This window comes from Cervus elaphus, chromosome 17, assembly GCF_910594005.1.
Source record: "Cervus elaphus chromosome 17, mCerEla1.1, whole genome shotgun sequence".
Classification (NCBI taxonomy): Eukaryota; Metazoa; Chordata; class Mammalia; order Artiodactyla; family Cervidae; genus Cervus; species Cervus elaphus.
The window spans coordinates 45,752,246-46,040,603 of NC_057831.1; the positions used below are offsets into that span (position 1 = coordinate 45,752,246).

The following is a 288,358-nucleotide window of genomic DNA, read 5'->3' on the forward strand; positions in this document are numbered from 1 at the left end:
ATGAAAACTCCATGCTCTTCCCTGCCTACCAAGATGAGTCTATTTCAGTAATTTCCAAAAAGCAAAACTATTTTAAAGTTGCTTCTGTGATAACAATAAGTGAATATCAATAAATATTCCACACACAAAAAGAGGGATTCCCTCAGTAAATTAGATTTGAACTAGTTTCTTTACTACTGGATACCTCTGAATCTTAAGTATATTTAAAGTGAATGTCCAGGGGAAGATACAGGGTGATATTAGTTATGGTCCACCTTAGGCTGCCATAGCAGAGAGACTCTAAAATACAAGGGCCAAAATAGAAGTTAGTCTCTCTTTCATTTATCAACACAGAGAGTGGCCCAAAGCTGGCTAAGTGGCTCTCCCATTCTCAATACATAGCTTCCAAGATAGCACCAGTGGTTACCATTTCTCAAGCAGTGAAAGTTGAAATAGAGCATTTAAGGCAAGAGACTTTCCCTTTAAGGAGATAACATGGAATTACACCATCTCTTGTGCTTACATCCCACTAGTCTGAACTTGGTCATATGGACACAGATACTAAGGAAGCTAAGAAATGCACTCCCTGGTTAGTACCCAAGTGTCAGGCCAAAACTCAGAGCATTTTTATCACCAAAATGCAGAAAGAGAATAAACACCAAAGGGAAAATTAGCAGTTTCTCATCGTCCCCAACTGTATTTACTTACAGGGTATTTAATGATGCTGTGACAACCTCAAACCTCAGTTTGAGTTGAGTTTCAAAGAACATCAGTTTAGTTCTCGCTCTGCTGTGTGTGCATAGCGGGGAGAGGGATAGAGAGGGTCTTTTCTTCTCTCTGAGAAGTAGATTGCTGAATGAAGGAGCTGTCATCTACAACAGTCCTGATTTCCAGGGTAGAAGGGAAAAGAGTGTGGATGAACCATGTACCACCGCATCCAAAGGCAAGGAAATCAAAGTAGAGCCTGATGGTATTTCACAGCCTTCCTCACATGCATCTCCTTCAAGCCAGGCTTTGCTCCCAGAACTGGGATGGCTTAGACAGATCCACTTGTTCCCCTGCAGTGCCTGGAGTCTGCAGAGGATGAAAGGGGCTTCCTTCTGTCTCCCTGGCCCTGATCTTCCACCTTGTTGTGCCGGTTGGAGTACCAAGAACAAGCTCCGGATGATTGTGGTAATTGATTCCTCTCTCTGTATCTACTCTCCCAAGAAGCAGAGACTATTTTTCCAGCCCTTGAATTTGGTCTGGGCTTGTGACTTGCTTTAACCGATGGAATGAAGCTGAGGTCACTCCAGGTCAGCCCATTTCAGCCACCCCAGTAGCTGACTGCAGATACATGGCTGAACCTGGCTAAGCCAAGTCCGGATTGATGACCTACAGCTAGATAAATGGTTACTGTTCTACAACACTAAGTTTCAGGTGGCGTGGTACATACAAAAGCTAACTTGCATAGTGATTGAAGCTGAAAAGGGATTGACTAAAAGGTTGTATTCTCTGAAAAACCAAGGCATTCTGAGGTTTATAGGCTATGCCCAGAATGATGCTGTAGAACTGGGCTGGCACTGAACACTTTACCTGCCACTGTGGACATCAGTGCTGAGACCACACCGTGCCCGAGGACCCTGGACCCTGGTAGCAGCCACTGGGACCACTTAGGAAAGTGGGTGGGACTTTCCTGGTGGTCCAGTGGTTCAGACTCTGCACTTCCAATGGAGGTGACATGAGTTCAGTCCCTGGTTGGGGAACTAAGACCCCACATGCTGTGTGGCACAGTCAAAAAAAAGGTGGATGGAGTTCTTACTGTTGACACCTGTTCCCAGAATTAGCTCACATACAGGCAAGATGGGGCTTCCCTCATAGCTCAGTTGGCCAAAACTCCGCCTGCGATGCAGGAGACCCCAGTTCAATTCCTGGGTCGGGAAGATCCGCTGGAGAAGGGATAGGCTACCCACTCCAGTATTCTTGGGCTTCCCTTGTGGCTAAGCTGGTAAAGAATCCACCTGCAATGCAGGAGACCTGGGTTCGATCCCTCGTTTGGGAAGATCCCCTGGAGAAGGGAAAGGCTACCCACTCTAGTATTCTGGCCTGGAGAATTCCATGGACTATGCAGTCCTTGGGGTCACAAAGAGTTGGACACGACTGAGCAACTTTCACTTCGCTTCACAGGCAAGATATTCTACAAAATAAATATTAATAACACACGAATGAAAGGGCAATGAACCAACAAAGCAGGAGACCTGGGGTTAGGGTCCAGGAAGCCCCCATGGTGTTGGTGATGGTGGCTTGGTCACTCAGTCATGTCCGCTCTTTGCAACCCCATGGACTGTAGCCCACCAGGCTCTTCTGTCCACGGGATTCTCCAGGCAAGAGTACTGGAGTGGTTTGCCATTTCCTTCTCCAAGGGATCTTCCCAACCCAAAACTCTCCTGCATTGCAGGTGGATTCTTTACCAACTGAGTCACCAGGGAACCCTATGGTGTTGCTAGACATTAACACTTCAGTAGCTGAGACAGGGCAGTTTACCATAGGAATCCTGGGGCAGGAGCCAGTGCACTTGGGCAACATCTCTGTACCCACCACTGCAAAGCATTTCAAAGTTTTAACAACTGGTAATACCACACCAGGGCATACCACGGTCCCCTGCTAACGCAGTCTCTGGCAAGGAGACTAAAATTGCGTGCTTGTCTTAGATTAATCAAGATCCACTCCCCCCATCTTGAAGAACTGGGATTATGGTCACCTTTTCTGGGCACACAGTCACTCAGTAGGTGGACAAAAGCATAAAATCAGGGCTTCACCAATAAGGAAGGAGGTGCTAAGGGAAGATAAATTGGCAAAAATGATCATTAGTATCTGCAACACACCACAACTCCCAATTGATAAGATGGAGTGAGATATGCAGGACAGGGCAACTGAAGGCCCTAGAGGTTGATCATTAGTGTGCCCTGGAACACAGCAAGGGTCACAGAGGCCCAGGGTAACCCCTGTCCCAGTATACCTGTATCAGGGGTTTGCCAGGATGTGGGACTTTGCATGCTAAAGCTGACAAAGCCTGGGACAAGTTGGTCCCACTTGGTCACCAAGGTCAATTTGGGCATAAGGTCAACTGGCCCATGGTCTGCATGATGTTACTTAAGAGGAGTTAGAAAGGGCCAGAGAACGTTCTTCAACAAGATCACACTGCTAATTCATTCATTCCTTTCCTTCAGTAAGTCACAAGTTCAATGTCCATTATGTTTTACAATTCTGTGATATTTTCCTTACAATTCTATGGTTAAGGCTCTGTCTAGGACTAGGGGAATCCATTTCACCCAACAATTTCAATTCAACAGAAATCACTGAGGTCAGGAATATCAAGGCAGCTCCGAAACATGAAAGAAAATCAAATTAACCTAAAGCAGCTGTAACATCATTTCTCTCCCTTATCCCGTTGGCAGTTTGTTTTGCAGCTTCTATTTATATATAAAAATCATGCCTCAGATTTCAGGATAAACCCAGGGAAAACAAGAACTAGGAAAGATTATTTCTTGTTTCCCTTTACAGATTCCTCTTCAACCAGAGAACTTCCGAACCCTCCACCCCATAAAAAGAAAAAAAAAAGCCTGTGTCTGCATTTTTCCCCTTAGACAGAATGTTGACTTTCTTCTCTTCGATTTGACACTTTCACTTCCTTCGCTGCAAGGTGAAGTGGGCACCAGAGTCAGGGTGCCCAAGGCTCTCTCTACAGCCTTTCACGTCACTTGAGTCTCCAAGAAGAACCTGTGTTAAGAGTTTCTCTTCAACATGATCGGACTGCTCTACCCAGCGCTGTCGAGGTGAGTGAGTCCTCTCATGAATTCTCGATGTCACTTTGCCCATGAAAATATTTACTGTGCTTTAGCTTGTGATTTATGGATCCATACATTGCTTTTCGCCACTGCCACCTCAAGACATGGTGAACTAACCCTCTCCTCTGCCAGTTCAGTCACCACCCGGGAGTGTTCTGGTCACCTCCTCTCTGATGCAGCCTGAGATTACTTAGCAGAGGCTGAGCCTAGCTTCAGAGGATGAGGTTGCTATGCTCTCCCTGCCTCTGAGCAAGCAGCTCTGCTTCATAGGCCCTGCCCCCTTCTCAAGCTTTTCTAACTCCATACTTACTTTCACTTACCCTAGCAGAGAAACACAAGTTTTCTGAAATCAAAGACCTATTCCTTCTAGGTGGTTTAAATTTTAGAAGCTTCCTTTTAATAAGGTCCTCCAGAAATACATCTGTTGGTAGCTGATGCTAATCAAGTTCCTGGTTTATCTGAAAGTGGGCAGCTTTCTCTCAGTACAATATTGGGTTCTGCTGGAGATACAGAAGGGCCTGCAATTTGCTTGCTATCTCAAAATTATAATCCAGTTGAGACAACTGAGGGCCTACTGTATACTGGGTGAGGGGTTTCTGAGCTCTGGACCCCAGGGCAGGGATTGGGGATGGAGTTACGACAAAAGAGTCACAAATCCACAGATACCACAAGCATTAGCTGCACATTTTCATCCTCTTCTTATCCAAGTCTTTATGTGACAAGTGCCTGCTGAGTGTTCATATGCATGCCTGGTGGAATAAGGTCTTAGATATGTCTGTGTATTTTTCAAAAGCATTTGGATGCAGTTGTAATCAATTAAATATACATCCATTTAAAGCGTTTTCTGGGTTTGTAATGTCCTATGGTCACTGAGTATTTTCTCAGTCAATGGATGCCAGGAATTCATTATCATTGTGGAACTACATGAAAAGAGGTAACATCTTAAAAGGTTTCATTAATACCAGAAAAGTGGGGACTTCTGCGAAGGAAAGCTAACACAGGTGCATAACAATACCAGGTGTGGGGCTTGTAGGCGAGTAGCTCAGAGACTACAGGCAGAAAACTTTGGGAAAACCAGGAGGTATGGGGAGAAGCACAGAAGGCATCAGTCTTGTGTTTGAATAACCCCTACATGTCAGTCTATGATCGGAAAAGGACAGTTCTCTAAATAATGCATATAAAGTCTTTCTTTTAAAATGATTTAGTGACATATTAAATTATTTTATATAATTATTATATACAACGTATAACTAATAAATCCAGAACATTCAAATCTTCACTTCCCTGAACAATCCATTTAGCTCCATTTCTATAGATTAAATTTGTCAAAAGCAAAATATACTATAATTCTCCATGCCCACGGTTCTTTATACTTTCCCAACACATTGTTTGATTGAACATCACCAAATCTATGACATGTGAATAAGACAGGAATCATTATATAATACAATTGACATATAGCACTGTATGAGTTTACAGTATACAGTGTAATGATTTGACTTATATATCATAAAATGATCACAAACAGTTTAGTGAACATCTATCATTTCATTAGATGCAATGTTAAAGAAATAGAAAAAAATTTTTTTCCTTGTGATGAGAACTGTTAACAACTTTGATATATCACATACACCAGTGTAAATTATATTTATCATGTTGTCCATGGCATCCCTAGTGCTTATTCATTTATCCTATAATTGGAAGTTTGTACCTCTTAATTGTCTTCAGTCCATCCCCTTCCCCAACCACAAATCTGATCTCTTTTTCTATGAGTTTGTTTTTGAAATATAACTGACCAACAGCATTATGTTAGTTCCTATTATATAACATAGTAATTCAATACTTTTAAACATTTCAAAATGATCACCATAATAAATCTAGTTACCATCTGTCACCATACAGGATATTACATAATTATTGACTCTATTCCTCACACTGCACACATTATCCCCACCTCATAAAAGAAGTTGGGGTGTTTAGGAATAGGCAATGAATTATGCAGATATAAAATGGGCAAGGATTAACTAGGTAAAATTGTCAGGAAAACAGATTACAAATAAACTTAAAATGATCTTGGGGCATAAAAACCGGAAAAAAGAGAGGAAAGAGGAAGCAAGCTCAAGTCTCATTCTTCTACTGGTCATCATCCAAGTTCTAACTAAGAATGCCGTGCTCACTTTAAACGCCAATCTCTTAAATCTTAAATCTCTTAAAAAGAGATATTTTAAGAGAATGCAGGAAAAGAAGTAATAAAAATATTGTTTGAAATAAATAAGAGAAAATCTAGAAAAGAAAGACCAAAAAGCAGACTGCTCTATTACAGGAGAAATTAAGGGCAACAGACAAATTCCAGTAGGCTGAACAGGATTCAAACAATTGGTCATTTTCGTTAACTGTACTTTCATGGAACCATAATTCATGTAGCCTAAAAAAAATTCTGAAAATTGAACTATATTAGGTTTCCTTTTAGGCGATGCATATTTAAGTGAAAGGAGGCACTGTCAAAAGAATGGGCTTGGATTTGAATTTTGCTTTCAGCGCACATTAGCAAGCTTGATTTCTCCTAACTTCAATTGTTTCATCTCTCAACTGAGTGTGATAATACTTCTACTGCATAGTTGCTTCCAGCATTTGGGATGGAAGCAGAGCACCTGGGCTTCCCAGGTGGCACTGGTTATAAAGAATCTGCCTGCCAATGGAGGAGACATAAGAAACACGGGTTCAATCCCTGGGTCGGGAAGATCCCCTGGAGGAGCGCATGGCAACACACTCCAGTGTTCTTGCCTGGAGAATCCCCATGGACAGAGGAGCCTGGTGAGCTACAGTCCATGGGATCGCAAAGAGTCAGACACAAACGAAGCAAAAGAGCATGCATGCAGGCACATAGTAGGGTACCCAGGACACAGCAGAAACTCAAGCAACAGGAGCTAGCTGGTGGTGCTGGTGTAAATTAATATGAGTTCTCATTGCCTGAGCACTAGACTCTGAGCAAAGACCTGGGTTTGGATCCTGACTCTTACACTTAGTAATTGTAAGATGAAATATTATTCAAGGAATTTGTATTTATTTATCCTGAAACTCTTCACTTATAAAAATGACTACAATTTTTCTTCTTACTTTTAGTTTGAGGTTCAAATGAAATTACATATGTGAAATAGCTTTTAAACATGTGTGTTAGTTACTCAGTCATGTACACTCTGCGACCCCATGGTCTGTCCATGGAATTCTGTAGGCAAGAATACTGGAGTGGGTTGCCATTCCCTTCTCCAGGTGATCTTCCCGACCCAAGGATTGAACCCGGGTCTCCTGCTTTGCAGAGGCAGATTCTTTGCCATCTGAGCTACAAGCGAAACCCAGCTTTTAAATATAAATGTCATATAAAAATAGAATTCCATTGTTATTAAGTCGTTGAAAACTAATCATCTAGGTTAGAACAAATATGTCAGCATATGTATAACAAAGGTATCACCATAATAGGAATACAGGGTAGAATTCTTTCTCCATTTTTAGAAGTCCTAATAACAATGACAACCAAAAAAAAAAAAAAAAACCCTCAAATTACAAGAAATGTTCAGTTAGCATATGGGGAAATTGCTTAATTTTAAGGATGAGGAAACATTTGAACAGGCTTACATGGGTCACAACAGACTGTCCACCCTAAGGGCAGGATTACCAAGGATGATCAGCCCTCTGTCCTGGGTAGTTTATCAAAGAATCAAAGAGTCTGAAAGCGCAGAAGGGACCAGAGAGAGTTCAGCTCATCCCGCTTGCTTGACTGAAGAGGAAACTGAGACCCAGCGAAGGGAAGGTACTCAATCCCCAGGGCCCCAGCGAGGGGCCGTGGGGCGAGCCCGCCACCTGCCTCTGCCTTCGGCTTCTGCTCGGTGTTTTCCAGGACTACACTGGGGCTTCTGTTCAGATGCCTGCCCCACTGGCATTAAAATCTCCGCATCTGGTAAATAGGAAGGACCAGGGAGCAAATTTCAAGCTGTCTGCTGAGCTAGAGGAGAAAATCGCCCTAGGATGTTCCTGCGTTGGGAAGTGAAGGGCTGGAAATCCATATCTGAAGGTCCCCCCTCCTTCTGTGTTTATGATATCATCCAGGAAACATTTAAACAACATACATGGAACGAAATGTCTTGCCAGGTGGTAGCGTGTGATATATACAGACAGCCCCTGACTCACAAAGAAAGACTACAGAGATCCCATACATACAAACAGCTGCTGCCATCCGCCCGGCCCCCACCACCTTGCAGCTGTCACTGGCTGTGTAAAAAAAATTAAAAAAGAAAGAAAGAGGCTAGAGAAAAAACTTGGACCACTTGCAGATTCGGCACATTCAGAGGCAGAGGAAGGGAAGAAGTTGTGGAAACAGGAACCACATGATGGAATGGACTCTCAGGATACATTTTCAGCCATGGATGATCTGACAGCAATGCCTGCTCCCTCTGCCCTGAAAAATCTCCTCCCAGGAAGGTCTTCTCCCATCCATGCTGCCAGAAATGTTATCAACGTAGCATGTTGTCTTAAAGCCTTTTTGGAAGAAGGAAGGCAGGGAATAAATAATAATTAATTTACCACTAGAAATCTCTTTCAAGAGTCACTCTCCTTTGTAACAGTTAATAATCAAGTATCTACCTCACAGGATTGTTGGGAAGATAAAGTCAATCAATGAACTAAAAGTCCTTAGCACTGTGCCTGATAAGTGATATAATACTAAATGTTTTTAAAGGATTATTAGAAGCTCTCTTCTATTACCATATGTAAAATAGATAGCCAATGGGAATTTGCTATATGCTTCAGAGAACTCAAACCGGAGCTCTGTAACAACCTAGAGGAAGTGGGATGGGGTAGGAGGTGGGAGGAAGGGGAAATATGAATACCTATGGAGGATTCATGTTGGTGTTTGGCAGAAACCAACTCAATTCTGTAAAGCAAGTATCCTTCAATCAAAAAATAATTTAAAATTTAAAAAGACTATTATTAATAGCTCTAGGGAATTCCCTGGCAGTCCAGTGGTTAGAATTCAGTAATTTCACTGTGGAGGGTTGGGATTCAGTCCCTAGTCTGGGAACTAAGATCCTGCAAGCCACATGGTGCAGACAAAAGAAAAAATATATACCTATAGTTATTCCCATTTTACAGATGCAACAACTGAGGTGTAGAGAACTTACTTTCCCTAGGCCATATAACTTTGAGGTAGAACCAGCATTCAAATCTGTCTCTAAAGCCTATAAATCTAAATCCTACTGTGCTATAAACAGCCATGTGCTTAGCACTGGAGGGTGGGGGTGAGGTGGTAATGGAGGGATGTTAGAGGCTATCATTCATCAGTTCAGTTCAGTTCAGTCGCTCAGTCGTGTCCGACTCTTTGCGACCCCATGAATCGCAGCACGCCAGGCCTCCCTGTCCATCACCAGTTCCCAGAGTTCACTCATACTCATGTCCATCGAGTCGGTGATGCCATCCAGCCATCTCATCCTCTGTCGTCCCCTTCTCCTCCTGCCCCCAATCCCTCCCAGCATCAGGGTTTTTTCCAATGAGTCAACTCTTCGCATGAGGTGGCTAAAGTATTGGAGTTTCAGCTTCAGCATCAGTCCTTCCATAGACTAGCAATAATTGAGTTAATTCTTGCTAATCTGTGCATTTCCCAACAACTGTGCTCACTTGCGTTCAGGAAATAGGAATTTTGACTGGTGAAGGGGGTCAAGGAGGTTATTCGGGGAAGAAAAGTGAAGACCTGGGCAAGGGGCCACAGCTGGATACTGAGCAGAAATCCTGGAGACAGAAATGACAGACAGATGGAAGAGATAGAAAAGGAGTTTGGAGGGAGCCAAAGATGAACTCCAATCCACATGATATTTCATCTAGGTCTGACCTAGAAAAGGGGAGGAAGATTTCTATCTCCCTGTCCCCACCACCCCACCTCTCGCCCCACCCATGGCTCCAGATAACTTAGTACTTTTGGTAGACGAGAGAAAGGTTAAAGAAACTCTTGTGGGCTAGTTGGAAACGTAACACTTCCACTCCCGTTTGTAATGCATTTCTTTAGGGAAATGTGTGCTGAGTTCCAAACAAATGACCTGTAATTTAATATAATACATGTACACTTTGGGTCTCCGAGGGCTGGGTGCTGTGCTGGGTGCTGAGAATACCAAAGGAAACACAAGGCCAGGTCCCTGGCTTTGAGCAGCCGGGAGCCCTGTCCGGGAGAGAACCGTAAGCACCCAAGGGACAAGATGCTGAGTGTAACAGGAGAGGTGTCTACAAAGTGCCCCGGAGCACAGAGCAAGGGAATGGTGAAACTGCTTTTAAATCAACTTTTAGAATCCAACCTCTGCAAGTTGGAAACTGCATGCAATGCATTAAAAGTTACAGGAAGGACACTCTTACCATTTCGTTCTGAATGAACTCTTTCAACAAAACTATTGCCTGCTGTTTTCCTGCCAAGTGGTGTTATCAATACCTGTTGGGTTTGTTGTTTTCCTAAGAGATTAGAGAGAGGGGTGATTGCATGGACTCTAAACTCAAACTGCTCTGATTTGAATCTGACATCCATTTACCAGCGCTATGACCTTGACTTTACCTGTCTTAGTCTCAGTTTCCTTATCTGTAAAATGGGGCCAACAAAAAATACCTTAGTGTTCCTGGGAGGACTAAATACCTAGAAAGTCCATGTTCTAGAATGGAGTAGACGTTTCACTAAGTCTGCCTATTACCCAGATGATGGATAGGAATTTCTGACTTCAAATAACTTCATGAAGTTGTTCAAGAACTGTGTTCCTGAAAGAGTTTTAAATGATACACAGATGAGCATATTAAATTTTTAATAGCATGTGTTTATCATCACAGGATAGGGAGGAAAATATATAATATATCAAATGCTACATTTTAAAGATATTCTTTAACGTACTCACAGATATAGAGAACAGACTTGTGATTGCCATGAGCAGGAGAGAGGAGGGAGAGGGGTAGACTGGAATCTGGGGAGGAATTTGGGGTTGGTTGGAGAAGGAAACGGCAACCCACTCCGGTATCCTTGCCTGGAAAATCCCATGGACAGAGTAGCAAAGAGTCAGACACGACTGAGCAACTAACACACTTTGGGGTTGGTAGATGCAAACTATTACATTTAGAATAAATAAACATCAAGGTCCTACTGTGTAGCACAGGGAACTATATTCAATCTCCTGGGATAAACCATAATGGAAAAGAATATTTTTAAAAGAATGCATGTATGAGTCACTTTGCCATACAGCAGAGACAGGGACAACATTGTAAACCAACTGTACTTTGATAAAAAATAAAAATAAAATTTAAAAAATTTTAAGATTTTTTTTCTTAGAATGAATAAAAATTTTAGAAAGTATATTAAGTGAGAGGAAAACTATTTAGAAAGTAATAGTCAAATATTACTTCTTCTCTTCCAAAATAAGAGTAACAAGATGACTGTGACACCTAAGTAGAGACTTGAAACAGAGGTTTCCCTTTAAATTTTTCTTTTCTTCCCACCCCCACCCCGACTGGGCATGGCTTGAATTAATTTAGTTTTGTTAACTTTAAATAATACATATTAAAATGTCTAAATCTTAAAAGGCTGGATGAAGGGGGAAACATGGCAGAAATGAGGACCTCTCTTCCTGTGTTTTCTCACTGTGATGAAATTCAACACTTTCATCTAGGACTCTGGGTAAAAACAGCATTTTCTAATGCCCCTAAAGAGAAAGCACATCTGAACAGTAGAAAGAATGCCTTCTGCATGCCCCCACTGTCTTGGCCCCGATTTCAATCCTGGTGGAAAAATTCCCTGAAGCCGACGACAGCTGAGTTCCTCACCCGGAATTCGATGATCAGAAGAGGAAAATGACACCCTGAGGTTCTGGGGGCCCTGGAGCAGCCTGCAACGGACACAGAGACCACAGAGTGACCTGCCACCTGTCCATCTCCACCCCATGGGCCCAGGGAGCTGAAGTCGGAGGGGATTCAAGTTGGGGGGTGGGGGGGTGCTTGGGAGGAGCCATAGGAAGGAGCAGAAGGACAGGCAGTGTCAGCTCGTACCCCGGACTTCCCCAGAATCTCAGTAAGGCCTCTGGGGCACCGCGTCCCCTTTACCCCTTCTTTGTAAAAATCACCTCCAGGAAAGTCCCTCTGTCTAACACAGCGGTTGGCCTTTGAAGCCTATGAATGGTCATGGATAGCTGGGGTTTCCCTGGGGTCAGCATCTCCGTCTGGGTGCCTCATGACCCCATGTGTCACCTCCATTGACAGCCTTGCAGAGAACAGGTGGAGCATCTAAAGGCACACACGATCAAAGGACACTATTTGCTAGAGGCTTAGCTCATGAGTTTGAGCAAACTCCAGGAGATGGCGAAGGACAGGGAAGCCTGGCGTGCTGCAGTCCACGGGGTTGCAAAGAGCCAGACACAACTGAACAACTAAAGGATAACAAATAGTTCATACCAGCCCGCACGTCTTCTCTCCTTTCTTACTCCTCCCGTGGAGATGTCCACTGATCATGCTCACCTTCTTTCCACCAACCTGATCACAGTCTTTATGTCTCCTACCACGGAAAAGCGAAGCATAATCACAGGGCCCTCCCTGGGAGGGGAAGGTACAGAGGAAAGAGTATTCACCGAGGCATGGGCAGGGGCTTGCAGATAAATCCCTCCATTTCAGCCACAAGAATAGGATTGTTAGGTAAAATGCAGAACACTCAGGTAAGTTGGAACGTCAGATAAGAAACAAATGATTTTTTAGTTATGAGAATATCCTGTGCCATGTTTAGGATATACTAATACTAAAAGAGTATTTTCATTCATCTGACATTCCCATTTAACTGGATGTCTAAATTTTTTTTTGCTAAATTTAGCAACCCTACTCTAAAACAATCTCAGGGACTTCCTTGGTGGTCCAGTGGTTAAGAGTCAGCCTGCCGATGTGGGGGACACAGGTTCCATCCCTGCTCCCAGGAGATTCCACATGCCTCAGAGCAACTAAGCCACTACTGAAGCCCACAGCCTAGAGCCCGTGCTCCGCATCGAGAAGTCACAGCAATGAGAAGCCCTCGTACCACAGCTAGAGTAGGTCTCGCACAACAGTGAAGACCCAACACAGCCAAAAATAAACCAGTAAGTAAGTAAATAAAAACCTCATGAGGCTGGCATTATTATTCTTACTTTAAATGTGGGGAAAATAAGCCTTTGAGAGATTTAGTAACTTGCCTGAAGCCACAGTACTTGCAGGTGACAGAGGTGAGATTTCAACCCAGACTCACCAATTTCAAGACCAGTACTGGTCCCACACCACATGGGGATCCAAGCCTTTAATGAAAAGGTCAGATGGGATGCTAAGGGAGGAAACTGAGGCTTCTCTAAGAATTTGGGGGAATTCTTGGATGCCTGGCTCAAGATGTAGACAATCACTCAATAAACAGTATGTGGATGTAATGAACTGAACTATCACCATCTTGCATCTTGCATCACCAGGCTTGGTATCCGGAAGACTCGTCTCCTTTCCTAAAAATGCTAAGACTTGTTCTCAGTCCCAGCTCAAGTCCTCCTCCAACACCACCCTTCAGCGCCTGAAGGGAGCACTTCACCCCATGGGTATAGGCAGTGGAAGATGAGGTCATGGGACACAGCTCCAAGAGAAGCTTTGAATCGTGTTACATCCATTTAACACAAGGAGGAAACGCACAAGACTGAAGACACTGGCTGGCCCAAGTCCGTCTGTTACTTTCAAACCAGTCGTCTCTTGGCCGGACAACCTACAAAGCTCAGCGTGTGGAGTCCAGTCACCTTGCTTGAACCAGGCTGCCTTACCACAACTTGAAAACATCTGTCTGCACTTTCATTAACATTGTTTTAGGGGAGCAGGGGCCGTGGGGATAAGAGGAGGGAAGGGCTGTGCTGCTAGAACTCTTTTGCTCTGAAGATGAGAGCCATCAGCAGATGCAAGGCTCTTTCAGCCTCGTTTCTTTCTTAGTTTCTATGAATCCGCAGACAGGAATCCAGACAGAACGCATGTGGCTCATAGGTGCCCACAAACCTCCGGTCCCAAGGAAAATTGCTGTGGCTCTGTGTGTAGGAGAACATCGCCCAGTCCTCATCTAAGTCTCAGTTTTTTCCTCCAGATCCTCACTGGAGGAGCTGTGGCAGATAAAGTATCAGTTCAGTTCAGTTCAGTCGCTCAGTCGTGTCTGACTCTTTGTGACCCCATGAATCGCAGCACGCCAGGCCTCCCTGTCCATCACCAACTCCCAGAGTTTACTCAAACTCATGTCCATCGAGTCGGTGGTGCCATCCAGCCATCTCATCCTCTGTCGTCCCCTTCTCCTCCTGCCCCCAATCCCTCCCAGCATCAGGGTCTTTTCCAATGAGTGTAGTAAGGGTTAATAAAAAAAAATGGTATTGAAAGAAAATGTGGACCCAAATCCACTACCACCAGGAAGTTGACCACTTTATAATCATTTTATTTCCTGACAATCAAAGCAATAAACACTCACTGTAGAAATGTTTGAAAATGCTGAAAAGGCTAAGTAAACAATAAAAACTACCCAACATTGCATCATGCAGAGCTATAACCTGTCCTAAAATTGTGGTGTATTTTCTAAGGATCTCTGTCCATATGATAAATATAATTGATCTCAGACTTCATATGTAACTTCATTTCTACTTTTTTTAACCTAACAAATCATAGACACTTCTCTCAACACCATTCAAGACTCTCTGAAGGATCTTTAAAACTTTTGATGAATCCTTAATAGATGCATTGAAAATGGTTATAGGTAATTTAATTATTCTTCTCCTGTTAAACATTTAGAATGTTTCCAGTGTTTCCCCTAATTGAAATAACATATCAGTGAACATATTCACATACTGTGTTTCTTAATTGTTATTGAAGTATTGTTGTTGTTTAGTCGCTAAGCCATGTCCTACATATAGTTGATTTAAAATGTTGTGTTAGTTTCTGGCGTACAGCAAAGAGATTCATATATACATATATATATATTTCAGATTCTTTTCCATTTAGGTTATTGCAAGATGTTGAGTATAGTTTTCTGTACTATACAGTAAGTCCTTGTTGAGTTCCCTGTGCTATACAGTAAATCCTTGGTTTCACATATGTTTTTATCAGATTTTTGGCACCTGTTCCCTCATGTCTAGAATCTAATATAAAATGGCATCTAATCTGATCCAAAGATATTCATCTTATCATGTTTTCTGCTTTACCATGCTCTACCAAAGGCTGTGCCTTGCAGAGGCCCCACCAGCTGACCTAGTTGGAGAACCACAATGGTCAGTTACACAACAAGAATGACCGGGTCCCTTGTTGAAATCCAAATGAAAGCGATTCCTACACAGCAGGAAATCTTAGTGACAGCACCCACCCCCCACCCGCCACCTCCCTTAACTCAGGCCATGGTTTACAAGAGAGAGGGACAGAGGGAGAGAGGAGAGAGGGAGTGGAGGAGAGACAGAGAATCCCAAGGATGATTTTCAGAGAAACCACCACACGATGTAATTCCACCGGGAACATGACGATAAAAGTCCTCAGAACTGTGCCGCTTGGTATTTTAACAGAACTGTTGCTTGCTGATTTAGTTAATGATAATGTTGGGTTCCAAATTTGCTCTAAAAGGGAGTCTTAAGTGTTCTCAACTTGGACAGGACTGGCTTAAAAATAAACAAATAAGTTATATAAGTCCAAATTTTGGAGGATCGGGTTTTGGAAGCCAAGAATCTGGTATAGGATTAAAGGGGCCTGCCTCACATCTCGTGGTTGGGCCTCACGTGCCGCCTGCAGGGTGGAGCAGCAAAGAAGCGTTCCAGCTGTCCCCAAAATCCAGCCTCTAATTTAAGTGCCAACACCCACAAGGAACTCAGGCAGCGTGCACCCCATGGCTCCTAGGAGACACACTAGGTGCTTAAGACAGCGAAGAGAAACAAAAGCAATCAGAACCACCAGCAGATGATGACAGACTTCTTTTTCTTTACTCTCTTCCAATGTCAGATGTTTTGAAAGGCTCACGGGTGCTATTCAAGAGCTGTCATCTTCCACTTGAGAGTTGACTGCATCTGGGTAGGAAATGAAGTGATTACTATGTGCTGCCTTTTTAAAATGTTCAAGGCACCTCCAGGAAGAAAGATGTCAGGGTCCGCAAACTTACCACTGTGGATGGAGCCCTACTTTGGGTCCAGCTGTGGGAGACACTGCCAGGGAGAAAAGAAACCCAATGCTCTGGTGGGGTCCTGAGTCCTCCATGCACTCCAAGAGTGATATGAATATGTGAAATGTCACAGATGAGTCCATTCATTCACATATTAATGTCACGGAATTATTAAGAGCTAAGTAAGTGAAAGGCACTCAGGGTCTAAGGGTTAAAAGATACAGTAGACTAGGTTCAGCCCTCAGATTGCTTGTTCTTGTTGAGGAGAATAGCTGTGTTCACAAATAGCCAGAAAGGGCTACATACCCATCACCATTATTGATGTAGACCAAGGATCTACATAGGCCAGGAATACAATGCAGCAGCACTCCTCAGATCTAAGCCAATAACCGGCTTCCTGAAACTCAGGCCCAGTGTGGCTGGAGCTTCATATTTTCCAAATCGGGAAAATGTACCTTTTTTGTAAAATATCCTGATTTGTTTAAGTTGGCTAAATTTTTTAAACTATGCAAACTAAACAAAACATACCTATACACTGGACCAGGGCAAGCCACCAAGGTGAACCTCTGAGGCAGACTATATTTGCTAATACGGACATAGGGACATATACCTACCCTTATAAGAAAAAGCACTTTATACAAGCCATATATCTAATATGATCACATTTTTACTGCAAAACTATGTATTTACACATAGGAAAAAATGGAAGGCTACATCGAATGTTAGTAGATATTCTGGTTGGCAAGATTACAAGTGATTTTTTTTCCCCTCTTTGTTTTTCTGTTTAAGTGAAATTTTTACAATGGGCATGCATGACTTCAATAATCAGAATTTTCAACAAAATTTAAAAGTTTACAGAAAAGACCCAAGTGCTTTTAGATTAGTGGAGATAAAATATGAAAGCCTTAAAAATAAGAAAAATTTAAAAAGAGTAAGAATTAATGAGAAATATTAAGAATAATAAAATCCAAGTAATACAGAAATAAATTATCTACATTGAACATTTACACTGGTGCAGGAGGAAGGATACTCACAATGGAGTTTACAGGCATTATCTTTCTTATTCTTTGAAACTTCCCTGTAATGGTACTACTGTTATTCCCATGCACAGAGAAAACGACGAGGCTTAGAAAGCTTAAGTAACTTGTCCAAGGTCACACAGCATAGAACTAGAATTCAAAACCCAGGTCATCGGCCTCCAGAGGCTGCATGTTAGCTTAACCTTAAGTAAGAGATCCCCAGAAGCAAAGTAAGGGAGGAAGGTCAGGGACACAGGGGTCTTTGATCAGGCCTTGAAGACCCAGAAAGAGTTCAGCCCCTAGATATAGAAAGGAAACAACATTGCCAAAGAAGTAGAGATGATACCAGGATATAAGAAGATTTTAAACTTAATGAAGTAAGGATAGTAGACTGGAGAAGTCAGAAGAGTCCTAAGGACCGGATGCCAGGCCAAGGAGTTAGACTTTACTGACAATCAGTGGAAGCCAGTGATGTTTCCAGCATAGAAATAAGATGGGTGTCATGCCAAGACCACCATTAACGAATTTTCACAGACTGGGCGGTTTATACAACAGAAATCTGCTTCTCACAGTTCTGGAGGCTTGCAGCCCAAGATCAAGGTGTTGGCAGGCTTGGTTTCTCCTGAGGGCCTTCCCCTTGGTGTGCAGGTGGCCACCTTCTCACTGTGTCCTCCTCCCAAGACCTTCCCTCTGGTGTCTCACCTTCCTCTTCTTATAAGGACACCAGTCAGTTTGTGTTGAGGCCTCCCTGATGGCCTCATTTAAACTTGGTTCCTCTGTAAAAGCCCTGTCTCCTAACACAGTCGCATTCTGAGGCACTGGGGGTCAAGACTTCAACATGTGAACTTGAGGGGGAACCCAGTTCAGCCTGTAACAAATGGTGATGCAAAAAGAGCACTGAACTTGGACAGTCAGAAGCCCTGAGTCTGAACGCTGCCAATACCACTTATTATTAGATGTGGGACCTTAAGCAACACATTTAAGCACTTTGCCCCTCATTCATTAAATTAAAAAAAAAAGCAGCTGATACAATTTGTCTGCACTGCAAGGTTGTGGTAAGGCTGAAATGAAATAATTAATGTATTTTTAATGTATTGTGCCACCCATTTTAAACATTTAGGGCCCCTACTGTAACAAAATGCATTTACATTTGAATTTTAATCTATAATTCTGAATTAATAAACATTTGTTGAATATCTATAATGTGGAACATGCTGGCATCGATGAATTTCCCAGACCTCATTTAATCCTCACAAACCTCACTGGTCTGGAAACAGACCACCTCCTAATACAATCACCCTGAGGGTTTGAATGTAACAAATGATTGGGGTGTGCATATATTCAGACCATAGCAATGATGTTATCTATTTTCTATCCATTTTTTTTCAGTACAAAGATAGCTCAATGTGAGCAGTAAGCATCTATGCTCTGGAACCCTAAAAATGCCTCAGTGGAAAATGTGTTCTTAATTGTTGCTAAGATTCTTCTCCTGATTTTCCTGCCGCTCTAACTCCATGTGGCCAATCCAGTTTCAGCACAAGGACACATCCAAAGCCCAGTCAAAATAGCCCTACATGCATGCATGCTAAGTCACTTCAGTCTTGTCCGACTCTTTGCAGCCCTATGGACTGCAGCCTGCCAGGCTCCTCTGTCCATGGGATTCTCCAGACTAGAATACTGGAGTGGGCTGCCATGCCCTCCTCCAGAGGATTGTCCCAACCCAAGGATCGAACCCCTGTCTCTTACATCTCCTCCACTGGCAGGCGGATTCTTTACCACCACCTGGGAAGCCCCAGGAGATTTTTAAACTATATTTTAAATCTCTGATTTGCATCTTTGAAAAGAAAATTCAAGAGGATCCAATTCCTAGCCCCCCAGCAATTCTGGTCATTCCTAAGTTGTCCAAAATTCAATGCTGCTGCTTCCATACTGCTCTCTGTACCTTAGGCCACAAAGATAATCCTCTCTTCTCACGCTTGTCCTCAATCTCCCAATTTTTTTATTATTTAATTCTTTCTTATAGGACAGGGGACAGGGAATAATCAGGGCACAAGGTCATATTAATAATCGGCTACCCCATTACACACAGATATGTCTCTCCACTGCTGCAAAGAGTACCTGATGCTGGCACGGCTCCTTTTAAACCAAAGCTTGTTTTTCACTTCAGTGCTATCTCCTGATGCTCCCAACAACTCAGACAATTACCAGGCAATTTAATCTTTGCAGGGAAAAAAATAAATGAGACTTTGGGAAATTTCTCTAACAGATTTAAGGCTGGTTAGTGGTATAAGCACTGGCTGATCCCCACATCCTTCTTAGCAGGACTCATAGCCAATGCTTTTCTCCCCAGGAACAAGCTATAGCTCTGCAGTGCCCTATATAATATTAAGGACATTGAAATGTCCCAGAGATGCCCCAAAGTAATTTTTGCTTTCCGGGAAAGCACAGTAATAGATACCCATCTATCTCTAAATGCAGGACTTTTTAAAAAAGAGTTATGTTGTCCAGGGGAGAGGGGAGATTGGTGTTTTCAGGAGAGGGTTGTATTTTTAAAGCGGTTTTCCTTTTGCAAAGTGGCAAATTTCCTAACGTATTTTTCACCCTCCAAGTTCTTGCAACCTTTTTTGACATCCTCTCCCTGTGTCAAATGGCAAGCCCAATGGAAGTCATTTGGAAGGCAGGGGCAGATGGCAGAAAAATAGTTTCTCCCCTCAACTGCTCTGTCCGGGTAATTTGTTTTCCTCACTGATGTAAAGGAAACCATAAGAGTGCTTTGCCCACTCCAAACCTCTGAAACTGGAGTTATGAGGTCGTACGGAGGAGGCCAGGAAAAATAGTTTTTGGGGTGGTTTGATGCTTTCTGAGGCCTTTTACTAGTGACCTGCAACACTAATTACCCAGGCTTCCTGTCTGAATAAGACATTTAGATGATGATTCACGGCTGTGGAAGCCAGCGTCAATAAACAGGCCGTTGAAATTCAACTCTTGCATCTCAAAACTGGATTCTCTGGATCCTCACAGGCAAATCCAATATACTTGTAATCCAGACAAGTGTTGGGTGTAGGAAAAAGAGCATGAAGTACCAGGTTTGTTGGGGAGAAAGCAGTCTGATGGTGGTCCACCATGGGTACTAAGAATAGAACCATTTCTCTCTGCCCTGGTTCCACCATTCACTAGATAAGTGACATTTAGCAAGTCATTTAATCTCTCTGTGCCTCAGTTTTCTCATCTGTAATATGGGGATAATCACAGTACCTACCTTACAGGGTTTTATGAGACTAAAATAAGTTACTGTTTGGAAAGCAATTAGAAGAGTGCCTGGTACATAGTGAGTGCTATCTGTGTGTTTGATAAATATACTTGGAAAAAATGGTCATGATAACCAATCAAGCAGACTTATCTGAGGATGATACTGGCTAACTGTGCCCTGCAGATCTGACCCTCTCTTTTCTGCTGAATGAGCCTGAGTGGTACCCACTGACGTCACGGCTGAGCAGCCCTTCAAAGGCAATTCAAGAAGTAGGCCAGTGGGACACTCGAATCTAGCCATGGCCATTTGCTTTCACAGACTTGCTAACATCCGCTCAGAAATTGTCGGAAGACTTCAAATGTTTTCACTCTAATACGCCCAAGAAATGAATTTTGAAAACTACACCTCTGCACACATTCTTACTTAATTTTATCATTTCAATGTAAGATTAAGTGACTGGAAAAAAAAAATCCCTAAATAGAATATTATAAAAATGAATGTTTGAAAACAGTTGCATCACTATTTTAAATGAATCCCTTGGGGTTATCCCCCCAGCAATACCCTAGAATTTGCCACCCACTATCATTCATTTAAAGAGACTCAAATAAGGTTTTCTTTCACACTAAAAATTCTACATTGCTCCTGCATCTCCCTGTACAGCTATTTCTATTTCTCTTCCTTCTCAGAATTTTATCTTAACATTTTTTATAAGTAATGCTATGCATTTGCAACACACATATGAATATTTTTTCCTCTGGCCACCAAGCTCTAAATGTAAAAACAAGGAAAACAGTATTTTTAATCCTTCCAGATCTAAGGGTTACAAGTTATTAATAGTATACAATTGATCGAAACATTGATATATTTTAACTTTTGGTATATAATCATAATACTAAAAGTAATTTTTAATGTGTCTCAATGAAACCAGTGGAGATATTTTCCCCCACTAGCTCATATTCAGGAATGACTATTTATTACAAATGACAGAGGATGAGATGGTTGGATGGCATCACCGACTCAATGGACATGAGTTTGAGCAAGATCCAGGAGTTGGTGAAGGACAGGGAAGCCTGGTGTGCTGCGGTCCATGCAGTCACAAAGAGTCGGACACAACTGAGCAACTGAACTGAACTGATTTATTACAATAAGAGAGAGAGAATGTTTAGAATTATTTCTATCCTTATTTTCCTGTCTCATATATGTGAGCACTGACATCTTTTATTCACATTTAAAAGGAGATGGGAAGGGAAGGAATCTCTCTAAAATGCTGACATTCAATTCTTTGAACTCCCTCTGAATTGTATACCGAAGACATAATGGAATTCTAAGGCATCTATCACTTTGATTAGGGCCTCTTCCAATTTTGTTGAAAGGAAATAATTGGAAATCATTTGACTTGAGAAAAGATTCATTATTCAGTCCTCAATGTCTCATTCTGTGTTATATACCAGAAAGGCCAAAACTTTTAAATTACCATTATCTTAACCTGTTGTCCTTATCTGTTACTCAGAGGCACTTTGTTTAGTTTGTCTCAAAATACCTATTTCCATACATCTTTCAGAGTTCAGTCCAGTTCAGTTCAGTCGCTAAGTTGTGTCCGACTCTGCGACCGCATGGACTGCAGCACTCCAGGCTTCCCTGCCTATCACCAACTCCTGAAGTTTACTCAAACTCATGTCCATTGAGTCGGTAATGCCATCCAACTATCTCATCCTCTGTTGTCCCCTTCTCCTCCCGCCTTCAATCTTTCCCAGCATCAGGGTCTTTTCAAATGAGTCAGTTCTTCGCATCAGGTGGCTAAAGTATTGGAGTTTCAGCTTCAGCATCAGTCCTTCCAATGAATATTCAGGACTGATTTCCTTAGGATGGACTGGTTGGGTCACCCTGATGTCCAAGGGACTCTCAAGAGTCTTCTCAAACACCACAGTTCAAAAGCGTCAATGCTTCGGCGCTCAACTTTCTTTCGTAGTCCAACTCTCACATCCATACAAGACTACTGGAAAAACCATCGCTTTGACTAGACAGACCTTTGTTGGCAAAGTAACGTCTCTGCTTTTTAACATGCTGTCTAGGTTGGTCATAGCTTTTCTTCCAAGGAACAGGCGTCTTTTAATTTCATGGCTGCAGTCACCATCGGCAGTGATTTTGGAGCCCAAGAAAATAAAGTCTGTCACTGTTTCCATTGTTTCCCGATCTATTTGCCATGAAGTGATGGGACCAGATGCCATGATGTTAGTTTTCTGAGTGTTGAGTTTTAAGCCAACTTTTCCACTCTCCTCTTTCACTTTCATCAAGAGGCTCTTTAGTTCTTCTTCACTTTCTGCCGTAAGTGTGGTGTCATCTGCGTATCTGAGGTTGTTGATATTTCTCTCGGCAATCTTGATTCCAGCTTGTGCTTCATCCAGTTCAGCATTTCTCATGATGTACTCTGCATATAAGTTAAATAAGCAAGGTGACAATATACAGCCTTGATGTATTCTTTTCCCAATTTGGAACCAGTCTGTTGTTCCATGTCCAGTTCTAACTGTTGCTTCTTGACCTGCATACAGATTTCTCAGGAGGCAGATCAGGTGGTCTGATATTCCCATCTCTTTAAGAATTTTCTACAGTTTGTTGTGATCCACACAGTCAAAGGCTTTGGCATAGTCAATAAGGCAGAAGCAGATGTTTTTCTAGAACTCTCACTTTTTCAATGATCCAATGGATGTTAGCAATTTGATCTCTGGTTCCTCTGCCTTTTCTAAATCCAGCTTGAACATCTGGAAGTTCACAGTTCATGTACTGTTGAAGCCTGGCTTCAAGAATTTTGACCATTTCTTTGCCAGCGTGTGAGATGAGTGCAATTGTGCAGTAGTTTGAACATTCTTTGGCATTGCCTTTCTTTGGGACTGGAATGAAAACTGACCTTTTCCAGTCCTGTGGCCACTACTGAGTTTTCCAAATTTGCTGGCATATTGAGTGTAGCACTTTCACAGCATTATCTTTTAGGATTTGAAATAGCTCAAGTGGCATTCCATCACCTCCACTAGCTTTGTCCCTAGTGATGCTTCCTAAGGCCAACTTGACGTTGAATACCAGATGTCTGGCACTAGGTGAGTGATCACACCATCGTGATTATCGTGATTATCTTTTAGAGTAGAACCACTTCAATGCTTTTATCTTGCTGTGTGCCTGAGTTAAAATTTTGTCAAAATCTTGGAGCTTCAGAATGGCTCATGCAACTGATGTGCTTAGTCACTCAGTCATGTCCAACTCCTTGCAACCCCATGGACTGTAGCCCACCAGGCTCCTCTGTCCATGGGGATTCTCCAGGCAAGAATACCCCATTGAGTGGGTTGCCATGGCCTTCTCCAGGGGATCTTCCCAACCCAGGGATCTAACTCATGTCTCCCATATTGCAGGCAGATTCTTTACCATCTGAGTCACCAGCGACGCCCCATGCAACTGATGTTTCATCATAAAACCTAAGTATCAAACCAATCAGCCAAATTAGACGTATTTCTTGCCTTTTAAAGTGTGACTTCCTTTTTTAATTAAACTAAGTATCTTAATATTCATTTTGGAGGATATTATAAAAACTACAGCAAAATAAGTTATGGAATGCATCACATGAAATAGATTCCTAAAAAACAGCCAACTTTATGTTGATTAGATTAGATGTAATTAATTTTACAACAAGGGTAAAACAGGATAATAATGCTGTTTCTCATTACTTTATTTGCAATAAAATGGCATACTATTTTACTAAAATTATGTTATTTATGGAGCCAGAAATATGACAGAAGGCATACTATCTCTTCCCAAAGCAGGGTAAATGTGTGCTGTAACTCTGATGTGTGGCTTGGGGATTAATTAAATAGCAATTATGTTTAAAAATCAGAAATAATTTCATTGATTTCACTAGGCCTCATGCTCAAACTTCTCTGTTTAAGTTATATAATAGGAAAACAGTATGTATCTGTATACTACTGAAACTAATCAGGTCAGCATGTATCATAATCCAAAGTATTCATACTAGGTAAGAAATCCATACATGATTTTATAAAATCAATTCTAACCACCTCATGGAATAGCATACACAATATCTGAAAAACACTATCTAAAATTTCTATCTGCAGGTTTTATGCAATGTATCATGGAAATCTTGGTAGTTCCAGACAATATACCAGCTGCATCTATTAAGAGCATCATTAACTGGCCTAGACAGTTCAACTGTTGTCAGGCACAATCTCTTCTAGCTAATTACAATTCCTAGGGATGAAAATCAGAATTTTCTTAAACACACAAATTCTCCCAACACACACACACTTTGCCATTAATAATTAAATTCAACCACAGGGGGAAAAAAAAGGATTACAGGATACTCATCGATCAGATAATAACAGACATTATTTTAATGAGCACTTACTATGTGCTGCTCACTGTTCAAAGCTATTGACATATACTAGCACTGAACTGGTCTTTACAGCAACTTTGTGAAGTGAGCCTGATTGACAGTTCCATTACCAGATGAAGAAACGGACACTCAGAGGCCACAGGACTGACAGTTGGGGAAGGCAGTGTGCAAACTCAGGGTGCCTGTCCCCAGAGCCCAGGTTAACTATCACACACACTGCCTCTCTAGAACATGAGTCCGTTTCAAATTACTTCTGTTCCACAGCTAACCACAGTGGAGAGCAAAATAAAGACATTCCCCCACAGAGATGTCCATGCCCTAGTCTCCAGAACCCATGAATATATGGCAGAAGGGACTTTGCAGGTGTGATTAAGTTAAGGATCCTGAGATGACAAGAATACCCTGGATTATCCAGGTGAGTGAAACATCATCGTAAGTGAAAAGGGGAGGCAGAAGAGTCAGAGTCAGAGGAGATGTGATGATGGAATCAGAGGTCAGAGTGATGCAATCTCTGGCTTTGAAAATGGAGGAAAGGTCCCCAAGGCCAGGGATGTAAATACCATCTAGAAACAGGAAAAGACAAGAAAACAGATTCTCCCTTATAGCATTCAGACAGGAGCACCACCCTGCCAACTTGTGATTTTTAGCTACATAAGACCCATCAGACTTCTGACCTCTTGAACTGCAAAATAAAAAATGTGTGTTGTTCTAAGCCTCTAAGTTTGTGGTTAAGTTATTACAGTAGGAAACTGATACAATCACAAGAAAAACGCACTGATAAGAGGAGGGTACACGCGTTCAAAACCCATTTTATACAGGCTGATTGCAGCAACATGCTTGCTGCCCAAATAAAACCAGGAAATACGTTTGAGCTGCTAAGAAGCAACAAACAAGTTCTTGCTTCCGTATTGAAAATGAAGGTGCCTCTTATCTCAGTTTTGGAATAAGTAAAGATTATCCACAGAGATGCTTTTTCATTTTTACTTTTACAAAATTGACTCTGGTGGTTCTTTGAATTCCGCCCCCCCACTCCCCCTTTTTTTTAGTTGGTTCAGTGTCAATTTTTCACTAGAAGGTTTTTTAAAAAACTTTCCCTTCCTGAGCATTTTTCCACTGGGTTTGGGCCCTAACTCTGCCATTTAACTCGATGCAGAACACTGGCATTATTATAATTGCTGGTATAATAAATCATGTAACTATTACTCTGGGTTCAAAGTAAGCACCTTCTTGGCTCTTACATAATTGCTATTTCTGCTGTCAGATGGTCCTCCTGGCACTCAATTCCACACAGCAGCCAGGGTGAGATTTTTACTCCAGAAATCTGACAGTGTCCTTCCCGTCCTCAAATTCTTTCCATGACTCCTTCCATGCTCAGAATGGAGAGCAGACTAAGTCTTAATGACCATCACCCCTTGTGATAACCACCCCCTGCCCCAGGCCCTGTTGCCCTGCTATCTCACAACCTCACCTGGCATCTCTCTCCTGCCCTCTCCTGAGCTCCAGCCCTACCAAGCTATTAGTGCTCCAAAACCCAGCAGGTTCTCTCAAGCCTCCTGCGCTGCACTTTCTGCTTCCTGTCCCTATGGCAACAGACACTCCTTTTTGTTGCTCAGTCACTAAGTCCTGTCTGATCTTTGCCACCCCATGGACTGCAGCTTGCCAGGCTTCCCTATCCTTCACTATCTCCCGGAGTTTGCTCAAACGCATGTCCCTTGAGTTGGTGATGCCATCTAACCATCTCATTCTCTGCCGCCCTCTTCTTTTTTGGCCTTCAATCTTTCCCAGCATCAGGGTCTTTTCCACTGAGTCAGCTCTTTGTATCAGATGGCCAAAGTATTGGCGCTTCAGCTTCAGTATCAGTCCTTCCAGTAAATATTTAGGCTTGATTTCCTTTAGGATTGACTGATTTGGACTCCTTGCTGTCCAAGGACTCTCAAGACTTCTCCAGAACCACAGTTTGAAAGCATCAATTCTTGAGCACTCAGCCTTCTTTAAGGTCTACTTCCCTGGTGGCTCAGGTGTTAAAGCGTCTGCCTGCAATGCGGGAGACCCAGGTTCGATCCCCTGGAGAAGGAAATGGCAACCCACTCCAGTACTCTTGCCTGGAAAATTCCATGGACAGAGGAGCCTGGTAGGCTACAGTCCATGGGGTCACAAAGAGTCAGACACAACTGAGCGACTTCACTTTCTTTTCTTTTCTTTCTCACATCCATACAAGACTACTGGAAAAACCATGGTTTTGACTACATGGACTCTTGTCGGCAAAGTGAAGTATCTGCTTTTTAATGCTGTCTAGGTTTATCATAATTTTCACTCCCTTTTCTATTGGATTAATTTCGTCTTCTCCTTCCCCAGCTCAGTGATACATCCAATGGTCCCAGCGTCACCAGCAAAGACACAGGCAGCAGTGCTTGATAGACACACAGGTGTGGGCCCAGAACACCCTTCCTGTTATTCTTGATCGGTGGTTTCCTATGTCATCTATCTCTAATTTCCTGACTGCCTACTGACCTACACTTTCTGGGTTTTTGACCTTGGCTTTCTTCAATGGACAGCTGACATTCTGATACTTACTCCCATTAGCCAGCTGTCATTTGCAGCCCCAGGTAAGAAACACTCCCAGAGGTTTCAGCCTCAACTTGCAACCACCCTCTACTACACACACACACACACACACACACACACACACACACACAAACGTTTACTCCAGATGAGGCACTTCATTTCTTTAATTAAAAAAAAAAAAAAACCTGTAAAGTAGGTACTATTTTGTTCCCATTGACAGGTGAGGAAACTAAGTCCATTAAGATGAAACAATTTGTTCAAAGCTATACAGCCTTTTAGTGATGGAGCTATTAGGGCACATCACTTCAAAGAGCTCAGTCAAGCAATTGCCCCAGTACATTTTTCTGATCCTTGTAGATCCTGCCACCACCACCACCACCACCACATTTCGAAGTACTTCTCTAAGCTGTCAAAGTTAGCTTTGCATTTAGTTCACTGGATTCTAATTGTGTGGACCTATGTATCTCCCTAGGAGACCTGAGCTACTCAGAATCAGGAGCGTGTCATTCAAACTTGGATACACATAGAACTTCCTTTGTAGTCCAGTGGTTAAGACTCCAACCTTCCACTGCAGGGGTGCACGTTCCATCCCTGGTGGGAAAACTAAGGTCCCACATACCTTGCAGTGTGGCTAGAACAAAACAAAAACTTGAGCACACAACAAAAGGTCTAGTTTTTCATATCCTCTAAACTACACTTACGCATGCACCCACCAGGAAGCAAGGTACTAAATTTCACTGTCCTACTGACCCTCTCAATTCCAGCTTCTGTACAATTATGATTTCTCTTTCTGAACTAATTTTTAACTGTCCTATCTGGCCAATATTACAAGGCACCTCAAAATCTCTTGGGAAATAGAAGTGGGTTTTATTTATAAGTGACTGTGTTGGTGAGAATTTAATTAAATTCCAGAAAAGTAAAGTTTTCATGCTAAGAGAATCCATAGGGTTCAGTTGGTTCACTTCTCCTGTTTTGTAGATAAAAGAACTAAGGTCTATACCAGCTTTGAAATCTGGTGCCTGAATATACACTGTTTTTGACTCACATGACTTATTGAGTCTATACTTTTTAATCGTGTGCTTAAACACACACACATACATGCATACACAGAGAAAGGGTTCTGTTGGTTCTAGTTCGGTTGAAATACTGAAATATTGTCAGCCTCTAGGTACATACCAAGAGAAATGAAAACATCTGTCTACACAATAACTTGTACATGAACGGTCATAGCAACATTACTCATAACAGTCCCAAAGTAGAAATAGTCCAAAAGTCCATCAATTAATAAGTGGATAAATGAAATGTGGTAGACTACACACTGGAATATTATAAAAGGAATGAAGTTCTGATATATGCTGCAACATGGAAAGAAGCAGGTCACAATAGGCCCTGTATTGTATGATTCTGTTCATATGAGATGTCCTATATAGGGTCAGAAAGTCTATAATAGACTGGGGGAAAGCAAGAATGGGGAATGTCTGCTAATGGATATGGGGTTTCCTTTTGGAGTGATGAAAATGTTCCAGAAATGAGTGTGGCAGTGGTTGGCACAACTCTGTGAATATAATACTAAAAAAAAGACCAATGGATCATTTAAAATATATGTATACATACATATATGTGTATGTTGATACGTATATAGCTCTAGCGCAATAGTGAATATTATTAGCTGGTTCTAAATAATGGCTGCCCCCTTTAAATGAAACTTGGGTTCTTCCAGTTCTCCACAATCTCCACCTCTTCCCATCACTAAATCCAAGCTTGCCCACTTTCTTCAACTATGTTCTCTGCTTGGCTTGGATATTTGAGTTTTCAGCTTTTGGCCAAGACTAGTCATGGAATCCCCAAGTTGGAAAAGATGCCACTAGTCTGACCGCCCCACAAAAAAAGGAGTCCTTACTCACATCCCAGGTGTCCTCTTCTTGAATGTCACCCTCCACTTGAACCCTTTCAGGGAGGAGCATTCACTACCTAGTAAGACAACTCACCATTGCTGCTGCCATTGTCATGACCATGAATGACATTTATGACATGGTTCAGAAATTCCAAAATGCTTTCTCTGGCTTGATCACAGCAACAAACCTGAGAACTACTTATTGTCATCCACATTTTACAGGTAAGCACGTTGAGAAATTGAGGGACCTGTCCAAGGACGTGGAATTCGAGGTCAGATTTTCTGAGGTCAAAGTCCATACCTTTTTAGTATGAAATATTTCAAAACACAATAAAAGTACCAACTCATATAAGGAACATGCAGGTACCCGCCCCAGAGATTACATATTGGCATCAGAGCGCCCATCTCTCTGGACTGTGTCACTGATGTCACGGTGTTCTTTATCCTGCACCATGATCTACCATTCTGAAGAGGACCAGATCAGCCCGCTGTGGTGTGCAGAATTAAGTATTCAATCCCACCATCATGGAGGGCTATTTTCCCCTTCATTTTAAATGAATATTCATGGGGATTTCCTTGGTTCAAACTAATCATTTGAAGAGAAAGAGAACCTCAAGGAAAGAACGATATAAAAATATTTGATGAATATGCTTATCTTAACATCTGCCATCTGTAGCAATCTCTCACTCTCTGTTTTCTAACAACTGGTAACCCTCCTTTCAAAAACCCCACAAGATTGACCTAATTGTTTTGTTATGCTTTGTTATGCTGCAGTATAACTGTGTCAAGTAAGAGGCCTTTAACCAAAATGGTTAAGGGCAAGGTTGTGGTGAAACCAATGGTTTAGATGTGCTATAATCTAATAACTGGGGAAACAGCATGAGTCGGGGCGAAGAATCTGGGGAAGCTTTCCTGACTCGACTGTTCATCGGTTGTCACATGTGGTCGTGACCCCAGCTCTCCTTTCCCTCATCTGTGAAATGAAGATAAGATTGCAGACTGGACCCCTTTTACTCCTGCTCCGGCCTGGTCCGCTCTGCTCCACCACCCAGCAGAGCTAAGGAAGAATCACCCCATGGCCGGAAATTAAACTCATTTCAGGAGCTGAATGCATTCAGAGGGCTGAGGAGCCAGCTCAAGATGAGTCATTTGGCTCAAGGGATGATTATCAGTGGTCCTAGCAACACACCCCACCACCAATAGCCATTTCATTTGATCTCCGTGATGATGCTCAAACCACAGATTTCCTGGGCCTGCATCCTCCCAGGAAATGGAAGCCAAACAGCAGATGATTCATATTTCCTCTAACACAGCAAGACAGAAACTACCTGCTGCAGAAACTGCTACCAATCTTCTGAGGCCCTGGCCTGAGCTGCTCCCACTACTTCCCTGGCCAAGGGGTTTGGAGGCCGCCTGGCCTCTAACTCACTTCTCTCCAAAGAGAGAGGGAAAGAAAGAAATAAGAGAGGGGAGGAGAGGGGAGTTGAGCTAACTCCTGTCGTGAGCCAGATCTGACGCCATCAGCCCCTGACTTACACTGTCTCATGTACTTGTACTCATATTGTAAGGCAGATATTAGATGCACATTCACTTGTTCATTGTTGGTTTCCTTACTAAATGATACACTCCAAGAAGGCAAGACTTTATTTGGTTCACGGTTATGTGTCCAGTTTGTAGAACAAGGACATGATAATATGTAATAATTGTAGATGATGCTTATACCAGATACTGTTCTGAATGCTTTCACACAACTCAAACAAATAATAATAATAGTAATAAGTAGCATTTACCTTGTACCAGACACTGTTCTACTTTTATATACTAACTCAATTATTTCTCACAACAATCTTACAGTGGAAAAACTACTCTCTCCACTTTCCAGATGATGAAACGGACACAGAGAGAAAAAAAAAAAAAAAAAAAATTGGCTTTCTGGCTCCCCTACAGCTAAAGATCTATGGAACCAGAAAGATAATTAATTAATTTTTAAAAGGTTTTTTTAAAAGAGCTATGGAACCAGGATTCAAGTTCAGGCCACCAGCCTTTGATTTTTTAACCATGATACCATTCTTCCCCTCTCCTGATGGATATTCAATAAGCACTTGTTGAATGAAAGATCATATCCATGTTACAGATGCAGAAACTCAGCTTCTTGCTAAAGTCCCACAGCTTGTAGGACCAGCTAGGGTTCAAATCAAGAACTGTCTGATCACAAACTACCACTACCACAGCCTATAAAATTCTTTTTTTTTTTTAATTATGGTAAAATAGACCTAGCCCTTCTCCAGGGCTTCCGAGGTGGCACTAGTGGTAGAAAAAAAAAAAAAAAACCACTTATCAATGCAGGAGACATAAGAGAGAAGGGCTCGATCCCTGGGTCAGGAAGATCCCCTGGAGTAGGCAATGCAACCCACTCCAGTATTCTAGTCTGGAAAATTCCATGGACAGAGGAGGAGCCTGGCAGGCTACAGTCAATAGGGTTGCAAAGAGTCAGACAGGACTGAATCAACTTAGCACACAGCACACACCTAACACAAAACTGTACTATTTTATTGTGTTGTAACCACTTTGAAGTGCACAGTTCCGTGGCATTAAGTACATTCACACTGTAGTGTGACCATCATCACCATTCCTCTCCAGAACTTCTGTATCTTCCACAACTGAAACTCTGTACCATTATAACTCATCTCCCCTTTCCTATAAATTCTCAACAAGGAGAAAGGCAGCCAGGGTTAGACACTGGAGTGAAAAGTCAGCTGTGTGAATGATTGGAGAGGAACTGAAAAGAATTCCTACCCTTGAAATTTGCTCTCCTGTTAGTAATTATAAATTCAGACATTCTAATCACTAGGGGATCATTCATTCTTATAGTCGTTAAAGATTTTGAGGCCTTCAAGAGCACAAAGAGAGGATTAGGACATCAAGCTGCTATCAACAGAAGTACATGTAGGGATCCAGAGAAGACTCAAAGGGAAGAATGGAAGGCTGGTACCCAGAAACTCCCCTCCCCACTAGCTTGTACAGACCTGGGAGCTGCCTTCTTTTATTCACTCATTAAGTATGGAGGAGTGCCCACCATATTTCAGGCCCTGCTGAAGCCCTGCGGATACACTGGTGAGCATTCACAGTGGGGACCATGGAACGGTAAACGGTGTGACCCTCCGTGCTCCGGAAGGCGAGGGGCTCGAACTCTGGGAACACACAGGAGGAGTTCGAGCTTTCTTAGGAGAAACAACATCTAAACCAAGACCAGAGTAGAGCTTAACTGGATGACGAAGACTGGGGAAAAGTGGGCAGAGGGCAGGGAGAGTTTTCCAAGGAAGAGGGAACAGTATGTATAAGATCAGAAAGGCAGATATCTAAGTGAGGATGTGCCCACTGATGAAGGAGGTGGACTGAGGCATGACATGCGAAGAACAGAGAGAGAGAGAGACACGTTAGAGTGGTGGGTAGGGACCAGATCAGGCCTTGTAAACCTAATGAAAGAATGTGGACTTTGTCCTGACGGCAAGGATTTTAAACTGGAAGGAGGCATAATCAGATTTGCATATCAGAAAATGTGGGGGATGGAAAGGAAGGAGGGACAGAGCTGAGAATAGGAAGACTCCGTAGGAGGTGACTGTGTAAATCAGGCCAGAGATGAGTGTTCTCTGAACCAGAACAGTGACTGTGGTGGAGATGCAGATGGTGGACGTGTTCAAGAGTGACTGTGGAAGCAGAACTATCCGGACTCAGTGATTGCAGGGAGGCAGGAAAGAGACGTGTCACAAACGACGCCTGCATTTCTAGTGTGGATCAGTGAGTGGGTGGTGGTTACATTCACTCATTCACTGAGATTAGGGAGCTGGTTTGAGGAAGAGGGAGTTAATCAGTTCCATTTTGGATGAGTTTTGATTGAAGGTCTGTGAAACACTCAAAAGAAGATATCAAGGAGAATGGGGAAAAGGAACCAAGAGGCCCTGCTGGTGTGATTCTCCCTCCTGAGGATGCCAGGGTCAGACAGGGTGAGGAAAGGATGCTGGAAGACAGGTCAACTGCTAACTAACAGGTACCACTAACACACACACACACACATGCACACACTCTATATATGGGTGTGTGTATATATATATATAAAACACATGTGTGTATATATACATACAAATATAATACATACACATGTTAGAATGGAACATAAGACAGTGTTGCTATGCAATAATTCATCTAGGTCAGTTTAGATGTCTAGAGTGAACCTTCAGAGGATGGGGAGGCAGGATGCAGAAAATCCCTGGAATGAGCTCAGTAGCTCCATTCTGATGCTGTTCATAAATTTCTTGATCACAGACATTTCATTTCTAATATCAGCAACTCTGGCACAGCTTCGCACCATTCAAAAACATGCCAAGCAGTTTCTCTTTGGGGTGATGAAAATGTTCTGGACTCAGATAGCGATGATATCACACAACCTAGGGAACATACTAAAACCCACTGTACACATTTAAAGGTGTATTTTATGGTATGTGAATTATACTAATATCTCAATAAAAAGAATTCTTAATAAAAAAACACACAGACACACAAATCCTGACCAGTATCATCCGGTTACAGTGACCCTCCTCTTTTTTTTTTTTATGTCTCTGGTTGTGCCAATGTCCTGTGACTTTTTGTTTCAGTAATTGATGATAGTGCCATCCACCCTCCGGTAGCCTCCACCTCAAGGGCAGAGCCCAAAGACCTGGAAGTAGGTACATTTACTATTGAGAAACTTAAAATGTTGTAAGAAAAGTAGGGTGCTGAATAAAGTTAGTTAAGCCCTTAGAAATATACTATTATGAAACAAAACTTCAAATGAATGGAATATTGTTGACATTTTACTTATCTTTTACTTAAACTTATCTCCTTAGCTTATTTTAGGCGCTGTACTTAATGATTTACAGACATACTTTAATCATCATAGTGACCCCTTGAAAAAGGTAGTATATCATACCATGAAGAAACTGAGGCATAGAAAGATGACTAGCTTCACCAAGGTCCACAGCTAATGGCAGAGCCCAGATCCGAACCCAGGCAATGGATCCCAGTGTCCACTGTGCTATCTCCTCCCAAATAATAGGTGCCCAGCAATCTCTTTATTCTCCTCATCTACGGGTCGCAGCCTAGACCGTTTCATCTCATAAGCCTCCTCAAGTCCCTGATTAAATACCTCTCCTCTATGGCTCTCAAGTACTTCTATTTCTCTTCTTGCATTATTTATCACCCTCAGCCATAACTGCCTATTTACTTTTCAACTGTAAGCGCTGTGAGGGCAGGAATCACAGCCATCTTGTTCTCTGATCTGTCCCCAGGGCCTAGCATATGGATGATTTTCCAAAATGAAATTGAATGAATGAATGGATTACATGTACCAACTTTTAAGAGACTTTTCAGACTTTTTCTGCTCTGCAATTTCCAAAAATGTTTGGAAACTCATTTTTATGTGTTACAGGTAATGCACATAATATAAGACTCCCCTCCCCCAGTGGTTTCTCACTCCAAATGTTCAGCACTTTATATTTTGTAACTGTGATTTGTTGACTATTTTTTGCCTCTGGAGTCTGTCCTCCTAGTTTTAATTGTGGTCCCAAACTTGTGGCATAACTGGGATAATGAAGATGGAAAAAAGATGGTGTAACTTTACTTAACTGGGTGTGACGTAGCTGAGTAGGTATTTCTTAATTCCCTCTCTGGTACTCAAGGTTAAGGAGCTTTAGCTCTATTATACAAGCTTTGTGCCAAAAAATATGTCATAGACCTCCCATTAAAGGCGTCTCCATACCCCCGCCCAGGAGGGCATTACTGTGACTGCAAGGACCAGGTGGTCTTTTTCCTCACTTACCATGTATTACTCAGTGCTTCACTGTAAAAACCTCCACCCTTCTCTACCTTTACCTCTGCTTCCCATTTCTACCTCCAATAGGCATGACCCACAATTCAAGTTCTCTGGGAACAAAAGGGACATTGAAGTAAACCTCAAAGCAAAAGGTGTAGATAGTTCTGTGACATCCTAGAGAACAACAACAACAACAAAACACTACATTTCTTTAATGCTCTAAAGCAAATTAAACCTTTATCATGCCCTGCATTCAAAAGGAGCAACAGTTGACAAATTCCAGAAATTTTCCATAATTTATCCTTGCCCCCTGCATTATGGGGCTTCCTAAGTAGCACAGTGGTAAGGAATCTGCCTGCCAATGTAGGGGACACAGGAGACATGGGTTCAGTTCCCTGGGTTGGGAAGATCCCCCTGGGCAAGGAAATGGTGATCCACTCCAGTATTCTTGCCTGGAAAATCCCACGGACAGAGGAGCCTGGCAGGCTACAGTTCATAGGGTCACAAAAGAATCTGACATGACTTAGTGACTAAACAACAACAACTGTGTATCATACAAGAAACTCAGGGCTTACCCAGATCAGAAATTTCGGGTAAGTCCCTGGTCCTCCATCCACCACTTCAATGATACCCAGGAGCTGCTAATTACAAAATGCCATGGTAATTTTTTCAGTCTTCATCTTCCACCATTTGACATGGTTGACTTCTGCGTGTGCTGAGTACACAGTCACTTCAGTCACATCCAAGTCTTTGTGACCCCATGGACTGCAGCCCACCAGCCTCCTCTATCCTTGGGATTCTCCAGGCAAGAATACTGAGGTGGGTTGTCAGTCCCTCCTCCAGGGGATCTTCCCAACCCGGGAATACAACCTCTGTTTCCTGCACTGTTACAGGCACATATTTTTTTTACCACCAAAGCCACCTGGAAAGCCACAATTGACTTCTGCCTCTTCCCAAAAAACTTTCTTTCCACTTCTCTGGCAGTGACTTTGTTGGCTCTTCCACCCCTCCTCTAACTCTAAAACTGGGGTGTCATTCTTAGACCTCTTTTCTCTCTTCACTCATTGTGTAGATGAGCTCATCTGGCCCCATGGCTCTGAATACCATCATTCTGCACTGATCATTTCCAAAGTGATCTCCAACTTCTCCCCTCAACTCTAGACCCCTATAACTGTCTGCCTACTTGACGTCTCCACCGCGGTGCCAACAAACATCGCAAATCTAACATGGCCCAAACCTGATCACCCCTCTCCCCTCCCAATTCAGGTCGATCCTCATTTTTTCCCATCTGAGTAAAGGCAACCTTGTTGTACTGTCTCCTTAGGCTAAATATCTTGAAGTCATTCTTAACTCTTTCACCTAGATAGATAGTGAGAGAGAGAATTCAATCCACCAACAAATATGATTGTCATAAAGTTTTTCACCTCCTCCTCTTCTCCCATCCTCGTCTAAGTCACCAGCATAGTTCTGCTCGGATCATCTCCATAAACGGTCTACCTGTTTTGCTTCCATCCTTATCCCCTAAATCTGTTCTTCACAGAGCAGCCAAAGTAATCCTTTTCAATGAAAAGTCAGATTGCATCACTTCTCTCCTCAAAACTTTCCAGTAGTTTCTTATCAGCATCAGAGTAAAATCCAAAGCTTTACAATAATCTGCAAGTACCTACATGGTTTTCTCGGCCTGGAATACTCTTTGCCAATACTCACCCAAGCCATTCCCTCACCTTCTTTCTGTCTGTATTTAAATGCAAACTTAAAGTGGAGCCTTCCCTGAACAGCCTATATATGCATCCCCCAGGCCTGCCTTTCTTTGTCCCCTTGTCAGTTTTATTCTTCTACATGGCCCTTAGCCTGATTTGTCATAAACGTATTTATCTCTGAGTTATCTCTCCCTCCTCTGAAATGTAAGCTCATACCGAGAAGGAATTTTTGTCTGTTTCCTTCACCCCCTACCCTCCACTCTTAAACGGAGTCTGCTCAGGCTAAAAGCTCAGTGTGTTGAGTGAGTACATGACGGGCCCCTGCTGCCACCTGTGGACCTGTGTGGAGGGGGTGGTTCCAACAACTTCTCCCTCTCTGATCTTTGCCGAGGTTCCCCCACTCATTGCCCTTCTTCATTCTCAGCCTTCAGGTCTTCCCAGACAACCATCGTCATGGAACCTTGAGAGTAGGTCTCTGCCCCTTCACACCTCCTCCCTGTCCTGCAGATGATAACTTCACCACTACTTTTCAAATATAAACACAAACTGCTTACTTTCTCCTGGAGAGGAGACTAACAGGCAGTACATACAGCGTAATTCTTAATAGACTTTGGAGACCACCTTCTTTCATCCAAGTCCTGGTCACTTAATAGTTAATGTGGCTTGGGGCAAGTTCCTTCCTTCCTTCCTTTCTTTTTAATATTTATTTATTTGACTGCTCCAGGCCTCAGTTACAGCATGTGGGATCAAGTTCCCTGATCAGGGATTGAACCCAGGCCCCTTGCATTGGGAGCTTGGAGTCTTAGACACTGAACCACCAGGGAAGTCCTGGGGCCAGTTCCTTGTCTGTGACTTAGTTTCCCTATCTGCAAAACAGAGATGATAAGGATTATCATCTTTAGGTGATTAAATTAGTTAATTCATGTTAAGCGCTTAGAGTCGTGACATGTGTTCACTACTATTTTTGTGAAATGTTGGTCTCTTTCATAAGAGAGGGGAGCTATGGAGGAAGAGATGGTGCTTTTTTTTTTTTTTTTTCCTTCCTTAGGGAGTTTTGGCAGAAGGGGGGAAGGGGGAGACTCCCTGTTATGCAAGTAGAGTAAATTTTCACATCAAAGGAACTCATGATAGGAGAGAGGTGGACTGTACAGCTCTTAGAGTTTCTGTCAGTTGGAGATAACGGTGGGGTTGCTGTGAGGAATAAATTCATTCCCTCCGCAAATATTCACTAATGCTTACCATGTGCCAGGAGTGTAAATATGAAATAACGCAAAGTTCATACAACCAAGCACAGTTTCAAGCTGGAAGCCCATGCTTAATGAGTGAATCTATTACTCTTGGCGTGAAGTATTTTAGCCTGGGAAGGGGAGACTAAAATCAACAGTATTCTCTGAATTATTTCCTAAACCCAAGCCCATTCTAACCTGTCAAGATTCCTGCACACAATCCTACTTCTTCCAGCGACCTGCCCTACCAGAAGTCTTCTTGGTCTAGACCTCGAGGCGCTGGAGATGGGGGCCCGGCCAGGCAAGCGGGTGCCCGATTTCCTGCCCCAGAGGCGACTTTGAGGCCGCCACCCCGACTCCGGGGCGCAGCTCCCCGGCGACTCGCGCTCTCCGCTGCGGCGCATGGCCCGGGGCGCGGCCGCGGCCTCGGGGCGCACAACCCATCCGGGATTCATTCCACGGAGACCTGCAGGCGCCGGGCCAGCCGAGCAGGAGCCCCGCGGGGAGCACTCCCGGGCTGCTGCGATTTGCTTCTGCTCCTGAGTGTTTGCGGGAGCTGGGTCTCCGGCAGGTGGGAGCCAGACCAGCCGCCTCTGGTGAGGCCACACGAGGGGGGATCGGGGAGGATGCGGGAGACCTGTGCGCGGATCAGGCCCACAGCGGTGTGTCCACGGGTACTGTGGGAAGACACTTCAGCCGACGAGGGGAGACGCTTTGACGTGTTTTCTTCTAATGCTCGGCCCAGGGGTGCCTCGCCATCACTAGCCTCGCCGACCGCTCTGGCTCGCTGAGGAGTAGGCTGGGGTGAGGGGGCGACATACCCAGGGATGGAAACACTGAGGTGGACGTTTCGGTGATGGCTTCACCGCCTCTCTTCTCCCCTGTCCCCCCCCCCCAGCCCCCCTACCCCTCGCCGTCTACCTAAATAGGTCCGTCAGATCAACTAGAGGATTTATCACGCCTGATAGTTAGGAGCCAGAGGTGCTGTTCCTAAGGCTGCCTCCCTTGTTCTGGGGCCTCTGCTGAGCTGCTGAATCTCACTGGGACTCCATTGCATTTCCTTAAAGTGACTGCATTGGGCAGCGGATCTCTAAGGATGCTTTCCAACCCTAAGAGTCAGTGAATACTGAATCGAGTTAAGGAAACGGTTCTCACGCCAGTGAAAGAAGGGATAACCTTGGAAGACAGGACATAGGGAAGGGTTGGTTCTGAGTTCTCCGTTCAGTAAGGCTATAAGAGATCTGGAAATGAGGGGCAGGGGAAGGTGGCCCTCCAGGTCCATGGGGGGCCAGTAGGTGCAGCCCCACCTTCGCCATCTCTGTAGTCACCACGTGTATTTACCGGCGAGGGCAACTGGTGGGAACCTTCATAGTTGTGGTCTTGCAAAGAGATAGCACAGTGGGGCAAGATGACCTGCGTGTTAGTCCAAGTTGGAAGCACCGTGGCTCTGCGCTGAGACATCTCCAGAGGAGCCCCAGCACTGTGGCTAGCTATGACAGCCCAGCCTCAATTTTCTCATCTCAAACACAGTGCTGCTCTCATAAGATGGTTACTGTGCGTGCATGCTAAGTCATTTGAGTCGTGTCCAACTCTTTGTGACCCTATGGACTGTAGCCCGCCAGGCGCCTCCTCCAGGGAACCTTCTCCACCCAGGGATCGAACCTGCATCTCTTGTTTCCTGCATTGCTAGCACCACCTGGGAAGAAGGCCCAACATGGTTGTTATGACTCAATAAAATAAAGCATGCCAAGTGCTTAGCACAATGCATGGTAGACAGTAAGAGCTCAATAAATGTTTGCAGTAACCTTGTTTTATGGCTGCAAGTACATGGCCAGCACCATCTCCCTGAGTTCAGCTATAAATAATCCAACCCCTTGCACTCATTTCACCCAAGACGCGGGTCAGAAATCTGTGAGAATCTGGCAAGTGCAAAATTGGCCATCTTTCCAAAGGCACATGCCAAGGTCCTGGCCTTGGCGCCAGGGGCCACGTGGCTGAAAGGAGGTGTCTTGGTAGCAGAGTTGCATGGGGGTGAGGCTTAGGAGGACCAAGGGTGCCCATTGGCCAGCAGGAACACAGGGAGGGTCAGCCAGCAGGTCCTCAGAGGGTCATGCAGTGACTGCTCTTGGCTCAGTCTTTCCCAGGCAGTGGCAGGCATGCACTTATCTTTCACAAGGAGCAGGGAAACAGTGGCAGCTCCAGCTCTGTGCCATTTTCCATTGCCAACTGTTAGCATAAAGGACACCGCCCCACCCTCTCCACAGGGCAAGAGTACCCAAGAATGACCACGCAGGGCAAAAGAAGCTGGCAGACTCGGGACTGATGATGTGGAATCCCTTTCTAACTTTTCTTGTTGCCCCCCTTTCAGTCAGGCATTGTTCTACCTATTACACTTAGAGTGGAAATCCAGACCCAAGTTACAAGGAATAAGGATAAATAACGCAACCCAATCTGCTAAGTCAATATGTGCATATTTCCTTAATAAATACATGCACAAGTAAACACGTGGCATAGAGTCTTATGCTCAAAATAAATTGATAATACAATAGCCTAACATAAAACATTAAAACCTTTACTACGTCCCTCCTTAAACATCCCACCACCACCACTTTCCCACCCCAAGCCAAGACGGAAAGATTCAAGACATTCTAAAGTGGACAGCTCCATCGTGTCTGCAATATGACTATTTTCTTTCAAAGCAATGGTTTTCACTTACCAACTCTGATTTATTTTTGTTTAGTTTGGGGTTTTTCCCCTCTCAGTGTGATGAGTCTAAGTGAAAAAATTAGCAGCAAGAGAGAAGGCAGGCATCCTCCTGGAATCAGAAGTTGCCCTAACTTATCTCCTTTCTCCAAAGGTCAAGATTCTTCCTCTGTCCCGCCCAGAAGCTCACCGTGGCGGCTGCTTTCTGAAAGTTTATGTGTAACTTCCTTTGCTGCTGAGGCCAGGCTCTAGGTTAACTTCTGGAAGTATCTTTGGAAACTAATGCTCAGGCAAACCTCCAAGAAAAAGAGGCGCATGGTGAGGAACTGACATAATTTTTTAACACCACAACCAGCATATTTCTGGAGGCAACTGCAGCCAAAAGGGGTTGCCAACACCAATATTGATCTAGTCCTTCGTCCAATCAACAAATGCCATTGTTTATAAGATATAATTTTTCTTGGTTAAAGTTCAAAGTTAAACTCCAAGGATTTTCAAAACTATAAAAATGAGAGGCTTTCATACCCTCAGAAAAAAAAAAAAAAGAAAAAATTCCTGGCCAGTTTTCCTCCTTCATGGGTTTTCACAGTCACTATAAGAAACCTAGCCAAGAAAACATTTTTGGGTCTTTTTTTCTCTGAACTCTGGTAGTTTTTAAAAGGAGGATTATGCTAAATATTTATATAAAAGTCCCTTAAATCTTTGTACCTCTCCTGAAAATCATGACATGTCAGCTGCACAGGTGACCAAGGTTTGCTTTTCTGCTCCAAGGCTACCCACCTGCAGAATTCTGTAAATCAATTCAGGTTTTTCCAGAATTCAAGCAGCCCTCTCCCTTCCCACTCCTCTTTTTTAATGTGGAAATGACAGAGTCTTTTCTAAGCCCCTTGGAGAAGGCAGGGTTCTGTGGCTCACATCTGATTCTGAAATGGAAAACCTTAGCAAGTAAATGGTGAGCAGATGGTGTTTTAGAAACTAGCTCCTTGCAGTCATTCTAGATCCAGAGCAGTGTCCACTTCTGGGAGCTAGTGTCAGCGGCAAGCAGGAAAAGGTTTAGGATTGGAACTAGGATGGGGTCATAAATAGATTCGTGACATCTCAAGTGGGACATCTTCATTAAAAAAAAAAAAACAGTTTTAACAGAGGCCATACCTTCCCGTCCATGCCTCCCTTCCCCCAGAGGACCTGCAGAGTGGCTTGTGCACACATGTACCTGGGCATCAGCTGCCTGATGGATTGAGTGGTTCCTCTGTGGATGCCCACAGGATACTGATTCCTTCCTATGGAGACGCCTCTCAGCTCAGTTTTCCAGTCTGAAGGAAACGTGAGCTGGGGATGGTGAGCACCTATTCCTACCACAATCATGTATTGAGTGCTATCATATATCAGGCTCTTGTCCAGACTCTTGGGGTTCAGCCAGGAATAAAACAGACAGACAAGCAGGAGCTGCCTTCAGGGAGCTGATGCTGTAATGGGAGGGGAACACACAGTTTATGAACAATGAACTCATCTTTTAGGGGAGATGCTTTGAGGACATTAACATAATTGTTGTTATTGTTTATCCGCTAAGCTGTGTCCAACTCTTTTGTGAACCTATGGACTGTAGGCCACCAGGCTTCTCTATCCATGGGATTTCCCAGACAAGAACACTGGAGTGGGTTGCCATGCCCTCCTCCAGGGGATCTTCCTGACCCAGGGATAGAACTTGCATCTCCTGCTTGGCTGGTGGATTCTTTACTGCTGAGCCACCAGGGAAGTTCCTCTTTCCATGGAATTTTCCCAGCAAGAACACTGGAGTGGGTTGCTGTGCCCTCCTCCAGGGGATCTTCCCAACCCAGAGACTGAACGCACGTCTCCAGTGTCTCCTGCATTGGCAGGGGGATTCTTTACCACCATGCCATCTGGGAAGCCTGTACATTAACATGATGCCCTTTGACAAAAGACAGGAAGAGGAAACAACCCAAAGCCAGCAAGCTGGGACTCTGTGCTCTGGGACACAGCAGTGGGGTTGTAGAAACCACCACAGCACACCAAACACAACAAGCCATATGAGGCCAAGAACCCGAGGGCTACTTCTGAGCAGACATCTACCAGCATCGACAGCTCACGTCTGTACAGAACTTTCCAGTCTGCTAAGCTCTTTTACAGACTCTACTTTCTAGAGTCCTCACGTAGCCCTGCAAGTGAACAGAAATGATCTTTCCTGTACTTTAGGTGAGGAAATCAGGGTTTCAAGTCCAAGAGTGACTTGAACAAGACACGAAACCCATATGGCAGGGCTGGGCTTCGAGCTCAGCAGAATAATAGCAATTATAATATAAATAGTAGTGCTTACTATTATTTATTATCATTACTTACTATGGGCTTCCCTGGTGGCTCAGATGGTAAAGAATCCACCTGTAATGCAGGAAACCTGGGTTCAATCCCTAGATTGGAAAGATCCCCTGGAGGTGGGCATGGCAACCCACCCCAGTATTCTTGCCTGGAGAATCCCCATGGGCAGAGGAGCCTGGCGGGCTACAGTCTATGGGGTCTCAGAGAGTTGGACTAAGCACACAGCACACACAGTGCTTCCTATATGCTCAGTAGCGCTTGATATGAGTTAACCCATCATCCCCATGAGACAGACATGAGTACTTTCCCCATCTTATAGACACTGAGGCATAGAGAGGTTAAATCATTTGCCTAAGGTCATACAGCTAAAAACTCACAGAGTTTGATTCAAACTCTGGTCATTCAAACTTGAGTAGCTCTGGGCCTAAAGGCAGTACACTCTCTCAAGTGCAAAAAAGAAGGCTGGCCCATTGATCAACTGGCCAAGAAGACATAAATAGCCACACACCAGAGATGTCATCATCTGTTACAAAGAACAATAGTGTCTCTGCGTTAATAATATATTTCAGGAGTGATAGTATTAAGTAAGAAAGAGAGGATTTTTTAAAATTGTCTGAAGATACCTTTGTGGCAAACCAAACATCCCATTAGGATAAAGCTAGTTTATCTGTTACTGCTTTGAATTAACAAAAGACCATGATTTGTATGATTTTCTTGCTTAATTATAACCCCCTATGATATTCCTTTTGAAGTCTTGCTGCACCCAGTTTTTACAATATTACATGTAATTAGACTTTGTTTTGTACTCTAACATAATTATTCCATGTATGCCCATCCTGTCTCCCCAAACAATTTATAAGATACTCAGTGACTGAGATCTATACTGGATGCTTCCCTTGGCTCTTCAGGATTAACCTAGACACTCAGTTGGTGTTTGTTGACTGCCTGAATGATGATCTTTAAGATGAGTTCCAAGTTGCCTCTTCAGAAGTATCTGTGCTTGTTCCAAATGGTTGGTTAGAGATATTTCTCTTGGTTTTCTTGCAGTTAAAATTGCGGTTAAAACTATTCACGTACAAAGACAGTGTACTGGTAAATGTTTAGCAGCCAGCCCTCCAGGAAAAAAAAAGCCCTTGACCTCTAGCATTTCTCATGGTACAAATACTCTCACCGTGGACTATTTCATGTTACCAGCATGATGTCAAGTAGCTTGCAAAGTTCCTGAATATTTAACAATGGATTCTATTAAGCTGGTACAAGTGGATCTTTGCTGGATATAGTGACTTTTGGTTTTCTATCTTAACAAAGGCTTTCTTAGTGAGAGACTGTACCCAGGTTTGCCTGTAATACAGGACTTTTGGTTCAAATATATGCTAAATATATGCTAATTTGAAATACCAGCTTTAGCAATGTAGCAATCACTCCCCGAGTCATGCCAGAGTCAGATTGTGGAAAAGGTTCCCTATTTAAACTGATGGACCTAAAAAATAAAAATTTGTTATCTTAAGCCACCCAAACAACCAAACCCCAATCTATCCCTTGTCTTGTTTCCTCCATCCATTCCTTCTTCCATCACTTCACTCCTTTTACTTCTCGTGCCATTTTCATTTTGAGTGGTAGATTTTGCTGTTGACCTAATGGTGATGTTGGTGGGATAACGTGGGATTTTGAGGCCAATAATCTTGCCAACCTAAACCCATGTGATAACCACTGTAGAACTTTAAAACAACTGTTGGATTGATTTTCTTTCTAGCAAACTTTCCAGAAAGTCTTCCTTCTAATTCAACTTTTTATTCAGAGTTCCTAAAGTGTCCTTAATGGGATATGAACTGGCCACAGTCAATTTAGAGGAAAAGAGATAACTCTCAACACAGTTTGGAGAGTTTAACAAGTTTCAACAGTTGGGAGTGTGATCTTCTCTGAATGTATAAAGATTCTATCTGCCAGTTTTCTCCCCAACTCCACTAGGCCACCGCCTCGTTTTTATTAAACCTCTTGTTATAAGAATTTCTACTTGGCTTGCGAGTGGAGGGAGGAAGGGAGGGATAAGGCCAATTGACAGGGAGAAACCGGCTCCTTGACAGCTCGGTTCATGGGCCTGTCTGGGTACAGAGAACTGCAGAATGCGATTACATTGCTTCAAAATCATTGCCATTGCATCAAAAACAATTATTCACATCTTTTTTTAAAATAGAAGTGGCTCAGATAGTAAAGAATCTGCCTACAATGTGGGAGACCCAGGTTTGATCCCTGGGTCGGGGAGATCCCCTGGAGAAGGGCATAGCAACACACTCTAGTATTCTTGCCTGGAGAACTCCATGGACAAGAGGAGTCTGGTGGGCTACAGTCCATGGTGTTGCAGAGTCAGACACAACTGAGAGACTAACACTTTCGCTTTCATATGACATTAACAGGTTTTTTGAGGAAAGTAAGGAAGTAAGAAAAATCACTTTTATTTCAATTATCAATGAAACGTTTGTTAAATTTATTGTGTCACCCATTTTTACTGGTTACATTGGTTCTGAAACCCTAAAGCAAGCTTGCATTCTCTTATTTATCACCACATATGCCTGGGCTCTTTTGTCAGAGTGCCAAAGGAAAGCTTAGTTATGGGTGCTTTCAACCCAAGAGCCTGCACGAAACCTTCTCCTCACGGTTTTGGATCATACGGGTTTCTTTCTCTCCAAGTTGACCATAAACACCCTGTAAGCAGAGGTAAAGTATTTTACTTTCTACCTAGAGCCCCTGTGCATGCACAGGTGTGTACAATTCTTTAATTTTCAGAGCTAGAAGGGTCTTTGGTGAGATCCTCTAACCTAAGCATTGTTACTTCAGTGCTCAGAACTGAACACCTTGCTTAAGGTGTTTGTGAATCCTCTAAAGCTAAATAAAAAGTATTGTATGCAGCTATATGGAGACACATGTGGATGCGCCTGTTGGCATCTTACTGGGGAAAAATGGTCATCAGATTCTCAAAAAGATTAATGTCATTAAACCTCTGGGGAATTAGGACATAGGACAGAGAGAGAAAGTGAGTCCCAGAAAGAGTATTAATACAATACATAAACATTGCACCTATACATTCATGAAAGAATTGTTTCTGAGATATATTTCACATACCATAGGTTCACCCCTGTACAGTGTACAATGCGGTGGTTGTTAGTATATCCAAGTTGTGCATGCATTACCACTATCTAGTAAGGATTACTTACTGAAAGCCTTTGTGCTGAGCACTGTTCTTAATACAGTGGATACAGCAGCGAGAACAAAGTGAATGACATCTCTGCCCTCAAGAAACTTCTATCAGCACAGACAATAAATAAGTAACCAAATAAGAGAACAACTCTGTTATGGGTTGGCTTGTGTTCTGCCCCTCTCCAGAAAAAAAAGAAAAAGAAAAAATCACATGTTGCAGTCCTAACCCTCAGCACTTAGAATGTGATCTTATTTGAAAATAGGGTTATTGCAAATGTAATCAGTTAAAATGAGGTCATACCGAAATAGGGTGGGCCCCTCGTCCGCTTTATAAGAAGGGGAAATTTGGAAGCAGTGACATCCACAGGGAGAACACCACGTGAAGCTGAAGGCAGAGATGAGGGTGAAGCAGCTGAAGAGAAGAGCACCAGGGCTTGCCGGCACGCCGCCAAAGCTGGGGCAGGGGTGCGGAACAGACCGCCTTCCCCAATCCTCAGAAGGAACCAACCCCACCAGCATCTTGATCTCATCTTCCAGGCACCCTGTGTGTGGTACTTTGTTATGTTAGCCCTAGCAGATGAATGCCTTCATGTGGCTCTCAGAGGAAATTCCAAGGGTGCCATGAGATGCTCAGAAAAGGCGGCTACTTTTTCCTTTATACAGAGGGTTGTAATGGAAGCCCTCTTTGAGAAGCAGGTGTGGGAAAATGAGAAGGAGACACTCATGAAAATCTTTAAAGAGCATTCCTGACAGGGGATACAGCAAGTGCAAATGCCCTGAGGCAGGAACAAGATTAGATTGTTAGAGGAACAGAAGGATGATGGGAGAGGCATGGTAGTCATAGGTGACAGTTGCACCAGATAAGAATGAAAAGGTAAGTTGGGGCTAGATCCACGTGGCTTGGGAGGCCATGGGATAAGTGTGCATCTTTTTTTTTTTTTTTTTTTAATGCAATGAAAAGCAATTGAAAGATTTTTATCAAGGGATTGTTGAGAGCAGATTCATGTCTGGAAAGGTGACTCTGACTCTCAAATAGACGAGATTGTAAGAGCAAGTGGGCCAGCTGTGAATCCATGGGAAGGCTGTTGTAAAGTCCAGGAGTGAGAGCGTGGGGGCTTGTAAAGGAGGTGAGAGGCAGACCACCTGGGGATGTATTCTGGAAATGGAGTTCACAGCTCTGGCTGGTGGGGGTGATGGCAAGACAGAAAACAAGAGTGTCACTCGAGTCTGGGGCTCACATGGCTAAGTGGAGGATGGTGCCATTTACCAAGTCAAGGTTGGAAAAGGTACAGGGGAAAATTTTAATGGGAATAACTGAGAGTCTGTTCAACTTGTGTCAAGTTTGAAGAGACTCAGAGATACTCAAGTATATTTGCTATTCCATTGCTCTTAGATGAGGGGACATAGGTATACCTGTAGCTGGTTCATGTTGATGTATGGCAGAAACTAGCACAATATTGTAAAGCAATTATCCTATAATAAAAATACATATATATATATTTGCTAATTATTTGAAATATGTTTCAAGTAACAGTTTTCTATTAAAAGTGAATAAACTCATTTTGCTGACAGAACATTTCTGAGATTTTGCAACATCTCCTCAGATACTAGGATGCACAGTGGAGTATTGTATAAACAGTGCTGCAAATCACACATGGAAGGCCCCTCATCTAAGAGGAGAGGAACCTCCTGTATCGAAGGTGTAGCCGGAAATTGCGATCTTTTAGCATGTCTCAGGTGTCTCCCCACCCCTGCTCTCCCCAGACCCTTTTCTCTCCCTGCCAGTCTCCTGGACATTGCTCATTCAAGAAATTGCTTGGGGCCCCCTCCTTGGTGCCGGGCAGAGTGTTGAGAGTGAGTGGTACAGCAGTGTACGTGTTTCCTCGGCTATCACAACAAATTACTAGCAACTGGGTGCCTTCAAACACAAGAAATTCATTTTCTGCGCTCTGGAGGCCAGGAATCTGAAACCAGCAAGGCCGCGTTCCCTCCTGAGGCCCTAGGGGAGAACCCTTCCTTGCTGCTTCCAGCTTCCCGTGGTTCCAAGTGCTTCTTGTGGTTGTGTCACTCGATCTCACGGGATCTTAGTTTCCTGACCAGGGATCAAATCTGTACCCCCTGCACTGGAAGCTCGAGGTTCTACCCACGGGACCACCAGGGAATTTCCTCTGCCTCCATCTTCAACATGGCCTTCCCTTCTCTGGTCTCCCATCTCCCTCTGCCTTTCTCCTATAAGGTCACTTATCACTGGATTTAAGTCCTACCCAGATACTCCAAGACGATCTCACCTCCAGATCCTTAATTATATCTGCAAAGACCCTTTTTCCTAATGAGGTTACACTTAGAGGCATTATAGGACATATCTGAGGTGGGGGTGGTTAGTGGGGGGACATCATTCAACCAACTATCAACAATGAATGAGAGACCTGCTCTGAGTTCTCACAGGCTATTACTGAGCCCAGAATGTGAACGTGAACTAGCAGAATGATGGAGAAAGAGAAAGCATCCAGGCAAGGGAGCCGGCAGGTTGGGAGGCTTTGAAGGGAGAGCGTGGAGCTCCTTGAGGACATTACCCAAGCTAGAAATGCTATGAGATGGGGTCAGAGAGGTTAAGCAGGGCCAGATTATTAAGGGCCTGCTAAGCTCTGGATTTGGAGGCAAAAATGGGAAATGACTTGAGATTTTAAGCAGGGGATCATAGACAGGTGTGCATTTGAGAAAAATTAAGTCTTGTGTCTCATGGAAAATGGATGTGGGAAAAGAAACCTGGAGGTAGACATGTCAATAATGATGCTCACGGAGAGTCTAGACAGGCGTGCTGGTGGTTTGGGCTAGAGGACTGGCAGAAGGGTTTGAGAGAAGAAAGAGTAGGCCAGAACCATCAAATTTTACTGGAACTTGTCTCTCCCCATCAGAGCTTTGGTTGGTCATATTGAGGAAGGCAATATGTAAAGATCATGCCTTATTGTGGTCTGGTAGAACCATTTAAAAAGGGAGTCAACCCTTACAGATTAATTGTAAAGGCTTGAGGAAGACATGTTTAAGAGGACAAATGAAGGCTTATAATGATTGGTGCTGAACTCACCCTGAAAATATTGCTTCCTTTTCCATTCAACTGTGCACCCCTGTGGCCTTGAAGAGCAATACTGGTGTAATTTGAAGGTTTTAATAGCCTCTGCATGAAATACGTGGATGTGTGGTTGTTGGGAGTATTTTCATTCTGGTATTTTTATGGCCTGAGATATTTTAGCCAGCAGCCCTGTGCCTAGAGTACCCAAGCAGACCCCAAAAGCCCAATTACTGTGTCGAGGAATCTGGTCACCCTGTAACTTAAAAGACTCTAAGCAGCAGCTGTCCCAGGAGTCAGGGCTGTGTCCCCTCCCTCCACTCAGAACCATGGAGTGGGCTCCTGACTTGAAAGGAGAACATCCTTTGTCTCTTGGCAATATCATTTGTGTTCAATGTAAAATCAGAAATGGATGGAAAATTTGCCCAGTTGGAAAAACCAACTAAAATGCAAGCCAGTAACTGGTATTTTCACCCAATTCCTTCCACTCTGACACAAAACTTCTAAATTCCCTGATAAAATCCAGCCTTACTTTGTAGCTGGGGCTGTTCCCAAGGTAAAACTTGGGTTTGGACGGTCCTCATCTCATGGGTTGGTCAGGTCCATCTCTACAGTTCTCCACAGGGACAAAGTCCCAGTCTTTGGATCTTTGTAGCTCCTGCAGGTCTCACAAGTTTCAGGCATGTAGGTGTGCCCAGGAAATCCTCATGGAGGGGTAGGTCAGTGCTCTTGGAAAGGGGGAAGAATAAAATAGAACAGGGCATTTGCACCTTATTAAAGCACAGAAAGATGGAGACCCAGGTTCGATCCCTGGGTCAGGAAGATCCCCTGGAGAAGGAAATGGCAACCCAATCCAGTCTTCTTGCCTGGAGAATCCCATGGACAGAGGAGCTTGGCAGGCTGCAGTCTGGGGTCACAAAGAGTCGGACATGACTGGAGACTAAACAGCAACAATAATGAAGATCATCTCGGTGGATCAGTGTTGATTTACCACAAAGCCTGAGCAGGGAATGAGACCTCAAGGCCCAAGGTCTAGTTGTGTGACCTTGAGCAAGTCCAGAGCCCCGGATCTCTGGGACTCAGTTTTGCCTTATTTCCAATGAGAAGCTGGGTTAGGAGACCCGGTGCAATGGCAATCTTGCCCACAGCATCCATTCAACTGTGGCCTGTGGCCATGTGCATCCACAGGCTCGCTGCTGCTGGGAGGGAAGCAAGTGCAGACGGCTTCTCAGTGACGTAACCGAGGCCACCAAGCAGATTGCTCAAATGACAGAAGTGAAAGTCCATCCCAGGACCATGGCTGCCTGAGGAAATTCCCCTTGAAGCACCCAGACAGACCGGAGGGCAGAAATGCTTGGTTTTGTTCCCGCCCACAGAAGGATGCTTCATCCTGAAAGCACTAAGGGATAAGATCTCCTGCCAGGGTGGGCTTGTGGGGTCAAACATGGCCGCCACTCTGGGGCCTGACAATATGCTGGTTCCTAGATGGCCCTCTGACCACACTGCTGCCGTCTGCGCCTGACTGCAAATCCCCGAGGGTAAGGTCCTTCCCTTCGGTTTCTGCCACGGCCCCTTCCCCTCCCCACTGGGGTCTCCAGCCTCATCTTCACACACAGCCGGCAATCAATACTGCTTGTTGATAAACCAACCCTTAAAAATAAGCCCTGTCAGGATGCAAAGAGCCTGAAAGAGTATGACTAAGGTGGGGCGGGGTGGGGAGGGCACGGAGCCACAGGAAGCCGCGCCGAGTCAGAGCTCTAACGAGAAACAGGCCTTAAGTACCAAGGAGAAATAGATTACTCTGCCTCTCCCCTCCAGCCCTTCTCCAGAGCCAGCCACCAGAGAGCTTTGGCCCCACACTGAGGTCAAGGCCGGGCCTCCGTCCTTTTCAGGGCCAACCCCCAAGCCCCAGATTCCAAGAATTTATTTTTATTTAATAAAAATAAAGTATTTTTTGTTTTTTACTTATTTTTTAATATTTATTTTATTTTATTTATTTGGCTGCACCGGCTCTTCGTTGCAGCACATGGGATCTTCAATGTTCATTGCAGCATGCCTGGTCTTTCAGTTGCAACATGTGGGATCTAGTCCCCTGACCAGGGATCGAACCTAGGCCCCTTGCATTAGAGGCAAAGTCTTGGCCACTGGATCACCAAGGAAGTCCTCCAAGGATTTGTTTCAAAATGGATATGATACCATTAATGCCGTAAAATTAAAAGAAAACTGAGTCAAAGACAAATACAAATAGAATCATCTAATGAAGAAATTTAGATTTGAGGGTCAGGCTGATAGAGCACTGGATTTTAAGAAGACCCTCCGGATACCCTGATATGTCACCAGATGAGGGTCTGCCCCTTTAGCCTGTAAGATTTCCCAGAGAAGATGATGTGTTTTCTTGACTACAGGAGAGGTGGTGACCAGAGTCAGAGCAGAGGACTTGGAAAATACAGATCAGGACACAGACACGGTGTAAGCCAAGGCGTCTATGGTGGTACTGCCTATGGTCACTGGGAAAAGAGATGGGCAAGCCTGCTGGTCCGGGGGCAGACCGACAAGAGTTCAAGGGCTGTCTCCACAGCTGACTGGTGGCTCCTAGCCTTGTTTTTAACTTCCTGAGATTGGCTGTAAAGGGGCTGTGCATCGGCATGCTCAATCGTGTCTGACTCTTTGCGTCCCTATGGACTGTAGCCTGTCAGGCTCCTCTGTACATGGGATTTTCCAGGCAAGAATACTGGAGAGGGTTGCCATGCCCTCCTCCAGGGAATCTTCCTGACCCAGGGATAGAACCTGCATCTCCTGCATTGGCAGGCAGGTTCTTTACCTCTTGAACCATTGGGGCTTCCCAAGGGGCTTTGGAGAGCCTCCCAAATCCCCAGGAATAAAAACGTGAGCATGTACTTTCGCATAGCAAATGCTACTCCACGCACTTAGACATCTGAATTCCTTGAACGCTCTGAACACCCCTATACGGTAGGTGAGTGTTATTATCACCCACATTCTGCAGACAAGGATGCAAAGGGCTAAGTAACTTGATAAAGGGCACATGGCTGGTATCTGGCAGAGCCGGGGTTTAAATCCAGACTCTCAGCCCTAGACTTTGTGCTCTCAGTCACTACTTTACACTTCTTATGTGCTCCATAAGTGATACATGCAGGCTGAGATAATACGCAGATGAGTTGCAATCATACCTAACTGAATAGCTAGAGGGTAGGTGTTTATATCCCACCTGCAAAGGTGTGCATTTGAAGCTGGGAAAGATTCCACCCCACTGCTATTCTAAAGGCTGTACCAGTAGTCACTCTCGGTAACAATGTTTGAGATCCAGGTTTCAGAGACGATGAAATGCACTCTCATATTGCTACAGGAACTTTAAAAAAATTCAGCCAACATTTAGTGAGCTCTTAGAGTGGGCCAGCCACTGTTGCATGCACTTAGGATAGATCAGTGAACAAAAGGGACAAATTTCTGCCCTGACAGCTTATATGAGCTGGTGGGTTTAGAAAATTTTGTTGTGACACAGACAGACTCTGGTCCCCAGTATTTTCTGCCTCTCACTGGGTACTACACATAAAGAATTAAGAAATGAAGGATTCAGATTGAACAACCATTCCCTGAGTTCCAAAGAACCTCCTCAGAGAGGAGGACTGCTGGTGTAAACAACCCCCATCTTAGAGACGATAAGCTAGAGGATGGAAAGGAGTTAGGGTGATTGTTCCAGATGCCCGGCCCCCCACAAATGCTGAGGGGCAGAGCCAGGAGCTGAACTCCCCCGGGCCAAGCTCCAATGTCAGCTTCACTGTACTGCAGCAGTTAAATCACTCTGAGGAAATTCATCTGGGGCCCAAACACGTATTTTGGTCCTTAATCCTATAGCATCTACTGATTGTATCATTTATTGGAACTTGGAATATGTTTGCCTGGATTCTTATTTTTTATTTGTATATTTACACATTAACCTATAACAAGGACCAACATTACTGATGTATTCATTTCCTTTTTTTTAAAGGTTGATTTTAAATATACTATTTGCTGGTTTTTCTAAGTTGAAGTATAGTTGATTACAATATTATGTTTCAGGTATACAACACAGTGATTCAATTTTCTTATAGGTTATATTCCATTTAAAGTTATTACAAAATAATGACTATATATCCCTACCCTGTACTTTATATTGTTGTGTTTATTTATTTAAACATAGTAGTTTGTATCCCTTAATCCCCTACTCCTATCTTGCCCCTCTCCCCTTCTCTCTTCCTATTAATAAGCACTAGTTTGTTCTCCTTACCTATGAGTCTGTCTCTGTTTTGTTATATATTCGTTTTTTATAATCTATATATAAGTGATAATATAGAGTATTTGTTTTTCTCTGACTTATTTCATTAAGCATAAAACCCTCTAGATCCATCCACATTGTTGCAAATGGCAGAATTTCATTCTTTTTATGGTTGAGTAATATTCAATTGCCCATAAATATACTATACCTTCTTTATCCATTCATCTGTTGATGGATACTCAGGTTGCTTGCATATCTTGGCTATTATAAATAATGTTGCTATGAACACTGGGGTCCATCTTTTTGAATTAGTCTTTTCATTTTCTTCAGATATATACATAGGAGTGGAACTGCTGGATCATATGGTAGTTCTATTTTTAGCTTTTTGCGGAACCTCCCCACTGTTTTCCAGAGTGTCTACATCAATTTAGATTTCCACCATTAATTTTCATATTCTGTCCCCTTCCTCTTAGATGTCTAAGGAGTCTAGGGAGCAAAGATTCTAGCTTTCTGGGTCAGTTTCTAGACTATGATTTATCAAGGGAAATCTTGTTAATGGATTAACAGAGAAAACAAAAAGGCCAGAAAGGTTAAGCTGAACTTCAGAATAAAGTCAAGAGAGGGTATGAGAGGAAAGGGAAGCAAAGCCCTTGGGTTAGATGCCTGGAGGGAACTTTGAGATTTGAAAAGTGAGCGTAGAAGGCAGACAGCATTTTCGATAAAAGAGTACTTGGCACCTAATAGGTTCTCAATAAATGTTTACTGACTGAATAGATGAATAAATAAGTGAATGAATGAGTGAACAAGGAGCTGCCATGTCTATGGAGGCAACTGAAAGTGGCAGAGGCAAGGAGGCAGTTTTCTAAAGGCTTTGCAGTGCATAAACCATACATTCCTTGGATGTTTCCTCAAGCAGCTGAGTAAGAATTACAATCCTTGCATTAATTGTTGATGGTGAATGTGCTTCTTTGAGGGGCACCCCATGAGATGGGGCAGCACAGCAGTTGCTGGTTTTTATATGAGCTATACATGAAAGGACAACCATGTCATAGGCTCCATGAAAGGCTGAGGACACAGAGATGAATGACATTCTCTGACACTGAGGAGGTTACAGGCAAGTAAACAGATAGCAACATGCATCCCACTTTATCAAGGATTATAATAAGGATATGAATAGATGTATGAATGCTTAGAGAATTAAATTACCAACTTTGCCTAGGACTCTGGGGGAAATCTTCACAAAGGAGGCTATGTCTGAGAGTGACCTGGAATATAAGTAGCAGGAGCTTTCCAGGTTATGAAGGAGAGGAAAGGCATTCCAGAAACAGAAGGAACAGAGACAGAGGGTTCTAAGATGGTAAAACAGAGGGAGAGAAGAAAGAAGATTCAGGGAGACTAGAGCGAGGGCATGAGGGGCCAGACCTGGAGGATGTAAAGGACCTTGAACCAGGTGGCAAAGGGCCTCATGGTCCCAGCTTTGCTCCTAGGAAGCAAAGCCAGCAGAAAAGTAGAGAGAGAAGCAGGACTTTTTCTTAGGAATCTAGCAAGAGGGGAATCAGAGGACAGGCTGGGCAGGAGAAACCCAGAGCAGGGAAACTATCTTTAAATCCCCTTGTTAGCCCAGGACTCGGCGGCGATTGCCCCAGTTGAAATCCATGCTCTACCACTTAACTAGTTCTCTGACCTTTGGGCAGGTACTTGATTTCTCTGTGCTTTAGTTTCCTAAATGAGAATAATATTACCCATCTCATAGAGTTGTCATAAGAATTTAATGAGTTGAGAAGAATCTCTGCCATTCTTAATACATGTCAATGATTAATACTGTTTGTATTAATATTGGTTAATTATCTTGACTTGCTCTCCATCATTTTCCAACTCAGAAAGAATGTCTTGGACACCCATTACCACCATCCTGTCCCTTACTCTCAAACGTTCATCAGTAGCAATGAGGACAGAACATTCTTTCTCTTTTTAAAATATTTATTTATTTACTTATTTAGCTGCCCTGGGTCCTGGTTGCCACGTGCGGGATCTTTAGATGAGGTATGCAAGCTCTTAGTTGCAGCATGTGGGATCTAGTTCCCCAACCAGGAATTAAAACCTGGCCGCCTGCCTTGTGAGGGTAGAGTCCCAGCCACTGGACCACCAGGGAAGTCCCAGAGGATAGAAAATTCTTGATGACAGAAGCCAAGTGACATACACTTCTCTTGAAACACAGTGCTAGCATGTAGCAGTTGCTTAATACATGCTTGCTAAATTTATGTCAAGCAGGGCAGTCCAATTTTCCAGAGACTGGCCAGAAGGGCTGGAGTTAGAAATCTGGCTACCTCTCCAATGGAACTCCAACTGTCAAAGGAGTTCCTGTCCCGTCTCATTTACCTCTGCTAACCCAGCCCCGAAGACAGCCCTAGAAACTACAGCCAGGAAAGAGTCCAATAAAGCAAGAAGTAAAACAAAACAAAACAAAACAAAACAGGTACACAGAGAGTTGAGTTGAGTCTAAACAGCTGATGACTACGGAGTAGTGAGGCTTCATATATGAAGAAATGAGATGTCTGATGTAAGAGGTACAATATTAAAACAATTTAATACCTATCTGGAACCAATTTCAACAAAACCTGGGTTGGAAGTAGTTGATACGAAGGAAAACAGAAGTATGACTTTGCACTGCTTTGTGGTAGGAAAGCAGGGTAGATCCTGATTATTTTGGTAGAAAAATATCAGTTTACATGTTTGCTAAAAAAAAAAATTAAAGGCAATGAAAACACATGGAGAAACTTAATTGCATATGGGTAAGTGAAAGAGGCCAGTCTGAAAAAGCTATAAACTGCCTGATTCCTGTTACATGGCATGGGAAAGCCGAAGCTACAACGACAGTAAAAGATCGGTGTTTGCCAGGGACTTGGAGGGGGGCACAGGAGACTTTTATGAAACTATTCTGTATGAGATTGCCATGGTGGGTGCATGTCATTATACCTCTGTCAAAACCTATAGAATACACAGCAGTAAGAGGGAAGTCAAATGCAAACTATGGACTTTAGCTAATAATAATGTATCAATGTAGGTTTATCAACTCTAACAAATATACAACAAATGTTAATAACAGAAGGATTTGGGGATTGCGGAGAAGATATATGGGAACTCCGTAGTTTCTGATTAACTTTTCTGTAAACCTAAAACAGCTATAAAAAAATAAGCCTATTCATTTTTTTTTTTAATCAAGGACAAACAGTAGTGAAATAGAAGTAGGATATATTCAACTGCCATGCCACTAATGGAGGGGGAAAAACTAAAAATTTGAATCAAACCAATGAAAATAAGGGTCGGGGGAACAATTAAAGGAGCTAAACACCCAAATGGTGTTGGACAAGACTCTTGAGAGTCCCTTGGACTGCAAGGAGATCCAACCAGTCCATCCTAAAGGAGATCAGTCCTGGGTGTTCATTGGAAGGACTGATGCTGAAGCTGAAACTCCAATACTTTGGCCACTTCATGCAAAGAGTTGACTCACTGGAAAAGACCCTGATGCTGGGAGGGATTGGGGGCAGGAGGAGAAGGGGACGACAGGGGATGAGATGGCTGGATGGCATCACCAACTTGAAGGACATGGGTTTGAGTAAACTCCGGGAGGTGGTGATGGACAGGGAGGCCTGGCGTGCTGTGATTCACGAGGTCGCAAAGAGTCGGACATGACGACTGAGCGACTGAACTGACTGAAACACCCAATGCTAGAATTCTGAAATGGGAAAACTGAGGCTCTGATTGGCTCTGTCTATAGAACCCAATCTGACTCTTCTAGGACCCTATGGGCAGAGAATTCCTGAAATTGTCTTGAAAAGACAGCCAACATGCTTTGGAATTAACATGGTTAATTCCATTTATCTGGAATGTCAGAGGCACAGAGTGGCCTGGTTAATTTCATATTCTGTTTAAGTGAAGGTTGCCATGGATACCATACATAGCCATCCAATTTTCCTGGAATTAGAATTCGAGCAATAAAACTGGTTTAAGGAGAAAACTAGGCCAAAGAGAATTTAAATGTATTCAATGACGAGTCCTTATCAATGAGGAAGGCACGCCAGAATCCAACAGGGCCTCAATGCATCATTCCAAATGTAACTTCTTTTTTTAAAACCGCAGATACACAGGGGCTGGGAGAAAATGGAGGACCCCTCACTGGCCGTAAGGAAGGGATCTGGAAGTGGTTCTTGTGCATAGCTCCATGTCTTTGTCTCAGAAAAAGCAGAGTAAAGAATGTTTATGTATCAATGTTAGAAGAATAAAAAAATCTGTGCCATCTGAGGGTTGGACGGTGCATGAGTGGCAGCCATGTAATTTAGATTCGAATCCTTCCTGTAACCTTTACCATTGTAAAGACCTGGGTAATTTCTTAACTGAGTTCAGGACCTCAGCCCTTCAGGCAGGGCCTTTAGCTGCCTCTGGAGTGAGCAGGACCTGCTGTTTAAACCTCAGCCCTGCCTCGTCCTGGCAACAGTGACTTGCCTAGTTACCCAACAACTATGTAAAATGGAGATGGATGTTAATAATGGCTACCTCTTTGGGTAGCTGTGAGAAGTAAATAAGAAAATCCAAATAATGAGCTTGGCATGGTAAGCAATATTAAGTAATTACAATGTTCGTTATTAATATTCATCTAGTTCATGGAAAGAGCCCAAGATGAGACTCTATATTGGGATCTAAGTGAATGAATACCATCCCTCCCACCAGCCAAGTGGAGTGGAGTTTTGCACCGGCTTGGATTCATTTATTCTTTTTCATTCGGAGTTGCTGCCGTTTCAGAACATCTGAGGCAGCAGGCCCAGGGTGCGCAACCATATGTCCACCTCATTCCAAGAACACTCTCCCAGAATCTGCTGCTTGTGATGTGGAAATCCAGAAATGCACAGCAGCCTCACTTTAGTCACGGAGCGTCTGGGTGCTGCTGAGAGATGTCAGATGTCAGCACATGTGCTCCGCGTCTCCAGGCCAGCCTACCCCTTCTCCAGCTGCTTTTCCATTCTCATTCCCAGTGCTCCTCAGCGTCTCCGTTGTCTGCATTTCCTGAGCAGCTACTTGTCTCTAGGCCTTCTGGGCAGGTCTCACCCCTGCGTCTGTCCCACCGTGACGAGCAGGCCACTGGGACCCCTTGGGGCTTCCCCGATCCTGCAGCCAGCATCACCCCTCCTTCCTCCTCTGACCACCGGCATCTCGTCTGGAAGGAGGGATCTGGACACTGTCTCACAGGTCCCCTTGTGAAAGCGAATCTGCCACAAGGGTTTAGCCACAGGGGTTTATTTGTTTGAGCTTATTTGTTTTTTGCTTTTCGGAGGCAATCTGGTTGTAATTTCAGCAGCAGGCTCTCAGTTTGGCTACTTTATCCATCCCTCCTCATTTTGCCATTTTCCCCAGTTGCTGCTTTGCAGGCTGTCTCTGTTTGGGTTATTCCACCTAAAACATACACCCAAACACACATACGCACACTTGAGCTCACACCCACACGTAGGCGTACTGACCAGGGGAAGAATTCCAGTGAGGTGTCCATCTGAATTTCATGGCTGCAAGATTTGTCATCAATAGTGATGCTTTGTTCTGACAGCCATGATTTATGTCACTTTCAGTTTTCCTTCCAACTCCTATTTTGTTCCACATTTCGCATTTCGCAAGGTTCTTTCATTCAAGTCTATGTTTTCTGATTTGTATCTGCAAGTCTCTGCAATCCCCCTCTTTTGAAAAGCCAGGGGAAGAAAAACAATACCCAAGAGCAGAACATGTGATTAATCAACCAGATTCTAGGTAAAAACTCAAATTTTTCAGTGAAATCGGATAAAATGCAAGGAACTCTCCCCTTGGGAAGACTCTCAAGCTGGCCAGGGGTGGAGGCGAGAGGTCTTTTCCCTCTCGCTGGGTCTCTGTGAATAGTTTGACTGGGTGGATGTCGAACCACCTCTCCCCTTTCATTCATATAGAACTTGGCCCTGTGGGGCTGGGTACAGAAACTCTCTGTTACCTTGATATTTTCAATACTGCATCTGAATGGTGCCTTGTTTGGGCTCTGACTTTTTTCCCCACCTCCATTAACTCAGCTCCACAGGCGGAATCAGCACTTAATAAAACAACTATTGGCTGATGGTGCGAGTCGTGGGAGGCTTCAGAGCTCTTCTTGGCTTTGTTTTTCTAAAAAGTACCCGTGACTGCAGCCAAGCAAACCAGCACATACTCATGGGCTTCCTTGGGAGAAACTGAAACAAGTGAGGCCGCCGGGCGGAGAGTCAGGCAGGGGGCCTAAAAGAAATTTAATAAACTCCTTGCTTTTCTTCTCTCTTTTTTGTGGGGGTATGTTTTCTTGAATAGGGCAGGAAGTTCTGTGGGTATATGTGGTAGGCCAAACCTCTCTTCAGTTGAGTTGGGATGTAGTTTAAAAAAAACAAAGGTTGGGACTTCCATGGCGATCCAGCAGTTAAGACTCTGCACTTCCAGCGCAGGGGGTTCAGGTTCAATTCCTGGTCAAGGAACTAAGATCCTGCATGCTGTGCGGTGTGGTCAACAAAATTTTTTTTTTTTTAAAGGTAGCTGAGGGAAATGTGAGGAATCCCTCTAGAGTGGGTCATCTGTGCTTCCACCTCTAGGGCTGGCACAATTAAGAAATGGGTGATCCAGAGCTGGCCTCCATTTCTCTGTCTTCTTCCTTCTAGATTCAAATCCCACCTCTGCCACTTACTAGCTGTGTGTCCTTGTTCAGAGGGACCTTACCCCTCTCATCCACTCCTCTAAAATGTGGATCAGTAATACTGCCAATACGGTACAGTCATTGTTATAAAATAATAAGAGTAGGATAAGAACAATAGGATAATGGTAGGAAAAGAACAATAGGATAACATGAGATAACAAATGTAAATGACTGAGCCAGGATTAGAACTAGGGTAGTATGGGTGAAGAGACAACATGCCTGATGACTGGGCTACACCACTGCCTGTAAAATGGGTTTTAAAAAATCAGTGTGGTGCATGCTCCTTGCAGCACTATTCATAGTGGCCAAAAAGTGGATTTAAAGCCAGGTTGACTGGCTTTTTGCCTCATTCTTACATTACTAGGTACCATAATTTAGGCAACTTTAGATTTTTATTGTAACTCATACAAATGTACCAATAATAAGACAACAATAACAACATTTAACACGTATGTGGTATACAGCAAGTAAGTGGCAGTCAGTGTTTAAATCTGAAAGATTCACTCAGATAAATTCTTCTAACCACTAGACCTACTGCTCACATATAATTGGTCTGTTGTAAAGATTCTTTTGTTTCTCTTGATGATTTTTATTTCTGATACAACCAATGTTTTATTTTTACCTCCTTGCAAATAAGTTCATTACTATTCTATTGTTTTCTTCAAATAGTCATTAGCTTCCCACTTTTGTCCTAATATCAAAATGGGCCACAAAATACATTCATAATAAAATAAAAATGACGAGCATAGCTTTTGCATTCTGCCACCTTGTAATGAAGTCTCATCAAATATCTTCACTGATATATTTTGACACTTGAGGAAAGCGCTCCACTTAACTGTTATTTTTATCACCTCACCACTGAGATCATGGCAAGATATATTCCTCCCCTGGGCTTGCTGACAATGTCCACAAGGAAATGTGTAAGTGGACTTTATAAATATCAGCACAAGTGATAGATTCTGAACATAAGAATTGGTCATTTCAGTGATGTGATCTGTTTACAAATTTATTGATTGAAGGAACAAGATCAATATTTAACTCCATTTCATACCTCCAAAAAATCACAAAACCATAGGAAGAAAGCTGGAGCCTCACTGAACTGACAGGTTGATGATTTTAAAATAAAACAATTGATTTAGTCAAGCAATTAGCTTGAACTGCTATTTTCATTTAAAGGAGCCCCTTTTTTTGACTGAGATCACCAGTCAGTTCAGCCCACTTATAAATCTAAGACATGTGGTCCAAAAGGAAATGTATCTGAATCCCATTTTTTAAAAATAATTTTATTTATTTATTCTGGCTGTGCTGGGTCTTCATTGCTGAGTGGACTTCTCTCTAGTTGCCGTGAGCGGGGACTACTCTCTAGTTGAGGTGCACAGGCTTCTCATTGGAGTGGCTTCTCTTGTTGCGGAGCCTGGGCTCTTGGGTATGTGGACTTCTGGAGTTGTGGCACATGGGTTCAGTAGCTGCAGCTCCTGGGCTCTAGAACACAGGGCCAGGAGTTATGGAATCTTCCTGGACCAGGGATTGAATCTGTGTCCCCTGCACTGGCAGGCAAATTCTTTGCCACTGAGCCACCATGGAAGCCTAATCCCATTATTTTTAGAGTGTCTGTTTTTATCTGTTCTGATTTTCTTCTCACCTGAATATGTCTGGGAGTCTAAGGGAAGCAATCACTTTGTAATTGAATCTGCTTAAGTGAGAAATATTGTATCTTCTCCCTATAACAAAAATAATATTTTGTTTGACTGTGTGCTTTACATCCATCATTAGAGAAATATTTCAGAGTGGCAGTTGAGTACATGGTTGAATCTGAAACGGCCTGGATCTCTCTGGGCTTGGTTCCCTCCTCTGTAAATCATGATACTTACATTATAGATTGTTATTAGGATTAAATACATTCATACATAAAGGGTTTAAAGATGTGCTGGAACTTGGTATAAGTTGGCTATTGTTTTCATGTTTCTAAGCACCATCCATCTAAGTTTTGTATTCTTATCCCTGTCTTATAGTTAAAGGAAGTGAAGTCAAGAATGGTAAATAATTTGCCCAAGGTTTCACATACAGAGTGAGCAGCTGTCTTTCCCTCTCCAGATGTGCAAGTGGTATCATATGCACTGTAGAAAGAATTAAGAACAGTCCTTTTTTTCTATATCTAACATCCTGAAATGATTAAGATTCGGGATAGTTGTGCTTGATTGGATGTTTATTTCCCCAGATGGTGAGTAAAGCATTACTGAATACATTTGCGGGCTGACTGGGAGAGAATATGTGGTGCTAGAAATTGATATTCTGGGGAAAAAAACCCTGAGTGATTACATCCCTGTTATCCTAATAGTCTTCCTTAGAGGCGTGTACATGACCACAGGTGTCAAAGCAGCAAGCTCTTCTTGACACATTTGACTTATTACCTACTATTTGATGTGTCTCTCACAGTGAGTTTGTCTTCTGGGTTTTTATCAGTTATACTTTAGAGAATGATCCCCCTTGACTCCCCAACCCCTTCAGCTTCATTAAGACGTCACCTTGTCTCCATCTCCTATGTGCAATGTTAGCTCGCTCCTCAGCTGCTGACTCTGTCTTCTGACTTTGATCTGTTAAATTTTCCCCAACACAATTATTGTTGGCATCATTAGGATCTTCAACATTGTTATAATTCCTTTGCATTTTCAATTTGTCTTTTCAAAACAAAATCAAGCACAGGTTATGTACTTCTGTGGAAAGCACTGACTTAAACAAAGTTAGTGTCGCACCGACATGAAAACTGAGAATCTTGTTCAAAAAGAAATTGGAAAGTGTTTCTGTGAAGTGTCTCTTTTTGCAAAAATCAAAGAGAAACACATGAGTTACCAGCTATGTATGGTTCTGTCCTTATGAATTCAAGGTACATTAATATTTAGATGGCATAGAATATTATTAAGAATAACAGGATGTCTCTAGCTTAAGCAGGAAATCATTTTTTTTAAATGTCAGAGCTCATTTTACAAAGAGATTGTAATTACAAAATAGTAATGGTTGATTCCAGTTTGGGGTTTGGAGGTGAATAAAGACAGCTTAGAGATTATAGGGGCTTCCTGTTTTGAATTTAGGAGAAGCCAAGACTTTTGCAAATCTTTTTAGATGTAATGTTTATGGAAGGCAAAGGATACCAACCCAGAATGTTGGATAGAGCAGTTAAATGTTGGTTTGGACATTCTAAGTAATTTAGACTATTGGACAGAGTACTAAACTACTGTAGTTTCCCCTTCATTTCTTGCCTAAAAAGGGCAATAGTGAGAAAATGACTCTAAACAAAATATTCAACAAGCATTTATTAAAAGCCTGTGGTACAAAAAAAAGCCTGTGGTACAAATAACATTCTGTAGAAGGCACTTATATCAGACCGAAGGAAGCAGAAGATGAAATACATGCTCCTTAAGATGATGAATCAAATGAAAAAAAAAAAAAAGAAAAAGAAATACACGCTCCTGAGAATTTACTAGGGGAAAAAAGAAAAAAGAAAATTACAAACATGAAGGAACCCAACAGCAAATCCCAAGTGATAGATATATGAGTGGTAAGCTCTTCCCCTGATAGACACATGGCTCACTTCCTCACCTCCTTCGAGTCTTACCCAAATGTCACCTTTTCAGTAAGAACTTTCCTAACCAATCTCTATATAAATTGTACTATCCACTCCACAAACCCTGTTTCTGTTTCTTTCCCCTGTTTTACTTTTCTCTATCACCTTTTAGCTGATTACATAATTTATCATCTACCCTACTATGCCACCCACCTCTAAGTGTAACCTTCATGAAAGCATGAGGGGCTACGTTTTGTTCATTGCCAAATCCCTAGCAGGCAATAGAGTGCCTGGCAAAAATAGGCGTTCAAAAGACGTGTCTTAACAAGTGTTTATTGACAGAGTATGCCAGACTACATATTATTGCTAAAATTTCTCAAAATAAGTAAACTTTAGCAGCATTATGGAGGAGAGGCTTCTTAGAAGAAGCAATGTGTGCCTTTCAACCCAAAGTGAATTGATTAAACATAGTGATTACAACATGGGTTTTGGGGGGGTTCTAGACCAAACTCTGTGACCTAAACCAAGGTACTTAATTTTGGTTTTTGTGCATCTCTGAATATATTTATACCTGGGGCCAAGGACTTAAAAAAAAAACCCAAAGAACATGAAAGACTAACTTTGAAGACGGAATCACTACGTTCTTTTCCTAGTCTCTCCTGGCTGAAACTGAAGCAGCAGATATTCCAGGTGACACTTGCACAACAACTGTCTTTGTTAACGTGACTTGTGTGGGGCAGGCCTTAAATCAGTTTGTGATAAAAAGCTCCCTCCTACTTAGTGGCTTCTCTGGGTTCTTCTGATGCCCTCTAGCTATTCCAAAAGCCTCCTGGGGCACCCATCCAAACCTGCCTGCTCCCAAAGTAAACCATACTCAAAAATTATGTCTTCCTGTCCTTTGCTCTCCAAGCAAAAAGGCTGCCTCCTCAGTCTCCTGCCAGCTAGGACTGCATCTGGATGAGCTAATTCCCTGTAGGGTGGGAATGACAGATTGTTGGCTGGGCTAACCTTCTTTTTTCCTCACCACCGAAGTGAAGCCTAATGCTAAAGGAGGAATTGGAAGGAAAGGAAACTTAAAATATCCAGTGCCTAGATTCTGCTTGAACATTTAATATAGTAAATTATTTCATCCACAACCGGGTAAATAGTATTATTCTCTAAGGACCTTAAAGTTCATGACAGGTATAAATGGACTGAGTCCAAAATGTTCTGTGTTATCACATCACTGCACTGAATAAATGAGCCTAGAACTAGAAATCTGGATTCTGTAGCAGACTTCCAGGGCAGTATTTTGTATTCTGGGGTGTGAGGGAAAGGGTCCTTTGCTGCATCCTGCTCAGCGACCTTAACTCTGGCTGTGACCTTGAACAAGTCCTGTGAGTAAGTTACCTAAGTAAGTCCCTTCAGTAAGTTACTTAATGTCTCATACTTTCCATTCCCACAATTGAAAAATGGGGGATAGTACTAGTACCTGTTATTAGTTATTTCTTGCTTGTGGAAAATCACCCTGAAACTTAGTTGCCTCAAACAACAATAGCCTTCCCCATGGGTCAGAAATTTGGGAGTAGCTCAGGGGTCTCTCATGAGGTTACAGTCAGATGTCAACCAGATTCTGTAGTCATCTAAAAGTCTGACTGGGGATGGAGAATACATTTCCAAAAAGGCTCACTCATGTAGCTGGCAAGTTGGTTCCTCTCCATATTGGTCTCTCCACAATGTTGCTTGAATGTCTTCACAAAATAGCAGCTGGCTTCATCCACAGCAAGCAATCCAAGAGACTGAGATGGAAGTTGCAGTGATATTATGCCTTGATGACTTAGAAGTCACATCCCACCACCTGTGACATATTCTATTGGTCATCTAAGGCATCTCTAATTCATTGTGGGAGAGGACCACGGAGGACCATCTTGGAGGCTTCTACAATAGTACCTACTTCATAGGATATGAGAAAGATTAAATGAAACAACCCATGTAAAACCTGGTACATAATAAAACACTGAATAAATCGTAGCTATTATCACAAAATGCCTTAAGTGCTAAATGCCAACTCACATTAAGACTGGTGCTGACTCTAAACTCTGCCCTGAGTTTAATTTTATTGGATTTTAACAAGAGGCTACCTTGCGAAATGCTTAATCCCAAATTAGAACCCAGTGGGAAGAATCCAATGGGAAAAACCCAGAAAGCCACATAGCTCAGGTGAAACAGCAGCAACAACAAACAACAGGTCAACAAAATATTAAAAATGAAACAAAACCAAAAAACATATACCAGTTAAATGAATGAATAAAGCAAACGACATCTGGGGGTCAGGCTCTTGAGACCCAAGCGCCCCTGGCCCGCCCTGGCAGGCTCAATAGCTCACTCATGCTGGAAGCACCGGGAGTGGTTTGTTACTACCTTCTGAATAGCAACAACCAATGTGTCTCTAGCGACTTCCTTATCTTGCAGGTGTTATCACTTAAATAGTGTAGTGTCTTCCTAACTTGTATTCAGGGAAGCATTACCAAACACACAGAAAAAAACTTTAATAGGTGCATCTCAAAAAAAGCTTCGTGGTTCAATACATTTGAAAAGGCTGCCTATGAAATCGTATTTTGGAGACTTATGGTGCACATTTTGTGTACTGTTCAAGACTCTAGGAAGCCCCATGGTTAAATAATTTAAAACTTAGAAGGCAAAAAAAAAAAAAAAAACCACTGTTTAGTTAGATTTGACCCTGCATTTTGCAAATTCATTAGTGCACACGTTTTCTCCCCCCATTGCAGGTATAAGCTTCCTACTTGGAAGCGTTGCCTGCTTCCTAGAGGCCTGATCATGGATGGGTCATTGAAACCTTTTGGCCCTTAGTAGCCCCATCTCTGGGTTTCCCCTGATAGCTCAGCTGGTAAGAATCTGCCTGCAATGCAGGAGACCCTAGTTCAATTCCTGGGTTGGGAAATTCCCCCTGGAGAAGGGATAGGCTACCCACTCCAGTAATCTTGGGTTTCCCTGGTGGCTCAAATGATAAAGAATCTGCCTGCAATGTGGAAGACCTGGGTTCCATCCCTGGGTTGGGAAGATCCCCTGGAGGAGGGCATGGCAGCCCACTCCAGTATTCTTGCTGGGAAATCCCATGGACAGAGAAGCCTGGTGGGCTACAGTCCATGGGGTCGCAAAGAGTTGGACACAACTGAGTAACTAAGAAGCCCATCACTATAATGTGGATAATACAAACTTCATAGGGCTGTTGAGAAGATGAAATAACAAAGGTATCTCTCCTGATATCTGAGTCCCCCAGTAAGAGCTTGACCCTTTGAATTCCAAACCCAGCTCCACCATGAGGGATTTATTTGACCTTGATCAAGTTCCTTTTACTTCTCAGTCAGCTTTCTGGTCTATAAAACAAGGAGAATGAATGCATGCTAAGTCTCTTCAGTCAAGTCTGACTTTGCAACCCTACGGACGGTAGCCCACCAGGCTCCTCTGTCCATGAGATTCTCCAGGCAAGAATTTTGGAGTGGATTGCCATGCTCTCCTCCAGGGGATCTTCCCAACCCAGGGATCGAACCTGCGTTTCTTACATCTTCTGCATTGGCAGGCGGCTTCCTTATCCCTAGTGCCACTCGTAACTTTCACATGGCGAGAAAATAAAAGGGAGCACGTGACATGCTGAGCACTTGCTTGGCACACAGCTCACTAGCTGTCTAGGTATCATCATGACTGTTGTCGCTGGAGGTCTCAGAGCCGGCGAGAGACAAAATCAGTTAATGAACCGTAGCCTGCCTGCCTCCTAGTACATGTGCTTCAGCCTCATGCACACAACAGACGTGAGACACAATCGTTTTCAGAATGGCTCGGAGAGGATTCTGTCGGCGGTTAAAGACAAGTGGGTGGCAACGATTCCAGAGAGCTTCCAGAAGCCATGGGGTTGCAGGAAGATATTTAAAGGAGGCAGGTGGCTGGGCAGATGGGGGTGGCAGGGTCTACACACTCAGGACAGCCGGGACAACGGCTCAGAGGAGTGAGTGGCAGCGGCTGCAAGACGCTGGCTTTGTTGGAACAAAGCAGCAGGTGAGGGCCACAGAGAGTCCACACTCCAGGCACCCAGGGAGGGCTGAGGCAGAATAAAACCCTTGGCAGGGAGACGGCAGCCCCATTTGCCTTTTTCAATCAATCAACCAACAATTGAGGGACCAGCCCTGAAACAAAGCCCGGTCTCCCTCCCTCCCTCCCTCCCATGCAGCCTCCTTTCAAACATCAGCTCATAGTTGAACTTCTGAGAACTCCTCCTCCCTCCTGAAGCCACGAGCAGTTGTACAGAAATTTATTTTTATTATTGAGCTCCTATTTCTGCTTTTGCCATCACTGCAGATCAGTTTGGGTTTTGTCTCCCAGCCAAGGGCTTTTCATATTTTCCAGATCACTCAAAAGTCTGTATGTGCTGCCTGGCGCAGGTTTAAGGAACAATCTGAGATTTCTTTCTGAATAAGCAGTTATTTGTACTTTGTTTTGCTTTTCTTAGTTACTGAAGAGAAACAGTGACATAAAGAAAGTACTGGTAACACAGCGCTGAGCAGCACAAATGTCAGTGGTAGTGACTTTCAAACAAATAGTCACATTGTCAGGCGCACAAGGGTCTCATTGAGGAAATCTGCCCAGTGACTGCTAACAGGGTTTAACACTTTGGGCACAATGTCATCAAGGAAAGAACTGCAAACTTTGCACAGAGTGACCTCGGAAGGGACCAAAAGGAAATGCCAACTCAAGATCCCAGCGTACATTTTCAGACCAGTCACAGTATGCTGGGGTGGGGGGCACAGGGGGAGAAGAGCCTGATAGAGTAAAACGTTGTTTATGGGGAAATGGGGGACCTTCTCTAGTTATTGCAACGATTATGGTAAATCAGTTACATTCTGTTTCATTCTCTATTTTAATAATTTTAATTATGATTCTACACAAAGCCAAAGGTTTTTTTTTTTAAATGAGATGTACAATGCATTTTACCACTTTGCAATATTTTTCTTTTAAAGGTTATTATTGTAAAGAAAATAGAATTCCTTTAGCAGAAATTTAAGTAAATACCTAGAACTCCCACCAGCCCCTTCCCAGAGCCTTTGGCATACAACAATGTGGGCAAAATTTGTCTGTCCTGCCTCCCTATTCAGGGTTGCCAAATTTAGCAAATAAAAACACAGGATGTCTAGTTAAATTTGAATTTCAGATAAACTATGAACAATTTTTTTAGTATAAGTATGTTCCAAACATTGTTCAGGACCTACTAAAAAATTATTTGTTGTTTAAATTTAACTGAGGATCCTGTATTTAATTTGACCACATCATTCCAATTGACTATAAATGTCTAGGTTTATTTCTGGACTTTGTTCTCTATCTGATCTCTGTATCTATCTTCACATATCTACTACATAGTCCTGGGATTACTGCAGCTTTGTAATGAGTTTTGAAATGGGTCTGAGTCTTCCAAATTTGTTGTTGTTTTGAAAGATTATTTTGGCTATTCTGGGCCCTTTGTATTTCAACATGAATTTTAGGGCCAGACGGACAATTCCTGCAGAAAAATCAGTTGTCATTTTCACAGAGATTGCATTGAAATCTGCAGATTAGCTTGAGGAGTACTGCCATATATGTATATACTATATATATGTATATAGTAAACATGTTTATTTATTTGGCTGCGCTGGATCTTTAGTTGTGGCATGTGGGATCTAGTTCCCTGACCAGGAACCAAACGCAGGGCCCTTGCATTGGCAGTGTGCAATCTGAGCCACTGGGCCAGCAGAGAAGTCCTTGCCATCTTAATCATCTTAAATTTTCCAACCCATGAAAATAAGCTGTTTTTCTATTAATTTGGTTTTTCATTTATTTATTTCATGCTCTGTAGTTTCCAGTGCACAAGTCTTAACTGCTTTTGTTAAACTTATTCCCAAGTATTTTTTTCTTTTCAATGGTGTTGTAAGTAGAATTTTCTTAATTTCATTTTCAGATTGTTGATTTCTAGCACATAAAAATAAAATTTATTTTGGTATACTATAATATTTAAGAGTGTAAGTTTGAAAACCTATTGTTCTAGGGAAATATAATTCACATTCTGATTGTCTGCTACCAGGACATTAACTTCTCTGTGACTTTCCCATCCAAGTACTAACCAGGCCTGACCCTGCTTAGCTTCCGAGATCAGACGAGATCGGGCGCGTTCAGGGTGGTATGGCCGTAGACTCTGTGACTTTCATTAGCTTGGCTCTTTGGGGAAATGCTGCTGGCACTGGCCAAGGGGCCATAAACATATAACCTGTTGGACTGTGGGCTCGGGTACACCCACAGAAGTGGAAGAGGCAAAGGCGGATGTACTGCAGTACTGTAACTGCCAGGCTCTCTCAGCGGACTTCAAACTCTCCGAGAGCTGTAACAAGATCTGTACAATTCTCTCTCAAAAGCAGGCAACGGTTTGGTGTTTGCTTTACGTATTTTGTCAGACTCATTGACTAAGTGGAGAGGGGAAAAATGGAACTGCTCAGGGGACAGAGCTCAGTGGGATCTTATCTTGCTGAGGGACCTCACAGATTTGACTCATCCATACTCACCCTGTTCATTAAAAGAAAGGTCTGTAAGGCTGTAAAGTACTATCTATTATCTATAGGACATACTGTAATATTTTTATTGCAGTCACTTCATAGTATCTTTTTAAAACATGTGGTACAGCAAAATGTCCCTTATTGTTCTTGTCTCTTGACAACTTTTGAATTTTTATGTTTTAGCATCCTTTTCATTACTGGGTCCTTAGTGGGATTTTGACTGGATTCAATAACATTTTTATATTAACTTGGGAAGGATTTGTATTTTGATAATTTTTTTCTAATCCCAGATTTTGGTATGTCTCTCCATTTATTCAAGACATGTTTTATTTCCTTCAATTAAATTTTGTAACTTTGTTCATATACATTCTAGACTTCCCTTGTTAAATTTATTCATGACACTATTTTTAAAGAATTTATTTTGCAATTTCTATGGATAACTCTATTTCTAATATGCAGAGAAGTTACTGTTTTTAAAAAATATTTATCTTAGCAGCCACTAAGGAAAACAGTATGGAGGTTCCTTAAAAAACTAAAACTATAACTACTATGTGATCGAGTAATTCCACTCCTCGGTATGTATCAGGAACAAGCAAAAACTCTAATTTGAAAAGACACATATACCCCAATGTTCATAGCAGCACTATTTATAATAGCCAAGACAGGGAAATAGCCCAAGTGCCCATCAACAGATGACTGGCTTAAGAAGATATTATATATTTATATATATATATATATATATATATATATATATATATATATCCAGTGGAATATTACTTGGTCTTAGAATAAAAAAAAAATACTGCCATTTGCAACAACATGGATGGACCTAGAGAATATTATGCTCAGTGAAGTAAGTCAGAGAAAGATAAATACTATATGATAGCACTTAAATGTGGAATAGAAAATATAAGTGAATCTATGTACAAAACAGAAACAGACCCACAGACAGAAAAGAGACATCCCAAAGAGGGATGGAGGGGACACATTTGGAATGAGATTAACAGATACAAACTATCATACATAAAATAGATAAGCAACAAGAATTTACTGTGTAACACAGTGAATTACACTCAATATCTTGTAATAACCTATAAAAGAATATAATCTGAAAAAAAAACAATGCAATCACTATGTGGCATACCTGAAACTAACACAATATTATAAGTCAACTATACTTAAATTTTTAAAATTTATCTTACATTCAGCGACTCTACCAGTTATCTTGGTGGTTTTAATATTTTGAGTCATTTGGGATTTTCAGGCATAGAAGTATACTATATGTAAACAAAAATATTAGTAAATTGGCCTTTTCTTTTTCATGATTTGAAATTCTCATTTGCTTTTCCCATCTTATTTCATAGGAGAACCTCCCAAGTAATGCTAAGTAACAGGGGTGACATTTATTTACCTATTACTGAAGTCAAGAGTATTTGCTTTTGAAAATTTTGTAGCCAAAACAAACTTTCATACCAAACAGGAAAGTAAACCATATCATTTTGGGAATATAGCAACAACTATATCTATATGTAGAATTAATATAATGCATTGATGCCTTCGAACTGTGGTGCTAGAGAAGACTCTCGAGAGTCCCTTGGACAGCAAGGAGATCAAACCAGTCAATCCTAAAGGAAATCAACTCTGAATATTCATTGGAAGGACTGATGCTGAAGCTGAACCCCAATATTTTGGCCACCTGATGCAAAGCACCGACTCATTGGAAAAGATCCTGATGCTGGGAAAGATTGAGGGCAGGAGGAGAAGGGGGGCGACAGAGGATAAGATGGTGGGATGGCATCACCGAATCAGTGGACATGAGTTTGAGCAAACTTCAGGAGATGGTGAAGGACAGGGAAGCATGGCATGCTGCAGCTCATGGAGTTGCAGAGAGTCAGACACAACTTAGTGACTGAGCAACAACAAAATTGATGAATATAGATAGATAGATAATACTGAATAACTCCTTGAATGTAGAGTAAACTTGAGTCTCCAATGGAGACTTGGAGGAATTTTTCATCCCTTAAATTCTTAAAAGAAGTGATGGGAGAGAGGAGCCAGAAAGAATCTGATATATCCAAGATGGCAGATTAAGAGTTCAAAGATTAGGAACAGCTGGGGAGAACAAGAGACCACAGAACAGAAAGCAGGATTTTCTTGGGCAAAAGCCAAAAACACCAACTGGGAGGTGACCACTAAGTCAAAACAGTTTAATACAGAAGCCAGAGAGGGAATATGAAGCTCTGATTGGAAAGAATCTTGAAGATTAATCGAAAGTCTTGACAAGCAGCTTCTACAACAGTTTTTCAAACTTTCAAAATACAACTTGTCATCTTCTATTGGTGTAGTAGAGTTCTTTGCCTAGTAGTGTTTTGTATATAGTTGGTCATTAAAAAATTTTTTGTTCTTGAATTAATAGACAAGGAGACCATATCTAAAATAGATGGCCAATGGGAATTTGCTGTCTGGCTCAGGAAACTCAAACAGGGGCTCTGTGTCAACCTAGAGGGTGGGATGGGGAGGGAGGCGGGGGCGGGGTTCAAAAGGGAGGGGATACATGTACACCTATGGCTGATTCATGTTGAGGTTTGACAGAAAACAACAAAAATCTGTAAAGCAATTATCCTTCAGTAAAAAAATTAATTAATTAAAAGAAATAGACAAGGAGAGAGAAAAACAATAGCACCTCAAAAGCCAAAGAAAAAGTGACAATATCTAAATGCCAAAAGACTTTGGAAAGGTCTTTTTTTTTTTAAGTTAAGCATTTTATAAAGAAAAGAGTACAAATTATCTAGCTCAACAAATTATTACATCCAATTAACCACCACTGAAAATAAGAAATTGAGTATCACCAGTTCCTCAGAAGTTCCCTTTAAGCCCCCTCCTAGCCATTATAGCCCCTCTAGGGGTACTCACAAAACAGCACAGATTTTCGCTATTTTTAGACTTTGTATAAATAAAATCACATACTATGTACTTGTGTGTGTGTGTATGTGAACATAAGAAGTATGTACTTTTTCGTATCTGGCTTCTTTTGTTCAACACTGTATTTCTGAGATTCCTCCATGTTATTGCAATATGTAGCAATAATTTCTTTATTCTCACTGCTATATAATAATTGATTGTATGAACATATCACAGTTTATTTATCCAACCTATTGTTGATGGGCATTAGGGATGTTTCCAGATTGGAAGTATTAATAGCAATGCTGTGAACATTTTACTACATGACTTTTGATGAACATATATAAGTTTCTATGGGGTGTTCATCAGGGAATGGAATTGCCTGGTCACAGACATTTGTATTTTCAGCTTTAATAGATATTTTTAGACAGTGTTCTAAGTAGTTATACCAATTTGTGTTCCTATAACACTATAAAGGAGGTCCAGTTACTCTATATCCTCACAATCCTGGTTTGTATCTTACATTTTAAACATTCTGGTGGATATCTAATAGTATTGCACTGTAGTTTTAATTTGCATTTTCCTGATAACTAATGAGATTAAGTGGTGACTTTTTGGCTGCAAAATTAAATCATGTCCATGGTAAAATATCCAACAATACAACAGTGTAAAAAATAAAGCCCGTGGTATTAGTTTCCCAGTCTCAGAAATTAAGGCTATAGAGTGTAGACACAAGTCTTCTCAAAGCAGAGTTCATGGAACTCTGTGTTTCCGCAGGCATACTCTTCAAGTCCACACATTTTCTTTACAAAATGAAATTTTGTGGTTACATTTTTGAGATAAACTAAAATACTGTTGTAAGTATTATTTCAATCATCTGACTGACCAGCTTGTAGCCAAGTATTGCCAACCAATGTAGGTACCTTTATTTACTATTATATTTGATCGCCATGATGTCAAGTCAAGGGCTAAGAGAAACAGAATACAGGCAAACCTAGCAGGCTGGCTCCAATTGCAGACTCAGTGACATCAGATGCACTGAAGGAATACAGGTTTTTATGTGGTTTGAATAGACAAGAATAGTGGAAAAACAACATTATCACAGTAGTGAGAAGCCAAATAAAAAGAATCTAATGAGGGAATTCCCTGATGGTCCAGTGGTTAGGACGCTGAGCTTTCAACGCTGGGCTGGGGTTCTGTCCTGGGCTGGGGATCTAAGATCCCTCTCACAATGAGGCCAGAAAGGCTGCAAGGATGTAGCCCGAGGAGTTTCTATAGGTTTAAATAGTTTTGTTTTAATATAATTTTTAAACTTGCCTCCAGTTCTATCACTGCATCTGTAAGAATTATAAGCATAAGGAGCTTATAACGGCTTTCTGGTTGTACATTAGTCACATTCTTTGAAACTGACTTAAATCAATAATAAATTTTTATTGCCTATTGGAGTTGCATATATTGCTCAAGTCTAAGAAACACTAACCTAATAGGTAACTTCATGTAGAATTTCTAGGCGAGGACCATCGTGATGGGAAAATAACAGGATAAACAATCAAACAGGACTTTGGCTGCAGAACTTTTGAACTTGAATGTGGATTTAAGAGTCATTGTTTCTCTAATCTGAAGGCAGACCGAATGATTCATAAAACTGAGCATATCAGAATGACTAGAGAATTTCCCTGGTAGTCCATTTGTTAAGACTCTGTGCTCCCAATGTAGGAAACACAAGTTCCATCCCTGATTGTGGAACTAAGATCCCACATACCACACAGTGCAGTACTTTACTTTCATTTAAAAACAAAAAAGTAAAAGTAAAACAAAATGTTATAGGTAAAGAGAAAGAAAAAGACTGGGCCTACCAACTAGGCTGGTTTTGCTTCCTCTACCACATTTGAACTGCGCCTGTCCCTTCTCTAAACTAGAGATTGATAATAATGTGAAACTTGCACGTTTGTTGTAAGGATTATATTTAACATATTTAAAGCATCTGGGGAATATTACTGGTGTTTAATGACAGCCACTGATATTATGGGACATTTGACCTGTAGGTTTTTGGGCAGGTTCCATGAGCTTTATATCATGCTTAAGTTCTTTCCACCCTTAGGAAAATATTCTAAACTGAGTGACTAAATATTATACATATAACCAAAGCAGTATCTGCCAGTGCCATTATAGCATACAAAATACAAACAAAACAAAGTGAAAACTATTAAGAGTCTAATTCACTGAATTTTTATCAACTTCTCCTGATCAGTTAAAATTTTTAAAGCAGTTATTTTAACTGTCAACATTGGAAGTATTTCTGAAGTCTGCCAATCCACTTTTTTTTTTTTTTTTACTGAAGTTTAGCTTATTTACAAGGTCGTGCCACTCTCTGCTCTTCAGCAGTGATTCAGTTATATGCATATATACATTTTTAATGTTCTTTTCTATTATGGTTTTTCACAGGATATTGAATATGGTTCCTTGTGCTAAACATTAGGACACTTTAGACAGTAAAATTTTGTGGATTTGCCTTAACATCACTGGTCAGACTAAAATCATTGACATGTGAATGCCTATGTGGGTATGGGGCTTCCGGATAGCTCAGTTGGTAAAGAATCCACCTGCAATGCAGGAGACCCCGGTTCGATTCTTGGGTCGGGAAGCTCCACTGGAGAAGGGATAGGCTACCCACTCCAGTATTCTTGGGCTCAACCTGGGTTCAAACCCTGGGTTAGGAAGACCCGTGGAGTAGGGAAAGGCTACCCACTCCAGTATTCTTGCCTAGAGAATTCCATGGACTGTATAGTCCATGGGGTCACAAACAGTCGGACACGACTGAGCAACTTTCACTTTCACGTGGGTATAAATGTATAAAACATACATGAAATTGAGCTAAATCTACACTGACTTCGACTCATAAACTGGAAGTTTATTTTTGTATTCATGAAAATCCTAACACCTGCTTGCTTTGCTGTGATGAATAATTTTTATTCTATGATTGGAATATAATGGGGGCATTCTTGTCCCTCTGAGTTTTAGATAAAGTAATCATATTTGAAATAGTTACATGGTCTAAAACAATATTAGTACAAAATGATGGTAATTATATGTAAAGATTTTGGAATTTTGCTTTACTTATAAAGCCCATCTTCCCCCTTATTAGTAAAAAGAACATTTAATAACAAGGTTGGGGGATATGCCTAATTGTGTCTTCTCCGAGCTTCAGAATCTGTCCAGGTCTCCCCCACTTCTACTGCAACCTTCTTGAGGCACATCACCCTGCTGCCCAGACAAGAGCAACAGTATCTCAGTTGGTTCATTTGTGTCCACTCCAGCCCCTTCTAATCCACTCTGCATACAATGTGTCAGCTTGCTGTTGTTCAGTTGCCAAGTCGTGTCCAACCCTTCAGGATCCTATGAACTGCAGCATGCCAGGCTTCCCTGTCCCTCACTATCTCCTGGAGTTTGCCCAAGTTCATGTCCATTGAATCGCCGATACCATCCAACCATCTCATCCTCTGTTGCCCCCTTCTCTTCTACCTTCAGTCTTTCCCAGCATCAGGGTCTTTTCCAATGAAAAGGGTCCGATTGGCCTTTCTTAACTACAAATCAAACCAAGTCACTGCCTGCTTAAGACTATTCCTGATCTGTCCCAGGCTTCTTTCTCCCACCTCTAATCACACCATTATTCTCCTGCTCACTGTGGGGGCTTCATTGGCTGTCTTTCTTCAAATCCTCCAAATGCATCCCCACTTTAGGGTCTTAGCACTTACTGCCCTTGGCACCACCTCATTTGAACCTCAGCCGTCCCTTCTCTAAACTAGAGACTGATAATAATCCAGAACTTCATGCTTGCTCTAAGGATAATATTTAACATATTTAAAGCACAGGGTGGGGTGGGGTGGGGAGGGAAAGAAGAAGGAGGAGGAGAAGGAAGAGGAAGGGGCAGGAAGGTGGGGGAAGTAGAAGAGAAGAAAGGGAAGTTCTCTGCCTAGTCCTCTGCCTAGAACGCTCTGTTCCACAATCTTTGTACAGTTCCTTCCTTCTCTAACTCTTCAGAGAAGTCTTCACTCCCCATACATGCCATCACCCTGTGTCCAATGCCCTGTTTTATTTTCTTTAAAGCACTCAACAGTCTGATTTCATCTTTACATTTATTGGGTAACTAGCTTATGCTAATAGCATCTCTCCCCACAGAATGTAAGCTTAAGGAGTCGCTTGTCACTCAATGCATAACATGATGCCTATACAAAGAAGTCTTTCAATAACATTGCTTGACTAAAAGAATGAAGGAGTGAATCAATACCCAGCTTCAGAAATCACTTAAGATCTGGCGTCTGAGTAACGGAGTGTGTGTGTTGTGTGTGCTCATTCAGTCATATCCGACTCTTTGCAACCCCATGGACTATAGCCAGTCAGGCTCCTCTGTCTATGGAATTTTCCAGACAAGATTACTGGAGCAGGTTGCCATTTCCTCCTCTAGGGGATCTTCCTGACTCAGGGATCAAACCCGTGTCTACTGGGTCTCCTGCATTTGCAGGTGGATTCTTTACCACCGTGCTACCTGGGAACCTCTAGCAAATACGGAACCTCTTGGCACTTCAGTTTCCCTTATGAATAATTAGTAAGCTGAATTGATCATTAATGGCACTTCTTGTTTTACAACGGCCAAAAAGTTAATTTGAGTTTTTCTGTAACATCAATATTTCCATGGTTCATATTCAAATATTATTTCCACCTTCCCTTCCTTTTCTTCTCTTTTCTCCTCCTTCTCCTTCACTTTTTTCTTGTCTCCCTCCCTCCATCCCTCCCTCCGTCAGCAGCAGCCCTCCCTGGATCCATGAATAATTCTAAACCACTTGGAGATATTTTATGCATAAACACAGACATCTCAAGGATGTATGGTCTCTAGACAGTGAATTGTCCTCACAATTGTTGGAGTGTTTCATTTTCCTTGCCTAGCTAACCCATCAAAACCACACCCTCTGCTGCCAAACCACAGCGCTACTCTGACTTTGGAAATAAAAATGGAATAGAAGGATCCCTGGCTTCTGAGGGGGAAAAATGCTACACAAATTTTAACTAGTATGGTGCTTCTGGAGAAATCAGGGTGCAACTGACAGGATTGATTACAACTTCATAAATTTCCTAATATAATAAATTCCATGAGACTGATACCAAATTTTAGATACTACCAGAGACAACCCCTAAATTACTTTTTCTAGGGCATATCTAACTACAGTGACTGTCCTTGTACATGCTTAACTTTTAACTACTTAGTTTACGATATGCTATTAATAGAAATATACACTAAAAACAATATAGTGATGATTAGAGAGTAATGTTATATATTAAAACTTATATCATTCCTTATTTAAAATCCTGGGGAAAATGGTCTCAGGAAATGAAACAGGGAATTTCTTCCATGTCTAGAACAACTGAAATCATTATCAACTGCAAAGACATTTTAATTTGCTTATAAACGTATGTCTACAAACCAAGTTTTTAAAGTTTAAAACCACATGATGGCTTGGGATCACAGCATTTATGAACTGGAAGAACACTGTGACCTTCATTTAACACATGAGGAAACTGAAACTCAGAGAGCTCAAACGACTAGGCCAAGGTCACAGACCCCATTAGTGCTGGAGCTGGAACAAAACCTCTGGTCTCCTGGTTTCAAGCTTTTCTCATCACCCCAAGCTGCAGTTTCTTGCATCTTTCAATCATATGTGCCAGCTCATCACAGAACACGGTGAGTTGGAATATAAATTATCAGTCCATTAACTGAGAAACCACTTGAGGAATTATAGTAGTCATGTCGCTGTTACAGTACTTCTTAATATTTGCTTGAATTTATGTGTCTGGTACTTTAAAAAGTGTTACTTGTATTAACCTCTTTAATCCCCAACTAGCCCTGTGGGTGTGTGGGTATGGAAGGATGGTCACTTTTCTAAGCCTTTTACATCTAATAAATCATATAATCCTCAAAACCACCCTACAAAGTAGTATTATTACTCCTATTTTACAGGTGAAGCAATTGAGTCTTAAAGTGATGGAGTCATGCTCAAGTTCAAACATGCCCTTAAACCAATACATAAGCTACCTCTCTCTGCTATTCCACCTACTCATTGGTTTCTACTCTCCCATCACCAAATATTAGAATAACAAGTAGTTTAACTTGAGTTTCTTCTCCCTGCATTCACCTAGCTTCTCTGTATTAGCTGGCACTAGAGATATGGAAATGGCAACCCACTCCAGTACTCTTGCCTGGAAAATCCCATGAACGAAGGAGCCTGGTAGGCTATAGCCCATGGGGTCACAAAGAGTCAGACACAACCGAGCGACTTCACACACACATACAGAGATATTTAAAGACAGAGGAACCAGAAAGGACAGAAGACCATCTACAACCTGAATAAATTAGAACAATGGATTTTATTATGTCATTAGCAACACTTCAACTTGAACAGGTATGGCCACAGCCCATGAAAGTTAAGTTTTCTGCATATGGTGACTTAGTATAAAAACATAATCTGTGAATTACTAAGTGAGCTAGATTTTTTCTGCAAGAAGGAGCAGAGACATGTTAGTGTTACATCAGCAAAATCTGTCCACCATTTTCATGACTTGGCTTCTCTGCTGGTCTCCCATCTCTCAACCTACTTAATATCAATTGACTTTTCTGTATTCACCTCTCCTATCTCTTTCTCCTGCCTCTTTGCTCTAGGTCTCTCTTATGTCTCCATTTACCGCCTTCTTTTCTTTTTTTCCCTGTAGGGCTCACAAACCCCATGACAAAGAGAGAATCTGAGCTGGGACATGAGCAGGTCTATTGGTACATCAAGTAGACGGTATTTCCATTAGAGTGCTCACATCAAGTCATCTCAAAGTCTATGGAGGGCTGCCTTCCCACTCGCCATACCCTCCCAGAGAAACATCTGTACGTCCATTGGCTGCTTCCAAGGTAACAGGATCATACAGAACAAAGCAAGCATGGACCTATATGTTTAGAAGGGAACGCTGAGCATGATGAGCAATTTGTGTGGCTTGTCTGGTACAAATACAAATCGTCTTCCATGTATTGATGGCACTAATCAGCACAAAAGCTCTTGCTGAAAAAAAAATTATTAAACTTTTAAGGGTAGAAACCAAAAAATAAAGGGTCATTGCTGAATATTCTCTCATTTTAGATTTCAGCTGCAGCTCTATTTTTAGCTATGGCATACTCAGAATTGGATACCATAAATTCTTTTAATGCTCTTGATCTTCAACTCTCTTACCTGTTAAATCTATAGTGAAACTTTTAGCTGACTCGGGATACAAACCCAGAGGCTCTGATAATTCTGACATTTTTAAATGGCCAAACAATGGAGGTTTCTGAAGTTGTTTCATTGATGGTGTTGACCTATAAGAGGATGAAAATAGCAGTACCTTGCAATTGCAGGCCATTTTGTATTTTTGAAGTGCTTCTCACTGAAATGCCACTCTTTACTTACTCCTTTGTACGTTCCTAGGGCGCTGACTTTGCCAAACCACAAAATGAAATCCCTCACATCACCATGCTCCCCTTTTCTTGGTTTCCTGAATCCACTTGATTGCTCTTTTCTCCAGTCTCACCAGGACTCCTTGCCTATGTTGCTCATGCATGACACATCTAGCATAATTAAAATTTTACTTGCTTATCATGCAAGTTTCTTGAGGGCAGAGAAAATGAGCCATCTAAAACAGTATCTTGCATATAAAAGGTGTGAAAAAAATAGAGGAGGGGGATGCATGGGAAAAGGCATGATTTTGCCCACTTATAGATGAGGGAAAAAAGCATACCATTTGGGAATTGAGGAAGATATTGCACTGCCTTGTGGTAGTCTTAAACCAAGGTGCAGAAGCAAAGAAAGAAACATTGTAACAGTATTAATAGAAGCATAAGAAAGTGGCAACAAGTAAAATGAGAAAGAAGAGGAAAGAATGAGAAGAGACAGAAAAGGAAGAGAAGAGGGCTGAGATGAACGGATAAGCAGCAAAGAGGAGTTTTTGTTTGTTTGTTTTTAAGAGAGTGAGGTGGGAGAGAAAGCCAGAAGAAAAAGGCAGAAAAGCATTTTTATAATCTCCTTAGGAAAATGCTTTATGTTGACTGGAAGAGCTAATTTGGACTTTGGGAAGTAGGAAAAAAATGAGGAAGGCACCATCCTTTAGTCAAAGGTAAGAGAACTGAGAAAAGTAAATAGAGGACAAAGGGGAAGAAGAGAGGGAAGTGGTTGGTCCTTTTTTTGGTTATTAAGATTATTCCACACAAAATCAGTTTTTGAGAATTTTGCAAAATCAAAGGGAAAAAAGAAAACCGCAATGAAAGGAACTTAAGTTCCTGTGATGCCTTGAGTCAGAAATCTGTACAGTTTGTATAACTGTAGGCAAAACTTCTAAAGCATATGTTTAAATTCTCTGTCAACAGATAAGGACTTTTCAGCCAGTTTAAACCAGAACTTTCAAATGACTGTCTAATCTAGCAAAGTCTTGTGACCATGCCAGGTTTGACACCAGAATCTTGCCCATTATGCAAAGTATCAGAGAAAAAGCAGTTCTAATTTGATTTAACTTAGAAACTAAATACAGATGTACAACATCTTCTGTTGGCTTTTAGGATACCTTTCTCACTCAGTTTTCCTCTTTCCACTCTGACTGCTGCTTCTGAGTTTCCATGCTGAGTCCTCCAATTTTACTCTTTCATTTTACTCTGTACCTCTCTTTTATATCTTGGTTTATGGTAGACAGAGCTGATAAAACAAATAGACCCAAATATGTCATTAGTCAGTCATCAGGAACTATTTCCTACTCATGTAACACATCCATTCATCCATCACCTGCTCAGCTGTGTCTGACAATGTGATCCTATGAACTGTAGCCTGCAAGGCTCCTCTGTCCATGGGATTTTCCAGGCAAGAATACTGAAATGGGTTGCCATTTCCTTCTCCAGGAGATCTTCCCAACACAGGGATTGAACCCACACTTCTAAGCTAGTGTACAGGTGGGTCAGGGCAACTTTCCTCCACACATTTAGGGGGACTGGCTCCTCTCCGTATACTGCTCTCCACAGACATCCCTTCTACTCAGACGCCCTTGGCCAGACTTCAGACACATGACCATACCCTACAGCAAATTCAGTTCAGGTGTCTACCTGGACAAAGCAGCAAGCAACAGGTTGGGGGGTGGGGGGAGGGGGAGAAGCAGTCTCTGTCACGGTACCACCTACCACAGTTGCCATTTAACATATACATGTACAATTATATCATTCATGTCTGTTTCCTCCATCAGATTTTTAAGCTCTGTTAGAGCAGATAAACATTTTTGTTCACAACTGGGTCTCAACAAACTACTAAATACATCTGTTGAATTGATCAGTAAATTCTTTTTAATCTAGATCTCTAGCATATTAGCCTGGAGCACTACAACAGCCTCTTAACTGACCTCTCTGTCTCCCCTCTTGGCCCCCTCCACAGCAGAGCCTTTTGTAGCGATCTTTCAAAACTATACACGTGTTCCTACCATTTCCTCCACTTTAAAACTTCAACAGTCTTCCATTGCCCCCATATCTCTTCATTTTGCCATATAATGCCCTTCCTTCCTTTTCTCTTTCCACATTCCTTCCCATCACAGATGCACACACCCTCACTCACTCTCTCACATATACTCACTGTCTGCCTTTCCAGTCCAGGCACAGACACTGACACTTCTCCCCAACGCACCGTGCCCTTCCCTGGCTAACTGCTCACTGCCCTCAAGTCTCAGCTTAGTTTATCATTTTACTGAGGATCTCCCTTAGCCCTCAAGATGGTGTTGGTGCCCTTACTCTGCGCTGCCATAGCCCTCTGCCTACTGTAGGGGGTATTTTATGGTTGGAAGTTATCAAGTGCTTCTCCCCCAGCTGACTGCCCTGCCACATTGTACTCCCTGGGTGCTCCCAGCACCTAACAGATTGCTGCACACGAAGTCTACGTCCTGGAAATAGAGGATGGATGGATGACTTTTCAGAGAAGAGTTGTGAGCCATCGCGTTCAACTTTAAAATCAGCTATCACTGCTGATCTCAGTTAAGAAAGCTTCAGTGGTAGAAACTCCACAATTCCCAGGGAAAATTGTGCTAAAGGCAGAAGTGTTAATGATCAAAAATGTTTTTCAAACTTCTTTCCATAATCTGAACTTCTTAATTACCGTCTCACTGCAGAAGTTCCAAAGAGTTGCTTTACTTCTCTTTCATAACATTAACTTTTAAAACCCAAATGGCTTTAAACTTGCACTTTCTGATGATGCAAATGGCTAGCAAGCTGACCTTTCTCTTGATTTCAAGATAGAGTAGGACATGGGGTTACACAGAAACCTAACATTTACTTTACCTGTTTTCCCTGGGGCTCATGGAGCTCAATGGATCTCTAAATCTGTACGATATAAGAGAACTTGATTTCCCCCAAGTCATGTTTGCTTGTGTGTGCTCAGTCTTGGAGCCTGGAGGGGTGGGGCTTGGAGATTTGACAAGGCTTGTCTTGGGTCCAGGCTCCCAGTGTAAACGAAACAGCCAAAATAACAAACTCCCCATTTAGGAATTTGCTATGGGCGCTACTCAAGGATCATTCTTGGGTTCCTTGGAGTGTACGGGACTAATGTTTTTTAAAAAAAAGGGAGCAACTCCTATTCGTATGTAAATATCAGTAGCCTAGCCTATCACCACCTAGGGCTTCCCTGGTGGCTCAGAGGAGTTCCCTTGTGGCAATGGAAGACTGTTGAAGTTTTAACGTGGAGGAAATGGTAGGATCACATGTATAGCTTCAGAAGATCACTACCAAAGGCTTTGCTAAGAGGGGGCAAAGAGGGTAGACAGAGAGGTCAGTAAAGAATCCGCTTGCAATACAGGAGACCTGGGTTTGATCACTGGGTCGGGAAGATCCCCTGGAAAAGGGAATGGCTACCCACTCCAGTATTCTTGTCTGGAGAATTCATGCATGGACAGGGGAGCCTGGTGGGCTACAGTCCATGGGGTCACAAAGAGTCAGACATGGCTGAGTGACTGAACAACATCATCACCTTAGCAAGAACATAGATTTCTAAGGACAGGTTACTGCTGGAGGCAAAGGAATGAAGTTAATGAAGCAGTCATGGGGCAGGAAATTTTATAATTTCAATATAAGAGCAACAACTACTTGCAGAATGTGAAAAAAAAAAGATCTTCCTATTTATCTGCCCAATTATATTTGACATTCCTGCAAAACAAAAAAAAAAAAAAAAGAGGGAAAAAAATAAGCGTAAACTTCTAAATTAATGCCTCTATTCCAAGAATTTTACTGATCTAAATTTCCTAAAACTTAGTTGAGTAAGTCTGTAAGCTGTTTTGATTTTTGTACAGAGGGAGAAGGAAAAGCACAGCACATGCTCTGACTTTGCATCAACTTCCCTCTGTTTTATTTTCAGCCCAGTCACAAAACCACGTTCTTTGCTTGCCTCACTCCTTTGTTTTTCCAAAAGAGTATTCTCTTCTATGTGAGGTTCTGATCCAAAATAATCACTATTGGAAGTTGGGCTGTTTTTGCTTCATTTCTGTGGCCTGAGTCATTCTCTCCAAAACCAGGATGCCCTTAGGGAAGATACATAGGAAATGATGTAATTCTCTCTGGTCTCTTTCACACTTTGGGCCGGAGCCTTAATGAATCTGTTTTCTAATTAGCCAGCAAGGAGCACAGTGGGGAAAAAAAAAAAAGTGCCTTTTCAGTGTCTCCGTTCTCACTAGAGGTGCACACACTATTTGCTCCTTCAGGGAACACAGGTAATCTTGCCAGAAATAGTGCATAAATCTTCTCGGCATCACTGTCAAGCAGCTGGAAGCAAAGGTATTTTGTTATGCCTACTTTACTTTTTTGAGTTGGGATCAAAAACAGAAAGTGTCACATCTAAGGTCAAGCACTGCCCCTAGGAGAGGGAACTGCAGTGAAGGGGGTTGGGGGAAGGGGAGGGGTAAATATCTCCCAATTCCTCCACTACATCCCCCAAGCAATCCCCGCCTATGCAAATGAAGGGAGCAAGAATCTATTAGAAAATCTGTTTAGAACAGACTTTCTATATTAACTTGATAACCGTTTGTTCAAGATGCTTTTGAACTGTGTGGTGTTGGAGAAGACTGTTGAGAGTTCCTTGGACTGCAAGGAGATTCAACCAGTCCATCCTAAAGGAAGTCAATCCTGACTACTCATTAGAAGGACTGATGCTGAAGCTCCAATACTTTGGCCATCTGATGCAAAGAGCTGACTCATTAGAAAAGACCACGATGCTGGAAAAGATTGAAGGCAGGAGGGGAAGGGGACGAGAGAGGATGAGATGGCTGGATGGCATCACCAACTCAATGGACTTGAGTTTGAGCAAGCTCCAGGAGGTGGTGAAGGACAGGGAAGCCTGGGGTGCTGCAGTCCACGGAGTCGCAAAGAGTTGGACACAACTGAGCGACTGAACAACAACAACAAACTGTGTGTTCAATTTCTGGGCCTTCTGGACACTGCACATGCGTGTTCGGTCTCGAAGCTGTGTGGGTGTATCAGTTGTTTTTGTTTGCTGTTTCAGTTGCTAAATCATGCCTGACTCTCTGTGATGCTATGAAGTGTAGCCCGCCAGGCCACAGGCTATATTTTCCAGGCAAGAATACTAGAGTGAATCTTAAGAATCCACCTGCAATGCAGGAGACCTGGGTTCGATCCCTGGGTTGGGAAGATCCCCTGGAGAAGGGCAGGGCAACCCACTCCAGTATCCTTGCCTGGAGAATCCCCACGGACGAAGGAGCCTGGCTCCTCTGAAGCCTAGTCCATGGGGCTGCAAAGAGTTGGACATGACTGATCAACTAGCACAGCACACAAGCTTCCTGACCCAGGGATTGAATCCGTGTCTTCAGAGTCCCCGACACTAGCAGGTGGACTCCTTACCACTGAGCCGCCTGGGAAACCCCTGGCCACCATATCATTTCCTAATTATAACCTTGAGTCAATTTTGCTTCTTTTCTCTGATATTTGACTTCTTGGGCTATTTGCCTGGTAAAAACTAGCAATTAGCAAATTCACGTGCTTTAATTTATTGCGGGGAGGAACTGGAAAGCTTGGACCTGTATCACCACTTCAGCTACTGGTAAACCATAGCACTGGGGGTCATTCAAAGTATTTGCTCCAATTCCCTCCTCTCTGAGCCCCAGGACTGGCGATCATTTTAACATGTGGCTCGCCCTATGGAAATGCTCTGTTCAATGCCTCTGTCTCCTCAACCAGACCTCAGCTTAATTCATTCTGATAACCCCAGCTTTAGAGGAAGCTCATGAATTGGCTGCTGGAACTAAACTAAGGAAAAGGAGAAGCAGGCGAGGGGTGAGGAGAATTTGAGGCTGGGGAGTGAAGTGGGGGGAAAATGCCTGAGGGAAAGAAGGGCAGAGAGTTCACACTGGCATCCCAGATGACCTTGAGACTGCGAATGTCTGTTTTTAAGAAGGATCCTAACTCTCAAAAGGAAGCAACACACTAAAGAGTTAACGGAAAGACTGTGAGGAAACTGAATCTGGCTCATAAAGTCAACGGGTGTTCCTCAACCAGTGAAATTGCTGGTCTGGTGCTTTAAAAGACCTATTCCTGGCTCCACCCTGGACTACGAACACAGAACTCTTGGGGGTGTGACCTTGGAGATTTTTTAACAAGCACCCAGGGTATTAGAGTTTGAAAAGCATTGATGTGGTCTTTTTTGAAAGCATTTCACCCCACTCCATCCCACCCAGGTCCAATTTGCATGGAGTCTTTTTGTTGAAGACCTAGCCTTCTATGGGAAAGCCAGGTTTGTCCAGGTAGAGACACCAGGAGACTTCAGCATGTAAACTATGATGTCCTTTCATTCACTCTGCCCAGTGTCATTCCCCCCCAGCACACACTCACAAAAACACAACAGACATGCAAGTGTGCCCTGTGCACACATCTCTGCAGGACCAGTGCCTGGGGTCACTTGCCTAGTCCCTTGAAAGGCCTCCTGTCTAGGACAGCCCTAATTGAGAGTCTGAAAATTAGGCAGGGAGCAAACAGAGCTATTTAGGGCAAAAACCCTTTGGACAAAAATTCCTTGTACTGCAGACCTTTGACTTCTGAGTCTAGATAAAACTAAGAGATATCTGCAAGAGAAAAATGAAAAAAAGGTTAATTCTCTTCTCTAAAACTCACTACAGATTTGGTAACAGATGAACTTGCATTTTGCCTTCATTTTTTCCGAAGTGATTCATTCATCTTGTTTCCTGAGCACCTGCTTAAAAACAGGGCTTTCTTCTTTCTGTCCTTAGGGCGTGCCAACCAGGTTTGAAACCATGAGGTAGGTCTAACACTAGGGGAGGGTTAGAGGAGGAGAGGAAAGTCTGATTTGATCTACATAATGTATTCATTGTTTAAAATCATACATCGCACCGAAAGCGGTGGTGAGTCTTGTGGTGTGAAACAGGGAACTTGGAGCAAGCTCTTGAAGCCAGAGTTTCCAGGCCCAAGGTGAATGTTGACATTACCGAGGCTGGAATCCCTGCTAATACCTAGGTTTTCCTTCCATGAAGACGGCATTAAGTTTGGGGTTTTCTTTCCCTCCAAGTTTTTCAGAGCAACGGCAATAAAAAGGAAGGTTCTCGCAGCAGAATTTACTTCCAATGACAACTGGCCCAGTGTGTCCCAAGTTTACTCACTGGTCCAACTGCCTATCACTGTCCCCACTTCCCTTCTTCTCAGTGGCTTCTGTCTCTTTTTCTCAGCTCCTTGTCAGTTAATTCACATTTCCTGATTTGGCAAACACCACCACCACCCCACCTCCTTTTTCTTGGGTAAAACTTCCTGAGTTGACATTAAAGAGAACTGTTACCTCACCCAAGAGCTTTAGCAGGAAAATGGCATTTAGGTTTAATTACCTAAAGCCTCACAGTAGTTACCACTTTATAAAATTCAAGTGACTTTTTTCCAAACTCCCTGCTTTCCAAAACTGGCTGGCTGGCGACCTCTGGGAAGGTGGGATGCTGCCTGGCCCCAGCCTAGAAAGGAAGTTGGCAAGGAGGCAAGGGTGAAGGCCCTTCCAGTGCTCACCCTGAAACCCTGGAAGCCGCAAGGATTGCTGACCTCCAAGGCCATTCTGGGATCCAAGAGAAGGAGGGCATACGTGGTAAGACCAGGGAAGAACCACTCCCTGGACTGTTTTTACTCAAAGATGGTGGCTCAGATGGTAAAGAATCTGCCTGCAATGCAGGAGACCCAGGTTCGATCCCTGAGTCAGGAAGATCCCCTGGAGAAGGGAATGGCAACCCACTCCAGTATTCTTTCCTGAAGAATCCCATGGACAGAGGAGCCTGGTAGGCTACAGTCCATGGGGTCGTAAAGTCAGACACAACTGAGCAAAGATGCACACCCAGGGGGAGGGAGGGGGGACATGTGTATATAGCTGATTCACACAATGGTACAGCAGAAACTAACACAAAGCAATTATCCTCCAATTTTTTAAAAAAGGTGCACACCCTCCTTTGGAAAAGCCTAGAAGACCTGGGCCAGGCAGCTAGTCACACTACTGTCTTGCTAGCTTTCAGTGAGCAGTGGGGAAATGGCTGTTGTAGTCATCTGAGGTGACCACAGCTTTCCCTAGGGCCCCTTGCAGCTACTCTCCCAGAGTTCAGGGCTCCAAATCTTCTTCCTTCTTTTTTTTTCTCTTATTTATTTATTATTTATTTTTGGCCACGAGGCATGTGGGATCTCAGTTCCCCAGCCAGGGATAGAATCCCCAACCCCTGCATCCGAGGGAAGATGGGGATTAATGACTGGACCACCAGGGAAGTCCTCTCTTCCCTCTTCCTGAAGGCTCTAGAACCATCAAGACACCTTTCTGGGAATCTGTTCAGGCCCATGTTTGTCTCTCCTGGTGGTGTCTGTGTCATATCTGGTTTGGGGCAAAAGAGTTTAATTCTGACCTACTCCCCTGGGGCTGGTTCAGCTGTGGCTTTTCCCAACTACAGATGTAGTCCCCACCCTGATGGGGACCATGCTACCCTTTTCTCTGCTTTATCCTCCTCAGTCGTGCTTGTCACCACCTAACATGCTTTGTCCAGGCATTCCACTTTGGTTTTCACCTATCTTCTGCCACCTGCTTCACTCTCCCCACACATTCCCCCCCTTAGCCTCTGGGACAGAAACCCCAGGGTGCACTCGTTTGGGCTACTTTGTTCACCACTCCACCCCTGGCACCTAGAACAGTGCCTGGTATATCATAGGAGGTGCTCAGTAAGTATTTACTGAAGAGTGAAAGCATTTGAGGAATTTCTGGAACCAGAAAGAAGATATGGGAAGGTATAATTTTGGACCAGGGAGAATCTAAAATACCCAGGCAAGAGGGCAAGGATGAGAAGGCATGGAGGAAGACAGTGTTTAAGTGATGGAGAGTTGCCTACTTTGTCCCCGGATGCTTATAGTAACTACTACTGATTAGATGTCACTGCTGATAAGACATAAATGATTAAGTAAGTGTAGGCACAGAAAGTTTCCATGCCGACTTTATAGGGTGCTCTTTCCCCTGCGCTGCTGTTCGTTCCCTGACACCTGTTCTAGACAAAGGCTGGTAATTAGACAAAGACTGGTAATCCTAAACAGATTCAGTTAAAGTGCACCATGACTGGATTCAAATCCCACCTCGGTAGCTTTAGGAAAGGCTCTGAATCTCAGTATGTACCTGTTTCCCAATAAAGAAAATGAAAAGGTGGGACCTGGCATTTTATAATTCTGCTTACACCTCCCAACAGCCCACTGGGGTAGGAAGAAGAAATTAAAAGCCAGAAAGACTTCATGACTCGCTGTGTGGTTAGGTAACATGTCAAATTGGTGGCCCAAAGAGAAACCACCGGGGCAGGAGGTGTCTTGACAAGTCACAATTGTCACCTCTTCCCCAAACCATATCATTTTCATGGCCCGAGAGAGAGATTGAAAGTGACATGCTAATTTTGAAGCTGCAGTGAATTTAAAGTGCCTTCTTTCCTTAAGTGACTAAAGCCAAGCTTTGGAAATTAGAGCATGCTAGATGAGCTCTGGGGCTTCCCAGGTGGCTCAGTGGTGTAAAAAATTTGTCTGCCAAGTGGGAGAAGTGGGTTCAATTCCTGGGTTGGAAGATCCCCTGGAGAAGAAAACGGCAACCCACTCCACTATTCTTGCCTGGGAAATCCCATGGACAGAGAAGCCTGGCAGGCTACAATCCATGGGGTCATTAAGAATCAAACTCGATTTAGCAACTAAAAAACCAGAGAGATGAGCTCTGGGGGCTGAGGGATATTGCATGGTTGAGGTACGCTGGATATGAGGGTGGCTACTGGTGAATCCACAGAAGTCTATTAACATGTAATCTCTGAAAAATCTAAAGTGACCTTGGGCTCTAGGCTTGTACTTGCTTTGCTGTTAACCCACTGGAATGCTGTCTCTGTCAATTACTTTTCCATTTTCCTGGGTTTGCTGGTTAAATGCTGTATATGAAACCCTTTGAATCATTTAAATGGGAGAGAAAAGTACAAACAAGTCCTTGCTTTACCAAGACATCATACCTACAATAATGGTTTTGATTGTGTGATGTTTAATCGAGCACACACTGTCTTAAGAAAAAGCTTTAAACAGGCAAACTTCAAGTGTTAGGTTTACTGTCCCTTTATCTTTGGAGAAGGCTGTTTAGCAAAGACATCTTTCTGTGTCCCTTGCAGCAAGGGCAGAGTCAAATATCTTCCTTCTTCAACCTGTAGAATCAGTTTTGAAATTATTCTGTTTCTTTTGGCTAAGTGGTATTCTGTATCTTGGCTGAAACAGAATCATTGGGCCACATGATTCTCTCTTAGTGAAAAAAGACAAACTTGTGAAAATTGGGCTCTGACCTCCGCCCCCCCCCCCCCCTCCCCGGAACATTAGCACTCATGAACAAATCCAACGTTGACGGAATTCCTTAGTTAATGATTTAGGAATCTCCACTCCACCCCCTGCACCTCCTAACAGGAGCCTCTCTCCTCTCTTGGGTTTGGAACTAGTCTGCAAACCTGAGGGCCTGAGTTCTCCAATGCGTGGTCCTTGTGGGTTACCCTTGAGGGCTGTGTGAGTGCCAGCCTGGCCAAGCTGTAGGTGCCCAAGAAAGCAGGGGCCGCGCTACAGAAAAGCTGATCTGTGAGGGACATGATGTGATGGGCACAACAGCCCTACAGAAGCAGACGGTGGCGGCTCATCTCCTGCAGGATTTAAAACTATCCAGAATGGCAGTGATAGAGGAAAACACGGCAAATGTCAGCTGAAGGGAGAGGCTTAGCTTGTATGTGTGGGCTCACATTTTTCCCTGAGAGAAATGTTCTCCTGACCCTCTCTAGTCCCAAAAGCCCAGAGGAAGGATTTTGCTGGCAGGATTAGGGTTTTTAAATGTATTACTTTTCCCCATAGGCTTCTGTCATGCTATTAAAAATTGGGCTCAGCATCCATGTCATCTTTACAAGTTACTTGTACGTGATATCTTTATGTTCTTTTTCCTACTTGCTGCTTATTTCCTATATATGTGCTTATTTCATATATATATACATATACATATATATATATATATCTTGTTTTCCAAGCTAGCTTCTTTGCTGAATGTTTCTTGAACACCTACTATGTTCTAAGCAGTGCATATAGCATTGTGATGGAGAATGCCAAGGTTTTGACATTCTAATTAGGACCTCTTCAATGATTTTTCCCCTTTATCCTCTCTTTGCTTCCCTTGGTTTTCTAGTTACTTTATTATGTGTGCTTCACATTCACCTTCAATTTTCATCTAAAAATAAGGTGCTAAAATATAATTTTCCAAATGATAAAACCCTGACAAATACAAAATGAGTAGGTGCTAAAGACTTTAACTTGTTAAATTATAAGGGAAAACCAGAAAATATGTTAAAACCAGTTCAAAGAAAATCTGCAGAACAAACATATATGTAGGCAATCTAGAATGCCGAGAGGAATTTACAAATAGATACAAAATTTGCTGGCACACAGTAGGTGCGCAATAAATATTAACCATTTGGGATGAACATCTGTCCTACCTGATAGTTCTTAATAAATATCACTAAATTAAACCTGACTGAACAGAAAGATGGGAGGGATGGGGGGATGGTGGTCTGAGCCTAGCAGTAAACAGAGGGACCACTTAGAGAAGACACGTCCTGCACAACAGGCTATTCTGCAAAAAATATTTGAAATGTTTATGTCAATTCCTGGAGTCGCTTAGACTTGCTTTTAATTCAGGATGATTCTAAGACCAGACTAGACAAGTGGTGATGAATTTCAGCAAAAACCTCCCAAGAAGATTGCAGGTGTTTGCATGCCACAGTTGAACTTCTCATTTTCGGGTAGAGAGAGGTGAAAAGGTTCTGGGGAGTGGAGCTGAGAGTGTCTTTTAAGGACTAGAATCATAAAGAGCTGTTTTGCTCCTAGGGATGGAAGGTAGAAGAGAAAAATCAGCACCATTGGGTGGCAGGGAGAGCGCCATTCCTGCCCTGGCTTAACCATCAACAGTGGCAACTGTCCAGACCAGCTCACCCTCTGTGTCTCAGAGAACTAGGTGGACCTTACTTTTTAAACTGTTCTGTGAAAGTGCTTTTGCAGTTTCAAACTGCAAACTGCAAAGACTGGATTCAAATTTCATTTTTCACCGTTTAAAAATTGATTATTAAAAGCAAATGGTCTGATTAATGCCAGACAAGGCGTTTTCCAGAGGCCCGGTTCACTGCTTCACCTTCACTCCAGTTAGGCGACTGTGGTCAGAGTGGCCCCAGCATTGGAGCAGTCTCCCTGCGGAGTCCTGCTCCGCACTAGCTGTCATACAAGGATGGGGTGGGGGGGGAGAGGGAATGTGAAATGCACATGAGGAGTTCCTGTTCTCAGTATTTTCAATGCTCTACCAAGAGCTCTTTCCCATTAATGATGTGAATTAAATGAACTGACGGGTGCATCTTTCTAATGTGAGTCTTCCTAAAGGAGGGCAGTGGAATAAATTAATTTAGAAAGTGAACTGGAAAATCTTAAAAAAAAAAAAAAAGCACATGGTTTTAAATAATGAAAAAGTTCTAGATAATGGTAATATTTGTACAACTTAAGCCCCTGAATTGTACACTTAAAAATTAAAATGGCAAACTTTATGTTATATATATTTCATTACAATTAAAGAAATTTTAAAGCAAATGCACACTCAGATTAAAGTTATATACTAAATTTTCATAAATTATAGACTTCCCATATGTTATCTGTTGAACAAAGTTTTTTCTCCTGTCCTTATTTGGAGAACATCCTGAGATCAAAAGGTAACTGTTTATAAAAACTGTTGCCATTTGCAACTACATTTATATCCAAATCAGAATTTTATTTTTAATATTTACTAACTAAACCTAAATGCAGAAACACATTGGGTGATGAGACTGTAACAGTTTTCCTTTAGGTCCTATTTCTGTGTTAAACAAAACCAGCTTCTTGGAAATGGTATTATAAGGAGGAGTTTTAATTTTAACATGTAAAAACAGTTTATGTTAAAAAGGTCATTTTAGTCTGTTATATTTTAGGATACTGTTGAGAGTCCCATTGCTTAAAAAAAGTTTTTTGGAGCCATTCTACTACATCATCTTTAAAATTCTGATTTATTGTTACAATTATAAAACATTTAGTGTTTGAAAAACATTTATATTCTGTGAGTTGCTTTTAGCAGCCAATGAAAAAATAATATAAGTAAGGTGTATATTTATCTTCGGAATAGACAAATACAAAAGATGGAAATATTCAGTAAGTCTATTCCCATCTTCAGCCAGCTATATGTAAATGTGTGTGCTCTTAGTCATATCCGACTCTTTTTGAACCCATGAAGCCCTCCAGGCCTCTGTCCATGGGATTCTCCATGGCAAGAACTCTGGAATGAGTAGCCATTCCCTTCTTCAGGGAATCTTCCCCACCGAGGCATTCAACCAGGTCTCCAGCATTGCCAGTGGATTCTTTACCAGCTGAGTCATCAGGGAAGCCCTAATTGTAAACAATAGACACTAGACTTCTGGCTCAGATGGTAAACAATCTACCTGCAGTGTGGGAGACCTGGGTTCGATCCCTGGGTTGGGAAGATCCCCTGGAGGAGGGCATGGCAACCCACTCCAGTATTCTTGCCTGGAGAATCCCCAGGAACAGAGGGGCCTGGCGGGCTACAGTCAGTGGGGTCACAAAGAGTCAGACACGACTAAGCAACTAGGCACAGCCCACAGACTTCTAATTTCTAAATGTCTGAACAAAAGAGTTGTGCTAATTTAACTTTTTTGGTCTTGGTCTTAGAAAGTTATCTCTTAAAATCCTTTTGTTCTAACTTAATCTTCCTTTCTGAGATACTGAGCTCTTTGAAAGAAAGTGCTTCATCCTTTCCAAATTATTTAGATCAGAGAGGACCATCCCCACCCCCAATTTTCATGCAAACGTGATGTGTATGTGTTTATCTAGGGAGAAGGTCATAGTTTTATCAAATTCTCAAGGGATTTATGAGAAGTAAATAATTCCCTTCATTCTTAATCCTCCTTTTCTTTTTGCTAATGTAAATCTTGCCTATGAATCATCTGAAGAGGAATTCTGCTATGGACAGCAGGATCAGGATGCCAAGAGAAAGAAATCCTTGAAAAAAAACATGTCCATGTCCCACGCGTTTCTTTCTTTTGGGATAAATTGCCAATATCATGCTAAAATCCCCACGGTACTATAAGATAGAACTTGAATTTTAATTTCTAGTTTTGAATTAAATATGAAAACATAAACCAAAATCATCTGAGAAAAATAAATAAATATATAAACTGGTGCAAGAGAGAGAGAGAAAGGGAGACTTGAATAATACAGTTCATATTCAAATAAGCATCTAAAATTTAAATGATAACACATCCAATTTGTTTGATCTATTTCTTAATAGTTTGGTATTATAATAGAAAGAAGTATTTAGCTGAGACCAGAAAATATTGCCCCTTTGTTTTTCAAGTGTAGACTCTGAGTTTTAAAATAAAGATATCTTATGGGATTTTCTAAAGCAAGAGGGGTCAGAGGCTATTGATTTCCTCTTCTTTCCTGCTGAATGCACATAAACAAACTTTTAAATACAGTGATTTTTTTGTGGTTTGCTAAGACTTCCAGAAGATTCTAGTTAGAAGTAAATGATATTGTGCAGGTCACCTAATCCCTAAGCCTTCATTGTCTCATAATACCCAGATTAATCAATATATCCAAATTACAAGATTAAATATGGTAATGATTATTACCATAGCATAGCAATGATTATTACTGTATGGTAATGATTATCACCAAAGCAACTCTCAAACTGGAAAGTTCTTTTTAATAATACTTACTTTACTGGGATATGTTATGCTACTTACAAAATCCCAAAATGAGAAACAAGTGTTGAAGAGAAAAAGGGTTACCACACACAGGATAACTGATTTCATACTTATTCATCAGGACAAACCATAATGGATTTCCTTAACAGTCATGTTGTCTGGTTTCTGAAGGCTGTCTTCTGCTTACTAACCCCTTACTGTAGTTAAGATTCTTCAGCCACCAACTTCATACTGAGTGGAAATAAATTTTGGTCTTGCAATTGAGTAACAACTATTTTGTTAGAGACTGGCATTACCAAGTTGAGAGTACCACAAAGCATTATATCTGGTTCATATCAACTCATTTTTTTATGTTTTATTGGGATGGGAAACCCAACAGAGTGTCCTTCATCCCTAGAACAAGTTAAGCTTAAATATTTCTTCAAATATGTATCTCAGTGACCAGACTCTAGCAAGGCATTTCTGCATAGTATCCCCACCCCCAGATAACTGCTGTTTTGTTTTGTTTTTTGGCCTTGCCACAAGACTCGCTGGATCTTAGTTCCCTGACCAGGGATAGAACCCATGCCCCCTGCAGTTGAAGCATGGAGTCCTGACTACTGGGCCGCCAGGGAATTTCCCCTAGACAACTGTTCTAAACCTGCACACCTCCACCACTACTATGGTGGTGCTTTATTTCCTGGTGAAGTGAAGAAGTGAAGTGAAGTCCCTCAGTGGTGTCTGACTCTCTGTGACCCCATGGACTGTAGCCCGCCAGGCTCCTCCATCCATGGGATTTTCCAGGCAGGAATACTGGAATGGGTTGCCATTTCCTTCTCCAAGAGATCTTCCCAACCCAGGGATTGAACCCATGTGACTCAAGGAAGCCCCATCTATATCAGTAGCTGTAGTAAAATCCCCAATGTCATTTCAGAGAGTCTGCTTCAAGATCTCTCTGCCTTGAAATTTTAGCAAATAAATATTACAGTCTTGTTCTTTCCACAGTCTGCAAGGAGAGAATGTGAGAGACAGGAGGCGAATATGATTTGGTGCCAAAGAAAAGCACTGTTACCTATAGTACATATATATTAAATACTATATGTAGTAGTGGCTCCAAGAGTCCTGATTGCCATCAACTCTGAATCCCTCACTAAACCCCATTGTAAAAATAGCATTTTACCTAATGCAAATCCCAGAAAAATCGCAAGCACCATCTTCCAACCAAATTTCTGCTTCCTTAATCCTCTCATACATAGAGATTCTAGAACCATCTCTGTCTGAATATAAAATACTATGTGTATACCCAGAGCCTAGCGTAGCCCCTGATGTTCGAGAGTAGTTTGTTGAATCCACGAATACAATTACCCACTGACAATTCATTTTAGAATTTATTATATGTAAGCTGGTATAGCCACTATGGAAAACAGTATGGAGGTTCCTCAAAAAACTAAAAATAGAGTTGCCATATGATCCAGCAATCCCATTCCTGGGCATATATCTGGACAAAACTACAATTCAAAAAGATACACACACTCTTATTTTCATAGTTGCACTATTCACAATAGCCAAAACATGGAAACCTCCAAAATGCCCACTGACAGATGAATGAAGATGTGGTACACATATACAACGGCATACTATTCAGTTATAAAAAAGAATGAAATAATGCCATTTGCAGCAATGTGGATGGACCTAGAGATTATTTTACTAAGCGAAATTAGTCAGAAAGAGAAAGATAAATACCATATGATATCACCTAAATGTGGAATTTAAAATAGTACCCAACTGGACCTATCTACAAAAGAGAAACAGACTCAGCAGAACAGACTTATGGTTGGCAAGGAGAATCACAGGAGGGTGGGGGAACGATAGATTAGGAGTCCAGCATTAGCAGAAGCAAACTATTATACATAGAATGGAAAAACAAGGTCCTACTGTATAGCACAGGAAACTACATTCAATATTCTGTGATAAACTATAATGAAAAATAATGTAAAATAGAATGTATACACATACATAACTGATTTACTTTGCTATAGAGCAGAAACTAACACAACATTATAAATCAACTATACTTAAATTTTTAAAAAAAAAGTTTATTCTAAAAAATGTTTTTAAATATGTTTTTTCATCTTAGCATTTTAATTTCACAGACTGACTTTAGACATCACTGTGGGAATGTGATTATAGAGCATATGTTGTGGGCTCTTGGCTAAACATTATTTTTCTGTCTCACATGTGATCTCTCTGTCCTCCAATATCCCATAATTCATTGTTCTGGCTGTGCTTAGAATGCACTGTTCCTACCAAATTGTGAGGACCATAAGTGCTGGAATTTGGACTTAGTTAATCTTCTTTGATTCTGTACAGTATCTTACAAACAGCAAGTGTTCACACTGACATTTATTCAGTTTGCAATTTCCTTCTCTAGGGAGCACTCTTTCTTTTGCAAAATGATGTGCACTAAAACTGCTAGTTGGCGTGTTTTTCACTTTTCTTTTTGGCTACACAGTGCGGCATGTGGAACTTCCCTGACTAGGGATGATGAACCTGCTCCCTCTGGAGTGGAACCACAGAGTCTTAACCACTATCCCATCAGAGAAGTCCTGGTTGGCATGTTTTCAGGTGGAAAAAGCAAAGGAAAGATGGCATGGTATAGTAGGGGGAAAATGAGTATCAATTTTGAACCATTCCATTCTTCTTAGATCTCTGCTCAAAAATAAAGACGCTTTTTAGATTATTAAGAAAAGAAAGGAAAAAAATGCTATAAAATGGAAGAAGACTAGAGAATGGTCTAGTCCTAATTTTGCCATTCATTTAAGTATCCTTGAATATCTCATTTTACCTCTCTGCTTCACAGTTTTCTCTCTGCAAAATGAAAAATCTGCACCACATGGCTCTGAGGTGATTTCCAATACAATGGTTCTAAAAACTGGGCCACTAGAATTTCCTTGAAGAACATCGGGGAAGAGCAAGGTCTGCTACTGGTCCTCAGCAGTGTTTTCCAAGAGGATGGATGGGTGACTGTGGACATTTTATTGGTTATCTATTGATATATAACAAATTACCCACAAACTTAGGAACTGGGGCTTCCCTGGTGGCTCAGCCGCTAAAGAATCTGCCTGCAATGCAGGAGACCTAGGTTCGACTCCTAGGTTGGGAAGACCCCTGGAGAAGGGAACAGCTACACTCCAGTATTCTGGCCTGGAGAATTCCATGGACTAGTCCATGGGGTCGCAAAGAGTCAGACAAAACTGAGTGACTTTCACTTTCACTTAGGGACTTGAAGCAAGAATACATATTTATTCTCTTACTGAGTTTCTGAGGGCCAGGGACCCAAGAGTAGCTTAGCTGTGTGGTCCTGAATTAGAATCTTTCAGGAATTTGTAGTTAAATTGTTTGAGGGTACAGTCTTCTGAAAGCTTAACTGGGGCCAAAGGCTCTGTTTCCAAGAGGGCACACTCATATGACTCTTGACAAGAGACTTAATTTGCTCATCACATGGACCTCTCTGACGGGGTGCCTGAGTGTCCTCGGGACTTGGCAGTTGGCTTCACTCATAAATGAGCAATCGCAATCTAAGCATGAGAGCAAGGAGAAAGCCACAATGCTTTTAAAGACTTGGTCTCGCAAATCATACTGTCATGTCTGCCACATTCTATCCGCTAGAAACAAGTTGCTAAATACAGCACATGATCTTAGGGGAGAGAAATGAGACTTGCCCTCTTAAAAGGAGGAGTATCAACAAATTTGTGAATTTATTTATGAATTTGTGAATTTATTTTAAAACTCCCACAGAGATCATGTGCTGGTTAAAGTAGAATGGGTCACAGAAGACACAGGAGGGAAGTTTCAACAATGAACATTTCTAGAGTGACTCACTGTTTAGAAAGCATCTCCCCCTGTTTTTTCATTTGGTCATCACAACAACCTAGTGGACTAACAATATAAATATCCCCATTTAGAAATGAGGAAATGAAGGCTAGGTGACTTTTATATGGTTATTTAGCAAGTGAGCTGTATAGCTGGGAATTAAAATCAAGTTTTGGACTTTTCTGGTGGGCCAGTGGTTATGATGCCACACTCCCAATGCAGGGGGCATGGGTTTGATTCCTGGTCAGAGAACTAAGATCCCACATGCTGCATGACCTGAAAAAAAAAAAAAACATAACAAAACAAGCAAACAACAAAAACCCACCAGGTTTTATGACACAAAATGCAACCATCTTTTCACTCCCCTTTCAAAGGGAAAATTGACAAAAAGCCTCTTGCAAAGACAAGTCACTGGCAAGTTTGACTGTTCCTTACTGCCTACTCATTTTTTTTACCCATTTTATTAATTTTGATATCTATTTTCAACTTAAATACTTTTAAAATTACTGGAGGCAGTTTATAAATATTTAGAAACAAAGCAGGAGAAGTAAATACCTGTAGGTACCAGAGTTGATCACATTACACTTGGCAATAAGTTTGGTTCACATTTTTCTGCCAGCAAAGGTGAAAAGAGAAACATAATAGGCGACAGGGGTTTCACTCTGATAGGAGCAAGGGATACAAGTTATCCCTGCCTGAAACTAAATTCAAGGAATTTATCACACGGATCTGCGCAGAGAAAAGGCCACTTGACACTGTGGTCAGTATCTCAGTATCTTCAACTGTGTTTGCACAGAAGATACTCATTTCAACCCGGTATATATATACACAGTGGACCTACCTCAGTTTTAATTTAGTGAATATATTTGAGCAAGAGGCTAAGGAAAATGTGGCCCAGGCACATTGCCCTCTAATTCCTTTATGAAATTAAGAACAGAATCTGGAGAATACATGTAAACAGATGGTTAATCTGTCTGCTCAACTGTGTAAAGTGTCAGGAATTATATGTGAGAGTGCTTGAATGACCTGTTAAATCTTACTTCTTGGCCTTGACATCCTCTGCCAGGCACCTATAATACAAATGTTCTATACTGTCAATTATACTAGGGGCTTTAGCTGTAAGAGAGTAAGGAACGCTAACATAAAGTTAAAGAAAAAGGTAAAATAAGGAAGCTGGACTACATGAACTCTTTGGGGGCCAAAATGCAAAATGGCAATAAATTTGGTTCACATTTTTCTGTGACTTTAACGGTGAGATACCAATATGCATTCCTGTCCCCACAGAGGAGCCAGCCTACTTTGGCCTGGGTGTGAGAAGCAATGCTGCCAAAAGCCTAGGCCAATTTTTTCCCGCAAAAGGAATTTCAAGTATATCCAAGCTCCTGTGTGAGTGACTGACTGAAACCAAAGCTTTATACTGCATGACACAGGATTCTGGAATAGATAACTTTAGCCTGAAAAAAAGTTCAGGCAGGTGCAAGCAGCTGTTCAGTCGTACCATAAAAGAACTTAAGTTTAGCTTCAGTAATAATGTGCTTTCTGCCAGGATTTCACCAATGAGCTGAAAACTACACCCTAATATTCACTCTAAAGTAAACAACTTAGTATAATTTTATTTAGATATTATAATACTTATAAATGTTTCTATTTACTAGCAGGAATCCTCCTTCCAGAATAGAATTGTGAATGAAATACATAAAAATTAATAGACTTTATCTAAACCAGTTAGTCTTCCTTCCAGGAAGTAGACAGATAAAAAAGTAAATAACCCTTCATTTCAAAATAAAAAGCATTCTCTCTGAACACTGTTTACTTGCCCTGAGCAAATCAATATTTACTTATAAGATTTTGCTGTCTTTTTATTACCTATATTTCCATAATATTTTGCTGAGAAGTGTTGCAAAGAGAAAAAATTAATGTACATGGAAGGAGTAGGGAGAAATGAGTGTTACTCTTTTTGTGATGATTCAGAGTCCAGAAAAGGAGGCAATCAGAACAGAGAAGCTACCTGTCAGAATGTCTAGCAAATTTAGATGCTTTTCTGGTCCACTGGTTAACATCTGTATTACCGTTAACAATGCAGATTGCATTGCTTTTCCAACTCAATTGGACATTGTTCAGCATAATCCCTTTTTTTACATCAAATAGAATTGTAAGTATTAATTTTCATGGCACATAGAAAACTTCAAAAGTTGGAAAACTACTGGAAGATACTATTACAAAGTTGTCATTTAGAGTCAAAGAATAGGCTTCACAATTGTACAAACTTCAGAGCAAGGGGGAAAATTAAGAAAGTCAGTTGGGGTGGAGGAAATCTGTTAGGGGATTGTATGAACTGAATTAATATTTACTAGGAAGAAAAGTTCGTGAAGTTCTTCTACAGAGAGAAAAGGGGTGGCAAAGCAGGGCTGTTTTCCTGCACTGGGGAAGAAAAGACATTTGAATAGGGCTGGGGCACAGGACTCAGGGAAGGGAGTGAGAGGGGGGTGGAAGGTTGGAGAGGCGGGTAGAAGCCACAGGCTCTAGAGCTTCACAGGCCAGTTAGAGGTCCTCCGCTGCTTAGCCCAGACTGCTCCTCAGGCTCAAGTCAGCTCTCAGCTCTCAGCTTCATCGCTTCTTCCTCGACCGCAGGCCCTCAGGTCTCTGCCAGCTTTCCTCGCTTTGACCACCCACCCTTTCTCTTGCCTCTAGAAGGTGGAGCCCTCAGCTCCCAGGTCTTTGTTCTCTGTAAGACAGTACACTGCTTTGTTGTTCAAGGATTTTCAGTGTGAATTGTGATGATAAAATGCTTGAGAATTAACAAAAATAACAGAATTGTATATAGAAAGTTTTTTTTTTTTTTTTTTTTTAATTTAAAAGTAAAAAACAAACAAACAAAAAAAAAGTAACAGGGACTATGCTTAACATTTTTGGGATTTTGGTTTTTGTTTTTTGGCTGCACCACAAGGCTTTGTGGGGATCTTAGTTCCCCAGCCAGGGATCAAACCCAGGCCCCCAGCAGTGGAAGTGCAGAATCCTAACCATTGGGACTTAGGCCTGGGAATCATGAGACTTAGGCCCCATGATTTACATTTTTAAGAGGTCACTCTGAATATTCAACAGAGAGGTAGAGTAGAAGAAGGGAGCAGGTGGGAAGGCAATGCAGGTACCCAGACAGAGGTGATGGTGCCCTGGACTGGGATGTAATGGAGAGGTAGTAAAAATTATTAGATTTGGGACGTGTTTGAGGACAGGACCAAAAGGACTTGCCAGTGGATTGGATCGGGTTGATGATGAAAACAGAAGACTCAAGGATGAAATAACTGAGTACCGAGTTGAGTGCTGCCCTGTTCACCAGGCTTTGCCCTTTCTAGCAGTGATCCTGGTGCAGGAAGGAAGCCAATTCTGACTCCATGTTGGAAACTTTCTTTGACTTGCTTTTCATTGCTTTTATTATTATAATTATACTCAATGGCTTGCTTGGAGGATCCTGCCCCTCTGCTTGACTGTAAACCAAAGTGCCTTTGTTCAGCTCAAGGAGAGGAGAGTTTGTCCCTGTCCACCTGTGAGTAGAAGAGATTAACACACCCCTTCCAAAGGCTGGTTATTCCTTTGGAGATGTTTTGCAAGACTGAAGACCCTTTCACTTTGTTTCGCCACTGTGTTTCCCTCTCTATTCTGCCTTTTGACTTTAGTTCCTCATTGCTTCTTTCTCTCTGGTCTATAAAAGAATCTGGCATCCAGACCCCGATAAGATGGTTATTTTGAGGTGCTAGCCTGCCATCTTCTCAGTCTGCCGGCTCCCTGATTAAGTCTCTTTCTTGCCTTAACACCTCATTTCTTGGATTCATTGGCCTGTCATGCAGCGAGCAGAGCAAGTTGGAACTCGGTAACAATCCCTTCTAGACATTTCCTTTGGGCTTGGGGATGAAGTGCTGTAAATAATTGAAAATATTTAAATAGAAAAATGACACAGTCATCTTTCTCCTTTTCCATTAGGCTTACATTTCCTCCAGCAGAATAACTTTGTTGGGTGAGATGACAAGTATGGCTGCTATCCAGGAAGAAAGGGTGTGAGTGTGTGTGCGTGTGTGCGCACTTGCATGCACGTGTGTGGGGAAGAGGAATGCTTCTTCTCTCCTGTTCATAGTACAAATCACTTTACTTGGCTAGTTGTCTTTTTAGAAAGCAGAGAGTTGGCTCTGATGTGCTGAAGTGCAGGACTGGAACACTGATGAGACGGGAGTGAGAGGAAAATGCTGATTGCAGTAGGAGAGGTAAAAGACATATAATGATTCCCACTTGACCCTACAATACCCTACTACATTTGATCCTCAGAATCAGTCCTGTGAAAAACACAAGTTTGTTGGAGGCCCCTTCCTTCTTTGCTGGCTTTGCTGCAGCAAAGAATCAATCAGAGGGCTGATTTGGGGCTCAAAGAAATGGCCATGGTTTTGATCTTCACCACTTTGGCCCATGCTTGTCCAAAAATTTATTAATTCACGGATCCTTGAAGGCAGAGAAGCCTCCTAAGGGATGCCTGCCTCCACAATCTGAACCCTTCTGCTGAGTTCACGTTCAGATGGTGAAGCTGTAGATTACCCCAGGGGTAAAATTAAAGAAATTGTATAATTGTATGTGCTGTGCCTACTCTCTCAGTCATGTCCGACTCACTGGGACCCCATGGACTGTGGTCCGCTAGGCTCCTCTGGCCATGGGGATTCTCCAGGCAAGAATACTGGAGTGGGTTGCCATGCCCTCCTCCAGGGGATCTTCCTGACCCAGGAATTGAACCCAGGTTTCCTGCACTGCAGGTGGATTCTTTACCATCTGAGCCACAGTAAACCACTTCACTGTTGTGATGCTTATTTGATATCAGGAATTGTGAAAACAGGTTCTTCACATTTACAACTGCTATGATAGCTCCTGAATTAACGAACCCATGAGTCCATCAGGGCAGGGGAGTGAAAGTGTTCTTTCTGCCTCCACTGAAGAGCCTTTTGTTGAATCTGTCTTAAGTGGAGCTTAGAGAAACTAATTTGACTCCTTGAAATGGCAGTTTTCTGTCATCACCAGTAGAAGCATCACTTCCTAATGTCATTGCTTCAGCAGAACAGAAAAGTTGCAAATGTTGCACAGTGATCTCCGCTATAATTACAGGAACACAAGACGATTAGTCACATTCCTACCTACCCCACTTCTAACAATGCTCTTTTTTTTAAAGCACTAGGTAGCTGGGAGTAGAACTGGATCTAAAATTTTGCTGTTGAATGCAGCTGCTAAGTATAAAGTTGTGGCTGCTGTCCCTGTGTTAGAGCAATATTCATTAGACTCAGTATCAGCCTGGTGGCTTAGGGGAAAAGGGCAATACTTAGGGCATTTACTTACTCATTTGTTCTTCACTCTATTTCATAAATATTTTAAGGAAGTTGTCAAATATGAACTATTAATATCTTATTCTTTACCTTGATGAATGACAAAAGCTTTTACTTTAGCCAGTGACATTAATGTTTATGTTCTATTTTCTCTTAAGTGGAACATTTTCCTTTGTACCTAATATAAGCTTTATACTTACAGTTGGCTACCCACCACACCCACACCCTTGTGGCTCAGTTGGTAAAGAATCCGCCTGCAATATGGGAGACCTGGGTTCAATCCCTGGGTTGGGAAGATCCCCTGGAGAAGGGAAAGGCTACCCACTCCAGTATTCTGGTCTGGAGAATTCCATGGACGAGTCCAGGGGGTCGCGAAGAGTCAGACGCGACTGAGCAGCTTTCACTTTCACTGTCACCCACCACACCTTCTCTGAAGTCAAGGTCAACAATTAAATAAATAGCTTAATACAGAGGCCATAATTCATTCTAGCATTCCGTTGACAAGCAACATCCATTTAAAATAGCAATAGAGTTTTCAAGATCCTGCTGTTATTCAGGCAGGGACTCAAAGCGATCACTTCATTGGATCACTTTCTTGGCATACATTGAAGCCTAAACGTAAGATGTGTTCTGTGGGCAACTGTCTGCTTATTTTCTTCCTAGACAAGTGGTTAACCCGTGTTGCATACCCTGTGTTTATAGAATTCCAGAAAGGTTATGTCATAGAAATCACTGGGGGGTGTGTGTGTGTGAGTGTGTGAGAGAGAGATTGATTTATAGAGAGAATGTAAACTGAAACATCTTGAGCAGAAATCCATCAGTGTATAGACACTGAGAAGATGGAAAGAGAATGCTGGCCTTAACTTACAGGTGTTGCCTATTATGGGCACTGGTTTTTTGTTTTATAAGGAGAGTAAAAGGATATATTCAATGGACCTAAAGACTGCCATACTGAGTGAACTAAGTTAGAGAAGGAGAAACATCATACGACATCCCCTATATGCAGAATCTAAAAAGAAATGATACAAATAAACTTACTTACAAACAGACTCACAGACTTAGAGAACAAACTATGGTTGCCAGGGAGAAGTATGGGGAGAAGAAACAGGTAAGGAGCTTGGGATCAACATGTACATGCTGCTATGTTTAAAACGGATGACAGCAAGATCCTCCTGTATAGAATAGGGAAGTCTGCTCAGTGTTACCTGGCAACCTGGATGGGAGGGGAGTTTGGTGGAGAATAGATACATGTATATGTGTATCTGTATGGCTGAGTTCCTTTGCTGTCCACCTGAAGCTATCACAACACTGTTAATACTCTAACACGAAATAAAAAGTTTAAAAATAGGTTAAAAAAAAAACCCTAAGGGGGGGTGGGGGGTGGGGAAGGAGCTATCCACGGGGGTAACAGGCAAAAGAACCAGAGCAAAGAACAGTCAGACACACCGGGTTATGAAGTCTACCCTTTGTAAAGTTATAGAAGTTGTAATCAGATACAAAAAAACTTAACTTACATTAAAAAAATCAATTCATTTGGTCAAAAAATCTGCATCAGCTTCTAAAAGAAGCAGAGTATGAGGGGGAAAAAATAGAATTTATTAGAAGGAAAAAGTCCCAGAGGAGCTTTCATATTTTTAACATTGCCTTAAATTGTAAAAAAAAAAGAAGAAGAAAAGAAAAAGTGCTATTATACTGTTTATCCTGAAAAATTTAACTACTTTTTTGGGGGAGGGGTGCTATTTTAACTGCACGGTTTTGTTTATGATTTTTAAATCACGATTAGCACAATCACTGAAGAAAACATTTCTTCTGATATCCATGAAACAGCTTAATGTTTTAATTTACCTAAACCACCAACTGAATGCTACAGGCCGCTTTGAAAACATTCTCTAATCCTTGGAAATACCGTGCTTTCTCTTATATTCTTTCAAACACTAATCCCTGGAAAAAACATACCTTCTCTCATTTTCTATTCAATGTTTGCTATTGTTGTAATCTAAGTAAGCCCTCTTTGAAAAAAAATGCAAAAATTAAGTTTAACCCACAACTGAGTCTTACATCCTGTGGACCTGTAATTTTTAAATTTCATTCAAAACACATATTATAAACAAAGTCTCCCAAATGACTCTCTAGAGAGGAATGTGGCAAAAATCCAGAAACTATTGTAATATTTGGAACTAACATAAGCACAAATAATCAGTGCATTTTTTTAAAGAAGGGATTATGGGTTGCAGTTTTACTAACCCTATAGGGGATTTATATGAGATGGACAAAGCTAAATTCCAGACTAGTTGTGTGCCTCCAAAAGAAACGAGGCCCTTTGCAGTGAATGAAGAATAAATAGAGGTATTAAAAAGGAACTTCTTAATCACAAATATTTGCTCGATATAACCATAATTTAAAAAAACCTTCTGGCTTAAAAATTCCTGTAAAACTCAAGTTCGAAGCAGTATGCCTGACAAGCCTGCTGTTTAACACATTAGTTAGGTGATTGTTAACAGTGGAGGCTGATTCTGGGTGGGAGGGCATTGTGGGGAGAACAACAAAGGTCAACACCAAAAAACTTGACCAAGTCAGGAAAATCAACATTTGAGAGACAGGAAGACCAGTGCAGTTATTGAAACACAAATTAAAAACATAAAAGAAGTTAATCTGTCAAATGTATTGAAGTAGAATTAAGACTAATCATTTTAGAGGTATTTAAAATCTTGACTCCTAGGGTAAAACATAAGGCACAGAAAGCTGTATCATCTCATGTGCAATCTGTCCTGAAGAAACATCACACTTCCCTCCAGCTCCAAAGAAATGAAAGAAAAGAACTCCAAAATAGGAATGAGACTGTGAAATAAATATTTTATACCTCGAAAAAATAAACTATTTAGGGACAGGGCAGGAAAGGGAAAGTCAACGAAGAAGCTGTAAGCCAGTCACATTTCACAATGCTTCCTATGTTCTTAGCAAAATTTAGTGTAACATCCTGAGCGTGTCTCATTTTACACCTTAGTCAACTGTAAGGGTATACATATTTATCACCTCTTCTAAGGAACTCTTCTGTTTAGAAGAACATCCTTATCAAGAGGAGTCACCCTAAATTTCAAGCTATTTTCACCATCATTATTAACACATAGTATAGATACTGCAGATACTGAAGGTATCTATATATATATTTTTTTGCCCATAGGTAATTGAATGTGAGTAGATTTTACCACCTCCATATCGTTTCAGTTTCAGTTTTAATAGATCATTCTGAGAAATCTTTGTGAACTAATATAGCATTTTAGGCTGTTTTGCTTTTAATCATCATGAAAAGGCATCATTTCATGGGGTGGAACAAAGGAAAAAGATTTTCTTCATATAAACTGTACTAATTTTATAATATACAAACAGGAATTGCATTATCCTGGCAAACAGCAAGCCACTTCTCAGAAAGGACAGTTAAGACGGCTTTTAAAATAGTGTAGTGATCACTCCTCTTACAAATAGATATTTCTGAATATTAGCTCTCATAATATGTGACCTAACAGGCAAAATGAAATGTGAAGTTACATATTGTGATTTTTTTTAAAATGAAGCTGAAACACTTACGCCAAACTTAAACATACGCCAACTCCCTTCACAGTATTTTTTTCTTTCTTTTTTTTCTTTTTTAACTGAAAACCTCTTAATGAAGAAGCAAGGTTTTTGGAGGAGTAGGAATGGCATGAAATTATAGGTTACCTGGTATAAGCAAAAAGGTTCTTGACTTGGAGGCAAAAAGATGGCATCGAAACTGGTTTGTCCACTTCTGACCTGGGTGTTCTTGGTCAAAACACACTTCCTTCACCTGTGAAATACAGATAAAAACATCTGACTCCCAGCACTGGGTGGGGGGGTTGGGTGGGGCTGTGGGGAGTTGGATTATAAACATGAATAGATGGTAAGAGGACTTGTCCATTTATAATAGGCATTCAGAATTTGAATGTTCATCACTTTCCTTTTCCTATGTAAACTTTACCAAAGAAAGGTAGAAATATCCAAGTCTATACTTTTGAAAGGCCTCAGTATCCACATCCTGCTAGAGTCTAAAGAGTGAACTTAAAATTGTAAAGGTTGTTGCTCTCTACTTGTATTGTTTGAAAACCTTTTAAAGAGAATTACACAATTAAAGTACTTCCGAGCAGTTTAAGTACAATGAAAGGAATTTACCACTAAGAGTGCAGTTGATCTAAATAAAATCAACTTCCCTTTCCTCTTAGCATTTTTCACTCCTATTTAATTTTTAGCCTAGCTTTCATCATTGTTTAAAATGGTCCTCCTTATTTGTTTGTTTTGTGGTCAGTTGCTCAGTCATGTCCTATTCTTTGTGACCCTGTGTACTATATCCCGCCAGGCTCCTCCGGGATTTTCCCAGCAAGAATACTGGAGTGGGTTGCCATTTCCTCCTCCCAGGGATCTTCCTGACCCAGGGATCGAACAAATGTCTCTTGCATTGAAGTCAGACTGCCACCTGGGAAGCCCCATTTGTTTGTTTATTCTTTTATTATCTAAATCTCCATCTTTGAACTCAAGTCCCCTGAGGGCAGTGATCTTGTCTTACTTGCTCAAACCAGACTTCACGGGAGCTTACAAGAGTGCTGGGTGTTCACAGTGGGTGTTCAGGAAATATTTCTTTTTGAATCAATGGATAACAGAGGAATAGATTCAATAAGATGAAAGTAGAAGGGGATAAATTGAGTCATCAGGGCCTTGAAGGGTATTTGATGGAGTAGAGGCTATAAGGAGGCAACTAAGGACTTCCCTGGTGGTTCAATAGTTAAGATTCTGTGCTCCCACTGCAGGGAGCTCTGGTTTGATCCCTGGTCGGGGAAGATTCACATGCCATGAGATAAGACCAAAAATAAACAAAAAAGCAAGGTCAGTTCACTTACGAAATGTTAAGAACTATCACTCTTGACAGAAATATAATCTCAAACCTACTATGAAGCTAGAGGGTAAATCAACTGACACAGTGATGACTATTCTCTCTATGGAAATTATTGGTTATTTGCCCACATAGCTCACTTGGTAAAGAATCTGCCTGCACCGTGGGAGAACCCCGGTTCAATTTCTGAGTCAGGAAGTTCCCCTGGAGAAGGGATAGGCTACTCACTCCAGTTTTCTTGGGTTTCCCTGGTGGCTCAGATGGTAAAGAATCGACCCGCAATGCGGGAGACCTGGGTTCGATCCCTGAGTCAGGAAGATCCCCTGGAGGAGGGCATGGCAACCCACTCCAGTATTCTTGCCTAGTGAATCCCCATGGACCGAGGAGCCTGGCAGGCTACAATCCATGGGGTCATAAACAGTTGGACATGACTGACCGACTAAGCACACACGTGACTAAGGTAAAGGTTATGATCATATGGACTTTTAAAGTATCTGATTGAAAGTGAAAATAGCACAGTCCATACAATTCTCCAGGGAATTCCCACAAGGGAAGCCTGCTCTAATTGAATAAAGTTAAATTTTAGTTTTTTTCCTGCTTTTTTTGTTAACAGCTTTATTGGGATATAATTCATGCTTTAAAGTGCACATTCAATCAGTTTGGTTCAGTCGCTCAGTTGATAGTTTTTAGTCTGCTCACAAAACTGTGCAACAATCACCACAATCAAGTTTAGAACATTTTCATCATCCCAAAAGAAGTCCTATAACCTTTAGCAGTCACTCACAACACACCCCACCCTATACTCTCTAGACCTAGGCAACCATTAATTTACTTTCTTTGTAATTTTATCTATTCAAGGTATTTCACATACACAGAATCATATGATATGGGGCCTTTTGTGACTTGTTGCTTTCATATAGTGTGTTTTTAAGGTTTATTCACATTGCATCATGTATCAGTATTTCTTTTCTTTTTATGGCCTAATAATGTTCCATCTTATAAATACACGACATTTTATTTATCCATTCATCAGTTAATGGACATTTTTTTTCTACTTTTACCTGTTATAAATAATGCTGCCCTGATCATCCATGGACAAGTTTTTGTTTGGACATGTTTTTCAGTTCTCTTTGGTGTATACCTAGGAGAATTGCTGGTCATATGGTAACTCTATCTTTAACCTTTTGAGGAACTGTCAGACTGTTTTGCAAAATGACTTCTTTAGTTTACATTCCTACCACCAATGCCTAAGGGTTACAATTTTTCTATATCCTTGACAACACACCATTATCTGTCTTCTTGATTGTTGCCATCCTGACGGGTATGAAATCGTATTTCATTGTGGTTTTGATCTGCATTTTTCTGATACTTAATGATGTTGAATATTTTTCCATGTGCTTACTGGCCATTTGCATGTCTTATTTGCAGAAATATCTATTTAGCTCCTTTGCCCATTTTTAAATTGGGCTATTTCTGTTTTTATTATTCATTTTTTTTAAAGTATAGTTGATTTACAATGTTGTGCCAATCTCTGCTGTATAGCAAACTGACTCAGTTTTTGTACATATATGCATTCTTTTTTAATGTTCTTTTCTATTACAGGCTATCCTATTACTCAGTTTTAAGAATTCTTTATATATTTCAGATATTAGTCCTTATCAGATAAATGTTTTGCAACATTCTCTCCCATTCTATGGGGTGTTTTTTTCACCTTCTCGAGAGTGTGCTTTGAAGTACAAAAGTTTAATTTTAATGCAGAACAATTTATTTTTGTTGCTGTTCTTGTGCTTGTCGGTGTCATATCTAAGAAACCATTGCTAATCCAAGTTCATGAAGATATATCCTTTCCTTTAAGAGTTTTATGGTTTTAGTTTTTACATTTAAGTCTATGATCCATTTTAAGGTAATTGGAATATATGTTGTGAAGTTTAGAACCCAAGTTCATTATTTTGCCATGTGGATAGCCAGTTGTTCCAGCACCATTTGTTGAAGGCTATTTTTTCCCCATTGAACTGTTTTCGTACTCTTGATGGAAATCAACTGATCACACATGTGAGGGTTTATGTCTAGACTCTGAATTCTACTTCATTGAACTATATGTCTACCTTATACATGTACCACCCAGCCTTGATTACTGCAGTCTTGTAGTGAGTTTTGAAAAGGGGAAGCATAACTGCTCCACCTCTGTTTCTCTTTGCCAAGATTGGTTTGGCTATTCTGGGTTCCTTAAATCTTCATATGAATTTTAGGAACAACTTGTCCATTTCTGCAAACTGTACATTTGGGATTTTGATAGTGATTTTGTTGATTCTATAGATCAAATTCAATCCATGAACATGGATTTCCATTTACTTATTTAGATCTTTAAAATTATCTTTTAACAATATTTTATAGTTTTCAGAGTATAAGAACAGCTTTCCTTCTGTTAAATTTACTCCTAAGTATTTTACTCTTTTTAATGCTAATGGAATCTTTGTCTCAATTGATTTTTTTATATTCTTTACTGTCTGTCAATCATTTTTAAAATATTTTATTTTATTTATTTGGCTGTGCCAGGTCTTGGCATATGGTATCTAGTTCCCTGACCAGGGGCCTGACCCAGGCTCCCTGCATTGAGAGCACAGAGTCTTTGCTTCTGGACTACCAGAGAAGTCCCAAAAAGACAACTGATTTTTGAATACTGACTTTGTATCTAGCAAACTTGCTAAACTTACATAGCAAGTGCAAACGTATATAGCAAAAAGGATTAGTTCTAATGCATTTTTAGTGGGATCCTTAAAATTCTCTATATATACAATGCTATCATTTGCAAATAGAGACATTTTTCATCCTTCTTTTCAACCTGGATACCCTTTATTTAATTTTCTTGCCAAATTGCTTGGGTAGCATCTCCAGGACAAGGTTGAATACAAGTGATTCTAATGGAAATCTTTGTCTTCTTACTCATGTTAGTGGGAAAATATCAGTCTTTTCTGTTTAAAAATGACATTGATTCTGGATTTTTCATAGATGCCTTTAGCAGGTTGAGGAAGCTCCCTTCTATTCCTACTTTGTTCAGTGTTTGCTAGAATTCTGTTGAGCATTTCTGTGTTTATATTTAGGGGTCCATAGGCTTCTTTTCCTGTGATGTCCTTGGTGAATTATTTTTTAAAATAATATAGCAAAAAAATCCACAAGAGTATTAGGTCTTCTCTCTGCCTCAGCTACCTATCCTTAGCCACTCACTGTTACTAGTTTATATGACTGATTTACATATATATATATATATATATATATGTAACATTACTGGCTTTTAAAACATAAATCTTTCTGCATTCTTTAGAATTTATATTTTTATAAATAATTTTTAAAAGTTATAATCTGATACTCTGAGTATTCAGTTCAGTTCAGTCACTCAGTCGTGTCCGACTCTTTGTGACCCCATGAATCGCAGCACGCCAGGCCTCCTTGTCCATCACCAACTCCCGGAGTTTACCCAAACTCATGTCCATTGAGTCAGTGATGCCATCCAACCATCTCGTCCTCTGTCGTCCCCTTCTCCTCTGAGTATATGACACAATATATTCTCTACCAGGTTGTAATAATATAATGATTTAAATTTCTGTATCAAAAAAGCCCAAACAAACCTCTCAAGCTTAAATTCCACTTCTAGAAGTATAACTTGTACAAGTGATGCTCTCTGAGTCTCATCACTTGGAGAGCCTACCTGTGGCTTTGTCCTGAGGACTGACTGAGACAGTGTTTGTCAGAAGGCTTGGGATGGTGTAGACTTAATCATATTATTGACATTTCACAAACTGCATATCACAGTACCCCTTTAAACAGAAAGCGGCTCTGCTGCATGTTAGATTGGCATATGACTTTTAAAAAATCCTCTGTTTTATAAAACTGAGTACTTCTGTATGTAATCTGTTTTTCAGAAGTTTTCTTTCAGTTCTTAAGTCCTTTTCTTTGGCCTAGATTCTGTGATTTGTTTCCTATTTTGGAAACTTGGAAAGTACCATGCAAATAAAGATATAGCCTTGCTAGTTAAAAATAAAATACTTAGTGTTTGCTGGTGAAGGAAAATATGATGCTATGTAGGTAAAACTGCATGATGAAAATCAGATTCACTTTTCATAAGAACATTTCTGGAGAACTTTAGACTTGAAAAAGCAAGAGCCAAATGTTCCTCCCAAACGATAGTTTAAAACTCTCACTGAAGTCAGAAGTAATTCTGAGGGTAGAATTTAAGCCAAGGGTTTTGAAAGCTGGGAGAAAGGGGGGAAAAAAAAAAAAGCATGCATAAATTTCCAAATCTTCTCAAAGTACTTAGATGGGAGGCAATTTGCAGCTAAGATCTTGAGAAATGTTTTTTTCCACTAGTGGGATACAATATTAGTAACACCTTGCTACAATTTATTTTATCTTCCACAGAATGCTAATCACGGTAGAATTTTGTTAAATAACCATTTAAGGGGAAAAAAAGTACCCGTAGGACAATACCAGTTGGAATATGGGAATCCCCCAGGCTCCTCTTTCCATAGAATTTTCCAGGCATGAATACTGGAGTTCCATTCCCTTCTCCAGGGGATCTTCTCAACCCAGGGACAAACCTGGGTCTCCTGCATTGCGGGCAGATTCTTTACCGTCTGAGCCTCCAGGGAAGCCCCAATATGTAACAAGGAGTTGTTAAGGATTCCTTTACATAGAGTTTCTTTAATGCATTTTAGAAATTAAACACATCATTATGACACTGAGATGAAACCTTTCTATTTCTTCTATTGCACTGAATTACATTTGTACTCAATATTCACTGATAGCTTACTTAAAAATTATCTTTTTTTCCCCTGCAGTCATTTCACAAGGTTTCTCCTTTAATTCCCATTTGTTGACATAGTGACAATTAAATTTTTTTAATTAATTAAAATAAAAAATATCAACATACTGACATAATGACGATTTTTAAAGTGACAATGTACAACTCTCATTATGATGTTCACAGGGATTCTCCACTGTCTTTGATAGCTGTCTTTGACAGAGCTAGGTATTTCATGAGATGGTAATTGTCTGGTATCTTTCACTATTTGTCAGTGGTTGTTGAGTAGACTGTTTCCAAAGTTGATCTTCTTGGTCCTTAGTCTATTTTGGACAAGGGTGCTAGCCACAAAGGTCATATCTGCAAGCTGATACTTATCATTACACTATCTCTGACACAAAACAACACAGATACAAAGAATAAACCCTTTGAGTAGGCTTTCTTTGAAAAACTTATAAAGGTCATTTATGCCCCAGGTTAATAGTAACTCAGGCCAGGGGAGAAAATGTAGGGGTCTTTTTCTGCCCTATTGATTTGCTATAAAACCATACTCAAATTTTTACAAATAAATGTGCCAATCCAAATAAATACAATAAACTTATTTAAAGATAATGCTTGCCATTTAATTATCTATGTAATTACCTGATTTGATCTGTGTAAGAAATCTCTAAGGCAGAGAGTCTTAGTCCATCTGAGAGAAAAGAAAATTGAGCATTGTCATGGGTGGTAGAATTTCCTAAAGAAACAGCATTTACTGAGTACTTACTATGTCCCCAGTTATTTCATGTAATATCTCAAATAATTTTCAAAATAGTTGTAAGCCATAGGTTTTACATTCCTCATTTGCACATAAGGAAAGGTTAGCTTGCCCAAAGTTAGCTAGCTGGCTAGTGGTGGAGGTAGGACTCAATGACAGAGTTAGTCCAAAGCTTTTTTTCTTTCTAACCCAGCTGTTTTGCTAATTATGACTCTTCAACATTGATTCAACATGGAATAAAAAACCACAATATATGATATATAACAAAGCGGAACATTTAGAAAATCAAAACTCAAATACATTCTTTATACACAGGTAACTGTGGCTTAGCTGGCTAGGAATCCATCTGGAGTGCGGGAGACCTGGGTTTGATCCCTGGGTTGGGAAGATCCCCTGGAGAAGGGAAAGGCTACCCACTCCAGTATTCTGACCTGGAGAATTCCATGGACTGTATAGTCCACGGGATCGCAGAGATGGACATGACTGAGCAACTTTCACTTTCACTTTTCACAACTCAGTTCAGTTCAGTTCAGTCGCTCAGTTGTGTCTGACTCTTTGCGACCCCATGGACTGCAGCATGCCAGGCTTCCCTGTCCATCACCAACTCCCGGAGCTTACTCAAACTCATGTCCATTGAGTCGGTGATGCCATCCAACCATTTCATCCTCTGTCAGCCCCTTCTCCTCCCGCCTTCAATCTTTCCCAGCATCAGGGTCTTTTCCAGTGACTCAGTTCTTTGTTTGCATCAGGAGGCCAATGGAGTTGCAAAGAGTTGGACAGGACTGAGCAACTTTCACAACTAGAATTTTACAAATCATATAGTGTGTTACTTTTTTTTTTTTTTTTAGTGTGTTACTTTTTGTGTAGTTTTTTTTTTTTCTTCTTTTCTTTTTAAAGTATTTACTTACTTGATTGTGTGAGGTCTTAGTTGTGGCATGTAGGATCTTTAGTTGCAGCATGTGGCATCTAGTTTCCTGACCAGGGATCAAACCTGTATTGGAGCGTGGAGGCTTAGCCAGTGGACCACCAGGGAAGTCCCTGTATAGATAGTGTTTACTTGCTTTATCTTGTTTATATTATAAAAAGAAAATTATACGACTTGTACACATTCTTCTTACCAAAGGTATATTTGATTCTATTTGCATATCACATCATTAGGGTAAATGGTTTATAATTTTTCTTCTTTCACTTTCTTGAAGTGCTGCATATGTTAAGCTTTGTTTTGTGTGAAAGCATGCTAAGTCACTTTAGTCATGTCTGGGACTCTTTGTGACCCTTTGGACTGTAGCCTGCCAGGCTCCTTGTCCATGGGATTCTCCACCAGGCAAGAATACTGGAGTGGTTGCCATGCCCTCCTCAAGCTTTGCTTTCAGTTCAGTTCAGTTCAGTCACTCAGTCAGACCTAAAAAGAAAGAAAAGAGAAATCAAATTCTCAGGGCCAAAGAATCCTATTTAAAATCAAACACAATTGGAAAGCAAAGGGTAAATATTTATTTTTGTTTCTCAAGTTCACCTTCCTGAAGCCTGCTCTATGACTCACTTTCAGTGATCTCTTTATTTCTTTTAATTCTAGAATTAGAGTTTATTTTCCTTATAGACTTGCCTAGTGTTTAAGGAAAATAAACTTTTCCAATCTCATATACATTTTATTAACCTTAACTAGCACACAGTAGAAAATGAAAGGGGTACTTTCATTAAAAAGGGAGGCATCAGGATGAATGAAAACCACGAGTTAAGAGACTTTTGTGAAGTAAAAGGCTTTCAATTTCTAACAAGTTATCAGGAAGATTTTCTTAGGCTCACAGCCACTCCACAATCTGATCACATCAAGCCCTGCTTTACATCCTCAGAGGCTCTTGTTGGCCATCTACAGCAGGTTTCTTAACCTTTTTGGACATGTGAATCTTTTAGAAATTAAATAATAATAATGACATTGCCATATCTGAATGGGTGTGATAAAGAAATGAATTAACATCAATCTGGATAAAATCATCTCTATGTTTAGCTATTTTAACACTGATTATTGAAGCATTAAAGACATTTTGATATGCTTCACAAGAATTTTCATGAGATGAAGGCATTTTATACATTTATTAAATAAAAAATAACAGTGATAAAAATGAACACTACTATAGCAACTATGTTACAGGTATCTTTCTATGTGCTTTCAACAGAACTAACACTTTGAATTGTCATGACAACCCTATGAATTAGCTGCTATTCTCTATTTTACAGGCAAGGAAACTGAGGTATTGGTAGGTTAACTAGCTTGTTTCAGGTTCTACAGTTGGAACCTATGCAATGTGGCGCTAGAACCAGTATTCTCCATCATGGGGCTGCCTAGTAAAATTTTCAGTGTCCTGGTGTGTCTCATTAATATGAGTTGGTGTAACTTAACCTTAGAATGAAAGCAATGTTGAAACGTCTGTTATGTTTAAACCACCAGAGCAAAACAAGATCCCTTCACAAATGTGCTCATCTCGTTGCCACTATTTGCCTCACGTATCTACTGGATATATACTGGTGCTGTGCTGTGCAGTGGTTAGTATTTCAGTCGACCTCATGGACTGCAGCCTGCCAGGTTCCTCTGTACATGGGGATTCTCTAGGCAAGAATACTGGAGTGGGTTGCCATGCCCTCCTCCAGGGGGATATATACTGAAGCCCCCAAACTTATTCTTCTTAATATTTAAATATTTCACTTATTGTTTTTAACCAAGGAACTATATGTCATTGCTCCCTTTAATGTGAAACTCCTGAAGAAAGTTACATCTAACTCCCACAACAAAGATTCTCAAAGTTTGATTCGTGGACAATGTGCATCAGAATCCCTGACCAGTCTTCTTAGAAACGCCTGTTCCTGGGCTCCAGCACAGATTTACTCATTCAGCGTCTTAGGGAGTGGAACCCACCAACTTGTGAGGACCACCTTTTTACCAGCTTGTTCCAGTTACCGTGACTAGGTTGTCTACCCCCGCTTCTATATGCACCACCTGGAGTTCCCCTGAATACAAGATGCTCTTTCACACCTCAGAGCCTGAACATGCTGTTTCCTGTGCTTCTTATGCTTCCTCCTCTTACTGTCTTCTGAACTCCCACTCCACTAAGATTTAGTTCAAAAGTCATCTCTGCAAGGTTTCCCTGGGCCCATCAGGCAAGAGTTAGGTGCTTCTTCCTCTGTACCCCAATGCCATTAAACTCATGCCTCCACCCTAAAATTACCATGCAACTGGTCTGTGTACTCTGTTATCTGGGGTATCCCCTGAAGTCTCTGTACTACCCATCTTTGTAAACCACCAAAGATGATATCTGACATGGAGTGGTAGGGACTCTGAACTTGCTGCTTGAATGGACTCAATGTTACCAGATGATCGGGATTAAGTCCTGCAGTTCTTAATTCTACTGAGATGGTATTATCATATACATCACTTCTTTTAGAAAATAATTTTCTCTTGTTTTTTTTTAGAAAGTAATTTTCTAGCAGTTGGGAAAAAGAAAACACTTTGATCATTTTTTTCTTGTTGCACATTTATTCCCTTTCATCCTCCCCTTTTAAAATGTTTTATATTTTGAAAAAAAAAATGTGTGCTTCTACAAAATTCAAAGGTTCCAAGATAAGCCACCTCTTCACCTATATCCTCCAACAGTTGAGTTCCTTATAGCGAAGCAGTCATTATTAGTTTCTCGTGTATCCTTCCAGAGCCCTTTTAGATACATACAGGCAAATAAGTATTATTTACCTATCATTATTTTGCACCTTGTTTTTTTAAACTTTGTGATCCTTCCATATAATTACATAAAAAGCACCCTCTGCTTATTAATAAATGCATACTATTTGATTCTATGAATATATAAGACACCTCCTCTTGATTGACATTTAGATTGTTACAGTATTCTCTACCATCACTAATGCTACACTATGAAAGTGAAAGTGAAATTCACTCAGTTGTGTCCAACTGTTTGGGACCCCATGGACGAGTCCATGGAATTCTCCAGAATTCTCCTGGGATTCTCCAGGCCAGAATACTGGAGTAGGTAGCCTTTCCCTTCTCCAGGGGATCTTCCCAACCCAGGGATCGAACCCAGGTCTCCCACATTGCAGGCAGATTCTTTACCAGCTGAGCCACAAGGGAAGAGCAATGCTACACTATATGTACAGGTAATTTCACAAATGTGAGTATATTCATAGGACAGATTTCTAGAAACAGAGTTGTAGGATTAATAGGTAGAGATAAGTTTTATCAAAATGGTTTTCATAAAGATTATGATTCCCAGGTGGTGCTAGTGGTAAAGAACTCGCCTGCCAATGCAGGTTAGACATGACATGTCTGTTTGATTCCTGGGTTGGGAAGATCCTCTGGAGAAGGGAATGGCAATCCACTCTAGTATTCTTGCCTGGAGAATCCCACGGACAGAGGAACCTGGTGGGATATAGTTCATATGGTCGCAGAGAGTCAGATGTGACTGAAGTGACTAAGCACAGCATACCCATTTTCACTCCACTAGCAACAGATGAGAATGCCTGTTTCTTTACATCCTGCCAATAGCGTTTTCTTTCCTGGTGGTGGTGGTGGTGGTGGCTTAGTCGCTAAGCTGTGTCCGACTCTTGCAGCCCCACAGACTGTAGCCTGCCAGGCTCCTCTATCCATGGGATTCTCCAGGCAAGAATACTGAAGTGGGTTGCCAAGATCTCCAGGAGATCTTCCTGACCCAGGAATTAAACCTGGGTCTCCTGCATTGCAGGCAGACTCTTTACTGACTGAGCTATGAGGGAAGCTAAAATGGAGAGTAAAGGAAACACTTCAAGTAAGTGTAGGCGCACCTACTGGCCTAACTCAAGAGTAAGAATTGTTTTTTTGCAAAAAGTTAACAGAGGTGTTTGTTCTATAGGCCTTCCCCAGGCAAGATGGCAGTGGGGTATTCACTACTGACCTAGCCTCGATATTCTGTTGAAGTCTAGAAGGCTTAGTGAGTCTTCAGAATAATTTCTAATCTATTCTAGAAGTGGAAGACATCCTATTCACTCTACAAATACTTACTGAGCATCTATCCTGCAGCAGGCATTGTTCTGATGGCTGAGGTATGAACAATAAACAAAATAGACTAAAGTCCCTGCTCATATTAAGATTAGAATGGGGGGAGGTAGGCAGATAATAGACACAATACGCAGATCTGATGTATGGCATGTTAGTTTACAATAGGACCATGGGAAAAATAAAGAAGGAGGGAACAGGGAGTAAGAAGAGTTACTTTTGTGAAGGGGGGTCATGGAAGGGCTCGCTGAGAAGGTGACATTTAAGCAAAGACCTGAAAGCAGTAAAGGAAGTATCTATAAGGCATCTAGGGAAAAGAGCAAAGATAGGAGTTGAGGGTGCGCCTGGTGCATCCCAGGAACACAAGGAATGATGCTGGTTGGGGCTCAATGAGCAAGAGGAAGAGATGAGGTTGAGGTATGGGGTTTGGGTAGTAGGCCTCGTAGGAAAGCCATTGGAGAGTTCTAGAGAGTTACACTGAATTGTCTACTGAAAACAGACTGAGAAAAGGCAAAATGGATGAAGGCAGAACCAGTTATTAGACTTCCTGGACAACAGGTGAGAAATGAGATGGGTTAGACTGGGACGGTTGCCGTAGAGGTGTGGATGTGTTTGGACTGTGAGTCTATTCTGAAGGTGGAACCAGCAAGATTTTGTTAGGTTGAATGTTGGATGTGAGAAGGAAAGGAAATGAGAATGACTCCAGGGTTCTTGGCTTAAATGGAAGGATGGAATATCATTTACTAGGACGGGGAAGAACACAGGTAGTGCATGTATTAGGGTGAATGGGAGTGTAATTTGAGTTACCATGGTTACCGTAACTTTCTGTGGCTAGGGCTCTTAGATCGCAATGGTTCCAGATCAGATGAATAGCCTAGACCAGACTATGACTGTAATCCCTTCTTGGGATAAAGGCTTGATTCCTTTGAAGGAATGTGTGCTCATGGGTACTGTTCTCTTGAAGCAAGCCTAATCCAAATTAGCTTTGCATTGAGATACCGCATTAAAGATTCTTAAATTTTCTCCTTCCTTTTGTGAACTACTTAATCAAACGAATAGGCAAATGTGCATGCACACACACAACTAATAACCTTGAAAACAATTCAAAAACTTGGATTTCTCGTCCACGGTATAACTAGCAGAATATGAACTCTGTATTAGAGGAGTCGCTGTTTTCCCAAATTCAAAAACTCAATTTAATTTTTCATTTGCGGGTCTACGATGTCATCAAGACACCAGTTCTGAGAAAATGCCAGGCTAGACTGGTACAGAAACCACACGAAGACAATCTCAAAAGTGCCTGATTGAAGAATCTCAAAAGGAATTTCCTGGACAAACAATCCAAAAAGAAGGAACGCACTTAAAAGAGTTGTGACTAAAGCACCTGATAAAACGATATCCAAAATTCGAAATGAATATTTCAACAAACACATAAAAAGGTGAAGGAAAGCAAAACCAGTAAGTCATATAACTGGAGAAAAGGGAAAAAAAAAAAAAAGGAACAGAAACTAATACATAGGGATTACTTCAAAAGGCAAAAAGAGGTTAGACTCTGCGACCTCATGGACTGTAGCCCTCCAGGCTCCTCTGTCCAAGGGATTCACCAGGCAAGAACTCTGTAGTGGGTAGCTATTCTCTTCTCCGGGGGCATTTCCCGACCCAGGGATCCAACGGGGGTCTCCTGCATTGCAGGCTGATTCTTTACCGTCTGAGCTAGCAGGGAAGTCTAAAAAAGATTAGCGGGAAGAAAATTTTTAAATGCGTCCTTGAATGGGAGGCGAAATCTATACAAGTGTAAAACGTCAGAGCACAGAAAGCAGCACTTTTTCCCTAGCTAACAAGCAAGACCAGCGGGTACCTCAGACAGAAAACAACCAACTGCTATCAGAGAGTAGCTAAGGGAATCCAAACTTGTTTTAAAGTAAAGTGGTGGCCAGACTGGGTGACTCAGAGGCATGACTCAAACGCGACACTGGGGGCTGTCAGCTCCCGGAGGCCGGGGGCGCGGCGTCAAACACATTTTAGGAAAGTACCAGGCGCGTGGAGGGCGACAGGAAACCTCCCCGGGGAGCGGCCTAGGGCTCCTCCTGCCCTCGAGTCTGACCTCTTACCATCCGCACCAGGAGGAGTTTCTAATCTCCAGGTTTCCCCTTCTTTTAGAATCCGCCCCTCCACCACCCCCACTTTCCTTCCACAAAGCGTCACGCGGCCTGTGTGTGCGAGACGTCGGGCCCCTCCCAGCCGCCCTCCGCCCTGCGCTCCCCGCCACGCGCCCCCCAGCCCCGCCTCCTCAGCGAGCCGCTCCCTTCCCACCCCGCCCGCCGCCCGGGCACGCGCGGCACGAACGGCGCTGGGAGCTGCACTAGACAAACACCTGTCCCGCCTGGGCCCCGCGAGATTTGGGGCAAACGCATAGACAACAGTGGGCGCGTTCTCGCGAGGTTTAAGAAATTTCCCACGGCCCGTGTTGTGTCTGAATCGAGTAGTGGAAGGCGGTGGGAAGGAGATGTAGCGTGAGACGGGGCTGCCCGCATTGGGCACATGCGCAGTGCGGCTCGCGCGTGCCGCGCCAATCCTGCAGCGCCTTCAGCAGGTTTCGGGCTGTGGATTCCAGTACTCCGGGTTTTGGGGCTCCCTGCGGAGGCAGTGCTGGATCTGGGAATCTCTAGGAATTGAAAGGGCAAAGCGGGGAGGGGGGGGAGGAGAAAGGGGTGCTGCAGGTTGGGAGGGCGGGTAGAGTCCTGCACCTTTCTTGTATGCCCAGACGGGCCAATTTGCTCGGGGGCTTCCCGGTTTAGGTCGCCTGAGATACATTTAGGGGAGCGAGCTGTGTCTTCCACTCTGCCAGGCCCACGGGAGGACCTTGTCAGAGTCTGTCCCCATATACCACCCGGGTTCACACACGTCTTGGGTCTGCGATGAGGTCCTCGGGAGGTTTACGCGACAGGTAGCTCCCTGCCCAAGTAGAACCTCTGAGTTATGTGCTGGCTGGGGCAGTGGTGGCTTTCAATTACAGTACAGTTTTCACCGCTGGAGAAAGCTTCGCAGCGCCCCGGCGTCTGTATGCAAGGTGGACACAGTAGTGGTGACTTTGCTAGAGGCCTTGGCCTGACCTTATTTCACACCCAAGGAGAAGAAAGCTAAGGCAATAGAGTTCAACCTCAAAAAAGTTTTTCATATACAGAGATCTGGTGGCTCGGTCCACGTTGTAACCTTGTCGGTCTGCTACCCAGGGGGTCGAATGAACTAAGTTCCTGGTTTGTTACTCCTCCGAACTCCAGGCATCTTTGTAGTTCCAGTACCTAACGCTGACATTACCATAAAGAAGGCGTCCAATGAACGTGTGAATGAATGAAAAGGGCTGGGAACTAAAGTGAGCGGGAAGCCACTTGGAAAACACCCATTTGAGGAGGTGTTTCATCTAGGCCTGTGAAACGCGGCAGATTTTCCCAGGACCCCTCCTCTCTACCCTGGGCTCCGCCTCCTGACCCCTCCATTCCCCGTCCCCCAGTAATCCCCTCCGGTTTTCCTCAGTCTCCACGTACGTCCCTCAGGGCGCGTCCCAAAACCCGGATAACCGGAGCGATCCCTGTGGACCAGATGGAGGGTTCGCCTGCGGAGGAGCCGCCTGCGCATGCTCCATCGCTTGGGTAGGTTTCCAGGGAAGGCAGCGAGCTGGATCCCCTAAGCTGTTGGCGGCGCGAGGCGTCTGGCTCTTTGCGGCTGCTGCGAGGGGAAAAGGAGCGCGGGGGCTGGGTGGAATCGAGGAGTGAGGAAAAAGGGAAGGGGCGGGGGAGAGGGACCAGGGAAGGCGTCGGGGGAATCTCGCGAGGGTTGGAGTTTTGGCGAGAGTTTGTGGAAGATGGCGCCTGTTGTGACAGGGTAAGTCTTGGGGAATCCGAGCTCAGGGAACCGGGAAAGTTGCGGGCGTCCAGCACCCTGCGGCTGGCGGCGGGTTCGAGGGCCGCGGCACGCTTGGCGTCCGGGAGCCGCGGGGGCGGTGTCGCGTGCGCCGAGCGCGGCGGCGGCGGCGTGTGGCCGTGCGCTGCCCGCTCTGCGCCGCCGTGGCTCGGGCTCCGGCGCGTGAGGGCGGGCGACGGCGGCGGCGAGGCCGGCGGGTGCGGGCGTGAGTGCGGCCGGGAGCGCGGGGCGTGCGGCCGGGAGCGCGGGGCCCGCGGGCGCCGTGCCCGCCGCGCGCCTTCCGCGCCGCCGCGCGCCGGCCCTGCCTCCCAGCCCCGCGCAGCTTTGTTCCTCCGGGCCGTCGTCGCCGTCTCGCCGGGCTGGTGCCCCCGGTCCCGTGCGCTTTGTCTTTCTCCGTTGCCCCCCGCTACTCTTTACCCCCGGCCCTTTGTTTCGCCGCCCTGGGCGCTTTGTCCGACCCGTCGCGCCCCGCATCCTTTCTCCTTCCCTCAGCTGTCCTTGCTCCCGGACCCCTTTGTTGTCCCCCTCTCTATTAGGTAGCTTAGTGACCTGCCACAGCCCAGGCATCAGATTTCTATCTTTCAATTTTTATTGCTGTATTTCTTTGGAGCGTTTCCCTCTCACCTTTCTGGTTGGTCCGAGATTATCCCCGGAGGCTTTGTCTCCCCCATCCAGTGGCTTATTTGCTTGGCACCCCTTTCACCTCCCATCATCGGTTGATTTATCCACTACCTACGGTGTTTGTCGGCTGAACTGTCTCAGCCCCGGGGACTCCATCTGGTGTTTCTACGAGAACACAGACCCTACGGTTTGTTGTTGTTGTTTTTGTGGGTCTCAAAGATGCGTGCGGATACTTAAGTTTCCTCCTTGGCGCTCCTCCTCTCCGGCACCCTTTTCTCTCGGGATTGCGTGCACACCTCCCTACCACCCTTTTCTCTCGAGATTACAGTATCTGCAGTTTTCTTCGCGGTCTCTTTAGGCGCCTGGTTGTTTTGCTTGAAAACTTAATTGAAAACACTAGAAAAAGATCTTGGTCTCTTGATTATTGCCCCCGCCCGCCCCCCGCCCCAAGGTTTCTGACGACCTAGGCCAAGGGCGGCTGTCGTAGCTTTGCATCTGGATTAGCTGAGGGTGTTGTAGAGGCGCAAGGTGTATTTTTTTGTTGATGTGTGAGAATACTTTCAGTTTTCATGTTGGATATTCATTTGGTGTGTGCGTAGCAGTTGAGTGCATTTTGGTGTTGAAAAACTTGTGAATGCTGGGGTGGAGAATTTCAGCATTTTCAAGATTCTAGATTTAGAGTTCAGTTATTTTACCAGTAACTCCCACTTTGTAAGGAAAAAGGGAGGGAATTTTGCTGCTTTGGAATTTGATACAACTGTTTTACCTTTTCTTAATTTTTAGACAGTTTACAGTTATGTGCTTTTGCCTCTAGATTTATGACAGCCCTTCTGCCTCATCTTTGAAGTTGAAATGAGGAAAGCGTTTAAGAGTGCTGTTTGGGTTGATGAATACTGCTTCTAGAATCTTGTGGAATGCATTCATCAAATTCAGTTAAAAGACATTTAAGTGATAATCTTTAAGGTAAAAGGGCTTCTAGTGTTAAAAGAGCTTTAATTTGTTCAGAGTGCTTATTGTTATGGAAATATTAAAAGCTTGGAGTTTTGTGTGGGAGTTGGGGGAAGGTGGTCTGGTGTACTTAAATGTTGCCTAAATATTCTCGTGCCTGGAATAATAGGTATTAGATTTTGCGATGTTACTAGACTGAATATGTTGTTCAGGACAGTGTCCCCCCCACTAGTTGATCATTACTTTAGAAGATATGTTGTCTATAAAATCATTTGGAGTGTCTTTTCATTTGTAAACCATGAGAAGTGCTACTAGTAGAGGATGTACAAGTATGAGGAATATTGGTGCTGTGGAAAGCATTTTTTTTAAGGCCGTGATTAGAATTAGTTTGAATTAGTTTAATTTTAATTAATTGAAAATCACCTTTCATAATTGATACGTGAGGCTTGTGTGAAAATTTGCAGTCTGGGTTCCATGAGTGGATTCCACCAACAATCATTTTGTCTTCCTTATTTGTTCCTAGTGCAAACTCATTCTTTTGAAAGTAAATTCTTGAGCACGCACTGTTGTTTCTGACTGCAAGCAAAGTGTAAATGCCTTGTATTAATGGAAGGTATTTTGCTCTGACTTGTGCAGATAAGAATGAGAACACAAACAAAAGCAACTTTAAAAAATCAAGTTGTGTTTTTTGTTTCTAAATTGTGTAAGACCTTTATTGGTGACCAAATAAAACAGCACCTTTATTAAATTATATCAAACAGTATATTTGGAAACATACAGCATGAGTTGTGATTGGGAAACTTTCAGATTATTGACTATTAAAGCTTTAAATTTATTGTGCATGCAAATTGCAGATGGGTCTGTAGAGTATATTTTCAGGAAAAAGTATGAGAGACCCACTTAGACTATTTTCACAACTATTCTAACATACGGTTTTTAAATAAGTTTAAAACTTACCTGTGGTTCTATACCAGCAGATTTCTATAAGTATCTTAAGTGGCTAAGATAATAATTTGGGGAGAGGGGAAGCCACTCTTGCCGGCTGTAATTCATTAAATAATCTTTGCCATTCTTTTTTTTTTCTCTGCCACTCTTGATGGACAAAGTATTAGGGAGGAAATGGTATTTGAAAGTTTTTGCAAACTTTCAAATTAGTATTCAGTCATTTTAAAGATGTATCTTAAAAACCTAGGACTTTGCTTTAAAACATGACTTTATATTTTGCTTCCTCCTAATACGAAATCTCATGTTATTTCAACTAGGGGCAGTATTTTCTCATGGATTGACTAAAAGTTGTTATTTTTGGCATCTGGCTCTGTGATTATTTCCAAGTTACTCTGCTTCCCCTGGGCCAATTTCCTAACTATGTAGTAAAATGGGAATTGTAGTAACTTGCCACATCTGCATAGGACTGCTGTGCTTTAGGATTTGCAGAAAGCATCTTTGGATGAAAGTTGTGGCTAAAAATCTAGGAATTCTTACTGAAATAAGAATTGGACTTCCCTGGTGGCTCAGACGGTAAAGCGTCTGCCTACAATGCGGGAGACCCGGGTTCAGTCCCTGGGTTGGGAAGATCTCCTGGAGAAGGAAATGGCAACCCCCTCCAGTATTCTTGCCTGGAAAATCCCATGGATGGAGAAGCCTGGTAGGCTATAGTCCATGGGGTCACAAAGAGTTGGACATGGCTGAGCGACTTCACTTTCACACTGAAATAAGCTGATGTGAAGTATGTCATATTTTTATAGAAAATCATGTAGAAGGTTATGAACTAAGTTCTTGGGAAATCACAGTGGTGATAGTAGGATGAAAACCCCTTGAATATGTACTATAGTTTGGGTAGTAAAATCGATTCTTTCTTTTTTTTTTAAAGGGACATGGATAAGTAAAACAAATTACAAGGTGGTGTGTGTATGTGTGTGTTGTGTAAGAGACTGAAGATCTGTCAGACTCAAATGTAATAGCATTTAAAATTGTGGGATGCTTTTCCTCTGTTGATTTGTTTTCTGCATGTATTAATTTTTTAAAATGGTAGCACAAAATGTTTTCACTAGACTAGACCAGAATGTTAATAGTAACAACTAATTTTCAGTATACCTGATATATTTTTTAATGCTTTGTCATTTACTCTCAATATTGTCCAACAAGCAGGACCTTAATTTTGGACTTGACCTTTGGCCTAGGAAAGTCTTGCATTTGGGAGACACTGTAGATATTTATTGAACAAACAAAACCTGTTGCTTCTCTATTCCTGGTAGGTGATGTCATGTCCCATTAGTTCTGCAAACCAGGTGTTCTCTCTAAAACTAATCCTTTACATTTAATCACTAAGAACTGATCATTTTCTCTCCTGAAAAACTCTTGAATCTGTCTCTTTCATCCTCACTGCCACAGTTCATGCTGTCATCGTTCTCACCTGTCTTACTATAGACATTGCGGCTTTCTCTTTCTGCTTGTAGACGCACCCTCTGTGTCCAACTTCCACATAGTCTTTCTGAAGAGTGAATCTGATCACTTCACTCCTTAGTTTAAAAACCTTTCAATGGCTCCCCCTAGCAGCTTTCGTTAAGAGAGGCAGCTGAGTGCAGAGTTTATGAGCTCACTTTTATGATTTAATCTGAACTGGGTTCCTATTTTGTCTCTGCCACAACCTCAGTAAGATTGACAAGCGATTTCACCTCTCCTTGCCTCCTCCATGAGTTGCAGGGTAATTATTCTTAGTTCAGTGGGTTGCTGTGAAATGCAAATGCAAGAAAACATTTTAGGATGCTTGGTACAAAGCAGGTGCTCAAAAAAATGTTAGGATGGCATGTAGGTCCTCTATAATTATTTCATTTACCGTTTCTTCAGTGGGACTGTTTGCCTTTCTGTCCCTTCATATTCAATTCTCCAGCTATATTTAAGAATTTGGAGTTCCTTGCTTGGGCTCAGTTAGCAGTTTAATATATCCATGTGCTTGACAAGTGCTGGTGTTAGTAGATTTGGGTCTGAGGATATTCTAACTGGATTCACCAGGCTGGGTTCAGTGCCTCTGCATGTATTCTTAAAGAACCAGGTGTAATTCATTTGGAAGTGTCATACTGAATTGTAATTGTCTATCATACCTTAAGACTGTTGGTTACCTGATGGCAGATAACACAAGCCTTTTTCTTAATATATGCTTATATCCAAAAGAGTGTCTAGTACATGATGGGGCTCAGTAAAAAGTTTTTTGAACAAGAAACTTGGAGGACTTTGAAGCCTTGATACAACATAGTTCGTGTAAGCAGAATTTGATGTGTACAGGGAATATGTTGATTCTGTAAGGAACTTAGCTGCTGAAATACCCAAAGGAATTGATATTTTCAGCTGAAGGCAGCCCATAGCCCCTGAGAACACTGCAGTACAATTCTTAGGCAAAAACTCCTTTGGATTATTAGAAAATAGTGTATTGTTTGTACAAACTGACAGGCTTACATATCGTATTTTGTTTTTTTGTATAGTTGACTATTCAGTGTTTCTCACAAGGTTACATTATTTTTAAGTGTTTTAAATACTTCTTATATGCATAGGGACGTATATTAAACCTTAAGACTCTGTAGACTGCTTTTTTGGGGATCCATGTCTTTGAACCAAATAAGTTGATAATCTTCAGGAATACTCAGGCTTTGTAGACAAATTACTCACAGATAATTTCTCCAAGCTTCAGGTTCTACCTCTATAAAAGAACGAATGATATTTTTTGTTGTATTTATCTGCCAGGCACATTTTCTATCAAGTAAGGTAAAATATGCGTCAGATAAAACAGTGTATGTGTAAGTAATTTGTAAATCGTAAAGTTCTGTGTACGAATACTTTAATTGTAGTTATCAGTTTCTTTTGGTAACCTTTTGCAGTCAGGATTCAAGATGAACCTTTTTATCTTGCAACCTGTGGTTTGTGGGTCATGTTTTAGAAAGGAGCAGTGTATTTAGTGTTGAGGACCACAGTCCTTGGAATATATTCCTTGGTACTTTGAGCAGACATATTTGGTACATTATTGCTTGACCATGCATGTTATCACAGAGTCATCCCCAGTTTTTTTGGGTCTGCTTCTTGTTGCTCTCGTCTCTGCTTGGACAGCCATAATGATGAAGGAATGTTGAATGTCCGATTGCTACCATCTCTCACACCCTGCCGACAGTTCTGGATGCCCTGTAGGCCTGGCACAACATCATGATATCGTTTATGCCTCATTAGGCCTGCTTCTGCTTCAGGAAGTGAAATGATATCCTAATGGTGTGAAAAGGGTAATGCATTTCCTGAACACAGTTTACTACTGGGGAAAAAACAAGTATTGGGGGCACTCTGGCTTAGTTTGTATAATTGTTTGTAATTAGTTACCTGTATAAATGTTTGTGTAGGTTTGTTGAGTTTAGACAGTGCAGAGTAATAAGCATGACAACTGTTCAGTCGGGTTGTAAGTTCATGACAGTTTTGAGAATATTGAAATTATTTAAGTTTACAAAAGCAAAAAAAAATTACTGCTTCTTAGGTATCCTAAGTTGCAGAAGCCTTGCAGTGAAAATGCTGCACTAGTTGGATGTGAGATGGAATACACTTGACAATCAAGTTGACCCTTTTAAATTGACCCATGCTTTCTTTTCCATATTCAATATTTTTAACTTAGCTGTAGAACTAATGTTTTTTGTGTATGTGTTAGAGTTATAAATGAATAAGAATTTTTTTCTCAGTAAGTTTATATAACTAGGAAAAATGTTTATTGCTTTGAAGTGAAAGTTGCTCAGTAGTGTCTGACTCTTTGCGACCCCATGGACTATACAGTCCATGGAATTCTCCAGGCCAGAATACCGGAGTGGGTAGCCTTTCCCTTCTCCAGCGGATCTTCCCAACCCAGGAATCGAACCGGGGTCTCCTGTGTTGCAGGCGGATTCTTTGCCAACTGAGCTGTGAGGGAACCACAGCTTTATGAAACCCTATTTTTTTAAATTACATGATAAAGATCATATTATATAACTGCAATATTAGTTGCCTTATAAAATAGGGAATCAGTGTTACAGATTTTTTTATTATTATAAATAACTTCTTTTGTAACAGAGGTATATTCTCTTTTTAGAAAAGTGCTGATGCACTAAGATCTTGCTTTATTTTTCCAGCATACTTTTTTTTTTTTTGCTGTGCTGCATGGCTTGTGGGATCTTAGTTCCCTCATCAGGGATCAAACCTGTTTCTCAGCAGTGAAAGTGCTGAGTCCTCTAACAACTGGACCACCAGGGAATTGCTTTTTTTTCCCCCTTTTTTCTTTTTTAAATGGGACTTTTTTTTTTTTTTAGGATAGTTTTAGGTTCAGCAAAATTGAGGGGACTATTTCCCGTGTACTTCTTGCCCCCACACAAATCACTTCTATGATCAGTATCCCCCAATAAAGCAGTATATTTGTTATAATTGATGAATTTACATTGACACGTTATATCTCCCCAAATCCATAGTTTACAGTGCAGTTCACTGTACATTGGGGTACATTGTGTAGGTTTGGACAAGTGCGCGCGTGTGTGTGTGTGTGTGTGTGTGTGTGCATGCTCTGTCATGTCCAACTCTTTGCGACCCCATGGGTTGTAGCTTGCCAGGCTCCTCTGTCCGTGGGATTATCCCACAGGGATACTGGAGTGCATTGCTATTTCCTCCTCCAGGGGATCTTCCCAACCCAGGGATTGAACCTGTATCTCCTGTGGCTCCTGCATTGGCAGGCAGATGTTTTACCACCGAGCCACCTGGAAGCCCTTGGACAAATACACGTACAAATGTATCTCCCGTGTAGTAGCACACAGAGTAGTTTCACTGCCCTGTAAACCCTTTGTGCCCTGCCTGTCCAGTTTCCTCTCCTTCCCTTATCCCATCGTGGCAACCACTGAACTTTTTATTGTCTCCATAGTGTCCAGCATACTTTTTCAAGTCATTTAACTTTTGGTTTGAATATGAGGAAATTTTTCATGCAAAAAATTATATAGTTCTGTACCGAGCTCCTGATCTACCCACTAATTGGAGAAAGTGAAAGTCACTCAGTCATGTCTGACTGTTTGTGACCCCATGGAATATACGGTCCATGGAATTCTCCAGGCCAGGATACTGGAGTGGGTAGCCTTTTCCTTCTCCAGGGGATCTACTGAAACCTAGCTATCTGAGTATTTACAAATGGGAAAGTTTGAGTGAGGTGAACAGGTATAAGAGCACCTACAGAACTGAGAGCCTGGAAAAAAAAAAAAAAAAGAACTGAGAGTCTGTTTTCACCAGCTTTTAAGTAAATACTGAGTATTTTTGCATACTTTTGTAACATTTGTAACATTTGACATCTTTCTGCAAATATGTAAATATATCTGTATTATTTTTTTCTCTGTGTATATCCATTTATCTAATCTATCAGCAAGCTTCATAAGAACTGGATCAGTATTTTACTTATGTTGCATAATTGTGGAGCAGCAACTGCTATTGGTTCGATTGTACAGTACTTGCTGAATGAACAGGACTTGAGTGGATTTAGTAAAATATAATACTTGCCACTAGGTGGCACTTAGTTTAAGTGATAAATAAAGCTGACTTTCAGCTAGATTGGTTTTTCTATGTAGAGCCCACTGATAAGTTGACCCCCTGGATTCATTCACGTTCAGCTCTCTGCCAGTTTTGGACTGTACTTACTGAAGTGGGATATGAAACATATAGCAGATAGAAACCTAACTTAGAGTGTTGAAAAACAGAAAGTGTAATGGCATTAGAGTATGTCCTGTGAAATGAAGCTGAAGTGAAGCTTAGTGAAATTGACAGATGATCAAATTTCCCACTGCTGAGTGTTTTTAAAGTGAAGTCTTAGATTTTAGGCCTTGTTTTTTCTTAAGAATTTGTGGATCATTTTAAAGAAGATTGGGAATTAGTTTCTTCTTGGATTTAATGAAAGATGATGGCGAAGTGTGGTCTGTAGGCATACCGGACTACGATTCTATATCCTCTTATTTATATTCTGGTACGTTGTCCTCCTCTTGTTGTGGAATAACATATGATAGAAAGTAACTGCATCCTGTGTGACAAAAATTGTTAAATCCATTAGATTCAGGAAACTTCAGATCTGGAAAAGACTTCGTTAATCATATGTTCTAAAGTAGTTACTCACTGAAATGTAGGCACAGATTAAATAATTTACCCGTAGCTAATGGCTGAGACACACTGAGTACCTGAGCTGAGTCTAGTTTTTGGGTGCGGGGAGAGATTTATGCTGGTCTTTTATTCTTTTGTGTTTATGTCACTCTGCTGCCTTTTGAAGTTACATTCACTTTATTTTTTTAAAATAATTTTCTCCCCCTGTTTTTGTGGGCTTAGATGAAGAATACAAATCTCGCAGCCCCAGGCCTGGGAGTGCTGCTGCCAGTTTGCTTCACAGACAATCAGCTCTAAGCCTTTCCCCTTGGCTGTTTCTCTGTTCTTTATCTTGTACTGTATTTTGACTGACCAAGGTGGCCACATACTTGTTCTCACTGCACATCTCCTCAGCCACTCTGCTCCAGTTGCCCCTATGCAAGAACTGCCTGGATTCACTTAGCCCCTGATTCACTCCAGTCTCTGCTTCTTACCTCCTTAGCTTCTTAGTTCTGCCAGTTGGCACTAAATTGCAACTGGCTTTTTCCAAAACTTCTGGAAGAAAAAATGGCAAGAGAGGAGATAGAGAAAAAAGAAGACTGTCATAGGGAAAGAGGCCACAACTTGAAATTGCATACTGAAAGATGAGCTTGTTTATAAATTTGATGATTTTCATACAGTGAATTTTCTAGTGTGTTTATGTCAAGATAATATAACTTTCTTGACTGCTCAGATGGTAGGTCGTGTCCGACTCCTGCAACCCCATGGACTATAGCCTGCCAACCTCCTCTATTCATGGAATTTTCCAGGCAAGAATACTGGAGTGGATAGCCATTTGCTTCTCCAGGAGATCTTCTCTACCCAGGGATCAAACCTGGGTCTCCTGCATTACAGGCAGATTCTTTACTAACCAAGCCACCAGGGAGGCCCCTCTTGACTGTGGAATTCATTGAAAATCTGTTGTCTATCATCGCTTCTTATCCAAATGACAAGGAAGTGAATTAAATCCATTTCAGCATTCCAAAGATAGTAGTGATAGTTTTGGTTTGGTGGTTTACTTGTAGCTTATAGTAATGAGTGTCATTATTTGATTTAAATGGATAGTGCTGAATTAATGGGGGTTGTTGCTTCACTGTTATAATGTTGGAAAGAAAAAAGAAAAACCCTAGACAGTTACAGCTTTCAAAGATTATTTCATAATTATTGATAAACAAGTCACATTTCATTCTGGCTTTCCTCTATGCTACAGTGTGATGGGTACATTTTAATACAGAATTTAGTGGCATGTTATTCCTTTAAACTTGTTTCTTAGCTGTAAGTCCTTGACGTTGTCAGTTGGAAAATTAAATCTTTTAAATTACATTAGAATTTAAATTCATATAGTAGCTTAGGTGTGCTGTTGATTTATTTTTTCATTTCATTTTACCCTGTTTCTACAGTTATTTCAGAGAAGTGACTATCCTGATGTGGAAGTTTTTCTTAAGTGCTAGTTAATATCATCTGTAAACACCTTGATTATTTCTCTTGGAAAAATAATATGTTTGTTTTAAGAAATTCAAAAGTTACTTGAATATGTCATGTAAAGTAAGCCACTGTAGTCTTCCACTAGGAAATTAGCTACTGTTATCAACTGGGAGCATATTCTTAAACTTTGTTTTAAATGGAAATGCTAACATTCTGTACTTAAAATGTCATTAGTTTAGCAACCATAATTTTTTTTTTAAGCAAACAATATTTAAGGGGATTAGGGAACTGACATTCTGGTTGAATGTCTACTGAGAACTACACTATGAAGAGAGATGGTATCTCCATTTTATAGATAAGTCTGAGGGTCAGGGATTTAGTGATTTAACCCAAGCTCACTCAGCTTTCCTTCTTCCTCGCCACTGCCCTACCCTGTACTCAGAGAGCTTTTGTTTATCTCTCCACCTAAATGTTAATCATTTGAAAACTTCCAAGCTCTCTAATAGATGGCAAGACAGTCCCAGATATAAGTAAGGCTAATACAAGGCCTCGGAGATTATTATCTCCTTCTCTATTACAATACTTCAAAAATAGGTCTGTATTTTTGACTAGTGTTTGAACTCAAAAGGTTCTCTGAAGTCGCATCATGTGCCTATAAGTAAAATTTTGTATAATTTAAAACATAATCTTGTCAGATACTCCTGGGATGAAGTTAAATCAGTTAAATCCTCTTTCCCCAATTTGTGTTTTTAGTTTTTATCCATCATCTTACTCCTTTTCCGCCTAGAGACCAACTTTCAGGTCATTTAATTATTTTGTATACACATTGTATGGTTTTGGACAAGTTATATAATTGTGTTGTAATTTAAGTTTCCCCAGTTGTAAAATGGGGAGTATATCTCAGAATTCTTGTGAGGATCTCACGCATGTATGCAGACAGGCTCCCAGACTCGGCTGTTCTCTAAGAATTCCTTACTGCTGATTTCCTTTCGTACATTTCTTTCAAGCCACTGCTTTACCACTTATTTTTATATCCTTCTTTTTGTTACATGTTAAAATCTGATTTTTCATCCCAGGCCATCAATAAATAGCCCTTCAACTGGCTCCCAAAATCTGGTTTTATTTTTCTGCATCCTTTGTTTTTTGTTGGCCGTGGTGTCTTGGTTCTTGACTGTTAAGACCCTGTGTTAACTCTTGCACGTTCCGTCTCCACCTGCTCCATCTGAGTCTGAAATGTTGCGGCCTGCAGTCTTTTCTTTCCTTGCTTTATCTGTTCTCTGACTTTGTCTCATCGCCTCAGATGTTTAGATCTGTATTTCTAAAACTACTACTAGTTCTGTAGGCCGGCCAAATTTGTTTTTTCCAAAACAACATGTTTTTTCCTACCACCTAGACCTGTTATAGCATCCTGTAAAATGGGCTTGCTGTTATTTAGTCGCTAAATTGAGTCTGACTCTTTTGCAACCCTGTGGACTGTAGCCCTATGTCCATGGGATTTCTCAGGCAAGAATACTGGAGTGGATTGCTATTTCCCTCTCCAGGGAATCTTTCCGAACCCAGGGATCAAACCCAAGTCTCCTGTGTCTCCTGCATTGCAGGTGGCTTCTTTTACCGCCGAGCTGTTTTATGTCCTGGGCTCTCCTTTCCTTGCTCACTGCCATGGTTTTATTCTCCAGGCCAGTTACGTCTCCTGGTTGGACCGCTGTCACAGCCTTGTCAACTCCTTCCCCTGCACCCCCGAATTGCTTCCTTCTTTAATCTGTGGCTTTTGGTAGTTTGTTATTGTACACCTGTTAATATTGGGGGTTTGTGGGGTTACCTGGTAACCTAATTTTTTTCTAAATGTTGTCTGAGTGCTTTTTATGTGGAAAGGCTGAAAAACTAAGCTGATGACACCACCATCCTAAAATCCTGTCTTGAGTTTTTTAAAAAGATTCATTTAGACAAATACATATTACTTGTAAACAAAGATCAACATAGTACGGTGAATAAGATAGTTCCACTGCACACCTAAATCCCAACTCCCAGAGATATGCACTGCTTACAGTGGGGTGAGTATACTTTCAAACTTACGGGCCAACTCTCTACTTGTGCCTTAGATCCCTTGCTTTCTCAGCTACTCTGTGACATTGGCTAGCTCTCTGGCCTTGCTGCTGGTCTCAATTTTTACCATTCTAGTGAAGCTGCTTTTTCTCATCTGGACTCCCCACTAGTTCCTATTTCTCTCTTTCATACTTTGAAACAAACTTTGTATGAGGAATTCTTTCTATCTCCAGTTACTCCATTTCCCCTAAACATTTTTAAAGCCAGGCTTTTGTCTGGACCACATCAGCAAAATTGTTCTTGTCATGGTAGCCAGCTCCCTCCACACAGGTGAATGTGCAGTCCCCCGCCCCCAGTGTTATTTGACTTGACTTGATCAGTGGCATTTGACATCTTGTTCAAACTTTTTTTTTTCTTTGACTTCTAGGATACTTCTGGTTTCCCACCTCACTGGCACCTTTTTTTTTTTAATCTCCTTTATAGTGTTTTTTCATTTTACTGCATTTATCCTACTTTTTATTCCACATTTTATTCTCTTTCCCTGTTTTGTTTTACTCACTGGCATGTATCACCTTCTAACAATGTGTGTTATTTGCTTTTTACTTTATTTCTCTTCCCCACTGGAATATAGTGGGTACACAATATGTGTTTGTCGAATGACTGAATAAATGAAGTGTTCTAACAGCATCACTGTTTGAATGCGCTTTCGTTTTCTCATTAATTTTAAAGTCCTACTTTTACTTTTGTATGTTATACTTAAAAAAATTTTATAGGCCCCCTGGTATAAATACAGATCCATCTAATATGGAGCCTGGTAGGCTGCAGTCTATGGGGTTGCTAAGAGTTGTGCACGACTGAGCGACTTCACTTTCCCTTTTCACTTTCATGCATTGGAGAAGGAAATGGCAACCCACTCCAGTGTTCTTGCCTGGAGAAGCCCAGGGGCGGCAGAGCCTGGTGGGCTGCCGTCTGTGGGGTCTCGCAGAGTCGGACTTGCCTCCGCAGCAGCAGCTTTGAGCTCTGTTGTTGGATTTGTCCTGTGCTGTGCTTAGTCGCTCAGTCATGTCCGACCTCTCTGTGACCCCATGGACTGTAGCCCGCCAGGCTTCTCTGTCCATGGGGATTCTCCAGGTAACAATACTGGAGTGGGTTGCCGTGCCCTCCCCCAGGGAATCTTCCCAGCCCAGGGATGGAAGGCGTTGCCATTGTCTGGAGAGGAAGATAGTGTTCTTTTGTTTTACAGAAACTTAGCCAAGTCCACCTGCTGGTTGGTGGGGGGTTGAAATTCAAACTCATGTCTCTGGATCCCAGTCCCGTTGCCGCAAACATCATCTGTTGGTGATGCTCCTGGGCATCCTCCCTTCCCCATGCGTGGCTAGCTCTCAGTCATCCATCAGCACAGGACTGGCTGTGCTCACTAACCCGGGAGCCCCTTCCTCAGTCCAGGCAGGGACCAGATCTGATGCAGGAGGGTAAAGCTGAATAGGGAATTGGTTTATACAGGAGTTTTTTTTAATAGACATTTTAAAGAACAGTTTTATGTGGGATTTTTGCTTCTGAAGTTTAGTATATGATTTTGGAAGGAAGGTTTTTGAAAGAACACAGGCTGGTGGTCATGAGATAGACACGGTTCACCACTAATTAATTTGATAATATCCCTGCTTCACTTATTTTCTGTGTAAATGATATCTTGGATCTAGGGTTTAAGTTAGAAATGATACTGTATGTGCTAGAAGGCTTTAGAGAGTAATTCTCACACCATGTAAGTGAAAGGTATCACTATTAAAAATGTCTTGAGCCTCATGTTTTTTGTATTTGAGATATATTCATTCTTTTTATTATACTGGAGTACCTTTCATTTTGTTTTATGTAAAACTGTTCTGTAGATGTCATTTTTAAGTTTTTTTTGCTGTCAAATTTTGTTGTTTTTCTAACTTAAGACAGCAGCTGTGGATGTGGCTTAAAAACTGATGAACATCTACAATGATGAGCCTTTATGGAGCAATGAAAGGCCGCTCACAAATTGTATCCACAGTTGCAATGAATTCTGTGTTTGTTCCCTGAGGGTGAACGTGTTTTGAGAGGGATGAGTTAGAATAGTACAGAGAGAGTGTTTCTATTCTGGGACTCTCTGGAGCAGTCATTTCTTTACTGCTCTCCATTCCTTATGACTTTGAAGGAATTTGGGATATTTTGCTTGACTTTTTGATGATCTTTAATTGTATTACTTGGATATGTGTACAGTAAAAGTAAACTGTAATTTTACTTGGTTTATGAACATGGTTTCTGTCATCAAATATTTTTGCCTTGGGCAGTTACTCATAAGCAAGTACTTAGGAATGATGCTTTACCTATGTCTGCTGTTTAAAGCTATAAATGTTGGGTTGTTTGGAACTAACCCACTCCAGTTTTCTTGCTTGGAGAATCTCATGGACAGAGGAGCCTGGCCAGCTACAATCCGTGGGGTCACGAAGAGTCGGACTCAACTGAGCAAGTAACACAGTAACACACATAATTAACTCCTGCATAGTGTTTTAGACACAGTGTATATCCCTGTTTTCATATCAAAAGTATATGGTTTTAATATGTTATTGAGCAGATCCAAATAGTTAAGTATAAATTATTAAAAATAGTTTTCCTCTGAGATACTAAAGATCATGCCTAAAACTGAGCTACAAGAAATAAGGGAACCTTGGTTATTTTCTATTAAAATATCTAGACGATAAAACTTCTCCATTCTAGAAAATAATTTATTTCAAAAAGACAATAAAAAAGAGGGAATGGTTGAAGAACAGTAGTTAAAACAAATGAGACTCTGACCAAAAGTCAAACAAAGCAAAAGATCCCATAACTGTATGTGTGGGATTATAGGTCAGTATTTATGCAGTTATTAGAGTATGTATTTGCAAACCTGTAAACTATGTGTTTAAATCAACATAATAGATTCACTTTATTTGTAAAGGCAATGTTTAACATGCTTCCTAATCATAAATTGCTTATTATTGAAGATATTAAAAGAATACAGGTTGAATATGCTGTTGAAATTAACTTTGTTGTTGTTGTTAAACTGTCTCACTCTTTCTAGTGGTTAAGAGAGTTTAAGGGTTTTTTTTTTCCCCCCGAGAGTTTAAACTTTGACAGTAACGTCTGTTCTTTTATTGTGTAGGACAGGATTTTATGCACATTAAAAATGACAGTTTTTGTGAATTGCAGTTATTACCCACAATCACTTTTATATATAAAAGTGTTCCCAGTGAGTTACTTCTGATTCATAATCAGATTTTAGTAGGGCAGATGTAGACTACCAGTGGAATAATTAGCCAGAAATATTAGGGGATTAGAGAGTCTTTTGTGTAACATTTAGCGTTAGTTTCTTGGCTAGTTTATATGAATAATTAAAGTTTTGAGACAGTTAAATTTTCTTTTCTTCTCTTGGGATTTCACAGTGTCACTGGTAGCTGTAATCACTAGGGAAATAGAAATATTATTTCCATGAACAGATGGCTTTTCCAGCACTCATCTCTGGCAGTGCTCCTGAGGTTTCTGTTTATGTTGGACGATTTACTAATCACACCAACTTGGTATACTTTGGAAAGATGACACCTGGCAATAGAATGTGATGTAGATACTAGAATGACTTAGTGAACTTGAGAACTTCCAAAAGTTGGAAGTGTATGAAATTCCCGTGTTCCCTGGGGGAAGTTAGTCTGTTCCTATGAGAGGACTCACCTAGTAATGGATACTCCTTACTCATTAGCTCTGACATCAGTGTGCTATTTTCATTTCTGCTTGGTCAGATGACTAGCCCATCCAGTCCTTTGAGGCACTGGCAGGTTTTTGTTAGAATTAAGGATAGGTTTCTATTGTTAATGAGGAACATTTTCAGAGGATATAGTGATATAGTTATTGAAAATTACAAAATCATACCTTTTTTTCTGCTCTAATATGAACCTTTTTCTTGTTATTAATAAGATTGTCTCTCCCCCCACCCCCCACCAATGTGTCTGTTTTTCCTTTCCTTTAGTTTTTTTTGGTGGGGAGGGGCTCTGCTGCCTAGATTGTGGAATCTCAGTTCCCTGACCAGGGGTTGAATCCAGGCCTTTGGCAGTGAAAGCGTGGCGTCCTAACCACTGGACTGCCGGGGAAATCCCATTTTGGAAATTTTTAAGCACACATATTGGGGATCCACATGTATACTTATGCTCCTGAAATTTCAAAAGCACAAGTCTACTACTAGGATTCTAAAAGTTTTGCATTTGTAAGCTATGTTTACTCTGTAGCAAGAAATATCTGTACTTTGAAGTCATTTTTAAAAAATTAATTGAAGGATTATTGTTTTACAGACTTTTGTGGTTTTCTGTCATCCATCAACAAGAATCAGCCATAGGGACATCCATGTCCCCTTCCTCCTGAACCTGCCTCCCGTCTCTCTCCCCATCCCGCCCTTCAGCCTCTCACAGAGCCCCTGTTTGCTTCCCTGAGTCATGCCGCAGATTCTCACTGGCTCTCTGTTTCATATGTGGTGCTATTAAGTTTCCATGTTACATTCTCCATACATTTACCCTCTCCCTCCTCCCCTCCCCCTCTGTCCATAGGTCTGTTCTCTAGGTCTGTTTCTCCATTGCTTCCCTGAAAATAATTTCATCAGTGCCATCTCTTTAGTTTCCATATATATGTGTCATATATGATATTTATCTTTCTCTTTGTGACTTACTTCGCTCTGTATAATAGGCACTGGGTTCGTCCATCTCAGAACTGACTCAAATGCATTCCTTCTTATGGCTGAGTAGTATTACATTATATACGTGTACCACAGCTTCTTTATCCATTCATCTGTCTTCGGACATATAGGTTGATTCCATGTTCTAGCTATTGTAAATAGTGCTGTGATGAACATTGGGGTACATTCAGTTTTGGTTTCCTCAGGGTACATGCCTAGTAGTGGGATTGCTGGGTCATACAGTGGTTTTATTCCTACCTTTTTAAGGAATCGCCATACCTCCTTCCAGAGTGGCTGTATCAGTTTACATTCCCACCAGCAATACAAGAGCGTTGCCTTTCTCCACACCCTCTCCAGCTCTTCTTATTTGTAGACTTCTTGATGATGGCCGTTCTGACTGGTGTGAGGTGGTATATCATTGTAGTTTTGATTTGCATTTCTCTAATAATGAGTGATGTTGAGCATCTTTTCATGTGCTTGTTAGTTGAACTCAATTTTTAATGATCTCCAAAAGGAATCTAATGACAGAATTTGTGAAGACAAGTTATTTGAAAAAGACAGAATGGAGCTTTATTTCTTTAGTATAACTGTTTGGGGCAAGTTGTAAGAGTGAGTAGTCTTTTGGAGTTATTAGAAATTTGTCAAGAAGGAAAAAAGCTGGTGCTTTACGCATTCTGTTGGGGTGGCAGGTGGTGGTGCCATTTTTAGGATAAGATCGCACTGAGATAAACGACACGGAGATAAATGACACAGTAGGAGAGTAGAGTTAGTGTAGGTGCGGAGAACTTTTTGGTTTTGAACGTGTTGTGTTGAGGCCTGTGTGAGAGAGTTAGTTGAAGATTTCCAGTGGCCAGTTATGTGTATACATTTTTTTCCTGTGGTTTCCGGAGCTCAGGAGAGAGAGGTCCCTTGTGGAAATATATACTTGAAGACTGCTAGATAGTAATTAAAACCTTGAGTGTGGGCAAAATCTCCTCAGGAGTTAAGCAGAGACAAACCTTAAGGTAGAGGTGTAAAAACTAGTAAAGGAAAATTAACAATGCAGGTGAGACAAAACCTAGAGAGTGTAGTGTCGCCAAATGAAGAGAGTGCTTCTGGGAGGAGGGCGACGTGTCAGTTGCGTCACATGAGAGGGCACATGAAATAAATACAGATGCTCACCAGTTTAGGATTTAGGGTTTCAGATTGGTAAAAACAATTTTAGTGAACTGGTGGGAGCCAAAATGTGGCTTGACAGGGGTTGGGGAAGTGGAGACAACTCTTTCAAGAGTAGTGGTTCAGAATTTGGTGGGAATGGAGCCTCGGTGTTCTGATGGAGCTTTTTAAGGTGGAATTGCCTTGACTGGTTTATATGCTTATTGGAAGGAACACAATGAGAGAAGGGGATGAAACTTAATTGAAACTCCTTTTGATGCCTTTTCTATAACTTTGTACAGCTTCTTATGTGTTAATGGAAAGTCAGCGTTAAAAGCGGCTTTTGTTGGGGAGAGGGACACACATTTAATAATGCTGTGACAGTGAAGACATTCATGAACTTGACTGATTCTCTTTAACTTTTCAGAGTCTTTCCACGTTGACTATCTCATTTTGATGAGGAAAAATATTCTGTATTGTTTTTCTCCTCAAGGGATGATGTTTATTTGTTGATTCTTTCATATTATTATTATTATTTTTTTTTGGTTTGGTGTCCCTAGTGATTAACTGAGGTGTGGTGGATTTAATTAATTCATGTGAAACCAAAGAAGATTGCCTGCCTTTGGGGTCGTGATCAATATACTACGGGAGCAGTGTGCCTCCTGCTGCAGTTTGTTTTGTTTTGTACTATATTATAGTCTCTAGGCTTTTGGTTGTTTACCTGTATCAGTAAAAAGTTAACATATACCCCAGTATATGTGATTGTGTAGTAATAAATTATTTGAAATGTACTTTGCTAATATTCACATTAAAGTATGTACAGAAATCTCAAATGTTGTGATACAAATGAGGTGAACAAAATCTTAAAGATACTTTTAATAGAATGGTAGAACTCCTTTTTATCTTCACAAGTATCTTTTAGGGAGAGCAGTGTAGTTAGTTTTCTTCATTTTTCTAAATTGTATATATAATATGCTTATTTTTTTTTTTAAATCTTGGTTTATATTTTATGAGAGTCATTTAGAGAGCTAGTTGTAAGTTGTTTTGTTTCTGTACAAATCATGTAATTTTGTAGCTGAAATGCCATAGTTTAAATGCCATGCTTACCTTAAATGTTTTTAATTTTACAAAAATAACTGCTGGATCACATACTACAGGAAGCTCCATGCCTTCACAGGAAAAGTAATCGATTTGTGACTCTCTTTGTGTAAAGAAAAATGAGTAACTCGTCCAATTTCACAATCCTTTTAGGTGCTTTGCTCTTGAATGAAGAGCAGACCTCTGTGTCGAAGGAAAGATTTTCACGGTTACTCCTTATTTCATGAAGCTGCGGTGTTTTATATAACTAACCATAGCCATGACATCTGGTAGTACTTTGTGCCATTCGGTTGTCATTTTCTTTGCTTGCTAATTGAAAGGTGAAGTGAATGAGTTTCTTGTGTGATGGGATCTCAGTAAGCTTTTTATAGAAATTTTTATTTTGAGTAAAGTAGGTACTCTTGTAGCAGATGATATTCTAGATTTTCCATAAAAAGTTTTAATTAAAGAAGTAAAGAATCTCCCTCCTGAAGACATCTTGTCTTTTTGTTCAGTTTTCTATGCCTGTACCTAGAAGAATGTCTGTCATGTAAAAGGCAGTCGGTAAATATTTAACTATAGAATGAATTTGCAGCTGAGAACATATTGATATTTTCCTATATTTTCTTAGAAAACTTTGCATTTCATTAAGAAGCCAGCAAAGACTCTGTAAACTGAGGCACATTAGAAAAGCATGACTACTCACTTTATGACAAATATCCTATAGTACATAATGTTTTCTAATCCTAGTTTTTCTCCCCACCATAATCTTGAACAGTGTTTTCTGTGTATATTTATACAGTAACTTACTGACAGAAAAATACATTTTGGTTTATGTTCATGTTATTCCCCAAATCATATTTAAGCCTTGTCTACCATGACAGGAAAATAAGTTTTTCCCCGTGGTATGGGTTTCTTGTCTTATACTATTTTATAAGGAATCATAAAAGAGGCATCTAAACTTAGTGACAGTTTCCAAAGTTCTAAACTGAAAATTGTGATTTTAAGCCTTGCCAGAGGAAAAAACCTTACAACCTAGAGATCTGTTAATGTTTTAAATATTTAAAATTTTAAGTATTTTACTAACTGTGGTTGCTTTACACTGTCATTTGCTGATATATTGGGGCAAAATTTATACACAGGGAGAAGTTATTGTTGGTAATAGGTGTAAATCTGTATTTTAAATAGTTATCTTTATCTTCTTTTTGACTGTCTTATTGTATCTGGTTAATCATTTTTACTTGGTAAAGAGGGAGTACTAAGAAGAAAAGGTACTCTTCTGCCATTTATCTGTTTAGTGTGCTTAAATTATTAGTATTATCTCCAATGCTACTTTTGTTGCAGGAATTATCTTAAGTCCCTCACCTGTTTTCTGCAGCTCAGGTCATTAAACTAGGTAATTTGTGATATGTTGAAACAGATCAGTGAAGGTACCACTATCAACCCTTCACATTGTGAAACCCTCTTACTCCCTCAGGCTGGGACTATCTGACATAAACTGACTGAGCCCTAGTGATATATTCAACGTTTTTGAGTGCCAACTATATCCTAGGTATAATATTTATTGAGATAAGGACTTTAGAAGAGAAAGAGTGCTGGGAATAGGATAGGGAGTGTCCGGAAGAGGTTGCAACAAGATAAAGTGTTTTTGGAAGGTCTCTGAGATGGGGACACTTGTGCAAAGGACCTTAAGGATAAAGTGACAGTGTTGTCTGTGGCAGAGCGTTTGAGCAAGAAGGAACAGCAAATGTAAAGACCCTGAGGCAAAGTGTACCAAAATTAGATATGGTATATGAAATGAAGACAGGAGTCAAAACTAACCTCATGTTCTGGTTTGAGCAATGGTGTTAATTACAGGTTCCATCATTTGATACAGGAAACAGGTTTTAGGTGTGAAATTGGGAGATGATGATGTATGCACAGGAATAATTTGCCTTTGTGGTTTCTGAATTTTGCATGGTGACGGATTAAAAAATGTCGTGCAGGCAGAAAATGTTAGTTTGAATAACTTTCACTCTAGATTGGAGATACAGGTGGCACAGTGGTAAAGAACCTGCCTGCCAGTGCAGGCAATTGCAAGAGACGTGGGTTCAGTCCCTGTGTCCGGAAGATTCCCTGGAGAAGGGAATGGCTACTCATTCCATTATACTTGCCTGAAAACTCCATAGACAAAGGAGCCTGGAGGGCTACAGTCCACAGGGTTGCAAAGAGTCAGGCAGGCAGGACAGAGTGTGCATGCACACATGGAAGATGAACTAATTTATTATATTTGCTCAAGTCAAAAGTAATAAAGGAAGGAAACTTTCCTGGAGTAAATGAAAGTGTTTTACATATTAGTTTTTGATTACTTAAATGATTACTTGAAATTTTCTTGCTTTATTCTATTAAAATGCATAACTTCTTTTCCCAGCTCTGTTGATTTAAACAATAAATGTGGTAGTACTGTACAGATTACTATGTAATCTTTTACATGAGAAACATCATAATGAGACTATATAGATAGAAACAGGGAAATAGGAAGGCACAGCATTAAGACTAATAGGAAAAAGAAACACATTTTTGACCACTGTGATGTTGTGATCTATAAATCTGGTTGTCAGATGACCAGAATTTATTTCTCATAAATGTTTGGTCTTGTCCACAGTTCCTGACTCAGAGCTCATAAAACCTATTGAATTGCCTAAATAATGAGAGTAACAAAAAGTGTCTTTTGTTATGTCAGTGAAGTAACTTTCTGACCTTTGCCCATTCCTTGCCCTTTTCATCTCTTCCAATTTGAGTTATATCCTTTATTATAAATTGGTAATGTAGTAAGATTGTAGTAACTCTATACATGGATATCACCACATGGTCAATACCAAAATCAGATTGATTACATTCTTTGCAGCCAAAGATGGAGAAGCTCTATACAATCAGCAAAAACCAGACCGGGAGCTGACTGTGGTTCAGATCATGAACTCCTTACTGCCAAATTCAGACTTCAATTGAAGAAAGTAGGGAAAACCACTAAGTCAAATCCCTTACAATTATACAGTGAAAGTGAGAAATAGATTCAAGGGATTAGATCTGATAGAGTGCCTGAAGAACTATGGACAGAGGTTCGTGACATTGTACAGGAGGCAGGGATCAAGACCATCCCCAAGAAAAAAATGCAAAAAGGCAAAATGGTTGTCTGAGGAAGCCTTACAAATAGCTGTGAAAAGAAGAGAAGGGAAAGGCAAAGGAGATGAGGAAAGATATACCCATTTGAATGCAGAGTTCCAAAGAATAGCAAGGAGAGATAAGAAAGCTTTGCTCAGTGATCAATGCAAAGAAATAGAGGAAAACAACAGAATGGGAAAGACTTAGAGATCTCTTCAAGGAAACTAGAGATACTAAGGAAACATTTCATGCCAAGATGGGCACAGTAAAGGACAGAAATGGTTTGGACCTAACAGAAGCAGGAAATATTAAGAAGGGGTGGCAAGGATACACAGAAGAACTATACAACAAAGATCTTCATGACCCAGATAACCGCGATGGTGTGATCACTCACCTAGAGCCAGACATCCTGGAATGCAAAGTCAAGTGGGCCTTGGGAAGCATCACTATGAACAAAGCTAGTGGAGGTGATGGAATTCCATTTGAGCTATTTCAAATCCTAAAAGATGATGCTGTGAAAGTGCTGCACTCAGTATGTCAGCAAATTCGGAAAACTCAGGACTGGAAAAGGTCAGTTTTCATTCCAGTCCCAAAGAAAGGCAATGCCAAAGAATGCTCAAACTACCGCACAACTGCACTTATCTTACACGCTAGCAAAGTAGTGTTCAAAATTCTTCAACAGTACGTGAACTGGGAACTTCCAGATGTTCCAGCTGGATTTAGAAAAGGCAGAGGAACCAGAGATCAAATTGCCAACATCCGCTGGATCATCAAGAAAGCAAGAGAGTTCCAGAAAGACATCTACTTTTGCTTTATTGACTACACCAAAGCCTTCAACTGTGTGGATCGCAACAAACTGTGGGAAATTCTTAAAGAGATGGGAATACCAGACCATCTGACCTGCCTCTTGAGAAATCTCTGCAGGTCAAGAAGCAACAGTTAGAACTGGACATGGAACAACAGACTGGTTCCAAATCAGGAAAGGAGTACATCAAGGCTGTATATTGTCACCCTGCTTATTTAACTTATATGCAGAGTACATCATGAGAATGCTGGACTGGATGAAGCACAAGCTGGAATCAAGATTACTGGGAGAAATATCAATAACCTCAGATATGCAAATGACACCACACTTATGGCAGAAAGCAAAGAAGAACTAAAGAGTCTCTTGACAAAAGTGAAAGAGGAGAGTGAAAAAGTTGGCTTAAAACTCAAGATTGAGAAAACTAAGATCATGATGTCTGGTCCCATAACTTCATGGCCAATATATGGGGAAACAGTGGAAACAGTGACAGAATTATTTTGGGGGGCTCCAGAATTACTGCAGATGGTGATTGCAGCCATGAAATTAAAAGGCGCTTACTCCTTGGAAGAAAAAGTATGACCAACTTAAACAGCATATTAAAAAGCAGAGACATTACTTTGCCAACAAAGGTCCATCTAGGCAAAGCTATGGTTTTTCCAGTAGTCAAGTATGGATGTGAGAGTTGGACCTTAAAGCTGAGTGCTGAAGAATTAATGCTCTTGAACTGTGGTGTTGGAGAAGACTCTTTTGAGAGTCCCTTAGACTGCAAGGAGATCCAGCCAGTCCATCCTAAAGGAAATCAGTCCTGAATTTTCATTAGAAGGACTGATGCTGAAGCTGAAACTCCAATACTTTGGCCACCTAATGTGAAGAACTAATTCATTGGAAAAGACCCTGATGCTGGGAAAGATTGAAGGTGGGAGAAGAAGGGGATGACATAGGATGAAATGGTTGGATGGCATCACTGACTCAATGGATATGAGTTTGAGAAAGCTCTTGAGAAAGTTGGTGATGGACAGGGAGGCCTGGCATAGTGGAGTCCATGGGGTTGCAAAGAATTGGACACGACTGAGTGACTGAACTGAACTGAACTGAAGGAGGGGGGTCATGGGAACCTCTGATCTGTATAGCTGATTGGTCAGAAACACAGGTAATAACCTGGACTTGAAGCTGGCTTCTGAAACCCAAGGTGGAGGTCATTGGAACCTCTGAAACCAGAGTTCTATCCAGTATTCTTGTCTTTAAAATCCCATGCATGGAGGAGTCTGGTGGGCTACAGTGCATGGAGTTGCAAAGAGTCAGACATGACTGAGCAACTAACACTTTGACTTTCTTTTCACATTGTATTAGGTATTACAAGTAATCTAGAGATGAGGATATGCATAGGTTTTATGCAAATCTGGGTAGGTAGTGTCAGAATTGAGTTGAATTGTACGGTGCCTTTCTAGTGATCAGGGGATTGTTTGTTAGTGTGGGAATTAGTTAATCAGAACCTAAACCTAAACCTACATTTAGTCACTTAGGTCTCCAGGTATCACTTGAGTAATTTTTTCCGAGAATGCTTTGTTATAAACACTTAATTCTGGGCAACTGTGTATGAAAATATATGTTTTATACGGCCTGTTTTCTGTGCAAACTGTGTTTATCTATGTGAGCTTTCTGTTTTGATGCTGTGTATATAGCTTTGGATAACGTGTAAGCTGAATAGCCTTAGATTATTCAGTAGAATCGTTCTCCATAGGGTCATCTCTAGTTGTTAAGAAATGAAGTACATTAAGAGCTGTTTTGGGGTATGTGTGTTTCTCATGTCTACATTGATCTTTATTTAAAGATCAATAACAAATCATCAAAGTAGCATTAATCGCTCCTGCTGCATTTTACTCCTAATGGAGCAGTTTTAACACACATTATTTTCTCTGTAGCATTGGAGTTTACCTCACTAAAAACTATCCTTGGCATTTTAGTTAGTCCATGTACTAAAGGTTCATAAGGAATGTTTTGTCTAATGCACACTGGAGTTGCTGCCAAACTTTCCTGGTGGCTCAGACAGTAAAGAATCTGCCTGCATTGCAGGAGACCCAGGTTAAATCCCTGATCGGGAATGGAAAGGAGAGAGAAGGAAATGGCAACCCACTCCAGTATTCTTGCCTGGAGAATTCCATGTACAGAGGTGCCTGATGGGCTACAGCCCTTGGGGTTGTAAACAGTAGGACACGACTGAGTGACTAACACTTTCACTTTGTACTCGCAGATTCTACATCTGAGAGGTTAATCAAAATATTTTGTGGGAAAACATTCCAAAAGTTCCTAAAATGCAAAATTTGAATTTTCCACTTGCTGGCATAGCTATTTATATAGTATTTATGGACATTTGCATTGTATTTCATTGAAAAAAGGGGGCTTCCCTGGAAGCTGAGATGGTGAAGAGTCTGCCTGCAATGTAGGAGACCTGGGTTCGATCCCTGGGTTGGGAAGATCCCCTGGAGAAGGAAATGGCAACCCACTCCAGTATTCTTGTCTTTAAAATCCCATGCATGGAGGAGTCTGGTGGGCTACAGTGCGTGGAGTTGCAAAGAGTCAGACATGACTGAGCAACTAACACTTTCACTTTCTTTTCCCATTGTATTAGGTATTATAAGTAATCTAGAGATGAGGATATGCTTAGGCTTTATGCAAATACTATGTTATTTTATATATGGGACTTGGGCATCTGCAGATTTTGGTATCTGAGGGGGTCCTGGAACCAATCACCTGCAAATACTGAGGGATGATTATGTAGCTTGACAAAACTTGAGATTTGCAAATTTGTGTGGTGAAAGTAGTAAGCTCATGGGCAAAAAAAGAGTTGAGACAGACTAGTGAAATTCCCTGAAACTGATCTTGGATACTAACTAAAAACAATAGCAATCCTAATAATAAAAAGACTAGCATTTATACCTTTTTTTACTGTCAGTCTTTGGAATCTCAAACGTTAGGCTCAGCCTCTTCTAGTTGTAGGTCCTGGAAGGGCATTGCTTCTAAGAGGCTGTCTTCATTAAAATGAAAAATCTAATTTTATGTGTAGCATTCTTCATTAATCCATTGTCTTATTACAGGGAGGTGTTTTGTTTTGTTTTGCTTTGTTTTTTGCTTCATTTGCACAGGCAGCTTTGGCAGATTGGTTAACCCAAGCTGAAAGAAGAACAATTCCTGAAATCACTAAACCAACTACTTATAAGAAAGAAAAGTACTTTTGTAGATTTTCAGGGCCTTTTCCTTAAAATATTCATCTATCTGTTTCTAGGCTTTTATGTTTGTTTGTGAAAAAGCTTTCCTCAGTTTGCTTAAAACATTTAATATGCTAGGAAAAACAGCATATGAAGCATTATGACTTCCTTTTACACCAGCATCATTCCACACTGTTTGCTGTGAATTAGTTCTTAGGCAACTACAAATAAATACATTGTAGCAGATACATACATTGTAGTGATACATACATTGTAGCAGAACAGACTTATTTTGATATAATTTGTTAAATGTGTAGGATGAGTGGCAGGTGAATTCAGTTGATCCTTGAACAACTTGGGGGTTAGTGGCGCCAGACCCCTGTGCAGTGGAGAATCCCCATGAAACTTTGTGGTTTGGCTCTCTGTACCCATAGTTGCTCATCCTCAGATTCATCCAGCCATGGATCATGTGGTACTATAGTGCATGTTCATTGGGGGAGGGGGAGAAATACCTGTATAACTGGACCTGCACAGTTCAAACCGTGTTGTTCAAGGATCAACTGTATTAGTTTTGGAGTCAGGAAGATCTAGCTTTGAACTCTGGCTGTACCTCTTAACCATCATTTTCTTGCAAGTTACTTGACTTCTTTAAGCCTCAATTTCTGTTTCTGTAAAGTGGAACTAATTTATTATACCTTCTCATGGAAGTTTGGTTGTAAATAAAGGAGATAATACCTGACAATCTTTTTTATACTCCATATTTACTGATATAAATATAAGCTCTTATTGGAAGTTGTCGTTTATTATCCATAATACTATTTGGAGCAAAGCATAGCATATACCACTATCAAGTAATATTTTCACCAAGTTTAACATTTCTCAAATAATTTTTAGATCCTTATCAATTTTATTTAATATTAAATACTTACAAGAAGGCAAGATTTTGTTCTTACTGTCAAATGTGGGTCACGAGGAAAATAGACACAAAATATATGATAAATGAGATTTGTATTTTCACTTTTTTGACAAAGTTTTACATAGGAAACTGGTAAAATAATGAGAACATGCAGAAGCTGTAATTATATTTAGGCTTATGTGATGTAAAGGGGATACAAACAGATTTTTTTCCCTTTAGTTGCAAAGGTGATGAACTTCTTTTCTGTTTAAATGCCACTAAAAGTTCTGTACTACTTTTGCCGGTGACTTGGTAGTCATTTTTGAAATTATAATCTCTTTCAACTCAAAGCTTTCAGTTAACCAAATAAGTTGAAATGGAACTTTATAAGACTTCTTCTCATTGATCCTTGTTATTTGATTTGAAATTGCTTATTGACAATGTTATTCTGAAATTGAACATCATGCCTGTGAGCTAGTACCTAGTATCATGCACAGAACTATGTTCAACAAATTCTATTCAGGAGTCATTTCTTGAAAACCTGTTACAGGTAATATCTTTGAATAACTTAAGTTTATAAAAGATGGGTCAAGAGAATTTAGTCTTTTTGTGCCTTAGTGGGGAATCCAACTATGCTCATAACTCATATAAAGTAGAACACGGTGATTCCTGTAATAGAGACATTTTGCACGTACAGAAAAATAAGGAATGATTACTCAGGACTGAGGATTTCATCAACAGCTTTGTGAAGTATTTCTTACTCTTATTATTTTTAAAACTTTTTTTTTTTTCTTTCCCTCGCTATGCCATTTTGCTTGGGATCTTAGTTTGGGACCTTAGTTCCCTGACCAGAACTTGAACCTAAGCCCTCCAACAGTGAAAGCGCCAAGTCCTAAACACTGGACTGCCAGGGAAACTTTTAAATTATGCTAGAGAAAGATGAATCCTGGGAATCTGGAGGCAGGATGTTTTGTTCAGGAACACCTGGGATACTGTCTGTCCTCTGACCCGCCCTGTCAGGACACGTGGTTCTTGTAGGAGACAGATTAATTTAAAAACTGCAGGTGCCCAGTGTTTGTAAGGATTCCTTTAAATGGAAGGAAACAGAGTCAACAGAAGGATAAGACTGAGTAGTGGCCGAGTGAAAATGTGGCTGTCTAGTCAGCTCTGCTCCACGGCCTGAGAAGTGTGTCGTTGGCAGCTGTGAGTGTCGGCAGGGAGCCTGGGCCTCCAGGGGTCTGTGCCAAGCTGGCCTGCTTGTGCTTCTGTTCTGCCTAGCCACTGCCATTCAGTTACATTTTGTATCTTTGGGTAAATAGAGTAGGAACTAGATTAGGTCAGGTAGATCAGGAATGAGAGATGATCTGTGTATCTCTTCGTGCCTGTTTGTAACCCATTTGGAATGTTACACAATTAATATATTCTTTTTTTTTTTTTTTTAATTAATATATTCTTGTATCATTATTATGATAATTTAGAAGCTTCTAGTTCTACTTCCTTCCCCAGAGGTAACCAGTTTTAAAATTTTGAGAGATATTCTTCCAATTTTCCATGTATCTAAATGGACATAAAAGTATATGAATGTAGTTTGGGTTTTCTTCAGGGCATGTGGGCTCATATTACTGTATTTGTATAGTATAATGTTTACTTTAAAAAGTTAATGATTCTTGAGTTCGTAGCGTACATTTAGAATTACTTTTCTTGGGAATTCCCTGGTGGTCCAGTGGTTAGGATTTGGCAATTTCACTTTTGTAGGCCTGGGTTCCATCCCTGGTCGGGGAACTAAGATTCTGCAAGCCATGTGGTGTAGCAAAAAAAAAAAAAGGAATTTTCTTGGCACCATTTACAAAAATAGAATGAGAAATAGATTTGCAATAAAGGGAAACTTTATTAAAATATAAGGAAGATAATTTACTATCCACTGTTGATGTATTTCCACGAGGTGTCTTCAGTTTTTTTAAATGTAGCAAAATGTATGTAAAATAAGACATTTTTAAAACCATTTTTAGCTGTACAGTTCAGTGGTATTAGGTGCATTCATATCGTTATGCAACTGTCAGAACTTTTTCCATCTTCCTAAACTGAAACTCTGAACCCATTAATTAACTCTTGTTCCCCCTTACCCTGAGCCCTTGGTAACTACCATTCTGCTTTCTGTCTCTATGAAATTTGACTACTAGGTACCTCATGTGTGTGAAGTCATACAGTATTCTCCTTTTGTGACTGGCTTATTTCACTTAACATGAGGTCTTCAAGGTTCATCCGTGTTGTAGCATGTGTCAGAATTTCCTGCCTCTTTAAGGTAGAATAGTGTTTAATTGTATACAGTACTACCACATTTTAAAAAATCCATCCATCCCCTGGTAGATATTTGGGTTGCATTTGTTTGAGTTTTTTGTTTGTTGGTTTTTGGTGGGAGGACTCGGGTTTTTTGTTTGTTATTGAAAAGTGGATATGGTAAAATTGAATTTGATAAAGCTATGCAAAGCACTACACTCCTGTGGAGACGCATTGTTTGAAAATAGTGTTTGCTGCCACAGGGATGTTTGCAGATTTTACTTTGTACAACTCAAATATATTATGGCTGTTGGAAAAATGACCTAAAATGCTTGTCCTACTAGTGGTAGACACCACAGTGGTCAAAGATATAATATAATGTTAGACTGGACATAGATCACTTGAGGTTTTAAATATAATCATTGGATAATTGTGACAGTTAGTAAAATGTACAAAATTATGTGCACTCTGAAGTGCCCAAAACAGAGATGGTGTTGTAATATATGTTTTAGTATTACATGATTTGACTTAAGAACTGTTTGAAGAATTTAAACTATTAGATAGGTGAAATAAAACAGCCCCTGCATCTGATGAAATAACTTAGTTGATAAATGTAACCTAAAATAGGGAGGAGTTACAACCTGTTAATTGTGACAGTGTCTAAAATCTTGATACTTTGTGGCAGTAATTTTCTGACTGAAGTTAAAATGTGAGGAGAGAATATCACAGAACTATCAAGAGCATCAAGGATATCACAGAGGTTCCTTTCTCTTTTCATACATTTCTTCCTAGAAAGTGCATACTCACTTCCCAGATTCTCTGCAGTTCTTTTCTGTTTAGCAGAGTTGTAATTCTAGGCCTACAGCCTGAAAATGTGACTTCTATTAACACATTTCAACACAATTCCATCTCAGAAACATGTGTCACGATTTAGAACTCTTTAATACATGATTTTCTTTCATGTTCCTTTCCTATTAAAACATACCCAAACAGATTGCTGCACATCAAACTTTTATAACATTTGGCATTACAAAATGGAAAAACATGAAGAGAATACAAAATGTAGATGAAGCATGGTGATGGAAAATTAAAGCAATAGATGAAAAGAAGTCCTTACAGACTTTTAAACTAGTTCTTTCTAGGATGGCTAAAGTTATAGGACCATTCTTTAGCTTTAATAACTTCTTTCAGCCTCATGAGCTACTGGAAGGTAGTTGGTAATTTAAATGAGATGCTTAGTGTCAAGTGAAAAGCACTTCATGTATATTGTCTGTTAAATTTCCTTCTAGTCTATGGGATTGAGACTGAGAAGCATTTTGGTGACTGGTCAGCATCAGATAATAGGCTCCTGTTCTTAGCTGAGATTGCCTTTATTCTTTTAACCTCTGCAATGCTTGGACTGGCTCTCTTTAAGTTAGTCTCTGTAAGTAGAGATTTTCTTAAATATGTTTACCACATGATCATTTATTTAACATTGACAGATATAGATGGCAAGAAGATGCATAATTAAAATACTGTTATTATTAGAACATTTGTTTAATAAATAATACATTTACCCCCCCCCCCCTTTTTTTTTTAAATATGGAGTGCTTCATGAATTTTCCTGTCATCCTTGTGCAGGGGCCATGCTAATCTTCTCTGTATCATTCCAGTTTTAGTATGTGTGCTGCCAATGTGAGCACCGTTTACCTCATTTTTAAAAAATTTGAACTGCAACCAAGAACTAAATAGACTAATCTGACTCATATCACCCTACTCTGCAGAAAGTTCTGATAAACTGTAGTAAACTCTTAGACTATCTGAGCATGTCCAATTTATTATATCTAAACCGAGCTACCAAACCCCCCTTCTTTTTTCCTAATGTATTTTGTCTCCCAGTTTTATTGAGATATAATTGACATATAGCTTATATAAATTTACTATATGCAGCATAATGATAACTTACATCACCAAAAGTTTGGTAAACAGCCACAGTCTCATACAGATAGAAAATTAAGAAATGAAACCCACCCCCCCCCCCCCCCCCCCCCCCCGATCTTCTCCTTAGGTTTTCCTCATTTCATGAAGTAGCTCCATCCTTTGGGTCACTTAGGCTAGAAACGTTGGAGTCACCATTGTCCAAGTCCTCTTTTTGCTTTGTCTCCATGATCCAGAGTTTCATCAGATGTGGTAGTTTTGTTTTTAAAATAGATCTGGAGGTCCTGATACTTCAGACAGCTTCTGTCCTGTGTGAGGCTCTGTCATCTTTAACCTACATAGTCACCATAACCTCTTAACTAGTTTCTTCTGCTTCTTCCCTTATGCCTTTTCTCTTCTCTGCTCTGCAGCCAAATTCATGCTGACCTTCCTCTCTTCAGATCTTGATCTTGTTTGACTCAAAATTTCGAGTAAAAAGCTCAAGACCTCCCTGATGTTCCCTACAACATGTACACCCCCACCTGTCACACAAACTCCCATAACCTCTTGTCTCCTAATAATCTTCTCTTGAAGTCTGTTCCTCACCGAAACACTCCTGCTTTGGGGCCCTTCCTTCACAGGAAATAATCTTTCATCACCTTCTTCAGATCTTTGCTCAAATATTACCTCATTGAGGGCTTATTTAAAATTGTACACCTCACCCCCTGTCCACGTTATCCTTTCCTTCTGTTTCTCTCCATAGTGTTTACCACTATCTAACGTTCTGATTGTCAGTACATTGTAAACTGCTGCCAAGGATTTTGGTCCTGATTTATACACAAAGATATTCTCAGTACTTTAAAAAAGGGGTGGCACATTATAGATGTTAAAATATTTGTTGAATTAATGAATTTATCAAGAGAAAGGAAAATGCTTGAAGGCATGATTTATAGCCACAGATTGGATCATCATTCACGTAATTGAAATAAACGTAAAAGTGTGAAAAAATTAAAACATAAGTATTTCTTGGACAGTAAATAAAAAATTTATAGGAAAATGTTTTGTTTTGACTTTAGAATTGTGACATTAGTGGTAACTGATCATCAGATTGTGCCTTCAAAGTCAGTAATGTTTATGCTTTACTCATGGGCAGTGATCTAGGTACTTTCAGATTCAAGCAGTATTTAAGCATTATTATTGCAGTTTTATTCAGTTTTTATCTACAGAGAAGTTGTGATTGGTCAGAAATTACCCTTCCAGTGAGTTTCTTACCTATGTCTCTTCACTCCCAAGTCCAGAACTTGATCAGCGTAATCTTTTATACTCATGACCCCACAGTTTTTCAAGCCACCAAAATTTACATTTTATTTTAAACAAAAAGAGACCTAAGCAAGTAAACTGAAGGAGAAACAAAATGATGTGGAGAAAGTAAATTCACTCATAACCATTTTTGTTAAGTATATACTTTAAAGAAAGTAGAGGTAAATTTGGTTCCGACTCTTTAGTGTTTCTTCCTTAGTTTCCTTTCATATCCTAGAAGGGAAAGAAGCTTCTGTTGGTGGCTGTATTTGCTTGTTTTGAGTAAATGCGTAGTGGTTTTATGAGCTGATTGACTGCATTACTACTTTTCCTTCCTAATGTCCTTTACTCAGCACTTGAACAATGGACTGTTCTTCCATCTCCCTGTTCACTTTCCCCACCCTCCTAGCTTAGACAGGTAACAACTTGCTAACACTGATCTATTTGAAAAAGGATAGTTGTGTGTGTGTATGTATGCATGTGTGTGTTTATATTTATATTATATTTGTCCATACTGTGCTATCTAGATTTCTAGCAAAAAATTCAACCATGTTCCAGTTGACCCCTGGGTGTTTGTCACTTTAAGAGCAGCAGCAGCAGCCACTTAATTTTTAATGATGTTGCTGAAAATTAGGATATACATTTTGAGAAGAGAGCTTCCTCATATGGGAACTCCTCAGAAGTAAAATTAGCTGAATATTGCATCTTCCAGAATTGCTAGATCTCAAATGTCTTTTAGTTAGTGGGTCTCATTGATCTTGAGTTTAACCTCTTAGCTATAGGTGCTTGAAGTCCCCTGGTCTCCAGTGTTTAACTGGAAAAGGAGTTACAGTTTTACTATCAAGATGGGAATTGGATAGTTTATCATTCTTGGAAAGATTCTTTGAAAGTTGCTCAAACCAGATTTAGCTTTAGAATTGAAACCTTTATTAGCACTGGCAAAAAGGAGCTTAGAACTTAAATACCTAGAATACATGATTTTCATACTTTAGATAATAGCAAAGATTACTTTGCTGTCATTATTTAACAGGACTGTTTCTAAGTACTTGGTTGACAACTCATTTAAAATTAAAGTTCTGTAGAACACATTCCCTAAATTATGGTATCTAATTAAAAACACATTGCATTATCAACTCAGAATTTAGAACTTCTCTTCTTAAAAATTTCTTATATATAATAGCCTGTGAGAATTTATGTAAAAACACTAACTTAGCTCAGCATGTAGTATGTCATCTATTGTAGGCACTGAAAACATTAAAAAATTTTTTAACTTGTCGTCTCACCTATCTCACCTCCCCTTTATTCTTTTCCTTTTAAATACCATGTGACGTTAAATTCTATTTTGCCCAGTACTACTGCAGTTTGTGGGTATGGAAAGGTGGGGCAAAGGTCCAGAGATCTGAAACACCATGGTGTGTTCTGAGAAGTGTGCAGATGTCCAGTGTGGCTAGAGCAGATGTTGTCTGGAGGAGACCAGAAACTGGATCAGAGAGGAGCTGTTGCATATGTCCAGTTAAACCAAACCCAGCACCTTTTTTCTTTAATACCTCTTAATAGTGTGTTCTTCCCTCAACAAAACTCGGTTTCTTTTTTTTTCTAATCTTCAAATTTTAATTCGATTTAGTTATTTGACTGTGTTGGCTCTCACTTGTGGCTCATGGGCTTAGTTGTTGCTCGGCATGTGAAATCTTAGTTCTCCGACCAGGGATTGAGCCCATGTCCCTGCATTGCAAGGTGGATTCTTAACCACGGGACCACCCAGGGAAGTCTCCAAACTCAGGTTTCTCCTAGAGTAAGTCTACATGGGTATATTTTAAAAGCTGACAAATTTCTGTAATACCGTTTGATGATCTTTTAAAAGTTTTCTGTTGAGATTTCTGGTGGTTTGAGAATAATAAAATTTGGGATGCTGTAAAACAGTATGTGACAGATAAAGTCTTTGTAGTATTTTTTTAGTTTCTATTTTATATTGGAGTACAGTTGATTTACGTTGTTGTGCTAGTTTCAGATGTACAGCAAAATGCTTTGATTATACATATACAGTGCACGTGTGCTCACTTGTGTTCGACTCTTTGGGACCCTATGGACCGTAACTTGCTGGGTTCCTCTGTTGATGGGATTTTCCAGGCAGGAATACTGGATGAGGTTGCCATTTCCTTCTCCAGGGGATCTTACCAGCCCAGGGGTGGAACCTGGGTCTCCTGCGTGGCCATCGGGGAAGCCCCATATACATATACATGTATCTGTATTTCAGATTCTTTTGCCATTTAGGTTATTGCAGAGTGTTGAATAGAGTTCCCTGTGCTGTAAGTAGGTCCTGTTTTCTGTATAGAGAAGTTAACTGATAATTGACCGACTATCTTCAGCTAGAACCTGATCTACTTTCCGTGAGGCTAAGACTGGTAGCAGTCCACGGGGAAACGTGGCCGCACAGCTTCATAAGGAAATAAGTTTCATGCTTATTTTTGTTTTGTCAACCAAAATTTATTTTGATAACTGCTACGATTTACAAGTCAGCTTTAAAAGATCTTTCGTGTGCGTAAGTTCATTAACAACCTGGATCTCATTTGTGGGAATCAAATGAACTTTCTGACTTGAGCAATTAAATATGATTCTAATCCTTCTTAGTGACCTTAGTGAATGTGCATAGTCTCTTGCTAAATTATAGATAAAAAATCTATTTATATATACTGCCTACATTTTGATTAAGGTAAATTTATAAAATTAGATTATTGTTATATTAGCCAGGTTGAAGAATACAGCTTCAGTGTTGGACTTGATTTCTTCTGATTGCTTCTGGGAGATAGATTAGTGTAGCAACATGAGTGTGGGTTTTAGAGTTGGGCACATGGGAGGGAATGTTAGACCAACCACTTTCAGTCTCTGATGCATTATGTTGAATAGATTAGTGCTCAAATCTCCAGGAGCCTCAGTCTTCTTTCTCACCTGTAAAAGAAGGTAACTAGTCAGTCTTAGATCAGGATGTAATAAAATATCGTTAGATTCCTAGCATGAGGCTTCTTAGGTGTTGATACAGGTAAAGAGCCTGCCGCACAATGCAGGAGATATAAGAGTTGTGGGTTCGATCCCTGGGTTGGGAAGATCCCCTGGAGGAGGGCGTGGCAAACCTACTCCAGTATTCTTATCTGGAGAATCCCAGGACAGAGAAGCCTGGCAGGTTACAGTACGTGGAGTGGCACATAGTGAGAGATAAATGCAGTGACTTAGCACATGCACACACACGTCCCTAGCTTAGTTCCTGGCATATTATCAACAGTGTTAGCCCCAGTACCTCGCCTTTTCTCCAATAATATTTACAACAGTATTGTGTAGAAAAAGTGTTGAAATTCCAGCTAGAGGATCTAGATTTAAGTCCTAGTTCTTTTCTCTTATTGTGTGTTTTCTTGGGTCAATCACTTGACCACAGAGTGTCAGTTTTCTCCCCTATAAAATGGGATTATGAAAAATGAGATAATGAGTAAACATTAGGCTTTTATTCTTTATTATCTAATGTATTTAAAGCCTGCCTTAGTTGTCAATGATTCACATTATTATTCCCGTGTAAGAGAGGAACCGTACTTCAGGAACATTAACCTGATAGTTACATATAGGATATGTTTATTTGGAGGGACAGAGTGTAGGAAACAATGTGGATTTCCTTCCAGGAGGTTGAAATATATATAGAGGCTTTGAAAGGTTTTAAGCTAGAGGAGGGAAGTGATCAGTTTAAAAGATGATTGTGGCTGCAGTGATTCAGTGGACCAGGCCCCTTGTTTCTGTTGTTCATTATTATTTTCCCACCTGCCCTGGTAGAATTCTTTTCTGTATTCAGTTATGCCACTATTACCAGCATTCCGAAGAGTTACCTGTATTTTGTAATCTGTATTCCCTACAACCTGCAGTAAATCTAAATCTCAGGAATATTTCTGATATTCATCTGTTGAATCTACCCTTGTAAGCAGGAAATAATTTCTGTTTTTCCTTAGCATGTGCTTTTTAGCTCTAGCTGGGAAACTTTTGTCATCTTCCATTCCTTATCTGTTAACCTGTACCCAAGCTGTTCCACAAACCCAGAGTAAAGCAAACCTCTCCCAGCTCCCTCCTTCCCTTGGAAGCTCTTTTTATGGCTTGCTTTTATTAAAAGTTTCCTGATCAGTCATCCTAAAGCAGTGTTAATTGCTTTATGACATAGATGTGTGTGTTGCTTCTTTTACTTGTTTTGTGTATTTTGAGTGTTCATTCTTCTTATAACTATAGAGTGCCAAGCTTGAAGCAAAAGTTGAGTGAATTTTTAGTTTTAAAATATGATACATAGACTTCTTACTGTATCATTTAAATAATGAAGTGTTTTTAATGTCTTCATGTGTAAAAAAGGTGGAGTGGGGTGAAGAGGAAGGAGGAATCAGGTAACCTGCCAAGGCAATCACAGAAGCACTAAAACCTGATAGTAGCCATTGATCTATTCATTTATCTGCATGCTCTTCATAGAAGTAAACTTTAGAAACAGAAACTTTTTACACTTTAATGACTTCCATGGAATTAAAATGATTCAGTAATATTAGCATCAGGAAGGAGTGTCATTTGAGGGCATTCCTGTTGTTTCTATTAACGAATTCCATTTTATGCAGGTGTGTGGTAATTTCCAGCTCTCCTTCTACACAGAATAGTTGGTCAGAGGAGAACCTGGCATCTACCAAGTGTTCCAGACTTGTCTTTTAGGTTATTTTAATTCTTTGAGAAGAAAACTGAAGAATCAGTTGGGGCAGAGAGATTTGTGGGCTTTGGATAGATCCCAGTAAAGCAAGCTAGTGGTAAAGAACCTACCTGCCAATGTAGGAGACATAAGAGACGTGGGTTCGATCCCAGAGTCAGGAAGATCCCCTGGAAAGGGCATGGCAACCCACTCCAGTATTCTTGCCTGGAGAGTCCCATGGACAGGAGCCTGGTGGGCTGCAGTCCACAGGGTCGCAGAAAGTCGAACACGACTGAAGCAAAAGTACTCACGCATGCAGAAAAGCAAGGGCTGTCACTGGCCGCTTAAGCAAGTGCTCTCCCTCCTTCACTTGAGGGTCATGTTAAAAAGGACAGTGTTACACGGCAGTAGCAGCCGCGGGCTTGCTTCTCTTAGTTGTGGCAGCAGTTAGCACAGTGCACTAGTGGCTTAACAGACCAACACTTAAGTCCTTTTTTTGTTTGTTTGTTTGTTTTTAAGTCATTGAAATTATGAAACTGTCATTCAAATGGAAGCATTATAGTTCTTCGGAAACATTTTGATCTCAAAAGGAAAGGAGAATGATACAGATATACTGGCTGAGGTGTTTTGAGGTGCATCGAAGTGTTCCAGCCTGTGGCTTACCTTAACATGTTCTTGAAGTACCATGGCGTGGATTAAAAGGTATGCTTTAGAAATCTTCCAGTGATCCCTCAAGGTCATGGGTAGAACAAACACTAATGATTCTATATTTAATTAACATGTATTTTAAAATATTTTAATACTTAGATTGCAGATGTGGTTATGGATTTATGACAAAAGTATTGTTTGTTTATAAAAATAACTGTATATCCCAAGCTTGTTGAATGAGTTCCCTCTCCCCCCTCTTTTGAGATACGGTTATAGGAGACACTGGAGTAGTAATTTTTTGCTAAATTTTAATAGTAATGGGCTATAATTTCTTTCTTGAAATAGTTTGGGGATTATTCACATGTTAGTCTCTAATTATCTTTATGATTTACATCATAGGCTAGTTCCTCTGCAGTGCTGTCCTTTCGTGGTAGCCTGAATAGGAAATAATTGGATGCAGTTCTTCAGTTAGGGTATTAATTTGACCAAACAAAATAATTTTTACGTGGACCATTTATAGTTTGTGCTGTTTTTGTCTTTTACAAAAAATTTTTACTGAGAGGAAAGTGAGTGATTCTTCATTAATAGTGTGATTGTTCTCTCTTCACCACCATAAGAATACAGTTAATCTTTCCTGTGCTTGAGGTATGTAGTCCCACTGTTACTTATGGTTGCTAATAGTGGTAATTCTAGGCTTCATATTTACCTTCTTAACCATCAAAAATCTTTAAGATTTTTATCTTCATAACATTTTATTTGAGTGATGTAGTCAAAACTATTTCTTAATTATTTGAAACCTTGGAAACCTTCTAATTGTGTACTATGTGCTTGTTAGTAAATGTTTTCTTAAAGTTGGTGGAAGTGAATCAACCCAGGGAGAATGCTGAATTCATTTATGTTACGTTGGGTTCAAAATTTTTTATCTTTTAGGTTATGAAGGAAAATATGTTGGGAAAATAGAGGTTTAAATCATGGATATATAAGTGTAATAGAAATACAGTGGTACAGCCTGTAATTTTTATCATTTAGGCTACCTTATATTGAGAACCTTTTGATGCATCAGCAGTTAAATTATCAGTGGAATTTAGTTGTTAAATCTAAGATAAAAGGACTTATTCTAGCCTATAATGACAGTGAATCAAATTTCACGGTGAAGCCAACTGTCGATTAATTCAACAGGTGTTTTATGTCCAATATGGCAATATCTACTCTCCGAAAAAGATTTTTTCTGACATAATGGGTTGGAGATGGTATTGATACATTGTCTACAAAATATATTTCTCTGTAATATTTGCCACTTCAGCTTAAAAAAGTCTCCTTTCATATCTCCTTTTAGATGCACTTGGGCATCCGTCTGTTTCTTTTTAACGCCACAGAGGATTCTTGATGCACAGCCAGAGCTGGGTACTCCTTTTCTTTTGGAAGAGCTTATACCTTAGTGGTTAAGAGCTTAGATTCTGCAGCCAGCCAACCTGGGTTTCAGCTCTGGCACTACTTTGTTGTTTTGACAGGTTGTAAGAATGACTTGGAAAAAAATATAAATTTATGTATTAAAAATACAATACCATAAGTATATACTTATATAATTTATATATTGCATTATGTGTATATACTTATGTGTATATGCACACATATACATTCCTTAACACACACCACTTACATAGATAAATTATATATGCATTTAGTGCAGGATTGAGCATGCGAGAAGCCAGTGTTAGAGTAACAGTGGTGATGATTATTAAATGCTGTATCAGGAACTCCTTTTTGTGGGGGTGTAATTCTGTCACATTTTTTATTTTCCTGAATCTTATACCTTCTTGTATGGTCTTCCTGGAGTTAAATAAACAATCACTCTTTGACTAATGTTTTCAGTTTTTTGAGCTTTTTCTCCTCAGGGAAAGAAGGTGGCCATTCAAGACTGGTAGTTTATCTGTGGTTCTCTTATCCTGCTAGGTTGATGTGTGTGTTCCTTGAAGCTGTGTTTTTCAAATTGCAGGTTTCTACCTATTCATTAGTGTGTCAAGAACTCAGTTTAGCGGGTTATGATCAGCATTAAGACATGTAATAGAAAAGAAAATCAGCACAGTGAATATAGAAAGGAGTATGTTGAAACAAACTTGTTTCACTTTTTTTTTTTTTTCATTTATTTTTATTAGTTGGAGGCTAATTACTTTACAGTATTGTAGTGGTTTTTGCCATACATTGACATGAATCAGCCATGGATTTACATGTGTTCCCCATCCCGATCCCCCCTCCCACCTCCCTCCCCATCCCATCCCTCTGGGTCTTCCCAGTGCACCAGCCCTGAGCACTTGTCTCATGCATCCAACCTGGGCTGGTGGTCTGTTTCACCCTTGATAGTATACTTGTTTCAATGCTGTTCTCTCAGAACATCCCACCCTCGCCTTCTCCCATGGAGTCCCAAAGTCTGTTCTGTACATCTGTGTCTCTTTTTCTGTTTTGCATATAGGGTTATTGTTACCATCTTTCTAAATTCCATATATATGCGTTAGTATACTGTATTGGTCTTTATCTTTCTGGCTTACTTCACTCTGTGTTTCACTTTTTTAAGCTGAAATAAACAAGATATGCGCATTTATGTGTATGTTGATTGGATCCTTTTAGTTCCACTAAGTGTATACTTCCCATAGTAATAGATGTCCCTCAGCAGTGGTATTAGTTTTATATTGTTTTGCCTTGCTGAGAAAAAGTGACCAGGATAGATTCCAGTCTGTGGCTCCTAGTGATATGCCAGTGAAGTTTAGTATAGGAGACTATCTGAGGAGTAGGAAGAAAAGGGAAAGATAGTGGCTACAGCTTTTGAGTGGCATTAACTAAGCCTGTTTTATCAAGTAATCTAGTATACTGTCCCTTGGCATCTATTCTGGTGTTAATCAACTCTTAGATCAGTAGTTTTCAAACTGCCAATGGCAGCCCATTTTGCAATCAATTTAATAAGTGGCTGTTCTTCTTGCCACCGCTCCCCCCCCCCCACGCCCCCGACAAATTAAATGAAGCAGAAAAGAACAGAAAAGGAAATGTCATGAATGTATCACATGATATAACTGTGTAAAACCTTGTTTCAAGGGTACGTATGTGTACTGTATTGCAGACCTAAGTTCTAGTAATGATCAACTGGAAAACAGTATGAAACTCCGTCTTATAAATCTGTATTGTCAAACTGATTTCAGCCGCAGAAGACCTCAGATATTTAAAACAGTATTATTAGCTCAGTAGTTTTATCTCTGCGACAGTAGGGAACAGGTATTTAACTATGAAACTTCATTTTTGTTTTTTATAGTATTATTTGTGTGTGTGTGTGCTTGCTTGCTTGCCCTGGTAAATATTTAAAGGCTCACGGTGTCAGTGATAGTGAAGTCTCTCAGTCGTGTCTGGCTCTGCGAGCCTGTGGACTGTAGACTGCCAGGCTTTTTCTGTCCATGGGATTTTTTCCAGGCAAGAATACTGGAGTGGGTTGCCATTTCCTTCTCGACAAGGCTCATAGATAAGAAATTTATAGTATTTCTTAGTTGTGGAGGAGTTTGCTCTTTCTTTGAATTGATGAAAATGACCCATGCAATTAAAAAAGTACAAAAAAAAAACTGATGATACATACTAAAATCTACCCCCTTCATTCTCCTATTCCTTAGATCTTAGAACCTTTTCATATGCCTTCTTTGCTTCAGAAGGTAAATATAAAAGTTTAACATTGAAAAATTTTTTACCATAAATTAGGTATATCACAGATATTTAAGGTAGTTAAATGTTAGAACTTCTGTTTTTGTGAGGGTTTGATAATTTTTGAATTTTTATTTTTCTTGGATTAGTGCCTCTGCTATTCCAGTATCCTCATAACAGCACATATTTGCTTTATAGACTTATTAAAGATGATCACAGAGTTCCTAGTGAGTATTTTTTAAAAAATAAAGCCTCAGAGTAGGATAGTGTCAGCATATGCATGTTTTAAGATTGTGTTTGAAATACAGTTTCCTCCTCCCTAGAAAACAGTAAGAGAATGAAGACTTCTGGTAAATTGTTTCGTAACAATGGAATTTGTACATTAGTTTTCTGCACTTGGGAGTTGAAAAACAGATAAAATCTTTGCCACAATAATAGGCCAAAAGATAATAAGCCCAACTCATTTTTCTCTGCAAGTTCTTAGAAATCGAGTCAAAACCATAATAGTGGCTGCTCTGAACTCGGTGAGATATTCTCCAGTCCAGTCGCCCAGTCGCGTCCGACTCTTTGTGACCCCAGGGACCGCAGCACGCCAGACTTCCCTGTCCATCACCAACTCCTGCAGCTTGCTCAGACTCATGTCCATCAAGTCGGCGATGCCATCCAACCATCTCATCTTCTCTTGTGCCCTTCTCCTCCTGCCTTCAGTCTTTTCAAGCATCAGGGTCGTTTCCAATGAGTCAGTTCTTTGCATTAGGTGGCCGAAGTATTGGAGCTTCAGCTTCAGTATCTAGTCCTTCCAATGAATAATCAGGACTGATCTCCTTTAGGATGGACTGGTTGGATCTCCTGGCTGTCCAATGGACTCTCAAGAGTATTCTCCAACACCACAGCTCAAAAGCATCAGTTCTTTGATGCTCAACTTTCTTTATGGTCCACCTCTCACATCCATACATGACTACTGGAAAAACCATAGCTTTGACTATACAGACCTTTGTTGGTAAAATAATGTCTCTGCTTTTTAATATGTTGTCTAGGTTGGTCAACTTAGAAATTACCTTTTGAAATTATAGAAAGTAGGTTAAGTATTTTCCCCCCTCTGCCCTCTGCACCCTCCCCGCAGTGGGTTAAGTGCCTTCAGAATGGTGGCTTGTCTTTGCATCAGTTTGTAGACCTGCTGTTGTTAGTAATACCAGCAGAGAACAAGAGCCTATGGATTTAGAGAAAGGGAGAGTTCAGTTCATTCGCTCAGTAGTTTCTGACTCTTTGCAACCCCATGGACTGCAGCACGCCAGGCTTCCCTGTCCATGACCAACTCCTGGAGTTTACTCAAATTCATGTTCATCGAGTCGGTGAAGCCATCCAACAATTTCATCCTCTGTCATCACCTTCTCCTCCCACCTTCAATCTTTCCCAGCATCAGGATCTTTTCAGATGAGTCAGTTCTTTGCATCAGGTGGCCAGAGTATTAGAGTTTCAGCTTCAACATCAGTCCTTCCAATGAATATTCAGGACTGATCTCCTTTAGGATGGATTGGCTGGATCTCCTTGCAGTCCAAAGGACTCTCAAGAGTCTTCTCCAACACCACAGTTCAAAAGCATCAATTCTTCAGCACTCAGCTTTCTTTAAGGTCCAACTCTCACATCCATACATGACTACTGGAAAAACCATAGCTTTGAATAGATGGACCTTTGTTGGCAAAGTAATGTTTCTGCTTTTTAACATGCTGTCTAGGTTGGTCATAGCTTTTCTAACAAGGAACAGGCGTCTTTTAATTTCAAGGCTGCAGTCACCATCTGCAGTGATTTTGGAGCCCAAGAAAAGTCTCTCACTGTTTCTGTTGTTTCCCCCATCTATTTGCCATGAAGTGATGGGACCGGATGCCATGATCTTAGTTTTCTGAATGTTGAGTTTTAAGCCAATTTCTTCACTCTCCTCTTTCACTTTGATTAAGAGGCTCTTTAGCTTCTTCTTACTTTCTGCCATAAGAATGGTGTCATCTGCATATCTGAGATTATTGATATTTCTCCCGGCAATCTTGATTCTGATTTGTGCTTCATCCAGCCTGGCATTTCATATGATGTACTCTGCATTTAAGTTAAATAAGCAGGGTGACAATATACTGCCTTGACGTACTCCTTCCCAATTTGGAACCTGTTGTTTCATGTACACTTCTGTCCTTTCTTTCCATGTACAGCTGAATCCTTTCTATTGTTGTTTCCCCAAGCACTCCACCGCACCCAGAGTCCCCCACCCAACCATATCTTTTCTCAGACTTCCTACTTTTATCAGTGGTGTTACTTGGCTTTTCATCATTATGTTAGTCATGTTTACTTCCATCATCATCACTTTTGGCCTCATGCTGCTTATCCTGTTGGGTGCAAGTTTTCATGCAAGGGTATACCCTTGTGTCATTTCTTTCTTTATAACTGTGTCCCTTTTACTTTGGTTATCATAACACATGTGAGCAACTTATCTTTTTCTTTCAAAGCTTTTCCTCCTAAACTGTAGTTTAGAAAGAAACTCAACTACCTTCTAGTTATAGTTGTCTTAGAACTGAGATCACTGACCAGAGGCAGCACCCCAACCACATATTTAGGATCAGAAGAAAACATACCATAAAATTACTATGTCAATTATTAGATATGGCTCCAATATACTTTTGGTTACTAAAAACAGATCAGTCAAAAATACCCCCTAAGAATGAAGATTAAGGTGCTTTGAAAGTATTTTAAAAGTTATTTTAGATTCTGAAGGTAACAAAGTTTAAAAAAAAATCTTTTAAGTAAATGATAGTATTTTTAGAATTAGGAACTTTCTGAAACTAATTTATAATTTATTACTTTAAAAATAATACTATTTTGCATTTCTGTGGGATCTGGGATATCTGTTAAGAGTATTAGAACCCATCTCGATTATGAACCTAATTGAAAATGGGTATATGCTTTGAAACTGTCATAAAAATCAGGGAATCTCTTTCTTTTGAAAAATACAATGGAATCAGTTGATGTTACACTATTCAACTGTTAGTGTATGTAGGTGAGTGATGAGCAGGAAAATGTGCGTGCATTTTCTTGGAAATGCCAGACTTGTTACTTCAATGAGGAGTATAGCTTTCATAATGGAGACCGTATCAACCATGTAACCAGTTTCCTACACCTGAGTGAATGAGCTCTGTGAGGCTCTGGTAGCTGATGAAGAGGAACTGCAAATAAAATCATGGCAGCCTTAGTTGACCTCCACACGTCTCCAGGTGTTGCTTTAACAGTTACTGAGTCAACATAAAATCTTGAAAGATCATAATTGAAAATGTGCTAGTGGTCAGGAAGGACGACTGCCCCTTTTCCCCCTCTGCCCCTTAGTTATTTGTTGTAAGGAATTCTGGGGATTCCTAGGGTGGGAGATAGAACAAAACATTTTCAAAGCATTTACTTTGATTGAGTGCTTTTGTGTTTTATCATAGCAATGAGTGAATGAAAGTGATCAAAACTGTATGTTGAAGTGCTGGTGATAGCAGCTAGATTAATTGTGCATGAAATCGAACTTATTAAAATTCCTTTATTGTTGAAATTCCTGTGGAAAAAAATACTCTGAGAAACTCTAGTCCCGGGGCAAGGATAGGGGAGAGGCAAGTAACAGAAATATATAAAACTTGGAACAGGCAGAATCCATTGAAAGCATTCACTTTTGAAATAAAAGCTCCTTCGTCCTCTGCCAGGAGCCAGTTTCTAATCCTACTCGTTCCCAATCCTCCACATTACACAAATTTTTATTTTATTGATTCCTATATCCTCAGCCCCAGGACAGTGACTAGTCAAGCAGGTACTCAGTAAATACTTGTTGAATGAACGAACTTTTTGAGAACACTAGGTTTTAAGATAACGTGTCTGTCCTGCAACAGCAGAATAGGCCATTCTCTTATTTACCAACCTCTTAATTTATAAATAGCATGAGTGGATATATACAGAAGTGCGTCTTGTTTTGAAATGATCTTAATTTGAACAGTTCTGTCATCAGTTACCTTTTGTGAATTGAGGTTTATAAGTCTAAATGCCGAGAAAAGCTGAGTGCATAATAGCTAACACTTAGCAGGTATTGAACTTACAAAATGCCCCCTTAAAGTGTTTTACAGGTATTAGCTCAGTCTTCACATGGCTTTCCAGGTTGTCATTTAACTTTCCTATTTTACAGATGTGGAGACTGAAGCTCCAGAATAACTGTGAAAGGATTGTGGTGTTTTTATTGTTATTAGAAAGTCCTGAACTTTTGAGGTAGAAAAACTTGAAAATCGTTTATACAACAATTCAACATATTTTTCTCACAATAGTAGATATCCAAGTGTGAGATTTTTTTTTTGGGGGGTAGGGAGAGAATGTGATCTATGTTCATATCCCACAGAAGAAAAGCTCTGTATTTGAATGAAAACATTTCCATATTTGGTGTTGACCGGATTTGGTTTGTTAGGAGGTGGACAATTGCCCTTTTATGGCCATCAGACACTTCATGGCTCTCTTTTATGTTTCTTCAACTTGGTGACTCTGTCACTTCCTCAAGCAATCTTTTTCTATCCTATCCTTTTTTTTTTTTTACTGCTCTTTTATATTGCAGTGTTCTCTCTTCTTTCTTTCTACCCCTGAGCCCCCCTCTCTCGTTTACATGCAGTCAGAACGAACAAGAATATCAGCTCTATATTCTTATTGTTTAGAATAATATGTGACTGTGTTTTGAGTCTGGGAATCTCGTAAACCAAGTGAGAAATAAGGATATTATGAAAATAGCATAAAATGTAGGTGCTAGTAAATTGTCCAAAAGTGAAGAAGGCTGACCCAAGGCAAAGTAGTACTCCTCTTTCAGAAGAAAGTTGTTGAGTATAATAGCCAGACGAGTAGGATTAATTTCTTTAGGAATACTGGAACCAAACCACGGCATTTTTGGATAATCAGGAAAAAAGTCAACAATTAGAATGATCCCCCTTTTGCTTTGATTTTTGTTCCAGAATTCAAACTTATACTTAGAATTAAGTACTTAACTTCAATCTTAAACTATCCTTCATACCCAAGAGGTATTAACATTTTAAAAGCCCAGGAAGTTAATTTGTTAACAGCATCATTATTACAGGCTTATACATAATGGATCTTATATTAGCACTTGATTATTGTTATTGTAGTAAAAAATTGCCTGGGTGAAATTGCTGAAAATTTACACCTGGTATATGAAGTTTTCCTAACAGTTAGTTTTAGATTCAACAAAACTACATGAAAGAACATAAACTTCTAAGGAGTTCTTTCCAGCTGTATTGTTGATAGCCCCATTTAGATCTTGATACCGGTTCTTAATAGAATCTGTCAACAATGTGGATTATCACTTTTTTTTTGAAGTGTCAGTATGCCTCATTAAACTACACTGCTATTGAAGAGCAAGAAACAGCAATTACCTATAGCACGGTATCTTAGCAGGGCATTCTTTATGGGAAAAGTAAACAGTTTCATTAGAGTGAGGAAATTAATCATCATTTTAGCTTTTTGGACTTGGTAAAATAGTTAATTCCTTTTTCTCCTCATTATAAAATTTGTGAAGTTAGTATCAGCTCACTTGGTAGACAATTTATAATTTTTTCCTCCACTGTAGAAAATGTTGGACATTTCAGATCATTTTGTTTATAATCACTGGTTAATTAAAAATAGTTGATCATCATCAAACATAGACATTTCTTCAAAGAAGACATACAGATGGCCAAGAGGCACATGGAAACGTACTTAATTATTAGATATCTAGTTATTAGGTATCACGTACTTCAACAGTACGTAAACCAAGAAATTCCAGATGTTCAAGCTGGATTTAGAAAAGGCAGAACCAGAGATCAAAACTATGACAAACCTGAACAGCATACTAAAAAGCAGAGACATTACTGACGAAGGTCCATCTATTCAAAGCTATGGTTTTTCCAGTAGTCATGTATGGATGTGAGAGTTGGACCTTAAAAGAAAGCTGAGCGCCGAAGAATTGATGCTTTTGAACTGTGGTGTTGGAGAAGACTCTTGAGCGTCCCTTGGACAGCAGGGAGGTCAAACCAGTCAATCCTAAAGGAAATCAATCCTGAATATTCGTTGGAGGGACTAATGGTGAAGCTGTAATACTTTGGCCACCTAATGCAAAGAATTGTCTTATTGGTAAAGACCCTGATGCTGGGAAAGATTGAAGGCAGGGAGAGAAGGGGATGACAGGGGATGAGTTGGTTGGATGGCATCACCGACTCAATGGACGTAAGTTTGAGCAAGCTCCAGGAGTTGGTGATGGACAGGAAAGTCTGATGTGCTGCAGTCCCTGGGGTTGCAAGGAATCGGACACGACTGAGCAACTGAACTGAACTGAATTACTAGAGAAATGCAAATCAAAACTACAGTTAGACATCAACTCACAACAATCAGAATGGAGATCATCAAAAAGTCTACAAACAGTAATTTTGGAGAAGGTTTGGAGAGAAGGGAACCGTCTCACACTGTAGGTGGGAATGTAAATTGGGATAGCCACTGTGGAGAACAGTATGGAGATTCCTTTAAAAACTAAAAATAGAGCTGCCATGTGATCCTGCAATGACTTCTCAGGTGCCACTGGTGGTAAAGTGCCAGTGCAGGAGACGAAGGAGACTCAGGTTTGATCCGCGGGTCAGGAACATCTCCTGGAGGAGGGCTTGGCAACTCACTCTAGTGTCTTGCCTGGAGAATCCCATGGACAGAGAAGCCTGGTGGTCTGTCGTCTGTAGAGTCACAAGGAGTTGGACACGACTGAAGCGACTTGGCACAGCAGGCACAGGATCCTGCCACCCCACCTCTGGGCATGTATCCGGAGAAGAACATGGTCTGCAAGGATGCATGCACCCCATGTTCATTATGACACTGTTTACAATGGCCAAGACATGAAGGCAGCCCGAGTGTCCATCAACAAGGCAATGGATGAAGATTTTGTACACATGTACCATGAAATGTTGGGCTTCCTTCGTGGCTCAGTTGGTAAAGAATCTGACTGCAATGCCAGAGACCTGGGTTTGATCCCGGGGTCGGAACATCCCCTGGAGGAGGGCATGGCAACACGTGAGAACACCCCAGTATTCCTGCCTGAAGAGACCCCGCGGCCAGAGGAGCTCGGCGGGCTGCACTCCACGGGGTTGCAGTCAGACAGGCTGAGCGACTGAGCGCACCGTGAAACACTGCTTAGCTACTGTAGAGGATGGAGTGATTCCATTTGCAGCCAGGGGGTTAACGTAGGGATTGTCGTACTGAGTGAAGTAAGTCAGAAATGATGTGTGGAATCTAAAAATAAGTGATACAAATGAAATGGACTTACTTACAGAACAAAAACAAGACTGTGAAAATGAACTTATGATTCCCAGGATAGAAGGGTTGGCGGGAGGGGTAATTAGGGAGTTTGGGATTGACATGTACACACTGCTGTATTTAAAAGGATAACCAATAAGGACCTACTGTATAGCACAGTGAACTCTGTTCATTATTGTGTAACAACCCAAATGGGGAAAGAATTTGAAAAAGAGTAGATGTATGTGTATGTGTAACTGAACCACTTTGCTGTCCACCTGAATCTAACACAACATTGTTAATCAGCTGTACTCCAATATAAAATAAAAAGTTAAAAAATATGTAGTGAATATAAAGACACTAGTTTTCCTTAACTATATATATATATATATATATATTTTAAAACAATAGTTGGTGTAATTACTGTTATAGTTTAAAAGCTACAGTTTCATGACAATTTTTTGTTAATCTTTTTTAACAGATGACTTACTGTTTAATATTATTCATTCATTTAGTGAGCATATGCTGTGTACATACAGACTTGCATTTGAAAACTTGATATTAATATTGTATGCAATTGAGTCAATTTTATATGAATAATACATGCATAGTGTTGTCCATATTTCTCTAATGTACACTTCTGCCATTAAAAAAATTGTCCAGCATAAAAGTTATGGCCTAAAAACTCCCTTGTGCATCTCTAGTTTATTATGGAAACAGGTTGACATTTTCTTCATTACTGGGATACTTAAAGTTCTTTAAAGACTGCAGATTTTACTAATCCCTAGGGCTGTTAACACAATCAGATTTTCATGGCTGATTTAACTGTGGCATTGTTCTCTAGTTGGATTACTACAGCATTTCATCCTTGAGAATCAACAGTTCTGGTTTGCTAAGAAATATTTTTACAGGTTAAGAAGTGATTTTTCTGGACCATTTAAATAAATTTGGTTTACTTAATGGAAAAGCAAATAGGAATTAATTTATCAGTGAATTGGGACAAACATAATTATTTGGGGAGTTTGAAGAAGATGAGTGGTTTAAAGACTGGAGTATGGCTTCCTTGTATATTTATATGTAATCCTCAACATTAGTATGATCAATGTGAAATCAGAAGCAGGGGGAATATCCTATCTTGTGACTTTTTGAGGTTTAATTTTCCCTTCTAAGTTTGAAGGCCTGTCAGGATTGTTGGTGATAGTTAAATGAGAGCACATATAAACAGATATATTCTGTTTGTTGGGTGCTTGTCTGTTTTACTGCATGGGACTAGTTTAGGGTGCTATAGATATAAAAGTTGTAATAAGAACTTCTTCTAACTTTATGGAATCAGGGAGTGGAAATACAGAAGGTAATTTGAGAAAGCAGTGGACAGCATTTGTCAATGAATTCCTTATGATGGAAGTCAAGAATGAGGGACGTAAAAAATCTTAATACTTAAAAGAATAGAGACCACATGTCTTTAGAAAACATGCCTGTATAGGTAGATGTTGATGAGAGAGGAAATGTTAAGAATTAAGTTGCTGCAGTGGAGCAGCTGATCTTTAAGAAGCTGTGCCCTTCTTCTTTCTAGCTAGACAAATCTATCCAGTTAAGTCGTAAATTTATAACAGAACAGCTTTGCAGTTTGCCTAATTTGAATTCATAGCAAGATATTAAGTAAATATATAACCCAAATGACCCAAACTGTGACAGTTAAATCTATACCTGTCAAGAGGTCTTAACCTTTGTTTTCCTCATTGCTACCATCAAACTCCCAAGGCTTTTGCCTCGTCTTACTAGTGCTTTACTACTTTAAGTTACTGATGTTCTATATTCTTCATGTTTTTTGTTTTTTTTAGTTGCTCAGTCATGTCCAACTCTTTGCGACCCCTCAGACTGTATGTAGTCTGCCAGACTCCTCTGTCCATGGGGATTCTTCAGGCAAGAGTACTGAAGTGGGTTGCGATGCCCTCCTCCAGGGGATCTTCCCAACCCAGGGATCAAACCAGGGTCTCCCGCATTGTATGTGGATTCTTTACCGATTCAGCCACCAGGGAAGCCCTAATCACTTCATAGTGATTCTCAATTCAGTCTTTTACCTGTGCCGAGCTGAGGCTCCTCAGATGGTTGATGTTTTATTAGGCTGCCTGTAGTACCACCCAAGACAAAGTAGTTTGCTGTTAGATTTTTGTACCACCAACTTCCATTCCCCTATATTGTGTATTTCCCTTGCAGAGCCTTGTGGCTTCCTTGTGAAGCTTGTGGGAGCAGCTACAACTAGCTGCTGGGCCTGCTTTTTTGGTCTAGCAGTGTATGAAAGCAGCTCGACAGGTTAATGGCTCAGATAATCTTTATAAACTTTGAATTGTGGTTAAGACCACTTCTTCAGAGTGGTTTTTGGCTTTACCACAAATGTAGGTTTGATTGTTATAACATGACATGTGAGAACAGAAAGTTAAGTTACAGTTCAAAAGAAATGTATTATTTTGGGTGTAAACACTCAAGCAGGAAGGCATTTCCTTATTTACGCATTGGTATATAAAAAATATTCTGGAAATCTTTTCTTCCCCATTCTGAATGTAACAGATTTTGATCATTTTATTTTTGCTTATTGATAGTCTCCCTTCACTGTCCTTTTTTACATGTTTTAAAATTACAGTTGCCATCTTTTTTTTTTTTTTTTCCTTAGGGTCAGGCTTCTTTGAAATAGTTTAATTCCTTGTAAACTTGAATTATAGCCTTTCCTATACTAATTAGACTTTTGGCTACACATCCATAAATGTTCTGGTCTGCTTTATTTAAAGGGAAAACAAAAGGCAGATACACTGCAGAATTCAAACACTTTAAAACCAAACCGTATGTTAGAGGTTTGACTGTTTAAGAAATTGGCCAATAATGGTTTAATAGAGGTTGGACTGGTACAGAGTCTTTGTGTTAATAATTTTGACTAACAGAAAACATTAGTGTAGACATAGTGTATATATATATATGTATATATACATAGACATAGAAGATGTTTATGTATTCTTGATCCTTTTCCACTCAGGAAAAAAATGTACTTTGCAAAATTATGATTGGTGATGTAGACAGTGGTCATGAGCAATGTAGCATATTTATTGTCTTTGTGCAAGAAATATGAAAGAGTAATTGTCAAGTATTTGATGTACCTATATGCACAAACATTCATGTCTGCTTATGTATATGTATGCAGTAGCTAAGGTATGGCTCCCAGAGCAGGTGTCTTTAGATTTCCTGAGTTTTGTGTATTGATAGCTTTAGAAGAGAATTTTTTTCACTTTCTAGTAGTCAAAGAAAAAAGAATCTTTTACCCTTATAATTTAGTCAGTAGTTGAAGTATTGGAAGGGTAATGAAAGGTTTCCTTTCAGGTTTCTTGTTGACCCCTCACTTTAAGCAAAACAAGTCTATACTATATCATAGAAATTTTTAGGATCAGTTAGTACACTTTACAGTCTTTTCATAAAAATTATACCTCTTCATATGTTAGTATCTAGAATTAAACTGTACTTGAATTCTACCTTATTGCAGAATATATGGAAAATCGTGGACATTATACTGTAGTTACATTTTAAACCAAATTTACCATTGTGTGAACAAGGCAAAGTGGTTTCTAAGCAGATTTTTCTCATCTGTGTAATGAGGATAATAGCACCTCCCTTAATAAGATTGACATGTGTATGAAGTGAGATATGCATGCATAGTGCATAGGTAGTCTGATGCTGCTCCTGTTGTGTATTCTATATGGATAGGGACCGTGTTTCATTTGCTGCTACACGTTCCAAATGTCTCCTGCAGTTCCCTTAAATGTGTGTTAAATGTTAAAGAAAGAACAAAGAAATGAGAATGTTCAAAACAATTATGCCACTCTTTGTCTCTCCTTCCTCTTCAACTTGGTTTTAGCTGAGAGAGGCAAAGGAAGCCATTTAAAAGTTAACAATAGGAAGATTCTGATCCTAGTGCACATTCAGCGTTTCTCTGTGACACTGTATAACTAGTGACTTTTAAAAAATGCATATACTCTGGGGTCGATTTTCCCAACGGATGACCGCAACTGACCCTGATTCTTTTGCCTACTAAAATTAGGGAAGAAGATTGTAAATTCTGATTTGCAGTTTGGATGGAGAGAAGACAGTTTTCAGAACTTAAATCCTTATACTAACTTTTGATATGAAATACATATATTCTGGAATGGTGTAGCTGAGGACTGGAAATGACTACCTTCTAAAATCGGATGTTAAAATAGAATTCAAAGACAATAGGAATAAAGTCTAGGAAAGAACTTTTTGCCCAAAACCATCCATTCATTTGAAAAACTTGAATATTAATAAATATGGTTATATATTTATAAATTAACATACCTACAGAAAAACAGCACACAAATCATAAATGTACAATAAAGTGAATTTTCACAAAGTGAATATACATATGTGACCGTCACACAGATGAAGTTACAGAATATTACTCATTCTTCAGGATCCTTTTGTATAGCTCCTAGTGTGTGTACCTCCCTCTCAAAGGTAACCTGTATCCTGGTGAACACTGTAGTTTAACTTTGCTTTTCTTTTTAAAATTTCATATAAAGTGGAATCATATAATTTTTGTACCTTTTTGAGTCTGGCTTCTTTTGCTGTTAGTGTTATTGCATATGTAGTGATAATTTGTTCACTCTCATTGCTGAATAACACTGTGTTGTATGATGATTCTATAATTTATATGATCTTTTGACAGTGGTCATTTGAGTTTCTGATTGGGATTATTATGTCTGATGATGCTGTGGACATTCTTGTGCATGTCTTTTGGTACTCATATATACACATTTGTGGGGTATAGCATTTTTATTACTTTTGAACATCAGCAGTAATAATCTCAAGTCAACAAGCATATGTTTTAAACTGTTGTCAGTGGCCTACAGTATTGCTACATTCTCAGGTGTACCTTTAGTAAGGAAAGATTATGGGGCTTCATGTACCGCCTAATTGCATGATAATGCTTCTGAGGCTGTTCCATTCAGTGGGCTGAATCAGAATTCTTTTAGGGAGAGACCTGTTGGACCTAACTTTTACAGGGAAATACTATTTTTTTCTACTTGTATTTTCTTCCTTGTGATGGGAGCTAAGTATAATGTCTGGCTTCTCTCTACCAAATTTAATCCTTTGATTCTTCATTGTTCAGTTGCTCAGTGGTGTCCCAACTCTTTGTGACCCTCTGGACTGCAGCACGCCAGGCTTCCGTCTCCTTCACCATCTCTTGGAGGTTGCTCAAACTCATGTCCATTGAGTCTGTGATGAGGTGATTCCTCACTAGGTACTTGGAAAACTTTGTAGGATATTAGGACTTCAACATGGGCACTAGTGGTTAAGAACTGGCCTGCCAATGCAGGAGACATAAGAGATAGGGGTTCAATTCCTGGGTCAGGAAGATCCCCCTCGAGGAGAGCATGGCAGCCCACTCCAGTGTTCTTGCCTGGAGAACCCCATGGACAGAGGAGCCTGGCGGCTGCAGTCCACGGGGCTGCACAGAGCTGGACACGACTGAAGCAGCTTAGCGCAGGACTCAATACAGAGCCCAGCTTTGCAAGTGCAAGGGCTTCTGGCTTGGTAGCTTTTTTAAAAAACTGAAAATTACCTATTTTTCCATAGTTTGTTAATTCTATGGAGGCAAAAACTTACTTTGAGAGGCCTCCTGAAATATAACTTATTTGTCTTCTTCATTCTTCCCCACTAAAATCTCTTTGGTCCTCTCTGCTATATTGAGGCTTCCCTACCAGAAATCATTGATGGTTACTTCTTGGGGATCTGATCTCTTGGTTCCAAATACCTGTACTGAACAGTGGTTAAAGGAAAGCTAGACCCCTTCTAAAATAAATGTATTGCACAGTAAATGTTATATATGTTTTCAAGAATAGAACCTAAGGAAACAGGCAAAGAAATCCTGTTATGGATAGTTGTAGTCTATGGCTTTCTAAAAAGAAAAAATCCCTTTTATTGGCATCCGTCTTTCTTTCCTTTTTAAGTCTCACTTGGATTGGAAAGGACATTTCAAAAGATGAGAAAAAAATAATAGCTTCTAATTAATATCAGATTTCTTTCTTCCTGTGAAGAATTTTCAAATGACTTCAGAGAACTGACAACCTTAACATCTTTGGCAGATGTTTTGTGGAGGAAAAGCATCTTTACTGTTTATAATTTGAGGTAGGGGTGAGAAGTAAGTGGGGAGGTGCGAAGGCAAAAACTATGTGACATCTCATGTATAAGCTGCTTTCCATGATCACTTGGGATTTTCCACAGGAGATGTTCAAACCAAGCAGTGTTTGATGGATTGTTTGCATGCTCTCTGCGCTGCCCTTCCTTAGGAGGTATAGATTCTAGGAAGAACTTCTCTTTTTCCTTTTGTATATTTGCCTTGATGGTAGTAGGAACCATTTATATATTATACATATACTCCTCATGTTCTTCTTTTCTATGTCTTGGCACCCACTTGTCTCTTTTTTCTAAGTTGTAGGGCAGCCACTGTCACTTATCCCAGCAGTCACAGAGGGTACCCTTCAAAGCTGAGCCAATATTCCTCATTAAACCGTAGTTTAAGGCAAAACTAAAGGTACTATTCAGTTTAGTTCAGTCGCTCAGTCGTGTCCGACTCTTTGCGACCCCATGAATCGTAGCACGCCAGTCCTCCCTGTCCATCACCAACTCCTGGAGTCTACCCAAACCCATGTCCATCGAGTCGGTGATGCCATCCAGCCATCTCATCCTCTGTCGTCCCGTTCTCCTCCTGCCCCCATTCCCTCCCAGCATTAGGGTCTTTTCCAGTGAGCCAACTCTTTGCATGAGGTGGCCAAAGTATTGGGAGTTTCAGCTTCAACATCAGTCCTTCCAGGGCAAAATATATATAAAACATGAAGTTTACCATTTTAATCATTTTTTTGTGTACAGTTCAGTTTCATTAAGTACATTCACATCACTGCACAACCACCATCATCTTCTGTCTCCAAAATTTTTTCATCTTCCCAAAGTGTACCCATTAGACAGTATGGACCCCTTAGTAGCACTGTCTGTGCTTCCATACCCTCCACCACGGTGACAGTCACTGGAAACCACCGTTCTACTTTGCTGTCTTCTGAATTTGACTACTCTGGGTACCTCATATAAGTGGGATCATAGGATATTTGACCTTTTGTGTCTTATTTTAGCTTAGCATAATGTATTCAAGGTTCATCCATGTTGTATGTAGCATGTGTCAGAATTTTTTTTAAGGTGGAATATTTAATTGTATGTGTATGCCACATCTATTCATCCATCAGTGGGCATTTAGATTATTTCCGCCTTTTGGCTGGTGTGAATAATGCTGCTGTAAACATTGGTGTACAAGTATCTGATTGAGTTTCTGCTTTTATTTCTGTTGGGTATGTACCCAGAAGTGGAATTGGTAGATTATGTAATAATTGTACATTTAATTTTGTAGATACTGCCATACCATTTTATATTTCCACCATAATACCATACCATTTTATATGCCCATTAACAGTGTATCAGGGTTCAGATCTTGTTATTTTTTTGTCATTTTTGATAATAGGCATCCTGAAGGGTGTGAAGTGGTATCTTTATGTTTTTGATTTGTATTTACATAGTGATTAGTAATGTTGAGCTTTTATGTGCTTATTGGCCATTTGTATATCTTCTTGGAGATATATCTCTTCAAGTCCGTTGGTGGTTTAGTTATGGTGGTTTAGTTGCTAAGTCGCATCTGACTCTTGTGACCCCATGGACGGTAGCCTTCCAGGCTCTTTTGTCCATAGGATTCTTCAGGCAAGAATACTGGAGTCAGTTGCCATTTCCTTCTCGTGGGGATCTTCCCGACCCAGGGATCAAACCTGGGTCTCCTGCATTGCAGGCAGATTCTTTACCGACTGAGCTAAGAGGGTAGTCCTTTACTTATTTTTAAATCAGGTTTTTGTTTAGTTCTTTATGTATCCTCAATATTAATTTCTTTGTGAAATTATAATTATTTGTATTTTAAAGCTACATAAATGTGTATTTGATTTGAAGGCCTTATTTCAGTTTTACCATATTTCTTAGAGTAAATATTACTCTGTAATCCAGCCTTGAAACAGTAGTGGTATTTCATCGAGTGCTGACTTAGTACTTAGAACTCTTAGGTGCTGTACACTCTTGTTTTTGGTTGCGCTTCGTGGCACACAGAATCCTATTTCCCCAACCAGGGATTGAACATGCACCCCCTGCATTGGAAGTGTGGGCTCCCAATCATTGAACCTCCAGAAAATCCCTCAGTCTGTACACTGAGCCTTTTAAATTCTTGTAAGAATTCTGTACGTATCTACTTTTATCTGTGTTTTGAGTTGAGAAAACTGAAACAGAGAGCTGAAGTAGCTTCTGCTGCTTTGCTTTAAAGTTAGGGTGCGAATAGCCCAGCTCCCGAGTCCGTGCCCTCCTGTAACGCGTGGCTGCCTGTCCATGACCTGTATTTGTGACAGATTGTGTGTGCTCTTATCAGATGGCACTTCTCACCTCTTAAATACTGCCTTAAAAGGCAGTGCATAAGATCAAGGGAGGTGTCTGAAGGAGTGCTTAGCAAAAATTGAATTCTTAGCAGAAATTAATCAGATGGTTAAGGTTAGGACCTCTTTAAACTTCTTTAAGTTGCATTATATTTTCCTTTGTGGAAGTGTATGTTTTCCATAAGGGTGTGAATTTATTTGGATCTGGCATATTTTTTCCTGTATTATTTCCCCTAGTGAAATTTGTTTACTGAGAACATTTTGTGGGGTAAATTTTTAACTTACATGTTTTTCTCAGTTTTTATTTTAAGCCACCCTTCTTCTAGACTCAATATATGAGTGGCCTTAACTGATGTCTAGATACTGCAATTTTTTTTGGCTGTTTACCTAAGCCAAGCCTAGCTAGTAATGAATAAAACATCTGCCAGATTATATATAATACATTCTAGAGCAAAATGAAATTCTTGCTGCTCACCATTATCACTAATACTGATAATTAGTGGGGATGATGTATATATATGTGTATATATATGTGTGTGTGTTGTTTTATATGCACACTCGGGGAGGGGAATGAAAATATATATCTCATTTTTTTTCATTCAAAATTAATGCTTCTGGGAATTCCCTAGCAGTCCAGTGGTGGCAGCAGGGCTAAAAAAAGAAAAAAATTAATGCTACTAATTGGATAGCTCTTTTCTTTACTTTTCTCTTTTCTTTGTGTTTGTGTCTGTAGGCATGATTGGGAGGTGCTATGTATAACCAGCAATCCATTCCTAATTATCATGGATTAAAATTTTTTTTTATTAATACAAATGATGCTTTATTGAATATCTTTGTATACAAATTTCTGCATAGTCACATTTGTCTACCTATATAATAAATTTCCAGAATAGAGAGAATTTTGCACATTTTAAATTACAATAGATTTACACTGTACTTAATGTACAATTTTGCACATTATTGAATTACAATAGAATTACAAAGTTTAAACTCCCAGCAGTGCCTGAGAGTTCCTGTTTCTCCACCTGTACGTCAACACTGGGTATCATCAAACTTTAAATCTGTAGCAAGTTGTCATAAGAACATAAGAGCTGCGCCAGGAAGCTGGCCATAGTCTTACCACCTCCAGTGGATGTTTATGTTTGTCGCCACCACTTGATCAGATTGGTGCTTCTCTGATGGTGGCCTTTTTTGTTTTGATATAATTTCAGTTTACAGAAAAATTGCAAATATTACAAAATATTACAAAGAAGTTCAGCCAGATACTTCAGTTATTAACATTTTACCACATTTACATTATCCCTCTGTGTATCTACACACACACACACACACACACACACACACACAATCTTATTTTTCCTGAACCTTTTGAAGGTAAGTAGACATTCTGTTTTCTTCCTAAACACTACAGTGTTTCTACAATTAAAGACATTTTCTTATTTAATGCCTGTACAGCTATCAAAACTAGATATTAACATTTACATGATCCTATTTTCTAATCTACCATTTTATGCAGATTTGTCACTTGTCCAAATAATGTCCTTTTCTAGCAGAAGTAAATTCTGGATAGTCTGTTACATTCAATGATCATGTTTCTTCAGTCTCTTCTAATTGAGCAAGTTTCTCATTTTTTTGTCTTTTACAACCTTGATGCTTTTAAAAGTATAATCCACTTATCTTGTTGACTCTGCCACAATTTAGGTTTGTTATGTTTCTTCTTGTTTAGCTTCAAGTTGTATTTTTGTCGGTGAGATTACAGAAATGATACTGTGATCTTACCATGTTAGCAGGCATTTGATGTCAGTTTGTCCCTTTCAATCTTTTGGCATGAAATTGGAGTAGTTGTCCAGCATCTTCCTGCTCTCTCTTGGTGAGGCCATAGATTTTAAGACATACACTTTTCATATAAGGTCTTTATATGTTATGTTAATAGATGCCAGGGTTCTCAACTCGGTTGTGCTGTCTGGGTTGTGAGGCTTATGGCTATTGCAGATTTAACTGGAACAAATCCCTCTGCAGGTATGAATTTTAGGAAAAGCACCTTTTTCTTAACCTGATGCTAATTTTGGAGATACCTCAAAAGCCAGATGCAGACAATAGCTGGAAACGATGGTCTCGGTCATTCCTAGTTTGTATCTTCCCACTCTTGCTGCTTCTTTACACAGACCGATGACAGACTAGCAGAGTTTGTTGTTGTTTTAATTGAAAAAGAACAGATAGAATAAAGGGATTTTAAAATTAAGGAAGCAGTGCCTTTCAAATGTTCTGTGCAGTGTACTAGTAAGAAGGGGAGCATGTTTCTTCACCTGATGGGGCCAACTGCAAGTGTGGCATGTCTATGAAGTCTACTCCATAGGATATTTGTTCTAATAGAAAGATGTTTAGTAAATGTGATGGTTCAGGAGAATGCATCAGGCCTTGATTGTCTTTTTTGTTGTATCCAAAAGATTTTGAGCATTATTGCCATTAAGTACAGGTCTTAAGGTAAGAGTAGGTTAAAGCTGAAAATTGAATTGTGACAAGGTATGGCTTGTCTTGGTCAAAGTTATTTGACTTAATACGCAGACTGTTTTCTGTCACAGATATAGAACGAAGCTTTAGAAGCGAAGATGTTACATATTTACTTGAAATATATTTTTAGATTGTTCCAATATTAGTCTTTTCAATCATATTCAGTAAATATAGTGTTTATTTCTAGCTTTTTAAAAATAAATTACATTGATGAACATCTTTGAATATATACATACCATTGTCCATTTGTCTTAATTGCATGTAAGTGCCGTAAGGGAATGGATTTTGTGTCTCTCTTGTTCACTGATGTATACCAAGTACCTATACTGGGTACATACTAGGTGAATGAATAAATCTGAAGACAAAGATGGTATGTTACATATAGCCTTTTCTAATTAGCCTCTTCTGTTTTGGTGAGTAAATTGCTCAACAACTTTTTGGTACCTGTTGCTTTGTTTTTCGTATTTTATGTTAGCATAGGCTGTGGTGATCATGTATATCATCTATTTGTTAGTGGAGTGATCAGGTATGGATTCTTGAGGGTATCAATCAGGTTTCCGTATTTTTCCCTCGTTAAATGCTGTTTTGTTTCACTGTCTTGAACCATGATTCAAAAATTCTAGTACTTTTTTTGAACTTTTTTTATACTACTTAGAGAAGATTTGGTATGAAGTGAAGTGAAGTTGTTCAGTCGCGTCCAACTCTTTGCAACCCCGTGGATTGTAGCCTATCAGGCTCCTCTGTCCATGGAACTCTCCAGGCAAGAGTATTGGAGTGGGCTGCCATTTCCTTCTCCAGGGGATCCTCCTGGCCCAGGGATCGAACCCATGTCTCCCGCATTGCAGGCAGACGCTCCACTATCTGAGCCACCAGGGAAGCCCGACAAGTGTATAAGACAAGTGTGCTTTTCTCAGCTTGCTGTTCATTCAGTGTTGTATTTGCATGAAGTTTGACTTAATTAGGAGTTTGGATTGTTCATGCTCTCTTTGATGTTTCTTGAGTTAATTTATTTTAATCTCATTTCTGCATTAATCAGAAAACTTGTGAAATTCAAAATAATAGACGAAATTACTTCTAGTTCTACACCCAAGGGCAGAATAGTTTCCCACATGATTTGAGCTGGCTTTTGCATCTAGAAACTCAAAAGTTCTAATAGCGCTAGACAATATCCTAGCAGTGTAATTACTAAATTGTTCTATATTCAGAGTTTTTTCTTTTCTTTCCATACCTCACCTTTTGGTTTTTGACTTGATTTTTTTCATGTGAAGCATCTGTTAGCTAGAAAAGGTGTTAAGATGGTGAAGTTGTGATAACTTTATCATGTTTATCCTCAATATGTTTGTGGTCATATACTTCCGTAAAGATTGGTTAATATAGAAGAAATGTATCTGTTGTGGGGGAAACAAATATTACATGTCCGCCATGAGCAAAAAAGAAGTGAAAGAAATATGTAAAGTTCAAGTCATTTACTTACTTGAAAATTCTAATGGATTGGAGGATATGTGGGAATCTTGTATAGGTAGGAGGTATATTTAGTGATTGATGGAAACTTTTGAAAAATCTTCAACACTGCAAGGTGTATGAAAACAGATACAGTTATAATAATATTTTCCCTAACTCTATTTTGAGTAAAAGATCATTGTTATATTAGAAAGGGAAAGCTAGTGAAGTTAAAGTAAAATGAATTTGCTAGCCTAAAATTATACTTACAACATATATACTTTGGACAGTGTAAGCTTTCTTGAGCCATGTGTTATATGAGCATAACTAACTGATAATGGCACATAGGTTTGGTGTTTTATTCGTCAATCCCAATCTGAGGGAAAAGTATATAGATTGGAAGAGGAAAAGGATATAGGTGTAATCAACTTTACATAAGCTAACCTTTGCTTGTTACTTAAAAAAAACTCCAGAATTATAACTTTTTTTAAATACATAACAGGATTTATATTGTCATGATTAATCAAAATATGCTTTATATATTGTACATAAAATTTGAGAAACCTATTCATGCAAATGAGATATTGACAACCTATAGTATCAGAAAGATAAATTGGATAGCAGTGATTCTTTGTACAATGAGGAATTAACTCAGTGTTTGATAAAATCAAAGGTGTCCCTAGATAGTGAAGGATTTAGTGTTTGTTTTGCATTTTTACTTATATCATGCACATCTTAAGTGTCTTACAGAAGAGTGGTCTAAACTTGATTGATCCAATTTATTTCTGGTTTTCAGTTGTCAACACATGTCAATAGACATCTTGTTTTAAAAATAGATTAGAAGTAAAGATGAAAATTTTTAATTTAAAATTTAATTTAAAATTTAAAAAAGGGAAAATTCATCCCTGCAAAAGGGATGAATAGGACTTAGTCTTTTATACTACTTAGAGAAGATTTGGTATGAAGTGAAGTGAAGTTGTTCACTTTAATAAGTTAATTTAATAAGTTCAATTTAATAAGTTAAATTATTATCAGTCTCTGAGTAATTGTTATCTGACTTGTCATTTCTGCTGAAAACTGGTTATTTTGATTGTATAATATAAATACTACATCATGAATTTTCTTGACTCACTCATGTTTAAAGATGGGCCTTCTTTCTGCAGAAGATAATTCCTGAAGTGTTATTGTATAATAATTCCTGTATTGTACATCAGATCAGTAAAGGAAAGTGGCTTTTGATAAGTAAAGGGTGCATATAGTATCTTGGTATAAGTTGACAGTTTTAAATATGTAAATCTATGAATTTAACTGAATAATTAGAATCTAGTTCAGTTGTTAGCTTCAGAGTTATGCATTGTGAACCTACTAAACACTTTTATGAATTATCTCAGAAAACTCCTTTTATTTTTAATAATTAAATTTACTTATTTTTAGTTGAAAGATAATTGTTCTAAAATATATTGTATTGGTTTCTGCCATACATCAGCATAAATCAGCCATAGGTATACCTATATATGCCTTTCTCTCTCTCTTGAACCTTTCTGCCACCTCTCTCTGCATCCCACCCCTCTAGGTTTTTACAGAGCCCTAGTTGGAGTTCCCAGAGTCACACAGCAAATTCCAATTGGCTGTTTATTTTACATACGATAATATATGTTTCTGTGTTACTCTGTCCACACATCTCACCCTCTCCTTCCTGCCCCCACCGCCTGTGTCCACATAAGTCTGTTCTCTGTGTCTCCATTGCTGCCCTGCTAATAGTTTCATAAGTACCATCTTTCTGGATTCCATATTTATGTGTTGATACATGATGCTTATTTTTCTCTTTCTGACTTTCATTTTGTATAATAGGCTCTAGGTTCATCTACCTCATTAGAACTGACTCAAATGCATTCCTTTTTATGGCTGAGTATATTCCATTCTATGTGTGTACCACAGCTTCTTTCTCCATTCATCTGTCAACAGACATCTAGGTTGCTTCCATGTCCTAGCTATCGTAAATAGTGCTGCAGTGAACATCGGGGTACACGTGTCTTTTTCACTCAGGTTATATGCCTAGTTGTGGGATTACTGGGTCATATGGTGGTTTTATTCCTAGTTTTTAAAGGAATTTCCATAGTGACTGTATCAATTTACATTCCCACCAACAGTGCAAAAGAGTTCCCTTTTCCCCACACCCTCTCCAGCATTTATTGTATGTAGATTTTTTGATGATGGCCATTCTGACCCTTGTGAGGTGATATCTCACTGTAGTTTTGATTTATGTTTCTCTAATGAGCAATGCTGAGCATCTTTTCATGTATTTATTAGCCATCTGTATGTCTCCTTTGGAGAAATGTCTGTTTAGGTCTTTTGCCCACTTTTTGATTGGGTTGTTTTTCTGGTATTGAGTTGTATGAACTGCTTGTATATTTTTGGATATTAATTCTTTGTCAGTTGTTTCATTTGCTATTATTTTCTCCATTCTGAGGGTTGTCTTTTCACCTTGTTTATAGTTTGCTTTGCTGTGCAAAAGCTTTTAAGTTTAATTAGGTCTCACTTGTTTATTTATTTATATTTATTTCCATTATTCTAGGAGATGGGTCATAGAGGGTCTTGCTGTGATTTTATGCCATTGAGTGTTCTGCCTGTTTCCCTCTAAAGACTTTATAGTTTCTTGTCTTTCATGGACGTCTTTAATCCATTTGTGTTTGTCTTTGCATATGGTGTTAGGAAGTGTTCTAATTTCATTCTTTTACATGTAGCTGTCCAGTTTTCCCAGCATCACTTACTGAAGAGACTGTCGTTGTCACATTGTGTATTCTTGCCTCCTTTGTCAAAAGTAAGGTGCCCATAGGTGCGTGGGTTTATCTCTAGGCTTTCTATCTTCAGGAGACCCATTTTATTACCCTTCTCCCATTCTATTAGATGCAGTAACCATTAGCTTTAATGAGACCGGTAGAAGTGTGATGGCTTATGCATTAAAGAGAGGATTGAGTTTACAGACACTTACTGGAGATGCTTTATTATACACTGAAGAAGTGATTTAATCTTACTATCATTTATAAGATTTCTTACCTTCAGATAGCACCCAGATAGATAGAACAGTGCATCATTTTGAAATACTGTTCAAGCTCAACAGGCAAATCTCTCCTTCATGTTTTCTATGGGGGCAGGAGTGATGTTGCACAAGCATACCATATGATTGTTGACTTCATCTAATGGGAAGTTCCAAAAAAGAATGTAGACAGATATTTGAATCAACATTCAGTTGATTTAATCTGATTTTTAAAGCATTTCAGAGTACCAGAAAACAAAAATTTGTTTTTGAATTTTGAGAGCAGTGGATCTTACTGGTCATATAATAGACCTGTGTTAAATTATGTGTTAGATTCCAAAGGATGTGTGATGGTCAGAGTTATTAGCTAATATGGTTAGTAGTATCATGATTCTAACTGAAAAGTTTCATCTCATTTGTTAGCTGTGTCTCTCTAAAATTTTCACAATTTTAAGCTCTTAGATTCTCTCTACAGTCTTTGCTTCTCTTTATAAAGTGTGACTCTGTTCTTAAATATATATATGCAAAGAAGTAATTTAAAGATTGTCTTAAACTTTTTGGGCTTTGTAAAATATACTAAATCCCACCTAGTGAGGCACTTTTTAATTTTTAATCATATGCTGCAATGGTAAATTTAATCAGTCTCAAAAATGTAAAAAAAAATAAAAAATCTTCCCTGTGGAAAGTTTCAGGAATAGATTTTTGCCTTTAATTCCATAATTGGAATTCACATCATAGATTGATTAGCCAGTAGTTCAGTGTTTTAAAACCTGTGCCCTGCAGCAGCTTTGTTATATTACTACTAAATCATTGTGTTTAAAATGGGCTATCCTGTAGGATAAAAATCAAAGAGAATTACTTACTATTAATCCTTCTGACAAAAACTTGGGATTATTTACTCATTTTGGGGTGCTGTTTCAATTAAAGCCACTTTTCAGTATTTTAGGGTTAACTGAAATACCAAAATATTCAAAGTCACAGATGGTAATTTTTTATAAACCAAGTTCGTAAACAGTGTCATAGAACATTAAATTATTCAACAGAATGAACTACATGGGATTTTAAGACTTTTGTCATCAAGTTAATAATTGTGTGAAATACCACAAATACAGTAGAGAACTCTTAAGTCCAAATTAGGCTTCTCAAACCTATAACTGGTTATGAACAAGTCACTTAACCTATTTATAACTGCAGTGTGGCTTTAAAAAGAAAGAAAAATTCTGTTGATCTTTTTCTTCAAGTGCTGTGTACCTCTAACATGGCTTTCAGAAGACCTCATTTTTTATTTCAGAGGAGACAAGAGGTCATCACATAAGGATTAGTTTCTTCTTCCTCTTATACTTGTTTATTAATATCACACTTGATATCTTTAGTTATTTTGGCTTAACTTTAATAACTAGAAAACAGTAATAATTACTAACATTTACTAATAATTAATAACTCCAGGCGTTCCAGGTGTTCTGTGTCTTCTATGTATTAGTTAGCACTTTTAATCCTTCAGCAGCTCCTTGAGGTTAGTACAACCACTTTTGTCAGTTTTGCAGATGAGGGAGGAAACTGAACTAGAGTCAGAAAACTTCAGGGCTGCACGGGAAATAAACACTAAATCATAGATTTGAACTCAGCTAATCTTACTCTTGGAGCCTCTCTTACCACCCATGCTGTATTCTAATTCCAGCCTAAATTGTGCTAATCCTTGCCTGTGCGTTTCTCTTTGTCCTCTCACAAACAATGTTACTGTCTTTCAGTGGTTCTATGCTAGAATATTTAGCATATTTCTTTTTGAAGGGCCACATGTTATAAACTAATTAATGAGTCAACATCAGGGCTTAAATCTTAACTCTGCCTGCCACTTAGTTTACTTTGTGATATTGGGCAAGTTGCTTTCTGCATCTTTAAAATGGGTCGGTATGTGCCTTCCAGAATTATTTTATAATGGTTAAAAAGGGTTAACAAAAGCTATAACATAATGCTTGCCGCATGGTAAACATCTGAGATCCACACCCCCGTGGGCTGTGAGGGATTTTTTGAGTGCTACAGGTTATGTGAGACTAGAAGATCGTCTTTTGTTAGGTGTTTTAGCAGGGTGTCTCTGGGAAGTACCTGCTATGCTCATCTAGTCAGTGTAACACACACTCAGCATGTGGATGTGTCAGGCCTCCCTAGGGTCTGTTGTTTAGAAACAGTTTTAAAGTCTGTATTTTGTTACTACTGAGTGTTGGTGTTTACTGGAGGATTTCTTTTTACAGTGGTCTTTAGTAGGGTTGAAGTATAAGTCATAAAGGAGGTTTCATGGTACCTAAAATACTGTGGAGTGTGTCATATAGCCTATTTAATTTTTTTTTTCTTATTTCTTCTAGAAAATTTGGCGAGCGGCCTCCACCTAAACGACTCACTAGGTAAGCATTATATTAGTCTTTTACCCAAACATTTTATGAAAGTGTTAGATCCTGTCATTTTGGAAATTCTGTTAGGTTTTATTGAAAAGAAGTTATTCACATAATGGTATCTAGATCATAAGCCTATTTGCATCTTCCCTTGCTTGTATCACCCCCTTTTCTCTCCTACATAAAACAAGATAAGATGATACAGTTCAAAGGGAAAATGAAACCTTTCAAGAGTTAATATTGAGTATTATATAGTTAATGTAACAAGGACTACAGCATAAAGATGGTTTCCTTTATCTAGTTTCATTAGCCAGTCACAGTTTGTTGATTACAACTGGGAATTGAAAGATACTTAAATGCTTTTAGAAAGAATTTTAGAACAGATTTTATACATTTTAATGAGACTATAAATATTATACTGTTCTAATTATATAATTTTTACAGTGTGCATTTTAACTACACATTAAATTTAAAAGTGTTAGTCCTGAAAATACTTAAAAAAATTTCTGATAGCCAGTGATTAGAAAGTAAAAAGTAAGATGCTCAGTTCCACAGCTATAGTCCTGGAGATAATGCTACCCTGCCTTGTTAATATCTTTCAAGAAAATTGTATGCATGTGTAAACAGAGACTTGTCTTTTTTTTTCTTTTTAAAGTCTAGCATCATACTCTACCATTGTTCTGTTAACTGTAGATCTTCTACCTTGCTCTCTGTAGTGTCTTCATAATTTTTCATTGTCTTCCCACCAGTCTTTATTTAATTCACACAGATTGCCATTTGGGTCATTTCCACATTGTTGGCATTATTAAAAAAGCTGTTTCACTCAAAGAATGATGGGGACGTGCCAGAAGGACGCACAAAGGGAGCTAGTTTGAAGAGGCTTCTTTTAGCCAAATCATGGACACTTTGGTCATCAAAATAAATAATGACAATAGTAGATTAAAACCCATAAAATAAAATGACAGTTTAGAAGTCTACACTGAGTTAAATAATTAAATAAATAGAGGAAAGGAGGTAGCTTCCCTTTACAGAAGAATTCCATCTAATAAATGTAGAAGGAATGATGAAACTAGGAAACCACACGTTGGCAACCACTACAGTGATAATCATTTCATGCTAACGTCATCAGTGAATGTTTAAACTACTGGTTTAAAGTCTGATGAGAAACAGGCTTTTTTATAGTGTACAAGCGTATCTCACAAAATATGTGTTAACTATAAAGAGAACAATAGTAACATGACAGTGAGGAAATCTGACAGACACCACCTTAATTAAATGTTCAAAATTAACATCACCAATAATGGACAAATAAATTCCACATGCATCATGAAGAATCACAGTATAACTTTTGTGTGATTCTTCCCAAAAATGCATAAGCTTAAATCTAAGGTCAAGGAAACCGTCAGACAGACGTAGATGGAAGGACATCCTATAAAGTAAACAGCATTTACTCTTCACAATGTTTAAGATTATGAAAAATAAAGACTGCAGAGTACCAGAGTAAAGGAACCCCAAAGGTCACAACAGCTAGGTTACACGTGACAGATTTAACTAAACTGGACCAGGAACAAATTTTTCTTTTGCTCTAAGGATGGAGTTGCCAAACATTTTCTCTAATGGATCGGATAAAGTGTTAGGCTCTTTGGGTCACACTGAGTTTGTTGTGACTTTTCAGCTCTGTTCTTGTGTCCCCAAATCAGCCATAGACAATATGTAAATGAGTGGTGTGTCTATGTTCCAGCTCAGCTTAATTAAAATAACAGACAAAATGGAGACTATCCTGATTTGGCCTGAGTTCAGAGTTTCTCAACACTGCTTCACACTTCCGCCCCCCAGTAAAGAATATTAGAAGGACAGTTGGAAACATCTGAATAAAAATCTATTGTGGAAGTATTGTATTAGTCATAATTGCATTGTGATTGTATAAGACAATGTTTTTTGGCAGTAAACACAAGTATTTTGGGTAAAGTGGTTTTATGTCTATAACGTGCTCTTAAATGGTTTTAAGAGCATAATATACAAATATGGTAAAATGTTAACATTTGCTAGTCTGAGGGAAATGGAGACTAGGAATTGTTTGTACTACTTTTGTAACTTTATGTCTGAAATTCAAAATTTAAAAATATTTTTAAGGCATATTTCAGATCAAGTGGGTTGGGAAAATATAACTTACATCACAGGTCCATGTAAACATATTGTCAATTACTTATTTTTATATATCTTGAAGAAATTCTACTGGAATTTGTTTAATTCACATGATAGGCATTTTGAAATGTAAAGTTTATTAGGTAAATAATATTATTAGATAAATATTTTCATTTCATTACCAGCAGCAATAGTTTTGAGTGACTCCTAACAGTAAGATATATTTTGATGAATAAATTAGTTATCTCCATAAAAATAGCAATCCGCAAAATGTATAAATACTATAAATAAATATAAAAAATGGTAATAATATAATGAAAGGAGATTTTCCTTTCCTTAAGTGTATACAATGATATAATTAGGTCCCATCTGCTTTATCATGGCTTTCCATTTACACTTTAGCAGTTTTCCCTGGTTAGAAAATTTTAATAGCTTTTAGGACTTCTGCTTCTGGCCAAGATGGAGTAACAGGGACTGGAATTACTCTTCAGCTTGAAACAGCTAAAAACCTGGACAAAATATATGAAACAGCAGTTTTCAAGATATTGGACAGCAGGCAAGAAAGGACAGTGACCTTTGAGAGACAGGAGACAAATGAGGTGAGCCCCAGCTTAGTGCCTGGAGTAAGTTTCCAGTGTATGATGTATGAAGGGGAATCCAGCTGGAACTGGTAAGCATCTTGAGTTGTGGAGATGAACTGGGAATGTAAGGAGGCTAATTAAAGTGGTCAGAATTCTTTGGGCAGAGAACTGGAGAGGAAAGAGCTTTGCAGGGTTTCAGAGATCTTTAGAGGGTCCGCTCTAGTCTTGAGCTGAGTATTGAACAACACCTGTGTGAGTAAACTACCCCAGGCTGGGGGAAGATAAACCTAAAGAATTAGAGGAAAGAATTCCTAGAGCTCTCTCAGTTCTTTGAATTGTGCCTGTTGCCAGTAGTCAAAGTGGGAAAAAAATCTCATCATTCACAAGTGCATCAACTAGAGCATTCAGAAGAGTTGTTTCAGTGGTGCAAAATGAGGCCTAGACTAAACTAGGTGCTCTGGTTTCACCTAAAAACCTTAAGCAAGTTTGAAAGGATCAAACATTTTCTAAATAACTTAACTTAGAACTAGAACAAAGCTCAAGAATATTTAAAGAATGGAAAAATATCCAGCACTCAGAAAGGTGGTAAAATTCATTGTGTCTTAACAAATGATCGAAATAACCAGCCATTAAAAAATGTAGGAAAATGGTTCATAATGAGGAAAACCAGTCAATTAAAACTAACCCAGAAATGACACAGATAATAGAAAAAGGCATTAAGACGGTTAATTATATTTGTCTTCTTTATGTTTAAGAAGCTAAGATCAGGACTGTATAAAATTTTTGTCAAAGGATAAAATGGTAAATATTTTTGTTTTTGTGGCCTGAACAGCCTCTGTTGTAACTGCTCAACTTTGTTGTAGCACAAAAGTATCCAGAGACAATGTCTAAATGAATGGACATTACTGTATACTGGAGTATAACTTTATTTCTGCTATAGGTGGTAGGTTGCATTTGGCCTATAGGCTGTAATTGCAGATCCCTGAGCTGGAAGAGAGAGGGGAAGTTAAATAAAGGACATGGAAAATTAAAAAAAAAAAAGAGAAGATCCAATTCACATTTGTAGAGAAGAAAACTAAACTATTTAAATGAAAAAGTACACTTGTGGTATTAATCACAGATACATGCTATTGAAGAAGAGATTAGTAAACCTGAAGGCATACCAATAGAAGCTATCGAAAATGAAGCACACAGAGAAAATGTCTGAAAAAGATCATTAGTGAACTGTATTGTATTTTCAAATGGACCAATACACATGTCATTGAAGTCGTTGAAGGGGAAAGAAAGAAAAAGAAAGTGAAGTCGCTCAGTCGTATCCAGCTCTTTGCGACCCCATGGACTGTAGCCTGTCAAGCTCCTCCAACCATGGGATTTTCCAGGCAAGAGTACCGGAGTGGGTTGCAAGAGTTAATGAGTGAAAATTTTCTAAATTTGGTGAAAACTATAAAATAAAACAACAGTTCTAAAATCCAGTGAACCCCAAGTGCAAAAACTGTTACCTTTTTTTCCTGGAAACACATCATCATCAAACTGCTTAACCTCAGTGATAAAGAGAAAATACTAAATGCAACAGAGAAAAATGATACATCATATACAGAGGAACAAAGTTAGGTAGCATGACAGAAGTTTTTCATCTGAAACCTTGCTAGGAAGAAGAGGACAGTGGAACAAGAGTGTTAAAGTTCTCAAGGGAGAAAAATATGGCAACCTAGTATTCTAGACCCAGCAAAGGCAAAAACAAAGACAGTTTTCAACATAAGAAACTGAAAAGGAATCAATCATAAACAGGCCCGAGCTGTAAGAACTGCTAAAGAAATCCTTCATGCAGAATGATAAGGAATTTTGTATCTCTGGGCGTGTATGGAAGTTGGACAGTTTAATTCAGAGTTTCTTTCTTTAAAAAAATAACCTTAAAAAAAAAATAATCTTTTAAACCTACCCTATTCTAATCCCTGTCTTCCAAATTAAGCAGTAGTTAAAAAAAGTATGTTGTTATTTAGAGGATGATCTTTTAGATAGTGTTCTAAAAGTACTGTTTTACTGATACAGAGTCAATATTTTTTATTAAGTATAGTTAATACTATATACTGTTCAGCATTTCACTTTTTAAAAATACTACATTCTTCTGGATATATAGATGAATAGATATGGTAGGAACTGAATGCTAACTTTCAAGGGCATCCCAGTCTCTTGAAAATATCCCCTTAATGTGGATCACAGGTATAACTGACTTTACTTAACTGTGGATTAAAAACACAGAATAAAACAGGTTTTATACTGAGATACAGAAACAACTGGCGTGGTTTTCTGTGGCCTTTAGTCAGTTCAGTTCAGTTGCTCAGTCGTGTCCGACTCTTTGCGACCCCATGGACTGCAGCATGCCAGGCCTCCCAGTTTTTCTCAAACTATACTCTGCAGCTCTCTGAAATGTTTGCAGGTATTGGGCGTATGTGTGGAATTACTTAATGCAACAAAAATAAGTTTCTTTACCAGCAGACAGTTCATGTTGGAACCTTTATTATTTGGATTTGACAAGTGACAAAAATCCAATTTGCGGAGTGCAGAGACTGATCCCATTGGTAAGGGTGACAGTTTAGACCTTCCATCTTGGTGCGCCGCTTTTCTCCTTGAGTATTTAGGATTGGCTCTGGTTAGTTCCCAGCTCAAATGCCTTCCCCAGAGTCCCCAGCCCCCAACACACACACACACACACACGTCAAATGCCTTCCCCAGAGTCCCCAGCCCCCAACACACACACACACACACGTCAAATGCCTTCCCCAGAGTCCCCAGCCCCCAACACACACACACACACACGTCAAATGCCTTCCCCAGAGTCCCCAGCCCCCAACACACACACACACACGTCAAATGCCTTCCCCAGAGTCCCCAGCCCCCAACACACACACACACACACGTCAAATGCCTTCCCCAGAGTCCCCAGCCCCCAACACACACACACACACACACACGTCCCCAGCCCCCAACACACACACACACACACACACACACACACACACACACACACACACGTCCCCAGCCCCCCACACACACACACACACACACACACACACACACACACACATCCCCAGCCCCCACCACACACACACACACACACGTGTGGTTTAAATCACTTACACACCCTTTGGCGCAGTCATGGCGGCTTAACTGAATATGGTGAGGAAGTAAGGGTCCTATTTTCAGATGATTAGGAGTTAGCACCATTAAGGACATTCTTTTTCGGATTTTGCTTGCGCTATAAAAGAAGTACACATTTGTAAAGGAAAAAAGAGTTGGAAGGTTGACAAAATGATAGTTTAACCATGTCAAATTATAATGGCATTTGCCATGATTTCATTTTAGTAAAAATATTGATAAAAATTTCTGCTTTTCTAAATATTTAAGCTAAATGTGTTTTAAGTAAGTAAACTCAAAAATAGTTGCTCCATGCTCTTCTTCAAATAATTTTTAATTGGCTTCCATTCAGAATGAATATTTTGTAAGGAATTATGGAATGAAATAAAGAATACATAAACTTCAGAACTTGTTAAATAGTAACTGTTATAACAGATTATGAGTTTCAGCTTTATTGTTACTGTTTTGTTTTTTTTTTAATAATTCAGTAATACAAAGTAGTTATTCTACTGGTAACGTTCTTAGAGCACCTATATTGTTTTCAAATGATAAAATTTCCCTCATTCTTTCTTCAAAAGACATTGGATGATTTTCTCATCTTCCTGTTGGAAGGAACAATTTTGGTTTTCTTTAATCCACTTTTTTTCAGCCCAGGTGAATTGCCCCACCCCTCTGGTATTTGGCAATATCTGGAGACATTTTTGGTTGTCACAAATGGAGGAAAGGTGCTATTGGCTTCTAATTGGTAGAAGTTAGAGATAACTGCTAAACACCCTCCAATGTACTGCACAGCCCCCTCACAATAGAGAATTGTTTAGCCCAGGATGTCAACAGTGCCTAAATTGAAACCCTGTTCATTTGAAGAAACTCTACTCTGTTTGAGTGAAGAGCATATGGGCTGTCACTTCATGGGTTTACTTTTTAATTGTGTTTGAGTATATTGCCTTAATTTTTTATAATGGCTCTTTAAGATTTCAAAATAGAACCATCAACCTACAATTGCCAGAGAACATAATTTTAATGTTTGATATTCTATTAACAAACTGGTGTTTTTCTTGTTGAAGAAGCTATATGTTAAATTGTTGTTACAGAACAACTATTATTAAAGTTTTCAGGTGCTTTTTCAAGAATTTGTATTGTAAATATGAAGGGAAAAGACAAGGAAAACTGGTGCTATCTTGCATTCATCATAAATATGTTGAGATCTGTACTCTTGTCATGATGATATTGTGAACAGTTACTTCCAATACGAGCAGCTAGCATGATAACCTGCGCCTGGGAGGTAATGGGCTCTCAATAAATCTTTAATGGGAAGATGGATAAAAGTGTAGCTTACCTGTTATGCTTGCAAACACTCGTACCTTGCAAGTCGGGTGAAATACCTGATCCTTCACCTCCTGGTCCTTTTCAAGTTTTCCGTCAAACTTAAGTGGAAGTCTTCCAACCTCTACCTCCTGCCCCCTTCCTCCTGCTCTTCTAAGAAAATAATAATAATAGGTAGTGTTTCCTGACCCTTGATATTTGTCAGTTTGTGGGGATACTTAATTTAAAATATTTTTCACAATGTGAGCTGTTAATGTCATTTTTTTAAACAGGTGAGAAAACTCAGGCTTAGTAATTGATAAGAGTTAAGATTCAGACCCTGTTTCATACCAAAACTGGGCTCATAACCAGTGCAAAATATCTAATAATATTGATTTTGTCTTCAAGGGCCAGACTGCCTAAGTTTGAATCTGGAGACTTCAGTGTCATGTTGGAAAGTTACTTAACTGTTCCTCCATGTCTAAAATGTGCCTAATAGTGTGTCTTAGAGGCTTTGCATACTGTTTGGGATGACAAGGAGAAAGCCCTGACATCTGACACACTAAGTAATTACGAAATAATACAATAGAGACTATAATGCAAGTAGAATTCAGTGCGGGGAAATACGTTTGAAATTGTTTCTTAAAAAATTTTTTTTCAAGTATATTGCAACTATTCACATTTTATGCCAGTGACTGGACTTCTGTGTCAGTTTTGTCAACATATTGACCTTCTGGCTTGGCTTTTCTTCCCTTATCCCCCTTGCACACTGGTCAGTCACGTGACTTAGTAGCCCCTCAGATACTGCACTATCCTTATCCTCTCCACGCCACACCACTGTCCACTGCCCAGCATGTTTGAGAATGTGCTGTATTCCCTTGGAATGTTAGCGGGAATTGTCACTATCATTTATGAATTTCAACATCAGCCAATCCTTCAATACAGATTTTCAGTCATTTACATTGTCAGCTTCTTTCTCCATTCTCTAGAGAGTATTTTCAAGTATCAGTAGTACCTGTGGCCGCCTTCTTACCTGTTAGGCATCACAGCAGGCTCTCATTTTACAAAAATTGGTAAGGCTGTTGGTTAGCTGGTGGCTGACTTCTTGCTAAAATTAAAGAGACTTACACCTCTGCAGCATCTCACCCTCAATTGTTACCTTCTTTTGAGGTTGTCTCCGGCCTTAACATCTAATAGACAGTTTCAGTTCTACCCTTACTGGTTCTTCTTCATTTCCTTTTATACGTTTTCTTCTTGACATTCCTATCACTGTGTTTTCTTTCTGAGAGATTTCGTTCATTTCCATGTCTTTGGATGTGAGCTATATTCCAATGAACCCTACTTTTCCAGCCCAGATCCTTCTCTGGAACTACAGGTGGTTATTTCCAACAACATATTGAATACTTCCAGCTTGGAGTTCTGGGGCATTTCAGAGTTGACGTTTGTCAAATATAATGGAACTTATTATACACTTCCCTTTCCTGAAACAGAAGTCTTAAAAGTTGTCTTCTCCTTGTACTATCTTCTATTACCTCTTTCTTAGTGTGTCAGCCTTATTTCGAGTTTTCCTCTGTTCTTTCTTAAGTCCTTTCCCTATTTCACCACTAGAATTAACTAAAAAAGAAAACTGACTGTATGTCTTTAAAAAAAAAAAACTCAAGATCTCAGGTTGCCTTTTGTGTACATTGAAAATACAGATTCCACAGCGTGGCGCTTTTATTTTGATTGATTTTGTTTCTTTAGTTTTACCTTGTGAGATCTTCAATCTTCATTACTGCATGTGGGATCTTTTTTTAAGTTGCCCGCATGCAAAGTCTTGGTTGAAACGTGTTGGATCTAATTCTGTGACCAGAGATCAAACTCCGACCCCCTCCTTTGGGGTTGCAGAGTCTTAGCCACTGGACCACCGGGGAAATCACAGCATGGTGTTTTTTTGGTAATGGGGTTTGGTGGCTCAGATGGTAAAGAATCTGCCTGCAATGTGGGAGACCCAGGTTCTATCCCTGGGTTGGGAAGATCCCCTGGAGAAGGAAATGGCAACCCATTCCAGTATTCTTGCCTGGAAAATTCCATAGACAGTGTAGCCTGGAGGGCTGCAGTCTGTGGGGTTGCAAAGAGTTGGATAGGACTGAGCAACTAACACTTTCACTTTGGGATAAAATTAAATAATGATCTTTCCCCAGTTTCAAAGAGATGGATTTTTTTTTTTTTAAGATTTTAAGTTTTTTTCTAGGTATTTTAAGAATTTTATTACCTGCTATTGCTTTTATCATCATCTATCTTAGGGTGGTATTTGAATTAACTTTTATATTTAGTATTTAATTTTTTTTTAAGATTTATTTATTTTTGGCTGTGCTGGGTCTTTGTTGCGGCACATGCTTTTTTCTCTAGCCGCGGCAAGTGGGGACTCTTTATTGCAGTGCACAGGCTTCTCTTTACCGTGGCGTCTCTTGTTGGGGAGCACGGTCTCAGGGGCACGTAGGCTTCAGTACTTGCAGCACGACTCGGTGGTTGTGGCTCAGGGGCCCTAGAGCGAGGGCGCAGTAGTTGTGGCGCATGCGCTTGGTCACTCCGCAGCACCGGGATCTTCCGGACCAGGGATCGATTCAGGGTCCTTTATTACCTCTGCCCTCCTTTACATAGGTACTCCCTATTGGAACTTTTTGGTCATACCTCTATTTGACCTATGTATTTCATTACAATTTGTTTTCCAAATGTTTTACTGTCTTTACTGGACTTTGAGCTTTGTTCCTGTGGTAAGGATTAATTCTTAATTTATTAGATTCCAGCGTTACCTTTTCTGCCTAGAATTAGTAAATGTAAACACTGTCATCTAGATTATCTAGTTTACCCACAACCACTCTATTATTATGTCAGCATTATTCTTATTACCAGATACAGAAACCAAGCTAGATGAGGTTAAGAGATACGCCCCAGGCCACTTCTATTCTGAGTGCTACAAGTGTAAATTCCCCACGTTTGATAACTTACTACTATTCTACAGGCTTCCCTAGTGGCTCAGACCGTAAAGAGTCTGCCTGCAATGTGGGAGACCCACATTCAGTCCCTGGGTTGGGAAGATCCCCTGGAGAAGGAAATGGCTACCCACTCCAGTATTCTTGCCTTGGGAAATTCCGAGGACAGAGGAGCCTGGCGGTCCATGGGGTAGCACAGATTCAGACACAACTGAGCAACTAACTCTTTCACTTCACTTTTCATTAATCTATAGCCATCCTCTTGTACATTTGTCTTTTTACTTATAAATAAAATAGTATTCAATTTATTAAAAGTGCTTCTTGATGATTGTTTTTGAAGCCCTTTTGCTTTAATTTTGTAATGTGTTAAACGTCTTAAGAATTAGGATTCTACTGATTAAGATATGTGAAAGTTTGATCTGTGTAGACCTTGGGTTCTTTGTATTCTATTGTATTGCTCAGCAAAATAATTGATAAATATTTTTAAGACATTGAACTTTTTGTACAGCATTTGTGTAATAAATGGATAGTTGGGGTACTTTATACCTGAAACAATTAACATTGTATTTTTCCAAAATTTAATTGTTTTTCCCTAATTTGAATTACCCTTTATTAAACTTTGTGTTTAGTAACATCGTTGAGAGTAATTATGAGTTTGTGTATTAATGATAGCCCTTTCTTCCTCCTTTTGTAGGGCTGTTATTTTAAGAACATGTAGTAATAAATTTGGATGACCTGAGGATTTCTTACGGTTTTGTATTTGGTGAAAAACACTCATTCCAATAGCTGGAGGAGAGGGGCTAGTCTTAGTTGGTGAATTCAATTATTAAATACAACAGTATTGCACATGATTAATTTTGCAAAGGGTTTAAAGCCTAATAAGCAATGAACTTGGTGTTTCTACTTACTCTATAAATTGTAATTGTGGTTTAATTGAGTTATATCATAAATTCCTATAGTGAGGGACATTTCTTCTTTACAGAGAACAAAGTATACTGTTGAAGATGAGCAATATTTATTTCCTCATTGTATAATATTTTTAAAATTTAGTTATGGTTTGTTTTGCTTTATTTTCATTTTAGATTTACTTGTTTGAAATGCTCTTAAGCATTGTTTTTACAGAACATAGTAATATTCCAAATCTTACCCCTATAATAGTAAATATTTATATTTTATTTTAGGGAAGCTATGCGAAATTATTTAAAAGAGCGAGGGGATCAAACAGTGCTTATTCTTCATGCAAAAGTTGCACAGAAGTCATATGGAAATGAGAAAAGGTAAGATTATTTTTTCTGGTGGATAGTTAATAGTTACCACATGAATTTGCAAATGATGTATTGGTATGCAGGTAAGAGAATGGTTCTATTATTGGGTTATTTGCAAGTGCAAAGTGAAAAGTACAGGATTTGTCTCTATTGTCTCTATTTAGTACAGATCCTCTGGCTAAATCCCTGATTTCACAAAATGAAATAATCCCTAATTTTTATTCAGGACTGCGTGGTGTTCCCTAAGTACTTCTGTGGTACATTAGCTCATTCAAAAAGTAGTTTTCCTTTTGGTGCAAAATGTAGTTTTATAAAGAAATATGACCTCAGTATTATCATTTTTAAAAGAAAAAGGCTTAACCAAACCCCAGAATTGAATTATGGAGTGGTTGTAAAGAAGAGTACTCCCAGCGCTTTCCACCGAGGCTGTGTGCCTGTTCAGCTTAAGGGAGAGACAGCAGAGTGGATTGGTGCCCGTGCTCTGTGAGTGTGGCCTTACAGAGATGACCTGTGAGTCAGATTAGCCAGAATTAGAGTGTAACATTTTACTATTTAGTGTTTGCCTTAGTATCTTTTAAATTTCAACATTTTTGGTGTTACTTGTGGGTTTTTGTTACTTAGTTTCTAGAATTTTCCTGTTAATAGTTTCTCAAGTCTTTGTCTTTCAGCTAGCATTTTTATGTTAAACATAAAATAACATGCTTTGGTGGACAAGGCTGCTTGTGGAGGAACATGAAAGATTTTTTGGGTTGGCTCGAAAGGTAATAAAACTGAACTGGAAGAAGGAATGAAAACTCAGGTTTAAGTATTGGATTGAAAGGAATGAGTGGAGTCTTTGTGAGTCCACAAAATCTTTGTGAGTTTGTGAGATAAAGGAAATCTTAGCTTATGCATAAGAGAAAGGAAATGGAGTACATTGATTTAATGTGCTAAAAAAATTTTAAATAGTCTGTTTCTCAAAGTCCTCTAAATCTGAATTGAAACTGTTTAGTTGATAATGTTATCATCAAAGAGGATGAGAGCTGAAAACAGTATTTGGGACTCATATTGTCAAGTGTGCTTTTTTAGTTATTCAAGTTCTCTAAATTTCTGATTACTCATGAAACTTAATCATCTGATTCAAATATTAGAAGTAGTTGGTACCTATGGTTTGGGACATAGAAACCAAATCAAGATATTGGCCCTTTTTTGTATGAAGTTGATACTGGCTATGCAGGTCTCCCTGCCCTGTGACATCATGTAAATTATAGGAGACGGTCTTTTTTTTTTTTTTTTTTAACTCCTAAGCAAAACAAACCAAGTTAGTACCTTATTACTTGAGATGGATCTCAAGGCCAGTGTTGCACCTCATAGTGAGACTGAAGGAGGAACAGCTTCCCTTTTCCCAGTCATGATCTAGACATTGTTCAGGAAATGCCTTACATGTTTTAAAGTTTTAATCCTTAGAAGAATCTTGTAAATAGGAATGCATTAGTGAGGAAACAAAAGATCAGAGACTTTAGAAATGGGATCGTAGACAATAGAATAGAAAATACTAGAGATCTCTTCAAGAAAATTGGAGATATCAAGGGAGCATTTCATGCAAGGATGGGCATACTAAAGGACAGAAATAGTAAGGACCTATCAGAAGCAAAAGAGATTAAGAAGAGGTGGCAAGAATACACAGAAGAACCATACAAAAAAGGTCTTAATGACCTGGATAGCCACAATGATGTGGTCATTCACCTAGAATTGGACATCCTAGAGTATGAAGTTAGGTGGATCTTAGGAAGCATTGCTGTGAACAAAGCTAGAGGTGGAGTTGATGGAATTCTAGTTGAGCTGTTTAAAATCCAAAAAGAACATCTTTTTTTAAAGGGTTGTGCTCAGTATGTCAGCAAATTTGGAAAACTCAGCAGTGGCCACAGGACTGGAAAAGATGAGTTTTCATTCCAGTCTCAAAGAAGGGCAATGCCAAAGAACGCTCAAAACTATCATACAGTTGCTCTCATTGCACATGCTATATAGCAAGGTTATGCTCAAAATCCTTCAAGCTAGGCTTCAGCACTACGTGAACCGAGAACGTCTAGATGTACAAGCTGTGTTCCAAAAAGGCAAAGGAACCAGAGATAAATTGCCAATATTCGTTGGATTGTGGAGAAAGCAAGGAAGTTCCAGAAAAACATCTACTTCTTCTTCATTGACTACACTAAAACCTTTGACTATGTGGATCACAACAAACTGTGGAAAATTCTTAAGGAGATGGGATTACCAGACCACCTTACTTGTCTCTTGAGAAACCTGTGTGTGAGTCAAGAAGCAACAGTTAGAACTGGACATGGGATAACGGACTGGTTCAGAATTGGGAAAGGAGTATGGCAAAGCTGTATATTGTCATCCTGGTTATTTAACTTTTATGCAGAGTACATCATGCGAAATGCTGGGCTTGATGACTCACAAGCTGGAATCAAGGTTGTCAGGAGAAATATCAACAACTTCACATATGCAGATGATACCATGGTAATGGCAAAAAGTAAAGAGGAACTAAAGAGCCTCTTGATGAAGGTGAAAGAGGAGAGTGAAAAAACGGGCTTGAAACTTAGTATTAAAAAACTAAGATCATAGTATCTGGTCCCATCACTTGATGGGAAATAGAAGGGAGAAAAGTGGAAGTGGTGACAGATTTTATTTTCTTTGGCTCCAAAATCACTGCAGACTGACTGCAACCATGAAATTAAAAGATGCTTGTTCCTTGGAAGAAAAGCTATGACAAACCTAGACAACCAGCATATTCTGAGAGCTGGACCATAAAAAAGGCTGAGTGCCGAATTGATTCTTTTGTACTGTGATACTGGAGAAACCTCTTGAGAGTCCCTTGGGCTGCAAGGAGATCAAAACAGTCAGTCCTATAGGAAATCAGTCCTGAATGTTCATTGGAAGGGTTGATGCTAACGGTCAAGCTCCAGTACTCTGGCCATCTGACTCATTGGAAAAGACTGATGCTGGGAAAGATTGAGGGCAGGAGAAGAAGGGGTCGACATAGGATGAGGTGATTGGATGGCATCACTGACTCAATGGACATGAATTTGAGCAAATGCCAGGAAATAGTGAATTACAGAGGAGCCTGGTGTGCTGCAGTCCATGGGGTTGCAGAGAGTCGGACACGACTTAGTGACTGAACAACAGCAGTGAAAATAGAAATAATTTAACAAGCTCATCATATAGCTGCTCACCTGGGCAGTGTTGCTTTCCCTCTCCCCACCCATGGATTTTTGAAGATCCATTTTAGTACGTTTTCATTCATTTATTAACTCTTCTTTTCTTTATTTCTGACAACCTGTTAGATTCCAAGTACTATGCAAAAGGCTCTTTAAGCCAAGAGTTTTAAAAGTCGCTATGTCATTTAATACTGAAGTGGGTAACTGAGACCTGGTGGAGATACAAACAGGGAAGAGCTTCTCAAAGTCCCAAATAAGATTCCTGTTTGCTAGTCACTGTTAAAAATATAAAGCTATAGTGGCTTATCAAGTTAAAATAGGTGATTTAGTGATTATCTTTTATTATGGTTGCATTTATTTTCAATTTCTTTCTATTATTTGGGTATTGCTTAGTGAATCTAAAAACCTCAGTGAAAGGAAAGATCAAGGAATCTAAGCTTCTGACTCCAAAAAATGAAAAGATTAAAAAAAAAAAAAAGCCAGAGTAACTACTTTCTTAAATTTACTGGGTTATTAACATTTCCAGAAGAGACATGGCACTAGTTTTATAGTAAAGGCAAAAACTTCTAAAAATTACTGATTTTTAAAAAGTATTAGTAGTCAGGGGCTGCTAACAGAGGCCAGTCTCCTGGGTGATTGTCAGGGCTTCTTACTGGAAGAGGTCTTGTCCCTTACTGCTTGGTAGAGTATAGTAGAAAGAGGAAGATCTGCTTGCTTTCTTGTTGATCAGATTCAGGCCTTTCTGAAAAGCTGCTAAGTTTAGGCATGAGGTAACCTGGGGACATGACCACAGTCTTCTTGGCTTACAAAATAATTCCAGTGAATGATGCTAGAAATATTTGAGCAGGAAGTTTTATCCTAAAATTTAAATTGTTCTGAGAATTCACTTTTGTGCCTAATAAGGAATATTTCTTTGCTTAATACATTTGGTATCCCACTTATGTTAGTGGTTAGTTTTAACCTTTCATGAAGACGTTCTTTACAAGATTGAAAAATAAACTTTAAAAATTATTTCGTCTAGAGGAAAATTTCCATTAAAGATATGGAAATGCCATTTGATGTATTAGCATTTCTTCAACTTGGTGTTAAGGGAAGTATGAATAATAATCAAGGGGTAATGATTCTGCCAAAATAGTCAGATAATGTAAATGATGTGTTTAGATTTTGTCTAATATTATGTATTGGGCTGAATAAAAAGACTTCTTTGAATCTGTAAGGTATTTTCCAGACCTCATCTTATGATTTGAGGGAAAAGTTGTTGAATCATTCTCTGAAAATAAAGACTGATTGTTTGACTTACGAAATGAATAAAATCATAAATGTGTGCGTATCGCCACCAAGTGGTAGATAGAAGCATTGTGTGCCTAAGTTGCTTAGATGGAGCTCCTGGGAAAGATGAGAAAATAAAGGCACACTGTTTAATAAAATGTGCTTTCATAGCAGCTGTTAAACTCCGAAAGCTGACCACTTGATTTCAGACTTCTCACTAATTGTTTGGTACACATTAACCATCTGTCCAAGTTAAAAACATCGATTCACATACTACTATAAAGGTATATAGTTAATTTTTCTTCTGTTAATTAGGTGATATTCTTTCCTTCCCTTCCTTCCTTTAATTTCATTTGTCTGTAATTTTTTAATTGATGATTATCTTTTGTTTGATTATTATATTACTGCAGAAGTCTCTGGAAATGAAGATTTGATTCATTAGCTGATTTTTTTAGGGGGTGGCAATATTGGGATGTTTAAAATATGATTTCATCATCACATAGAAATGAGATATCTTAATGTTTATATTGGATTTGCTACTTTCTTGCATCACAGCTTTTTTTAAAGTAGTTGTAGAGTTGATGTAAAACTAACGCTAGTTTAGAGACGGTTGAAGACTCTTCGTTTTTCTTAGGTTTATTACATGACTGGAAAGCACTTTCAGTATAGAACCTTAGTCAGTGTTGTAAAGTGATAAAGAATTTCTTGACAATCTTTCTGATTTTATGCCCTGTTGATTTCATACCACTTCATCACAGTACTTTTGAGAAAACCGGCAGTGCTGAGTCATTTGGGCTTTCTTCATGGCTCAGCTGGTAAAGTGTGGGAGACCTGGGTTCTATCCCTGGGTTGGGAAGATCCCCCGGAGAAGGGAACAGCTACCCACTCCAGTATTCTGGCCTGGAGAATTCCGTGGACTGTATAGTCTATGGGGTCACACGAGTTGGACACGACTGAGCGACTTTCATTTTCTTTTTCACTTTCACTGAGTCTTTAACAGTTTTAGGTCTTTTTCCAGATGTGAAATAAAAGTATCTTCTGTGATAACTTGTTGGGATTTGATTACTATATTTGGTACACTATACTAAATGCAGCAAGTTTTATAGCTGGTATACCAGTTTACTAAGGAGACCTAGTATTTGTCAGTGCTCAATAAAATACTAATAGGAGATAAGTTTTCCAAAATTGATGGCTTCTCAGCTTCCTAATAGTGTGCCAGCTAGGAATTTGAGTCTGTGCCATGGTAAGTATTGGGTGGTTCCCAGCATTAGAGGCCAGAGAGATCCCTGGTATAGACTTGAATGAGCAAATTCCAGAACTTGCCCAGCTAATCTAGGCATCCCTCCAAATTTGGAGTGACCTGGAGCTGAGCCCAGTGCCTCCGCTGTGACCTCTGTGCTCATGGCAACAAGGAGAGTATCCAGGCAAAAAAGCCGCTCTGGTTCCCTTCTCTTCGCTCAGAAAAGTGTGAGAAGACCCTCAGAAGGTTTTCCTCCTCACTCAGCCTAACCCTTTCAGCCTGCTAGGTCTACTTCCCTAGCACCCCTGGCTTCGTACGTATCCTATGGTCCTCCTCCTCTGTACTCCAGCCACGCTGGCCTGTTGTTTCTCTGCTGTCTCTTTCAGTCCTCCCTGCTTCAGAGCTTTTGTGATTGCTGTTCCCTCTTCTGAAATGCTCTTCCCCAGATACCCATGGGTTTAGGTCCTGACTCAAGGTCACTTCCTTTAAAAAATTTTCCTTGGCCAGTCTAGTCTTTTACATTTTTAAGTACCCCTTCCTTGCTTTATTTTTTTCCCTAACCAGCTAAAGTATATATGTTGTTTTAGTCACCTACATTTTAAAAATTTTCTTTCTTATTAGAGTATGAGTTCCATTAGGACAAGGATTTTTCTTTAACTACTAATATTTTTCCAGTGCCTGGTACAGACTAGGAATGTAGTAAATTTTTGTGAATTAGTGAAAATTAAATAAACCCAGCTCACTTCTTATAAATTGTGTGTAGATTACCTCTTAAATACTAATTTGGTAGAGTTGAGCAAAATGTGGATGCCATTGTTTATTTTGATTCAATTCAGTTAATATTATAGTAGGTGCTGAGGGGGAAGCAAACAAGTAGATACTATGCTACCTTTAGGGGAGACTGAGAACTAAGTCCAGCATGATAGTATCTGTGTTTCTGTGCATTGTTGGCCTAAAAAGTGGTAAAAAAGCATAATAAATTAGCTGCTAAATTTTAGAATTAGAAATTTCATACAAAACTTGATTTTAGGTGACTATTGGAAAATTGGAGGATGTGACCAACACGCGACCTCCACACCCTTAGTTCAGCCGTATGGGAATGCTTGCAGTTCTCAGTTGCTTCCTTGTCATCAGAGCCACACACTAGTGGGTGATGATCTTTGCGGTTAAGCTTTTTTTTTTTCCTTACAGTGAACTTAAAAGAACTAAGATAGCAATTTCTATGCTTATAACTATATAAAAAGTGGGAATTGCCTTGAGGGTTTTCTGTTTCAATAAAGAAGGGAAGGAACATACGTCTTTAGGTAATTAAAGAATATTTCTACTTATTTATTGTACACCAGGTCCACTCATTTAGATTACTTACCTGGCCGGTATTTGAGTTTTCAGGCCCCTAGATGAGACATATTAATAAATGTTTTAAAGTGTGTATAAGTCAATGTGTGTAATCGAGCGAAGGAGTTACCCCCTGTATAAGAACTGGATTGATGGTCTTCTGAATTAGGTAAAATGTGGGGCTTGAGCTAGACTTCGAAGTAATCTAACTGCTACGAGAAAATTATAAGGAAGTAATTCTAGGTGGGAAGAATTTGTGAGGGCAGGTTATTGGCAACTAACAAAACAAATCTGTTGGCTGTCTTTGAGTTAAAAGAACAATAATATATTGTTCTTTGATCCACATGCAGCAGGTGTTTAGGTTGTAAGATACATGGTAAACCAATGATCCATTTTTGCTTTTAATTCTTTTACTTACTTGTATTAATATTTTGGAAGTGTCTACTTTGGACACTGCTCTGTTTTCCAGATTAGTTACCAAATGAAGTTAAGAGTGATATCCATACCAAAGATGTCATTAATTAACAGTACATCATTTTGAGTAGACTCTAAGCAGTAATTGCAGATTCTGTGGTGTTATACCCTATTTTTGTATATGTTGAAATACACTGGATTTTCTAAGTGCAGATGTTCAAAACTCTGAGCTGTGTGAAAATTTATGTTTCCTGATCTGAAAGTATCTAGGCTAAGTGAATGCGTAATGTCAATATAAATGAACCTTAACCGGAACAAATGGAAGTATTGATTTCTGCGCTCTGGGTACGGTTATTTGCATTACAAAAGACTTGACCAAAATGTTTCTTTATGAGCTAACTTGGTGTAGTTCAACATGATTTTGTATTCGTATGTTCAAGAAAAGGAAGTGCTTTCTTGAGTGTAATTGCATTGTGTTTCCTCCCCCCTCATTGTTTTAGGTTTTTTTGCCCTCCTCCTTGTGTGTATCTTATGGGCAGTGGATGGAAGAAAAAAAAAGAACAAATGGAACGCGATGGTTGTTCTGAACAAGAGTCTCAACCATGTGCATTTATTGGAATAGGAAATAGTGACCAAGAAATGCAGCAACTGAACTTGGAAGGAAAGGTAAGTTAAGACTGCTGGTTCCCTGTAAAGAGCATCATGATACCATAATGTAGTTTTCTTACTTGTTTGTGTAGTGGTGATTTTTTTTCCCCCCATTTTATGGTTACTGGTAGCACTTTCTTGAATATATAAATCAGAACTGGAATAATCTCAAATAGCTGAAATCTAGTCATGATTCATGAAGCTTGCGCTTTGACATCTAAAGGTGGCACACAGGAAGCTTCCTCAGCTTGCTAGCAGTTTTAGCAGGCTGTGAATCATATTTCTATTGGGGGCCAATAATAAATTTAGGAGGCTGATTGCCCATCCATCTTATAAGGGCATCATAGTCAAAGAACAATGATAATACATAGTTCACTAATGTTTTACTCTGCTCATTTAATCTTAGTCTTTTACTGGAAGCAAAGTATTAAATAAGTTGTAAAGATCATAAGTGTTTTATTTAGCTTCATTGTGGAAGAAGACTATCTTGTATAGTCAGGAACACTGTAAATAGCTTTCGTCAAACTTTTAGGGATTTTCTTTGATTACTTTGCTAAGAAATGCAGTTTATGAGTTAGTTTTACTAATTGTATTTTATGAATTTAAAAAGCAGTTAATCTCAGTCTGTACCTTTAGTACTCAAAAATAGTTCTTTATTGACTTAGCATCAACTTGTTTTCTCTTGCTGTTAAAATTGAAAAATGGTTATTATTTCTGATTTCAATGACCACATGAATGTCTTTTAAAATACTGCATAAATAGCTATTTTCTCACTCAATAACTATTTGTTGAATGTCGTAGTGTTTGCTATATTGTAGTTGACACTAGGGATGAGAATTGGAGGGCAAGGTTGAGGGTGGTGAACTAGGGGATTTGTACTCTGATTTAATTTTTTTAGTGATTTTTACAGATAATGAGTCATTTTACAGATCATGAGCACTGAGAATAAGGAGCTTTAATATCAGTCTCCTTCAAATTTGTGTTTCTGTCATTTATATTCTTATAATTGTTATCATTAAGGCTTGTCAACTATGTATTTTAAGGTAGGTTTGAGAGGAAATTTACTACTGTAAAGATTGTTTTCATTTTAAAATAGAGCAATATAAAATATATCTGAGTTATAACTCTTGAGCCAAAGTTAAAGACATATTTAAGTAGTTGGTTGAGTAAAGAGGCCTTGGTCACGTCTCATGCATTTTGGTTATGTATGTCTCCAAGCTGTACACCTAGACATTTGTAACTGTGATTGATAATTAGATAGGTGAGAAGCCCAGCCGTTTTGTAGGTGACACAGCGTGAAGAATCTGCCTGCCAGTGCAAGAGACATGAGAGATGTGGATTCAGCCCCTGGCTTTGGTAGATCCCCTGGAGAAGGAAATGGCAACCCACTCTAGTATTCTTGCTTGGGAAATCCCATGGACAGAGGGGCCTGGCACGCTACAGTCCATGGGGTTGCAAAAGAATTGGACACGACTTAGCAACTAAACAACAGCAATTGAACTTTATTGCGAGCTTTAACTGCTTCCAGCAGTTCTGAGGGCAGTAATACCAAACAGCATGCCCACTTGCTTTTCTCAGCATCATGGCTTTAGTACATCTTTCATCAACTTCTGCCATTATATCCTTTCCCCAAGCCCTAGAAATTTGCAGAAAATAATACCTGAGAGCTTGAGCATTAACTAGTACTTAAAACACTTAATTACAGGGAAGTACAGTGTCTCTAAGCCAAAATTATGTGTTAATATTTAGTTTTAATGAAAAATGCTATCAGAGGAGTCTATAGAGAATAAGACTGGTTTAGAGTCAGCAAAAGGCATTCCAGGCAGAAAGAACAATATAATCATATGCTTGGACCATCAAGATACAAGAACGAGGTCAGTTTGTTTCCAGGTAGGCACAGATGGACCAAGCAGTGGGATGGATGCTGAGCTTCAGAAAGTGCACTTTACTCCTGTCTCACTAAACAACCACTCGTTTAAAGTAATATTGTTTTCTTTCAATAGCGTGTTCATTGAATGGTGCGATTAGTCATTGGGAAAGGAGGGATTTTATTTTGCATGTTCCTTTCTTATTTTAATATTTATTACAACAAAGTTCTAGTATATATAGCCCTTATTTTTATTATGGTCATGGTATTTGACTATATAGTTATATTTTGGATCTGATGTTTTTAATTTGTTAAATATTTTCTCAGTTTTTGTCTTACATGGTTGAAGCTAGGTAAGCTATGCAACATGAATTTTTATCCTAATTAGCACTTGAATTTTTATTTTTAATAATTACATGCCCTATACCTCTGTTGCTAGTATTGTTTTGTTTATATAATTCGAATTCTACAATTCAGATATTTCTATAGACTTTTGTAGCATTATATTTTGTATTTCTTTTTCATTTCAAGGCAAATGTTTTTATTGCCTGAAGGTCTTGATAATTCTGTAAATAGATGTAGAGCTATATAAAACAATAAAAGATTATTTTTTTTAAAGTCTTTTTGAGAGGGGGAAACAACACAATGTTGGTATTTTGTAGACTCAATAAGGAAGATTTTGTACTTTGTTTTCAGAGATCAATTTTAGTACTTTTTACAGTTGGTTTTATCAGCTGTTCAGTGGAATTACTGCCTTAAGTCTGATCAAACTTAGCCATAGCCTTACTGAGTTATTTGTACATAGCTGACAGGGTTTTGATGCTATTAAGACTTATCCTTTTCTTTCACAGAACTATTGCACAGCCAAAACATTGTATATATCTGATTCAGACAAGAGAAAGCACTTCATGCTGTCTGTAAAGATGTTCTATGGCAACAGTGATGACATTGGTGTGTTCCTAAGCAAACGGATAAAAGTCATCTCCAAACCTTCCAAAAAAAAGCAGTCACTGAAAAATGCTGACCGTATGTATCCTTGTTTTCTTTTTTTCCCCTCAACTCCCAATGTGAATTAGTAAGACTGATTCAACTATTTTTTAAAATAAAATTTTCTTTCAGTAGCCAGTTCATTCTTTTAAAGTATTTTTTTTGGTCTTCACTTTATCTGAAAAAGTCATATTCAATTATTATTGCTGCTTTGTTGTCTTTTTTGTTTCTCTAATTAAAAATGGTCAATACCTGGTGTAGCGAAGTGGTTCTTAACCAGAATTGGTTCCTCACTGCTCCCCAGAGGCATTAGGAAAAATGGAAGTTTCCTTTTGCTGTCAGTGACTAGAGGGAGTAATGTTAGCATTGAGTGTCTAAATATCCTGCAGTGTGCAAGATGGTTCCTATTCCACAAGAATTGATTCACTCAGAATATCAGAACACCTCTTTGAGAAGCACTGTTACATCAAATGGACTTTGGAAGGCCATCATGAAAACCTAAAAAATTTTAACATGGTTGCTCTGGCAGACTGCTGTCTCTGCACATTTTTAGACTTTCACGGGTAAATGCTGTTTGAATTATACACTTCAACTTCTATACCCATTTTTCTTTTTTTATTTTGACTTTTTATTATGAAAACTTTCAAACTTAAACAAAAGGGGTAGTACTGATATAAGGTGACCAACCACCAGACCTCAACAGATTTTACCAATTCTATTTTATCATTTCTGTCACCACCAACTCCTCTTCCTCCTTCAGTTGCTAGAATTTTTTAATGTAACTCTCAGACATCCTGTCCTTTCAGTCATTTCTGTAGTAGTGACTCTTAACAGAAAATTTTCCTTTTAAACGTCATCACACCCAACAAAAGTTGATGATAGTTCATTAATGCCATCTACTGGCCAGTCCATGTGCAGACTGATCGTACTGTCTCAAAGCATCTTTTTACAGCTGTGTTTCTGTTGTTTTGTTGTCTTCAGTAGTTGGTTTGTTCAAACTTGGATCAAAATAGGGTTCGTATATTTTAACCTGAAATAGTTTCTGTTCTTTCTACTAGCCTTTTTTTTCTTTCTGTGTTATGTATTTGTTGAAATTGGGTCATTTTTCCTATCGAATTTCCATATTCTGAATCTGACTGATTATGTGTTTCCTCTGTCTCGCATATCTTCTATAAACTGTTGATTATACCTAAAGAGCTTCATTTTAGAATTAGCTTGTTCTACATATGTTCATTTCTCTCAGATCAGAAGTCTTATTGTCTGGTTATCCCACTTCTTGTCACACTAAGATTGGTTATAGTAAGTTGAGTTGTTAGTCTAATTCAACAGTTACAAAATTCCTCAGGAAACTTTAACCAAATGATTTTAGTAGTCCTTCATCATGGTTGCAAAATAGTGGCATTTCTAATTCTTTTATTCTTAACTTTTACATTTGTTTGCTGTTTGCTTTAAATGTAGTCTATGGAGAAAAGGCAGGGTAAGCGCTTGTGTACTAATTTGCAGAATAATAGTTTCATTCTTTGAAGGTGAGGTTTTAGGATTTTGGTTAATTTGCTTGGTTTTACTTTGTTTTCTCTTTTTTTAATGAACTTATGAGATGTTATATAGTGGGTTGTTTTTAGTCTGCTTTAGCCATTATCATCATCGTTACGGAAATCTCAAACATACTAAAGTAGAGTTGCATAATAACATGAAACCTCTTTTGTTTATTCTCTAACTCTTCTTTATTTTATTTTATTTTTTTTATTCTCGTAACTTTTCATCAGTGATCTTAACTTCAGGCCAGTCTTGATTCATCATTATCTGTAACCCTACTCCACCCACACTTTTCTCTGCCATCATTTTAGTTTGATGCAAATCCAAGACATTGCATCACCTGTAAATGTTTCTATGCATCTCTGAAAGATAGGGTCTCTTTGTTTAATATAATATAATTATAATAGATAATATTATATATAATATAATTATAATACCATGATCACACAAAAGCAAACATAAAACAACTATAAAAAGAAATAATGTCTTAGTATCATTAAATACCTATTCAGTGCTCAAATTGAAAATTGTCTAAAATGTGTGTGGGGGTTGGGGGGTGTTGGTGAGCCGTTGGTTTGAATCAAAATTCAAATATGATTCACCAGATATTATGTATTGTGTTGACATGTCATTGAATTTTCTTTTTAAAATTTGTGGATTTTTCTCTTCATCTTTCTCTCTCTCTTTATTTATTCAAGAGGCTAAGTCAGTTGACTATGAGAGATTTTCACATACTGGATTTCAGTAATTGTATTCCCTTGGTGTGGTTTAATGTATTTTCTGTAAATTGTTAGTGTCAAAGAGAAACAGAATTGGACATTAAAGGTGGTAAAAGCACATTTTATTCACTACATTTGCAGTAGGGAAAAGAGCTTTCAGTATAGAGCTGAGCTCAACTACAAATACAACAAGGACAAGTGGGATTTATAGTCAAGGAGCAGAGTTGAACATGTCAGTAGGGGGAAAGTTACTAAGAGGAGAAATCGAGGGTGTGGGTATTCTTGACTAGAATTTTTATAAAGATAGGCCAAGTTGATCAGATGGGCTTTCTGGCTGGCTCAGAGGATAAGAATCCATCTGCCAGTGCAGGAGACACAGGTTTGATCCCTGGGTCAGGAAGATCCCCTGGAGAGGAAACGGCAACCCACTCCAGTATTCTTGCCTGGGAAATCCCATGGACAGAAGAGCCTGGAGGGCTATATAATCCATGGGGCCACAAAAGAGTTGCACAGGACTTAGTGATTTAACAAGAACAAGATGATTAGATATAAAGGTGAAGGGAAAAAACTTGATCAGATATCAAGGATGGAAGGATGACCTAGCAGGATTCTTGGCAGTAACTGGGCTGGCTAGGCCGTTATCGGGACCCAAGAAAGAGTCTCCATGGATAAAGGGCTCAGAGGACCCTGTCTGAAGTTTGGTCAAGGAGAGAGTCTTTGTCAGTAGTTAATTTAGAAATTTGATCAGATTTCAGCTTGTTGTTCTTTTGTTCCTTTTTGTTGTTCTTTGTTGCTGGAGGGCAAGCCTGCTTCACAGTTGATATAGTGTTCTTGCATCAGTTCAGTTCAGTCACTTAGTCGTGTCCAACTCTTTGCGACCCCATGAACTGCAGCACGCCAGGCCTCCCTGTCCATCACCAACTCCCAAAGTTTACTCAAACTCATGTCCATTTAGTCAGTGATGCCATCCAACCACCTCATCCTCTGTCATTCCCTTCTCCTCCCGCCTTCAATCTTTCCCAGCATCGGGATCTTTTCCAATGAATCAGTTCTTCCCATCAGGTGGCCGGAGTATTGGAATTTCAACTTCAGCATCAGTCCTTCCAATGAATATTCAGAACTGATTTCCTTTAGGATTGACTGGTGGAATCTCCTTGTAGTCCAAGGGACTCTCAAGAGTCTTCTCCAACACCACAGTTCAAAAGCATCAATTCTTTGGTGCTCAGCTTTCTTTATAGTCCAACTCTCACATCCGTACATGACTATTGGAAAAACCATAGCTTTGACTAGACAGACCTTTGTTGGCAAAGTAATATCTCTGCTTTTTAATATGCTGTCTAGGTTGGTCATAACTTTCTTCCAAGGAGTAAGTGTCTTTTAATTTCATGGCTGCAGTCACCATCTGCAGTGATTTTGCAGCCCAGAAAAATAAAGTCAGCCGCTGTTTCCACTGTTTCTCCCTCTGTTTGCCATGAAGTGATGGGACCAGATGCCATGATCTTAGTTTTTCTACAGTTTGTTGTGATCCACATAGTCAAAGGCTTTGGCATAGTCAGTAAAACAGAAATAGATGTTTTTCTGGAACGCTCTTGCTTTTTCGATGATTCAGCGGATGTTGGCAATTTGATCTCTAGTTATTCTGCCTTTTCTAAAACCAGCTTGACCATCTGGAAGTTCATGGTTCACGTATTGTTGAAGCCTGACTTGGAGAATTTTCAGCGTTACTTTACTAGCGTGTGAGATGAGTGCAATTGTGCGGTAGTTTGAGCATTCTTTGGCATTGCCTATCTTTGGGATTGGAATGAAAACTGACCTTTTCCGGTCCTATGACCACTGCTGCGTTTTCCAAATTTGCTGGCATATTGAATGCAGCACTTTCACAGCATCATCCTCTAGGATTTGAAATAGCGCAACTGGAATTCTATCATCTCCACTAGTTTTGTTCATAGTGATGCTTCCTAAGGCCCACTTGACTTCACATTCCAGGATGTCTGGCTCTAGGTGAGTGGTTACACCATCATGATTATCTGGGTTGTGAAGATCTTTTTTGTGTAGTTACTCTGTGTATTCTTGCATCAGGAGGCATTTAATGCCATGCATTTAGATTGTTTCCAGTTCAATTGTGCAGCACAGTCAGGTAGCTAAAGAATCCACTTGCCAATGCAGGAGATGCAAGAGACTCGGGTTCGATTCCTGGATTAGGGAGCTTCCCCTGGAGAAGGAAACGGCAACCCCACTCCAGTATTTTTGCCTGGAGAATCCCTTGGACAGAGAAGCCTGGCAGGCTGTAGTCACGGGTCGCAAAGAGTCAGACACAATTGAGCATGCACAGATGTCTTAAGCCAATTCAAATTACAGGATTTTATTTAAAGTCTTTAATTTTGTATTTCTGTTGATTCTTGAGTTTTTTGATGGCAAAGAATGTATTTCATTTATAGAGTATTTTTCCTGTTTACATAGATGTGGTTGGTTTTTCAAGAAATTTCATGCAATGCTATACTTTAAGGTATTTAGAAGAAAGCAAAATCTCTAAAATCACAGTATCCAGAGGCAATTGCCATCATCTTTGGTAAACATCCTTCTAGATCCCTCTTTTTGAATATATTCCATGGGATTATATGTGAGCATGTGGAGACATATGTTATCACATAAAAATGTATATGTTTACCTAATGAAACCACAGTATAGTCTGCTTTGCATTCATTGATATATCAGGGAGATATTTTCTCTTCAGTGCATTTAAATACACATTATTCAATTAGGTCAATAATGTTATGTTTTATTTAATCAATTTCCTATTATTTGACACCTATTATTTTAAAAGCAACTTCCTTTTAAAAAACAGCACTGTGTTAAATATATTATACAGCACTAATTTGAAAATCATTTTTATGGGCATATTATATATCTGTAGCTTAACGTTATTAATAAAAGAGCTACCCTGACTTCTGGGGGAGTATTATCTGTATTTTCTTGGAGGGTTTAAAATAAGTGTTAGCAGAATCCATTAATTATTATAGTAAAGAATAGTCATAACTTACCAGGTACTGGCACCTTCTTGCCCTTTACTGTTACCCCCCCTACCCCCCCAATCACGTAAATAGCTGTTTTTTCTTTGCAGTCTGCATTGCCTCAGGAACAAAGGTGGCTCTGTTTAATAGACTCCGATCCCAGACAGTTAGCACCAGATACTTGCATGTAGAAGGAGGTAATTTCCATGCCAGTTCTCAGCAGTGGGGAGCATTTTACATTCATCTCTGTGAGTATAAAAATATGCATTTGGTTTTTTTGGTGTGAAATTAATTTTTTTTAATAAAAAGATTTACAGATATATTTAGTCTTGTTGTTTTTATAAGCAGATTAATAAATTTTAAAGATGATAATTTGATCTCTGTTTCCATCGTACTGCAGTGGATGATGATGAATCAGAAGGAGAAGAATTCACAGTCCGCGATGGATACATCCATTATGGACAAACAGTCAAACTTGTGTGTTCAGTTACTGGCATGGCACTCCCAAGATTGGTATGGCCTTAATGACCTCATGACTGTTTATAATAAATTTTGACAGCTTTCCCCCCTTTTTTGGTTGTTTATCTGGACATGTTCGATAGAGGGCACTCTAAAGTTACATTATGATTTATTTTCTTAACTAATGTAGGTTCATTATTCATTCTTTGTGGTGCTTGCTGCATCCTGACACAGGCCCAAGTTTTCAAAAGCATAGAAATTGTAAATTTCTTTAAAAATATAAGCATAGTTTTTGTTAGTTTACTCTCCTGCAAAAAGATAGAGACAGTGTTTGGGCTTTTTGAAATAGTAAAAAACTGCTTTTCTTAGCAAAGTGAAGCAAAAGCCTCTTATATATTCTGCATCATATTCCCCCTCGTTTTCTGAAACAGAACACAATTTAGTTGTATTGAAGATGGAAGGAGTTTGTGAGTAAGTTGGATTCAAGGTCAGCTTGGGGGAGGGGCTGAGTGAATGGACAAACTTTAGTATTACTTTCCTGAATATGCTTTGTATCTCTTTGATGAAATATTTCATTGGCGGATATTTTCTGGGACTATTTCAGCAGGGAGCTGGGTTGATCTATAATTATCTGAGTTAATGCATCATCTTGTGGTTTTTGTTATCTTTTTCTGTGTTGTGGTTGTACAAGGTGATTTTATTTCCCATTTCAACTTAAAGCCAAAATATGTGAAACTATTACTATTACTATAGTTTACTATATGTAAACTATAAGTTTACAAAACCTTGAACCTACGATAGATTATAAAAAGGAGAAAGGGAATGAAGGGTGCATAAATTAGGAAGACACAAACCAAAAAATGGACTGAATAAATTTTACTAAAGTTTTCTTCTTATTTATTCTGTGTCATTATATTCCAAGGATCGTGTTTATTTGCTTTGGCATTAAATGACTGTACTTTGGAGGCACAACTCAGAGGCTTATGTCTCTGACCAGCAACAACTTATATATAGGCCACTGAAAAGACTGACTCAAATCTAAAAATGGCCTTTTCCCTTAGTTCCATGTAAAGTACCAGTCTGCCTTGCTTGAAAGTCATCTTTAATTGAATATTTTTATATTCAAAACTGTGTGGCTCTAATTATAAAAATGAAATAAAAAAACCTGATCCAGAGAATGCCTTAGGAAAAGTTGCAGTACAATCGTTAACATTGCTAACAGTAAATACTTCTTTCTAGAGATCATGTGATTGAGGCATTAGTTTCCTCAGAATCATAGCTAGGCTTTATATGGTCTACACTACTTCCTGCCTGCCTGTCCGTCCACTTACATACAGTTTTCAATGAAAACATGTTTCTCAGAGGAAGCATTCTATAGTTTTCATATGCTTTTAAGAAGGATAACACTGCCTTAATATCTAAAGTTTGCATTTTATGTTTCCTAGAATATTAGCCTTGTTAGAGATCCTTGCTTGAAAACCACTGTCCCCCCAAGACCAATTTCAATGGGATGAAGGTCTTAGTGAGAAACCCTGGTTTGGGTACTTTGAAACCAGGCACAATCTATGTAGATCTAGCCAACTAATAAGAAACATCAGTTAGCATTTGTCTCATGTTCTCAAGTCTGTGAGATACCCCAGAAATTCGGGACAGCTGACATCTGTTAGATAAACTAATCAGCAGCATAAACTTAGCCTGTGCATTTACAAGGTATAGTGCTAAGAGTATGAATAAGGTATGTTTTCTGTCCTGAAGGGCTGCATCCCAGTTACCTAAGAAGTATAGTAAACACTGTACCAGTAACCTACAGAGCCAGCATAGAGGAGCAAGAGCTGGGTGCAGTAACTCCTGGTGTTAGAGTTCATCACTTTCTCATCACACATAGCTCATTATAACATTCACGCTACCTGGCTTCTCAGATTTCTTTCCTCTTCTTAATAATTAGATATTATCACAGCAAGTTTTTGATACCAAATAATAGGGGGCATCTTTGGTTTTCTTATTGGTGAGACCAGGTCACTCAGCAGTGTCTATGTCCAGAGAGCTATTGTGAGAAATAAAATTGAACCAAACATGACCCATGTTCTCAATATGCTCATTATTATTAAGTAGTGAAGAAACAGTAGGTTACAGGAATAAACTGTTATAGGCAGATCTTGAGTCTTATGTGGTGAAGTCATAGATGAGTGTGGTAGACCTACAGGAAGTTTTGGGCTTACATCTTTCAAAATTCACTATTTCTTTAAAATTCAAGCATTGTTATATACAGTTTTAAGGCTAGAGTTGAATGGAAACATTTTACTTGAGTTTATTAATTAGTCTCACAGAATATATTAGAAAATATAATTGCTAAAAGTGTACTGTCTCCCTTTAAACTTGAAAATTAGTGGTGATATCAGTAGATTGACAAATAATCAAATAAACTGCAGAGCTAAAAATATGTAAATATGAAGAATGTTGACCTAAAGATTAGGATTTTTAATAGTTGTGGCTTAAGGTGAAAAAAAATGATCATGGAATATAAGTTAGGTGTGTGAATCAAGTAATAAAAACCCAATAGTACTGCATAATATTTATAGCACTCTTCTGAGCACTTTTACAAATATCAATTCATTTAACCCTTCCAAAATTCTGTGAGTTATTAAGAATGTCCATTGTGGAGCAAAGTATTATAGTCCTACATGTATACGTGCATTCTACAAATAACCCTGAACCTTCCATGGGTCAGTCACTGTCTAGATGCTGGAGATACATTGGTGAACAAGTTAGACTTCCTTTCCTCTTGGAGCTTATGTTTTGGTAGGGTGACAGACAAAAAGCCAGCTAAAGAGATGTCTACATAATGTATTTAAAGGTTAGTATAAGTAGCAAGACAAATTAAAACAGGATAAATACATAGGGAAATGGGAGAGCTTACAGTGGTCAGAAACCTTTATGAAGTGGGGCTGTTTGAACAGAGACCATAATGAAGTTGGGAAACAGAAACTGGCTGTGGAATGTTTCGGGCTGACAGAATGCGAGCAAAAAGAAGACAGAAATGTACGAGGACTGGCAAGGAGGCCACTATAGCTAGACCTGAGGGAGGATGGAGAGGGCAAGTGCCAGGAAATGATGCTGCAGAGTAAGCCATGGGCAACATCTTGTCAAATCCCTCGATCTGTCCAGAGTAAAACTTTCTGTTACCTATGTACAATAGGAGGCCACTTGAGGCTCTCAAACAGAGGATGATGGCTGGTTTATGTTTGGAAGGATAATTCTGGCTGCTCTGTGAATAAGAGCACAGGGGGATATAGTGGTGGAAGCAAAGAGAAAGATGACTGGGCTTTTGTCATAATTCAGGCTAGAAGTTGATGACGATACCTTAGACCAAGATGGTACTGGTAAGGTGATGAAAAGTGACTGATTTACTTAAAAGTTGCTGCTGCTGCTGCTGCTGCTAAGTCACTTCAGTCGTGTCCGACTCTGTGCGACCCCATAGACGGCAGCCCACGAGGCTCACCCGTCCCTTGGATTCTCCAGGGAAGAACACTGGAGTGGGTTGCCATTTCTGTCTCCAATGCATGAAAGTGAAAGTGAAGTCGCTCAGTCGTGTCCGACTCCTAGTGACCCCGTGGACTGGAGGCCACCAGGCTCCTCCGTCCATGGGATTTTCCAGGCCTAACAGAATTTGTTGACAGATGGAGTGTAAGAGAAAGTAAGGAGTCAAAGGTGACTCCACAGTTTTAGGATTGAGTGAACATGGTGTCATTTATTGAGCTTAGGAAGAAATAAAAAATTATGTTTTTGATTGAAACGGCTATTAATAGACATTTTAAGTGGAACTGTTGAATAGGTAGTTAAATATACAAGTTGCGTGCCTGAGAAAGGCTATGGCTGGAGATAAAAGTTTAGGAATTGCCAGCCTCTAAAGCTCAGACAGTAAAGAATCTGCCTGCAATGAAGGAGACCCGGGTTTGATCCCTGGGTTGGAAAGATCCTCTGGAGAAGGGAATGGCAATCTACTCCAATATTCTTACTTGGAGAATCCCATGGACAGAGGAGCCTGGCGGGTCACAGTCCATGGGCTCGCAAAGAGTCGGAAGCGACTGAGCAACTAACACTACTACTACTAACCACTATAGAGAGTAGAAGGTCTCTAGAGTGTGGGAAGAGGGAAAGAGATCTGGGGACTCTGCTCCGGAGCACTGACGGCAGTTAGAGCAGGTGTGTTTCTGAAGGAAGAATGTGTGGGTCAGATGCTTCTGAGAAAGCTGAGGTGAGGACAGAGAAGTGCTCGTGGGATTCATCTGTCTGGAAGTCCTTAAGGACCTCACCAAGAGCAATTTTGAAACACAAAGTTGGAGAGATTTCAGGAAATGAGATGGTGAGGAAGAGGAGTTTTGCTGTAAAGGGGAACAGGGAGACGGGGTGGTGAGAGGGAAGGAGAAGGACATGTAGTCACGGAAGGGTGTTTTTCTTTTTTTGATGTCAGTGACTGGACACTTTGTTTACTGATTTGCCACACCACTCGGTGTGCAGGATCTCAGCTCCCCAACCAGGGATAGAACCCGTGCCTCCTGCTTTGGGAGCACGGAGTCTTAACCACTAGACCACCAATGGAGTCCCAAGGAGGGGGTTTCTTTATTTCTGATTAAAGATGAGAAGTGGTTCCAGCATGTTTGGATGCTGTTGAGAGTAATCTTCACAGCCCTCAAACACTGAGTGATTACTTTCCATGTGATAAGTAACACTGAAGGTTTGAATAGTACTATCTTTCAGATATCCCATGTGTTTTGTGGAATATTTGTAGTGTAAGGTCATACTATATAATGGAAAGAGTTCAAACTGGGCAGGCAGCCAGCCTTGGAATCATACTTTGGTTCTTCAGCTACTGACCTGGTGAATTTGAGGAGCTTAACCTGACCTCTGCAGAGAAGGCAATGGCACCCCACTCCAGTACTCTTGCCTGGAAAATCCCATGGACAGAGGAGCCTGGTAGGCTGCAGTCCATCGGGTCGCTAAGAGTCAGACACAACTGAGCGACTTCAGTTTCACTTTTCACTTTCATGCATTGGAGAAGGAAATGGCAACCCACTCCAGTGTTCTTGCCTGGAGAATCCCAGGGACGGAGGAGCCTGGTGGGGTTCCGTCTACAGGGTCACAGAGAGTTGGACACGACTGAAGCGACTTAGCAGCAGCAGCAGCAGCAACCTGACCTCTGAGCCTGTTTCCTAATCTGCAGAATGATGCCTCTTTTATGTTAAAACAAAGCAACAGCATGTAAGTGTGATAATGGACTTAGGTGCTAATTAGCATACCCATAGTGGCCTTTAGAGATAATTTTCCCTTTGGTGTTGGAATATTTGTCATTGTGTGTTATTGGAGAGGTCATCTGAACTTGCTATTCAAAATACAATTCATAGACCAGCACGATGAACATCAGCTGGAAATTAGCCAGAAGTGCAAAATATCAGGCCCTCTCTGATTTGCAGGCTCAGAACAGATGTATGTTTAACAGGAACCCCATATGGTTTGTACAGATGTCAAAGTTTGAAAAGCACAGATTTAGAAAGCAAATGCCTGCCTGCCCTATTGTTTTTAGGAGTTGGTGGTGGAAGGTAACATCTCCGCATTCTTAACATGCTTGCAATTTAGAAGTATTTTTATGCCTTACTTTATTGTTTGTACATGCTATTGTGTATGTAGATATGTGATAGGTATCTATGATGTACTATTTCATGGCAGATTCTTGCCGTGTACTCTTGACAGTGTAGGAAATGAAGACTGTCCACATGTGATGACCTTTTGTTTTTTAATTGTTGAAATGCAGATAATTAGGAAGGTTGATAAGCAGACTGCGTTGCTGGATGCCGATGATCCTGTGTCACAGCTCCACAAATGTGCGTTTTACCTTAAGGATACAGAAAGAATGTACTTGTGCCTTTCTCAAGAAAGAATAATCCAGTTTCAGGTATGTTTCTAAATTGCTGGTAAAATCTAAAATGTGCAAACTGTTAGGTTAGCAGCATTCAGAAACATGAAACTCTCGTTTAAAAGTGTTAATACATCCAAATACATGAATCTGTGTTCAGATATTTATCCCGACTTCAAGGGTGCTTAGCCCACATGTTCTTCAGACATGTTAGTCATTCTACCTCAAAGAGCTCAAAACTATGAGAATGTTCTAAGAGAAACAGTTAACATCTAATTCTGAGGGATGAAAATTCTTCAGATTATCCAAAAGTAGATGTTGGGTGTTCAGAGAGTCACCTGAAATTATGTGCAGACAACACTGTATATAGTGGTGCATGCATATTTTGGAGGAGGATTCATAATTCTCATCAGATTTATATTGGAGTCTTCTAAGATAGTAATGATGACATGTTAAAAACTAATTAGTCAAAATCTAATTTTTAACTATATTGACTCAGAAGGCCTTCATGAGGACATTTATGACATGAACAAATGACTTAATAGAATAGTTACACTTCCACATGAAACTCATTTGTGGACATCTGGAGGCTTTTTCCGGAGAGATGGCCACACACAGGTGGTCTCCTCAGCCCAGCACTGGGCTGGCCTAGGTGTTTCGAGGTAGGGGTAGGGGATTGCCATTCACATCTTGGTTCCTTCCTGCTGAAAGTACAGAAGTTTCTATAATTCTCTAAGTAGGAGGGGACATCCATTCTCTCTTTGTTTTGTTGATGTTGTTTAGTCACTCAGCCGTTTTCGACTCTTTGTGACCCCATGAGCACAGCCTGCCAGGCTCTTCTGTCCATGGGATTTCCCAGCAAGAATACTGGAGTGGGTTGCCATTTCCTTCTCCAGGGGATCTGCCCAGCCCAGGGATTCAACCGTGTCTCCTGCATTGGCAGGTGGATTCTATACCATTGAGCCACCAGGGAAGCCCCCCTCTCTCTTAGGGAGCTCTGAGGCATTTTAAGCATTTAATTATATCACAGATACTGATCTTTTACTAAAGAAATTATACAGGTAGCGGTGTAATTTTACTTAAATGGTTATTCTGAAAGGTATTATTAATTTTTAGTATGTCACTTAAATAGTTTATATTAAAATAAAACCTGCCTTATGTGAGGTTTCCATATTAATATTCTATTTTTAATTAGGGGTTGGAAAAGTGTGGAGCCTGGGAAGTTTATGAATTTGTACTAAATTCTTTTCATGGGTGTTACTTTGTTAAAATTGTCTTACAGTACCACAGTGTATATAATTTATAACCGTTCTTTGTTTCTAAGGCCACTCCATGCCCAAAAGAACCAAATAAAGAGATGATAAATGACGGAGCTTCCTGGACAATCATTAGCACGGATAAGGCAGAGTATACGTTTTATGAGGGGATGGGCCCTGTCCTTGCCCCAGTCACACCTGTGCCTGTCGTAGAAAGTCTTCAGGTGAGACCTCTTACAAGTTGACTTCAGCTTTTTGCAACTGCTCAGCTATGACGTGGCGTAATTTTACTTCACAATAAATTTGATTTTTCTTCAAATCCTGTGATTTGGAGGATTTTTTACACAGTGAAGAAGAAAATCAGAGGAACACAAAATTTTAGCAAGAAAATTTAAGTGTAAATCAGCTTTTGAGCGTTTTAGTTCACTTTGTCTTTATAATCATGTTATTTAAAGGAAATATTTTAATTATCTTTTTTTTTTTTGCACATGATACTTGAATGAAAAACTCACCTGTGTACTTTAATGAAAAATGAAATGTTTCCTCAATGTTGTTTTGATTTTCTGTGAATTGCAGTTGAATGGCGGTGGGGACGTAGCAATGCTTGAACTAACAGGACAGAATTTCACTCCAAATTTACGAGTGTGGTTTGGGGATGTAGAAGCTGAAACTATGTACAGGTACTTAATACAATTTTTTACATCATCCAGAGTTTTTGATGGGGGTGGGTACATGAGACTATTTCCCAAGAGTCCTGTATTAAGAGGTTGATTGTCCTGTATTAAGCAACCTTGTTTTTAAGTTGCAGTTACAAAGTTTGCCATGCTTTTAAGTGATTTCTGTTTCCTCCTCAGATGTGGAGAGAGTATGCTCTGTGTTGTCCCAGACATTTCTGCATTCCGAGAAGGCTGGAGATGGGTCCGGCAGCCAGTCCAGGTTCCAGTAACTTTGGTCCGTAATGATGGAATCATTTATTCCACCAGCCTTACCTTTACCTATACCCCAGAACCAGGGCCACGGCCACATTGCAGTGCAGCGGGAGCAATCCTTCGAGCCAACTCAAGCCAAGTGCCCCCTAATGAATCAAACACAAACAGCGAGGGAAGTTACACAAACGTCAGCACAAATTCAACCAATGTCACGTCATCTACAGCAACAGTTGTGTCCTAACTACCGTCTTTTTGCTAGGACTTACACTGACTTGAGTGCGGCAAAATGTTGACAAAAAAAAAAAAAAATGAACAATCTTTTGTGGTTTCTTGGGAAAACTTTTCATACCAGATTATACTATTCAAAAACCCCATTACCTGCAAGTGCTGATTTGAAGTGCAGAAGCCACAGTAAAGCAAAACAAACAAAAAACATCTAAATGTATAAACTTCTGGAAATCGATTTTTTTCAGCTGTTATTTTTGTTTGGTTGGTTTTTGTTTGGTTTTGTTTAAATGGGCAAGAAATAGAGATGTGGCTGAAGTAAAAGTTAATCAAACTAGAAGACAAAAATCTAACATAGTTTTTATGGACCAAGGAACTTGTATAAGCTTTAGTAAAAGGTACATTTTCACCATACCTTTTTTATATCACGTATATAATACATCTTTGTTACCAAATAGGTTGTTCTCCTCCCCACCCACTTTGAGCTTTTGCTCTTAAGTACATTCAGGTTCCAAGCCTGACCATGCTTGTTTAATCTAATTACCATCCTCTTCCAGGTCTTTCTGGTCCAAGGCTGGAACTGTTCTTTTTATTTTATTATTTTTTTAAAAGCTGAAGTCTTATGACTTTTCTTGAATGGAAGGTGTTTTGATTTCAGCAAGTCAAATCTTGTAAAGGCCTGCATTCATATTTCTTTTAAGATTATATGAAGTCTGTGCAAAAGCTTTAAAAAAAAAATGCCTCTGCCTTGCCTGCAATACATGCAATGTACTTAGTCTCTATTCTCAAATACCGTTGATAGTTATTTCTCTGTGTTACTTTCTTTTTTTTAATGTATTTATAGTGGTAATCCAAGAGGTTCTAACATTTACCTGAAATTAAATGTGGCCATTTAGTCATTAATGAGTTAATGGCATGGAACATGTTGGTTTTTACAGTGTTCCCTCCCCTTTTCCTGGGCAGAAATGTTTCTACTCAGTCAACATTTGTTCAGGTTTCCTCCCCCTCCTTATCTTGTACATAACTTGTATTATGTGTAAGTTAAACGTTTTATTTTGAACTTGGAATATTCCCAGTGATTTCATTCAGCAGGGTGTTTTTCTGCCTTGTTGGCATATGATAACAAAAAAATATCATGCTAAATATTTGCTACCAGCTGGTAGATGGTGCCCTTATTGTATAATGAGGAAAAATCTCAGCAAAAGCGTGGTTTTATTTACCTTTTTTTTTGGTGGGGGGGGTAGCCTAGGTCAAAACATCACTGTAACCTTGAAACAGGATGCTTTTACTAGATGACCAACTAAAATAGCTGGAAGACAATACTTTAGAAATGGATAGCTGTAAGATTATAAAAATGCAAATGTAATTTATCTTTCCATTTCTCTCCCGTTTTTTTGGTCTTCTCTTCCCCAACGTGAGTGTCTTCACAAATGTCACCTACTCAGAAGGCATTTCTTCTCCATTTAAGATTTGATTGCATTCCGGGTTGTGTGCTGCCTCTCTGTGCTGGACTCACCTGTTTTACGTTGGTTTTGTTCCCACACTTTGGTTATACCTTTGTTCAGTTTCTTAGAAATTGCGGCAGACTCATTGGGCTCCATTTAGTACAGGAACTATGTGTGTAATGTTACAGGACATGGTCTAGTAATACAATCATCTTTCTTCGAGTAAAAACTACCTCTCGATTGTGGTAAGCTTTTACTGTCCCATAAAACAGAAGCCACAAGTACCTTAAGGATGCAGAACTGTAACTTCCTGCATATCTTTCCGTACAGAAATTGTCTTTTTGGTGTCCTGGGCTATTTTGAAAAGTTTCCACCAGTAGACTTTTTAAAACATCATCATGAATAGCTTCCCCCCATTCCCACCCCACAGCTTTGATAAATCTTCATTATTCATTCTTTTGCTCCGACTATGCCATTGTAAATATAGTTCCTAACATCTTTAAATCGCTTTTTCCTCAGTTTTCAAGGGCGAAGTCATTTGTAAAACACGTAGTTAAAGTTATTGTGGTTTTTTCTTTACTGCAAGCCTTTTTAATTACTACAGGCTGCATTATGCTATATATAGCCTTTCTCTCTTTAAGTCTGCTCCCGTCACTAGCTTCTCTTGCAAGCTAATCCTGCCTCATACTTTAAATCTGTTTCAGTGACCAAGGGCAGAATTCTTTGTGGCCTTATCTTTCTTTGTTTTAACTGTTTACTGGCTTTTTCTTGCAAACTTGCTTCTTTCTGAGTAGTATTTATTCTGCTCTCTGTTGAGTCTGGAAGTAGCCTTCACACAGTGCTTTTTGTTCAGAGCGCAGAAATGTTTTCAGTGCTGCTGAAATGGGCCACAGGTTTCCTCCACTTCCCAAGTTTGTTATTTAGTTACCAATTTATATTAAATTAACTGATAACAAATAAGATGCTTTTGAAGCACAAACTATTCCTCCCCACCGCTGCAACTCAAAATATTTTTTTTCAAGTTTATGACTTTAGTAAAATGAACTTCTGCTTTTTTACTGTTTAACTATGTCTAATTTTGGCTCTGTTTATTTTAATAAGATAATTGAACTGTTAGACTGTAAACCTGTTTCCTCTTCATTGTTAGTTCTTTTTTAAGATTTAAGAATATACTCCTACAGGCCCCCACCCCCACCCCCCGCCACTGTCTTATGCCATTCTACATACCACAAACTGAAATGATTTGTCTGTTATGGCTTATCATTTGTCAGTAGTTCTTTTGTCAGCTGCTTAAAAAAATTTTTGTGAATTATTTTCAGTGTATAATTTACAGGAGCCTCGTCCTCCAGTTATAGTATTGTAGAACGTGGCCCTTCCTCCAGTGGTGGCATTATTAGAGATGCTGATCATTTTCCCTCATAAAGGCTCTCAGAATGGTAACCACTTCATTTAAAGTATAGTGTGTTCAAGTTTTTTTGTTTTAAGTCATGTATTAGAAGTATATCCTGTGCTTTTATGATTCTATGCAGTTTCTGAAAATATGCATAGAAGCTGTCTCTTATCGTTTTAATTGATCACACAGATTGAGAAGGCAAACAAAAAGCTATAAATATAAAATGCCCTTTTTATTTTGAATGGTTTCAGAGTTGAACACTAGTATAATCTGCTGCTGACTTTTCTTAAACCACAACAAGTAAAGATACCCTTATGTGTGTATTAACTGGTAAAATATTTGTCACTCTTACTGCACAGACTTATTTGCGATAACTGGTTAGGTTTTTTTTTTTTAATCAAACTAGTAGTGTCTGTGCCCTCAAAGGAAATTGTCAACAGTTTTTAAGAACTAAACTATTCATGTTTAATCAGATAATCCATGCAGGGGTGGGGGTGGTGGGGTTCTTCTTTGAATCAAAATGTTATTCAGTTATTAACTAAGTTACTTACTTTTGATTTCAAAAGCAGCTGTGTTTCTGATGAATACTGAACAAATGTGTGTAATTTTCTGTGCCAGACTTTTGACTTTGTTTTCAAGCACTGTAACGTGGGATGGATGGTTAGAAACAATAATATATTAGGGTTTCTATTTAACCCTTTCAGGACTGAACTGTATTTCCTTTTATTAATTTTTCCCTGTGTTGTGATAAATGTTTGCCAGCATTCAGTACTGTGTTGGTCCAGATGTAGGTTTAAATGCTCATTTTTAGCTTATTTCTTGTACCTTGCAGCATGCTCTACGCATTCAGTCCTTAAGGGGTTTATTTTACAAACTGTGCGCCTGTAAGGTTTATTAGCAATAAGATAGAAAATTGAGCAAGTTTATACCATAATTTTGTAGAAAAAAGAATCTGCTCAGTTCCATATTTCATCCATGAGAAACCTGCAATACGGGCAGTTTCAAGAAATAAATAAAAAGGAAATGTAAACCATTGTAAAAGTGTTCTGTTGGACGTGCCTGACACATGTATTATCATCATTGATTTCAGAATACTTAAAGTTTGTCTGTTTATAGTTTTACCTTGCTGTCTAAGCTTCATCACATCAGAGTAATAACTGTACTGATTTTATTTTTCTTTTTTGCATTTTTAACTAGATAGTGCTTTAAAAAGAAAGTTTTGTGGGTTTTTTGTTTTGAGAGGGCTTGTTTTTTTTTTTATCCTTGTAAATGGGGAAATGGCCTTTGGACAACTCAAGAGTTGTCTCCTAATTCAGGAATATTTTGAACTAATCTCAACATGATTGGAGAGCAGTATTTAATGACAGCTTGCTTTTCCAGTATGAGGTGTTATCATTTGGCCTGCTGTATGAAAGAACATAGAATGGTTTGTGCTTTTTCTTGGGGGCTCTTCAGTATGCTTTTTGTTTAATGGTAGTTTAGTCGCTAAGTCGTGTCCAACTCTTGCAACCCCATGGCCTGTAGTCTTCTCTGTCATGGGATTCTCTGGGCAAGAATACTGGAGTGGGTTGCCATTTCCTTCTTCAGGGGATCTTCCCGACCTAGGAATAGAACCTGGGTCTCCTGCATTGCAAGCAGATTCTTTACCGACTGAGCTATGAGGGAAGCCCACTTTGTTCAACAGGGAAACAGTAAAGGGGAAGGTTGTTACATATATTTTAAATCATAGCAAGTTCATTTATCTGATATCCCCTAAAAGAAAAACCGTAAACCAAGTTATCAGGATTTTGCTAAAGACATCTTCTGAAAATAGTGATTGTTAAATAAATAAGTTAGTTGGGGTTTGAATGGTGAGACTTTCAATGGCTAGGATTGGTAATAGCTTCTTTTAAAAAATAATTTATTATTTATTTTTTTAACAGTAGGTCTTATTGGTTATCTATTTTAAATATAGCAGTGTGTACATGTCAGTTCCAGGCTTTTATGTCTAGGTTAAGTAATAGCTCCTTTAGAATTTAGATGGGAATAATACAATAATATATAAAGAGTATGTGATCACTTTCTAAGCAACCTAATGAAAGATCCATTCAGTGTATATGTATGTATTTTTTGTCCCTGGATCCCTAAATGGTTGCCAGCTTAAGAGATACAGAGGGCAAGCTACATCAGGTGCTAGTGGTGAGGGATCCCAGTAGTAAGTCCTCTTCCCAAAGAAGAATCCTTTTCCCTAGTTTAGTGCTAGACAACAACGAGGGCAACGATTAAGTTGCTGTATATAAGGTACAAATGAGGTGATTAATTTTGACTTAAGGCCAGACCCTAAGGCTTTAGGCTGGGAGATAGAACACACAGCCCTGTGGAGAACCTGCTAGACTGGTCAGGTACGCCCAGTTCTGTGTGTTGAGGATAAAGCCATTTGTGTGCCTGGCATGCAGGTGATCAACAAATAGCTTCAGGTGTTATGCACACGTATGTGAGAAGCCGTGACTCATCTTGGTTTAAATAAAGGAGAGGTGAATATTATCTAATCCAGAAAAGGAACACTGTTTCAACTCTTAACAAGAAACATTCATGCTGAACTCAGGTTGTTTGGTTTTTTTTTTTAAACGGAATTTATAGAATGTTTTGCTTTGGGGGAAGTAGCACTTTAAAATGTGAAATTCTGTGACACATTTTTTAAAAGATAAGTGTGAAGTTCAGGTATGTATCAAGTTCTTTCTGGCACAGTCAACTGTAGTCCCTGCTTCTCACCTCCTTGTGTTCCACGGCCCTGCTCACTGAGTGCAGTCAGCATGCAGGTCGTTCATTTCTGGCACCTTTGCCTGGTGGATCATTTCTGCTAATGCTGAAATCCCAAAATGTCAATCCAGAAACACACCCCCCCACTCCCGTCTTCATATAAGAAAGTAAAGAGTGTGATGAGGTCTTTCCCAGTGGCCTGTTGAGCCAATTTTGACAGCTGTTCTTTTTTCCTGGAACTAAGCTTTCTCCCTGCAAGGATGTTCTCTTTGTCCTCACTCACCACACAACACAAAGTCAGTGATTGTGATTTTCTCCTGCTCCTTAAACCTTTACAGCCTTTAGCCTTGCTAAATTCTTAATTCAGATACTTCAATATAATAATGAAAAGCTTTGGAAAATAATTGTGACTCAGAAACAGTCATTGTGACTTTCATCATTGATTATCCTAGAGAGTAGCTCCTAGGGTTGTCAGCTGGTAAGATTCCAACGGTGCAAATGATGTGATCTTTGGGAAGAATGTCAGGTGAAGGATAATGGAATATGCACGTATTTGCTTAGAAGCATGAATATCCATCCCTATTATTTCTGAGTAGTGCTAAAGGTTGGAATTAGTTAAGACACAATTAGGAATGTTTAAACAGCCAGTAATGTTCTAGGCGCTGAGCTTATTTAGGGCATGGCTGTTTTCCTAAAAATTTTCACAAAGGGCTTGTCTGTCTGCTTAGGCTGCCATAGGAAAATACTGCCTGGCTTAAAACAACAGAAACTTATTTTCTCACATTTCTAAAGGCCAGAAATCTGAGATCAAGGTGCCAACATGGTCAGGCTCTTGTGAGGACACGTAACTGGTTTGCAGGTGGCCACATTTCACCGTGTGCTTTCACAGCATAGAGATATCTGTATCTCCTTAAGACCACAGTCCCTTTTTGATTAGGGCCCCATCCTTAATTAACTCCTAAAGGCCTATCTCCAGGTACAGTCAGATTGGAAGTTAGGCTTTAACATGAAATTTAGGGGAAAACAATTTAGTTCATAACAGGGCCCTTCCTGAAAGCTTTCTAGATTACAGTTTCAATAATTTATTGGATACTAATCTATAGAATAGTATTCAGGTTTCTTGCATTTTTAAGTCCTGGATGGGGGTTTTCAGTAGTCAGCTAAGATGATGAATGGACTTGGGCTGAGGTACATGGGGAGAGGCGAGATTGAGATAGAAATCGCTTTGACCACCTGTGAATTGTTTTGTGGCCATGATTTAATCCTCACCATGACGCTGCGAGTTAATATGCTTGTGGCAGAGATGACTCCGGCTCAAGACTTGCCCAAAGCCGTGCACTGAATTTAACAGAGCTGGGCTTCAGGAGTGGACCCAGGTGGCCCAGAGTCATGCTCAAGGGGCGCACTAGATGTCTCAGCCACGAAGGAGCAAGGACTCAGATTACTAGGGGCTGGTACTATTACAGGCTCTGTCTTCCTAAGGAGCTTTATAGGGAGCAGCCATTCTGTGTCAGTCCTCACTTCACAGTTGAGAAAGACGTAGCCCTAGAGAAGGTGGAAAGCCCAAATGTGATTATGGATTGAAAATGCCTTATTCACTTCAACGTGCTATCCAATTTCGAGGTGTTTGTTTGTTTTCACTATTAATGTAGTGTCCTGGCCTCTTGGTTAATGTGTTCTTACTCCCTCTGACCAAACCTTACACATAAATATATGCTAAATTACCCAACTCTGGAGAGAATCAGGAGGTCACTTGGTCTGGGTCCTCCAGGATCATGGTGAACTTAGTCTTCAGGCTTTTTTTTTTTTTTTTTTGCTGCTCATTTAAGAAAATGGTGACATGATGGTTTTGTATTTAATACTTCAAAGATACAAAACATTACACCTTCAATACAGTAGTGGTTATTAGAGTTAACAAGACTTAAGTCAGAAACCCATCCTGGTTAACTTAGGGAAAAGGGATTTTGTAAGAATAGCAGAAGCTCATAGGATTGAAGGGAAGCCTGCATCATGTTTCTGAGGAGGGCAGCTCTTGTGAACTAAGGAACCCTGGATCGTACGAATGGTCTGCTCAGAGAGCCACTATTGTGAGCCTAACCTCTTCTTCAATCCTTAAGTCAAGTCAGCTGCTGTAGATTGAATTTTGCAGATGACAGCAACTGGCAGTGTGAGCTTAGGTCACTGCCTGTCCTGTGCACTTAGAGGAAGGGTCAGTTAAAAGGAACCTCTTAGAGGGCATGGCGACCACTCTAGTGTTCTTGCCTTGAGAATCCAAATGGACAGAGAAGCCTGGCGGGCCACAGTCCACGGGGTTGCAAAGAGTCAGACACGACTGAGCAACTAAGCACAGAGGCTCTTTGGCTTCTGTGGTCACAGGCAAGCCTGGATTTAGAAGGAACGGGAGAAGAAATATTTCCCCAGTAAGGAATTTGAGGTTGCTAGGATAAGGAATGGCACCCCACTCCAGTACTCTTGCCTGGAAAATCCCATGGACAGAGGAGCCTGGTAGGCTGCAGTCCATGAGGTCGCTAAGAGTCAGACACAACTGAGTGACTTCACTTTCACTCTTCACTTTCATGCACTGGAGAAGGAAATGGCAACCCACTCCAGTGTTCTTGCCTGGAGAATCCCAGGGACAGGGAAGCCTGGTGGGCTGCCATCTATGGGGTCGCACAGAGTCGGACATGGCTGAAGGACTTAGCAGCAGAAGCAGCAGGATAAGGAATAGGGGCCAGGCAGCTGCTCTAGAGGGCTGCAGGCAATAAGTTCTCTAGTAAAATGTATTAACTGTATTCTCTGTGCTAAAGGCTTTACTTGAAATATTTCATATTCCTCAAATCTCTGAGTCCATTTAATAGGCAGTTTTGAAAAGGACTCTCAGAAACTCTGACTCTGACTTATCACACCCGCCCCCTGCACCCAGCAACTGATAGCCTCAGGACCACTGGAGAGACTTCTTGCTTTCTGTAGGTTATTGGGCAAGAAGCAAGCAGGAGATTGCAGGGAGCTTGCTTTGATATAGCAACTCTGACGCATCCACTGAGAAGCAAAGAACAGGTTTACAGGAAGAAGAATGAGGCAGACCTCCAAAGAGGGAACATTCCTAGTTCCACCCCTTTCTGAAGCTTAACTCTATTCCTGCCTTAAGTGCCACGAGATAACTCATCCATTCAGCGCTTCAGTCATAATAGGAAAGTCTTGCCACTGTTGCCTTAATTTCATTCATCGATGAAAGGTCATTTTTAGGGTTCTGCAGCTGTAAATGGCAAAACCATGGTTCAAACCTAGGCCCTCTGGACCTGAGTAAGTCAGGGGAGGTCAGGGTTCAGAGGCAGTACCAACATCTAGGGGAGCAGCATCGAGATGGAAGCATTTGAACCATGTCAAAAGAGTGAGGGGTCCAGGATTTCCCCAGGTGGAAGTGCCCGTGTGAATGTTTCAGGAGTGGATAGGCTGATGAAGGCAAGGAGCATGGTCCAGGCAGGTCCCAGTGTAATGGAGCCATGGGAGAAGTAGGAATTGTCATGAGATTGTGTATAAATTTTAACAGACTACCAGGGTTCCATAGGTAGAATGTCCTGACATATCTGTTAAGGGGAACGGTTCTCTCTGCACCTCATATCCTTCCTTGTAGGGGGACCTTCTGTTTGCTAAGATTCCTGGCCTCTGCCCTTTACACTATTTACAGTATTGCTACTGCTGCTGCCAAGTCGCATCAGTTGTGTCTGACTCTGCAACCCCAGAGATGGCAGCCCACCAGTCTCCTCCGTCCCTGGGATTCTCCAGGCAGGAGTACTGTAGTGGGTTGCCATTTCCTTCTCCAGTGCATGAAAGTGAAAAGTGAAAGTGAAGTCACTCAGTCGCGTCTGACTCTTCGCCACCCCTTGGACTGCAGCCCACCAGGCTCCTCCGTCCATGGGATTTTCCAGGCGAGAGTACTGGAGTGGGTTGCCATTGCCTTCTCTGAGTACAGTATTAACTTTGCTCAATGAGTTAATTTAGCTCTACATCAGCCAGGAACTGCAGATACAGTGATAAAATCCTGCTGTTTGTGGGGCTATCCTGGTGGGACAGAAAGAAACAAAACTAAGTTTAAGTATTAAATATATGTATATGCATGTCATGGGCTTCCCTGATAGCTCAGTTGGTAAAGAATCCACCTGCATTGCAGGACACCCCGGTTTTATTCCTGGGTCGGGAAGATCTGCTGGAGAAGGAATAGGCTACCTTCTCCAGTATTCTCGGGCCTCCCTTGTGGCTCAGCTGGTAAAGAATCTGCCTGCAAGGCGGGAGACCTGGGTTTGATGCCTGCGTTGGAAAAATCCCCTGGAGAAGGGAAAGGCTACTCATTCCAGTATTCTGGCCTGGAGAATTCCATGAAATGTATAGTCCATGGGGTCTCGACTGAGCGACTTTCACTTTCATATGCATGTCTGTGTATTAAAGTGCTCCTACTGAAAATGTCGGTTCTTCCCTGGTGGTCAGTGCTAAAAAATCCACCCGCCAATACAGGAGACTCTGGTTTGATCCCAGGGTCGGGAAGATCCCCTGGAGAAAGAAACGGCTACCCACTCCAGTATCCTTGCCTGAGAAGTCCCGTAAGAGGCACAAAGAGTCGGATATGACTTAGCAACTAAATCACAACCGAAAATGTCACCATCTCGAGCCCAGAGATGATGGAATCTGAACATCAAATAAAAGAGACCCTCCAGGGACATCATCTATGGGTGAGAATTACTGTGTCCTAGAAGTACTGAGTAGGTAACGTTCAGTATAAAAATCTGTTGTTTTTAACGAGTTCTTTGCTGTTTGCGTGGGAGCACCACTCTGAGTGAGGGTACCAGGCTCACTTCACAGTCTTGTGCAGCCAGCTGAGGATCTGAGGCCGGCCCCTGTGTCTTTCTTGGGGTCCCTTTCAGCCACTTTGCAGTAATCCCTGGGCACACATTCAGAGGGCGGGGTGAGGTGCTGTGAGCTCCTGGTGATCGAGAGATGACTACAGTCTCTGCCCAGGAAAGCCCATCAGGAAGCAGGCTGTCAACTGGGCTTCCCATACTGCAGGAGGGCTTGACCTGCGTGGGGTCTGGGAATCTTCCAGAGAAAGTCTCGCCTCAGAGAAGAGCAAACCCTTTTGGAGGCTGGGGCGGAGGAGCAAGGTTGAGGGAAGGCAGGGGCCATGAGGGACCCTGGTGCCCCCACAGCAGTTCCCTGCCACTCTGCTGCTTTGATTAAGGTGTGTCCCGTCCCTGCCCTGGGATGCAGCTGGAGGAAGGTTACAAGAGTTAGAGAGTCACATAGGTTCATTCTGAGACCCCTGTTAGACTTCAGTTAGAAAGGCAGGTAAGCAGCTAGATGTCCAGAACCGGAGCTCAGGACCATCTGTGCTGGAGACACACATTTGGGAGTCAGTCACATATAGATGGGGTTTGAAGCCAACAGTCCCTGTTTAAGCCGTATTTCTCAAACTTTTTATGCTAGGATCCAGCAGGGGAAAGGGTTAAAATTCGAGACTGATTCTGTAGGCCTGTGGGCGTGCGTCTTGAGATCCTGTATTTCAGCAATGCTGCAGCGCAGGGACCGAGGTCTAGAGACCCCACCTAGAAAGGCGAGGGCCTCGCTTATGCCCAGAAGTGGGAGCGATTGACAAAAAGGGTAACGTGCCTCTTCACTTAGTAAGAGTGACAGTCTTTAACTAACCTCACTATTTCCAGGTCAGCATTAACACAAATGGTTTGGGAATTAGCCTTACTGTTTTTGAAGCACAGGGTCAAGATTTCTCTCTTCCCTTGAGAAGACCTTCTATACCAAATTGCAAGTGGACTCATCAGATTCTGCTGTCAGTGCTGATGAAGTGGCTTAAAGATCAAAATGTTCACATGCATTCATATTTGCAAGACACAGAAGCCTACATTACATGATCATGGGTCATAACGTCCAGAGTCCTCGAGCATCTTTGGTGAATTGCTGTACCCGGGAGTTAGAGGAATGCTGAAAGAGTTTTAAAACTCTTTGATTGGGGCGGGGGGGAACCTACTTTTAATTGGGTTCCCTTACTCCTGTGCAGTTCTGCAAATTCAGAAACAAAGTTATCACAGAAACCTAAAACTCAAATAAGTGGTGTCCAGCTGCTAATGAGATTCACAGACATAACAGAGCTGAGAGAGGCAGACCCTTTGCCTTAAGTTTCTCTGCTTCTCTGTGGCCTGCCTCTAGGAAGACTGTTTTCCCCTTCCTGTGATTGTAGATCCAAAGGGAGCAAATGATGCATACGGTCCTTCTAGGGGATAGGACTGTAGACTCAAGGTGATCAGAGAAGCAAAATAGATCATCAGAAATGTCACGGACCCAAAGGTGTGCACACAAACATATACACACATACAAAACCGCACCCTGCTCTGATAATATTTCAACCAAACCAAGGAGTCTTTTTTTTGGAATGTTATGTTTAACTTTGTCTATCCTGGGACCTGAACACTAGCCAAGTGTGTGTAGAGAGCAGAGCTTTGGGCATAATCCCTGGAGACTGAGTCACAGAGGACAAGCAGAGAAAGACGTGGCTTTGTGGGTCAGTGCAAAAAAACTTTGCTTTTGTGTTTTTTTTCCCCTTTTTAACCTTCGTCACAAATGTGGAGATATTTTAAATGCTAGAAAGCAGTGTGTTAACACCCATGAAATACTTTGTTTCCTGAGTTATCGGAAAAAAATGCTTGCAAGCCGGTGTTTTGTTTGCTCACTGTGAGTGGTTCATTACTGTGTTGCTTTGAAGCAGTGCCTACCCCTCTTGCTCACTCATTTGACACAGCTGATTACCTCTTCAGTTTTGAAATTCTCCATTCTCTTGGCCTCTGGGACACCAGACTTTCTGGCTGCTCTTTCTCAGTCTGCCTTGCTAGGTCCTCCTCAGCTCCCCAACCTGCAAACCTTTGAGAGTCCCAGGGCCAAGACCCATCCCCTCCTCCCCAACCTTACTCCTCCCATGGTGATCTCTCTACCAGTCAGATGACCCTCCCAACCTACTACCCTGATTGCTTCTTTAATTTTCTTATCTTTATCCTGTTTTCCATTTCTTTGTCTTTTTATTTCATTTGTCAGAGAGATTTCCTCTACTTTTCCTTCCAGCCCTTCTTTGCTTTTTTTTCATCTTGGCCCTCATTTTAAGTCTTCAAAAGCTCTTTCTTGTTCTTTTTTTCTTAACAGTCTGTTCTTGGTATATTTGATGGATACAGTATTTTCAAATGAAGTATTTGTTATAAGATCCATTTAAAGAGAGTTTCTGACTCAGGAGGTCTGGGGTGGGGGCCCAAGAAATTGCATTTCTAACAAGTTTCTATGTGATGCTGATCTAGGGACCTCATATTGAGAACCATAGGTCAAGGAGTGTTGACCCATATTTGCATTTCCTTTACAACTTTTTCTCAATTGTGATTTGATTCAAAAACCCTGAACAGCCTGGAATGCTGCTAAGATGCTCAGAGAACAAGATATAAACATTTCTTTCTTCTAGAAATCGAGGTTGATGCATTTGAACCTGTACTTGCAAGAGCATGATCATGGACTCAGTCTGTCACTAACTCATTGCCTGACCACAGGAAGTTCACCTAAACTCCTTGACCTCTATCTTCTCATCTGTAAAGTGAGGGGACTGTAAAAGGTAGTCTTGAGGTGCATCTAGCTGGAAGATTCTATGATCTGACCCTACCATCAAAAGCTTGAGTGCTGCCGCTAGAAAACAGAAGTCGGTGCTAGTCGCTGAACATTTATGTTCCAGGAATTATGCTAAATTGTTTACCTGCTGGATCTCATTTCTGAAACTCTCAAGAACACTGGGGAGCAAGACTTATCATTCCCACTTCATAGACAAGGACACCAAGGCTCAGAGAGGCTATCTTGTTCAAAAGCACACTGTGAAGTATGTCGGAGCTGGAGAAGGTAGCATGGCTGGGAAAGGAATATGAGCATGAGAGATGCAAAGACTTGGGCACAAGTTCGGATTTCCTCTTTCACTGCTGACTAGCTTTGGGGTCTTGGACACCTCACTTTATTTCTCTAAATCTCATATCTGTTTCCTCCTCTGTAAAAAAAAAAAGAAAAAGGTAATGATATCTGCTTCATTGAGGCTGTTGATTGTTGACTTAAAAAATGTTCACAGCCTAAGAGGTGAGAGTTATGTTTTACTCGAGAATTTTCAGGACTTCAGAGAACTGCTCTGAGGAGGCAAAGGGAAGAAGTTTTGCAACAAAGGGCAGGTAGTCTGAACATCAAAAGGTTATTGTTAATTAAAGAAGCCAGATAACCGAAGTTAAGGAATTTAGCACTTTTGTCTAATTGGGAGATGCGAGTCTGGGATCACTGAAATCATTCCTTTGATGTGCACTTAAGCTGTCCGGGGCCAGTACCCTGTGTTTCTCCCGCTCTCAGCTTCCCTGGGGCCCACTGTAGGGGGGGCTGTTTTCTGATGACTGCTTTGCTGCTGTTCAGTCCCTAAGTTGGGTTCAACTCTGTGACCCCGTGGACAGCAGCACGCCAGGCTTCCCTGTCCTTCACTGTCTCCTGGAATTTGTTCGAACTCATGTCCATTGAGTCGGTGGTGCCATCCAACCATCTCATTCTCTGTCACCTCCTTCTGCCCTCAATCCTTCCCAGCCTCACTCAGGGTCTTTCCTTGTGAGTTAGCTCTCCACATCAGGTCTGATGGCTGCTAGATCTCAGGTATTCTTCCTGAGTGCCCTCATCAGCTCACACTGGAGGGCTGCAGTTTTGATGACTGACATCCTTGTTTACTGATAGATATGGCAGGAAATACTCCATTTCTCATGATAAACATAAAAATGCAAGGAACTATGTGAAGTGGCTGGCATAAAGTACACATTCACATAATGCTAAGTTTGATCTGGGTCCCATGGAAATGCAGCCACGTCTTTATTTTATTTTATTTTTCATCTATTTTTATTAGTTGGAGGCTAATTACTTTACAATATTGTGGGTTTTGCCATACATTGACATGAATCAGCCATGGATTTACATGTGTTCCCCCTCCTGATCCCCCCTCCCACCTCCCTCCCCCTCCCATCCCTCTGGGTCTTCCCAGTGCACCAGCCCTGAGCACTTGTTTCATGCATCCAACCTGGGCTGGTGATCTGTTTCACACTTGATAATATACATGTTTCAATGCTGTTCTCTCGGATCATCCCACCCTCACCTTCTCCCACAGAGTCCAAAAGTCTGTTCTATACATCTGTGTCTCTTTTTGTGTCCTGCATATAGGGTTATTGTTACCATCTTTTAAAATTCCATATATATGTGTTAATATACTGTATTGGTATTTATCTTTCTGGCTTACTTCACTCTGTATAATGGGCTCCAGTTTCATCCATCTCATTAGAACTGATTCAAATATATTCTTTTTAATGGCTGAGTAATATTCCATTGTGTATAAGTACCACAGCTTTCTTATCCATTCGTCTGCTGATGGGCATCTAGGTTGCTTCCATGTCCTGGCTATTATAAACAGTGCTGCGATGAACATTGGGGTGCACGTGTCTCTTTCAGATCTGGTTTCCTCGGCGTGTATGCCCAGGAGTGGGATTGCTGGGTCATATGGCAGTTCTATTTCCAGTTTTTTAAGGGCTCTCCACACTGTTCTCCATAGCAGCTGTACAAGTTTGCATTCCCACCAGCAGCCACGTCTTTCGGGGGGAGGCAGTGGCTTGGAAGAGAAGAGGCGCTCGTTCCATTTGGCGCCCCCTCGATTTTCACCCCTCTGGGACTTCTCCCCCGTGGAGGAGGTGAGGGAAGATTACCTGTGTCTGAGCAGTCACCTGAGTTCTCTAATGAGAAGGGTGAACACTCACTGTTTTCAGCTTTCCAGAAACCATGTCTGTCATTGTGAATTAAGCTGCACAAAATTCAGGAGGTCCCCTGGAGTCGTGGAGAAGATAAAAGTCGAGCTGAGAGGAAAGTAGGCGATCTCTCCATCTCTCCTGTGGAAGCTGACTCCGTTAGGATTTTGAATTCCTGCAAAAAGCCAGGCATTTCAACTCACAGATGGTTCGAAAGGGGCTTTGTTGTTCTTTTCTTTTTTTTTTAACTTCTTATTTTGTATTGGGGTATAGCCAATTCACAATGTTGTGATAGTTTCAGGAGAACAGCGAAGGGACCCAGCCGTACATACACATGTGTCCATTCTCTCCAAAACTCCCCTCCCAGCCAGGCTGCCACATAACATTGAGCGGAGTCCCCTGTGCCACACAGCAGGTCCTTGTTGGTTAACTGTTTCAAATATAGCAGTGTGTTCATGTCCGTCTCAAACTCCCTCACCTTTCCCCTCGTCCTGCTCCCTCACCACTGTCAGTTCGATCTCCACGCCTGTGAGTCTCAGGGACTTTTTTGAATGGATGGAATGAATCCCTGAAGGGACTGTACTCAGCACAGCGGTGACAGGCTAGGTTACTGTTGCCATGCAGCAGAAGTTCAAGGACACTGAATTCAAGCAGGAGGTGAAGACTGAATTGGGCCTCCCGTGGCTCCCCAATTCCCAACCCTGACAAGATCCTTCTGCCCTGCAGGGGAGCAGGCAGCCTTCCCTGGGGAACAGGTGAGGTCACCAGCAAGCCCTTTTTGTAAACAAGTTCATTGACTCTTTCATCTCAGGGAGCTTGAAGGTGTCCTAGTCAGCGAGAGATAAGCAGGTAGTGAGGGTCACCCAGGTGTGTGGGATCTCACAGGGGCGGAAAGTCTTAGAACCAAAGGGCCTCTCATCCGGGTGTTCCCACACTGGGCAAGGACAGGCAGACGCAAACAGTGAAAAATAAATACATGAAAAGGGTTCAGAAGCAAATGTTGATGTTAAACAAAAGGCTCCTTTGAACCCACAGGAGGACATGTGTAGCCGAACAGAAGCCAGGCTCGGTGGGGGAGTCCGAGGGGATTAGCAGTATCGACTGTTCATTTATTACTGGAGATAACGAGGTTACAGGTTGATGATAAAATTGCCTCTCAGCGGGTCCTGGTCAGCCTGTCTGGGCCAGCGCGTCATGGTCCTGGGTGGGTGGCCGAGGCATGCAGCGCCGTAGGACCCTGTGTGTCTGGCTTCCGGAGCAGGCCCTGGACGCTAAGACAGGGACAGTGACAGGAAGAGAAACTGCCTTGTCTGAGGCCGGAGGCTGATGCTCCAGGAAGCAAGCCCGGGGAAATGAGATTCAGTCCCTGGCCCTGGTGGGGCTCTTCCTCTCCAAGGTCCATTTATCTAAAGATTCTTGACTCACCAAGGGCTGGGTACTGGGGCCTGGACCCGAACTCGTCTGGAGCTTCAGGCAAGACCAGACTTGGGGTGAGGGTGGGGTATGCTCAGGTCCCCAGGCACAGCGGCCAGAGATGGATGGAGGGAGGCAGGCCACGACAGTGCTTTGAAGCACGTTCTGTGTTACCAGGTAGAGGAATGATGCTCTCGTCCTGCAGCCAGGAGAAAAGAGAGCATGGGTCTGTGTCAAGATCTGTGGTTATTCAAAGCGGGAGTGTTAATACCCTCCTCAAACCGGAAACCACAAATGCCCATCAGCTGGTGAGAGAAGAGAACAAGCTGTGGTCTATCCTTATGTAATAGGTTAAATGGCAGCCCCCAGAGGTCATATCTTTGTGCTGCTCCTTAAAACTGTGAAGGTGTCCTTTTTTGGAAAAAGAATCTTTGCAGATGTAATTCGCTGGTGGCTCGGTTGGTAAAGACTCCGCCTGCAATGCTGCAGACCCAAGTTCAATCTCTGGTGGGGAAGATCCCCTGGAAAAGGAAATGGCAACCCACTCCAGTATTCTTGCCTGGGAAATCCCACGGACAGAGGAGCCTGGAGGGCTACAGTCCAAGGGGTCTCAAAGAGTCGAATACTACTTCGTGACTATACCACCACCAGATGTATTCACACTGGATGATCAAGTGGGTCCCAGATCCAAGGACAAGAAGGAGAGAGGAGGAGGCCATGGGAGGATGGAGGCAGACTGCAGTGATGCAACTACAAGCCATGGGACCCCCTGGCGCCTCCAGAAGCTGGAGGAGATAAACAAAGCCCCCAGAGATGAGGAGGGGGCATGGGCCTGGCCTCCAGAATTGTGAGAGGATAAGTTTCTATAAATAAATTTATAAGAAATAAACAAGTTCATGGTCATTCTTCACACAAGGAAATGCTACTTAGCAGCAAAAAGCAACAGACCAATGACATGTGCACAACGTGCTCATGTGCGTGTGAAAGAAGTCACGCCCCAGAGGCTCACGCTCTGCGATTCCGTCGCGGCACCTAGACGAGGCCAGACCCGGGAGAGACACCTCACACCACTGGTTGCCAGGGACTGGGGGAGGGGGAGGGTTCAATACAGAAGGGGCTCCAGGGAGCTTCTGGTGCGGGAGGAAAATGTTTCATATCCTGATTGTAGCCACACACAACTCCAAGTAGTTGTCAAACCCATAGAATTATGCACATAAAAAGAACAAAGTTTACTGGATTTAAATGATACCCCAATAAATCTATTTTTTTAAGTGAAAAAATGCCAAGGCAGCGTTCTCAAAACTGTGTATATTGAATAAATCAACACTATCGTCACACCCAGAATAAAAGAAATGCAAAAATCTGCCCTCGGCAAAGGTCAGGTCGTAGGTCAAATATGGCCTGTGTGAAGGTGTCGATCTAATTTACTATCCAGTGTAGCATTCAAACATTTTGATTATATTTGGAAACAATTTGTAGGTTTGATTTTCTCCCTTGGCTAGGATTCTGGGGTTTGCCTGATGATCGCCAAGAAACAAACTGCAAATTCAATGTATTGATTTTACAGGTACTTTTTCTTTCACTTAAAAAAAAATTGTAATATGGTTCACTTACAATGTGTGCCAATCTCTCTCTCAGCAAAGTGACTTGGTTATACATGTATACCCTCTTTCATATTCTATTCCATTATGGTTTGTCACAGGATATTGAGTATTGAGAAATGGAATACTTCCTGCCATATCAGTAAACAAAGGAGGTCATAGTCATCAAGGATTGCAGCCACCATGGATGGTGAGCCAGTGAGCTTTGAGGGAACTCAGGATGTGAAAACACAGGATCCTGGCCCCAGAGAGCTGGGGTGCATATCAAAGGAATTTCAGTGAGCCCAGAGCTTCCCATATATAGCAAAGCACTGAGTTCCTTAACTTGGGGTACCTGGTTTTCTTTAATTAATAATCTTTTAATGTTCACACTACATGCCCTTTCTTGGAAAACTTCTATATAACCTGGCCCTTCTGTTTGCCTCTTTGGAGCAACTCTCTGAAGTCGTAAAAATTTCCACTGAATAAAACATAACTCTCAACTTTTAGGTGAATAATTTTTAAGTCCACAATATAGTTCCTTGTGCTATACCTTAGGACCTTGTAGCTTATCCATTCTAAATGTAATAGTTTTCATGGACTAGATAATTTGAAAGGCAAAATGATTAAAATATTTTCAATTAAAATTACAAAAAAAAACCCCACTACAAACCCATGTTTGACATGGGATGTGGATATTTTTATGAACATGGGGACAAGTGTCTCAGGTCTGTGGAGTCTTATGATTGTCCTGGATGGGAGCGGCTGCGTAGAAAGCATATTTCTGCTCTGGTCACAGAGCTGTCTTGCTGACTTGGGTCCTAACCATTTCTCCACTCTGTCCATGCTACCTCTTTCCAAGGCCATCAGTCGTGTTTAAACCTCCAACACCTCTTGTGTGGATTTCTCCAGGAGCCTCTTAATTGTTCTTCCTTTATCCACTCTGGCTTTCCACACAACAGCCAGTGGGACTTTGGAACATAGAAATTGAATCACATCGCTTTCCATTACCCAGTGCTAGATTTTCAGTGTCCTCTAGGAAAGACAAAACTCCCAACAAATTCTACAAAGTCCTGCAGGGTCAGGCCCCTCCTGTCTCTCTGGCCTCGTCTCTCCTCCCTCCTCTGATCTCTGCACCACCTCTGCCCCGTCTCTTGTCTCTGCCTGAACGCTTTTCCCCTCAACCCTCTTCACCTTGAACTCCCACTCGCTCTACTGAGGTCAGCTCAAATGTCACTTCTCCTGGGAGCTGTCTGCTGTCACCCCCTTGCCCATTGCCAGCCCTACCCCTGCCAGCTGCCTCCTTACGTGCTCTCTTAGCTCCTGGTCTTTCCAACAATGTGTGTGATTATTTGTTCAATGCCTGACCTTTCAAGAGTCTCAGCTGCACAGGAGAAGGAGGAGGTATCTTTGTGGGAAGAGGATGTGGGGGAAGAATCTTCATCCTCCTCTTCTAATGCCCTCACTCCTCGAAGAGTGATTAGAACTTGGTAAGTGTTCAAACAAGTGGTGAAAGGATGGATAAGGGAGTGCGTGAGTGAGTGAATGAATGAATGAGTGCTGTAGGTATTACTCCCACCCCTTGGTGGTCGAGTTCGGATCCTAGCACAGGGGCTACGTAGAGGAGAAGCAGCAACCAGCAGGGCTGACAGTTCCAAACTAGACCCTGCAGACACGCTGGTCCGGGGAGGGTCCAGGTCCAGACCACAGGCTTTCTCAGTGCCCACCGCGCTGGGACCCAGATCCCTCACCTGTGCTCTGTTGGGCAGGTGCCTGCTTCCATCTTCGAGTCCCCAGGAGATGGGATCCTGCAGCCTCCATCCACTGTTTGGCAAATAGCTTAGGTATGGTATCTGAAGAAAGCTTTCCCAGAAGAGCAGAGGAGAGAAATGGTATTGAGACCCCCCCCAGAAAAGTCATTTCTGGAATTTCTGCCCCAGGTAGATAAAAGAATAAGATTCCTCCATAAGGTGGGGTGGAGAGGATATTTCTTCTGGTCATGATCTCTTCTTCATTTTCCCCTAAAAATAAAAATAGCACCCACCATGAATCTCCAGCCTAAGAAGATATGAAAGCTGTGTCTTATGTATTTTCCCAGAAATCAAATCACTTGCAGTCTGAGCATGTCGAATGCATGTGGGTGAGACCAGGGCACCATTTCTTCATTTGACAAGTGGTCAACATCTCCTATGGGTCAGGGCTGTACTTGGCACTGGGTGTCAGCTACAAGGCTGCCTGTTAATTCATCCCCTTTCTGGCCTTTCTCAGCCATTTTTACATAGGCTGCGCTTGAGTGCATGGACTTTGTGGCTGAATGCCTGGGTCTGATTCCTGGTTCTGCCACTTTGAAGCTGTTGAGAAAGCCAATTAACCTAAAGTTCTTTGAAGTGAGCACTGTTGATACCACCTACCCATAGCATTGTTATCAGAATTGCTTTAATACCTGTAAAGTAAATGGAACCCAGTAGAAGCCTTCTATAAATGTTTGCTATTATTATTGCTATTATTTCCATCTCCCTGTCTCTATGGCATAGATCATTTGTATTTCCTCCCCAGCAGCCCTTGCCCCTTCTTCCCGGTATAAGGTGTTCATAGAGGGTCTTCCTCTTCCTCTCTGCTCAGCCTGTGGGGCAGTGATTCGGGAGTCTGGGGTGAACCACACAACCTAGATGGAGCCAAATCAAGATATGGCATTTTGCTGCCCATGGTGATTAGCTCAGGGCTGGTCCAATCAGAGTGATTCCCAGGACTCTGTCTTTCTCTTGGGAGGTTCGATGAGGGCTGAAGCTGGTGCCACCATCTTAACCCGAGAATGAAGCAAATTCTTGGAAGCCTGAGCTCAGACCTGGCGAACGTAGAGTTCTGGGTTTGCCGTAGAAGCCCCATGTCCTTTGGGTGAAAAGTTCCCAGTCCTCCTGTTACCAGGTAAAGAAATTTCCTTTGGGCTTAAATCAGAAATTTTCTGCCCCTTGCAACAGAAGCTTCCCAATAGATGTATCACATATCCGAATTACACCTGTTTACTAAGTGCCTACTGCCTGCCAGGACCTGTGCTGGGGGGCTGGGGGGCTGGGGGCTGGTGTGTGACGTAGAAGACACTGCTGTTCTCAGAAATCTCAGGTTCTAGGATGAGATGGTAAGACCAAGGCACCGCCCTCCCTCCAAGGGCTATACTCTCTCAGGACATTTGGGAAAGAAATTCTTTGTCTTATGTTCATGGTCAGCTCAGCTGCAGGCCACGGGGCACTCTCTCTTCTCCCCTGGACCCCGAGAACCACCTGTCTTGACCTTCTCACCTACCTGGGGGAGCAAGGGTGTGGGGGCTCCACTCACCCATGCCAGTACCCCACGGAGCTGCACAAACCCTCAAACTCCGCAAAGGAGACAGGTTGTTAAGACTCATGGGTCCAAGCGGGGAGGAATTTAAAATGACACACTCACTGTGACTGTCCCCATAGCCATACAAGAGAAAACACACATGCACACACAAATACCCTTCACTGGAGACCCCTAGGCACAGCTTGTCCTTTCCTGCCATCTGATACACCCTCTTATGAAAGACTCTCTTCTACAAGTCTTTCCAAGAGGAAGAGAATGCACCCTTTATCCTCAAAGGCTGGTTTTGTCCTGGGTTCTATCTTCCACCCCTACTTACCACTCCCACCCCACAGCTCTTCCAGGTAATACCTGGCATTTGCTTCTCATATCCATTCAAATTCTGAAGAGCCTGGACTCTGCAGCCAGATACCCCAGTTCCTTGCCTAGCTCTGCCATTTGCTGGCTGGATGATGATCTTGGGCAAGTTACTTAACCTCTCTAAACCTCAGCTTCTTCATCTGTAAAATGGGGATAATACTAGTGCTTATTTCTTAGGGTCTTTGGGATGGTTATTTGAGGTTATGTATGCAACATGCAATTTTTTTCTTGTTCCTCAAACATGCCAAGAAGTTCGCACTGCTAGGCTTTTGAACCTGCTATCCTTCTGCCTGGATCACTCTTCCCAGACCTTCACGTGGCTGTCTCCCTCACTTCACTCAGGTGTCTGCCCTTTGAGAAGAAGACAGCCAGTCCAATATGTCTCTCTCCTGCATTCACACTCCATCTCATTTCCTGTTTTATTTTCTGTGTAGCCCTTACTGCCCCTGAGTCTCTGCACTTGTACATTGCCTTTCTCTCCTGCTAGGAGGCAAGACCCAAGAGAAGGGAAGCAGTGTCTGCCTTGTTCACTGCTGTGTCCCCCAGAGCCTAGAACAGGGTCTGTGACTGCTCTGTAAATACTAATGGATGAATTTGTAGAATGAATGCACTCTGTGGGGATTGCTCGGCAGGTCACTGGGCGAGGGGGACTTTGGTGATCCCTGCCAGTGAGCAGCTGTCCAAGAGGCAACTCTTAAACACACACACACGTGTGCGCTTATACACACACACTGTTCTATTCTCAAGGACGAACATTAATTCTCAGAGACACTAAGTCTATTTTCAAAAAAGGGGGATATTTCCTGGGCTACAATGTAGTCTGCCTGCCTGCCCAGAAGGGGTCTCTGTGGTCCTGTGGGGCCATGGCAACTCTGAGTAGTCTAAAGAATCACCAGCCAGACTTTGGGTCCATCAGTGTAAACCTCAGGGCCCATTTCAGAACCACGTTTTTCAATGACCAGTCCCAAACCATACTGTCTCAGAAGAATCTTTGAAATCAGAGGTATGTGTGTGTCTATGTGTTTTTTTGATTTTTCTTTTTTCTGGAGGATTTTTACTTATGGACCCAACTTCCCTCTCATATGCACCTAGCAAGGCTAGGTGAGCTATTATTCTCCCGTGTTTGCAGTTCAGATATTAAAAAAGTATGTCAAATACACACACACACAAGCATGCTCTTTCTCAGTGTGGGGCAAGGAAAATGGACTTCATGCCATCTTCTATTGAGTGTGCAGCTATATCTACTGCACTTTCTTGAATGTATACACTATGGGCTTGAGTATCTTCAAGAGATGTTCTCTGACTTTCAAATTCAATTTTTCCCAAACTCACAGATTATGAAGAAGTAGCCATAAAACCCAACAGAAGCAACATACCCATCCATTGAGGGTATAACACAATTTTTGATTGGCAATTTCATTGTGCTCTAATTTATACTTTAAGATTTTAAAACACCTGATACAAAACAGTTTATATTTATTCTCTTGAGATGGAGTATTACTGCCAAGTTCTTGTTTCCATAACTTTCAGCAAATGTTTTAAGATACACATCAGTTCAGTTCAGGTCAGTTGCTCAGTCGTGTCTGATTCTTTGCGACCCCATGGACTGCAGCATGCCAGGCCTCCCTGTCCATCACCAACTTCCAGAGTTTACCCAAACCCATGTCCACTGTGTCGGTGATGCCATCCAACCATTTCATCCTCTGTCGTCCCCTTCTCCTCCTGCCCCCAATCTTTCCCATCATCAGGGTCTTTTCAGTAGGCTTGGTTAAAATTTAAGTATATGCAGGTAAATGTAATGTTAAGGGTTGGCCAGTAGATGGCAGCAAGTTTGAACTTGGCCTGGGAAATTGAGTTTCCTGGAATAGAATAAGAGTCTGCCAGAACAGTGAAGGTTTAAAGGCAAACAGTTCTGGATAAAAATGTCCAGTCTCCAGTCCTCATCTTGATGAGCATCTTTGTAAAGTTCATTTACATCTCTATGCTTTTTGGCATTAATTAAGAAATACACATCGAAACCCCACGTTGTGCCGGGTGGAGTCGTCATGGCAGACGGGATCACCACCGTTCTGAAGTCATGTTCTGGCACCATCACTCGGGTTGTCATCCCGACAAAGATGGTCCCTCAACGATGTTGAAAGCAGGTGTGCTGAGGTGCAGAGCCAGGACTTACAGGGTGGTGTGGAAAGCACCCTTATTTCAGCTCCCTGAAAACGCAAAGTGAGTACAACCAGTGAGACTGAGAAGCAGGTTCCACACCTCACTAAAGAGACGTCTGCACCAGCTAAGAAGACAATTCAGTTTCTGGAAGGTTTAATCGTATCTTAACAATGAAAAAAAAAAAAAACAGTTTTATGACACCCAGGGGTCAGAGTTGATTAATGTGCAACAAGCATAGACAAGCCTGGAAAATGTTTGACAGGTGAGCGGGAAGTGATCCTCTCTTTTACCTCTGTCTTCAGGATGTGTTGACATGGTTGAGATTCAGACCTGAGGCTGCCTCTCACTGTCAATCAGGATGCTGTTCTGTTCTGTTTCCTCAGGTGCAGCAGGTGAGCCAGGAGGACGGTAGAGAAGAGAAGGCCCCTTACTGGTCAGCAAGCCAGCCAGGCTCTGGCTCTTGTGTTGTGAGATACTTCCCTGGGCCTCGCAAGCCCAGTTGACGGGTCGAGCATGGACGTCTCATGGGGTGGCTGGGTGTCAACCCAGTGGGGCCGGGGGTGGGGTGCAGCTAGGACTGGAAGGTGTGAAAACATGATCAGGAAACAGGTTAGCAGCAATGTTCAGAAACCCAGGCAGCAAGCACCAGAGTAGGGCTGGGGGCCATGCGTTTGAAGCAGTATGAGAGATACAGACCCTTGGACTGGGGCAGACTCGATCTACCAGCATCTCAGCTTTCTCTTTGATGATAAGAGTCACCTGGGCTGGAGAGGGGTGCTTTCACAGGTAACCAGTCCTCTCCTCTAGAAATTCTAATCAGTAGGACTGGGTTGGGGCCTGAGCTTATTTATTTTAGCAAGCTCCGGTGGGATTCTGATAGGCTAGTCCTTGGACCACACTTCAGGTAGCAAGGAGTCCCTTTCAATGCTAGATTCTACAGTGGGGTCACGCCTTGGAAAAACTCTGGTCTTGTTTGCAGTGGAGAAAGAAAGGTGGACATTTCTGCAGGACCAATCCTCTGGTGACCTTGCTCTCAACTCTTTACAAAAGCTATTTCCTTTAACCCTCTCAATAACCAACCTTGGGATTGTCTTATTATCCCCACCACATAGAAAGTGAGAATGAGGATCAGAGAAGTTAGTTATTTGCCTAAGGTTGAATAGTTAACATGTGAAGGATTTAAGATTCAAACCAACGCTGGATTGGTCCAATGCTTATTCATTAATTAGTTAAAACAAAAAAACACATTCATTGATCCAAAAATTACTGAATATATCCATGAATTAAACAGGCTTCCCTCGTGACTTGGTGGTAAAAAATCTGCCTGCCAATGCAGGAGATACAGGTTCAGTCCCTGGGTTGGAAAGATCCCCAGGAGAAGGAAATGGTAACCCACTCCAGTATTTATGCCTGGAGAATTCCATGGACAGAGGAGCTTAGCAGGCGACAGTCCACGGGATCACAAAAGAGTCAGACACAACTTAAAGACTAAACAACAAGTGAATTAAACACTGCATGAGGCATTAGGACGTAAGGTGAACACAAGTCCTTATGAAGTTTTAGCAGAATAGGTGTCACTTGAATGAGCAATAACACCACACAGTGGAAACATCCCAAAGCTGCTACTTCTCACTGCATCCACTCAGGTTCTAGAGGACTGTGCGGGTCTCCTCGTCCACCTAGGAGGACACTCTTCTTCAGACCTTGAGATGGCTGGCCCCTTCCTATCACAGACTTCTGCCCCACTGTAACCTACTCTGAGAGCCAATATGTCACATAGCGGCTGAGAGTGCATCTAGACTGCAGGGCCAACCCCTCGGCGTGCCTCCAGCACCTCTCCTTACTGGCTGTGTGATCCCGAGCGAGTTACTTCATGTCTCTGTGCCTTGGTTTCCTCATATGTAAAAGGACACTCATCATACCTTCCCCATACTGTTGCTGTGAAAATTAAATGAGGTAATAGACACGAACTAAGATCATGGCATCTGGTCCCAACACTTCATGGCAAATAGATGGGGAAAAACTGGAAACACTGACAGACTTCATTTTCTTGGACTCTAAAATCACTGCAAATGGTGACTGCCTCCATGAAATTAAAAGACGCTTGCTCCTTGGAAGAAAAGCTAAGACAAACCTAGACAGCATATTAAAAAGCAGAGACATCACTTTGCCGACAAAGGTCTGTATAGTCAAAGCTGTGGTTTTTCCAGTAGTCATGTATGGATGTGAGAGTTGGACCACAAAGAAGGCTGAGCACCGAAGAAGTGATGCTTTTGAATTGTGGTTCTGGAGAAGACTCTTGAGAGTCCCTTGGACTGCAAGGAGATCCAACCAGTCAATCCTAAAGGAAATCAGTCCTGAATATTCATTGGAAGGACTGATGCTGAAGCTGAAGCTCCAATACTTTGGCCACCTGATGTGAAGAGCTGACTCGTTGGAAAAGACCGTGATGCTGGGAAAGACTGAGGGAAGGATGAGAAGGGAGCAACAGAGGATGAGATGGTTGGATGGCATCACTGACTCAATGGAATGGACTTGAGTTTGATCAAACTCTAGGAGACAGTGAAGGACAGGGAAGCCAGGTGTGCTGCAGTCCATGGGGTCGCAAAGAGTCAGACAGGACTGAGTGACCAAACAACAACAAATAGACCTGTTAAATACCCTGTTTAACAAATACCCTGTTAAAATTGTGTAACAGGGTAGGCGGCATGGAAGCGTGTGCTCCTAGGGTTCCCTGAGCGCCCCACCTAATTGTGATGCACCCCCTGTTACTCACATGTATCCCATCACCCTGTTTTATTGTCTTCCCAGTCCTTGTGACCAAGCCACTGTGTTTACCTGTGAGTGGTGTGTGTCTCCACCTCCAGAGTCTAATGGGCAGACGTGGGCACTGTCTGCTCCATGTGCCTCTGGGTCCTGAACCCAGGCCCACCACCCGGGAGGTTCACCACAGCTCCTAATTAAAGGAGTGGGCAAGTGAGCATGGGGTCTGGGTTCCATGGAGAAGAGAGCTGTGTGCTTAGCCCAGGCCCAGTAGCAGTCAGGAACAGCTGCCTTCCACGACCCAGCTGTGTACTAGACCCCGACATGAAAGCCACCGCCTCTGCAATTAGGAACAGACGGTGGACAGAAATAGATGGGCTCTGTCGACCTCTATGACCTCTTCGTTGAGTAGGTTGATGCTCCCTGGGAAATCTTTAGATGCCTTGAGCCTAGAAGCCAGAACTTGAAGAACATCTAGTTGTTGAAGATTGGAGGCAGCGGTCTGTCTTAGGTCATGCTGGTCTGTGTCGTGCTTTTGACATTATATTTAAACATAGATTTTTATATTTAATAAACAAAAGGTTCCTGAGAGATTCTCCAGAGCCTTCTGCTAACATTAATCATCTTCCCTAACACACGCTGCCATTTGGACTGTGGAGCTGGCCAAACTTTAGGGAGGGGTTGGGTGGCTGGAATCACCAATCCATGCTGCCACTCCATTAGAGTAAATGATGGAATGAAGCAGATATGTACCTTTTGCTAGGCCCTTCTTTCAGTATTTGGAGTCTTCTTGAAAAATCAGCTGTTGGTTGGGGTCTGTTTCAACCTAGGCTACGAGAAGTGTGAAATCAGGGAACCTATAAAACCGTTTCCATTCTGTAAAGGCCTTTCTCACCTGGCTATTGATTCCTGAAATCCTAATAGTAAATTCTTTATTTTTGAAAAGGGACAGTGAATTGAAAGCCATATATATGTGTGTGTGTGTGTGAGTGTGTGTGTATATATTTGGAAGGAGAAAGTGTGTAACTAAAATTCAGTCTTAAGAGATAAGCTGATTTTTTAGATTGAAATATTTTGATAGCTATATGAATATGTATAATTGATTCACTTTGCTGTAACCTGGAACTGATACAACATTGTCAATCAACTATATGCCAATAAAATTTTTTGAAAAAGAAATCCTTTGATAGAAGACAGAGGAGAAAGGAGAGAAGATATACAGAGAGAGGTGGCAGGAAACAGGCAAACGGCAGTGCATCAGTCAGGTATTGCTGCAGTAAAGCTGCGTAACAAATCATCCAGACCGCAGCAATATATAACAATATATTCCTTGCTCAATTGTCTGTTGGTCAGCTTGGCTCCCGCTGATCTGTGCTAGGCTCTGCTGGGCTGGGTTCCAAGCTGTGGGTGGAGTCCAGCTAAGCTCCATGTGTCTATCACCCTTGGACCAGCTGAGGAGTAAATGGAAACCCTCAACACTTCTTCCGTCATAGGCTCAAACTTGCTCACTGTCACTTCCCTGCCCCCAAATTCTTTTAGCCATGGCAAGTCACAAGGCCACTCCCAATATCTGTGGGGCAGGGAAGCATGAGCCTCCTATGGAGGAGGTGGTAGTGTCAAGAGAAAGAATATTGGTTGAACAATAATCTTTCACAGGCCTGGGTTTCGAAAGTCACCTTTACCAGCCTTGAAATGAGCCTCCCTTTGCACTAAGCCTTTCAGTTGTATTGAGTCCTCACAGAATTAGGGTAGTGAATTGCAAATGGGACTCAGGGTCTTTAAGTTATATTATGCTCTCTTGCACCCTAATATTATTCTGCAAAGGATCCCCCTCCCCCCAGTGCTCCTCTCCTTGCCACCCCTCACCCCAAGCTCTAGGACTTCATACAAAAGGAAATGAGACTGTCATGTCTAACACACATCCACCATGGTTTACCCCTCAGAACTAGACTTTTCCCCCTGAACATGATACCATCAAAGCCTGTATATAATGGCATTTCATTTGCAAGCAATGAGGAGTAGGGTTGGGGGAATAAACTCTTATGGGACAATTACATGTACACAGAGTCACTGTTTTGAGAACAGAGGAGGGAGAAATCTCTCCAATACAGGACTTCGGATTTTATGGAGAAGATAATGTAAGCTGAGCCATGAAGAATGATAAAGTTTTATCAGGAAGAGTTAAAAGGAAAAGCAGAGCATCTCAAATTGGGGCAGGCATGAAGGCAAGGAAGTAGTTGGGTGCGTGCGTGCATGTTCAGTCACTCAGCCGTATCTGACTCTTTGTGACCCCACAGACTGTAGCCCACCAGGCTCCTCTGTCCATGGAATTGTTCAAGCAAGAATACTGGAGTGGGTTGCCATTTCCTAACTGAAGTACTTGGGGAAAAGCAAATTATTCTGTTCTAAAAAGAAGAGGAAATTGACTAATGAGAAAGGAAGATGGACTCCCAGTTGCTGGGGATGTTGATGCCAAGCGAACAAGTGGGATTTTAGGGAATAAGAAGCCACTGGAGATTCTGGACAGGGAGTGAGATGCCCACCTCTGATATTGGCTAAACTAAGCTCATCCTAGATAGCAGAGTAGGCTGGAGCGGGGAGACAGTTGAATTGGGGGTTGGGAGGACAGTTGAACAGTCACTATGATTTTCTGGGTGATAAGTTACAATGGTAATTCTGATTAGGGTGTTCTCAATAAAAACGGAAAAGGCCAGCTGCACCAGGTTAGTCACTGAACTAGATGTCTTAACTATTACTTCTAATGGTTGTGCTTCATTAAGCACCTCCTGTTCGCCAGATATTGTTCACATGCAACAGGTGTCTTGAAAGATGTGGGACAATCAGGAAAGACCTTTGTTATGCCCCAACCTCTGTCTTCAACCCCTATCTGTTAGATTATCTCCCCACCCAATGATATTCTGGGAGATCCCATAGCTTTTCCTGTTTATTCATTAGAACAATTTCATCTTTAGGTACCTAGTATGATAAAAATCAAACCTTTCATCTCATACCCAGTTTGAAGTTTTGTCTGAGTCAGACAGGTGCTAGGTGAGACCTCTACAGTGGGAAAGAAGCTGGTGGTCTTTTTTCCTCTCTCTCTTCCTCATTCCCTGGTTTTTCCAGTGTTCATGTAAGGATGTGAGAGTTGGACTATAAAGAAAGCTGAGCACTGAAGAATTGATGCTTTTGAACTGTGGTGTTGGAGAAGACTCTTGAGAGTCCCTTGGACTGCAAGGAGATCCAACGAGTCCATCCTAAAGGAGATCCGTTAGGGTTTTCATTGGAAGGACTGATGTTGAAGCTGAAACTCTGATATTTTGGCCACCTCATGCGAAGAACTGACTCACTTGAAAATACCCTGATGTTGGGAAAGATTGAAGGCAGGAGGAAAAGGGGAAGACAGAAGATGAGATGGTTCGATGGCATCACTGACTCAATGGACATGAGTTTGGGTGGACTCCAGAAGTTGGTGATAGACAGGGATGGGGTCTCAGAGAGTCGGACACAACTAAGCGACTGAACTGAACTGAACTTCCTCGTTCCGTCTCCTCTTCTTGAGGAGGCAGGGGTGGGGGTGGGGGTGTAAGTAGTAGAAGGGCCTGAGTGATGTTCTTTGTGGCTTTTCTTCACTGAACAAATGACCTTTGTCATGGCAGATGTGCAAATGCTGACTGTTTCTCTTGAGGGGCGATTTTGTAGGTTTTCCAGAGACCTCTGCCCTCCCATGCATGTGTACCGTGTGGGGTCTTCAGGCCCTGCATGGTGATCTGAAGCCAGGGAGGTGTGTGACCTCTCTCTGCCCCAGAGTGCTCAGGCTGGCTACTCCCTGTGATGTTGGCTGGGCCCGTGAGCCACGCCCTCCTCCCTTTCTGCTATGAACTGAATGTCTCAGTTACCTTACAACTCACGTAGTAAAGTGATAGTCACTCAGTCGTGTCTGCCTCTTTGCAACCTCATGGATTGTAGCCCGCCAGGCTCCTCTGTTCATGGAATTTCCCAGGCAAGAATACTGGAGTGGGTTGCCATGCCCTCCCCCAGGGCATCTTCCCTGCCCAGGGACTGAATCCAGGTCTCTTATGTCTCCTGCACTGGCAGGCAGGTAATTTACCTCTAGCGCCACCTGGGAAGACTTTGAGATAGGATAAGCCATTCCATTTCTAATGATGGATTTGGGGTAATGGAGACATCTTACTGCTGGCCTGCAGGTAATGATAATCTGCAGATTTCACCGGGGAAGAGGGACCTGAGAGAGGGTAACAGGCGAAGGGGGTGGACCAGGAAGCTTTACATTTGGCCTATATTTGTTTCCTCTCTGATTATTCTGAGAAAAGAGATCTACCTTAATACTTTGATCATTGGGCCAAGAGGTGAAAGCTCGTTGGCTGATAGTATCTCTTGGCTTCCCTGTGAGGTGGCAAAGTGTATGACCTCCTTTCTGAAAATAAACATAGAACCATCCAAGACACAAGTACAAAACGTCAGCTTTCCAATCCTCCACACTCAGAGAGCTCAGAGCAAGAACCCTGGGGTGGGCAGTGAGGGGTTGGGGAGGAGGAGGGGACAGAGATGGGATTCCTCATCCTTAGGGTTGGTACTGGAACAGGGCTGGTACAGGACTAGGAACTGGGGAAGCATTATAGGAAACAAAATCACCAGCTGCTGACTACTTCGGCTATCAAATGTCACTAATCCCAACAGCAGCATGGTGGCTTCAAAGGGAGCCCGTTCAGTCTCTACTGCTTACTGGGTGTCAGACCTTGTCCACATTGCCACTCCCCTGAGCCTCAGTTTCTTCACCTGTGAAATGGGGAGAATGGTGCCTCACATGCTGTTTTTGAAATTTAAATAAGAAACCAGATGCTGATTGGCAAGCAACATTCTCCAGGACTTCCTGGGTGGAATCTGAAACCAGTGACTTTAGTGGAGGGCGGGGGGACTCTGAGGGCAGAGGCAGCCCCCCCTAGATTGGTTAGCAGCAGGTGTACGGAGCACGGGGACTTTCTTGTGTGGCAAGAGGGTGAGTAGATCTCCACGCCTGCCCACCAGACTCTTAGGAATTTATGCAGAGGCCTTCCCCAGGTTTGGGCTTCCTAGGTGCCATTAGTGGTTTAGGAACTCAAACAGGGACTCTGTAACAATTTAGGGGGGATGGGGTGTTGGGGGGGTGGGAGGGAGGTTCAAGAGGGAGGGGACATATGTATACCCACATTCATGGGTATTCATGGCTGATTCATGTTGATGTTTGGTGGCAGAAAACAACAAAATTCTGTAAAGTAATTATCCTTCAATTAAAAAAAAAAAAGAAACCATTCTTTCCTTAAAAAAAAAAAAAAACCCTGCCTGCCAATGCAGGAGACATGAGACTCGGGTTTGATCCCTGGGTCTGGAAGGTCTCCTGGAGGAGGGAATGGCTACCCACTCCAGTATTTTTGCCTAGAGAATCCCATGGACAGAGGAGTCTGGCAGGCTACAGTCCATGGGGTCGCAAAAAGTCGGACCTGAGTGAAGTGATTTAGCCCGCATGCGTGCACTCCCTGGGCTCAGTCAAGGGCACAGTCCAGTAGCCTGGTCACCACGTTTCTATCTCAAGTCTGAATCCTTGGCTCAATTCCTGGGAAGGGGGAAGGCACGTTCCAGGGACAGGGGAGGGGAAGGGGAGCCTCCAATTGCCCAGGTCCAGCTCAAGGGTCAACAGGCGGTAGCACCTTTTATTTTTTCTTTAATTAATTAGCATATGATTTTGGACTGTGCTGGGTCTTCTTTGCTGCCCGTGGGTGTTCTCTAGTTGCAGAGTGGGGGCTACTCTTCATCGTGGTGCCTGGGCATCTCGTTTCGGTGGCTTCTCTTGTTATGGAGTGCGGGCTCCAGAGAGCGTGAGCTCAGTAGTTGGGGCACACTGGGCTTAGCTACCCCTCAACATCCAGAATGTTCTGCGACCAAGGACTGAACGGATGTCCCTTGCATTGCAAGGTGGACTCTTAATCACTGGATCACCAGGGAAGCACAGAAGCACGTTTTTGGTGACTTTCTCTAACACCATGAGCACCAGACATTCCTTCATCCTTCCATGAGTGTGTATTGTTGCTTGCTGTCACCAGGGACTTCATAATGCATTAAGCAGGCTTTAAAGGATGTTTGTACCCCTTCACCCAGGCCAAATTTGGTTTGGGAGTGGATTTTTATGCCTACATGTCAGTGGGACTGGGGCTTATGTTCCAGGGATCAGCCTCCCATGAGTTGATCTGGTCAGCTGTGACGTAGAAGGGGTTGAGAGCTTACGGATTCCTCTATGAGACCTTTTCTTTCTCACCCTGACCACCTGCTCTCAGAGGCACCCTGGAGATCAAGCCTTCCTCAGAGGTGGTTATGTGCTTGGGCATCAGGGAGCTTCTCTGATTGCAGAACCAATGGGAACCCAACAAAATTGAGTAAGGATATAGAAGAGTAAAAGCTCATTGCAAATTCTGACTCACCGAGTCCCACAGAGATGGTGTGATAACCGCTCACTTTATATGAAGGGAATGATACCCAGAGAAGGTATGTGGCCTCCCTGGAGTCATGCAACAATTTAGTGAGAGGGCAGACGTGACTGAGCATATGTGTGTGTATGTGTGTGTGTGTGTGTAAGATTGGGACACCGATTTATGGAATTGGGATCCAAAATATATCTTCTTTACTAACAAAGGAGGCATTTACAGTCAGTGACGTTGAAAGCAGTATTTGCTGGACTTGATGTGCAGTGTGGAGGACTGGGAACAGAACAAGGTTGTCCCATTCACTTCACCTCTTGTTGAGCACCACTGCACACTCCGGGCAAGATGCTTCTGGTTAGGATGATCGGGTCCCCAGAGCAGCCCAGAAAGGCCCGGCATTGAGGAAGGACTCCATTCAAGTGTACTAACCTATCCACTGTGTCATTCACCCCCGACACTCACTGAACACCTGTTACATGTTATGCACAAGAGTGGTTGCTGGACAATTCATACTTGTCTGACTTCTCTTCCTGAGCAAGAAGAGGGACCTGAAATTCCTCCCAGGCTGGGCTGCTCAGAGCCAGGGTTGGGGGGGTTAGGGTTGTGGGGCTGGTCCTCAGCTGTGGCAACAGGTTTAGGAAACCTGGAATCGATGCTCCACTTGCGGGTGACCAGGAAGCTGGAGGGACCAGAGAGATCCAAATCAAGGAAACACCTTGCTTGGAGCTGAGAGCAGCCGCAGGGCTCAGATGTAGGGTGTGGTGTGGGTGAATGGCCAGGAGGACGCCCAGAGGCTCCCAGAGGAGCCCTGCAGGAAATCAGATAGTTACCAGGGAACAGCCAGGGGTGCTGGGTGGGCTTTGATGATACTTATCAGCCCTGAAAAGTGAGCAGAGGACTTAAACATGGACTAGGAACACAGTGATGGCTTTTTGCTGTATCACCACTGTTCTCCTTAAAGGGAATGAGCAGAGGAAGGAGCAAAACCAAGGAATACTATAGACCAGGGCTTCCTCACCCTGCTAAAAAACACAAAACTTTATTTTTTTTCTAATGTGAAAGACAGTTAATTTTTTAATTTCTTCTTTTTAAATTTTTAATTAGAGCATAATCACTTTACAATATTATGATGCTTTTTGCCATACATCAACATGAATTGGCCACAGGTATACATATGTCCTCTCCCTCTTGAACCCCCCTTAAATCTCCCTCCCCATCCTACCCCTCTAGGTTGTCACAGAGCACTGGATGTGGGTTCCCTGAGGCATGCAGCAAACGTCCACTGGTTGTCTATTGTACAGACAGTACTGTATTTGTTTCAATGCAATTCCCACAAATCACCCCATCCTCTCCTTCCCCCACTGTGTCCAAAAGTCTGTTCTTTATGTCTGTAAAATACGTAACTTTAAATTTACCATCCTATTCATTTTTAAGTGCATGGTTCAGTAGTGTTAAGTATATTTTACATAGTTGGGCAAGAGATCCTAGAACTTTTTCATCTTGTAACACGGAAACTCTATATTCACTAAGCACTAAATCCCCAGGCCTTGGTAATAACTTTTCTATGTTCTATGTTTATGGTTTTTGACTATTTTAGATACCTCATGTGGATAGAATTATAGTATTTGTCGTTTTCCTCAGCCCTTAAAAAAAATCTGTGTCTCAGCACTGTTTACAGGCGGGAGAACCTCCAATGGGGAGCATCTCCAACTATACACACAGACCCCAGGGGAGAGCAGGCAGGGAATGACAGCAGCAAAGGCTCACACAGCCAACTCTTGGGTGGGGATGCACAGAGTTAGAGAAAGTTCCAGAAATCCCGATGGTCCCCTCAGACCATGCCCCCCCCGTTACGACTCACTGCTATGGAGAAAAGGCGTTCCCCGAAGCATCAGAGGCAGAGCAGCAGTCAGTCACATTTATTGAGCGCTCATGGTGTACAGAGTACTGGGCAGAGGACGAAGGAAATACAGTCGCAATTCAACAGCTATTGTCGCTCACCTCAGGATTACATTTTAGGTGAATGGAGAAGATACCTGTTACGCATGCACGAATAAGTATAACCAACATCTAGACACAAGCATGGCTTATTCACCACTACAACTTATTATGAGAATTTACCCAGTAACTAGGGCACAAGAAGCCACTGAGATGCATGCGTTAGGTAAAGATCAAAGTTACAAAGTTCAAACTTACCACTCTGGTGATGAGTGAAATCTACTAGAAGACATGAGAAAACACCAGAAACTTGGTGAATCTATTTTCTTAACTCTATTAAGTCACTTTATTTCAAATTTAAGAATTCGGTTTAGCATGAAATAAAGGCATTTGACTCAACGAAGTACTAGAATAGCTTTATGTTAAAAACAATTTTTTTCTGGAAGTAAAATCAGCCTGTTGATAGTACCATTTCCAAAGGTCAGGCACAGATTCTGAGAGTTAATGGCATTTTTCTTATTTTTAAAAATAACTTCCATTATGTGAAAGACTTTCCAATAAATTTAGTGAACTGAGGCATTTTATTGCTCTATTTTTGGGAAATCTTGTTTATGTTCTTACGTGCTTTTAAAGTTAATTTAAAGTAGAGGTGCCAGATAAAACACAAGATGTATTTTAGGGTATGAGACATACTCATACTAAAAAAAATTATTAGTTGTTTATTTGAAATTAGAATTTAACTGGACATCCTGTATTTTATTTGCTAAATCTGGTGACCCTATTTTTAGGTTAAGTTACCTTTGGAATTTCCAGAGGTTTCCAATAAGGGTAGGGGGAGCAGAGAGGCTAAATAATCTTCATTTATATGCTAACACTGTCAGATGGGAAGGCTTCTTCTTCTGGCAGGAAAATTGTAGGTTCTGTGGGATTCCTCAAATATTGGAGACATCTTTCTTTCTTACATCTTTTATCATTACTATTTTAGCAGTGCACGTTTTAGTCAGTTGAATTTTCACCTGGAAATTCTTGACAGAGATGACTGGTTTGAAGTATGAAAGTAAGATTGCCATCTGAGAAGTAGAAAAATTAACATCTGGCTTGGAAAGTCCCCTATAAAAAATGTTCACATCCTCAATAATTTCTTCTGTTAGCACACTATCCTCTCTACCCTGTTTGACAAAAACACAACAAAGGCAACACTCACATCTTGTTAAATATACCACATCCCTCCCCTATTCATGATCACTTCCTGCCACTCTCTGTACTACCCCCCATATAGATTTTTTTTTTTTTTGATAATAGAAAAATCACTAGCCCTTGTGCACCACAAAGAGTGTCTGTCAGGTGTGGATCAATGGGTGGTCATGGACCCCCACAAAGAGGAAAAAGAAAAGCTCACCTCTCAGATGCTTGGAAGCATGAAAACTATGAAAGAGAGGGTGAGAGACAGACAGACAGACAGAGACAGAGAGGGAGGAAGGGAAAGAAAGAGAGGGAAGGAAAGAGGCTGTTAGATCGGACTGACACATGCAGTTTTAGAAATGCACTTCCTGGCATCTAAGTGTATAGCTCATGTCTTATTTTAAGTTGGGATTTCTACACTGGAGAAGAGAAATTTCAACACCAATTTTTCAAAGAAAAAGAGTTCACTTGAAACTCCAACTGTGGTACAGGAATGTAGAATGATAATACTTTCTCAATCGCAACCTCCATCCACTACTCTTTTTTTTAAACACGCCAAAGAGTATACTTATATGTAAAGAACATACTGTTCTGTCCATGTTTCACATACACACAAAATTACTACAAATATTAACAAACACATAGATTGTATCTAAAGGCATAGACGGCTTTGACTATCTGTTACTTGAGTCCAAGTATGCCAGTTTTAGTTCTGGGCCCAACTCCCCAAGTTTCCAGCTTGGCCAGGTACACATACATTATAGCTCTCCTTCGTATTTGGAGGTCTTTCCAGAAAGGAGGATGAGTATGAGAAATGAAATCGAGGCAAAGCAGCCATGGGGTTTAATATCACCATGAAAAGGTGGAGTTAAGCAATATATATTATTAGACCAGAAAAATATTTCTTGGCGCCTCCTGGCATTCAACATCCCTTATGCTAAGACAGTTACTTGTTACATACTCTTTTCAGAAATATAAGTCCCAAATTCCATCCTTTAGACAATGTTCCATATGCTGTTCTGATGATGATATCAACTGATGTCTCTGAATGTCCTTGACTGACCTCAAGAAGAACAGGTCAGGCTGTTTTCTTACTACAGAAAATGGCCAGAAGAGGGTTTGCTCCCTGTTCCCATGTGCGGTCATGGTGAGGTGGGTGGTTACAGAATGTTCCTGAAAGAGGGCTGGACTCCTGAGGTGCAAAGCGGCCTCCACAATTCCACATCAGCAGAAGCAGCAGAACACAGCAGGGTGTCACTAAGAGGAGTGAAGAGCCCGCTTTGGGTGTTCTAGAACCTTCTAAAGCTCAGTAGGGTCCAGATCCCCGTTTGAACACGCGGTTAGCAATTACATGTGCAGCAGGAACCCTGGTGAACGCCTGTCCTTGGCCTGCTGAGGTTTTCTGATGGTGACTGTTACTGAAAACGTCCTGCCTGAGGCCCCAGTCAGGGCGCCACCCTCGGCGCGTTCCCCTGGAACCCAGAGGAAGGGTGCCAGGCGGCCGAGGAATGGTCCCCACTGGGAACGGTGCCTTGCTTCACTCCTTGCCTCCTCCTGCTTGCTTCTTTTCCCCGCTCTCTGCTGCCTCCCTGGGTCCCTGCCTCCATGCTCCTCCCCGGCGGCCCCACAGCGCTCAGGGCGGCGGCGCCGAGGCGCTCGCGTGGCTGTAGGAGCATTTAGACAGAGACGCCCGCGTGCTGCCGCTCTCCACCTCGTCCCCCACGTCCCCTCGCGCTCCCGGGGGGCCGGGGTTGGGGCAGCAGGGGAACGTGGCCAGGAAGCCGAGGCGGAACCTCTTGTTCATGAAGCAGTAGATGATGGGGTTGACGCAGGACGAGGTGTAGGACAGCAGGAGGATGAAGGAGATGGGGGTCCCCGAGAGGCGGCGCTCGGCAGAGGCGGTGTCAAAGGCCCGCCAGGCGTTGGCGCTGAAGATGGGCATCCAGCACAGGAAGAAGAGGACCACGATGACCATGAGCATGCGGATGACACGCTTCTTGGCCACGAGGTTGGCCGCGGGGCTGCTGCTCCTGATGCGGTGGACCCTGCGGCCGCTGCCGGAGGACAGCTGCCGCAGCTCCATCTTCCTTGGGTGCTGGGGTCGCTGCAGGTAGCAGCCGTCGCTGTCCTCATACCTGCCGCTGCTGCCCGAGCTCGGTTTCCTTTCTGGGTGGGCAAGCCACATCACTTATTGTTGGGGATGGGTCATGCCAGACAGAGGGCATGGAATCCCTGACCCCTCCGTCCAGGGGCTAAACCAAACTTGAACTGTATTACTCGACGGGCCACCTGGGGCCTGCTCTAACATGGGTAGGTATTGCTCTACACTACTCCTTTCCTTCAAATGAAATGCTACTTAAAACTAATTTTTTAAAAATGTGTAGTATAGAATGTGCATAATTTAAAATAGTAAAATAATGTTTTATGTGTGTAGACTGTAAGGATAAAAATTTGTTAAAGAATGAATATCCACACTCTTCTTCCAGCTCCTTAAGGCGGGGAGTTTTCTGCTTACCTGGGGAACCTCCAGTTTGCTTTTACTGCATAATGAGCAAAAATCAACAGAAGCCAGGGAAGACCCTAGGTGTATGTGTGGTAAAGAGCCTAGCAGAAGGATGGAGAAGGGTGGTGAGTGATGTAAACAAAGGTGTGGGGTAAGTTGCAGTGAAGAGTGGGCTGTAATGAAAGGGAGGGATGGGGGGTGGGCTTCCCTGGTGGTTCAGTGGTAAAGAATCCACCTACCAATGCAGGAGACATGAGTTTGATCCCTGATCAGGGAAGATCCCACATGCTGCAGGGCACTACAGCTTTTGATTCTGTGCTCTAGAATCCAGGAGCGCAAAGACTGAGCCCATGTGCCGCAACTGCTGAAGACCTAGAGCCCCAGAGCCTGTCCTCCACAACAAGAGAAGCCGCCACGATGAGAAGCCCACATACTGCAGCTGGAGAATAGCCCCTGCTCTCCACAACTAGAGAAAAGCCTGTGCAGTAGGGAAGACCCAGCACAGCCCCCCAAAAAGAACATGCAGGTCCAAACATTAAAAAAGGGAGGAGCAGGGAGATGTGAGGTTCCATGGCAGCTATACGGGGAGTGAAGGGTGGGAGTGAAGGCGGAAAGAGAGGATGGCACCTGGGATGACAATTTGCTTTGTTTGCACAGGGGTCCATTTGAATATAATATCACAGAGACCCTGAACCTATGGGCCCTGAGCTTGTAATTGGGCAATGGGTATAGTATCTCATTTTATTCCATTTAGTACCCTTTTGGGAGAAATAATTTCTTCTTTCTACAGGAAACAGAGACACTGGGTCTCATGACCATGCCTTCCGACACAGAGTCTCCTAAGAATACTTTTGAAAAGTATTTTGAAATACTTTTGAAAAGTATTTTCAAAAGTATATACTCTGGATATATCTAAGTTATAGAAAACAAGGCTTGTGTAATCTTTTGGCATAAACCAACAGATAAAAGATAGTTACCTCGAGCAGACTTCTTCTGGCTAGCATCAAATTTTATTCCTTGGTAAAGTTCCAAAGAGATTAATCCATATGCCACCATCATCACAATTCCAGGAATAAGAAAGAGGATGAGTAACAGGAATGTGTGCCTAATAAAATAAAAAGCAATCCAATAACCAGCAACTCCAGCATTTCAAACTAAGATGAGATGGAATAAACAGGATTCATCTCCATTTTAATGAGTTGGAGCAAACACATTAATTACCAGTATTTAATATCTTTGGAAATTCCATGTCTGGAGGTTCAGTCATTAGAAAATGTTTACTTCTTTTCTCCCAGATAACGTCTTTTATGAAGGACTAGTTAAATCAGAAAAGTTTCATGTAAGTCTGTGCCTGAAACAAGTTTACATTTAAAACTAATGAGAGCTTTAAAAAAAAACCAAGCCAATGAGAGTATGTGAATACCTCAATAAAGCTGTTACTGAAATAACAATAATAAAATTATAAGAGTTTATATTCATTGATGACTTGTTAAATTATTAAATTTCAATATAGTACATATAATACTATATTTAAGTCCCATAATAATTTTTGAAGTAGATACTATTAACCTAATACCCATTTTACAGGTAAGAAACAGGCAGAATAAATAATTTGTCCAAAGTCACGCAGCTAGTGGTAAAGATGGGATCTGAATTCAAGCATATGATTCTAGATGTTATGCTCTTAAGCATCACAATATATTAATACCATTTGTTGACTTTATAGCACCAGAATCATCAAGTGCATAGGTAGCAATGCTGGAAAACCTTGGTTTTGCAAAATAAAGTATTCTGGCTGTTTCAACCCATTAGGCACAGTGGCAAACTCATTCTGGTGCCTGGGGGGCCAGAGTTATGCTTTCTCTAAATATGTTTGATTCCTGAAGAACTGCAGCCTCCTTCTTCTTGAGTCTGGCCCTTAAATCACTTTTGCAGTCTGGCATGTGTAAGGTTACACAATTAGGCCATAAAATTGTCAGAGACTCACAGTGGCTGAGCCATTTCTCATTTCAATTGGACATGTTTTGATAAGATTTCTTTTCAAGTCTTGGAAATGTCCCTCATCTGCAACATAATTCTCTGAGCGTGTGTGTAGTATCTTGGTTGAAATGAAAAAAAGGAAGGCAAAGAAGGCAGAGATTATCTTGGTTTTGAGCCATTTTTGAATGTCTAGCCCTCTGCTTCTAAAACATGCTGGGAATTAGTAAACATAATGCCTTGCATTTGCGTAGCCTTTTTGAATATATTTAATGACATATTCATAAACATTCTCTCATTTGAATCTCACATCCCTCTAGTGATGTATATAAAAAGGTATCTTTATTCTTAAATCTTTGTGTAAGGAACTTGAACGTCAAGGAAGTTATATAAACTTGTCCAACATCACCTGCTAGTGAGCAAAGAAACAGGTAGCACAACTTTGCATTTGTATTCCTAGTAAAGTGTTCTGTGTAAGTACCACCGCTGCAACTCTAAGAAAAATCACACGGGATTTGGGGTTTTGGACTCCTCGGTTCTATCTCCAGTTTTTGGCAAACCAGAGCTCTTCTGCTGTCTCAGCCAAAATCCCCACTAGACTATCCAGAAGCACACTGCATAGTGGTTAAGCCCAGACGCTCTGTCATCTCTTCTAGGTCTGGGAACTTGAGCAACTTAACCTCTCCCTGTCTCAGTTTCTTCATCTGTAAAATGGGGACAGTGACAGCACCCACCCTCTGAGGTTCTGAGAGGATTCGTTGACTTTAATACAGGTGTGGCATTTCAAAGACAACATTCAAAGTCTTCGTTCTCACTGTTATTCTAGAAAGAGGTTAAGACAAGTCTTCTCAAAAAAATCTCCAGGAAACTGATCCTGCAGACACTGGACAATACATTCCAGTTTTTATTAAAACTGAACAATTCTATCAAGTTAGAGTAAACAAATAAACCCAGGCAGCCTTACCAGGACTGCTGCATGACGTCACTTGGCAGTAGAAAGCGGCACATATTTGCGGTCTGGTTGTTATTTTTGGTAAAAGGCACCAAGTTGCTATAAATTGGGTATGGAGTCATGATGGTGAAGGAGAGGCACCAGGTAGCGGCAATCACCTTCAAAGCATGGGACTTCGTTTGCCAGACTCGGGACTGTAAGGGTTTGCAAATTGCACCATATCTCTCCAGTGATATGGCGACCAGATTAAAGGTGGAGACACTCACAGAGGTACCTGGGAAAGGAACAAAGAAGCTGGTGATGTCAGCTCTGAAATCCGAAGTTTATTTGCACATGAGCTTAAGCTTACCTGATCTGCAGAGGTTTGATAGATAGTAAAGGAAAATATTCACAAGGTAAAGAAATACTGTGTGTGTATATTTTTTAAAAATGATTTATTCCCAGCTTTGTTCCCAAAAGGATTTGAGGCAGTTCAAGCAATGTGTTTGCAAATACATTGTATTGCCAATGTATTTTAGATAAGTTTATTGAACTTTGATTATGACCTAGCTCCTTCTTAGGCTGAAGGTGCTCATTAATTAATAACCAAGTGGATGAACTATGTTCCTACCCTACAGAAGAGGTTTCTGAGTGACCTGTAGAACAACTTTAGTTTTGAGCATGATCTGCATAAAGTTGACCTTTTAATCCAATATTCTCAAGGACAGTGACTCCAAAAATTCAGTGGGGTCTGAGATGGGAGTATTAAGACTCTTCCTGAAAATTTCTAGTACACAGACTGTTTTTGAGTGAAACAGTCTAAATTTCAAAATGGAGTGTTGAAAAAATACCTAATGAAAAAGGATGAAGGGGAAAATCCCCATATTGTAACTAATGTTTTTCTCGGGGTAGGAGGAATGGGGTCTTCTTTCTAATTCTTTTTGCTTTTCTGTGTTTTGTAGAAGGATCATTCATCAAACATTCATCTTCAGTGAGAAAGACATCAAAACACCTCATCTAAAAGGAAATCAACCCTGAATATTCATTGGAAGGACTGATGCTGAAGCTGAAGCTCCAGTATTTTGGCCACCTGATGCAAAGAGCTGACTCATTGGAAAAGACCCTGATGCTGGGAAAAATTGAGGGCAGGAGAAGGGGATGACAGAGGATGAGATGGTTGGATGGCATCACTGAATCAATGGACATGCGTTTGAGCAAACTCTAGGAGTCAGTGAAGGGCAGAGAAGCCTGGTGTGCTACAGTCCATGGGGTCACAAAGAGTCAGACATAACTGAGCAACTGAACAACAACAACAAAAGGATATATTTACAGCATCGTCAAAAAACCTAATTTTACTTAATTTTTGTATTTTGTGTGCATATATACTGATTATAATGTCTTACCCCTGTAAGATTCCCTTTAATTCTTCATCCATAAATTCAGCAGATTCTTCTCTTATCTCTTACCATGATTTCTTAAACCTTCAAATCAATCCCAATTTGGGAGAAGTTCTTAGCCTGGGGCCTTTTGTGATACTGTGTATAAAAATATCCTTTTTCTAGGGAGAATATCTGTAGTGTTCCTCAGAGACTTAAAGGAATCTAGAACCCCAAAACCATAGCTGAGAACTCAGGTTCAGAGATAGGATTTGCTGTTTTACAGGAATTTACCCTAAGGAGTTGATAACATTTGGATTAGAGAATACAGCCCCAAACTCCTCAGAGTGAAATCTATTATTGTTCACTCTCTTAGTCATGTCCGACTCTGCAGCACACGAGGCTTCCCTATCCTTCACCATCTCTTGGAGTTTGCACAAACTCAAGTCCACCGAGTCGGTGATGCCATCCAACCATCTCATCCTCCGTTGAGCCCCTTCTCCTCCTGCCTTCAATCTTTCCCAGCATCAGAGTCTGAGTCAGCTCTTCGCATCAGGTGAGCAAAGTTTTGGAGCATCAGCTTCAGCGTCAGTCTTTCCGATGAATATTCAGGATTGATCTCCTTTAGGCTGGACTGGCTTGCTCTCCTTGCAGTCCAAAGGACTCTCAAGAATCTTCTCCAACACCACAGTTCAAAAGTATCAATTCCTCAGTGCTCAGCCTTGTAATGGGTCATTATAAACCCATCATCAGGCAAGCACTTTTTTTTTTTTTTTTTGCTGTGTGCATGGGTGCTCAGTCACTTCAGTCGTGTTAGACTCTTTGGGACTCTATGGACTGTAGCCTGGCAGGCTTCTCTGACCATGGGATTCTCCAGGCAAGAATACTGCAGTGAATTGCCATGCCCTTCTCCAGGGGTTGTTCCCAACCCAGGGATCAAGCCTATGTCTTCTGTGTCTCCTGCGTTGCAGGCAGTTTCTTTACCCGTTGTGCCACCTGGGAAGCCCTTTTGGCTATGTATTAGGAATTTAATGCGTGTTAACTGTTAGGAAGATGAAATTAAGGGAGGAATTGAAATGACTGGAATCAGAAATCCAACAAAACCATTATGGTATTGCAAACACTTTTAGAATTATCTTGCTTTTCACTTTCTAGAACAGTCTGTACTGGGTATTTTCAGAAAGAGTGTTAAGGCTCCTAGCTCAGACCCCAGCTATTTTAAAACATTTTTTTTATTGAGGTGAAATTCATATAACATAAAATTAATCATTTTAAAGTGAACAACTCTGCGGCATTTAGCACATTTATGTTGTGCAACTACACAAGGCCTCATTTTTAATCTCCTTTCATAAACCCTGGTTAAAATGATTAAATATTGCCGTAGGATATATACAGACAGGCCTTGAAAGCCTGAGGCACTGTGAGATGTTGGTTATTATTATTGCGTCATTGTTTAACAATGATCCTTTTCATTTGTGAGTCCATTTTTCTTTTTAGAGTACTTGGACCCAGATTGACACTTTCTCGGTTATTTGTCCATGGCATGTAGATCAGTCATTCATCATCGTTTTGTCAGCGCTGGATCCTCCTTCCTCAGTTGGAAGAAATAAAGGCTTTTAAAGCTTTCTGGTCACCGATAGCTGCCCTAGGCGTCTCAGCTCTGCATATTTTGCAGGGCTTAGGTCAGAACAACCAACTCCTTCTTCATTTCCCGCCTCTTCTCCTCCTCCCCCAACCAGCTCTCAGAATGGGCAAGGGATGAGGCATTTTGGCAGGCAGAGGGGACCAAGAGAAATGTCTTGTTTCAGCCTCAGATGAGCCACAGCAGTTGGCAAAACGAGGCTGTGTATTCACTCACCATTGTAGTGGCTGCCAATTGGGGTTCAAGTCAGCTCTGTGGCTTACCACCTGTGTGTCCCTGGGCACATTATTAACCTCTCTATGCCTCTGTTCCCCTCTCTGTGAGACAGGGAAGAATAACTGTGTATACTTCATAGAGTGGCTGTGAGATAAAATATGATCATGGAAGTAAAAACAAAGCATTTAGTAGAACATCTGGTACTCAAAAAAAAAAAAATGTACTCAAAGACATTAGCTCTTATGATTTTTCATCATCACCATCACTCTGATTGGCAAAGGCAGCGAGCTGCATATCTCAGTCAATCAGGGTCAGCTTATCCACCCAGGCAGTGGGAGCAAATTCAACTTGTCTAGTGGCAGAGGTTCTCTCTCTCTTTCTGCCTAAGATGGTCCCAGCCCCTGTGAAAAGAGGCTGGAAAGTGAATCCTGAGAAGGGAATCTAGACCTCTGGTGAAACTGGTTTTTGAATAACCCTGTTCCCTATAGGAGCCAGAGGGGCAGCAGAAAAAGCCCTCTTCCGGCAGCCTGGCCATCCCAAAAGCCATGCCTTGGGTTGGGTAGAGCTCAGAGTACAATCAGTGACTTCCAGGAAGGCACAGATCAGCTTGAATCTGTCTGTCTTTCTAACAGAAGCAAGCAAAACCAGTGTCTTCTGTAGTTTCTGACCAAGTTACTCCACTTTGAGGAACTGATCCCCTGACTGGGGAGTGACTTCTGGGGCGTTTCGAGGACGGACTCTCCCATAGAGCCAGCTCCTCTGTCCTTGTTCGCAGCCCCATGCAGTCAGATGTTCCGTTCTGTACACCCATCAGGGCTTCTCTGTGGAGGCTCTCAGGGGTTAAGGAAGGTCTGGGACTGAGTTTCACTGATTTAGAGTGAAACTCCAGAAATAGGCACCAGCCGCAACTCACCCATGAAGTAGGTGGTGGTCTTGCAAACAGCGCTCCCGAAGATGAAATCCTTGAGCAGGTTGGGGATGAGGTTGAATGGCATGCAGAAGAGACAGAGCATGAGGTCGCTGACAGCCAGGGAGAGGAGGAAAATGTTGGTCACTGTTCTCATCCTCTTGTTCCTAATCAGCACCGTAATGACCAGCGTGTTTCCCAGCACGCTGAGCAGGAATATCAAGGAGTATAACAGAATCTGCACGGCCGACTGCCACTCTGCAAGGAGGAACCCGGACAAGCCGGAGAGATGGAGGTAATGAGGGCAGAATGTTAAAACCCCGGCACACCAAATGAATGCTTATTTCCTGCCGGTTTGTATTTTCAGGGGTGTGCCTCGCCGACCCCAGCTCTCCCCATACTGACGATATTTTGCAGAAACAAAATGAGGAGAGCACAGAGTGATTTAGTTGCTTCTGAAAGGCTGGTCTGTTAAAGGACCGCTCACTAGGGGAACCACTTTTTCTTAAGAACAAAGCTCCTCCAGTGATTTGCTTTCTTCCCTAGCTGCTAAGCATTATTTCGGTTTAATCACTTCTTCACACCGATTTCCCCCAAGGAAAGGCGACAGCTAGATTGTGACAGCACCTTTTCTGTGATGTTGGTAAGCTCCAGCTTTTACACTTGTACTCCCTCTGGCTCCACTTCAGCTCCTCCTCCCACTGCTTTTGTGCCCCCCAAGTCCTACACATTAATCCCAACTCTCCCATGGGGAACAATAAGAGCATTGGACTCAGTTCTGCTTTTAGATCTCTTACCCAAACTTCTGAACTGATGACTTTATCCAGCCTCATCTCACGAGGACTGTGTTCTATTTTCACAGTCAGCCTTGCCTTTGCTGATTTTTTCCACAAACTTAAGGTTTTCTGAATTCAGATAACAGCCTCTGACACCTACCTTTGGCAGGATGGGGCTGATCCAAGCAGAAAAGCGTCTCATTTTCGATCCCCAGTTCACAGGGGGGAGTCAGGTTGCTTTCATTCATGAGAAGGCTGTCAACCACATCCATGCTTGCCTGCTGCTTTCCACCAAGTGTTGGCAAGCTGCTGAACGGCTCACTCTCGGCTCAGGCTCATTCCTCTAATGACTGACCGGAGAGTCTCCCAAATGCAACCTGCTGTGGAGAGGCAGGAGGGTAGGGGGAGTGAGTGCCAGGTGTGGGCTCCTGTGGCCATTCTTAAAGGCGACTGGAGTTCAGCACGCTCAGGCCAGATGGGCAGGCATTTGCACTCCTGTCTTGGAAAGAGCAGCTGATGCGAGCCAAGCCCGCTCCACCTTCCAGGCCCACCCCATTCCTGGGCCAGCCGTAGGGCCCTGAGCACAGGCAGCCTGATTGCGAGTTAACCCTTCCCGAGTGTCTCTGCTTTTCTGCACACACACACACACACACACACGTGGACACACACGTACAGGGGCACAGTACCTCTCTCCTCTGTGTAGGAACCTGTCACCATCCCAGACATAGGCAGAATAGAGCTCAAGCTGGCTGTGTGAGACAGGAGCGATTAACTCGGCAACAGACAGCGACATGCAGAGCATCAGGACTGGAGGACACGGAGGGACTGTGTTTCTACCTCCTTAGATAAAAGCAATTAGTGCCTTTTAGCTTTGGAACCATGCCCAGCAATGTGTGTGGATATCACTGCTGGATGGTTGTTAAGTTGTTGCCAACCACGGGGTTATTTCTTGTGGTCTCTGCCCCTGGTAACTGAAAGGAGGGGGTGCCCTGACTGTAGGTGCTCGGATCCTTATTATAGAAAACACTTAGTAAGATTTTCCATTCATTCGTTTACGCATTCGTCCATTCATTCAGCACATGTTCATTGAGAGCCTACTGCTTACCAGGTGCTTCTTTAAACACATAAGCAAATAATGAACAAGATCATTTCAGATGTGTAAAGCACCACAGAGGAAGTCAAGCAGGAAGGTATAATGGAGAGGGATGGTGGATTGTTGGGGGGGGGTGTTGCTCATTTAGATGGGGTGGTCAGGAAAGGCCTCTCGCAGGAGGGGACCAAGATTGGAGAGCTGGATGACAAGTTGCAGGAAGGCTTGTGACGACTGGGGAAAGCTGCTTCTAGGCAGGATGAGCAGTCTTTTGGGCAGAGGTCACAGCAAGAGCAATTCCCTGCATGGGAATGAACTTGGCCTGTTTGAGGAATAGTTAGAAGTAGGAATGAATGAGGGGCCACCGGTGGGAGATGGGGTTAGAGATGGGGACCTGGCCAGGGTCTGGGTTTTCTGTGAGGCTTTGTGGTGCCAGCAAGCTCCTCCAGACCCTTTGTACACGTGGTCTCCTCTGTTGAGACCTTTGGGACAGCAGAGGGCTCTGTGTTGCTCCCAGCTGCTTAGCTGAGCTGAGACCTGATCTAGACACTTCAGAGATCCCTCATGCTTTGACAGCTTTCTCCACTGACAGTCCTATGTGTCCTATCTTGGCTGATTCCCGGCCGAACATGGATGCACCGATGGGCATTTTTACCACCCAGGCTTGGGATGTGGGGCCGGGAAGAGACCAATACCTCTTTTCTTTGAAACCACAAACAGCTCATGTTGGAGGCACTTAGTCACAAGAACTAGAAATGCGAGGAATATTGGAGAAGCTGTTAGCAGTTATTAACAGGAGAGACAGACCCCAGATCAAGTCCTGGCTTCACTGGTTACCTGCTGGCAGATACTGGGCAGGTTTCCTAACCTGAGACTCATTTCTTTCTGTCAAAGGGGGACCGCATGACTTCCCAGATACTTGTTATAAAGATTGATTGCCTCAGGACAGTGTCTGATGCACAAAAAGTGTTCAATAAACCATAGATAATGAAAACGATTATTATGATTTTTCCTTTTATTTTTTTGTTTGCGCTGGGTCTTCATGCTGTGTGCCGGCTTTCTCTAGCTGCGGGCGAGCCGGGGCTGTTCTTTGTCGTGGTGAGTGGGCTTCTTATGGTGGTGTCCTCTCTTGTTGCAGAGCACAGGCTCTGGGGCATGCAAGCTCAGCAGCAGTGGTGCATGGGTTTAGCTGCTCCGTGGCGTGTGGGATCTTCCTCAATCAGGGATCAAACCCACGTCCCCTGCATTGGCAGGCAGATTCTTCTCCACTGTACCACCAGGGCAGTCCCTATTATTTTTCTTTTACACACCAGGATTTGACTCAGAGTGGTCCCATGGTTTGCTGGTGAGAACGAGTGGTTCTCAATCCCACTCATGGACCAGTGGCCCCGTCCTTGCTCCTCCTCCTGCAGCGTACAGCCAGCTTTCTTCATTATTCTATGTCCTGGAGCCTCTCTGGAGCCAGAACCCCTGTCTCTGCCTCTCCTTCTTGCCTTGGTTCCTGTTGACTTAATCTTCTCAGTCTGCAGACTGATATGGACCCTGCCCACTAGGAGGGACCCAGAGCAGTACTGTCCTGATTTGGGGAGGGACAAATATTCAGATTTTGAGCCCTGGGTACAGCTGAATTTCACCACACTGCTCTTCTCAGCAGCTGACTGCTTCAGCTGCTTTAACTGGGCAGACATCACCATCCATAGCAGGTGCTTCCACCTGGGAAGCCCTGAACTGAAATGGAGTCCAACTTGGAGCAAGTTCTTCCTTCCTGCATCCCTCCTTCCCTCCCTCCCTCCCTTCTGTTGAGTCCTGCCCTGAAGCCACAGGTTTGAGGCCTTGCACCGAGGCCACAGAAGCAGAGCCCATAATCAAGGACACCTCCGAAGCTGGCTGGGCCCCTTTGTAACCTCACCCAAACCTCCTGATAGTCACTAACAAGCTTCCTGACTCCCAACTAAGCAAAGATGCCCACTCCAGTAAACACTCTATAGCACCCCAACCAGTCACCTAATGCCAACCGTCAAGCAGGAATTTTCTTTGTTTTGAGGCTCTACAGATCGGCTATTAACCCACAAAAGGTCAACTCTTCCTGGCCTGTCAGTTGTTGGCCTACTGCGCTTGCACTGCCCCCTTTATCTCTGCTCTTTGTTCTCAATAAACTCCCGCCTTTCTGAAATGCCCTGTCTGGAAATTCTTTTTCAACCCATGCTCAACACCTTCCGTCCTTTTCTCCTTCCTCCCCACCTTTCTACTCCATCTGTTCATCGGTTGGCAGGAAGCAAGCGTTCAGGGGCCTTTCCCGGTGGCTCAGCTCTGCCTGCAATGCCAGAGCCACAGGAGATGCCGGTTTGATTCCCGGGTCAAGAAAGGTCCCCTGGAGGAGGGCTTGGCCATCCACTTCAGTATTCTTGCCTAGAGAATCCCACGGACAGAGGAGGCTACCGGACTACAGTCCCTGGAGTAGAGTCGAACACGACTGAAGTGACTTAGCACACACGCACGCAAGGACGCGGGAGGCGGGTGCTGGAGGTTTTGTAAACTCGGAAGAAGTCAGCGTGGCACATTTGAGTGATGTGCTTTACAAGCTTTAGTGCAAATCTGGATCAGCTGAGTTAGTGGTTAAAAATTGGGATCCCCAGGCTCCCCTCCTGGGATTCTGATCCTTCAGCCCCGGGCGTGGGAGTCTGCATTTTTATCCAGCATTCCTGGTGTTTCAGAGGCCAGTGATCTCAGGGTCACTCTCAGGAAGCTCCTTGGAAGCCATTATGCCGGTTATGAGCGCGGGCATCAGACTACAGTAACCTAAGCCTGTTCTCCACCCCTGCCACCTCCGCTGTGAACATAAACAACTTAATTGGCCTTTCTGAGTCTCAGCTTGCTCATCTGTAAAATGCGTATAACACAACATGACCTATAAACAAAGCAACACATGGAAGGCACCTCAAACAATGCCTGGAACTTAGGGCTGGACTCTAATAATTTACTGCCAGTGGAGAAGATTAATCCCAGGGATCCTCTATTTGTCACTATTATCACAGCCAGATTAAGGGCTTATGTCTCCAGCACCCGAGCACAGTGCCTGGCATACAGTATGTGCTTGGGAAATGGAAATAAATAAAGAGTAAAACATCAGGAGTGTCAATATTGCATTGCCTAGTCTACCCTTTCACATCTCTAGCTGAAGAAGGAAATGGCAAGCCTCTCAAGTACTCTTGCCTGTGAAGTTCCATGGACAGAGGAGCCTGGCAGCTACAGTCCATAGTGTTTCTAAGAGCCAGACATGACTTAGGGGCTAAACAACAGCAGCAATATCTCTGTCACATCTGTTCTTTTCCTGGCCATCTCTGGATTTTTCACTCTGAGTTTCTGAGCCAGTGTTACCATAGAATTAAACCGAAAAAGAGGAAATTCTAACAAGAGACCATAGTGCTTTCAAGGTGAGAGCTGATGCATTTCTCAGGGCGTTAGTCTTTTTTTTTTTTTTTTTTTTGAGAGCAATGGAGTGCCCAGTAATGAGTTTTGAGATGGGTCTATGTGTTAGGTGTGACCTTGGGCAGCCTGTATGTTGACATTCGGGGCTATGTTCCTGTGTTGCTGGAGAATTTGCGTGGTATGTCTTGCTCTAAAACTTATTGGCTCTTGGGTGGTGGTTGGTTTCAGTGTATGTATGGAGGCTTTTGGACGGTCACTTATTACTTAAAGTTCCATGTAGTCGGGAGTTTTCTGGTGTTCTCACGTTTTGGGCTTAAGTCTCCTGCCTCTGGGTTTCAGTTTTATTCTTCCTGTAGTCTCAGGACTTCTCCAACTATACAGCCCTGATAAGAAAACTTCTAGGTTAATGGCGAAAAGATTCTCCCCCGTTAGGGACACCCAGAGAGGTTCACAGAGTTACATGAAGAAGAGGAGAGGGAGGAGGGAGATAGAGATGAACAGGAGGAGAAAAAGGGGGACTCAAGAGGAGAGAGACAGATCTACGCAGCTGTCTGTTCCCAGAGTGTTCTCCGTATCTCAGACACCTACAAGGATTCACAGAATTGGATTGGGAAGAGAAGGGGAAAGGAGGAAATAGAGGTGTTCTGAGGTAGAAAACAGAGAGTCAAGATTGGGAGAGAATAATCTTCGGTTTAAAGATAGGGCTTCTCTTTTTTTTTTTTTTGTAAGGTTATAGTGTAGTGAAAATGAAAATGAAGAGTAGTAGAGGAGTACTAGAGGACTTTAAAAGAAATAAGAGAAAAAGAAAAATAGAAAATTAAAGAGAAAACGGAAAGAAAAAAAAGAAGAAAAAAGAAAAAAAAGAAAAAGAAAAAAAAAACAAAAAAAAACAACAAAAAAAAAAAAAGAAAGAAAAAAAAATTTTTTTTTCCCCCTAATTAAAAAAATCGTAAAAATCTATGAAAACGAAAGTTAAGGAGTAATGGGGGAGTAATAGGGAATTTTAAAGGAAAATAAAAGAGAAAAAATAGAAAAGAAAAAACATAAAAAGAAAAAAAAATTTTTTTTTTTTCCTTACTTAGAAAAAAAAAAGTAAAAATATATCTAGGCGTTTCTCTGGAGCTGTTGCGGTCAGTGTGGGTTTGGCTCAGTTTCAGATAGCTCCTCGTTCCAGCTTACACTTCTCGATATCTACAGGGCCCTTCCGGTGAAGTCGGTGTTTTCTACAGGGATTTTAATCTGTTGCACCAGTCCCTTCTGAAGCGGTTCCCTTTGTTTATTTGGCTTCTAGGGCGTTAGTCTTTATTTCACTCCTCAATGCACATTTATTGAATGCCTTCTAAGTGCCAGGCATGGTGCCAGGTGCTGGGGATAAGCCATGAGCCAAGTCGATGGAATCCCGCCCTCAGGAAATTCTCAATCCACTGCGGGAGACAGGCCATAAATAGATGGGGCAAAATTGAAGTAGTCCCCTTGTCTCAGAGCCCTGTCCCTTAATTGGGCACAGGCCCAGACGAATTGATAAAAATTGACTAAACTGAGCTGAAAAATTGCCTCCCCTTTCTCTGAAACACACAGGTTGGGTGCCTCCTGTGGTCCACAATGCTCTTTGGGTACTGAGGACTCTTTTGGCAAATGCTGCCCTAGGAAGACAGAGCATGAGCTATCTTTTTTTTGTTGTTGTTGTTTTTTAGGTTTGTAAATTTAAAAAATTTATTCTTAACTGAAGGATAATTGCTTTACATGTGTTAGTTTCTGGTGTACAACATCATAAATTAGCTATATGTATACATATATCCCCTCCCTCTTGAGTCTCCCTCTGACCCCTCCCATCCCACCCTCTAGGTCATCACAGAGCACTGAGCGGGGCTCCCTGTTCTATATAGCTGCTTCCCACTGTTTTATACATGGTAGTGTATATATGGGTGTTCATTGGACGGACTGATGCTGAAGCTGAAACTCCAACACTTTGGCCACCTCATGCGAAGAGTTGATTCATTGGAAAAGACCCTGATGCTGGGAGGGATTGGGGGCAGGAGGAGTAGGGGACGACAGAGGATGAGATGGCTGGATGGCATCACCGACTCGATGGGCATGAGTTTGAGTAAACTCCGGGAGTTTGTGATGGACAGGAAGGCCTGGCGTGCTGCGATTCATGGGGTCGCAAAGAGTCAGACACGACTGAGTGACTGAGCTGAACTGAACTGAGTGTATATAGAGAACTTCCCTGGTAGCTTAGTTGGTAACGAATCTATCTGCAATGCAGGAGACCCTGGTTCGATTCCTGGATTGGGAAGGGTTAGGCTACCCCCTCCAGTAGTTTTGGGCTTCCCTGGTGGCTCAGACGGTAAAGAATCCTCCTGTAATGTGGGAGGCTTGAGTTTGATCCTTGGGTCGGGAAGATCCCCTGGAGGAGGGCATGGCAACCCACTCCTGTGTTCTTGTCCGGACAGAGGCGCCTGGCGGGCTACAGTCCTTGTGGTCACACAACTGAAGCAACTAAGGATAACACAGTGTATGTAGAACATGAGCTATCCATTACCCTTGGATAATGGCCCCCTTGGTAGCTGCTCCCCAAATTGTTCTCCATCTTAAGAAACAATTGTTCTAAAACACCTAAGATTTGTTTGTATTTTTTCCTCATTATAACTGAATCACATGCTCCTTGCAATTTTTTTTAAATAAAGAAAAATAGATAAGTATAAATATCACACAAACATATTTCAGGACTCCACATGATTGAAACACAGTCCAGAAGCCAGAGGTAGTTAACAGATAATGGCAGGTTGAAGAGTCTCAATTCTTAGGGCAACCTGACATTTCTTCAAGTTCTCTTGCCTCTGCTCTGCAATTTCCTCTCTCTCTGCTGCTCAAATGTCACTGTCTAAATTCTTTATTCCTCATTCTCTTTCCAAACCCAGCCACAGCGCTGCCTGCCGGCTAGGGTTTTTCTCTTTCCCTCCCTGTAACGGTCTCAGACTTCCGGAAGTGCCTGCCTGGGACTCGCCTCCCTCCTAACCCTGTGCTGGTCACGCTGGGTTCCTCGGGTCGGGGAGGGTGGACATGCTGAGGTTCTGGTACAACCCTGCTGCCCTCAGAGGACCGTGTGTGACCCCCTCTGAAGGCCTTCTCCCACTTCTTGAGAAATCACAGTGGACCTTTTCTGATAAATGAAAAACCCCTCCTCACTACAGAGAAAGGCGAGCATCATGTCTGTGTCTGACGAAACTTTCCCTTAGCAAGTCATGGCTGGGTTTGGACAAATAGCTTTTCTGCTTTTATTTCCTCACCTTAAAGTGGGTTAACAGAGGTAACGCCTACCTCAGAGGAATGCTGGGACATTTCACATCACGGTGTGTTTAAAGTGCACAGTCTAGTGTTTGGCATGTCATATGTGTGTGCTAAGTCGCTTCAGCCGTGTCTGACTCTTTGCAACCTGGACTGTAGCCCGCCAGGCCCTTCTGTCCGTGGGATTCTCCAGGCAAGTATGCTGGAGTGGGTTGCCATGCCCTCCTCCAGGGAATCTTCCCAACCTAGGGGTTGAACCCTCATCTCTTATGACTCCTGCATTGGCAGGTGGGTTATCTACCACTAGCGCCACCTAGGAAGCCCCTGGCTTGTCATAGGGCTTAGTAAATAATAATATGCCATGTTTCATGTCTACAGAAACATTAAAATCATCTTTAATGCCAGTGCCTCAAGATAATGTGGAGAAGGAAATGGCAACCCACTCCAGTATTCTTGCCTGCAGAATCCCAGGGACAGAGGAGCCTGGTGGGCTGCTGGTTATGGGGTCGCATAGAGTCGGACATGACTGAAGTGACTTAGCATGCATGCATGCATTGGAGAAGGAAATGGCAACGCACTCCAGTGTTCTTGCCTGGAGAATCCCAGGGACAGAGGAGCCTGGTGGGCTGCTGTCCATGGGGTCGCACAGAGTTGGACACGACTGAAGCGAATTTGCAGCAGCAGCAAGATAATGTTTGTTAAAGATTTGGAGGCTATCTGTCCAGACTTCACCTCTATACAATTAAAAAGAACAAACAAACCAAATTTGAACTCCTGCCTTATATACAAGATTCATCCTACTTACCATTTTTTGAAAATGTATTTTTAAGTTAGAATTTTCCCTCAAAATGAGAAACATGGCTTTTTAGGGTTCTGAAAAAGTTATTTTTTAAACATTTAGGTAAGAACATTAAAAAAGTATTACAACCCCATCATCCAGCGAATTTGAAAAGTATTTTGCATACATACTAGTTTGCATATTTATTGTTTTCACTTAGTATTCTTTCATCATCATGTTTCAGTACTTCTCTATGGTATTATTTTCAGGGTTGTCTATTATTTCATTAATAGACACCACTGGTGGCCTGAGGCCTGGGCAAATAGTTTTGCAAAGGATCAGATTCGTTATATAAGGCTGCTGTTTATTAGTATTGGCCTATTATACTTTTTATCAGCATTTGATATTATTAGCTCACATTTTCAGTTTGTTAATTTAATCATAAAAGGTACCTCATGGTTGTTTAAATTTTCATTTTCCCTTTTAATGGATATATAGTTGATTTACAGCATTACATTAATTTCAGGTGTACTGCATAGCGAGGCAATATTTTTATTGATTATAATTCCTTTATAGTTATTATAAAATATAGGCTGTATGCCCTATGTTTTACATCACATCCTTGTATCTTATTTATTTTCTACCTGGCTGTTTGTATCTCTTAACCCCCTACCCCTATCTTGCTCCTCTCCCTACCCTTTTTCCCACTGGTAACCACTAGTGTGTTCCCTGTATCTGTGAGTCTGTTTCTGTTCTATTACATTTATCCACTTTTTTATTTTTCTAGATTCCAAATGCTAAGTGAAAACCTACAGTATTTGTCTTTCTCTGACTTACTTCACTAAGCATAATACCCTCCAGGTCCTTCCATGTCGTTGCTAAACGGCCAATTTTCATTCCTTTTTATGACTGAGTAAGATAATTTGCATGTCTTTTATTACCAAAGATGCTCCATATTTTCCATGGGTTTATTTACTAGTTGTATTTCTTCTTCTGTCACTTGTATAAACCTAGGATAAGCCAGAGCATTTTTTATGAATGGTTTATGTGCTTTGCCTATTTCTTTGCTAAACCAATGAATATTTATTGAACACCTAGTATGTGCCAGGAACTGATGTAGGTACTGTTCACAGCAGTGAGTAAAACAAGTCCCTCCCTTAACTGAGCCCCCATCCTAGTGAGGGACACACATAAACATGGAAGTAAATAGATAATATTTACATAATATCAGATAGTATATTAGTTCTTTGCAGGGAAACAAAGCCAGATGAGGGGATGCAGAGTGATGGGTGACCAGAGAAGTTCTGAGGTGGTGTCATTTGAGCAGAGATCTAAATGAACTGAGTCTCATGACTATCTGGGAAAAGAACATTCCACATAGGGTATTTACTGCCACTTTAAAATGTTTTTCTCATCACTTGACAGGAAAGCTACCTAAAGAGTTGACAATGATATTTCATTCACAATTTACTGTCATAAACTGCTGTGTGTAGCACAGACTACATCCCTTTTCCCCCTTCTTATATATAATTGGAGCTCCAATTTTTAATTGGGCGCATGGCTGCCTAGAATTTATGTTATATATTTCCAGCCTTCTTTGCAGCTAGATGTAGTTCTATGATAAGGTCTGGCCAGTGGGGAATAGGCAGAAATGAATATGCGGCTCCTGAGAAGCATCTTTGCAGAGAAGGAGCATACTCTTTTCTTTCCTTTTCATCTTTCCTCTGACTAGAATGAAGATATGAGCACTGGAGCTGAAGCAGTCATTTTGTACCCTGAGACAAGTGCCAAAGTTGAATGTAGCTGAAACCTGGATACTAACAGAAACGTGGATCCCTGATGGTCTTAGAATTTATATACTAGCCAGCCCTGGACTGCTTCCAAAGAAAAATACATTTATTTTATTAAGCCAATGTTATCATTATTAATATTTTTGCCATTTGCAACCTAATCCTAACTAAAACAGTGTGGAGTAGAGTCTGCATATTTAATTTATGATCTTTTCTCACATGATTCTTCAACTGCACTCAGGATGCATCATGGTAGCGGTCATACACATGCTCATATTTTCTCGCCCCTAGTGTATCTGATTCCTTCCCACCTAGTCAGGGTCTACTGTTCTTCAGGGCCCAACTGCATCCTGTCTCCAAACAGCCTTCTCCAGTTTACAGCCCTCCTGGCTCTGCCTTTTCTTTTAAATGTCAGAGTCCTTTTCACTGATTCCACTCTCTGGGACTCAATCAAATGGGCCTATTCTTTCTCAGGTTGAAGATAAATTTCTGCCCCATTATTCACGTCCCTCCATCTCCACTGCTCTGGCCTGGTCCATGTGACCCTTAACTGAAGTCCCTACCTTCCCTTTGACTTCTTCCATCCCTTTTCCATATAAAGGAATAGGATGATTTTCCTTTTGTCTGGAAAAGTGGTGGTTTCAAAACAGAGGAGGATACTATTATCTACCTAAAACTCTCCAGCCCAATCCAGAATGGGTAGACTCCGACTCTCTCCCTGGCTTCATCTTACACTCTTCTCCACCCGCTCCCTGACTCTGTGTACCAGATGCACTTTCTTCTCCCCGCTGTGCCATGCTCCTGGCCCACTCTCTTCCCCAGCACCTTTGCCCACTTTGTTCCCTCTGCCCGGGCTGTTCTTTCTGCCTGTTATCTCACCCTTACTAATCCCCACCCACTGATGCCACCTTCATAGGGAAATCTCCCCTGGACCCAGACTCGAATGCATTTCCCTGTTGGATGTTTGTATAGCCCACAGGTCTCATCTTTCACTTACTACGCACTTATTGTGGTTTGTGATGTTACATTTGTCTGGTTGCTGGATCATCATGGGTCTCCCCATTAGCCTGAAGGTCCACAAAGTCCAAGGTTGTGTCTTTTTTGCACATTGCTATAGTAACTCCTCAATCCTCAATCAAAGGATCCAGCACTGTTCCTCATAAAACCTCAAGAAGTAATAATTATCTCTTACTAGAGTTTCCTTTTGCAGATGAGGAAGGTAAGTTGTAAAGAGATTGGAAATGCAGTATCAGTATTCAGACCCAGGTAGGATTGGTGCCAAGACCTACACTCATTTCATTCCACGACTACAGTGAAAATACCACCTAACAATTCTCTGAGTCTGATGAGAGCAGGGACCAACAACTGACTAACTCCCACTTCCTCTGGTCCGCAACACAACTGAGAGGGGCTGTGGGTCGTTAAGGGCATGACTCTCAGAATGGAATTTCATGGTGGATCACAGACACTGGGTGAGATACTCAGCAAGAAGACAGAATAAGCTTATAATTTCCCCACCCTTCCTTAGGATCTCCCAGGACCACTCAGGGCAGGACATCCAGAGATTAGCATGCCAGGACCCCTGCACATGATCACCCCTGTGTGATCTTCCATGATCTGGCCTCAGTCGAACGCCACTCTTGACCTTCATCGTCTGAATTTCCATATCCTCATGAAGTGCTGATTATCATGGGAACCTCACAGAGTCATGAGAGGATCCCATCGGATGGGGTATGTGTATGAAAGTTCTGTCTAAACTCTGGAGAGATTGTGTGAGTGGTTAAAACACCATTACTGAGCATGAACTCTCCCTTAGGTGCTTCATTCTACCATTTCTGTTCCTCACACACCGTGTGAGGTGGCTTCTATCATTCTATTTTACCCATGAGGGAACTCAGAGTCGTAGGAATTAGATCCGCTGCTCCTCCTTGGAGGGTCCCCCAGTTATGTGCCGGAGTCCTCAAGCAGAGGCACCTGCACCTGATCTCCTAGCTGCCATTTCCCTCCGGACGCCTATCACTTTACCTCCCATCCTAGTCCCACGGTGGGCATGTGCTGCCCACGCAGCCACTGGAATCCCACCATGAGGCCGCCACCGGCCATGGAAATGATAGTGTTTCCATTTAACCCAGCAGTGGCCAGTGCTTGGGCCAAGATGGGACGCGAACACCCAAACGGCTCTGTTTGGATCAGAACCTCAGAAAACCTCCTATGAAAACTGTTCCATCACCTCCAGTCCTCTAATCCCGTCCAACGGCTGCCCTGATACTCCACCTCCTCATCTCCCACTCTCCTGCTGTGCTCCCCCACCCAAAGGCCTTTCACCTCCTGGAGACAAAAGATCATGGCCCGGGAAATCTTAGTGGCTGCAAAGAGCTGAGTGCGTCTCCCTGAGGTGGTGGGAGGTCTGTGACCAACCTCTGCCAGCTGAATGTCCTGCTCCCTTATTGGCATTATTCTGGAAGAGGTTCCAGTTATGCCAGCTGCTGCACACCATTAGGTCACTAAAAACCCAAGGTTCACATGCCTCAGAGGTGTGGGGCTCCTGCCACACTGCTCTTCCGGGAACCTCTTAGAGAGTCGTGCCTGCTGGTATCTGCTCCACCCACGTGTCCACTTGCTATTTGGGGATTGTGACAGCTACCGAATCCATCAAATGGCCCCAAAGTGAAAGCCATCGGAAGCACAAGTGGCTTGAAACGTTTAAGCACCATAATGCTGATCTGGCCTCATTACTGCCAAAAGTAGTGTCAGAACAGAACTCTTGATATCAGCCCTCTTCATGGCCCGATACACTAAAGGAGAAATGGCAGATTTAAGAATTAAAAGGTATCATTTCTATGCCTGTCAGTAATAAAAGCTTGGGTTAGAAATTCAGTTATCTTAGAATGGTACTAGCGGTCACAGCATACTTACAGTACTTACACTTCCAGGCTCAAAGCTTACTCTGCAGTGATGTAATTTGCCTTCCTTCTGGCTCCCCAGAGGAGGGTGGGTGTTCTGAGCTCCCTGAGGGCAGGGCCCTGTAGGACACATTTGCTGCAATTTTATCTCCAGCTGTTCCTGCAATGTTTAGTGCATTGTAAGCATTCACTAAATGACTGCTAGGTAAATGCGTGAACAGATGGAAGGATTCAGTATCAGTTCAGTCGCTCAGTCATCTGACTCTGCGACCCTATGGACTGCAGCACGCCAGGCTTCCCTGTCCATCACCAACTCCTGGAGCTTTCTCAAACTCATGTCCATCGAGTCGGTGATACCATCCAACCATCTCATCCTCTGTTGATGTTATTTAAATGACTCTGATGCTGGGAAAGACTGAGGGTAAGAGGAGAAAGGGCGACAGAGGATGAGATGACTGGATGGTATCACTGACTCAATGGACATAAGTTTGAGCAAATTCCGGGAGATTGTGAAGGACAGGGAAGCCTGGCGTGCTGCTATTCAAGGGGTTGCAAAGAGTAGGACATGACTGAGTGACTGCACAACAACAAATGTCATTTCACCATTCTTATAGAAAGAAGAAAATTTTGGAGTCTGAAGCTGTGGGATCTTCCAGACTAGATGGCA

General features: G+C 41.1%; 2 protein-coding genes and 1 non-coding gene across 8 annotated transcripts; 1 reads left to right on the forward strand and 2 right to left on the reverse strand.

Moving 5' to 3' along the window:
- Positions 1-3,692: 3,692 nt before the first annotated feature.
- On the forward strand, positions 3,693-231,332 carry RBPJ (recombination signal binding protein for immunoglobulin kappa J region). 6 transcript variants are annotated; one of them, XM_043871441.1, is made up of 12 exons: positions 124,055-124,168; positions 162,047-162,229; positions 191,032-191,070; positions 202,378-202,473; positions 210,417-210,582; positions 213,283-213,457; positions 218,795-218,932; positions 219,085-219,197; positions 224,953-225,093; positions 226,379-226,534; positions 226,887-226,990; positions 227,165-231,332. In XM_043871441.1, the coding sequence occupies exons 2-12, from the start codon at positions 162,213-162,215 to the stop codon at positions 227,478-227,480; spliced, it is 1,461 nt and encodes a 486-aa protein (XP_043727376.1). In that variant the 5' UTR covers positions 124,055-124,168; positions 162,047-162,212; the 3' UTR covers positions 227,481-231,332. The 6 variants fall into 6 exon arrangements, with proteins under 6 accessions (XP_043727374.1, XP_043727373.1, XP_043727375.1 ...); XM_043871442.1 differs by lacking the exon at positions 124,055-124,168 and adding an exon at positions 125,656-125,791; XM_043871439.1 differs by lacking the exons at positions 124,055-124,168; positions 162,047-162,229 and adding an exon at positions 3,693-3,794.
- LOC122673695 lies at positions 155,215-155,321 on the reverse strand. Its single transcript, XR_006334805.1, has one exon. It is a non-coding gene; the product is annotated as a U6 spliceosomal RNA (small nuclear RNA).
- A 34,385-nt stretch (positions 231,333-265,717) lies between the features above and the next one.
- Positions 265,718-274,888, reverse strand: CCKAR (cholecystokinin A receptor). Its single transcript, XM_043871259.1, has 5 exons — positions 274,574-274,888; positions 273,644-273,895; positions 269,530-269,791; positions 267,566-267,693; positions 265,718-266,251 (listed from the first exon to the last, which is right to left on the reverse strand). The coding sequence occupies exons 1-5, from the start codon at positions 274,683-274,685 to the stop codon at positions 265,719-265,721; spliced, it is 1,287 nt and encodes a 428-aa protein (XP_043727194.1). The 5' UTR covers positions 274,686-274,888; the 3' UTR covers position 265,718.
- Positions 274,889-288,358: the final 13,470 nt, after the last annotated feature.

What these genes read in the sequence shown, in the direction of transcription:
- RBPJ (XM_043871438.1), top strand. Translation starts at nt 123,887, where the DNA reads ATGGAGGGTTCGCCTGCGGAGGAGCCGCCTGCGCATGCTCCATCGCTT. An exon ending in GCGCATGCTCCATCGCTTGG is followed by an intron (nt 123,937 to 191,031) that starts GTAGGTTTCCAG and finishes TATTTCTTCTAG; the next exon opens with AAAATTTGGCGAGCGGCCTC. An exon ending in AACTGAACTTGGAAGGAAAG is followed by an intron (nt 210,583 to 213,282) that starts GTAAGTTAAGAC and finishes TTTCTTTCACAG; the next exon opens with AACTATTGCACAGCCAAAAC.
- CCKAR (XM_043871259.1), bottom strand. Translation starts at nt 274,685, where the DNA reads ATGGATGTGGTTGACAGCCTTCTCATGAATGAAAGCAACCTGACTCCC. An exon ending in TCAGCCCCATCCTGCCAAAG is followed by an intron (nt 273,896 to 274,573) that starts GTAGGTGTCAGA and finishes TCCTCCTTGCAG; the next exon opens with AGTGGCAGTCGGCCGTGCAG. An exon ending in GACCACCACCTACTTCATGG is followed by an intron (nt 269,792 to 273,643) that starts GTGAGTTGCGGC and finishes TTCCTTTCCCAG; the next exon opens with GTACCTCTGTGAGTGTCTCC.